The 240,348-nt window shown below is 43.1% G+C and overlaps 5 protein-coding genes, 1 long non-coding RNA gene and 1 pseudogene across 10 annotated transcripts; 4 read left to right on the forward strand and 3 right to left on the reverse strand.

Moving 5' to 3' along the window:
- Positions 1 to 29,415: 29,415 nt before the first annotated feature.
- LOC132652524 (uncharacterized) lies at positions 29,416 to 33,354 on the reverse strand. The gene is made up of 4 exons (XM_060378620.1): positions 33,248 to 33,354; positions 32,496 to 32,958; positions 31,962 to 32,034; positions 29,416 to 29,682 (listed from the first exon to the last, which is right to left on the reverse strand). Exons 1-4 carry the CDS (start codon positions 33,352 to 33,354, stop codon positions 29,606 to 29,608), a joined length of 720 nt encoding a protein of 239 aa, XP_060234603.1. The 3' UTR covers positions 29,416 to 29,605.
- An 8,821-nt stretch (positions 33,355 to 42,175) lies between these two features.
- Dram1 (DNA damage regulated autophagy modulator 1) lies at positions 42,176 to 71,769 on the reverse strand. Its single transcript, XM_021640067.2, has 7 exons — positions 71,453 to 71,769; positions 63,292 to 63,359; positions 59,379 to 59,521; positions 55,420 to 55,597; positions 48,325 to 48,383; positions 44,663 to 44,755; positions 42,176 to 44,098 (listed from the first exon to the last, which is right to left on the reverse strand). The coding sequence occupies exons 1-7, from the start codon at positions 71,581 to 71,583 to the stop codon at positions 44,054 to 44,056; spliced, it is 717 nt and encodes a 238-aa protein (XP_021495742.1). The 5' UTR covers positions 71,584 to 71,769; the 3' UTR covers positions 42,176 to 44,053.
- LOC132652421 (uncharacterized) lies at positions 70,331 to 92,588 on the forward strand. Of its 2 annotated transcripts, XR_009589976.1 has the most exons (4): positions 70,331 to 70,388; positions 70,575 to 70,699; positions 73,718 to 73,798; positions 78,848 to 79,128. It is a non-coding gene; the product is annotated as an uncharacterized LOC132652421 (long non-coding RNA). The 2 variants fall into 2 exon arrangements; XR_009589977.1 differs by lacking the exons at positions 73,718 to 73,798; positions 78,848 to 79,128 and adding an exon at positions 92,167 to 92,588.
- Positions 92,589 to 92,850: 262 nt separating this feature from the next.
- Positions 92,851 to 161,909, forward strand: Gnptab (N-acetylglucosamine-1-phosphate transferase subunits alpha and beta). 2 transcript variants are annotated; one of them, XM_021640077.2, is made up of 21 exons: positions 92,851 to 93,215; positions 114,751 to 114,836; positions 123,292 to 123,411; positions 123,912 to 123,953; positions 125,851 to 126,056; positions 131,315 to 131,379; positions 131,713 to 131,847; positions 142,222 to 142,383; positions 143,600 to 143,779; positions 143,997 to 144,167; positions 145,817 to 145,940; positions 146,827 to 147,030; positions 147,416 to 148,500; positions 150,029 to 150,228; positions 150,415 to 150,634; positions 151,646 to 151,759; positions 153,465 to 153,550; positions 153,970 to 154,068; positions 155,453 to 155,620; positions 159,650 to 159,740; positions 160,519 to 161,909. In XM_021640077.2, the coding sequence occupies exons 1-21, from the start codon at positions 93,099 to 93,101 to the stop codon at positions 160,594 to 160,596; spliced, it is 3,753 nt and encodes a 1,250-aa protein (XP_021495752.2). In that variant the 5' UTR covers positions 92,851 to 93,098; the 3' UTR covers positions 160,597 to 161,909. The 2 variants fall into 2 exon arrangements, with proteins under 2 accessions (XP_021495752.2, XP_060233856.1); XM_060377873.1 differs by lacking the exon at positions 114,751 to 114,836 and having other exon boundaries at positions 92,852 to 93,215.
- An 8,764-nt stretch (positions 161,910 to 170,673) lies between these two features.
- Positions 170,674 to 183,021, forward strand: Sycp3 (synaptonemal complex protein 3). The gene is made up of 9 exons (XM_021640084.2): positions 170,674 to 170,740; positions 173,679 to 173,821; positions 174,175 to 174,238; positions 174,787 to 174,821; positions 177,200 to 177,317; positions 178,004 to 178,103; positions 180,981 to 181,079; positions 182,739 to 182,843; positions 182,968 to 183,021. Exons 1-9 carry the CDS (start codon positions 170,691 to 170,693, stop codon positions 183,019 to 183,021), a joined length of 768 nt encoding a protein of 255 aa, XP_021495759.2. The 5' UTR covers positions 170,674 to 170,690.
- Positions 182,876 to 220,481, reverse strand: Chpt1 (choline phosphotransferase 1). Of its 3 annotated transcripts, none has more exons than XR_002476512.2 (9): positions 220,096 to 220,457; positions 205,536 to 205,683; positions 204,071 to 204,212; positions 195,641 to 195,725; positions 194,217 to 194,348; positions 189,513 to 189,671; positions 189,001 to 189,126; positions 185,694 to 185,897; positions 182,876 to 183,047 (listed from the first exon to the last, which is right to left on the reverse strand). XR_002476512.2 is itself a non-coding variant. In XM_021640082.2 (9 exons), exons 1-9 carry the CDS (start codon positions 220,366 to 220,368, stop codon positions 183,003 to 183,005), a joined length of 1,221 nt encoding a protein of 406 aa, XP_021495757.1. In that variant the 5' UTR covers positions 220,369 to 220,481; the 3' UTR covers positions 182,876 to 183,002. The 3 variants fall into 3 exon arrangements, 2 of the variants coding, with proteins under 2 accessions (XP_021495757.1, XP_021495758.1); XM_021640082.2 differs by having other exon boundaries at positions 185,787 to 185,897; positions 220,096 to 220,481; XM_021640083.2 differs by lacking the exon at positions 185,694 to 185,897.
- LOC110550297 (ubiquitin-ribosomal protein eS31 fusion protein-like) lies at positions 207,856 to 208,420 on the forward strand (annotated as a pseudogene).
- Positions 220,482 to 240,348: the final 19,867 nt, after the last annotated feature.

Raw genomic sequence — 240,348 nt, forward strand, 5'->3', positions numbered from 1 at the left:
AGTACCCTCTTAGTAGCTCAGAGTACCTCCCCAATAGTGTTTTTAACCTTTGGTGCTCTCTTACTTTCAGCCTACCCTAACACAAACCCACCCTCATCCCTCCAAATCTTGTCCTTTTGAACTCTGTAAGCTCTGGAGAGGACATCACTTCAAATCACAGCTTGTTCTTCTACACAGTTCCAGCGATGAGCAGTAGCCTTACACTGAGCTCCAGACACACCATCTCCAACTGACACAGCTGCTCATCTTTTCCCCATCACCTAATAACATGGCCCGATTCTTCTGCCTGATGTCCCAGGGCCACCCATGCTGTCACCCTAGTGTAACACCGTGATGTGATCACCTCCTACATAAACTCCAGACAAAAAGTGCTAATCAACACCCAAATATATTTCATCTACTCCAGCATCTGGTGCTTGTATCTGTAGCAATCAAATTTTTTTCTCTTAGTTCCCTAAATTCTTGCTGATTGAGATGTGACTCTGATCCTTTAAGTCCCAATTAAAACTACTATATCTTCTGTGAAGTCTTTCTACATTTTCCAGCAGAAAAGTATCTTTTGGCCCTTGAATCTACTTTATTTGTATGTCCTATAGTGACCCTTTTCGCTGTTTACATTGTGAGCTGATTGGTGTGTCTTGTGTATCATCTTTTCAATGGTGAGGCTATAAAGTCCATTCATTCAATAAACATTTACCTATGGTGTGCAATACAGGAGGGCAGATAGCATATGTGTGTTACATATCCCTCTGCCCACCAAGCATACGTGTCTTACTCTGCAAGTACTCAGTGAGTATTTGTGGAATACATGACTAAATTCCTTATTATTGAAAACTGTATACCTATCTGACTTTATTTTCAGAAAAGAACAGGAAGAAAAGTCTCAAAACAGTCTAAGAGTTCAAACACAGATGCCCTTGACTCTGACCCCACTTAGCCAGAGACCTTGGCAAGCCCTAAGATCCACAGGGCCCTTAGCTCTCGGCTTGCACACATTTCTAACAATAATAATCACAACAACAGCCACAGCGAGCTTGAACATCTCATTTCCAAACTTATTGCATCTGAGAAACAGCAAATTAGGAGCAGGGAGTAGAACTAGCTAATCATTTGCACAGACATTAATAAGAATAACATCCACAGCAAGAAAAGGGTCTAAAAAGGCTAACACACACCGATAATAAAAACAACAATCTGTGGCCATTTAGAACAGGGACAAGCAGTTCTACATCTCTCAGAAGGGCCCAAGGGCTTCCCGGGGTTATAGTGCAGTACCTACTTTTAATGACAACCCCAACTATTCTAGCTGAATTGTGTTTACAATGCATTATTTCAGAAGAACACATTGGAAATGTTTCCATCCAAGGCAATTAAAAGAAAAACTTTTGGTGTTTAAAAGAGTAAGCCCTTAGCCATCTATTAAACTCATTTATCCTGAACGGGTCTCTTCCCCCCGCCCCCCCCCACTCCCCCCTCAACACCCATAGCCTCTGGAGCTAGGATTTTATTGTACAGCCTAGTATTGCTGGAGTCATTTGCCTCAGAACATTTATTGGCTCCAAGAATTTAGCTCAATTTTCATTCAGTAAGTTTTATTCCCATGTCATTTGTAAAACACTCCAAGCGGGCCACAAGAGGACACAGAACTGGAGATCTCAGGTTTGCCCTAGAGATGTTCAAAGAAAGTCTCCTTGAGCAGGGAAAAGCTGTCTGTATCCCTGGGAGATCCTGATGGATGGGAAGCAAATAAGTAGATGGTAAGATTATTAGGAACATGTCCTGTGGGAAAGGGATCATGGGTAATTAAGAAGGGCAAGAGCACTCTGCCTCCCAACTAGAAGTGGGAGTTTTGAGGAGGTCATCCGGGGTAAAGCAAACAGCACAGGATGAGGACAAGCTAGAGGCAAGAGGAAGCAAATTTTGTTCAAGGGATGTTAAAGAGCCAGCCTGGCAGAGCCATGGGCCTTGCTTGGAAATAGTGAGAGATGACTTTCGAGCAAGTTTATAGTTTTATGCAGACCCCTGTGACTGCTGAGGTCAGGTCTCAGTCTGCTTAGGCTACCATAAGCTGGGAACACCATACACTGAGTGGCTAAAAAACAGATGTTGCTTTCTCTGCATTCGGGGGGTTGGCAAGTTCAAAGTTCAAACTGCTGAGCTATTTGCTTCTAGAAGGTTCTACCTTCTTGATTTTGGGATGGCGACTTTTCACTGTGTCCTCACGTGCAGAGAAAATAGCAAGCTAGCTGCTAGCTAACCCCATCAAGATGGCATCACTCTGAGGACCTCATCTAACTCTTACCCTCCCCCAAATCACCATACTGGTGTTAAAGCTATAACCTATAGATTTGGGAGAAAACTCCATAACATAATGTGAATGTAAATCACAACTTAAAAAAAAAATCCCAAAGTCAAGTGTCAGTTTTCTGGTTTCTGTCTTTGATCAGTTGTTTTGTGAGTTGCAAGCTGTAAGGATGAGTTGATTTGCCTTCTCTACATTTACTTTACAGACAAAATCATAGGAAATGTAAATATTTCTTTGGGTGAAGAGCTCTGGAGAACCCTACTTCTGGGAGTCACCAGTTAATGCCATAGATACACTTTGGGCAATGGCTAACGGATTCGTTGGTAATTGAGTATGAGCAAAAATACATCCTAAGGCATGTTAACTGGAAGGGTTCGGGACTTAGTGGCGTGTTAAATGAATTTCTATGAGCTGTTCTGTTACCTTTCTCACCAGAATATAAGCCTTCAGTGGGTTTTGCCCCTACTGAAAAGATGGAATTTAGCAAACAACTTTATAAACGTTTAACTACAAAATAAATTCATATTTTAATACTAGAGCAAAGGAAATTATATATTTCTTAAAGTAAACTTGTTCTCAATTGGTTGTGCTCTTTGAAACTGTTAGGTCATGCTTTTTAAAAAACAAATCCTAAGATCAGGGATTTTAAAGTCATTAGTTCATGGACACATTCACTGTAAATCCAATACACATATCCTGTTGAATTGGCTGCTTTGTGTAACTGGAAGCCAGTTTGAATGTTCACATGACAAGAAAAATTGCAAGCTTAAATTTATTAATATATTACCTTGGCAGAACACCAGACCTCTTAGTAGCAAAATATGGAGAGAAAAAATATTAGTCTCTGAAGACTTGAGTTTGATTTTGAAAATAAACTGAGGTTCTTTAAGAAAAAAAATCATTCATAAGGAGCCATAGGTGTAGAACTATAAAGTCACTTACATGAAAATTGTTCAAGGAACATAATGAAACAAAATCTTAATGTGGTGTTTATTCGGAATTCCTGTTCAATATTCAAGTGTTTCAGCGTTTATCTAAGCAGTTCAAATCCTGAAGTTGCCTGTTCACTGCCAGATAACTCTTAGGTTAACACCACAAGTAATAAATAGAGTTGTCAGCTCTCTGGGATACACGGCACAAGTTGTATCATAACTGTCAGCCAGGTGTTGAACCAAGACTATCCTTACACAACCCAGTTGGGCAGATGAACGGAAGCTTCGACACGGTTAAGGAAAACAAACTTCCCCGCAGCTATGATCCTATGACTGGCAAAGCAAGAGTTTGAACGCAAGCCCATTCTACTCTCACGCCTTTGCTTTGGTCTCTCCGTTCTTTCGCACTGTTGTTCAAAGGGTAAACCTCGGACAGGCAGTATCATCATCATCTGCATCATCATCTGGAAACTTGTTGGGAATCAAAGTCTCAAACCCTACCCAGCAGACCTGCTTAAGAATCTCTGGTTGTAGCCTTGGTGGCTCGTGCCTTTAATCTCAGGTGGATCTCTGTGAGTTCAAGGCCAGCCTGGTCTACATTAGTGAGTACCAGAACAGCCAGAGCTACATAGTGAGACCTTATCTCAAAAAAAAAAAAAAAAAATCATCACCATCACCATCATCATCTGGCAGAAATGGCTTGGCAGCTAAGAGCACTTACTGTTCTTACAGAGGTCCCTCGTTCGGTATCCTAGCACCTATGTGGGGCACCTCACAACTGTCTGTCCAGGTCCCACATATCTGCCAACCTCTGGCCAAGCAGGCAACTACACTAATGTGTGCAACCGCTCCCCTCAACACATACACATGTGTACAAATATTAAAAATAAAAATGAATCTTTGCAAAAAATGTCTGGTTATGAATTTAAGACTCTGATATTGCCAGCTTTCAAGTAGGTTCTAATGTGCAAAAAAAAAAAGTTGGGAAAATATTTGTTTCTCTCTAATTTTAGAAAATATGTATGTTTCTTATGAGTTCTCCTGTAGTCCAGAAAATTAATGTTCTGTCGATTTATTTGGACCATGTGCATAAATAATAGTCCTTGTGTCTGTGGTGACACTTTTTACATTTAGAGTATAAAGTAAGCGCCAATAGAAATGACAGCATGTTCTTATCTATCAAATATACGAACAAAGGATAAAGAGATTGGAGTACTGCCAAGACCTGACTCTGCATATTGATTTGGGATTAAAACAGTAATCACTTAGTTCATTCTAAACTTTAATAGATAAGACAGATTTTTAATATGAGCTTAGAAATAAGTACCCTGAGAGGAGGGCAAGAAAAGGCAAGGGCAACCATCCAGGACAGTTTGACAAAAGTGTAATATTATACATAAAGATGGCAATCTGAATTTATTGCTAGGCAGGGTTGTCTTGCCAAATAATAAAATGTATTGACATTAATACCGAGCTGTCATAGAGACATAGAGACTGGATTTTTCTTTCAAGCAAAGTTACTGGAAGTCATTCAAGTTATTCATGCTGTTATAACAGATCAAATAGAGATACTTTTATTCCAAACTCCTTGATGAGAAAATATTTGGAATGAAGCACAATGCATTCATATACAGACTTACATGATGAAAATTGACTTTTATTTCCCTGGGAATTCAGCAGCCTTTTTTAATAGTGGAGAGCTGGTGCACAGGGCAAGAGATTGACAATGTGAACCCAGCGATTATGCTTTCTTGATAGAACAGAAAATTCTTGCTCTGCTTTCTGTCTTAGAGACACCCAGAGCCTGGCGACACTGGAGGGGTGGCACTTCCTCTTCAAACTGTTTCTAGATTGTTGCTCAGGGTTGTTTTATTAACTCTCAAAGCTGTTTTATTTTACTAGATCTAGAAGAGGCTTATATGGAGGAAGAGAATGGAGACATTTTGACTGCTTCACTATTTTGTTCCTTTTTTTAAATAGAGAATTCACTTGAAACTGGAAATCATTATGTGTTCTGTCCTCAAGGTGTGTGTCCCTGCTTTGCAATAGGCTTGCTTAAAGAAATGGGTAAATTCAATTTCACAACTGTACAGAGTGTCTTCTTCTGAATAAGTATGTAAAAGTTTGTGTCAATTCTTGATATTTATGTACTTAAATAAAGCAACGTCATCCTTTCTAATATTTTAATCTTAAAAAAAAAAAAAACCAACAAAAAACCCTCAACACTATCGTTACGAATGCTGTGTCCGCTCTTTAATGCTCTACGTCAGTGGTTCTCAACCTGGAGGTTGAACAAACTTGGGAGTCACCTAAGATCACTGGAAAACACAGCTATTCACGTCACAATTCACAACAGTAGCAAAATTACAGTTATAAAGTAGCAATGAAAATAATTTCATGGTTGGGGGTCACCGCAACGGGAGGACCTGTACCAGAGGGTCACAACATCAGGTGAAGAACCACTGTTGGAATTCCTCTCATGCCATACTTATTGCTTCCTCTTGCGTACTCTATCTGGAGTTGCTAAGGGCCAGCATAATGCTGCGTGTGTTACCTCCAGACGGTAGTCCTCGTTTAGTGAAAAGAATGAGAACAGACTCTGTGCTGCTCGGCCATGAAGTGTTTGAAATCATGAGCACTAGTGCTGGAGAGCCCATCACTGTACAGGTCCAATCACTGTACTACTTTCTATTTATTACCTCCGTGATCTGGAAGCAATCACTTAAGTAATACTGAAAAGTATTCAAGAAAGCATGGCTACATGTTAATCCTGGATAAATCTAATTGATGGATATGAGAGCTTCCGTATGTCTGAAACTCCTACCTCTCCCACGTACTAAATGCTCATTGGTTTTACTTGCTCTTCTGTGGCCATTGGCTTCTTTTCTCCATTCTTGCTTGGATCACTCTGCTTTCAATCTTTGGCCATGGAATCTAAGCTTGAGTTCCAACCACTCCACCAGAGAGGGGACATTTCTGCTCATGCCATCCATGTAGCCAGCTGGACATTTGTTGTAGAAATAATTCATCATTTCCTGAAATACAGAAGCAGTTACCAATTTAAATTTGAAGACTGAGAGCATATAGATTTTCTTAAAATGCATAATTTCAGATTTTTCTACGCCCATTCATACAGAATTATGGGGAAGCTCTCATTCCTGCCAAACCCAAAGTTTCTGCTGGAATGTTCGCATCATCTACATGGCGGACTATGACAGCCTAGGAAGACGCCAACGCCAGGTCAAAGCAGATGATCAATTAAAAAGCCAGCACGAGTGGCTTCTCCCCTTCCCTCTTTCTTTTGCTGGAAATATATAACTATTATGTTAAATGGAGTTTTTCTTATGTAAAAAGTTGCTCAAACATTGATGGGCTTTTATGTAGGTAAAAGTTTATGTTGCTTTGGCCAATAAAGTCCTGCAGGTGCCAAAAAAAAAAAAAATCAATCAACCAACCAACCAATCAATCAATCAAAACAAAAAAAAAACAAAAGACAGAACAAAAACAACTCCTTTAAGCTTCCGTGCTTCCTTTTCTAGTAATACTGGGCAGTCGTAAGGATTAACTGACTGTGTGCTTACAACACTTTTGGCATGGGGAACATGGGCCATACATGGGAGGCATCATTATCACTCCCTGGGCTCATTTTTATTATCTGTGAAATTAATGCAATGGACAGCTTAGCTGTGAGTTCCACAGGGTGAAGAATCTGATGTTTTTAACTAATTGATTGCTAGGCCATAAATGCCTGTCAGACAGTAAATACCAATAAGATTTAAGTGGCTAGATTGATGAATTCTATGTGTAAAGCACTTAGCATAGGGTCCAGAACATAGCAAGTCTTCAAAACAAATGAAGGCTAATGTATTTTTTAGCTATTTTGTGGAATTCCCTAACAGAGTATGTGTTCAAACCTGACCCATGTCCTTAGCACTGTTTGGTTTTGAGAACTTCACACCCAGGAAGAAGGCCTTATAGAAGCCCTTTCCAGCGGCATTCTAAAATAGTAACTCCTTAGCAAGAAAAAAGAGTTAGTGGGGAAAGCAGTGATCAGAAATTCAGGAGGTCTTGATTCAATCATTCCCTTAGAAGGATGGCTTCTCAAGGCATTTCACTTAAATGAGTCTGTTACCTTCATTGCAAAACAAATAATTTGGATTGAAAGACACCCTCTAAGGAAATCCAAAGAATCATTAGGTCATACTTCAATAGCCTATATGGCATAAAATTTGAAAATCTAAATGAAATGAACAAATTTCTTGATAGATTCCACATACCAAAGCTGAATCTAGATCAGGTAAATAAATTAATAATAAGGCCTGTTAGATTTATAATTGCCTTATTACCTTGGGCTGGGCAGATCTTACTACCATTCACCCCTCAGCCCCCATCCAATGCCATCCACCTTAATCATCTTCATCTGAGCCGCCTTCCATCCATAATCCCATGGTACTTGCTTATACTCTTCATCTGGGCCATCTTCCATGCCACTATTGGAGTTCTTCCTCCAAGCCATCAGGATTTCTTCCTCACACTAATACATTACGGCATCCTCCTTCCTCCTCTCTTCCCATCTGTCTGTTCTGTGAGTCTGTCTTGAACCCAAAAGCACAGGAACCTTAGCCATGCTTATCCCATTCTGTTCTGCCCAAGTAGAGGCTGTTTAATCAACCAGTCAGATATAATGACTTAGGCAGGTTTCCACAAGGATAGCTTTACACGACAAGACAGGTTTACATGAGAAAGTGTTCTTGTGAGCAGGGACAAGTTCTTGGAGGCCAGTAACATGCATCAGACCCACCTCCACCACTCTCCTATAAGAACTAGTTCATTCCAAACTCAATGGCTTTGGAGTCATAGATCAGGATATTTACGCTTTTGAGCCAGGTGCTCTGGTAGATACAAATTTTTCTGAGCACATTACATCTCTTCATTACATGTTATCTATAACTATTTGGGGAACTACAGAGCTGAGAAGAGTCACAATGCATTCATGAGCTGCCTATAATATTTGCTTTTAAGCCCTTTAGATAAAAAAATAAGAATTAAGGGGCTGGGAGATGACTCGGGAGTAAAGCATTTATGATGCAAACATGAGAATATAAGGTCGGATCCCCAGCACCTACGTAAAGGCAGGGCGTGGCTGTGTACCTAGGAAAAGGCAGGGGAGAAGAACAGCTAGGCAGATTCTAGCCTCTCACTGGCCAGCAAGTCTAGCTGAAATGGTGAGCTCTGCTTCAGTGAGGGGCCATGTCTCAAAAACTGAGGCAGATGATTTCTTTTTGTAAATTTTATTTCTTTTTATTTTATTATTTGAGACAAGTTCTCACTCTATAGCCTTGGCTGCCCTGGAACTCACCATGAAGAATCTCGGCCTGTCTGTTCCGACCTCCTGAGTACTGGGATTAAAGTGGTCATCACCATGCCTGGCTACAGGATAATTTCTGATGTCCCCTTCTAGTCTCCACACACATGCACACACACACAAACCATGTATATGAAAGTTCAAAAAGGAAAGGAAAGAGGAAGGAAGACAAGAAGCCCTACTTAAAACCACAGTGCATGTTATTACTCATGAGTCAGCTGGGCAGCCTTTATGTTGTCACTCTTGCTTCAGTCATGATCAACTAACTGATCATCAGTGTGATGGTGTTAAGAGGTGATGGATTTAAGAGATGATAAAATTCTGAGTTACAGAGCCCTTCCACCATGGAAGAACACAGCATTCATTTCTTCTAGAGGAAGCACCATTTAAAGTATCATCTCTGAAAAAAAAAAAAAAAGAGAGGTGAGCCTCAGTCTTCCTCAGCCTCTAGGACTTTGAGGCTTAAAATTTTAATCTTTAAAAAAATGACTCAGTCCCAAGAATTTGCTATAGCAGTAGGAGTAGACTAAAATGCCCAGTGTGCCTACAGTGCTAGCACAAGTCAATAGAAAGAGGGGACATAGCGCCCCCAGGCTCTAAAGGGATTTTCTTTTGAAAAATATACTTGTCATTATGACGATGGTGGTGGTGGTGTGTGCATGTGTGTGTATGTAGGTATGCATGCCACAGCACACATGGAGGTTGGAAGATAACTTGCAAGAATTGATTCTGTCCACTGATTCCAAGGATTAATCTCATGTCTTCAGGCTTGCAGAGCAAGCGCCTTTACACAGTGTGCAATGTCATTGACTCCATTTCCATCACTTCCGGCCAAGAAGATCATAAGGCCTGCCCAGATTTAAAAGGTGGGGTACAGTTTAGCCTAAGATGAGAGTTGATATAAAGCCATATTGCAAAGAATGATGGATACAGCTAGGCATAAGAGAGGATGTCTATTTTCCCAATTAATCTGTCACATATAAGATAGAAAATATATCAGACTTGGACGTCAGAGGACCAAGGACAGATTTTTATCTGGCATCAAACTCACTGTGGGACCTTTCACTTCTGGGCCAGTCTCCTTAGGACTAAATCCTGTTTAATAAAATAAATAAATAAATAAAGCCACCCTTTATTTTTGTTTACATTCAACAAATGTTCTTTTTCTTGAAAGGCTTTTAGTTAGACTTGAAAACACTGTTTTCTAATCTGAAATGTTGGGGGCCAGCATAGCAGAAAACATCTGCTTTCAGTTCATTCCCTTGACAGGGATTCTAAATATTTGTAAGTTACATGAAAAAAAATCACAATAGTCACACTTTTTTTTATGTGTAGAGAAAAGATTTTGCAGATGAGAACAATAGAAGCCTACTTCAGAAGAAAAGAGGCTGGTGTTTTCTCTCTATGACTTAAAAAAAAAAACTACATAGTCTCCAAGTCCTTCACCATGAAGCACAGGCAAAGAGTGACAATAAGAAACGTGGGTTAACAACCCTCTACGAGTACTTTGCAAGGGTTATGAGGACTAGGCTTTCCATGTGCCTGCCAACTTCTTTCCAGATGAAGCTGGGAAGATGTGCCTGGCCCAGCCGTGAGAGATCCTCAGCAAGCATCGTCCCTCCCCAAGCCCTAAGAAGGCTCTCTGAGTATCTGTCCTCAGCAGGGCTGATGTCGGAATGAGGTCTGCACGTCAGAGGCTGCATTTGTGAAGATCTTCAGTCTTTACACTCCAGTTCTCAGTGCTGCTTTAGAATACACATCAGGACCCAATGACACCCCAGGCTTTAAATAAATTATTAATTAGCTCTCTTATTCCCAAATCGCTGCAGCCTGGTCCGTCCCTTCCTCCCACCCTCCCTCCCCAGCCATGTCTATTGCTTGTTCTTATTCCATCTTACTTTTTCCTTCTCTTATTAAAATTCTCAGATTTCAGAGCAGGATGAATTCTGTTTCTAGAAGCCACCCATGGTCAACTGCAAGTCTCTCTGACCTGTTTAATACACACAATTCACTTACTTGGCAAATGGCACATCATCATCCTGGCTGCCCTGGAACTCACTCTATAGACCAGGCTGGCCTCATATTCACAGAGATCCACCTGCCTCTGCCTCCCAAGTGCTGGAATTCAAGGTGTACTCCACCACACCTAGCTGAAATGAAGTTTCAAACCACTCTGTGGCTAGAGCTTAGGTCTGGCCTGTCATTTATTTATCCCACACTGTGAACATCATCATCGTTATTATTACTCTTAATCATGGAAGGAAATACTCTGCCACTGTTAAGCTTTTCAATAACCAGGAGAAGGTGCAGGAGAGCAGGTGTTGGAAGAGAAAAGAGAAGAGGCAGAGCACGCAGTTGTTGGACACCGACTGCATGCCAGCCCCCAGCTAGGTTTTCATATATATTATCTTACTAGGCTCTCACGGAAACCTTGTACATATATTTTAAGATTTATTTATTTTATTATGTATGAATGTTCTGTCTCCATGCGTGCCTGCACTCCAGAAGAGGGCACCAGATCTCATTATAGATGGTTGTGAACCATCATGTGGTTGCTGGGAATTGAACTCAGGACCTCTTGAAGAGCAAGCAGTGCTTTTAACCTCTGAGCCATCTCTCCAGCCCCCTCTTGTACATATTTTTAAACTGAGTTGAGATTCAGAAAGACTAACAGGTTTACCAAGGTCTTCCAGTCAGAGGCCTTGAATATAGTCTTTAAGCCTGTAAGTCTATTTAGCTGCAAGCCCCTCCCTTCCTCTTCCTTTTCCCCTTGTTCCTCCCAATTCCCAATGCCTTCTAAAGAGCTTCCTAAAATATTGCAGTATGTAATTACCACCTTTCATAGTAAATGACACAGTCAATCAGATCTGGCTCAACTCAACCAATATTCTGCCTTTTACAGGGCTGTTGAGGAAACACTAAGAATGTGTCACCCAAAGTGCTTCACTTACACAAAGAACTTTTTCAAAAGCAACGCAACGGAATAGAGATGGACCTTTCATAGAACCAGCTATTTTTACCCTGGGTCACTTCCCTTGGAAAGAATTTCCAGGCATGTGAAGCTGTATTTTCTTTAACTGCCTCTAAAATCTCGTCTTTAACTTGGACCGCCCCTCGAGCCTGAATACATATAAAAATGGAAAGTTAACTTAGCCTTTCTTAGAGAGCCAGTGTTCTGGTAAGGTCAGTATAAATCTGATAAGAAAAACCTAAATGAGGCCCCTCAACCTGGGCCTCCGAGATCCAGGCTGAAAATGCTCCACAGATCTGTGTCCAATAATAAAATCCTCCTCAAATCTGGGAGCGCTCAGCTAGTTCCTGCTGCCTCAATCTTTTAAGTGCCTCCTTCCCATGCTCTTTATTCCTTTCCCTAGTCTCTTGCAAAATCTTGTTCCAAAATGTCAGTCAACCATCAGCTAATGGGATGAGAAGTTGCCTCACAATCACAAAAATCCTGCTGGTCCTGACCCAGGGCCCCCATTTACTCTCATGTCCTGGGATGACCTTACAGCCTCCATGACATAAGGACACATCTCAGAGCAGCTTTACAAATGGACACACTCATTTGCTATTTTTTTTTTTTCAAAAGACTAAGAAACAAAAACAAGCAAGGAAATGGTTGGTGGGTCACCAGCCAGGACCCAGAAATTTGAACATTGAACAATTAATTTAAGAATACTATAAACAGATTTTATTATACATATTTTAGGAATATGATACTAATAGCCTATTATTTTTAATTTGAGAATGTTCACTCTCCTGCTACATTCTGAAGCACCCTGCACCGGCCTCTCTTACAGGAGCTGGCATCCCTACTCTTAGTCTGTCTATTCAGCTCATTTTCTCCATCCACCTTTGCTATCTGAGTACACCTGAGTCCCCTCTCTGATTGGCTTCATGTGGCTGCCTAGCCTATGTTCATTCTAGTTTCCTATTATGCTGCTGACACACGCTTTAAAGACTTCCATTATGTTAGGGTTCTTTTCCCTCTACTCTCTTATAAAACTTGACTTTTAGAAGTGAAGTCTTTTAAAATTTGTTTTGTTTATATAAGTAAAATTCTTTCTAGCTCTTTGTTCGGCTTCACAGTCACAAACGTGTAATCCATCAGGAACTTATTTATGTATGAGAGACTTTGAAGCTGCTTAGGTGGGTGTGTGGGTGTGGGTCTGTGCACATGCATACCACACAGACATACATGTACACACTACATATGCCATATACACACCACACACACACCACATACAGCATACACACACACAGACCACACAAACACTATACATATAACATGCATACACACACTACACAAACCATTCATACACACACAGAGCACACACACAAACAAACACTATACACACAACACACATACACACACTACACAAACCATGCACATACACAGACCACACACACACAAACACTATACAGACAACACACATACACACACACTACACAAACCATATACACACATAGACCACACACACAAACCATATACACATACAGACCACACACACACACAAACACTATACACCAACATACACACTACATATACCACACACAAACAGACCACACACACATTACCACACCATACACACACACCCCAAACACACACATTTATTTTCTCTTTCAGAATAATGTCACTTCCAATCACTGATTTAGGAATGTGTAAGGGCATATGCCAACTCAGTAATCAAATCATTTTGGTACGGGAAACCCAACTGGAGTCTCTGTAGAGCCGTGGAATTTATTGCTTGCTCCAGTCTGTTCAGTAAAGCACCAACGACATTTTGAATAAAGAAGGGTCTGACAAGATGCCATACGTGTCATGGTGATTCATTTTGATCATAAAACAATGCTTGCTTTGACTCTGTAGACTAAAAGCACAACCAGCCTAGTGGTCATGGTCTCCTGGTCTTGACCTGGTACGAGACTGATTCATGCTCCCTTCAGAAAAGCGACTGTTGGTCTGCTACACATACATCCCTGTCTCCATTCCACAAGCACGTAACTGGGACTCACTGAGGAGCCAACTTCTGTGCGAGGTGTTGGGGCCACAGCAGTGAAGAAGACAAACACAGTTCCTGCCACATGGCACTCGCTGAAGGAAGGTAGGTCAGCTGCATAAATTACTTCTTGTTGAGACATTTCAGGTGCACACAAACAGTGACGGTGCAGCTTTGGGACACTGCAGTCTGACTTAGCCCTGTTCTGCCCCAGGTGTAACCGCCCTAATCCACTTTACTGTGCACAATTTACACAGTCTTGCTTGACTTTGGATCCCTAAATGACTGCAGCAGATACTTCATATGATTACGAGGGAGGCTAAGTGGAAAATGAAAACCCTTGCACAGTTTTTAGCCAAGTGCTTATTAATAGCCATTAGTAGTAATACTAGCAGATGGGCCACACTGACCTTTCCTCGTCCTCCAGTTGGTGAACTCCCAGGTCCAAATATCACTAGGAGACTGCAAATTCTTCCTGCCCTAACAGCCTCTTTAGTACAAAGCGCACTTTTGCCCGGTGTTTGGAAACAATCTCTGTCTACAAAGCAGTGTTCACTAACCCTCGGAATACTATTCACTTGTTCATATCCCTATGTCAAGGATTTGTCACACTACCTAAGTCCTGAGACTCTAACCTCAGAGACAGAACTCCCTCATCACTCTGAGGCCTGTCATGAGCTACCACGTCTTCAGGAACCTGCCATCTCACCTGCTTCTGTTTGTGTGGCAGAGGGAGCTCCATTTTGCTCCATGTGGATCTCAGGAGCTTTCAGCGATGCTGGAGTCTTCAGAGTTCATGAGGAGTTAATACAGTTCATGAGTTGATACAGTCCAGGTGTCAAAACCTCTCTCCAAAGAAGCCCTGCCATTGCCGCATAGCTACCATGCCTCTGATGCTGGATCTGAGACAGCATGCCATAGCTAGCTACACCTTCCATAGATAGTTCTCAGCTTCTCCTTGGCACGTGGAGTCACTCGTGTCCAAATCACCAAATCATGATGAGGAGCAGAAAGCAATGCCAAGCAAGTTTCTTTATATCTAGGTCTCTCCAGCACTACCTATTCGGCCTCACAGGAGAATGATGTTTACTTTAAGTGTTCCAGCCTAAAGACCCCAAGTGCAGTAAGAACTCATGATATCTAATTTGTTCACTTCCTTCCATGTGAAAAGAACAGTCATAAAAAGACACTCCTTGGTCCCATCCAGACCATCTACTCGCAAGGAACTTATCTGGGTTAGTCAGGGTTCTATAGAGGAATGGAACTCATAGAATGAATATCCCTTTCATATATATATATATATATATATATATATATATATATATATATATATGTTTGTTGGAATGATTTACAGGCTGTGGTCCAGCTGAATTAACCACAGCTGCCTATAAACAGAAGGTCCAAGAATCCAGTTGTTGCTCAGTCCACAGGCTGGATGTCTCAGCTGGTCTTCAGCATATGCCAGAATCCCAAAGTGCATTCTGATGCCAGTGAAGGAAAGGACTTGCTGGGGGAGGAGGGGCAAACAGGCACAGAAAGCTCCGCCTTCTTCCATGTCCTTTGCATAGGCTTCAGCAGAAGGTGTGGTCCAGCTTAAAAGTGGCTCTTCCCACCTCAAAAGATCTGGATTAAAGGTTAACCTTCCCCCTTCAAAGATCCAGATTAGAAGTGGGTCTTTCCACTTGGAATGATTTAATTAAGGGAAGAAATCCCTCACAGGTGTACTCAGCCCTTTGGTTTAATTCCAGATGCAATTAAGTTGACAACCAAGAATAGCCATCAGATTACAGAGCCAGTTGGTGGGAAGAGAGTAAATAAAATAGACAAGAGTTTTCTCCTAGTGTTGTGGTTCAGAAAGAGCCACATGCCGACCACTTGGACACCAGACTCAGACAGATGGAAGTTTACTGAGTGCTTAACAAAGTCTGACTGATCAGGGACACAGTCCGGATTCAGAAACCAAGACTGTGATACTGAGGCATTCTCAGGGTGAGTTTTTAAAGGAAAAAGACTATAACCAAGCAGAAAGACTCAATTCTATTTCAAGTACATTGTATCTAGGTAGCTAGACAAAGCATTTCAGCTGACCTTTAAGCTGATTGGCTGGGATAGGAACTTGGGAACTTTCCAGTTCCCTACTGTTCTAGGAGAATGGAACATAGCAGGGCATTGTAGGTTTATTTAAGTAGAACATCATTAATTCAAGCAGAACATATTTATCATTTTTGCTATTATTTTATTATTATAACATAAAAGCCATTCTTATGTCAGGCAGGCAGACCCTGAGAATTTGAACCTAATTTTACCTTATGATCAAAATGGAGACTAAAGACAAAATGACTGCAGTTATACTAAAGGCTAAAGCATGTCTCAGCACTAGCAATATTGGTTTTACATATTCATCACTTCCTGAATGACTAATTTCCTATATGGTACCCAAGAAAAGTCATCGTAGCCTCTTGGTGGCTTAGACTAAATCTGGCTGAATTTGTTTGTTAGCTTGATGGAAGAACAAACTGAGCAAACGCTCACCTTTGGGGGCACCATCTTCCTCCAAGTTTCCACTAGGTGTAGCCAGCATCCTTCTTTTCTGAATATTCAGAGCAGTACAGGGCAATGCCACGGGGGCATGTCAAGGCGCACGGAGCAAGGCCGGGCTGACCAGGCACAGCCCTCTCTGTAGAATGACGGCAGCCCATTGCCACCATCCCTTCAGCTGACTGTCCACATGGAAGCTTCCCCAGAAAGCTTTACTCCAATGTCTGAAAAGTGTCACCAGTGAAAAAGTACGTCTGTTCCACTTACTGAGGAACACCAAATCCTAGAAAATTAGCTGGAGAACCAGGATTCCTACTCAACATAGAGTTCACGCTCTCATCATTTCCCTGTCTAGAAACCAAAGGCAATAACAGATGCAAGTACAGGACAGACATGGACTTTGGTGACTTTGTCAGACTGTTCTTTCACACCCAGCTCTAGCCCACAGCCGAACTCAGGCAGCAATTATACCCTTATTATACTCTAGGCAGTACCACATGTGTATATGCTGAGTATTGGGCATTTTGACCTTATTACCCTGTCTCATCCCTATCTGGTTCCCACTGAAACCTTTGTTGTCGACAAGTCCACCCCTTTCTACTTTGATGTCTGCCTGGCTTTCTTTTGACTGTTTTATTCTTTCTTCTTTTCTTTCTCTCTCTCTCTCTCTCTCTCTCTCTCTCTCTCTCTCTTTCTGACCTTTAATTATGGTTGCCTACATGAGCTGAAAGGGGAGTTATTTACTGGAACCTGGGCAATTCATCAGTGGCTACACTACTGAAGAAAATGCACCCAGTAACTGGCCAACATCCCATAGCGAGGGTGGGCTTCCATGATGAAATGGTAATGGAGCAATCCTTGTGAAGGTCTTCTGCCCGTGACCACAAATGCAGTTATTTTCATGAGTGCTGTGTCCTAAACACTGTTTTGTAAGTCTCCTTCTCAACCTCTGACTTTTACAGTCTTCTTCCTCTTTTGTAATGTTCCCTGGGCCTTGGGAGTGGAGGATTGAAGAGAGGGGTGTTGCCTTAAAGACCAAACATTTCACAGTCACTTTTATTTCCCACATTTTGGCCTCTTCAGTAGCCCCTGCCCACAGCAAAGGCTAGTTTCTTTGATAAAAATACAAGCAGCACTAATTGATAGTATAAATATAAAAATTATAAATTACATGTACTTACTGTATGTGCACACACACTTACTTGTGCCACAGTGCATGTGTGAGGGTCAGGGGACATCTTGCAGACTCTTCTTCTGCTATGTGAGTCCTGAGGGTTGAACTCAGGTCATCAAGTTTTCCAGCAAGCTTCTTTACCCACTGACACATTATCATCCCTAAATAGTATTTAGAAGGCAGCTCCACACTGCATCCATTTAGCAAAACAACAGTAGAGTGTTCTTCTTCCCCGGCCTTTGACCTCCCAGACACGGGTTCCTGAGCATGTAAAGTACCAGGCGTGAGTCTCCTCTTAGGGAGCACGCCTCAGAGCCAATCAGAAAGCCATTTGCCCTCATAACGGCTATCCCACTATTGCACCATTGAGCACATTTAGCCAGGCAGGTCATTGTTACAGCTTTTGAGGCCCACAGATGGTTAGAGACATCAACGACTTTTCTCAGTCTGCACAGTACTTTCCAGCTCTAGGACGGCTAGCCAGCAGAGAGGAGGCTTCTAGCTCAGATCCAGATGGATTTCTCAATATCCTGCACCCTAAGTGCGTGGTGTCTCCAGGAACAGGGCCTTATGACTTAGTTCTGGAGGTACTCAGGGCATTTGCAGCACCCTATAATGTTTTAGGGGCCTCTGAGGCCTCCCTAACCAACAGCTTGTAGGGACGTACCCCACAACTGGACTTGAGATTTAGTTTAACAATCTTCAGCTTCTGAAAGGAGCCTTATCCACCCAAACATGGTGTCTCCATTAGAACTTTTTAAAAATTATGGTTTTAAATAGGTTTATGAAATAATAGGTAGTAATAAGACTTGTTCAGGAGTCCTTAGTTTTGATGTGAACACATCTGGCTATAGCACGTGAGTAAAGGAGAAAAGCTGAAATGGAGGAACCATCCTTCAGTGGTTAATGCTCCTTTCAGAAGATAAGTCCCAGATCCAGTTGTGGGGTTCTCCCCACACAAGCTGTTAGACAGGGACTTCCCAGAGGCTCCTAAAACATTCCAGCATGCTGCTAATGCTCCTGCTCACCACCAGAACGAGATGCACGCACAGGCCCCTGAACCATCTGCCTGCAGAGGCACTCACATTTACCAACCAAACCAATCCCTGTGTGCTGTGTGACATTTGGGGCGGGAGCATGGTCTCATAGACTAGAGATGCTCTACAAGAGGCTGAATGTATTTCCCCATCCCTTGTCTCCACACTTGGCCAGGTATCCTACTTTGGCTAGTGGACACTGGCAATGCAGTGTAAGCGGAGGCCTAACATATGCTTTGCACAGACCCTTCTCTCTCTTGATCCTCTGTGGTAAGTCTTTGGGAGCACCTTTTGCTAAAAAAGCATCAACTTCTCTCTTGGGTCCGAAAGGTAACTACATCACAGTGAAAGCTTCAATGCCTTCACTTTGCATCTCCTTTATGCTGCCTCTGTTCAGGCATGGTGAGCACAAAGGACTGTCTGTCTGCAGGGGTGTCTGTCTTTACAGCCTCTTAGCCCTCTAATTGGCTGAGGACTCAGAGACAGCTAATTGCCTCAAACCTGCAGCCACCTTGGATTTCACAAACAGCAAGGCCTCAGAAGACACAGCACCCCAAAGGGAGAGCCAAGGCTCTGACTAGAAGCCTTCTCTCTGGAGCCCATCACCTTCTACGGGTCAAGCTGCTCTCCTTGGGTGATGGCAGTGACTGATAGGTTAATGAGCTGAGACAATGATGGGAAGGACCACACCTTGACCACCACAGTCTAATTATGCAAACTTTTTGCCCTCTCCCTTCATTCTCCCTCTGTCTAAATCCAAATAAAGGAGCAACTTAGACCCCTTATCTGTTTCTCTTCTCAGATCTTGTCTGTCTTTCACCCTTACTCATTGCTTCAATCAGCATAATAGAAGAGGGGTGAGCAGAGCTGAACCATCTACCCTAAAACTCTGGTTACTTTTAGAAGAACCCAAGACTGGCCTAGAGTTCAGCTCACTACTCTTCTTCACCTGAGCCAGCCCAGACACAACTACTACTTGTTCAATGCATACATTTTGGGACTGCATTTATTTGTTTGTTTGTTTATATTTTATGTGTATGAATATTTTGTCTGTCTGTATGTCATGAATGTATGGTGTCTAAGGAAGCTAAGAGAAGGCATCAGATTCCCTGGAACTGGAGTTACAGACGGCTGTGAGCTACCATGTGGGTGGTGGGAATTGAACCTGGTTGCATTGGAAGAGCAGCCCTTAAGTGATGAGCCATCTCTCCTGCTGTGAAGAGACACCATGACCAAGGTGACTCTTATCAAAGCAAACATTTAATGGGGGCTGGCTTACAGTTTACATCTTGAGTTTTACATTGTGATCTGAAGGAAGCAGAAAGACACTGTCACACTGAGCATGGCTTGAGCATATATAAGACCTCAAAGCCCGCCTCCATTGTGACACACTTCCTCCAACAAGGCCACACCTCCTAGTGCCACTCCTTATGGCCAAGCATTCAAACACATGAGTCTATGGGGGCCATTCATACATATTCAAACCACCACACCTGTCCTTGAGAATATTTTAAGGCACTAAATTTTGGGTTATCAAGCAGTAAGAGCTGGCTTATACACATTTTATTCTTCAGTCTGAGAAGGAGTCCTGATGTTTTGCAGAGCTCAATGTCTGCCTCAGATTTAAATGTCATGAGTGCACTGTAATTTATTAAACCATTTTCTTATTGTTAGAATCACATTGTTAGCAAATGTGTGACATCACATTTATTACAACTATAAATAACATTCCCATAAACATCTGTGTGTATATATTGCTAGCCAGGTTTCTAGTATTTCATAATAATAGAAGCTTCCACTGTTAACAGACTTGTGAAATAAGAATTGGCTAGATCAAAATGTAAGCCTTTTAATATGTGCTAAATTGTGTGCTTAAAAAGACTGTAGCAATTCACACATGCTTGTGTACATTTGGTCATGTTTCCACATGATACATTTAATGAAAAATAGGTATGTAAACCTGTAAGCATGACCATGACACTGTAACCAGCCCTTGCTAGTAACTATGGGGTACAACCCTTTACAATATCTTTGTTAATCCACTGGGATTTTTTTTTCATTAACTTTTAATTTCTTTGCAAATTGATGTTGACTTTTTCATACATTATTAAGAATAGTTATACAATAGAGTATATGTGATGATTTTTTTTATATATTAAGTTAAATCCAACTTGAGTGCCTCACGGGCCATAACTGGCAGGAAGCTCAATACTCCAATTCTAGTCCCTGCAGCTGAAGGGCAACTCTGTGGCTTGTGGGACGGTGAGAACTGGGTAGCTCGGTCCTGGTGGCTTGTCTTCCTCCATGCTGAGCCCAGAGAACCCTACCTGTTTCCCATGGCCTTGAATCACTGCTGGTTCCCACACACACACACACCTTACTGAAGACACTCTACCTTGGAGGCCTTGGACTTCATGTTCAAATCTGTAACCATCTGCTGTTTACCCAATACCACCTTCTGTAATGAGACGAGGCTCTCTTGTTCTTTGTGCTTCGCAAGGTTATAATCCGGGACATTTTAAGTGGGACACGTGAGGTCACAAGAGGAAGCAGTTTGGAGAATGAGGACAAGAACCTATGTGTGTTCAGCATGTCTTTCTCAAACGAATGAACAGCTATTTTAAAGGGTGTATGTAGCCTGGTGTGGGGGTGCATGCCTTTAGTCCCAGCACTCGAGAAGCAGAGACAGACAGATCTGGAGTTTGAGGCCAGCCTGATCTACAAAGCGAGTTCCAGGAGCCTCAGGTGACTCTGTTGATAAAACACCAGACTTTATGTCCAGAGATCCACAGATCAAAACCAAGCACAACTACTTTAAAAAAAAAAAAAAGTTCCAGAACAGCCAGGGCCCTGGGCTACACAAAGAAACCCTGTCTGGAAAAAAAAAAAAAAAAAAAGAAATAAAAACAAATGGGTGTGTGCACGCATGTGCATGTTAATGTAACATAAACTGCATATAGGGGTATATATTTGTAATCCTAGGACTCAGGAAGCTGAGGCAGGAGAATTGGCACAAATCCAAGGTTAGAATGCTGAGACTTTATCTCAAAAAGCAAAAGTAAAAACAAAAGGTAATCTGAAGGCCAAAGGTCAAAGAAATATGAACCCTAAGTATAAAGCCATGACTCTGAATATTTCTTTCATAAACAAGAAAAAAACATCAAGGCAGAGATCCAGAGCACTTGCCTGGCAGGTACATGAACGCATATCAACATCAGGAGGAAAATTACAGTCTGATTAAAGGAAAATGCAAGTTAGAGTCAAACTCTGAAGACAGCTCACGGTACATTTCATCACAGCACCCTCAGGACTTTTTCTGTAATCCCACCCCCAGGACTTTTCAGACACCTCATTTTAGAAGATGTTTTTACTTCCATCAGAGTCTAGCTTCTGCAGAGTTTAGGGGAGTGGACAGATGTCAAAACCCAGTCACAGGTGCTCGCTTCCAGGGAGAATAGTCTTGTCCTCAACTCAGGTCAGGGAGCAGAGTGAAATAGCAAAGTCATTATGAAACCCACTGACTGGCCATCTGTCGTCCCTCCCACCCTGAGTCACACGGTCAGGTGAGCAGGGGCCATGATGCCTGCATGAAAAATCAGATGAAGAACTGGTGAGAACCAGAACGAAGGCTGCTGACACCAATTTCCTGCGGGGCCCCAAGTGTCCTTGCTCTAGAGCAAGCTGACTTGTCTAAAGTTCCTCAACAGAGGAGAAAATGGAAGCTATTCCAAGCCTACCCTGCACCCAGCAGCACTGACACTGAGTTATAGATGTAAGAGTGGGCAGAGGTGGGTCGGCAAGAAAATTCCAAAGATGACGTTGCTTGCTGCCAAATCTGATTGAGTTCAATCCCTGGAACCTGCTTGGTGGAAGAAGAGAATTGACTACTGAAAGTTGTCTTCTGACACTGTGGCAATGTGCCCTTCCACCACCACCACACACACACACACACACACACACACACGCACACACACACACATCACACACACATTGGTGCTGAGAGTGCACACAGTAACAACAGGAAGGGGCTCTTGGGGAAAAAGGCCAGGTAAGGAACTTGGATTGTCAGAAGATCAGACAGGAATGCCTAGAGCTGTTTACTTCCAGGCCTCTTTATGGCTCCAACCCAGCCCTGGGGGGGGGGGGGCTTTTTAACAGAAGAGGAACAGAAGAGGCTAGAAGCCTCTGGACCCCACGAGGCAGCTTGTCAGTGCCTGGCCCAGCAAAGCCTGCGGGGTGATGAAACCTCCAAGACTGAGGAATAAGTCCATGGTCAGGAACGCCTGCTCCCGAGAGCAAACTGATCGCCCTCCTCCCCGTTAGCAAAAACAGATGTGTGCTCTCAAGAAAAGTAAACATTTGAGGTCAACATATGTTCCTCTCTGCCGATCTAGTTTGGCACCTCGGCCTAAGCCGATCGTCTCTGAAGCTGAGTGGAACTTTAACGTCAGCGTGGAGCGACAGAGTCACATCTGCAGTTTAACTGTCAGAGCAAACCTCTACACAACAGATCTTTCTCTGCTCCCTGGGAATGCTCTGAACCCTCACTCTAGTGATGTGAAATAAACGAGAGCGTGTATGATGCAAGATCCTAGGTGTGAGCCTTAGCTTTAACACTTATGTATAGCTCAGGGCAAGCCATTCAAACTTGGTGCCTACATCTGTAAAATGGAGCTTTTTGTTTTTGTTTTTAAGTTTAAGATGGAAATGTACATGAGCTTAATTTTACAACCTAGTGACAAGACGCTCAGAGAGAGTGGAGCAGCGGGGTGATTTCTCTGATGAGCTGCTGTGCCTGCACGCTCATGCCAGGGCAGCTGTCATGATACTGTGCCCTCGTCGCCACCCTTCCCATGTACTCAGGGCTTCTTTGCCCGTCATCTGTCACAGACTTACTAAGGGATCCACACCGACTTGTCAGCCGCGGTACTAAGGAGATCCCGCAGTACTGGCTTTCACCTGTGCCTAGCCTTGTCTCACGGTACTTGAGGAGGCGGGCTCAGAGGAATTTAGCTACCTTCGCTTTTCTTCATCCATTCTTCCATTAGAGTTTACTGAATACCTATGGTGTGCCATGCACAGAGCCCCAGCGGTGACAGTGGCCGCCACAGTTCAGTCATTGCGAGGTAGACAGCCTCATGATTCATCTGCAGTAGGTGAGATGAATGAGATCCATCACTCATCACCCTCACCTTGTTCCTAAAGGGTTAGTGTGTGTATGTGTGTGCACACGCACATTGCCTTTCCCCTTCTTTCAGCAAGAAAACCCTCTCGTTTTTAACCGGTCACCAGGCCATGCAGCGTAATGTCTGTATTGACCTTTGCTGCTGTGGTCAATGGGAGCAATGGGTGTCCTCAGGCTACATCTAGGAGTAGACTGAAATAACTAACCAGCATGTATCTGTCCCTTCTCCCCTGTCCCTTTGTCCTCTACTTCTTGAGCTATAAGGGTGGTGGCTGAGGCTCTAGCATCTACTTTTAATGTTGAGGGTGACTATATATTAAGAGCTTAGCACTGGGCATGGTGGCACATGCCTGTGATCTCAGCACTCTGGGAGGCAGAAGCCAGTAGATTGCTTGCTGTGAGTTCGAGGCCAGCCTGGTCTACAAAGCAAGTCCAGGACAGCCAAGGCTACAAAGAGAAATCTTGTCTCCAAAAAGTAAAAAGGAAAGGAAGGAAGGGAGGGAGGGAAGGAGGGAAGAAAGGAGGGAGGGAGGGAAGGAGGAACAGAAAAAGAAAGGTAAACCCTAGTATGCAGTGAGTACTCAATATACATGAACTATGTTTTTTTAATATTTATTTTATGTCTAAGTGCTCTATCTGCATGTTCACCTGCAGGCCAGCAGAGGGCATCAGATCACATTATAGATGTTTGTGAGCCACTGTGTGGTTGCTGAGAATTGAACTCAGGACCCCTGGGAGAGCAGTCAGTGCTCTTAACTGCTGAGCCATCTCTCCAGCCCTGTATGGACTATCTTAACAGCAACTACCTAAAATATAAATAAAGATATTCCTCAAAGGGGCAAGATGGAAGGTTAGTCTCTAACGTCTGACATAAGATTTTTTTTAAACTGCTCAAGTAGTAGCAATAGTTCTAACAGTGATACCCTTTAACAGTGACATCCTTTAACAGTGACATCCTTTAACAGCTGGGCTGGAGATACACCTTAGTGACAGTGCATGTGCTGAGCATGCACAAGGCCTGTACTGACTAGGTTGTTTGTTTTTGTTTGTTTAACACAGGCTAGAAGCATCTGGAAAGAGTTTCCCCTCAGTGGAGAAAGTTCCTCCGTCAGATTGGCCTGTAGGCCAGCCTCTGGGGCATTTTCTTGGTGGGTAACGGATGTGAGAAGGCCCACTCTGGGAGGGGCCACCGGGCAGTTCCTGGGTCATATGAGAATGCAGGCTAGATCAGGCAGTAGTGGCACAGCCTTTAAGCCCAGCACTCAGGAGGCAGAGACAGGCAGCTCTTCCTGAGATTGAGACCAGCCTGGACTGCCTAGCCAGCTGCGGGCAGCCAGGGCTGCATAGAGAAACCTTCTCCTGAAAATGCAGGCTAAGCAAACCGTAAGGACTAAGACACGGCCTCAGTTCCGGCCTCCAGGCTTCTTCCTTGAATTTCTGCACTGACTTTCCTCGCATTAGGACATATAAGGTAAAATAAGGTAATTCCTATCCAAGTTGGGTTTGGCCAGGCCTTTATCACAGCCACAGAACTAGACCATGGCCGTAGGTTCAGTCCCGTGAACCAGTAAGTAAATGGGATTTTAATGTAGCCTGGGTAATTTAACCTGATGGTTAGGTATTATTGTTGTTATTTTGAGGCAGTCCTACTCTATAGACTGGCCTGGAACGAGCTATGTAGCCTAGAACACGAGCTCATAAACCTTCGCCTCCCACCGCCCAAGCGTTAGGCTTAAAGGCACATCCCACCGTGCCCAGAATCAGGTAGTATTACTTTCATTTCACAGGGAAGAAAACGGATACTCAGAGAAGTCAGACCAAGGATTACACAGTTGCTAAGAGACAATGGTGATATTTAAACACAGATCTCTCACTTCCAAACCCCTGCATTTTGCACAGCTTTCACTTGTTCTCCAGCTCAAGCCAGTGCACCACTGTGTTCTGAGTTTCGGGTGAGCCAGCAACGTACACTCTTCCGAAGGACTAGCTTCTTCTGTGAGTAAAGAGACAGAAAATGTGCACATCTCTGTGTAAGAAACGCCGTTTTCTTGTTTCTGGCAGAGCCCTGATACAACTAGGCCCTTCACATATTTACTGAAACGTTACTCCTAGAACACGCTTTAGAAAGCAGATCCAACTGACGCTTGGCAGCAGAGTGAGCATGGGAGATGAGCCTCGCTCCATCTTGGATGGCGGTCTAACTGCGCAGGCCTGCTTCCGGAGTGACAGTCAGGCTCCTTAACTGCGCAGGCCTGCTTCCGGAGTGACAGTCAGGCTCCTTAACTGCGCAGGCCTGATTCCGGAGTGACAGTCAGGCTCCTTAACTGCGCAGGCCTGCTTCCGGAGTGACAGTCAGGCTCCTTAACTGCGCAGGCCTGATTCCGGAGTGACAGTCAGGCTCCTTAACTGCGCAGGCCTGCTTCCGGAGTGACAGTCAGGCTCCTTAACTGCGCAGGCCTGCTTCCGGAGTGACAGTCAGGCTCCTTAACTGCGCAGGCCTGATTCCGGAGTGACAGTCAGGCTCCTTAACTGCGCAGGCCTGATTCCGGAGTGACAGTCTGGCGCCTACTGAAAGGGGCTCACACAACGTTGAGCGTCAGGGGTGGGGCCCGGCTTGAAGACAGAGCATGTGTTTTGAATTGGCAATTCTTTTAACAGAAGCAGTTTGGAGCCCAGTCAGGGAAGCTGCTGTTGCTGCTGAGCCGGTTACAGCCATTTTCCGTGTCCCCCGAGGGCAGGGCCAGCAGCGCGATGCTAGGAAGAACTTTTTCACTCTGGTGCTTCTGAAAGACAAGTGGGTTTTAGAACTTTGCTATTGGTGAGGCTCTGAAGAAAGAAGGGGGTGTCGTAAGAAAGAAGGGGGTGTCATGCACAGGCAGAAGATGCACTACGTTACCCCCAGTAGGAAGTAGAAAGCAAAAAACTGTAAGTATAAAAACGGTTCCCAGCAATGACCTCTTCATTTGACAACCCTGAGTTCAAATCCTAGCTTGTTGGGTCAGTAACTTGGGCCAAGTTTCTTTACCACTCTGACTCTCAGTTTCCTCACCCCGAGCAACGGAGGTTGAAGTAAATCATGCCCAGTTTTATGGAAGGTGTTCAACAGATATTCATTTCATCCTTTTTTTTTCTTGTGAAGCTTTTCCTAGCCTGTGACTCTATGATTCAGCACTTCCTGGAATTCTAAGGCCCCAGTAACTTTCCAAGAGCGTGAACTGCCTTTTCTGTAGTCTCCAAGTCCTCCCCAGCATTACCGTGAAAGGTGAGTGGCAGCGACTGGGCAGAAATCAGCAACTCTGTGTGGGTGGACCCTCACACTGCATTTTCTCTTCTGTTCCCAACGGGACAAAGAGGAAACTGTCAAAAGCAAGCTGCTTCACAAGGTAGTAGAGTCCTGGTGGGGTAGTAGGTCCTGGCGGCTCTCACCCCTGCTGCCCGCGAACACTGTCGAGGCACTGTGAGCTGGCACACCTTTGGAAGCAGGGCAGGACCTTGAACACTTGTAGGGCTGGCACCCACCTGCTCACCTGAGGACCCTGCTCACCTCCTATATACACAAAGAAATGGTGCTTTTAGATGGAGGCCACAAGTCCTCTCCAGTCAGGCGTGAACAGCTTCTCAGCGGTGGAAACAGACCATCTCTCCTCTGTTTGTGTCTGTGGGCTCCCTCCAGTTCCTGTTTATGCTTTCTTCTGGGGAAAGGCTTTTAAAGCCTGCGTGCGGCAGTCCTCTTAAGTGGGCGCTTTATACAGAGTGTTGGTAGGAAAGACGGGACATACATGAAAAAGACCAACAACCTGCCCGAGCATTTGCGCTGGTGACATCACGTCAGAACAAGCCACCCCAGAGGGCACAGCTTACAGCTCAGGCACAGAGTGTTGGCCCGTGTGCACAGGACTCTGGGTTCAATCCCAGCACCCAGAAGGGGGAAGCCACCCTGGAAGTTAACTGTTTAAGTTGGACTGCCTTCCTTAACATGTATCACATGACAAAGATGTTAACGAGGTATGTATGCCCATTTTGTCCCCAAACCCCTATAGATCGCCACATCATTAAAAGAAGCCAAGGTATAGAACATTGGGGTCTTGTTAATTAAAACAAAACATATTCTAAAGAAATCTCTCTTCTGTATGTATATCAATATGTAGCCCAGGCTGGTCTTGAACTCCTCATTCTCCTGCCTTAGCCTCCTGACTGCCAGGTTTAGAGTCATGTATACCACACCCTGCTCCCTCTTTCTTAATTTCTAATAAAACAGTTTATCAAGAAAGGAATAAGGCCTTCCATGCTCAACTGCAGCTGGCTCAAAGTGAGCACAAACCACTGATATATGGATGAAAAGTTTTGCTTTGGGATATTTTTCCCTATCTCTGAGGATAAAGGGCAAAACATGTTTACTGGATTCTGTCCCTTTTTTTCTCCCTGTCCAGAAGAAATAGAAACTTAAAAATAATAGGAGCTGGTTCTCAGTAGCTTTCCATTCAGCTGGGAAAGGAACAGCTCAAGTCCCCCTGGCTGCCACAGTGTTTGCCCTCCCTTGCCAAGTCTGGAGTGTGGTGGCCATGATGACAGTCCACTCGCGCCCCCTAGTGTCCATTCAGAAAACTAGCCATGACCTGTAAACAGCCTAAGCTTTTAAACCTTACTAACAAATCTGACAATTTCAAAATCATAATTGCAGTTTTGATTCACTGGGAAACAACTGGAAGCCATGCCCTGCGATTGCCTCCTGGACGCACAGGATACTAGAGAGTGTCCCTCAGAAGCACTCAACCAATTAAAAAGGAAAATGTGTGGAATTAGTTATGACCATTATTCTGTACGGCAAAGGAGTTGGGAAATGCTGGGCTAAATAGAATTCCATAAACATTAGATGTGAAGCTTATTTTCTGCTGTTCCTTGGGGCATTCAACATGGAGTTTGTATCTCCCAAGGGAACATGGTATTTCCCATTGTCTGACTTCAGCTGCCAGCAGGAAGTGTCAAGAAATTATCACTCAAATTTGTAAACTGAGTTCCAGGAAAGTGACAAAGGTCCCTTAGAGGTAGGGTCTTCACTAACACACACACACACGGAGAGAGAGATGGGAGGGGACAGGTGGGGCAGGAGGAAGAGTTCAGGATTGCTGTAAAGCATGGTTACTGGCAGAACTGAAAATGGTATTACCTTCAACCAGCTGTACTGGGAAATCAAGTAGACCCCTTGCAGGTTCTGTTTGGTCCACCTCTTTAGGAAGAATTGTTTCCAGTACATTCATTCAACAAATACATATTAATCGGCTACTTACACACATACAAACCAGGGCAAAACCAAGAAGAGTGAGGATCTGGTGGCTCGGGCCCTGGGTCCACCACATGTTAGCTGTGTTTGTGGGCAAGCTGTTTATTGTCCTGAAGAGGCTGGCTGTGCATAAAATGGGGCTGATAATAGCTTCTTTGCTAGAACACGTTGAGGCTTTAATGTTCTCAACCTGTGGGTCACAACCCTTTCACAGGTGGTCACATATCAGATATCCCAGTTAATAACAGTAGCAAAATTATAGTTACAATTATAGTAGCATCAAAATAATGTTTTGGTTGGGGGGTCACCACAACATGAGTAACTTTATTAAAGGATCACAGCACTGGGAAGGCTGAGAACCACCGCTTTAATCAGATAATATCCACAAAACAGCTAGTTACAAGGCTAGCATACAGAGGAAACTCAGTGAATAGTTACCACTTCCATGACTGTTGCTGTTGAGATAATTCAGGCATGGCGACTGCCCTTAGGCCTTGCCAGTTCACCAGAGACAGGTGCTGAGGACAAATAACATGAAGGAATGGACCAGAGGAAGTAACCAAGTTTCGTGTCACTCGCCCACACCAGCTTGCTTTTAGTGACTGCTTCAAATGCCATTAAGTTTCATTCTTTTCTACATGTTTTATTAGCACATATTATAGTACATAATAAATGGTTTTATCACGGCATTTCATACAGGCACATGATGTAATTCTGCCATATTCCTCTACCACCTTTCTTCTTTCCACTGCTGCTCCCCTTGTCCTTTTCATCTTCTCGGCTTTCTTTCATCTTCTTTCTCTCTTTTCCTTCTTCGCTTCGGCACTGCCTAGTTGCATGTCAAGCCGACAGAAGCTAGAGTCACCTAAAAGGAGGGAGCCTCAACTGAAAGTCTGCCTCTATAAAATCAGACTGTAGGCCAGGCTGTCGGGCACCTTCTTGGTTAATGATTGATGGGGGAGAGTCCAGTCCACTGTGGGTGATACATCCCTGGGCTTCTGGTCCTGGGTTCTCCACAAAAGCAAGCTGAGCGAGCCATGGGGAGCAAACCAGAAAGCAGCACCCCTCCATGGTCTCTGCATTAGATCCTGCCTCCAGGTTCTTGCCCTGCTGGAGTTCCTGTCCTGACTTCGCCCAATGATGAACAATAGTGTAGAAGCTTAAGCCAAATAAACTTTTTCCTCCCCAACTTGTTTTTTTTTTTTTGTCATGGTGTTTCACTGCAGCAATAGAAACCCTAAGACTCCCCCCCCCCTTTTTTTCACAATGTCTCCTGTGTAGCCCAAGTTGACCTTAAACCCAGAACTTCCTGCCTCACCTCCCCCCAGAGTGCCTACATACCACCATGCCTAGCTTCATTCAAATTCTTATGCTAAGAGGCCTGCCAAACCAAGCATAAAGACCAGTGCCTATAATCCCAGCACCTGCAAGGCTAAAACAAAGTGGTCACCAATCCAAGGCCAGCTTAAACGGCTCATCAAGGCCTTTCTTTGAAGGCCTTACTTCAAAGAAAAAGAGAAGGAAGGAAGGAAGGAAGGAAGGAAGGAAGGAAGGAAGAAAGAAAGAAAGAGAACACACAGTGACCCATGTCTTTAATCCCTGTACTCAAGAGGCAGAGGCCAGTGGATCTCTGTGAGTTCCAGACCAGGGCTACATAGAGACACTCTGTCTCAAAAACAAAACAAATATCCCGCCCCCATGGATATAGCTCAGTGTTAAAGAATTTACCTGGAATACATAAGGCCCTAGCTTCAATCCCCAGAAGAAACAAAGAGATAGAGGGAGAACAAAGCTTTGACAGCTATGAAGAGAAAGAACAGCAAATATATAAATAAATAAATGTCAGTGACATTTGTCACAGGAGAGTGGGATAAAGCTATGTGGTTGTATGGCAGGTAGTTGCTGTTCCTAGAACAAGTGGTTAAATGATTAGATCAATAGATTCTGAAGGAGGACAAACAGGTGGTCCTGGAGGGTGAGTTGATTTGAAGTGAAATGAAAACAATAAAGTAAAATGATAAAATTTTGTGAGTAAAGGGTAAAAGCCAACAGAGCCGATATAGGGGTAGCAGATCTAGAGGAGGATTTGAGGCTAAAGGCTCTGTTTGCAGCTATGGTAGCTGAAGGTGTTGCACTGCTCACCCACCTGCCTGTGGTTCTAAGAAGCTCCCTCACACACACTGGGCCCTGAGTCCAGATATAATAATGTGGGTGCCATTCTGTCTATAAAAGCATCTTCTTGGCCATGAACCTGGGAAAGGGTTCTTTCCTACAGGTTCTTTCTTGCCCACAAAGAAAACCTCTGCGTGTTACAGGCCTATCATCCCTTATGTCCTTTGAAAAATACTTAAGAGTGTTTCCCATTATGCATTATAACTGCAGACCTCAAAGCTTTTCAATAAATGCGTATACAGGAAAAATAAGCTCATTGAAAACAACAAGCTAAAGAATCAAGCCACCAGGCACTATCGTATCCAGGCATAGAATGCTCCTCTTCTGTACCAAACACTACTAAAAAAGGTGACTTGTTAAAACCACAAATAAGCACGGGGAGTTTTGAAATTTCTCTATGGCAAAACTTTCTAACCTGGTGTAATGAGACTTCATTCATCCATTTGTTTTCATTTGCAGGCCCCACCGCCACCACGCAGCAACTGTGTCAGGATGTGGTTGCTTACAGTGACGGGGATCTAAGCCAAACCCGTCTGTGTGGAGGAGAGAGGATATTAAAATGATACTTCCTTGACCACGCAAGCGCATCCACGGACAGGAATGTGCCTGTGCCTGGGGCTTGAAATAAAAACTGTAACTGAGGGGTTTGAACACCATCAGAGTTCTCGCTTAGCTTTTTTCTTTGGCTCCCTTACTCTTTGCTCGCACTAGAGATCCGTGTTTTCCACGTGGCAAATGACATATAGGCCAACAACTCCTAAATGTACTAGTACCCTACAAAAAGACTAAACATTTTCTCTGGTGCTAAGACAAAAAAATAAATCCCAGGAAAGACCTCTTTGAAGCAGTGTGAGTCAGTCCAATCTGGAGAGTCAGGAGACAATTCAGCAGTTTATGTGGAGGACACAGAAGTGGGGGTCAGAGAAGAAAAACCTCTAAGAAAAGGGAGAATGAAATGTCTGTGTGGCTCACCTGTGAAGCTGCTTCCTGGAGTCTCTCTGGTGGCACTGCTCCAGGATGTGGTGAAGTCTCTGGGACATGGAACCTACCAGGAGAAGTGAGTTGTTGGGGTGACCTCTGAAAGTGCTATCCATGGCTGTCCCTGGCCTGAACTTTCTACTTCCGGATCCATCAATTTATCTGCAGGCAGAAGCACAGGCTCCCACCACGACAGACAGGTATCTGCTTAAGCCAGGACATAAACCAAACCCTCTCCCCAGAAATCACTTCCACTCGTTATTCCCTCCCAGTAACTGAGAAAAGTAGTTCTAACTTAGCTGTAACCAACCATTCTATTAGTTTAATAAACATCTATTCTCTGGCTCAGTGTGTGCTATAGGCCAGGATCTGCACCAGATTTTCGGAACGTATAAGAGAACTTTCCGTGCTTTTCTGTAAATAATGTTTCTCAGGGGACTAAGCATTCAGAGGTACAAAGAAATGTAAAGTAGACTTGGCTTGAGACCATTAGCAGTTCATCATATAACTGGAGAAAGAAAACTGTACCTGGAGAATAGTCATGTAGCATGTCATCCATGATGGGGCAGAAGATTCCAAGTTGGAAGGGAGGGCACTCAGGGGGAGGATCTTGCAGACATCAGTGGCTTTGGGGGCTTTAGAGGGGGAGAGAGCTTTGTTTACAAGTGCATGTGTTCGGCGACCAGGATTTTCACAGCATAGCACCATGTGAGACCATCTGCGTCTGGAGCCGTTCTGGGTCCAGCCTGCAGCCAGCAGCTTGGTCCTTGTTCGGGAGACAGGACTGCCACCCACAGCTCCTCTGATAGCCTTGTTTTCAGTTGTTATGGCCCGTTGGATCAAAGCCGCTGAGTTTGATGCAAGTTCAAAATCATTTCCTTCCCGGATTAACTCATCTTTCTGGGCTTGGGAGGCCCCACAGGCCACATCTGGTACAGCCTTCAGAGGGCTTTTCACCCGAGGAGTTTCAGATTTCAATATGTGAGCCACCCTGCTGAATAACACAGACGGGAAATAGCTCAGGGTGACTTTATCTTGTGATGAGGGCCCCAAGACCTTCCCCCCTCTACCCCCTTCTCACACACAGAGCCATGTTTTGCACAGGACGATAATAAAGGGTACAGACCGTAACAGGTTCCTTATCACCCCGTTTCTGGCCAGAGTGACTGAATTCCAGCTGTCAGGTTGAAACCTTGTGAGCTCTCTCTGGGGCGGCTGCACGGCCCATCCTAGGACTATGACTAACACCCTCCCTGTGCAGTGACCAGCCCTTGGCTCACATTTTATTGTAGCCTCGGGGGCTCTGTTGGATGGTCCCTGCCATCACATCTGCCACCTCCCTGACTGCTAACAGGACCTCAGGACCATCTCCTTGCCTTTTGGTCATCCCTGGCTAGTTTTCTCCATGCAGTGTATTTGGTGCTCCCAGCTCTTTGCTCTGACGTCATGGTCTCTAGTCCAGCCGTCCCTGGAGTTCTCCAGAGCATGATACTACATGTGCTTAAAGATGGGACTCTACACGGCTAAGAGCCAGGTATGGATCAGGAATATAAGGCCTTCCGGTGTTGTGATCCCCATCACCCAAGACTCACTAGTGGGAGGGTGCTCCCAGTGAACATAAAGATCTGAAGCCTGAGGCTGGAGAGACGGCTCAATGGTTAACAGTATGGACTGCTCTTTTGGAGGACCCAAGTTCGGTTCCCATCATCTACATCAAGCTCACAGTTATCTGCAAGCCCAGCTCCCCAGGTGCTTGATGCCTCCCAGGCACCTGCAGTCACTGTGCACACCCACACAGAGACACATACTTACGAATAAAATCAATCATTTTTTAAGTCATGCCTGGGTCTGGCTCGGTCAGTAAAGGCTGGCAACACAGCAGGAAGGTCTAAGTCACATTCCAAGTACTCACATCCAAATACTCAGTTGTGGCAGCACTGGGGAGGCAGAGGTAGGGACACCCCTGGGACCTACTGTCCAGCCCGCTCTGACCAGGCCAAGGAGCTTTATGCTCAATGAAATACCCGGTCCCAAAATAAAATAAAATAAAATAAAACAGACAGTGTAAACATCTGACCTCCTCACATGCACACATGCACATCCATGGACACATGGGCACACATGCAGACACACATGGGCACACACACACAAATGAGCACATACTCAAAATCAGGTCCTTCTCACACCTGCTCTTCTTAGATTTAGAAAGAATAAATATAAAGAGACAAGTAAATGGTCATGGAAGTCTCCGCTTCCAAATGAGGGAAAAGGGATGAGAAGGAAATAAAGCCCTGAAAAGTCGTGGCCCGAATTCAAAAGGGAGACTTGCAAGGGATGGTCAACTATGTCTAAAGCAGCGAAGCCTGAGAACACGGAAGCCATTGGTACCAAGAAAGCTGCTGGCAAATGTTTTCCAAAAGAATTTCAGGGGCAGGTCTGGAAGCAGCCGCTAGGAAGGAGGTAGGAAGTACAGACCGCAAGCAAAAGGAAAGAGCCGTTAGACGGTAGCGGTGGAAAGCAGAGAACTGTTTTTTATCTGCTCAGTTGGAGATTCTGGGCCTGGAGCCCAGGACTCATGTCCTGCTGTGCCCTCCAGGTGATGTTGGCTCACCAAACTGGAACTGTGGGGCTCTGTCTTAACGGTGCCTCCAGCCCCAGGTCCTGAAATTCCACTGTAATTGGTCTGTGTTCTGGGGTTTGTCAAAGCTCTCGTGGTGATTCTAATGTGCAGCCATGGCTGAGAACCACTGCTGTGGAGAGAGAGGAGATAGATGAGGGAGTAGAGTTAAAGAGGAGTGTAAGGGTTGATGTGTGACATAAGCTCCAACTGGGCTAGGCATGCAGCGAAGGCGTGGTTCTGCAATTGTCCGTGGTCATGAGCCACTCAACAGACTCCTCCTTGAGTTCAATGAATGACTATCTCAAAGGATTGTAAGGACAGGGCTACGGTGCAGACGCCACCATTAGGCCTTCTTGGCAGATGTGAGCACTGGGCTCCAAGAAATAAGGACTGGTTTCTGGGACATCAAGACAAGGATGTGGGTAGAGCTGGGACTTGAAAAATGAGGTCTTTTTAGACAGCAAAGTACTAGAGTTTTAAGGAAAATATAACAAAATGTAATACTCTAACCTTTCTTTTTCCACATTTTTCTTTTGAGACAGGTTCTTGTGCATCCCAGGCTGGCCTTGAACTCACTAGGCAGTGAGGATGACCTTGAGGCTCTTCTGGTCCTCCAGCCTCTGCCTTCCACGTACTGGGATTACAAGCAGGCGCCCCCATGCTCAGTCTTATAGGGTGCCTTCGATGGAAGCCTCGGCATCATGCACGCTAAGCGAGTTTCTGCTAACTAAAACAGTTATGTAACTATTTTTTTTTAATGTAAGATCCCGTAGTATTAAACACTATACAGCCATCAGCACTGTCCATTTCCAGAAAATTTTCATCATTCCAGACTCTTGTCCGTTAAATAACACTCTCCACCGCACCTTCCCCACCCCTGGTAACTTTTGCTCTGCCCTTTGTCTCCACGAATCAAATATTCTTTATCACTGTTTCTTGATGGGATCCAACAGAAGTGGAGGAACTGAATTTTACCAAGAGGTTTCCTTGAATGAATGGTGTCTCTAAGTTAGCCCTGCCTTCCATTCCCAAAGCACGGTTTTAATGCCTTTCTCACAAGCTTATTCTCTCTTGCTCCTGAGCCTCTGCACTTCTGACACCATCTAAGAATGTGACTTTCCTCCACCTAATCCTTCATTTAGCAAACTTGTAACCAATGTGTGCTCATGAACCAAGTATTTCAAAAAGAAACATTCACTGGATTTGCTTGTGAAAATGCAAGTGTTGACCCAGTGAGTTGGTTGCAGAGGCCTGAGATTTCTTTCCAGCTCTCAGATAATGAGAATGGTGATGGTGATGGTGATGGTGATGGTGATGGTGATGGTGATGGTGATGGTGATGGTGATGGTGATGGTGATGGTGATGGTGATGGTGATGGTGATGATGATGATGAAGACAATGTTGCTCAGACTGGGTGCCAGCACCCCCTCTGTGTTACTGAAGTGCTTCACTAGGATGCATTTTACTAGTGTTCACTTGGCCGCTTCCGGCTCCTCCACTGTCAACATCTTGAGGGCAGAGCCCATTTCATCATTATGTTCTTAGACTCCAGAATTGTGACTGGCTCAGAGGAACAGTCAATACATGTGGAATGGATGGACCAATGAATGAGCAGAGTGGCTGGGGGAGTAAAAAGTTATCCATACAGAAAGCTTCATAAACTATACTAAGCTATTTGAAATTCATCAACTTACAGCAGCCACTGAAGGATTTTAAGCAACCATATGAGAATATTAAACGTGTGTCTGTGTGTATGATGTATGGGATGTGCAGAAAAGGACCAAAACTGAAGGAGATGACAGCAAACTGGGATGTACATCCGATAACTAGAAAGGCATGAAGTACAGCAGTGATGATGAGGCTGAGGAGAAAACACAGGAGCTTATGGCCAGGCGTGGTGGCACACACTTGTAATCCCGGCACTTGCACAGCAGAGGCAAGAAGATTTCCAGTTGGAGGCCAGCCTAAGCTACACAGAAAGAAGTTCTCTCACAATAAAAACAAGACAGAGAGCAGATGGACAGGTAAATCCTAAGTCTCTATGGGATCCAGAGCGTTTGTTCTGAGGAATTAGTAGCATTGTCTCTTCCATTCCCCAGAGTGTCTGGTTTGGATAGTGCTTCCGTGTGCTTTCTGTCTGTGGAAGATAAAGTTAACGAACCCTGAGGACTTGGGAGCAATACTGGGGGAGGGACATGTGTGGAGAAGAGGGAGGGAGGGTGGGGTTGGGAGGAGACAAGGGAGGGAGCTGCAGTTGGGGTACAAAATGAATAAACTGTAATTCATAAAAAATAAATTAATTAAAAAAAGAAGAGTCTGGGATGATCCTCAAATTTCCACCCTAAGTTACCTGTCCTGCAGCAAAACCATTGACAAACTACCCCGTTCAGGAAATGAGGCCATAGCTTCTGTTGGAGTGTGTTTAAGTCGGAGAATTACGGCCAAGTGTTAAGTACTTTTCAGCACACGGCATGGCAAGGAATTGTGTAGGAGACGCACAAACAGTTGCTGTTCAGAACTCAGGTGGAAGGCGTTCCTGAGCAAGAAAATCTGGGAATCTTGGGTTGAATTCACCCCAGAGACTACTCCAGACTTCATCCAGAGACTACTACCTTGGTAGCTCATGAGCCTAGGTGAAGACGGGTTGTCAAAAAGACTAAACCACTCCACTGTCGGTTTTTCTTCCCTCCTTCTCCTCCCTCCAGATCACCAGCGTGACTGCTTCTGTTGATGTCCCATGACTTCTGAGTGTCTTCAAAATGAACTGGACCAGTTAACCATGGTCATTTACACAGCCAGTGTTAACTACTTACCACATTAAGGCCTGGTTATTTGGGTTGGAAGGATACGGTGCCTGGTTTGGCGGTGCCAAGCCAAAACTCAGGGACACAACAATGTCCTACCTCATTTACAAGCCTCGTGACCCAAGCTCATTACTAGTCCCTATTCGTCCTTGCCAACACATCAGTTTCCACCACTCCTGCAATGTGTCAGCAACTAGGTAATTATTTAATAACAGCGGGCGACAGGCTTGTGCTTCCTCTCTTGGCAAGTGATCAGGGATTTTCCTGGTTTCAATTTCAAGGTGGCTCTGACTTAATGGTTCTGAATGCAGGCAAACAGAGGAATAACTCCACCTGCTGCAGCTTTTGAGGGAATTTTAAAACAATACGTGCCTTTTCAATTAAGAAGAAATGAAAGACTGAGCCACGTTCGCTGGTCATCTTGATATGTGTGTTAAAGATTCTGTTAGCAGCTGTCTAAGTGTTGGCAGGTCTAAACACATCACTCTTCATCTTGAATCAAATAACTGGGGTGGTACCCGAAACTGGCTTCCCCAGGTTACCCTGATTGAAGTATTGTGGGGGGGAAAAAGGTGAAATCTGCCTTTTAGGCTTTCCCATCATCTACTATCCTGATAAATAAGGCAGAGTAAGGGAGCTGGAGCCCAGGACTCTGTGTCTGACTGCTCTCTGGGCTCAGAGAGACTATACTGTGTGCTGGAAGTAGACGCCACACCTGGAGATTCAATCAAAGTGCACACTGAATGCAACAACTCCCAGCTGCACACAGGCCTCCACCAGACTTTCCGCCAAATAATGCTCAGAAAGCCAGTAAGCTCAAGAAGAAAAATGATGCCCAGTGCCTCTGAGCACTCAGGAAATGCAAATAAAAAATAGGAGACACCATCCCGTGCCCGTTATGGTGCTACCATCAAAAACCCCAGGGAAAAAGCAAAAAGAGATAGTGAGCATGAAGAGAAATTGTCAATTTGTGTACTGCTGGTGGGAATGTAAAATGGTATAGCCATTGTGGAGAAAACTGAATGGAGGTTCCTCCAAAAGTATCACCTGGGAGTGTAGCTCAGTGGTAGGAGGGTGGGGAGAAGAGACAGACACAGGGACAGAGAGGCCAAGATGGACAGACAGACAGAGGCGGCTTGTACTTGTAACCCTCGCACTTGGGAAGCTGAAGCAGGAGGATTTCAGTGAGTTCCAGGCCAGCTTATGCTGCAAAGTGAGACCCTGTTTCAGAATGCCAAGAGGACAAAATGAAACACGAGTTGCCAGCCAATACAGCAATTTCACTTTTGAGTATATACTCAGAAGAACTGAAAGCAGGGACTCCGAAGGATATTTGTTCACCTGTGTTGACAGCAGCATTGTACATAATAGCCAAAATGTAGAAGCAACCAGTGTGCTTTGGCCAATGACTATGTGAGCCAAATGTGGAATATTGTAGAGTGAGCTATGACCTGGCCTTATTCTGTCATATTGAGGCAGAAGAACAACACGCTAAATGAAACAAGCCAGTCACAAAAAGATGAGGACAACTTGATTCCAAGTTCTAGAAAGTAAAATGGTAGTTTCCAGGGCCTAAAGAATGGAGAATTCTTGTTTAAGGGCCTCGTGTGTGTGTGTGTGTGTGTGTGTGTGTGTGTGTGTTAGCTGAACCTAGTGATATATACATATAATCCCAGCATTTAGGAAGAGGATGATCAGGAACTCAAGGCTAGCCTCAGCTAGTGAGTTTGATGCTAGCTGAGACCCCATTTGAGGGTTTCTTTGGGGTGCTGTCCTGGAAATGGAATAAATGCTCTCCCTTGGGGCCACCATGGCTTTTCCTTAGGAAGAGTATTCTAAGGCACACACTTCTTTGCAAACCCAGAGAGTTCCCAATCTTTCCTGCTGTGCCACCCTAAAGCAAAGATGCTAGAAGTGAAGAGTCCAGTGGAGCCGCTGAAGTCTGAAAGACACTGAAAGCCCCAACTCCAGGTCCAGCGAACTCCCTGATCAGCTCAGAGCAACTCCTCAAAGTCCAAGGGTGCTAGAGATCAGAAACAGACAACAGGCCTGTCATTCAAGTCATCTCTTTGTTGTTTCTCCTGAAGCCCCAGTCTTAGATACTCAGAATCCAGCCAGGAATCTACCCTATTAAAACAGCAAACAGGTGAAACATTTCACCTGTTTTCTTCAAGTTGACTCTCTCATTTCTGGAGCTGGAGCAGGGGCTCAGGGGTTAAGAGCACTGGCTGCTCTTGAAGAGGACCTGGGTTTGGTTCCCAGTACCCACATGGTGGCTCAAAACTATCTTTAATTCTAGTGACAGGGGCTCTGACACCTTCTTCTGAACTCTATGGGAAACAGGTATGCACACAGACACACACACATACATATACACACGCTTGTACTCATGCACACACATATATGCATACAAGCAGACAAAACACTCATATAAAATGGCATTGCTAATCGGAATATCTTAGAGATTTCATTACATGATCCCAGGGAAACTGGCAAATCGATTTGTGCCCACAGTCAACTTGAAGTTCCTCATTAGTAGGCTTCCCTAACTCCTTCCCCCTGGTATCTCCTGAGTTCCTCTATCCTTGGGTCATTCTGCACCAAGCCCAGGTCCAGGAGGCTCACGATGTCCTTCGACTGCCCTGGGGTGCTGTAAATCATCTGTCTAGGAGGGAGAATGGGTAGATTTTAAGTGATTGTTGGTGTCTACCAACACAGTTCTCAACAAGAGTAATAAGAGTAATGCTACGTGTCCATGATCCTAGCACTACAGGACAACAAGGCCAGCCTGGGAGATGGTGAGGCTTCATGTTCGTTGTCCGCTTGACGGATTAAGAAATACCCGGCGGTTGGGTGTGGTAGCACTAGGGAGGCAGACAGAGGCGGGTCTCTGTGAGTTCGGTCCACAAAGGGAGTCCAGGACAGTAAGAGCATACATGGGTCGATGTTATGAGGCTTATATCAGTAATATTATTCAAAATGTTTAAGAGCAAATGTTCAAAGGACTGAAGATGTATGCAACTAAATCCCACTTCACTTGGAATTATTTTCTGCCTACCCAGTGTCATTGGTAGGATCCCAGTTCAATTGTATCATTTGGGAGTCTTACAGGTTTAAATGTCAGGAACATATCTTGAGTTTAGTGGCTCATGCCTATAATCTTAGTATTTTGGAGACAGAAACAGGAGGATTGCTCCAAGTTCAAGGACTTGGCTTGAAAGTTAGGTTCAGGCCAGCCTGGGCTACAGAACTAGATCCTCTCAGTTTTTCTTACTGGATCTAAAATGTATTCGAATCAGAGAGCAATAATCCACTCCTAACTGAAAAGTACAGAGGTGGGACCAGTGTGGGGCTGGAGCAGCACATGGAAGGCTCCTGCGGGTACCCTGGCCTCAGTGTCCCAAAAGCTTTCTCCAAGCAACAACTTTGGAGGTCGCTGCCATCTCCGGAATGAGCTTGGGGTTCTGCTGCCCTTCGTTTTAGAACATGAGTCTGCTGGGGGTGACCAAGGGGAGCCAGCAGCTCCCCTCCGGGGCGTCAGTGCGGTTGTTCTCTTGTGCAACTGACACCATGCAGATGCATGGCGTTCTGGACTCGAGAATGTGGGGCATTCCGAGCCAGACCAAGAGTATGTGTGTGGGGAGACAGCTGGGCTTCCCAGCTTGCCAGAAGCAGGCAGAGGGAGAACGGGAGAGCACTTATCTCCCTCCCACTCCCCTCTCCTCATTCCAGGCCCAAACACCAGACCAGCGTGTCTCCAAGTGAACAACAGCAGCAGAAAATGCCACATGGAAGGGATGTTAGGAAACCCAAACACAGTTCAGCACTCATGTACTTAATCTGGTTTATAAAATGCAATTTGCAATTTCTGTGGAATCCTCTGTTAGTGTTAAAGGGGAAAACAAAGGGACTCAGTTGAATAGAAATCTGGAAAACAGGGTCCCGGGTAGGAGTCTGTCGCCATCAGGCTGGAAACAGCTCTGCCCAGGTCGCTGGGCCACTCTGTATTAGTCTGAAAAACGTGGTAATTGCCTATCCAACTGTATAGAGGTTGGATAGAAACATAAGAGCCTTGACTTCAATGTTTACAAAAGGCAAACATGTTACTGAAATGGCTTACACTTACCATTTTGGTGTTGCTGTTGTTCTTGTTTGTTTGTTTAACCTGCTAAAGCCTATTTCTTACAACCTTTCTTCTGAGGAGAGCTTTATCCAGCACCAAAGGAGAGGTTTTGGATGATGCAGACCCCTCTGGCTTCCTAGGCCACTTGGCATGAGCTAACCAATGAAGGAAGGGCAAGAAGTTTCAAGCCTGAGCTTTCCAGGCTCCTAAAAGGCTTTTCACTCCTCCAGAGGAAAGGCTGCCTGAAAACACTGACCAGGAAGAAAGCAGGGCAGCAGGTAGGGTCTCAATGGTACCTTTTGATCTGCAGTCCCTAACACCAGTTCAGCTCTGTGACCTGAGTCCCAACGCTCTTGTTATTAAAAAAAATAAAAAAGAAAAAATTGGTTTCTGAAGCCTGTAGCGCTGAGAGTCTGGACTGATTAAAAAAAATTCTCAGTTTGAGAATCTACAAAAATAAGCCAATCATGCTCACAGATAGCCCCTTCATGATGTAAGAAAACAGGAGGTTTAAGCCACAACTTTATGTATGTGCAGCAAGCGTCATCTCCCCAGACGAAGCCACACCCTCACAGCAAACATCCACCAGTCTGCGACCAAACCAGGTAACTATACGTCATAGTAGCCCCCCGTGACAGTTTATAATAACAAAGACAGCTACTAAAATAAAGAAATAGTTTATTTTACTTTCTCAGGTATGAAGTCCAAGGATATACACATATGTAGAAATTAAAAATAATACCAAAATGGGGGAAGCATTAGAAGCTGCATGGTATCTGCAGAACGTGACTTGGGGTAATTTGGGGCCTTCTCGGTCTGCCAAGACAGGTCTGGCCCACGTAACAATTTCTGTGGTATCTGTCCAGAAGAATCATGAAGCCCAAACAATTGAAACGTGTATACTACACAGAGCAAAATGGATAACGTTACTAGGTGATACAGAATAGCCATTGACATCAAAATAACTAGTAAATAAACCCTTTAGATAGCACCTCAAACATCCCTAGTGATTACTTGATTTGTTCATTCATTAATGTATATTCAGTGAGTATTTATTAAGCACCTATTGTGTGCTGGAAGGCACTGTGTTTAACCCTGGCAAAGGCTCTTGTGTTCTGTCCTGAAGGAGGGAGGGCCGGGTCACCAGTGGAAGGAAGAGAGCCATGTGCATTCTGGGAAGGATCAACAAGGTCCCTGCTCAAAGCAAAGAATGGCATAGCTTCAACCACAGTGCCCACAGGAAAGGTACCAGCTCCTGTTTCTCTTCAGAATGACAAGCGGTCACTGTCTCTTTGTTCCAGGATTACAGTGGGGACCCGTGGCAGCATGGAAAGTTACAGTGGACTTAGAAATGGTTGTCAGTTTCCATGGCACACGCATAGGGAGACATGGGACACCAGGGCAGAGGTGGCTGCTTGACTCAGCCGCACACAGGAGGCTGCACGGCCCTCGCTGTGCAGGTGCCCCTCACCAAGGCTGTCTGTATGGGCTGCTCTGCCCTTGCCCAGACTTAGGCATGGAACTTGAGGGTCTTCACTTCTTCCTCTACAATGGCTGGTGTTTCTTTCGCCGTTGGTGAACTGAAGAAAAGGTAGTCTCTCCAAGCCTAGCTTGGGGAAGGGCCTGACTCACCCTCCCTGTGGTGCCATAGGACAGTGGCCACAGGCACTGAAAGGAACAAATGAACAGCGCCTGCACCCACAAGTGTCTACTGGCCCTCTCCTTCTCCCTGTCTCGGATCTGTGTTCTCTTTGACTGGCTTACAGGGGAATTGGAAGTGGTTTCACTTCTGGGTCAAAGTTAAAAGGCAGTTATTTATCATTTCTAAGCTGTCCTGCTGAGCTCCTATCTGGAATTAGTTCCCTGAAAAAGCTGTAGCTCCCTAGGAGAGGAAAATTCAGCAAATGAGGAGACAAATTTCAAACCAAGGTCTTCCATATTTGCTGGTTAATGTGCATGTAAATGGTTTTGAGGCCTTAACTATAAAAGCATTTTGTTTAATGCACTAAAAATCAGAGTGCTTTAGTGTCAACTTATTAACGAAATCTATACCAATAGGTTACATAGTCACTATGAATTGAATTGTATAAGTGCTCTCTTGTGATTAAAATGTATTTTATAAAAATACGTTGTATTTTATAAGAAAAAAAAACTTATAAATTACTATCCCTGATTTGACTTCTTTAGAAAAAAGTACTAAACTTAACATTTTTTTCTTAGTGTATTTTCATAAATCATTCATACATAAAAGTCTAAAGAATCTATTCAAAAATAATCCTTCATTTTCTGTAATGCCTCATCTTGTCTGCATATGAATCTGTTCATATAGCATGCCTTAGAAAGTATAAAAACATTGCTACAGTGTCCCCAATGCTATACATTCTCTAGAAAACATACCTTTGTAAATAGAACAACTACTAGGAATTCTTAATGAAATTCAAGTCCCGGATGTGCCACAAATGTGTTCCAATCAGGTGACATCCAAGCCTGTCCATCCTCTGTGCCACTTGATATTCACTGAGACAGGATTCTCGGTCTTTCAAAGGTTATCATTGATTTCTGTGGATATCCTTAAAGTGACTCCCTGCAGAGATGGAGAGGGAACCAAAGAGTGACACAGTTCCAGAATCAACCATGATATCGTAGAAGCTTTGCCTCCCCTAAGAGGTGACCCCACTACTGTGCCATGCTTGACGTGGGTTCTAATGGATTCTCTTGGCTTTGCATATCAGTTTAGCCAATGACTCATTCATTCTAGAAGATGAGAGCCTCCATGTGGTCATATATGCTAAGGTCTTGCCTTCCCTTGGTCTGGGGAATGTTTTCCAACAATTTCTTTTACACAGTCATATTTTCTGGTTTTTGGAACTAGTGAGATTTCCCTGAACACAGCCTGGACTTTGAGCATCGAATGGCAGATAACATGAACGTTTCATTGGTTAAATGACCGGCTGGAGCTGTGTCTAACACATGTCCCCACCCTTTGGAAAGATGCTACTAATGTGTAGTTCACAAGCTCCCACCCACCTCTCCCCATCAAACACATTACAAGAGTAAAAGAAAGTTTCACAAATTGTAAGAACTTTTCTGTTTTCACTAATCCCATTCATCATAATTCATATGACATTTGAACTGATTAAATCCTTACCCGGAAATCTTGGATGAATGTTAGGAAATAGAAAATAAAACCAAAGGCCACGGTCCACTCACAGATGGCGCTCACTACGTGATACACATAATCCTAACAGTGACAATAAAGAGACAGAGTTTAGCCTAAAGGGGCTCAGGTGAAGGAAATCACCTGAAATATGAGATAATCAGACCAGAGGAAAACGCTGTCCAATAAACTGTAACTCCGAGGAAACACCAGTTTCCTCAAAGCCCAGGGCTGATGAGAATGCAAACTCACCCAATCACTTGTCTTTATATAACTTCAAAAGGTAGATTAAGAACCACAGAATGGCTGAGACCATGATGCAAATCTGGAGCCCAGTGAGAATGGGTCTGGTTTTGTTGACCTGCCCTGGGAACCCCGAAGCTGAAGGGCACACAGAAGTGTCCGGTGGGCATCCCCAGGGATCTCCCAGAATGAGTGTGTGCATGCACACAAGACCAACCCAGCACCCCAGTAGGTTTATCTCTGTTTCTGTGGGTATTAACTCCAGATTTCTGCTTCACACAATAAGGAAAATAGAGCTGCAGAGCAAATGCCCACAGCAAGACACCCATTGCGTGACTCTGTTTTGGAGAAAATCGATGTCCAGAGTCAAGACCTTGAGCTCACCTGTGTCTGGAGGTGAGAAATAGCGAAACAGGTGGTTTTGAAATAGACAAGATCAAAGCCATGTTTCATCAATTCATTCCACTTCTTTTGATTTTAATTTTAAAATCTTATTTATTTATTGTTTATTTGCTGTGTTAGGGATTTAACCAGGGCCTTGCATAAACTAGGAAACTGATCTACCACTGACTGTCAGCCCACTCCATTTTCACAAAATAGGAAAATAATGTCAGTGCTGTTTCAGAAGTAAAAAGGCTTCCACAATGCATCCATGAATATCTCTCTCTCTCTCTCTCTCTGGATCTGTGTGTATCGCCCTTCTCTCTCTCTCTCTCTCTCTCTCTCTCTCTCTGTGTGTGTGTGTGTGTGTGTTTGTGTGTGCATCTGCTTCTTTTTTAATACTGTAAATTCAGTTAAAAGCACTCTTAAACTCTAAGGATTTTTTCCCCTCATCTTCATTCTGATCAGCTCACATACCCAATCTGTAAACACTTGGTTTAAGGCCTGTGATGTCAGGAGAACAGACTGGTTTGAGGGTGACACTCTGCCTTATTTCCATCCACAAGGGCTGGGTGAGACTGCAATGGCATCTCTATAGATGCTCACACCCACCTATCGTTCTCACCCCAGGGCAAGACTGAGGAGAACCTGGTCTGTCTAATTAGGGACAGAAAACAGTGGCCACTAATTTTTGGTGCCAGTGGATCATCCTTAGACAGTGAAGATGTCTTACAACAGCAGAGGGCAAGGGGCCAGAGAGGTGGCTCAGTGGTTAAGAGCAGTGGCTGCTCTTGCAAGGATCGGGTTTGTTTCCCAGCACCCACATGGCGGCTCACAACTGTCTGGAACTCCGGTTCTAGGGAATCCTGAACCTCTTCTGCCTCCAAGCAAGATCACCAGGCATGTGCATGGTGCATATACATACATGAAGGCATAAAAATAAACATTCAGTAGAGGGCAAGGCTGGCAGATGGCACTGAGGCAAAGCTAGTGAGCTGTTACTGGAGCCCACATGCTGGAAATGGAGCGCCAATTCTGTCCTCCGATCTCTACCTATGTGCTATGGGTTGTGTGTGTGTGTGTGTGTGTGTGTGTGTGTGTGTTAAACAAAATCATTTTTTAAAAGTGGGGCAATATGATAGTGAGAGCTCAGAACCAGAGTCCCAGTTTCTCCTCTTGACATGTAAATGCAGACTTAGCTATATGAATGACAGTGAATTACAATTCTCACCACTACCACCCCTTCCCGTACGCCACACACAGTGAGCAGGGCAAGTTCTAATATATTGCATGGAAGTTCAGGGTGGTGTATAACCACTGCTGTACCCAGACAGTTTGAGGGTTTTCAGTGTAGACTTCATTCTAGAAGCAGAAGTACTACAGTAAAGAGAAAACCAGACACTAGATACGTTTGTGCTCTTTTTGTTAAGGCCAAGATCTCTGTGTAGCCTAGGCTGCTCCTCCTTCTGCCCCAGCCTTTGGAGTCCTGGGATCACAAGCATGAGCCATCCACCCTACCCGGCTCCTTTTGCTTTGTTGAGCCCAGCTGAGCCCTTGATCGCATTTTGATTTGTGGTGAAATACTGTCACCTAGTGGCTGATACTTGAAGTACCCCTGGGTTTCCTCTGCGGACTGCATCCATGTCCTTGGCTAGAGGAGAGAACACCCTTTAGTTGGGGCTACTGCCCCACTACCCAGACCTTTTGATGAGCCATTCAAAAGAAGCACTTTTTGAAATCCTAGCTGGAGCATCCTCTTCTTCAGCATTGTCCCTGTAGCTGTCTTGATGGCTTCCACTGCGTGCCAGAATTGTGCTTTTGGAAAACTTGCTCTAGCCACTCTGCACACGCCCCACCCATCACAGCAAATGCCCCCTTCCTCTCACCGCCTGCCTTCAGCTTCTAACCCACTGTTTCTACTGAAACTGGTTTTTTAAAAACATGAGAGACCTTATTGCTGCTTAAATTCAGGACCCTCACTCCCTGGACTGCTTAGCTACATCTGCCATGGTCAACTATTCCCTTTTTCAAAAATGTCCTTTTTACAGGCCTTTCCCAGCGCTCAGAGCAGACAGATCTCTGAGTTCAAGGCTAGCCTGCTCTACAGAGTGAGTCCGGGACAGCAAGGGCTACACAGAAAAATCCTGTCTGGGGAAAAACAAAAAAACCAAAAAACTAAAAATGTCCTTCTCTTGGTCTCTGGGATACCATGCCCTGGCCCATGGTGAGACTTGACTATTGCTTCTGTGGGTCCACAACATGCCGTCGGACTTCAATGCCAAGTTGTTCTTACTTTCAAAGGATTGTATTTGGCAAAAGACAGCCATTGTTTGAGCTGAACCCCAGGCTTCCCTGGGGACTCGCTTTCCCAGAGCCGTCCTGACCGTCCCCACAGGCTGCTGTCCTGAGAGCTGCCTGAGAGCCGCCCTGCGCAGCGCTGGTTCTCACATCGGCCCACACCTCTTCGGTTTGATTTTGGCCGAAGACATTCTCCTATTTGCCCCCTTGAAAAGGCCCCACCACTCTCTACCATCTATTCTGTGGCCCAAGCATCATCTAGTCAACTGAGACATACTAGGAAAAAGGTGGATCCCTAAAGTGACCAGCTTTCCCTGAAAATCAAGACATTCCAATTTACACAAGTCAGGGTAATAAGGAAGACCTTTCACTTTTAAGAAAACCCAAAACAGCAACAAATCCCACTTTCCTGCCATTACCCAACTGTGTGTGTCCACCACGGAGCTTCCTCCCTCCCAGCACAGCTCTGGAGGGCTTGTTCCAGTCTGCAGACCAGCAGCTGCCTTGGATTCATCAAGTGCAGACAATGGCCAGTTGTACCTATAACTAAGCCTGCTTCCAGGCTGCCTTTTGCAGCTAATTATCACATGCAATAGTAAGCCAATTCCATGTCACAGTGACTCCATGTTTTCCAGCCCACCTTAAGAAAAAAGTGTCCCTTCCTAGGATTCACCAGCCGCCCTGTCACAGACCTGGGATCGGCAACTACATACTGAGAGGGAAACAGTTACCTTTTCTTTTGGATTCCATTCCAGCTTCGTTATAGAAATTAGCGAAGCACAGGCAATCACTTTTAAGAGATTGTTAAGGAAGCAGAAGAAGGAAATGGGTCCTTTACTATTAAGACGACTGTTAGAGTAATCGTTACACATTCCTTAAACACAACATTTCTACAATCCAACCAGCTCTACGAACATCTTATAGTCTCAGACCTTCAATCACGATAGTAGCTAAGGTCCAGCCGGGGTGCACAATGCCTGCCTGACATGCGCAGGGCCCAGGACCACTACGCAAATACATAAATCAGTAAGATAGAGCACAGAAGTGCAGTTATTCCGTAGCAGGGCTTTTGTGGGTGCTGCAGTGGTCTGAATAAGTGGTCTGAATGTGTCCCCACAGGCGCATATAGATTTGAATGCTTGGTCACCTGGGGGTGGCCTTCTTTGATAGTATTAGAAAGAGTCGGAGATGTGGTCTTGTTAGAGGAAGCCTGGCACTCAGGGTGGGTTTTGAGGTTTCAAAAGCCCACAGGCAGCCCAGCGTTTTTCTCTTTCAGCCTATGGATCAGGACAGAGCTCTTGGTTACTTCTCCAGCACCATACCTGCCTGCTACCATGCTCCTGGTGCCGTCATAGTACGGGGCTAAGCCCCTCAAACTGTAAGCCAGACCCTAATTAAGTGCTTTTGAGAGTTGTTCCTGTCATGGTGTTTCTTCACAGCAATAAAACAGTGACTAAGACACTGGTGTATACGGTAGAATTCTAACCTGTGGCTACATTCAGTTCAACCTGACATTTCTGGGTGTTCCACCCAAGCAAGCTGCTTAAAGCTGGCCTAACTGGCTGACACGGGAATCCAAGACAGGTTTGCCATTATTGTTGTTTTGGTTTGGGGTTTTTTTGGTTTTTTGTTGTTGTTTTTCAAGACAGAGTTTCATTTCATATAAAAAAATAAGCTATCAAAGGGCTGGAAAGATGGCTCAGTAGTTAAGAGCACTGGCTGCTCTTGCAGAGGACCCACGTTCCAATTCCCAGAACACACATCTGTACATAGCTAACTGTAATTCCAGTTCCAAAGGCTCTAATACCCTCTCTGGCATCTGTGGACCCCTCAGGTACCTGCTGCTCTGACACCCATCCATGCAGGCAAAGCACCCAAACACATAACAATTATAAAGAAAAAAATAAGCTATTTTTCTAATTCAATCTATTAGCTTTTAGAAACAGACTTTTGGACAGAAGGGGAGCCTCCTTCCTCCTGACTAAGAATTACAGAGCCAAGAGGGATGCCAGCCACAGAAAGCCCTGCCTTCCCTGGGCACGACTGCCTCACACAGGCAGGGTTAAACTTAAAGGTTGGGGGAACGATGGGAAAATAGGAAGTCTGTTTTTAAAAATATGGGGACTCAGGCTAAAGTGCTGAGTCTTCTCTGCTGAAGGCAAAGGCATATCCTCCACTCCTGGCCCCTGCCTTCATATTCTGCAAAGCTTAACACGTCTTGCTCTCTCGGAATAAAAGCAGCCGCAAGCATAGACAATCCCTGGACCATCTAGTGACTGTAGCTCTGCCTCCACCCATTCCAAAGCCCATTAATTCTCACATCTATTTACTCTTCAGTCCCCTCCTCAGTGTGCCCAGCACCACACTGGCTGTGAGTACATGAGGAGATCAGCTAAACAGACTTAGTCTCAGCACCAGAACTATTAAAGTCCCGTTAGAACAGCAATGGCTCTGGTGAAAAAACAAAACATTAATTCAGTATGCCCTGGCATTGGGATGCCAGGGATTATATCACAGAGTTCAGCTTTATATGAGTTATGAAATTTGAAGACATCTCTAAAGCAGCCCCATCCCCAAAGAACTATATGTGTAAGTTTAAACTTGTTAGTAGCCATGTTTTTAAAAACTACAAACGTAGTGGCACACGCCTGTAATCCCAGCACTGGGGAGGCAGAGGCAGGCGGATCGCCATGAGTTCAAGGCCAGCCTGGTCTACAAAGTGAGTCTAGGATAGCCACAGCTATACAGAGAAACCCTGTCTTGGAAAAAAAAAGGGGGGGGGGGGTGATGGTGCACACTTTTAATCCCAAAGCTCAGGAGGTAGAGGCAGGCAGATCTCTGAGAGTTCTTGGCCACACTCGTCTACAAAGGAAGTTCAAGGACAGCCAGGGCTGCACAGAGAAACCCTGTCTCAAAAACAAACAAACAAACAAAACAAAAAAGGCCACTAAACTTGAAATAAATGAAATTAATAATAATAAATTCAAAAGCCAGGAGATGGTGGCACATACCTGTAATCCCAGCACTTGGAGAGGTAGAGGCAGACAAAAAGATCTCTGAGTTGGAGGCCAGCCTGGTCTACTGAACGAGTCCAGGATAGCCAAGGCTACACAAATGAAAAAAATCCAACACTAAAATACCACATCATTTGATGTTATCTTATATGCTGATAGGTAGCATATATCTGATTTAACCTAATCCATCAAATAATATGAATGGTGATGAAACAGAAATGTCTCATTGTAAAGAGTTTCTTCAGAGGACATGAGTTTGGTTCCTAGCAAGCACGGTGAGCAGCTAACAACTGCCTATAAGCCACAGTTCCAGGGGATGTGGTGCCTCTTCTGATCTCTGTGGGCGCCTGTACACACATACACGCACACACAGAATTTTAAAATACTAACAAAATATTGACAATATCATTTTACTGTATAATAAAATACAGAATTATTCGTGCAAGCGTAGTGTAGTCCTCACATCAGTAACCCCAGCATTTGGAGAGGAGACTTGATAACTTGAAGCTAGCCTAGACTACACAATGAGTAAGTCCCCTCTCTCCCTCCCTCCCCTCTTCCCACAACAAAAGCAAAGGAGAAGGAGAAGGAACTAATGAAGCCATTTACTCAACTACATTCCTTTTTTTCCTATCAAGTGTTCTACATTTACCGAAGACCTCAATTTGGGCTAGCCATTATTTCAAGTATGCCAAAAGTCACATAGTTACGGTGATGGACCAATAAACCCAGCTCTAAGACAGCCCCTGGGATAAGGCTAGGCAAAAGCAGAAGAAGACAGCATGCCTGAGGCAACACATGTGTCACAATGAGGCAACAGGAAGTCTCAGACCATAGGCCTCAGGAGCCCTGTTAAGGTCCTTCCTTCTCCACCCTTTCTTTCTTTTTCATTTTTGTTTATTTGCTTGTCTGTTTTTGGTAAGGGGAAGGAGTGTGAGCAGTGTCTCACTATGTAACTCTAGCTGTCCTGGAACGGTCTATGGACCAGGCTGGCCTTCAACTCAGATCCACCTGCCTCTGCCTCTCAAGTGCTGGAATTAAAGGACCACGCCACCATTTTCTCTAGCCTGTTTCGCTTTCTTTCCTCCCTTCCTCCCCTTCCTTCCTTTTTCAGTCAGGTTTGTACTACTGCCATCACGCGTTGCTTCTGTGAAGTTTTTGAAAGCTTTAGAAGTTGAGGAAAGATAGGCCAGTTAAGTGGGAGAAAATTAGAAACCTGACATGAGATGACTGGCCTTACAACCAGGCGTTGGCAGCACACAACTTAAATCCCACACTCAGGAGACAGAGGCAGATCTTTGAGACAGAGACCATCTTCACAAAGTGAGTCTAGGACAGACAAGGCTACTCAGAAAAACCCTCTGAGGAGGGAGGGAAGGAAAGAAAAAGAAAGGCAGAAGGATCGGGCCTCACTCAGTGGCTCAGTTTCTTCAGTAATCAATGAGGCTGTTTCATGTCACAGAAATATTAAGCAGAAATGGGCATTTCAAGGAGCCTTTAATGTTTTTCCAGAAAAACCACAGAAAAGCTTGAGGCAGAGACTTTTTCACGAGGCATCTTGCTGAATTGATTCAGGTTAGTTTGTTGCAGGGACAGACATACAACCTGCTTCTGTTTTGGTCTCTGACCCTTTGGCTTGGCTAAGAATATGAACCTCCTAGAAATGGAAATGCTAGGGTGGGAAACTGAGGCCAAAACGTCCCTTTGGGCTGTGACTCTCTGGTTTTGTATTGAGAGCTTAGCCTCTAGGAGCTGGAAGCAAAGAAAGATACAACTTATTTATACATCTTACAGTCAACACAAGCTAAAGAGTTAAGGAACTCTGTTTTGAGAGACAGTATGAGCATCTTTCAAACTATTAACAGGACAAAGAAATGGGGAGGGAATTGCCTTAGAACAAAGGCATGCTGTCTGTTAGTAAATTTCTCAGAGGCTTAGTTCCTCCCTGAGTGTAAATTTTATAATTAAAAATTTCCCCACGACCTGGAGGAGAAAGCCAGCTGGGTGGCACATGACTGTAATCCCAGCACTCAGGAGACTAAGGCAGAAAAGATTACCACAAGTCTGTGGCCAGCCTGAGCTACAGAGTAGAACTCTATCTCAAAATGAGAACTAAAAACAAGAGCAAAATTGCATATTTAGCCAATTTGGTATAATTTCTAGTTTAGGAGAGAAACACAGAGCTCAAGTTTAGAAGGGCATGATACATCCTGAAACTGACCACTACCTGGCCTCTATTTCTTTCTTCCTGCAATCTGACATAAGATGGAGAATTTTCCACCCTTGAAATACCATATCAGGTTATTTTCTTGTTTTAAATACTTCATTAAAGAAATAAAGTGAGCCAGGTGTGATCACACACACCTGAAATCCCAGCACTTGACAGGCTGAAACAGGTTGGATACCGGCCAGCCTATAACGAGACCCTGTTCTCAAACAGAGAGAGAGAGAGAGAGAGAGGAAGGAAAGGAGGGCTGAGGAGAGAATACTTCAATTTCTTTATTTTTAATGAAAATAGATTATTCTCTCATACAGTGCACCCCAACTACAGTTTCCCCCTCCCTCCACTCTCCTAACTCCACCTCCCCCAAATCCACTGCCCCTCTTTAGAAAGGAGCAGACCTCCAAGAGATAACAACCAAACCGGACAAAACCACATACAGTAAGACAAGGTAGATGCCCTCCTATCAAGGCTGGACAAGGCAACCCCACAGGAGGAAAAAAGGCTTTGCCTTCGTTTCATTTCAATTCATTTCGTTTGCTTGGTTTTCTGAGACAGGGTTTCATGTCTAGCTCTGGCTGTCCTGGAACTCACGATGGAGACCAGGCGGGCCTTGAACTCAGCCTGCCTCTGCCTCCTGAGTGCTGGGATTAAAGGACAGGGTATTTCTTAGGACACCAGTCCCACCAGCCCTGGCTGGTCCTCCTGCCTATGCCTCAAGTGCTAGAATTACAGGCATGTGCCACTGTGCCCCACTTTCATTCCCTTTAGATCAAAATGTATAAGCATGATTGAATGCTCATTACCTTCTTGTCTCATTGCTAAATTAGAAAAGAAGTGAATTTCATATTGAAAACAAGACAGTGACTACAAAAAGGCTAATTGTATTTTGGGTTGACGTGATCATAAGTGACAGAAGTAAAATGAAATCCTTAGTACAGGTAAGTCAAACTGCCCCGTCCCCAGAGGCATGGAGTCTGGACTCTTGGCATGCTACAAAGCTATTTCTTTAATTACAAGGCCAATATTTGATGTCTTTAACCAAGCACTACAAAAAAAATTCAATATTTGCATTTGGCTTTTGAAACTGACCCATGCGAAGGAAAGTAAACAGACTCCCTTGCTTTTTTTTCTATCCCCCTTCACTCTTTTCCCACAAAGCATGTTTGAATCTAATGCTTCCATAGTGGAGTCCACTTTTATTTGCTCTTCTGAAAAGTTTTAGACACTTGGAATGGCTTCAGGAACAAGGGTGAAGGGGGAACATCAAATTTGCTGGACCACTGTGACAAAGATCCTTTGCTCAACTATGCAGTCTGGATCCTTAACCTTCTCCTGGGCCCACTTCAATATAAAGAACAATTTAATTAGAATATAAATATAGAATATAAATATAGAATATAAAGTCAATTGAACTAGATCCTGGTTAAGGTTAATACAGTGGTTTGCGTGAGAATGGCCCCCTTCGTCTCATGTATTTGAATGTTTGGTTCTCAGTTAGTGGAACTGTTTGGGAAGGATCCGGTGACATGGTCTTGTCAGAAGTGGGGGGGGGGAGGGAGCTTTGAAGTTTCAAAAGCCTGTGCCATTCCCAGTTACCTTCCTCTGCCTCATCACTGTGGACCAAGATGCAAATGCTCAGCTACTGCTCCAGTGCCATGTGAACCTGTCTGCCTGCCTGCTGCCACAGTCCCCACCCCATGACAGTCATGGACTCTAACCCTCTGAAACTGTGAGCCCAAACAAACCCTTTCTTCTATAAATTGCCTTGATCATAGCGTCTTTTCAAAGCAACAGAAAGGTAACTAAGACAGATATAAAATATCTCCATCCCACCACCAAAGCTTCATTGTGTCTACTGGGGGCTTGGCCCCAGATGGCAACAGTACTGGGGAAGATTCTAGAAACTTTAAAAGCTGAGACCTATGGGGGGAAAAGCAGATGGGGCTGGGGGGTGGGGGTGGGGGCTAAGGGTTGGGGACTGGTGTGGGGAAACACAGGGCAGTCCTTGGGCCAGGACTGGGAGAATCAAGTCCCTGAGCCCTTCCCCCGACGCCTCTTCCTGTTTCTCTTCCTTCCCTATCTCCCTTCCTCCCCTCTATCTCTTGCCTTCTTTCCTGTTCATAATGAGGTGAAGAAATTCTGTCCCAACATGCTCTGATTGCCATCATCTTCTGCCTGAGCACACGGGCCCCAGCAACCGTGGGCTGAAGTCTCAGAAACACTGAACCAAAATAAAGCCTTCCCCTTAGGTTGTTTTGGTCAGTCATGCTGTCAACAGCGACCCCAGGTCTATTAATCAATTTCCTCATTGTTGGTATGATCTCTCTTGTTTTCTGAGTCATCCTCCTCCTTCAGCATCCCGCAGGGTGTCTCTTTTCCCTGAAATGTCCCGTGCAAGAACACCCAGTGACCCCTACTGGTTCCCTGTCTATGGACCCCCATTTACCTACACCGTACTCAGGGATCTGTCTCCCTACTGCAAGCCCCCACACTCCAGCAGCCCCTAGTCTAGCGACTGCTCCGGCCGGAAGTAGGACAATCTTCCTCCCTCCTTGCGTACGTTTACAATCCACGCATGAAAAGGATACTGGGGACCACAGCTGCGCAGGAAACCGCAGAGATGGCCATCCGGACATGGCACGTGGCCATGGTGTTCCACTGGGGACACGATTTGTAGGAGATGATGGTTTGCAGGAGTGTGTATGCCACACCGCAGACGAAAGCCAGAAGGGCGCCGCCATCATGGACGACCGGAACAGCTAATTCCTGCAGAGACCACAGGCAGGTTCTTATTCCGGGGGTGGGGATGCTAACTAACCTCCAGCACTCATTCGCTCACTCTGGGATGCGCTAAGCCAGGGGTCCTCGACCTTCCTAACGCTGCAACCCTTTAATACCATTCCTCATTGTTGTGCACCTCCCCCCACCATAAAGTTACTTTCGTTGCTACTTCATAACTGTCATTTTGCTGCTGTTATGAAGGGCGGTGTACATATCTGTGTTTTCCGATGCTTTCAGGCGACTCCCATAAAAGGGCCAGTCAACCCTGAAAGGGGCCGAGACCCCTAGGCTAAGAATTTTCACAAGCCGGTCATGCTTATGAAGATTCAAGAGAAAAGCCTCCTGTTACTGATTCAGGGCAGCCGTTGAGACTGTTCCACAGTTGCTCCAGCGCACGAGAAAAGCCTCCATCCACCCTGGAAAACAATTGTGCGGATGGGCTCTAGAGCCCGGCACTTGGAAATTAGAAGTTCTAACTCCAGCCCGGCTCAGTGGCGGTGCATGCCTGTAATCCCAGCACTCGGGAAGGCAGAGGCAGGCGGATCTCTGTGAGTAGGAGGCCAGCCTGGTCTACACAGCAAGTCCAGGAAAGTTTTAACTTCACCATGAGACTGACGTTAAGATAATTAGAGACTTCATTGCAGTGAAGACCTGCATTTATATCAGGTATCATAGCATTTCCTATAAAAACTGCATTTAGAAGCCAGGTGAGGGGCTGGAGAGATGGTTCAGAGATTAAGAGCACTGGCTGCTCTCCCAGATGTCCTAAGTTCAATTCCCAGCAACCACATGGTGGCCCACAGCCATCTATAATGCGATATGGTGCCCCCTTCTGGGATGCTAGGTGTACATGAAGGCAGAACACTATAAATAAATAAATCTTCGAAAGGAGATGAAGAAGAGGAGCAGCAGCCAGGTGAAGCAGGAGAACCACTGTGAGTACCAGGCACAATTGCATCCACATTCTGCAAGACCTCGCCAACTGCTATCTCTAACCTGAGCATATAGATACAGTTACAAAGGAAAAGTAAGGGACATGCATGTTTTAAAATGTGCGTGCCCCTTTAAGTACTTACAGACATCAGGAAAATAATCACTGAATGATATAAAGAAAAGTGTCTAAGATGAAAATTCTATATTGTGTATGTCTTAACACAATCTTAAAAATATTTTAAAAGAGCTAAGAGAAACAAATCCCTTTTGTTGCTTGGATATGAGACATATTTGGATGAAAGCAAAATAGAAACCAAAGCATGATCTGCTAATGAGTCACTTTCAGGAATAACCAGAATTCTGGGACTTTCCACTTTTCTTTTCATACTAATGGACATAAACTGAATTTGAATACTTCTCCTTCTGCTGAAAGGAAACTTCCTTCCCCTGCCCTGGCCATCCATTCTGGAGCTAAGTCTGCAGGCTTCCTGTGCTCCCTGGGAAGACTGACCCTCCAGGTCATGTGAAGAGTCCCCAGGTTCTTCAGAGCTTGCATCTCCGATGTGTCTCCTCCACAATGGCAAGCATGCTCTACCATTAAACATGTCTTGAAATCAGGTGCGATGGGACATGCCTGTTATCCCAGCACTCAGGACATGGAGGAAGAGGGATCAAGTGTTCAAGACCAGCCTGAGCTACATAGTGAGATCTTGTCTCAAAAATCGATCTGTCTCTCCAAACAGACCTTCATGTAGCCCAGGCTGGCCTCAAACTCCCTCTATAGAGACCTTGAATTTTATACCCCTGTGCCTCTACCTTCCAAATGCTATAAGCAGACTGCACAATGCCCATAATTATAGGGTATTGGGGCATTGTGCATGCCAAGCAAGCATTCTGCCAACTGAACTACATCCCCAGCCCACCTTTTAGAAGGGAAATGGTTTTAGGTCAGACATGGATTTTTGGGTGGGTGAGATGGAAACTTGGCATGTTCCTTGTTAGAAACTCTTGCAAGCTTCAAGGCAATAAGGTACAGAAAATATTAGAACCCTAAAAGGGTTAAACCTCAGAACTTTTTTTCCATAATGAACATCTCAGTTAAAAAAAAAAAGTTAGTGTCAACTTACAAATAATAATTGTATATATTCATGATATTTATGTAAGTTTTGTATACGTTCATAAGGTGGAATGATTAAGTCAAGATAATTAATTTATTCATCACTTCTGTCTATGGGGTGTAGGGATCATATGTGTGTGCTACCATGCCTGGCTTGTTTTATTTATGTATGTATTTACTTACTTTTTTAGGCAGGTTCTTGTTATGTAGCTGAGGCTGGCTTCCACCTCATAGTCCTCCTCCCTCAGCCTCCTAAGTATGCTCATAGTTCTTTTTGTAAGAGACAGACAGAGTATGTGTGTGTGTTTGTGCGTGTCTGTGCCTGTACATGGTACATAATCAGAGAACAGCTTTGGAAGTCAGTTTTATCCTTCTGTGGTGGATTTTGGGAATTGTTCATCAGACAAGGGCCTTTTCATATTTACATGCTGATAAATAATTCTTACCCCTTTTAACCTCCCCGCCCCCCTTGATGATAGAGCTATAAACCGTTTTACCATATTTCATCATCCAAGGATGGGTTCTTACAGCCCTTACCCATCCCTGGCCTGTGAGTCCCTGAATAGGCCTTAACTGCTGGCAAACAGCTCTGAGTTTCCCACGGTGCTTTATCGTCCCCCTTGATAAAGGCAGAGATGGTGAATCTGTGGGGGCTCATGAGATGCACATCAGCCTAGGTCACAATGACTACAGTCCAGTTCCAGGCTGCAGTAGACATTAGAGAATGGATGGACAGCAGCCCACTAGAGGCAAAGCCACCATCTTTGTATAAAAACCAGCATCATTCAAGAGCATTGCTAGTGGGGAGAAGGTTAAAAATATTCCCCTGGGCAATACCCAAGGCCTCCTATAATAATCCATCCTGCTCTCACATGGAGACAACAGGTAAGAAGAGTGTAGGACCATCGCAGTATATCTGACTATGACTAGACTGCAGGCTGCTGTACGCCGATTCGCTCATCCGATCCTTATTCAGTAATATGAACAAGGAGGTCAATGGATTTTTCTAAGACATTAAATAGTCTCTCCATAGACAAATCAAATGCTTTCTTGCAAAAGATGGAGGGATAAGCAGAAATCTACAAACCAGAAAAAAAGGTATGGTCACTGGAACAGGGGCCATATTTTGGCTCTTTGGTCTAATTCACTGAATAAATCTGAGCCAATGATTTCACCTCCACAAACCAAATCTTCACACGCAAAAGGGAGGAATCAGGTGCTTCTCTTTGAGTACCAGGTGGATCTTGTCCAATGGTAGAGTCGTAGGCATTCATTCTGAGGAAAACCCGTTTACAAAGCTAAAGGAATTCTTACCTCAGACTACATGAACACGAACTGCGAAGCAGCCATGGTACTTCATGCCCAAAATTCCTGCACTCAGGAGGCTGAGGCAGGAGAACTCAGCGTTAGTAGTTTTAAGGCTAAAATATATGTGTGTGTGAGTGTGTGCATGCTATTAAAATGACTGCCAAGAATTCATAGGGGGTTAAAAATCTCTTTAAAAACAAAGATGATCAAGCGGGAGCAGTGCTCAGCCTGTAGCATCGTTTGAGGTGCACACTCTCCTCTCCCACTTCCCAGGCGAGACTAACAATCATTTAAAAATCAATCCAACCTGAATCCATTGATCTCATAGCTTTCCTGGCACAAGCTGATTTCTTGCTGTTCATGCACAGACTCTTCCAACCTCAACCACCCAAAACACTCAGGCCATACCTGAAAATTAGCCACAATGCCCATTCCAATACATCCCACCAATCCGAGAACTAATGACACCAAGTTAATAATAGGAGTGCTGAAATAGTAGGTCTCATTTTGCTTCTCCACTATTTTATATCTTGTGTACATCGTAGCTGCACCTGCAAAAAAGAAGCACAGGCTAGTAAAATGTATTACTCAATTCTTTTAGAGAAAAATAAGAACACATGAGAGTTTTGTTTGTTTGTTTTCTAAAGTTCTTGATTATGGCTGAGTGTGTAACAAACATAAGGCCTTGAGTTTGCTTTCTAGCATGAGAAAAAAAAAAAGTCATGATTGCAGCACATTTTGTTTTTCCCAGTATTCTCTGCCCTATGCAATAGACAAATGCATGCACACACATGCACATACACCATATCTTGGCCTTTTTCACATATAGGCCATTTTTCACATAACTCCATGTGTTATTCAATGACTTGCTTTTCTCAACAGTGTACCATGAAGATTCTTCCAAGTCACTGCAAAATAACTCTACATTGTCATTTTTAGATTTCTATATGGTTTGTGAGATCCTGTCTTTATTTCACCCTCTTTTATAAACTGGTTTCCATTTGCTCCCTGAACTTAGATTGTAGTGGTATTGACATGTTTTGTACACCAAAATTCTATCTACTGCAAATATTACAAATTTTCTTCTGGACTGTTTTTTAAAATGTGAAAGACATTCAGCCCTCGTTGCAGTTAGGTGGAATTTATATGGCCAGACTGGGCAACTCGGAAGAGACCTTATCTCAACAATGTAAACCATAAAGACTTAAATAAATAAAAAGGATGCTATCGAGGTGTTATGGCACTTGGCTATATTCCCAGCCTTAAGAAGGCTGGGAAAAGAGAATTACAAGTTCTATGCAACGTCTGGGCTACATAACAAATGTAAATGTAAGACTTTACCTGGAAGGGGAAAAAAATTAAAAATGAATACTTATCCTAATCTTAATTTGAATATTCCATGTCATATATTTTGTCCAATGGCAAAAACCTAAACAGTTGGTATATTCCTATTCCTATGGAATGTATACGATTTACCCTTGTTCATTCAAATGCTGGTTTCTCTACCCCTCTAGCTGGTTTCAATCCAGACATTGCATTGTGATGTTAATTCTAAGCATTACCTGTCTCAAGTTTCTGTAAACATGCCACCATTTGTTCTCTGTAATTTCAATAAAACAACCAGCCAATGCTGTGCATGAAGAGAATAGGGTGGGACATGCTGGTCTGGAGGGGAGGAGAGAGAAGTGAGTGGGAGGAGTGGGAGAGATAGGTTAGCAGGAAGACTTGGAATCACGAGGAGGGATGAACCAGACCTAAGATATGACTAAAAGCAAGTACAATGTGGGAAATCTGAATGGGAGGAAAGTATGCAGGCTTGGAGGTTTAGGATGGAGTAACTGTTGCCCAGCATTGTGCTCTAGGTTAATTAAATAAATCCTAGTCTCTGTGTGGTGATTTGGGTATACAGCTGGTTTAGGAATAACCACTGTTAAACTAAAAGATAAATCAATAATAAATATTAATAACCAACAACACTAAACTTACCACTGATTGTAGTAAAACAATTACTTGCTCTTCTAAGTCTGGTTTCAAAGATTCCTATAAAGGCACTGGGACCGACTGGCCCTGTGTTTCTTCCTCCTTCCCTTTTCTAAGCCCAGGTGGAAGAGCCCACGAATGGGTGAGCAAGTCAAACTTCCTATCGAGTTGCACACACAGTATTCTAAAGCTGCTCGCTCCCTTAGTGGGGTTCCCAGAAGTTTTCCTGACCCACTCAACAGAGGGAAGTGAGTGTTGGTTACGCAATGTGGCCTGGCTGGATAAAGGAAGGGCTGAGAGCCTGGCGTCTGACACAGGAACCCTCAGATCCTCCGGCAGAAGAGAGTTTTGTATCAATAGCAAAATAACTGGAATCAGTGTCGATGACACTGGCTCATGGGGGGATTGTGTTCCATCAGTTTCTGCCATGCTTCTGAGTTCCTGGGAACAAAATCATACCCAAGACAGATACAAACTACTCTGTTTTATCATTTTCCATTTCTCCTAACAACAGGCCAGCAGCTCTCAGCCTGTTGAAAGCATCCAATTTCTTCTAAACTGTTTGGTTTTCATTTATGTCACTAAAGATCAAAGCCAGTACTGCCCACATGCCAATCAAGCATGGCTCCAAGTGCTCATTTACAACATGTGTTCCCTGAGCCTCACTAAAATTGAGTAGATCCGTAGGGGAGCTCAGGAACATGCCTCTAACCCCAGATGCCCCAGGCGAGCTGCCCTCAGGACGCATCTTACCACACAGCCTTATGCACTGGAGTACACAAGCACCGTGGCTACACATAAGGTTTTGAAAACTAAATTATACTGAAAATCCATTTCAGGGCCAGAGAGATGGCTCAGCAGTTAAGAATGCTTGTTGCAGGTCAGAGGTTCTGTGGCTGGGTTGGTGTCCCCATCCCATCACTCAAAGCCTTGCTTAGTTACAGAAGAGGGCCAGTTCAGGCTCCATAACCCCATCACTAGGAGTCCTCACTAGGGTCACCTTCATAGATTCCAAGACATTTCTACTGCACAAATCCCTGCCCCTACCACACACACTACATCGTCTCTCCCTGTACTGTCCCTCTGAACATCCCTTCTGCTCCCATCTCTACCCACCCCAGAGTCCACCTACAAAACCTATTCTATTTTCCCTTCCCTGGGGGATCCATGCATCCCCTTCCAGAGTCGGCCTTGTTTCTCGGCCTCTGGCTCTGTGGATCATAGCATGACTCTCCTTTTCTTAACAGCCTAATATCCACTTATAAGTGAGAGCATATCATGTTTGTCTTCATCTGGGCTATCTCCCTCAGGATGTTTTTTGTTTTTTGTTTGTGTTTGTGTTTTTGTTTTTCTAGTTTCATCAATTTGCCTACAAATTTCATGGTGTCATTTTTTTTAACAGCTGAATAAGAATACTCCATTGCATAAATATACTGCATTTTTTTAAATCCATTCTTCAGTTGAGGAGCATCTAGGTTGTTTCCAGTTTCTGGCTGTTATCTTGTTATGCTGTGTTTGCTTGCCATCCCTGAGGAGGCCTGCTCCTTTCTGAAGGGAAATGGAGGAGCAGTGGATCTGGGGGAGAGGGAAGGAGATGAGGGTGGGAGCAGGACAGACAGACATGGGGCTGGGAGGAGAGGAGGAAGGAGAACTGTGGTGGGGATGTACTGTATGAGAAGAATAAATAAATTTTTAAAAAATGCTATTGCTCTCTCATGATGACTGAAGTTCAGACTCCAGTGCCCACATTGTGTGACTCGAAAATGCTTGTAACTCTAAAAGATCTGAATCCCTCTTCTAGCCCCCAAGAGCTCTGACACATGCATGTTTATACATGCAAATAGTTAAAAAAAAAAAAAAACACCAATAAGTGTACGTTTGTGTGTGTGCGCACACATACACAACACTCACATAAATAATTTTTTTTTTAATTGAGACAGGATTTCTCTGTGAAACTCTGGCTGTCCTGGAACTTTCTCTGTAGACCAGGCTGGCCTCAAATTCACAGAGATCCACCTGCCTCTGCCTCCCTAGTGCTGGGATTAAAGGTATAAAAACATATATTAGATAATATAAAAAATTTAACTCCATTTCAGAAATTTGGGATTTAAAAGTACCTCTTAAAAGTCTGTCTCAGATTACCAGTTAAGTATAGTCCTATACGATGAGGCTATACATAATTGTGGATTTTTAAAAAAAAAAAAAACAGTGTAGTGTCTCAAAGTAGTGCAAAATTTTAGTAACAGAGATTGTGCTTTTTTTTTTAAGTACACAAACTACAAGTGCCATTTTATTACACTTGAGGTTGTAAGTTTCTCATTCATAATAATTATGTACTTACCAAGAAATGCAGAGAAGTTTATCATGAACCCAAAAATACCACTCTCTGGTGGCGTTGTCCCTGTGTCACTGAGAAAGAAAAGAAAACATCGGGTTATTTCAAAGGAGTCTCAGTTCCAACGCAAGGGCAGATAATTGGTCCATTTATAGTGATCTTTCTAGGTGTTCAGACACTGAGTTTCAAAAGTATGACCCAAATTCATCCTGAAGTACTTTTTGTTTGGGCTCTAAAGAAACCTAAAATTGGTTTTTATACCATAAAAGTTTACATTTAGGAATACAGAGATAGACCTGTCGGTAAAGTGCTTGTTGCACAAAGCATGAGCCCTTAAACTCAAGCCCCATCCCCCACGTGAAAACCCCAGGTGTGGAATCTCACACTTGTAATCCTAAGGAACTCACTGCCTGTTCAGCAGTGAAGAAGGTGTGACCTGAAAGAAGATGGCCCCAGGCTCGGAGAGAGTGGAGCTATTAGGAGGTGAGGCCTTGTTGAGGTGGGTGAGGCCTTGTGGTGGGTGTGGCCTTGTTGAAGGACCTGTGTCACTGGACAGGGACTTTGAGGTTTCTGAAGCCCGATGGAGGCCCAGCGGCTCACCCTTTTTTCCTGCTGTCTAAGGATCCATCCAGATGCAGATCTCTCAGTACCGTGTCTGCCTGCATGCTGTCATACTTCCCGCCGTGGTAAGAGCGGGCTAAAGCTCTGAACTGTGAGCCAGCCCCAATTAAATGTTTTCCTTTATAAGAGTTGCCCTGGTCATGGTATCTCTTCACAGCAATAAAAACCCTGACTAAGGCAAAGATCTTGTCTTGAAAGCAGAGGGAGAGCAACTGAATTTGAGAGTTTGTCCTCCAGCCTCCACAGGTTATTTGCACACACAAGCACCCACACCTGCATGTACACATGCGCTCACACATACATGAAGACACTCTAAACACCGATAAAAGCTAGACGATGTTTAAAATAAATGGCACAGCTGTTTCCCAAGCAACCCCACTCGTTAAGCTCAGTGAGTGCTGATTCTCAAAGAAGAGTTGAGCGTGACTATTTTGAAAATAGAAGTCACTGAAAAATGTGCTTGAAAATTCTATGATTGCTATAATAAATGCACATAAATGTACCACTTTGACCTTTAATGTCTGGGTTTATGCACAATACAGTAGCAAAAACTGGGCAATTTACTGATTACTACTAAGCACTTTTGAAAACCCCACTTGAAGGAAGCCTCATTCATAGCTGTCCTCAACTGCAGGCAGCTTTTAGGTCATAGGTTGAACATGAGTGCTAGTTTAATCAATTATCTTAATAAAAGGAGGTTCCTATAGAAAAAGAATTAAATGTTAGGTGCAGTCTATCAGTTACTAAGATGACTCAGAGAGCAGTGGTGAAGACCTGGGAACATGGCTTAGTATCAAAGGGCCTAGCATGCACAGGCACCCAGTCAGAGAAAGTGTTGGGCACGTTCTGTATTCTTTTCATTGGTGTCAGGTTATAAGATACAAGGCTGCCCCCAAGCTACCTTTTCAGTCTAAAATATCAGGACCAAGGTGCTCCCAACAGGAAACAACTTGCACTGATTCGGGGTGCTTGCACTTTTAAAAATAGCTCTGAAATATCTATGTTGAAAACCCATCCCATTGAAAAGCGAGTGGAAACTTCCACAAGGAGCCTGTACGTGCAGAAAGCAGGAACCTCTGAGCTTTGTCAGGATTTACCTTTGAAAAGGGGATGTGAAGAGGCTGAGTGGCTGGTAACAAGCACCTTGACTGCCTGTGTTTCCATCCTGGTGCCAGAGCCTGATAAGGAGGAAACATTCCCACTTTCCCAGCTTCCTATACTCAAGGAGGGCTGGAGAAGGCCTCCATGTGTAAGGGTAGGGCTGAGTGGCCCAGGGGAAGGAAGGGATGAAAGCCAGGAACAGAATAATGGCCGAGACAGCCTGAGCCCTAGGGCAGCACATTTGCCAGATGATTAAGTCTGATGAGAACATCAAGCCTTCCTGTCTCCACCTGAGGGTGTAAAAAAGCAACCAGCAGTGAGGCAGCTCACAGTGCTTGGCACTCATCTACCATCTTAGACAGGCACATGGTAGGGGCAGAAACTAGGGCAGATATGTACGTGTGGAAAGGGAAGGAAATGGCATAATGGGTTGATGATATTCAAGGAGGTGGTTGGGCATTTAAAACATTCTGAAAAGTCATGAGAAAACAAGTAGACTTGGGCATTCATCTATTGATGGCAAGGATATATGTCAAAAGCCTCGATGTACAGTCTACATGGCATCAAACGTGACCTGAAAGCCTGAATAGTATTTTATTCTTGTGTATCTGTTTCAAACCATATAGGCATGATGCGGTGTGTTGGTGGAGTGTGTGGCTGTTATGAGGGGAGGTCTCAGGTGAATGGAGGACAATAAATAGATGAGCAAACGAACAAACACTTTCAGGCAGGACTTTAAGCACCCTGTAAATAACATTTATTTGCTAATGTGTTTATTGAATGAATGACTCTGACCCCCACCCTCAGAAAGACTAGTCAAGACTTGGAGTGGACACACACCTGTAATCCTAGCACTTGGGAAGCTCAGGAAAACTATGAGTTCAAGGCCAGTGTGGACTAAATAACAAGCCCCTGGGGGAAAACCCTAATATATATTACTTATTGAATATTAATTATGCATGAAACAGGATTTTATATTTACCGAATTGTTCAGAAGTAATGGGTGTGGAGGGAACACTGATGTGGCAGCAAATGTTTAACAGCTCTAGAGGGTCCTTGATTTGTTAGCATTTGCCAAGTCCTTGGGGCAAATGTATCCAACATCTGACATCTGACTACCAAAATTCAACACACTGCACATGGAGTTGGAAGAACAACAACACAGATGGCGTTCAGGGGTGATGCCTGCTGGCCCCAGTGCACCATGGGAAAGTGCCACTGTGCCTCTGCTGTATACCAGGAAGAGATTAAGGAGGTGAGAACTCCAAGCTTCCCAAATAACAGAATTTAATTGTAAATTCTCTTTGACAAGCAATGTCATGCTATATCTGATTTTTTTTTTTTTTTGGTCCAGGATTCTGTATGCACAAGCCCATCAACAGTGTGCTGGCTCATGCCCAGCAGGCTCATATTCCTACCTTTTCACCACCATAAGTAGTTGTCAGCACTACAACTACTTACCACAGCTTTGCTGACTCTACAATCATCAGTTCTTCACTTATCAGAGAAACCTATTAGAAACAATTCATCAACAAAAAGTGGGTTTGGCGTGGTTGCTCACTTGGTATTCCCAGCATATGAGTGGCTGAGGTGACAGGATTGCCTCAAGTTCAAGGCCACCCTAAGCTTATGGTGTGAAACTATCTCAAAAAGTAAAAAATCAGCAAAATATTGGAGTTCAGCCATGATTTCCCAAATCTACCAGGTAGAAATTGTCAGATTTGAGGTTTCCAATAGGAAATGTACCCAGTGGATAAGGTGGCACCTAATTACATGAGACAACTTTTTTTTCTCAAGAACGTTTCATGAGGGCTGGAGAGATGGCTCAGAGGTTAGGAGCACTGACTGCTCCTCCAGAAGTCCTGAGTTCAATTCCCAGCAACTACATGGTGGCTCACAACCATCTATAATGAGATCTGGTGCCCTCTTCTGGCATGCAGGTGTACATGCAGGCAGAATATTGTGTACATAATAAATAAATAAATAATTTTTTTAAAAAAAATAATATTTCATGAAAAATTTCCAAGCAGCAAATAAAATCTGGACAAACTTTATAAACTAGTATTATTGGGAAGTGTGGGGAGAGAAGACAATAGAAGATGAGAAGATATTTGGAAGGACTATGGAACATGTAAGATGAGGACAGAAGGAATGGGGGATGCCTTGTGAGAGGGAGGAGAACAAACACAAAATAGAGTAATACATACATATGTATATAGAGATATACTCCATAACTGAACTTGTCACTTTGTATGCTAACTAAATCGATAATAATAGTCAAATAATAAGCAATAGTATTGCTTGTACAGTATCATTAGTAAAAGTGAAAGGTTCATATTATCAATGAAAATGCCTTCATGCTAAGCGTGGTGATTCATGCCTTTAATCCCAAGCACTGAGGAGGCAGAGGCAGGCGGACCTCTGTTCATCCAGGCCAGCCAGGGTTGCATAGCTATATCCTGTCTAAAAGGAAGGAGGGAGGGAGGGAGGCAGGGAGGAGGGAGGGAGGCAGGGAGGGAGGGAGGAGGGAGGGAGCTCACTCTTCATGAATCTGTCACTTCTCTTATATTACGGATTACGTGATAAGTAACTGTGGAGTAATACCTTCCACCTGCTGTGGAAATGAAATGAATGTGGTAGCAAGCGCTAGCCAAGAAAATGTATGGGTGAGCCTCTAATTTTTCATTCAAGCTCAAATGAAATGATACCGTTATACAAGGCCAAAGGTGGAGCAGCTGTCCATCCCTGTCTATATCCATATTTATTGAATCCAGGGATTCGACCAAGCAAGAAGCCAAAATACATGTTGAACTGTATGTATACTGAATTCCCTTGTCATTATCCCCTAAACAATAGTGTTCGGCCACCATTTTTGTAGTGTTTACTTTGTATCTTAAGTAATCTAGAGATGTCCTGCCCTACACAGAGGATGTGTAAGGGTTGTGTGCAGCCCTAAGCTATTTATGTAGCATTCTTGAGCAGCCGGTGACTTCAGTAGCCTCAGGTTATTTTATCCCTCAGGTGTTCTTTACAGCTCCCGAGGGATGAATTTGGTTGACATAGGTGTATGTGGGTGCCTGATTCAAGAATCTGGGGGACGTGAGAGGGCAAACCAGCACTGCTCCTGCCTCTGCCTCTTGAGTACTGAGATTAAGTACTACACTAGCACCCCCAGCTTGCTATTAATCTTGAGGCAAACAGATACAAGTGTGTATTGGTTTTCTCCTTTTTCTAACTAAAAACAGCAAGCTTGTCCTGCACCTTGCTTTTCATCAATGTAATAATGTATTCTGGAGATTTAGCTGGAGGGATACAGTGCTAAAATGAAAGCTACCACACAGCTCTTGCTTGAAGCATTGCCATTCTTTGGCTAATCTATTTATTTAGCAAGTCTGTTATGATTACTTAGATGGTTTCCAAGAGCCTGAAACCAATATGTAGCTCCATGGAAGAGGCCTTGCCCCACACGCTAAGCTTGAGTTTGCTCCCTACTACACAAATAACCAAATGAGTAACCAGAAACCGGAAGCACTGTGAGCTACTTCACAAGTAAATATTTCTTTCACATAGGCAGGCAAACCTATAAGGACACTTTAAAAAAAAATAAATTGTTTTATCACAGGGTGTGTTAATTATTTGCATAGATTTTTACTAAAGTCCCTCCATAAAACTTAAAATCAAGGGCTGGAGAGAAGGCTCAATGGTTAAGAACACTGTCAGCTCCTCCAGAGGAGCCAGGATTGCTCTCAGCATTCACATGGCTGCTGACAGCCTGTCACTCTAAGTCCCAGGGCATCTGACACTCTCCAGCCTCCTGGGGCGAGGCATGCACATGGTGAACAGACAGACATACATACAGGCAAAACACTCATTCGAGTAAAAAAGTAATACACTTTTAAATTTAAAATTTATGTTCCCAGGAGCAATGTATGAATGGGTGCCCCCAAACTGCACCAAAAGTGTTATCAATTGAAAAACACAATCAGTGAACTCCAACTGAAATGATTTCTCTAAATGAATGTGAGTATCTTCCCATGTCTCAGAACACATTAAAGAATAACAAGGCCTATTATGCAAGCACTTGAGAGGTGGGGTAAGGAAGATCAATAATTCAAGGTCATCCTTGGGTATATATCCAGTTTGAGGCCAACCTGAATTATGAACTACTTGAGACTTGATATCAAAAGACAAAACCAAAAAAAAAAAAAAAAAAACAACAGACCAACAGTGTCACAAAGAGAAGTTATCTGATAAGGAAGCTGACTTTAAGGTCACCCTGAAAAGTGGTTTCCCCTCTCATTTCATAAATGTGCTAAAAATACCAAGACCACCTCAATGGCCAGACAGTGAAGGGAAGTCATCATGAGGAACCAACCAAGCACCCACTGACTAGGATCCCAACAGAGATCCACCATGACCTGGGGTAAACAGATGGGGGAGGAGTATTTTCTATACATGTATTTGTGTGGAGCTAAGAATCAAGGGCGGGGGAGCTCCTGGAAGATGTTAGGCGACATTCATCACTGGGCTCGACCCCACCTTCAGCGTTGTCATGAATCTTATTTCTAGAAGGCAATGGGTTTCAGGGTGAGTAAAGACTGGGATGATGCCTGTGGTTGGCCTCTGACACCTTTCAAGCAGCTGAACTATAGCTGTGGTTGCCACGGAGGAGCTGAAGAAACATTTTGGAGACCTACAAGCCAGTGAACCACATGTGTGAAACGGCCATATTAAAACTGCAAACACTTAGCCTTCGTGGTGGTTCACTGAGCAAAAGCACCTGCTGCCAAGCCTGAGAACCAGAGTTTGATCCCTGGAAACCACACAGCCTAAGTGGAGAGCTGACTCCAACAAGTTGTCCTCTAGTCTCCACTTGTAGGCCATGGAACATGTGGTCACACACAGACAGGTGACAGGAACCCAGGAGTGATAGAATGCGATTTTAAATCTTAGCTGCCCTTCCAGGCAGTATTAGGACAGGCTTTGATAGGATAGCGTTGAGAGAAGGTAGAAAAGCTGGAGATGTCTAGACTGCCAGTGCCATAACTGAAGAGCACACTTGGGCAATCATATGTTTGTTTTGGCTTATAGTTCCTAGCCATTGAGGTGTTGGTCTATCCTGTGGAGTCCCATAGTTCGGCATTCCTTAAAGCCTTTCTTGTTAATTTGTAAGCCCCTTCCTTGGAGTGTCTGTGGTTTCAGTATCTCACAAGTACTCCCCTTGTTCAGCTGATTGCTCCGCTCAGGTTATCTCCTATTTGAGGTTCACTTTAGGGGAACATCAATCATAACCACACCAGACACAAAAGTTTCCAGCCTCGCTGCTAACCGCCTGGCCAACCCATAGCACATAGTAGCTGGGAATGAACCTCAGATCTAGGGTACACATAGCTATTTTCTCGGGACAGTAGGCAGGGCTAACAGCTCATATTCATACATGTCAAAGGAGTATATCTTGATTCAGAAATGAGAGAAGGGAGGCAGAGAGATGCTGGTCTCTGGGGCTGAGAGGTGTTGAGAAACCATGCCAAGGTTGTTTGTTTGTTTGTTTGTTTGCTTGTTTTCAGGGACAAGAGACCAGCTGCTAAAGTCTTCTTCAAAGGACACAACTACCCCTGTCATGAAAGGTGAAGCCGCTGTCCCTGGCATGGATAAAGTGACCCTCGGAAAAGATGGAGACTAAATAGAAAATGTAAGTAAAACAGCACAAGAAATGTAACAGATTTTGACAGCTTGAGAGTTCTCACTTTTAGAGGTACCAGGTCCAGAGGAGCCTGACACAGGTGGGCTTTGTGCTTTGTGATGCCATGGACACAGGGGGACAGGGTGTGAACTGTTTTCTGTCCTTTGGTAGCGTTCACACCAGTGTCCTACCGATGTTAGGTTAATTGGTTTAAACCTCCACTTTCTTTCATGGGAAATAAACTTAGCTGTGGAGAAGTGAGCCCCACTGTGGTGGTGCATGCCTTTAATCCCAGCACTAGTGAAGCAGAGGAAGGTGGGACTAGAGTTCAAGGCTTGCCTAAAGTTCATGCAAGAACCTTAGTGAGATCTAGTCTTAGAGAGAGGGGGGCTGGGGAGAGGGACCAGGAGCTGTTGGGAAGTGGAAGAAAAGCAGGCAAGCAGTTTGGCGCATGCCTCCATCTACTTATCAGTGGTACCCTTGTCTCCGTGTCACCAAGGAAGGCTCCTCACGCTTTTACCCCACACTCCAGGTCTAAAAGTGCCACCAGCTGTGTGGGGCCCTGGCTCCTGGTGCTTTCAGCGCACTGTTTCTCTTAAAGGCGTAACTCACACCTCTCTAAACATGCCAGGATGTCAGAGATTACCTCAAGTTGTCACACCTTGCCACAAGAAGACCCCACTTTGACTGGCCTGGACGCCTTCCCTCCCTCTTATCAGTGCTGTCCCATGGACTCCCCTGGGTCCCTGAAGCTTGACTTACCTGATGTAGGGGAGAAAGGGATTGACGTGCCCAGTGAGCACGGCGACCACATAGGAGATGATAAAGGCTGCGGATGACCATGTCACCAGTAGAAAGGGGACGAAGGACATTCCCTTGAGGAACCACGGCATGGCGGTGAGAGGGCGCTGCGCTTGTCGGGGCTGCGGAACCGACTTGCTGCAGGCTGCCTGGAGGCGGTGGCCACAACAGAGACAGCTAACGTGCGCCGGACTGTGGCTCCGGGATAGCCGGGACAGGCCCAGCGCTGGAGGGGGGGAAGCTAGCGCTCAGAAGGCAGAGGGCGGAGTGCCGGAGGGCCGACCCGCAGCCGGGTGGGTGGGGCAGGGCGGTCCCGGCTTGTTGCGAAACCAGTGAAGTCACAAAGCGGGAGCCTGGTCCTGCGGAGCCCCAGCGCGAGGCCGCCTCCCCGCCCACGCCACGCCGGACCGATCCGCTTTCTTTCGCTTTTGCTTGGGGCGGCGTCGGGTGGGTGCGCGGGAGACGCCAGACTCCAGGGGTTGGCTGGCTCCTGCGCAAGCCCCGGTGGGGTTGACTGGATTACCAGCTCCTTCCCTTGGGGTCCTCCCCACTGAGCCTCTCCCCAGCACCCACTGGGCTTCCTTCCAACGTCTGGCCACCGGGGATGCCCACCCCATCCGGTCGCCCTGTGGATGCAAGGCTTCAGTGATATTTGGGCATGAATGGAACACATGCCTAGGTGATAGATAAACACCAGGAAATCCAAATCGCACAGTAGCCAGGTCTACCAGTATACAGGTCTATCATCCCGGCTGGAGGCAGGAGGATCACAAGTTCAAAGGCTGCCTGGGCAGGTTATTGAGACTGCCCCTAACGGGCTGGGGATACAGCTTCAGCAGGAGAGCACTTGCCTAGCATGGGCGAAGCTCTGGGTTCAATCCCTAAACACGGCAAAATCGAATTCCAGCAAGTGACAGGAAGAGTTGGGTCCAGCCCTGGCTGAGCCTGGCTGCCCGGGTACTGTTCACGGCTGTTCCCACCAGAGCTGCCTGGAGTATCTCTCTCCTAGCAGTAAGACAAGATGAGTGGATCCATCTCAGATCCACCAGACGCCGCCAAAACCAAACCGATTGGTGTTCCTGGAGCACAGGCCAGCTCTGTGGAGCTGAGCTATAGTTTGGGGGTTCTGAGTCCCACTTTTGGCCATACACCAAATTCGGTTTCATCTCAGCCACATAGACGTGTCTTGAGTGCCACGCCGGGTTAGAGAATAGCCTACAGGGGTTAAACGCCACCAGCCAGAAGCTAGAACACTGGTCTACTGGCTGTCAGAACAGGATATTAAAAACGAAATAGACCAGATCAGAGCTGGGGACCCAGAACCGGGACTCAGATGAAGGACCAGAGACAATTACAGTTCTCAAGAGGAACTCTGGGATGAACATTTACCTCCTGCTAGCACCGTGCCACATCCCCAGCCCCAAAAGGAAATAATTAACCAGAAAAGAAAGAGACTGCCTCACCAGGCCAAGGAAATAGCAAAAACGCACAGACTGAAAATGCTTGCTTCTTTAAGACATTTAAATACCTGTGAGGCAATGGTGAGTTAGTGAGCAGGACAGCAAAGAGCTCAGAGCCAGCCCGGGCTGAGTTCTGGGCTACAGTGATCCTGTCTCAAATGTCACTCAACCAGGACTTCCAGGAAGCTCTCTAGACCCATATAAAGCTCTTCAGCCAGAATGGCTCCCTCCCTATGCCTGTCACTTCAAGCCTATAGAAACCTGAGCTTAGGTGGCTCAGTGGGTAAAGGCGCCTGCTTGCCAAGCCTGATGACCTCAGTTCCATTCCACGGACCCACATGGACAGAACTGAGTGGCTCAAGCTGTCTTAGATTCCACACTCGCGTGCACGCACGCGCGCGCGCGCGCGCGCACACACACACACACACACAGCAGCGTAATATTAAACATAGCAAAAGCTGCCATTCATAGTACTCACAGTACATCTTAATTGGTTTCCTGTTTTGGAAAACCACTTTCAGTCTTTTCCCTCATATCCACGTGCCCCCCACCCTATTTCTCATCTTTTAACCTTAGTAAAATTTAAATCAAAGTGAGATTTTCCCCCAGGCAGAGGACTAACCCCCCCACCCCCCGCAAGGCATGTCACTTGATCACTTCGTGTTTTTGTTGATTGTATAATTTTCTACAAACTCCAATATGACAATTACTGTTTCTGTTGCTTAGGTTTTCTTTCTTTTTTTTTCTTTTCTTGTTTTTCATTCAGGTTCTGTTTGTGTAACCCATACTAGCCTCAAACTCACTTTAAAACCCTCCAGCTTCAGTCTCATGAATGCTGAGATTACAGGTATGTACCACCACAACCAGCTTGCTCATCACTTAAAATATTGAATATAATGAGTTGCCTGACCATAGTGGCAACAATATGTTTGCTGATGCTGCTGTTAAGGAATACCGATGAAGTTTTTTTACAACGTAAAGGTGAACACTTAAAGACAAATGCAGACTACTTAAGGGTCATCCATTTTGCAGGTCATAAGGAGTACATTTACATATATGTCTATTTCTTAAATAAGATTGTTTTGAGGAAAACCAGCATAATGGTTCATTTCAATTGCCAACTTAACAGTATTAGGAAATAACTAAGCATGAATGTCACACACTGTGAATGTGTCTCTAAAGTTATTTCCAAAAAGGCTTAGCTAAGAAGGGAAAACTGACCCTAAATACAAGTGGCATCATCCCATGGTCCCAGAGTGAATTAAAAGGAAAAAGATAGCTGAACACGAACGTTCTCCCTCCCTCAGAGCTACAAATCAAGCTGGTCTGCTGCCACGACTTGTCCGCTGTGGTGGGTTGAACTCCTTCAAACTATGAACCAGAATAAACCCTTCCTTCTTTAAGCAGCTTTTTTCTTAGGTGATTAGTCACAGCAGCAAGAAAAGTAATGAATGAGAACTAGCTAGCATAGACTGCCGGTACCAGGAAATGCAGAGGCAGTTAAGTCCAAGGCAACATCAAAAGCAAAGACTTGTCAACAAAGCTTGTGTTAGGTTTCAGGAAGTTAAAAGGATTAGCCATCGCGATCAAAGAGGGGAGGACTGAGATGCTATGCTACTCAAAGACCCATAGCCAACAGCAAGGCACCTGGGCTTTCTCTTTTTCTCTTCTACTTCTCTTTACGTTTACTTATTTATATATTGTGTGTGCGCATGCATCAGAGTGTGTGCTCTGGCCATGGTGCGTGTGTGAAGGTCAGGGGGCTATTTATAAGAATTGGGTCTCTCAAGCTTAAGTCAGCAAGCTTGGCAACAAACTACTTTAGCCATGAGCTGTCTTGTGGCCCCCAACCTGGGCTTTCTCAAAATCTGTTCACATGTCAAACATTAGCTAAGAGACACAGGTTTGCCTTTATTGGCCTTTGTAAAGACTTGGTTCATCTTATAGAATTTGGAATATGCTGGTCAGTTGGGTTTTTTGTTTTGTTTTGTTTTATCATCTTGACACAAGCAAGCTAGGGTCATCTGAGCAAAGAGAACTTCCACTGAGAAAATGCCTCCTTCAGACTGGCTTGTGAGGCTAGTCTGTGGGTCATTTTCTCCGTGAATGGTTGATACAGCAGGGTCCAGCCCACAGTGGATCATCTGCTCCTGGCCAGGTGGCCCCAGGTTGTAGGAAAAGAAAACTGAGCAAACCATAAAGAGACAGCCAGTGTGCAGCATTCCTCCACAGCCTCTGCTTTGGACCCTGCCTTGAGTTCCTGTCATGACATTCCTCCATGATTAAGCCCTTTCCTCCCCAAGTTGGCTTTGGGCAGTATTTTATCACAGGACAAGAAACCAAACTAAACAGGCAAAGATAGCAGTTAAGACCCACATGACAGTAGTCATGGGAAGCTGGATCCCTACATAGATCAATAACCCTAACTAACTCCTGTGTGTGTGTGTGTGTGTGTGTGTGTGTGTGTGAACAGCATATGGTGTCAAACAGCCCTGAGAGCACACAGCTGCTTTCTCTCTCAAAGGCTTGCCAAACTACAGATCTTCCCAAGTCCTCATTTTACAGATGCGTGCCACTGCGCCCATCTCCTACTTCTGTATTTAAAATAATACACAATATTTTGACTTTGCATATTTCAGTTATTTTCCCATGAGAGATACTGCCTTGCCAAAAGAGCAAGTAAATATCTTAACCTCTCTGTAAACATCGTAACTCACTTGAGAGTATGACATTGTTTTCTTTGCCCCCATTAGCAAGGGTGTGTCAGTCAAATATCACTTCCTTTTCCATTGGCGCTACAAACTACTGACCTATACTGCCTTTTATTTAGTTGTATCAATTTACTAGTTACCCACACCAGTTTCTAATTTTCCCTTCTCACTGATGGAACCCTGATTTATTCTGCCCTCCCCCAAAGGACTACTAGATCTTATCCTCCCTTCCAGTTATGGCTGCTATTTAACTTGATTTGGGGCCATGCGTGAAATAAGTATTTCACAGTATCCATAAATATACTGTTTTGGGGATGCTGTCTTACAATACGGTGAGATGACTGGATCTCAGCAGCTGTCTTTAAAAAGAGGCTTTACTAGTGGTTGGGGTTGGGGCAGATGTTTCCAGGTTCTCCTTCTCCTTCTAAAAAACTAAAGACTCATGCAGATTTGCAAAAGAAACAAGGTAACTTTATTTGGAACTAAGCAATAGTACAAATTAAAAGGGGTTGTACTGACTGGGCACCGCCGAGAACGCCTGTAATCCCAGCCCTGGGGAGGCAGAGGCAGGCGGATCTCTGAATTTAAGGCCAGCCTGGTCTACAGAGTGAGTTCCAGAACAGCCAGGGCTATAGAGAGAAATTCTGTCTTAAAAGAAAGAAGGAAGAAAGATAAAAAGAAGAAAGAGAGAAAGAGAGAGAAAGAAAGAAAGAAAGAAAGAAAGAAAGAAAGAAAGAAAGAAAGAAAGAAAGGAAGAGAGAAAAAACAGAATCAGGAAACAGAAGCAGAAAAACAAACAAAAACCCCATGATAACAAACAAAAAAGGGATACACTGTCAGTGGGCCACATGACCAAGTGCCCATGATTGTTTGGGGTTCTTTTTATGGGGTTCAAGGAAAAGGAGAAGCTGAGTACTAGGGAGCACAGTTTTGGTGGTTCTCTATTTTGATTGTTAGGTTAGTTTACATAATTTATTTTTCTTATTATGTTCCTTTCCATCTGATTTTAATCAAATGTATTCCTAACTACGCATGGACATAAGATGTACCCAGTTCAGGCTGGTCTATTCTTCCTATCTGGACACCCTGGGAACAGGCTGAAGAGAAACGGTCTACATTGTTGCTAAGGGGTGAGGAAATTTATGCTATTTCAGGGCTGAGAGTACCAAACTGTGGCCCAATGAAGAAGGTGCAGCAGCTAGATTACAAGTGTTTTGTTACAATAAAGGGCACATAAGGCAAACCAAGTAGGGGCCCAGGCTCAACTACCTTCAATGTTTGTCTGCCTCCAAGCCATTAGCCACAGCAGAGGAGAAAATGCGTGCCCTTCTGACCTCACAATACACATTGGGCAGCCTGGATTGTCTTGTTAGAGTTCTTATATGAAAAACAAAGCAAACACAAAAATGTCTGTCTGCACAAACCACTCTTATTTGAGGAGTTTTTCCTTTCACACACAGCCTCGACCAACACTTGTCTCATCAATTTAGTTATTCCCTTTCTTGTATCAAAATCTTAATTGATTTACGAATTCTCTTTCTAATACACCAAACCCAAAGTATTTAATTCAACAGCTGACCACACTCTTAAAGAATTGAGTGTAAATTCACTTTGCTAAATATCTTTGAAATGCTATTATAGTCCACTTGTGAATTATCCCCAAATTTATTTCTTTTAAAAATCTAGATTTGCACATGCTAAAAAAATGCTTTAAATGCCTTGTGTGTTCCTTCTACTAAATCATGACATTTTTCCAAACCACAGTTCTTTTGTTCCTTCCTTACACATTGCTAACTTCAAGTGGTATACTGGGCCTGTAGGCAGCCTAGTGAGCCCAGCACTCAGGGGGCTGAGGCAGGAGGACCCATCATTCAAGACCTGCCTGAGCCATATGATGAACCCCTGTCTCAGAAAAATAATAAATAATATGTGGCAAGATCAGGAAAGCTAGCTGGGCACAGTGGCACATGCCTATAATCCCAGCACTCTGGGAGGCAGAGGCAGGAGGATCTTTGTGAGTTCAAGGCCAGCCTGGTCCACAAAGTGAGTCCAAGATAGTCAAGGCTACACAGAGAAACCTTGTCTTGAAAAACAAACAAACAAACAAAAAAATCATGAAAGCTGAGAAAAGACTCAAGAAACTGACTTAGGCTGAAGAGTTAGGTAATGAAATGTTACAGACTGGCCCATGGAACACAGATGGGACATTAGTGAATAAAGTCTGTCCTTGAGGAGTGCCAGTACACAGATGTTAATTTCTTGTTTTATGAATGTACAATGGTTATGTAAAATATCAACTTTAGGAGAAATATTGGAAAAGGGTAAGTACAACTCTCATTAACCTTCATTAAAATTAACCCTCAAGAAAATGTTTCTTCTAAAAGGAATGGCAGTAGTTTATTTGTTATGAACTCAATGTAAAGTTCTTTAAACATAACACACACACACACACACACACACTGTTGTTCTAGAGATTGAACCTAGAGCTTTGTAAATGCCAACCACATGCTCTTCCACCAAGTCGCAACCCCTGGGGTAAGTCTCTCATATTTCAAATTTCACACTTCAAGCCAGCAGTGGCGCTCCTTATAATCCTAGCACTTGGATGTGGAGGCAGAAGGATCGGAATTCTTGCCAGCCTCTGATATATAGCAGGACAGCCTGGCTGTGTAAGACCTACCTCAAAACAAACAAACAAACAAACAAACAAAACTTTCATATGTTTTTAGTGTCTTAGTTGAAATTGGGAGAGCTGTCACACATATCCAAGATCCTAGAGTATCTAGACTAGATCCTAGTAGACCTAGTATCAGCAGATCCGGTGTCTGGTGCGCACCCACAATTCCTAGTGTTCACCCTCTTGCTGTGTCTTTACCTATCAGAGAACACAGAGAGCAAGCAAGATCTTTTGGTGTTTTCTTTTAAAGAGGACATGTGATGGGTCATCTTGGTTATCAACAAAGACCTGGAATCAACTAAGAGATGAGACTCTGGGCAGGTGTGTAAAAATCCTTCTCAGAAAGGATTAAATAAGGTGGGGCTCCCTGAGAGAGCCTGCCCCTGCGGAGGGAGGCCTGTGTAGAACCAGGTCGGAGGAAGAAAGCATCTGTTTTCACGCTTGCCTTTGCTTCTCCCTGGTGACCATGCGTGCTTGGATTCCCGTGGCTCCTTCTGCAAACCATCAGCAGACGTCAGACTCCAGCTTCTTCGGCCTTCCAACAACTCAGACCAATGGCTCTCTGGCAACCTTCAAGGCCTTTCGCCCCAAATCGGGGCTGCTGAGGCATGCCCCCAGCTTCATGGATTGAGCAGCTACTGTGCTCTCCGCCTTTTCACTTGGCAAGCAGCCGTGGCTGGGCCGTTCTCTTACCCCAATCCCCTTTATAACACACATGCATTTTGTTGTTTCCGTTCCTTTGGAGAATCCTGCATAGTGCGGGGCACTAGTTCTGCCACGATGACTCCATCCCCGGGACCCAACTCTTTCCCGAAGGCTTTTCCTTCTAATACCATCCCACTGAAGGTTCAGGTTAGGGAAGACAGCACAAACATGGAGTCCATAACGGTCACTTTACGACAACCATATTACTTTTTGTAACTGAGACAGAAAACATACCGTATTAGTGAAGAAAAGTTGATTTTGGCTCAGGGTTTCAGGGAAAGGCATCGCAGCAGGGAAGGCACAGCAGGGTGGCTCTGTCAGTCCTTGGTGAGAGGACTTCAGATTGTAGCTGACCAGGAAACTGAGTAAGCATGTGAAACCATGGGCTCAAAGGCCCAGAGCCCGGAGGCAGCAAGGCCCTTCCACAGCCTTCAAAGTAGCACTGGAAGCTGGGGAATCTGTATTCAGCATGGAGGTCTTTTGTTTGTTTGTTTGTTTGTTTGTTTGTGTGGTTGGTTGGTTGGTTGGTTGGTTGGTTTGGTTTTTCCAAACAGGGTTTCTCTATGTAGCTGTCTGAGAACTCACGCTGTGGACCAGGCTGGCCTTGAACTCAGAATTCTGCCTGCCTCTGCCTCCCAAGTGCTCAGATTAAAGGTGTGCGCCACAGCACCCATCAGAATGTGTAGGGTTTTCAATCCAAACTGTAACACATATATTATGGCATAGCTGAGGAGCTATAATAATAGCTCCAATGATAATAATAATAATAATAATAATAATAATAATAACAACAACAACAATAAAATCCCACTTTACCCACAATGACTGCTTTCTGGGAAGGAGCTTCTTCAGCCAGGGCTTCATTTTCACACCCTCTGGAGATAGAGAAGATCAGAACTACTTGCTTACTACTTGCTTACTTCCAATAGAGACTGGAAGGGGTGGAAAAACTCGAATGCGCCTTCTTATCATGTCTTCCTTCATCTGCTGGCTGAATGCCCATGCCTAGGTGCCTTGGAAGTCACATGTCATTGTCCCTGAAGGACTTTGTGAGGCCAAGAACCCCACCCACAAGCCACAAACAAAAACAAAACACTCATTTGGACACACCTGACCCTCTAATTACATCTAAGGAACCTGCACAGGGTTAGCATCACATGGCCTCTAGAGATTCACAGCATCAAGTGGATGTTAACAATTACTATGAAAGAGTAGCCTGCTGCTCCTAAGTGCTGTCAGGCAGACGGGGGAGAAAGAGAAGCCGTCTGTGTGCTCTGAAGAGAGTCAGAACTGGAGATGTGACGGCAGTGAGGAACAGCCTGATGTGAGCAGCTGACACTGCCACCCAAGGCCATGGAGATGATGGGGCCCATGCTGCCACCCAGGGCCATGTCCAGGTTAGTGGCCCTCACCCAGCAGGAGTCTGTGTCGATGTCTGTGACCCATGTTACCGCCAAAGGCCCGAGGAAGTCCCTGGTCTGTGCTGCTGCCTGAGAAGCCGAGCTGATGTTCCATCCACCTGACCCCCACCTCCCAACAGGCACACACACACACACACACACACACACACACACACATACACACCATGATCTCTGAACTGCTGGAGCAGGTGAAGGGACCAGTCCTGCAGAATCTCCATGACACAGGGCAACAACAGAATATCTGGAAGGAGGGTTGTGTATTGATAGCATAGCAGAAGCCAGAGGCCTCAACCCACACCAATTATTCAGTGCAATGAACAGCAAGCTGTTTGGGCAAAGGTACTCTGTGTGATACACCATGGAACACCGAAGCTTCCACAGCAAAATGTTTTCTATTGTTTTTTATTTTCTTTTGCTGGGTACGCTAAAAGCGTGGAGGCTAGATATGGAAGGACTGGGAAATGAGTGGGATTAAGATGCGTGATGTGAGATTCACAAAGAATCAATAAAAATATATTTAAAAAACAATTACTGAGGATGCAGCTCAGTTATAAATGTCATGAGCATGTGAAAGGCCCTAGATTTGATATCTTCCACTGAAAATGAAGATTCCAATAACAAATACAGAAGAATTAAAAAAGGGAGTAAAAGAATCGTGTGATTCACTATGTTTAGGATTAAAATGGTATCATAATACAATGCTTTGTATTTTTTTTTTTTTTTGGTTTGTGACCACAGTTCCTGGCTGCAATTCCATCCCAAGTTGAGACATTGAAATTCTTATCTTTTCCATTCCAGCCTTTGGCTGACCACAAAATAATTCTCTGTCTACCTTATCTGATATTAGGTCATAAGATCCTGTCCATTGCAGAAGGCCCTTGCCCCTACCCTGGAGGGATGAATGCAGCAGAGAGACCCAGAACAGCAGGGAAATACACAGGCCTCCCCAGGTTCCCTGCTCACTCCGTCAGTAGCACAGGATCTCGCCGTCAGTCCACTCCCACTTCAGTGTGGTTGTCCACGTCAGTCACTCCTGTATATTGAATTCCCCCCAAAAAACCCCAAAGGAGACACGCGTGATACACTGTCCACACCGCCAGCACTCGGGGGGCTGAGGCAGGAAAATAGAGTTTGAAGCCAGCCTGAACTAGATTATTAGACCATGTCTCAAACGACGAGGGGAGGAGGAAGGAAGAGAGGGAGGGAGGATGGAAGAGAAATCAATCTAAGAAGGAAAGGAGGTAGGAAGAAAATATCAGTTACATATACACTTTTATATATTTAAGAAAAAAGTCAAAATTCCCTTTCTCAAGGGGTATCACTTAGTGCAGGATATCAGATCCCATTGTGAACTTCAAGATAGTGAACTGTAAAAACCTGTTTTTAGTTGTGGAGTGGTTCAGCCCTAACACATACCTTTAATCCATGAACTTTCTGTACACAAGATTAAAATAAAGTTAACCCTATGTCAAGAGTTGGAGCAAGTAACCAGCTGACAGGGATTAGCAGAAAGGAGGGCCATTGAAGGAAGGGTGTTCAAGATAACGTGAAGGAGAAGGAGCTTTTTGGCTTGGGTTTTTTTTGTTGTTGTTGTTGTTTTGTTTTGTTTTTCTGGGATAGGAAGGTCATCTGGGTACTTTCTCTGCCTCTCTGATGTAGCAGGTTTTTACCCCAGCATCTGCCTCCCGAGTCTTTATTGGTAAAATAGAACGGTGGGGTTTTGTTCATTATAACAGCAGTCTGTCTCTCTCCTTCAGAAAGCCCTTTGAGACACACGTATTTGGGTGTATGTGCACCACTGCTCTGAAGTGAATAACTTCATACGGTAGCATGCACCATATGACTCTTTTCCTGTCTCTGTGATACAATACTTGGATAAACAGCAACTTGGGGGAGTTTATTTTGGCTCACAATTTGAGGGTACAGTCCACCATGGCTGGGAAGTCATGGCCCCAGGAGCCTGAGGCAACTGACCATACTGCAATCACAAAGAGTAAAAATGCAGGGCTGGAGAGAGGTTAAGAGCACTGGCTGCTCTTCTGGAGGTCCTCAGTCCCCAGCAACCACATGGTAGCTCACAGCCATCTGTAATGAGATCGGCGCCCTCGTCAGGCATGCAGATGTACCTGCAGGGAGAATACTATATACATAATAAATAGATAAATCTTTTTAAAAAAGAAAAAAGAAACTTTAAAAAAAAGAGCAAGAAATGCTTGTGTTCAGGTAGTTTGTATCTTCTCACACAGTCCAGAACCCTGTCCCGTAGGAGGGTGCTCCCCACACTCAGAGTAGGCCCCTGACACCTCACTTAACCTGATCTAGACAATGCTTCACGGGTATGTCCAGAGACTTGACTCCCAAGTGGCTCGAGACCGTGTCAGGTCGACACCATCACCCATCGCAACCGTACGTGGTATTAACTCTAGTCTCCTTTTTGGTACGTGGTGCTGGGACTCCAACCCAGGCCCTTGTGCGTGCTTTCTTTCTGTGATCAGGATAAATGTAAAACATGCTCTTGATGGGGATTGCATTGCATCCTGTACATGTGCTGTGATTTCTGGGAATGGATCCTTTCAAAATAGGGAGTCAGGACTGGAACGGGGCAGGCCGCCAACAATTACCATGTGAGTGACTGGTGCTGTGCGCGTGCGTGCACACGCTTGCATATTCTTTCCACGGGAAGGTTCCTGAACCGTGAATGACTTCTGGGCTCTGTTCCCAGATAGGCAGGAAGTCACTCTTCAATACAGAAAGTGAGGAAATTTCAACATGTCCTCAACATGTTTTGGAGCAAGATAGAGATTACACCATGAACTTGATTTTTCTGGCATCTAAACTATCTGTACTCACTTATTTTATATAGTTAACCTCCGAAGATGTGGATTTTTAGATGTTCTTTGGCTTAACTCTGTTTTTTCTGGAGGTCCTTCTTCTACATGGAGGCTCATTCATGGCCATGTTTCCAGATGTGGATCCATGCTTGATGCAAGAGCTTCGTGACTGCTTGTTGAGCCCCCTCCCCATTCCCCAAAACAGCCTTCAGGAAATCTTCCCCACCAACCCAGATGTTTGGCCTTTGAGCTGCATCTTTGCATCCCAGGGCTATATCTATCTCATCCACGATGTTGGCATGTTACCCACTGGACTCTAAAGTCTTTGAGAGTAGAAATTGAACTTGCTAAATTTCTGTCTCCAGTGCCAATAACTGATACAGATTAATCGATTAATACACATTTATTGAAACAATGCGTGAAAGCAAAATATATGAACACTTGATACTAGCTTAATCCTATTACCCAGACAATCTGACTTTATATATTTGTACACAGCAGCTGGCTATGATTGGCTCATAAGAAGGACTGTGGTACTGAGCGCAGGGGTCAGACGGATGCCTAACAGCCGTCTGTCACTCCGGTTACAGAGGACACATCGCCCTCTTCTGGTCTCCACAGGCACTGCATGCATGTTTGCACAGCTATACATGCAAGCAAAATACCCATACACATCAAATAAATTGAAAAGAAATCCAGGGCTGGAGAGATGGCTCGGTGGTTAAGAGCACTGCATGCTCTTTCATAGGCTTTGCGTTCAATTTCCAGCATCCACACGTCAGCTTACAACTAGCTGTGACTCCAGTCCCAAGAGATCTGGTCCTTCATTCTGCCCTGCACAGACACCAGGTATGAATGTGGTACACAGACATGCCTGCAGAGAAAATACCCACACATATAAATAGAAACAAAAATAGATTAGGAGGAAACACAGAAATGTCAGAGAGAGAGAGCATCAAAGTCCTTCATGACCATTGCAATGATAAATCAGTTGTTCAAGTCATTACCATTTAAGGCACTTGCACATGCTACTTCTTCACTTTCATAATAATTTCTGGCAATTAGTTTTTATTAAAGCTAAGAAAAAGTATTTTTAAGAAATCTGGGGGTTTCCATTATGACAATGGACATGAGAATTTCTTGTAAGTTTCAGTTTTTTCCTCCTTCCTCTTATGCATAGTTTCTAAATTAAGTCACAAATCTAGGAACTCATATGATCTGAGTTTCTCAATTTGGCTAACCTCAAATCTTTACTGACATCAATAGTACTGTATAGGGCTTTTCTTTTCTCTGAAATTTATCTCCAGTTGTTATTATCTATTGAAATCCCAAGAGGTGGTGCTATCATTTCTAAAGACCGAGACGACACTGATTTATCTGCCTGTTAGCATCCCAAATGAAGTCCTACATGGTACAGACTTCACAGAGAGGAAGGAAAGAAGGACCTCCATCTCTTTTCTTGGTAGTCTACAATACTTGAAAAGAGGCCAGGGAGATGGCTCTGTGGGTAAAGGTATTCACCACCAAGCTTGAGACTCAAGTTTGTCCCCAGAGACCCACATGGAAAGTGGAGTAAACTGATGCCCACAGATTTTCCATGTGTGCTTGGGTACACAAACACACTTTTTAAAAATCTTGAAAAGTGCTGAAGAAATGACAGGAACATCAGGCCAGCAGCAACCACTTGCCCCATCTCCAAAATCTAAAGGAAGTTTGGGGTAGGCAGGGGGCTGGAGAGATGACTCAGAGGGTAAGAGCCCTTGCTGCTCCTGAAGAGGGGCAGAGTTCAGTACCCAGCACCCACATCAGGCAGCTTACAAGTGCCTATAACTCTAGTTCCAGGTGGTCCAATGCTCACCGTTTTCCGGCCTCCATAGACACCTACCTACCTACCTACACACACACACACAGAGAGAGAGAGAGAGAGAGAGAGAGAGAGAGAGAGAGAGAAAGAGAGACATGCAAAAAAGGCATACACACAAATACAAATCTAAAATGTCTAAAACAATTTTTGGAGGGAGAGATTTCTTTACTAATGTATTTAATTTTACTATACGATTAATGTTTTATTGAGTAGGCCATAACCCCGAGTTTAAGATCAGTTCATTTAAAAACACATTGATTGAGGATTTTTAATTTGCCAAACACTGTGCTTTGTGATTAAAGATATACAAAGAGAACAGCCAGTGCCTGAAAACAAGGTCATGCTGAACCTTATTTGTCTAGAAGCTAGGTGGTCCTAAGTGGCAGAAACACACAAGACTGGGAGAAGAGGCTGGGTTATTCCCTTCCTTCCTTCCTTCCTTCCTTCCTTCCTTCCTTCACTTTACATCCCAATTGTATCCCCTTTCCTCCTCTCTTCCCAGTCCCACTCTCCCTCCCTCTTCCCCATATCCTCCCTTCCCTACCCCTCAGAAAATGGGAGCCCCCACTACCAAGCCAATCCAGCACATCAAGCTGAATCAGGACTGAGTGCATCTTCTTCCCCTGTGGCTTGGTGAGGCAGCCCCACCAGGGGATAATGAACAAAAAGCAGGCCACAGAGTGCATGTCACAGACAGCTTCCACACCCCTTATTAGGGAATCCGCATGAAGACCAAGCTGCCCATCGGGGGCATCTGTGTAGGGGTCTAGGTCCGTCCATGCATGGTCTTTGGTTGGTCCTTCAGTCTCTGCAAGCTCCCCTCTCCCCCTTGGCCCAGGTTAGTTGGCTCTGCTGGTCTTCTTGTAGAGCTCCTGTCCCCTCGGGGAAAGATAGTAGAGGTTGGATTTTTACCAAGAAAAACAATAGGGAGAGTTAGGTCATAGGGTGTATTGTTGCTTGACTGGTTGATTTTGTGCTGATAACTACAACAGCTCACAGAGAACAGAGATAACACTCTTTCACTAGAGATAGTGTTGGGGTTAAAGGGGGCTACTCTTAAGAAATGTTAGCCAGATGGGGAGGATCCCAGCACTTGGAAAGCAAAGACAGGAAGAATCAGGATTCAGCACCAACTTTTGAGCTACACTGAAAGTCTGAGGCCCAGCCCAGATGATTTGAGATCCTGTTTAAACAGAAAAGAAACGACAAACATGTAAGCTAAGATACTAGCTTGTAAGTGGAGAAAAAGAATTTGGTGGCCGACTTTTGAGTGGAATAAGAAAAAGAACTAAGGAGACAGAGCTTGTCTCTTGTTGCATCAGAGGCCTGGGGATCTTAATCATTAATGGAGCCACAGATGATAAGCTTGGCGGGGTTAGGCATTTCGTTTTAGAATATATAGTCAAGTGCTAGGTGGTTGGGAATTAGAGGTGCCGTTAGAGGTAGGGGGAACCACTGTGGAGCTAACACTGTCATGAAATCCAGAGGAGGGAGATGGGGAAGGTGAGCCTGGGCAGATTAGCAGACACTGGCGGTCTTCACCCAGAATCCTAGGAGAGTAGTGAGAAGAGAAGCTGGCGGGCTGGACTAGAGAGTGAAGGTGTTAGAGCGGATAGCGCTGCAGACATAGCAGAAGGGGGGATACCCCAAAGTCATAGAAACTTTATGGCCCTTGGTTTTCTTTTAGCTGGTTAATCTGAAATGCCCTCTACTGCCCCCAACTGGTGAGTGCCTTGAATGCTGAATGCGGTGGCGTGTATAGGAATTAAGGCTTGCTTGCCTAAGTCACTAGGGGTGGGCCTTCCAAAGTTATGCACCCCCCTTCCTCCCCAGGTTCCAGCATGCTTTTCGCTTCCTGGTTGGCTGGGAAAGCTACTACTCACATTTCTGACTACGTGACAGGCTAAAATGTCTCTAAAACCCTAAGCCAAAAGAAACTTTTCCTCCTTTGAATTGTTTTTGTCAGGTATTTTGGTCAACTGATACAGCTGGCCTAAAAAATATTTTTGCTCTGAACAGGTGGTGTGTCTTATCTGTGTACTTTTGAAGTTCCAGAAGCTGAGGCAAAAAGATTATTTTAAATTCAGAGCTAGCCTGGACTACAGAGCCAGGCTGGACTAGTGTTTCCCTGCCAAAAAAAAAAAAGAAAGAAAGAAAGAGAGAGAGAGGAAAGAAAGAAAGAAAAAAGAAAGGAAGGAAGGAAGGAAGGAAGGAAAAGAAAGAAAGAAAGAAAGAAAGAAAGAAAGAAAGAAAGAAAGAAAGAAAAAGAAGTTCTCTGACCTGGCTGTCTGACACTAGATCATCCTCTCCCCACCCAGCGGGGCCCCTTGCCCATCTGGAGGAGGAGAGGCTCCTTGGAGAGAGAGAAAGGGGAATCAGAACAGACAGACCTTCCTGGGCTTCCCCTCCCCTTCTAGAAGCAATCATGTGTGATGATGTCTCTGTAAAACACAGTCTGTTTCCTAAAAGTTGATACACCTGGAGAAGGCGTGAGGCATGCAAATCCCCTTCCGTCTCTTCCTTTTTATCCTTTTCTTTTTGGTGGTGGGAATATCAAACTCAGAGCCACACATGCTTAACAAACCCTCTATTCATGGACCCTGCTGCTCTGAGGTACAGTGTCACCATCCTGCCAGGGTAGTCTCAAACTGGTGATCCTCTCTCTGCCTCCTCCTCCTGAGGGCCGAGACTATACAGGCGTGAACCACCATGCCTGGGTCCTCAGTTTGCTTCTTTGTTGCTATGATAAACACCATGATGAAAAAGCAAAGTGGGGAAAAGTGGGTTTATTCCACGTTACAAATTATGGCCAACCAGCCATGAAACGTCAGGAACTCAAGACAGGCACCTGGAACACCGCTTGGCTGGCTTGCTTTGTATGGCTTGTTCAGCATGCTTTCCTAAGCAGCATGGGGCCATCTGTTCAGGGATGACACTGCCCAGGGTTCGGAACCCTCCCACATCAATTACTAATCAAGAAAATGCCCCGCAGACACGCTCACCAGCCAATCTGATGAGGGCGTTTTCTCAACTGAGGCCCCATCCTGCCAGGTGCTAGTCTAGCAGACAAAAACTAAGAGGCATACTTGGCCGATGTGTAGCCTTTGGTTGCAAAGCTACACGCAACCATACCATCAACGCACCTGCTATAATAAAGCAGCCACGTAACTACGTTATTCTCCGTGCGCTGCTCAAGCAGATTAACGGAACCCGGGGAGACAGGGTGGCACGAACTGTGCAACTCCAGTTTGTACGCTGTCCATAAGCACTGAGAAACCTGGGGTTTTGACTGGCATCTAGAGGTCCCAGCGCTGGTCACTGAACCGCTGGGGTCTGCCTCTATGCTAGTGTCGGAGATTATCTGGAATGGAGGACATCCAGACGGTGTCTGCTGTTGCAGAGCTGATGCTTGCTATTGGGCAAAACCCCCACGTTTTGGCCTCACAAGTCGTCCGTGTCGATTACGGTGTGAGAGTAGGTGGAAAACGGGGTGTTGTTTGTTGAGACAAGTTCTGACTGTCTAGACCAGAATGGCCTTCAGGGTTGTGCCAGTAATCAGTTGGTGACTTTCTGCTTCAAATCTGCGCCTCTGAAAACCAGACTTGCGTGTTAGTGGTGATCGCTTTGCTGTGGCTGTGGTTCTAAGCTTGGCCACTAGAGGGCGATAAAGGAATGTTGCAGAAATAAAAGCTGTTGCATCCTGGCCTTTCTAGTATGCGGCTCTTTCTCCGTAGTACGGTGAGTGTGAGATCAGCAGTGGCACTCTGCCCCAGCCGTGCGTGCCCAGGAAACAGTCTCCTCACGACCTTGCCACCATGGCGTGGCTTTGCTGACTTCCCTGCCATTCTTTCCCTGATGGGTGCCCCAGGCCTGACATCTGAAGCAGCATTCTCCACCCCCCCACCAGACCCCCACCCTCACCCCGCCCCTGTCCCCGATCCATCCCAATATTGCTAGACACATACTCAGTGAGATGCAATAAAATCAGTGCTCATCGGGAAAGGTTTATAAGAAACAGTGCAGGAGGCCCAGGGTTCAGTCCACTTGACACTACAAAAGAAAAATACTGGGGAAAAAAGTAAACTAAGTTACAAGTTTGAGACACACAGCCAAGAGCATCAGAACAAACTGAGAAGAACAGAGAGCCACAAAGACAAAAAGCACAAAACATTAAAGTAGAACGCCAGAGAAAAGGGTTGGGTTGGTGCCAGGTGCCTGTAATCCCAGTTGGAAGGTAGAGATAGACAGATCAAGAGTTCAAGGCTTACCTGGCTATACTGGGAGTTAGAACCCAGTTGAGATTACTTGAGACACTGTTTAAACATCCTCATGCCCCCGCCCTCCCCATTCCCTGTCAAAAAACAAAAACAAAAAACCTGATAACTCCCAAACCAATTAACAAAACAAAACAAAAAACGGGAAATAGGATAAATTAAAGAATATGCAAAATGAAACAGAGTAGAAAACAGAGGAGTTTGTTTTAATTTTCTTTTGTTTATTGAAAGGGTACCACTATGTAGACCAGGATTGCCTTTGAACTTATAGCCTTCTGGCTTTACAGGTGTACATTATCATGTTCACTGCAGTAGAGATTTCTGAATGAGGGTAATTGCCCATACAAAAAAGATCCAGGAGCTGGGCAGGTGGCTCATGCATGTAATCCCAACATTCGGGAGGCAGAGGCAGGTGGATCTCTGTGAGTTCTAAGGCCAGCCTGGTCTACAAAGTGAGCCCAGGACAGCTGAGGCTACACAGAGAAACAAGCATACAAACAAAAAAAGAGGACGCAGGGAGGCCCATGCAAAAATCAGTTTATTCACATAAGACACATGGAGGCCTAGAGCAGGCAGTTTCTATTTATTCACATAAGACACCTGGAGGCCTAGAGCAGGAGGATTTTTGTTTTGGGTGTTGATTTTTCAGTAAGTATGAGTGAAGGAGACACTCAGAAGTGATTTTGTTTCTTTGTGGTTTTGTTTGTTTGCTTGTTTGTTTTTGAGACAGGGTGTCTCTATGTAGCCTTGGCTGTCCCAGAACTCACCTTGAAGACCAGGCTGGCCTTGAATTCAGAAATCCATCTGCTACTGCCTCCAGAATGCTGGAATCAAAGTATGTACCACCACTGCCTGGCTAAAAGTGAATTTTTTTTAAAGGCCATAATTCCTGAAGCAAATTTCCTGAATGTTGGGTGCATTGAGAAAGCTGGTGTAGAGAGAATGAATGAAGGGACACCTGTTTCAGTTCTGATACCATTAACTGGGGAATATTGTCTTCCGACTTCAGACAGGCAGGCAGCCTATTTCATCTCCAAACCAAGCAGACTTTCCAGGCACTAGCCTAGACCCATGGATATGTATTCTCATGTCCGACCAAGTGGCTTAGATATCATAGCAGATCAGAATATAGGGCATTCAGATAAATGTGAAAAAAACATTATAAATAGTGTTAAATATTTCCCCCAAATTGCATGAGACATACTTCCTGTAGACATACGAATTGATTTTCTTTCAAGATTGATTTTATTTTTATTTTACATGTGTGTGTGATTTGTCTGCATGCATGTTTGTGTACCATGTGCAAACAGTCCCCTCAGAGGCCAGAAGAGGCTGTTGGATCCCCTGAAACTGGAGTTACAGATTACTGTGGGCCACCATGTTGGTACTAGGACTCAAGCCTGGCCCTCTGAAGAGCAGCCAGTTCTCATAACTGCACAGTCATCTCTCCAGCCTTTCTCTGTTTTTCCAAAATGCAGATTTAACTTGGTATTCCGGATCTGCCAACTCCTCTGTCACTGGTCTCACTTTACTGCCTCAGAACTTCCCCAGTTTGGATTTTGCTAACATTCTTCACTGCCTTTAAGAGAAAGTTCTTTCTTTTTAGATTAATTAATTAATCTTGAAACAGGGTCTCACCATGGAGCCCTCCCTAGCTTTGAATTCGCCACGTAGATGCAGCTGGCTTTAAACTCAGAGACCTGTCTCCTTCTGCTCCCTCAGCGCTGGAATTAAAGGTGTACACCACCAACCCCAGTTAATAACCCTTTATCTCAATATGATCTTCAAGGCCCTGCCAAAGTCTCTGGCTTGCTGCACTTCTGACTGGCTTGCCTTCAAGCTTCAACATGGCCTGTCCTGCCTGGAAAGTACCTCCCTTCCCACCTTCTCCAATCCTTAAGCCTTTTCTCCCATATCCAGTGCTGGTCAGTTTTCTATTACTGTAACAAATACCAGAGGTTGTCAATTTAAAAACCACGAAGGTTTATTTCAACCCACAGTTCTGGAGCTTTCAGCCCTTCACCTATTTCCCCTTAGTTTGGGGTCTGGACACCGCCTGATGCTAACTTAAAAACAAGCCATGCCTTTGTTGATTCCCCTGCTGTATGTACCCTATTTGTATCATAACATTTATTTCATATCTAGTGGTTTCCATATTTGCCCTCCCAGGCAACAGCGCCCAACTTTAGTTGTTGTCCGTATACCTGATAGATACCTTCCACTCTGCCAGGCATCAAGCACTGTCTCTCTCTCATGTACGGAACCAATGAAGGTGAGTTTCAGAATATTAGTCCCAAAGGTCTCTCAAACAACATGACGGTGTATAAGGAGGTCAGGGCAGCGCCCGGTACAGCATCTTCTTTGACCCGTATAAATCATGGTTTCCTAGTTAAGTACAGAACAGATATTTTGTTGGTAACATTTGTTTTGTCCTTTACTTTTGGTGCGGGGGTGAGCGCGGGTCCCATATTTGGCAAACTGAGTCACATCCCCGCCTGGGTGAAGCTGGGTGTACAAAAACTGTTCACGGCATTGTAAGCGGCAGTTCCCAGGAAGAAAAGCAGCACCGTTAGAGATTCCACGAAGCCAAAGTTACCGCGCTTCCTGATTGCGGAGAGTCGGCGTTGCCCGCACACCAGAGCCAAACCATCTTGGAGTCTTTTGAGAGCCATTCACGTGTCTATGTCTGGCCTAATAACCTCGTGACGATGCACCTTTCGGTTGTATTTCAGGATGCGAGAAATGGCTCAGCAGATGAAGGTGCTTCCAAGTCTGAATACCTGGCTTGAGTTCCCTGAACCCACAGCATGGAGGGACAGAAGCGATTGGCCGTCATCCCATGCACACACAGCAGTGCCCGTGCATACACAAACATACACGCAAATAACTAAACATAGAGGGGAAAAAAGACCAATAAAGCGTGGTCTTAGCAGATCACCTACCAAAAGCTAAGGCATCAGATAATATGTAAACCCGTTGGTTTTCTCTGCTTTGCAGCAATCAGTCTCCTGTGACCTCATGAATGTATTAGGTAAATGCAGAGATTAGTGACTTTCGTTTTCTTCTTCCTAAAACTAATTAAGCCTCGTGTAAAACCGTCCAGCGTAGTTGATGACATTTCGGGCAAGCTGGATGTGTGTTCCCTAGCCACGGTCACGCCCATTTCGCTCAAGAATAAACTTGAGACAAGAGCCGTGTTTTTGACTCAGCAGCACTGCCCGTCGGGGTAGGGCAGGGGACAGCCCCGGCCGGTCACCTGTTGAGCTGGGTGGGTCCCTCGGTCGCGCGCCGGGTAGGACCCGGAGGGCAGAGCCGCGGCGCACGCGCAGAGGGGAGGCTGCGCGCCTGCTCCGGCCCCTCCGCCCTCCAGGTGGCGCTGGCGAGCCGCCGCCCCCTCTCCGCGGCCGACCGGGGCGGCGCCGGCCGCTTTGCGGGGCCTCGGGTCCGCCTCCGCCGCCGAGGGCGTGGGCTCCGGGCTCCCGGAAGCGGCGGCCGCGGCGTGGAGCCCAGCGGGCTGTCGGTCGCCGGAGCGACCATGCGCGGCGGCCGGGGGCTGTGAGCGGAGCGCGGCGGCGGCGCGGCCGGAGCCCCTGAATGGCGGCGGCTCGCTGAGGCGGTGGCGCGGCGCGGGCTCCTCCGAGCGTGGGGTGGCGGGGCCGGGGTGATGCTGCTGAAGCTCCTGCAGAGACAGACCTATACCTGCCTCTCCCACAGGTATGGGCTCTACGTCTGCTTCGTGGGCGTCGTCGTCACCATCGTCTCGGCTTTCCAGTTCGGAGAGGTGAGTAGCGGAGCCCGAGCCTCGGAGCCGCGAGCGGGGTCCTCCCCGGACCAGCCCCGCGGCACCGGCCCCTCGTCTCCCTCCCGCCTCCCCATCCTCCCTACAGCCTGGGGACCAGCCCTCGGCCCACCGGCCCCGGGCGCGGACGGCGCGCATCCTCTACCCGGCTCGGCTGCAGCAGCTGCGCGTCCCGGCCTCCCATGCTTCGGCATGCTGGTGGTCCCCTTCCTTCCCCGGACTGTCCCCGAGAGTCCTGCAGTCATTTGGCTTTTGCTCTCAGGCCTTGCGCCCGTGAAACTCCCGGCTAGGTTAGAGAGGCAGTTGGGATCTTTCTGTGGGGAGCCTTCGTTCCTTGGCCCTCCTTCAGATCCAGTCCTCCGGTGCCACCCTAGTAATCTTCCACCTTTAGCAAAACAGCTTGTCTTCCTAATCCCGTTTCTTCTGGGTCTCAGACTTTGTCTAAGAGGCACCTGGGGTTCTGCATGCGAATTTTGCGCGGTTTTGCACGTGAATTTTGCAGAGTGAAAGGGGATTTTTAAAAAACTTTTTTTTTTCCTTTTACACAATTGCTCTGTTGTTTAGTTCAGCCGTATGTCAGCGGGTGGAGGCCTTACTGCACACGCTGATGGGAAAGCACCATGTGTAGTCACCTAGTCAGGTGACTAGGACTGCCTGCCAGTCTTGGGATCTTGGACTCCTGCCCCAGACCTCTTGGGAGCCAGCATGACCCATGCGTCATGGGACATGCTAATAGTTTTTAGATCAAGTCGCTGCTCCTTGGCTTGACACCTGCGCTTAATTCATGAGCAGCAAAGCAGTTTGGTTTGCAAACTCTTCAAAGGGCACAGGCAACCGGTTTAGGGAGGCGGGAAGCACCAGGTTAAATGAATTTTGTGCTCCTTGAACGGTTTTGGACTGAACTTATTCTCTGGTTTAAATCTCACAGTTATTTCATTCTTGGTAGTGTGATACGGTGTTCTCTATGTTAAATATGCAAAGGGCTATGCGTAGGTCAGTCATGGCACATGTGTGTGTGAGTCAACAAAACACTGCTTCCGGAAACAGAAAACTTGTGCTTCCAAGGGTTGGGCATTTGTCTCCCTATTTTATTTCTTTGCTTTTGTTTTAGCAAGGGGTGTAAAGGGTTTTATGATTAACAGAATGCATTTATGAAACAGCGCAGTACAGGCCTGTGGTCTTCTGTGGAGGAGGTGCTATCTACCATTTTAAATGCCATTCCTTTAGCCCAAGCCACTGTGTGCAAATGAGTGTTTGTTTAGTGACTGGCTGATATGATATGTTTCTAAGTGTGTTTTTTGTGATTCTAGGAACTAGGGGAAAAAATACTCTCATAGGAGAGAATGAGAACATCACAGACTTTTAAGTGTGGAATATTTTCTTAATATTACACTGTCTCCTAGTCTCTCTTTGTTTCGTGTATTGTGACTTGATGTGTTAATGCATAGTTAGTGTCATACTGCTTTTGGATGACTTCTCTTTAAAGATAGAATCTCACAAAATTGCCAGGCTAGGCTAAGGCTCAAAGTCCCCTTGTCTCAGCCCTTCCCAGTGCTAGGGCTTCTGGGTTATGTTTTTAACCTGGTTCATTTTAAGTGAGCTTTTTTTTTAACCATACTGTAAAATACATTTGTTATGGCCTTGAACGTCCCACACATTTTTATTTTATTTTATTTTGAGATGGGGGGGTCCTCACCATGTAGTCCAGGCTGGCCCGGAACTCCCTCTGTAGATCAGATTGGCCTTGCACCTGCCTCTGCCTCCAGAATGCTGGGATTCAAGGTGTTTGCCACAGTACCTGGCTTGTGAGCACAGATCTTAAAGTTTAGATCAAATAAGAGAAATGGAGAGTAAAAAAAAATGTCACAAGGTAGCTGGCCTGTGTTGGGCTGGAGGGCTGGGTAGACCCACGTTGGGTTTGACCAGTGGTCCCAGTTAATACTAACCACGGTAATAACAAACATAGTCCTTAGTAGCCCTTCTCTTAATTGCCCTACATGCTTTTATTCTTCACAGTATCATGTGATATGACGCTCCTGTTTCACCCACCACACAGGTTATGCAACTGAGGAGTGTGCATAAGTTAACACAGCTAATTCATGGCAGACATGTACTTCAAACTTAGACAACTGGATTTGATGCCAACATCAAAGTAACACATTTTTTTTGAAGGTCTTCATTATGTTGTGTGCATGCACGTGGGTACACGTGGGAAACACTGTGCATGTGTTCTCTCTCTCCACCTTGTGGTTCCCGGGGAACAAACTCAGGCGCTGGGGTGTTGCAGCAGCCCAACCAGGAAGCCATCTCATTACCACCACGCTTCCGTCCACTGCTGGGAACGGAACCTGTGACCTGGTGTCCTGGGCAAGAGCTTTCCCATCGCGCCTCACCTCACCTCAGCTCTTGATGTTTCGCATGCAGCCCGGGCAAAAATATCTTCTTACCAGGGTTGCTGGGTTGCTGGTGGAAGCTAAGTATGTAAAGTGCTTCATCTGAGCCATTGTTAAGCCACAATAGTAAGTGCTCTAGTGTAATCAACACCAATTGTTTTGTCTCAGTCTTCCCTGGATGACGTAAGAAGCAGCAACTTGTTAACTAGCTGTAGTGCAGTTAACAGTGATGAACAGAGACACTGAAACATCACTATTGGTGTGAATTCATTATTTCTCCCTCTTAGTGTAAGAGGGAAAGGGGGTATTTTTTTCAAAGATTTTGTGTGTGTGTGTGTGTATCTGAAGATATCTTGGAGCTGGAGTTACGGAGCTGGATCATGAGCAGCTCAGTACGGGTGCTGGAATCTAAAGTCCAGTCTACTGGAAAAGTAATAAACTATCTCTCCAACCTCTGCCCTCTCTAACTCTCCCTTCCCGCCATCACTCTGTGTGTGTGTGTGTGTGTGTGTGAGAGAGAGAGAGAGAGAGAGAGAGAGAGAGAGAGAGAGAGACAAGATCACATGTACCCCAGGCTAGCCTCCAACACTGTTTGTACTTGAGGATGACCTTGAACTTCTTTCTGATCCTCCTGCTTCAACCTCCCTCGTGATTTTAATTGAGCTACGCCACGCCCAGGACTGGGGATCTAACCCAGGGTTTTAGGCACATCAGGTGATCAAGGTACAAATTAAGCTACCTCCCCAGCCGTAGGGCATTGCTTTTTAACTTGAACACTTGTAGGGGAAAGCAAATTATTTAGTAGGTCCCTCCCTTGATTACATTTGTCCTCAAAATTTGGACAGGTCAAGCCAGATGTTTTCTGGGGGAAAAAAAAAAAAACCCTTGGAGATTCTGATAAAATAGAAATACAGCTTAATCCAAAGGTGACAGTCTAGAGGGTGAGCCCTGCAAGCCGAAATATTGGTCTTCCTGAAGGACAAGACAGCTCTGAGGTATTGTTGAAGAGAGGTTTTTATTGTAGGTATGAGGGAGAACACAGCCAGAGAAAGAAAGGAGCAGAGGAATGAGGAGAGGAGAGGGGAAGACAGAAAGGGAGGGGAGGGAAAAATCAAGAGAGAGAGAGCCCGTGGCTGCAATGGCAAGGTTATATAGGATGAGAAGCTGGGGGAGGGAAGCCCAGGAGCTGAAGTTAGGGTAAAAGCAGGATGAGAAGAGCTGAAGAGGTGGCAGTGGCCATGCCTGTAATCCCAGCATCAGGGAGGCAGGGGCAGGCAGATTTCTGTGAATTTGAGGCCAGCCTGGTCTACAAAGCAAGTTCTAGGACAGCCAAGGTTACACAGAGGAACCATGTCTGCAAAAACAAAAGCAGGGAGACTGAAGGAAGCCATGGTCTCCGGGTACTTGTGCTGCTGAGAGAGACTGGAGGCCAGCATGCTTTTTCGTATGCTAATAAGCACAATGGTTTGGAAAGGGCTACTTGTTTGATTTAAGTCCTCTGGGACTGAGTGCCTGGGCTTCTTCTAAATCAGGCACTAGACAGTGTCCCTAAGAATCCTTTAAGAGCTCCAGATCAACTGTGCTCTTAATTCAGAAAAGTTTGATTCTGCATTGTGTGGTATAGCATCACTGTAACATAAACACTCTGGAGACAGGCAGGAAGGCTAAAGGGTAGAGTTTAGCCTGGGCTACACAGTGAGACATTGACTCAAGGGAAAAAGAAAACAATGTCAGGCTTTAACATCAGTATTCCTTCTGTCTTATTATTATAGCAACTATTCTGTAGTAGAGTTGCTACTGTGTGTCTTAAGACATGCTTTTGAGGAGAAAATGTTTTTCTTCTCATTTATATACACGTCTACACAGCCTTTTCTGAAACTTGTACAACTCCTACATTATCTTGTCATGGAAAACGTGGGCTCTCTGTAGTGAACGGGAGGAAAATACTGACTCTAAATGCTCTCATGTCAGTTAGGTCAGCTTTTACCACCAAGTAAGTTCAAGGCAGGTCAAGTGCGCTGTCAAATGAGGAACAAAAAACGAGTGTTAGGAGGTTACTGGTACATGAGTATTTGTGGATGTATGCCTTCCCTTACATCAAATATTTCACTTATATAAACTACGTGTGGAAACAAAATTAACTCACATAAGACAGGCAGTAGCCTTGGCTAGAGGCAGCTACTGCCTGAGAATTTGCCCTTCACCTTCCCATCCCTTTTGCTTGCCTGTTTATTATCATAATTTTGGATTGATCCTATATGTAGGGTTTATGTCACAGATTTATGGTTTACTTTTGGCAGCAGAAGTTTTATTAAAAAGTAAATGTTTTGCTAGGCATGGTGGTGTACACCTTTAATGCCAGCACATGGGAGACAGAGGCAGGCGGATCTTTTGAGTTTGAGGCCAGCCTGATATATTTACAACCTGAGATATAATTTACAGTTAATTGCTAGCTAGCCAGGGCTGGTGTAGTAAGAACATGGCTAGCAAAACAAAAGCAATGAAAACAAAAACAACAAAATGGTTTCAAAACCACTGGCCAGCATATATCCCAAGGTCTCTCATTTTAATGTTCAAGAATGTCATTATTGGACACTTCACATAAGAAACCTGAACTGCTGTTGGCAGTTGGAATCATGGAAAGGCTGAAGGAGGTCCTCTCTCTCACACACACACACACACACACACACACACACATGCACGCACGCATGCACATACCACCACAACCACAAAAACAAAATTAAAAAGAAATGTGAGGTATAATATTAATGGAATTTTTGCTATGAGAAAATGCTAGGAATCTCATAGAGTTTTTCTTTAAAATAAGTCTTTGGGGAGAGTACTGTCAGAGCCTAGTTAACCAACAAAGCAAAGGCTTTGTCTCAGTCACTGCTCACTGGTAAATGAAAACCACGTATTAACCAAAAGGTGCCAAAGTAATTTTTGGAGCACAGTGGGTGGAGGAATGAATTATGGGTGATTTCTAGCCTAGTATCTTTTAAACAGTTTCAGCGAAGGTAAGTTTTCTGCTCTGATATACTGTGTGGTTATTTTGTATTTTTCAAACATGGTTAATGTGACTTGTCCATTTTCACTTTCAGAAATTCATTTCTGTTCTAGGAAGATTTTGCTAGAAACCGGAGGCCCACTGTTAGGATGTGCGCAGTGTGGCTGAAGGCTAGGGAAGTGAGGCACTGCATATGTAAGAATTGCATGTAGCTGGGGGCGGTGGCCCATGCCTGTAATCTGCACTCTGGGAGGCAGAGGGAGGCGGATCTCTGTGAGTTCAAGGTCAGCCTGTTCTACAAACAGTCCAGGACAGCTAAGGCTACACAGAGAAACCTGTCTCGAAAACAAAAACAAACAAATAAACAACAACAAAAAGTATAAATCTTTTTAAGGAAAAAGAGTTCCTTATGTGGATAGGTAAACGATAGTGGCTTATCTTAAGGGAAGAGAATCACTGGTGGAAACATTTCAGAGGAACATTAGAGACCTTTACAGGAGGCACCTGCTGTAAGGTGGCTTCATAAAGGAGAACAGACCGCATGTGGACAGACGGAAGGAAAGACTACTTTGGGCAGTGAGACAGTTTGGAGTAGCTTGGTAATGTAGAAAAGTGTGCTCCCTTTTCCATTTTGAGTCACTAGTCACTGGCAATAGCTGCTGGTTTTCAAAGATAGCACTGGGTTGCAAGTGACAGATCCCAACTCAGACCTGGCTTAAGAAAAAAGGGGGCTTATTAGCTGGTACAAACCAGACAGGGTAAAGCTCTGGCAGGGTTGGATTAAGGTGCTCCAATGGTGTCAGAAATCCTTCCTTGTCCAGTTCCTCAGGGTAGCCTACCCCAAGTGGTGTGGTGTCCAGTTTCTCTTCTCCTGGCTAGTGACTGCAGAGACTTCCTCCGGAGGGCCGGCCACACTCAGAGCTGCCTGCCTTGTCCTGGGAGTAAGTGCCCTTGACATACCTATGTCACCCACCTGACATATCTTCAGAGCTTTGGGGCTGGACAGGCCTGGTAGTCACTGCTGAACCTCCCGATCTCAGAAAGCTGCCTGGGAGAATAGTTACCAGACTGTTATCAAAGACTAGCCAGAGCAACAGATGTCCAAGATAAGACATCTTCAGTTCAAACCCGTTTCCTTTCCTTGGGCTTTACATTGAGCCTATGATAACTGTTTGCCCTTTATCTCATAGATGAAATCATCCATGGCTGTTTCCATGGAAAATAGCTGTGAAATTTGTATTCTTGCATGGGCATATTATCTCAGGACTTTGCTAAATATAGCTTAAAGGTACCTCATAAATCTTCCAGCAGTGATTCAATGTATAACATATGTAGCAACTTTATAGTTGCATTTGGTCAAATTTTTTGAGGCCTATTCTTCTTATGAATGAATTTTAGTGTGGTGTGAAAACAAAACTTAACCTGACTCCCTCTCTGACCTCTGGCAGATAATACTTGCTTAGTGTAGAAGGAATCTCTTGTGTATTGTATGGATGCAGTACCTGTCAGTTAAAAAAACCTATAGCCTATTGATGAGGCGGAAATAGGTGAGACAACCGGCAGGCGGAAGGGATGCTGAGATAGAACCAGGCCTGTGAGATTTCAGCCAGCAAGATGTGAGGAAGAAAGGATGTATGGTGCCTGAGCTCAGGTAACCAGCATGTGGCAAAATGTAAATTAGTTAAGTGGGTTATTAAGTTATGAGCTAGTCACAGAAGAGCCTAGCTCATGGGTTAGGTATTTGTAAGTCATATTTTGAGTTTCATGAGACATATTGCAGGATCTTCGGGCTAGAGGAAAAACCCTGCCCACTACAGTCTAGAAGTTCTCGTTTCCTGCAGCAGGCCTACCTCCCCTCCCCTCTCACTGCTCCTTAGTCTGAAATGCTGGGATTGACAAGATTACCTACTTCCATACGTCCCATTCCCCTCCTGTGGCAGATGTACATGTTTGTGGTGATGGTGTTCTAGTGTCAGAATAAAGAATGCAGCAGTTTGGGGTTCCATCACTGCCCAAGAGCTCTCCCAGAAATGGAGGAAGAACTTGTCTGAGATCTAAGCAATTCTTTCCTGGTACCATCACCAGTTACGCCACAGAGCCATTCCTGAAAGAACACCCAGACGTTTGTACAGGGGTGAAGTTCCTTTATGAAATAATAGGAGACAAAGGACAGGCCATCAACTGTGCTTGTCCCTGTGAATAGTAAGCTGTCAGTTGGGCCCAAGACATGTATTCATTGGCAACAAAAACTTCTCTGTTCTTGGTCATGGTGCTGTATACCTTTAATTCCAGCAATGCAGAGCTGAAATAGGCAGATTTTGTGAGTTTGAGACCAGCCTGATTACACAGTCACTTCTGCAGTCACTTCAGATTACAAACTATAATATTATGTCAGCATTAGAATGGCCAATCTCAGGAAGTAACAGAATCCAGAGACTACGCTAACCCTTTGTGCTTCCCCTGGCTGGGCAACAGACAGCAAACCCAAAATTAAGGAGAGGAGATGGGTTTGTGGGCCTCTCCCTTTCCTAACCCGGTATGCCTCTTTTCCACTGTGAGCATGCAGAAGGCAGCAAGAAATGAGGGCAGGAAGTCCTTCCTTTGTACGTGTGAAGACCTCAGGCTCGGCAAGTGTCAAAAGTTTGTTCTCTATTGAATAATTCCAAAGGGCACCTTCTAAGACCGCTCTTACCACCATGCTTGGGGCTGTCGCTTGGTCATCCCCCGTGAGACTAAATGTCACTTTGCTTTAGATGGGCTGCTTACTCCTTCCACAGCCACAGGAGCTTTTTATCTTAGCTTCTGCCTCTCGGGCTGAAGGTTGGGGCAGGTCCTGGGCCTAGTCTCAGGTGACACTGGTTCTGTCTTGTGTGTGACCCACTTTTGGTATATGATATAGCTATCTTTGGCTCCAGCTAGGGGGGATGAGCTAATTCCAGGCTATCAACTACCTTCGCCTCCTCCTGAGGACAGTTAGCGACAGCCCTTTAGAGTTCTCAGGTGTGAGGCAGAGGTTCCGTTTACCAGTCAGGAACTCTATTGAGCTGCGCTGGTGATCCTGTTGACTCTTCCCTGGGCTTGGGGAGATGGGAACAATTTCATCCTAGTCCCTGGATGAGGTGGAACAGCAGTTACGGGATGTCAGCTCCTTCTGCAAAGCTTCCTAGCCTCTGGACCTTCACGCCATGAAGGGGATGAATTTCCCTCCACTCTGTAGGGAACCCTGTTTTGGTCCTATACTTGGTTGGCTCTGGAATGTGGTTTCTTGTATTTGGTGCTTCAGAAGAAATGCTTATTTTTATGTGCACGGTGGCTCCTCCATGCAGCTACCAGTTAACCTAGCTTGCTCAGAAGCTAAAAACTCAGCTTCACACTCTGAACTCAGTGATCTGGGCTTCTCTCTAACCTTAAAATTCCGCTGTCCCCACAGAATGCCAGGCTCACTCATTCAGTTAGGAAATACTTTACCAGGCGCCTGCGGGGCACAGCAGTCAAGAAGACATGGCTCCTGCTGACAAGGAGCTTGTGCAGTGAGGCATTGAATGCTCCTTCATCACAGTTGTGAGCAGCGCTCCAAAGATGAGAGGTTGTGTTTGGAGAGACCAGCAGTGAGAACAGACTTGTCCTATCAAGATGGCATTCCTGATGCTGTATAAGCTCAACAGGCAAGCCAGAAGTACTCAGGCAGAGGACACAGGAGGGCAGGGCTGTTTCAGGCGATATTTCCCCCAGGGAATGTTTCACAAGATCTGGAGATGTTTTAGAATGTCCTAGCTGGCCATGGAATGAAATAGCACTCCTGGCTTTAATGTCCTGTTAGTATACAGGACAATCCCCACAAAGCAAAGAATTATCCAGGCCCAATGGCAGTGGTGCTGATGTTGAGAAACTACCAGTTCTCAATCAAAGGAACAGAGTAAAGGGCTGGACACTGGGAGAACAGTGAAGGGACCAGTGAGGTGAGTCAGTGAGGAAAGGTGCCTGTCACCAAGTCTGGTGACCTGAGGGTAAGTCCCAGGCCCCTGTGGTGGAAGAACAGAGCCTACATTGCCACAAGTTGTTCTCTGACCCCTCCATACGTGCTGGAGAACTCAGTGTCCCTGCCACACACACAGTAAACAAGCGGAAGGATAAATAGGGAGAGGGGTGTGTGTGTGTGTGTCAACGAAGGCCCTTGTGGCCAGAGACAGAAAGGAAGACAAAGCTGATATAAGGGCAATCTGTTGTTGGAGCTACTCTGCCAAGAGATCACATCCAAAGACCTTCTAGGTCTGTGTGATCATGCTGGAATACAAACATGCCTTAATCCAGGAGACAGAGGCAAGCAGATCTGAGTTCAAAGCCAGCCTGGTATACAGCAAATTTTAGGTAAAGAAAAGCTTAGGTTGAGGTGTGGTGGTTCATGCCTTTAATCCCAAACAATGAAGGTAAGTTTGTAGAAGGAGGCACCCGTGTTTGAAAATGATGTCTAATTGAGTGGCAGAAAAGATGACAGAATCAGAGAAAGATTTGACAGAATAGGATACGCCCAACTCTTACAAGAAGAGAGGGGAAAGGGAAACTACTTAATGGGCAATGCAGAGAGAGAAGAGACAGTTTTACCAGGACAGTAATAGACAGGTTGCAGAGAGAGAGAGAGAACACAAGTACAGACAGAATGAGCCAGTGAATGAAAAGGAGGCAGGAGATAAGAGCAGATTCCTTGAGTTAGTTGGAAGCCAAACAGAGCAATTCAAGGGCTGCAAGAAAAGCCAGATTGAGTAAGTCAGCTGGAAGAGGAGTTTGAGCCAGAACAACTGAGTTGAACCAGCAAACCCAGAGCTCAGAAAGAACAAGAAAGGGTGAGCTTATTAAGCAGTAAGTCTCAGAGGCTGAAAGCATTCTATACCGAGGTTAGATTGTATGGAGGCTAGAAGCTAATTTAGCTAGGCCTAAATTAGCACATGGAGGCAGTAAGCCTCAGAGACAATAGTTGAATCGGGTGAATAAAAGCTCCTTTTACAGACCCCTTACCAGTGGTATAAGATTTGAGAAATCCTGAGTAAGAGACTGAGAATGGCTGTGGGTGATCTGCAGGAGTCTTGGACTAGACTGGAAGAAGGACAAAGAGAAGCCAATAGCATGGGCGTGCTTAGGAGGCCCAGTCATGTGTGTTTGCCAGCCACTCCATTAACATCTCAGTCAACAAAAGCAAGCAAAACAGTGAGTTGGCCCTCCCAGTTCCTCATGGTATGTGTTCTGTGAGCATCTGTTGAAGAAATACTATGAGCATCAAAACCTATTTTCGTTCACAAAGTGTGCTAACTAGTTTTTTGTCAACTTGACATAAGCTAGAGTCATCAGAGAGGAGCCTCAGTTGAGAAAATGCCTCCACAAAAATCTGGCTGTACACAAGCTCGTAGGCCATTTTCTTAATTTAGTGATCAGTGTAGGAGGGCCCAGCCCATTGTGGGTGGTACCATCCCTGGTTCTATAAGAAAGCAGGCTGAACAAACCATGAGGAGCAAGCCAGTAAGCAGCACCCCTCCATGGCCTCTGTATCAGCTCCTACCTCCAGGAACCTGCCCTGTTGAGTCGTTGTCCTGACCTCCTCTGACGATGAATAGAGATACGGGAGTGTAAGCCTTTCTTCCCCAGGTCTCTCTTGATCATGGTGTTTTTTGGCAGCAATAGAAACCCTAATTAAGATGTTGATTGTGACTCAGCCTAATGAGGACAGGTGGGATGAATGAGGTGTCTGCAACGCACCTTGCAAAGTGCTTCGTGCAAAGGGGACAATAAATACTAATTAAGTGCCATATGTCCCCTCTGGGAGCTCTTCTAGCTGTGATGCTCATGCAGGCTGAGGTGGGAGACCCACTCTCTCAGTGGATGCCTGTCAACTGTTCCTGAGAGACGGCAGAAATGCTCACAAGGATTGCCTGGGTGTGCTGTATTATGTTAATGGATAGCAGAGGGGCAAGTACTTTAGTAATGTGGCTTGCACTTTTATAATCACTATGTGGATGTTCCTTTTCTAGTTCCTCCTAGAGTGTAACAAACCAGTATTCATAGTAGCTGATGTATGTTCATAGTATGCCATTTTAAATTTCTGCAGTCTTGGGACAGTTTGTTCTGTTTTTAGATTTATTTATTATATATGCAGTATTCCTGCATGTAGGCCTGCAGGCCGGAAGAGGGCACCAGATTTCATTATAGATGGTTGTGAGCCACCATGTGGTTGCTGGAAATTGAACTCAAGACCTTTGGAAGAAGAGCCAGTGCTCTTAGCTTCTGAGCCATCTCTCCAGCCAGGGACAGTTTGTTCTAATCTTGTGATGCAGATGGCAATATCTTTAGTGGGTGATTAGTCAGCCTGTGGGTGATTCATACACACAGCACATTAAGCAGGAAGAAAGGATCTCAGAGACATCCTACAGACTAAGTCTCATTCAAACAGAGGAAGCAACATCCTGAGATAAGACGGAAAGCCATATGGCCCACTTTTAAATTGATATCTAAGTGTGTTTCTTCTTTTAGGATTCTGTTTAATTCTTTCTCCTTGATATGCCTGTTTTCTCTTTTCTCTTTATTGATAGTTTTACCTATTTTTTTGTGTATGTACTTATGCCACCATGTGTGTGTTGGTGCCCTTAGAGGTCAGAAGAGGACTTCAGATTCTCTGGGACTGGAGTTACAGATGGTTGTGAGCCCACATTGTTGGGAATTGAACCCAGGTCCACCAGCAACACCGCCAGTACTCTTGACCATGGATCCCTCTCTTCTGCCCCTTAGATGGCCATGTTTCTTTCCTTTATGTTACCTCATTCCTTTAACTTTATTTCTGTTTCTCACTTATTCCTGTTTGATAAAGATTCTTCATCAATATTTCAGAAGTTGTCCACACGACAGATTAGGTGTTTGCTCTGGTCAGGTTCTCGGTGGGTAGGTCTCCTTCTGAATTGGAAAAAGTCACAGTTCAATGGATAGATGGCCAAAAGAATGGACTCAAAATCTTGCAAGGCAGCAGTGGTAAAGAAAGGGCAGATAAGTTTCTAAAGATGTTGACAGAGGGGCCCACAGTTGGAATGGAGAAAGCAGGCCATGGAGGGAGGTGACAATAAAGACTGAAATGACATGAGTCAGACAAGCAGTGGGAGGAGGGCTGCTGACAGCTACATTTTCTGGATGTCCAGGAGGACCGCAGGCCGCCCCACTAGCTCAAAGTATGGGCAGAATACTAAATAAGATGGCACCTTTGTCTGTATGGAGCAGTTTGGGAGGTTTGATGGCCACACCGTACAAGCCAGGCAGAGGGACTTTCATCTCCTCAAACACTGAGTTAGACACAGTTGAGAGGATGTTGCAAACAGAAACAGTGGCAAGGGATTATCTGTATGAAGCGGTTGGCCTCTAAGCACGGGCGAAATCTCCCTTGGCCATGTTAGGGGAATAAGTTTAGTAGGGAGGAGGTCAGTGTAGCCATCGTCTTCTGGGTTGGCATTATTTCAGTGAGGAGTAACCCTGCCATTGACCAGCCAGCCATAGTCTGGATCTGGAGTGCACTTGTTGCATCCTTCATTTACGTTTTCACAACATCACGGAATACAGAGCACCAAAGTGCCAGGGACACTGCGACCCTGGCAGCTGCCTTTTCACAAGCTTTAGAAACTACAGTTGAAGGTGATGCAACATTCTCTATCTAGATGATACTTCTGAGTACACTGTCCTTGCAGTCTCTTGATATGCTACTGGGAAAGGTTTTAGTGTTTTAAGAATCTTTGATACAACCATCAACTAAAACATCAACCAAGATCACTTGATACCAATTTTAAAAAAATGTATTGTGGTAAATGAAATTGGAAAGTACTGAGAGTGTGCACACACACAAAATAAGTAAACAAATATACAGAAAAACTTCTTTAGAGAGTGCTAAAATTTCCAGATATGGTACTACACACCTTTAATCCCAGCACTTGAGAGGCAGAGGCAGGTGGGTCTTTGTGAGTTCAAGGCCAGCACTGTCTTAGGAAAAAAAAAAAGTGCTAAAATCAAACCTGTGCCTGAACAGTTGCTGTAGAAGTAATGTGAAAAAATGCATTATGGAATGAAGAAACTTAGCAAAGTAATGGATTATAGCAGGAATCAGGTGACAGTATCTAAATGACTGTAGTGACTCAGAATCAGTAAGCTTCTCTTGCTTCTTCTATTTCTCTGTCTTCTATTTGCTCTTCCTCTCAATCCTCCTCATCCTTCACCCCTCACTCTCTCCTTCAGAGTCCAACACCCTTTCATGTTTAAACTCTTGGAGAGATCAGGGATACAAGACACATACCTAAACATAGTAAAGGCAATATACGGCAAGCTTATAGCCAGCATCAAACTAAACCGAGAGAAACTTAAATCAGTTCTACCAAAATCAGGGACAAGGCAAGGCTGCCCACTCTTTCCTTATCTCTTCAACATAGTACTTGAAGTTCTAGCTAGAACAGTAAGAAAACTAAAAGGACATCAAGGGGATACCAATCAGAACGGAAGAAGTCAAAGTATCACAAAATATCATTTGCAGATGATATGATAGTATACATGAGTGACCCCAAAAATTCTACCAGGAAGCTCCTGCAGTTGATAAACACCTTCAGCAAAGTGGTTGGATACAGAATTAACTAAAAAAAAAAAAAAAAAATCAATAGCCCTCCTGTATGCAAAAGACAGACGACTGAGAAAGAAATCAGGGAAACAACGCCCTTTACAGCAGCTACAAAAAACATAAAGTATCTTGGTGTAACTCTAGCCAATCAAGTGAAAGACTTGTATGAAAAAAAGACCTTAAAGTCTCTTTTTTTTTCTGGCAGTGACATCTTATGTAGCCAGGGTTGGCTCCAACTTCCTGTGATGAGTTAGAACTTTTAACCCTCTAGTGTCCGCCTCCGCCGCCTTGGTTTCACATCCAAGGAAAGGCTGCCATAGATTAGGTTGGGCCTTTTCCTCGCTGTGTTCAATGCTCTTCAGCTGACACTCATTTAAAACCATCTCATGTGAGCATGACTGGCTCCTAAGCCCCACCCCCAACCCCCTACTTGCAGGCAGAGTGTAGATTTCCATTTGTGCTTCTTAAAAATTTTGTTTAACAAACATGCTGCATGTCTGTGGCAAAAAAGATTCAGAGAAGGTGGACAAGTCCTGGAAAGTTTGTGTTTTATTAGTGCTACAGCAAGAAGTGGCCATTTATTTTGGATTGGAATCATGGTTTGTTTTAATTTGTATGAAGGAGGGAAATCACCCCAGTTTTAATGATTTACGTTTTTCTTTTTTCTTTTAAGTTGTATTTTTTCCTTTTATTGAAAATAGATTCTTTTCTCATACAATATATTCTGATTACAGTTTCCCTTTCCTCTTCCCAGTTCCCCTTCCCCTCCCCTCCCCTCCCCTACTGGTCTACTCCCTTTCTGTTTCCCATTAGAAAAGAACAGACTTCTAAGAGATAAAATACAACAAAATAAAATATAACAAAGACAAAACAACTATCAAAGTTGGACAAGACAAATCAATAGGAGGGGGGAAAAACAAGTGTAGGCACATGAATCAGAGACCTTCTTGTTTGCACACTCAGAAATCTGTAAAAACACTAAACTAGAAGCCGTAATGTACAAGCCCTGTGCATGCTGTTTCAGACTCTGAATTCATATGAGCTTTGCTCACATTGATTTAGAGGGCTTTGTTTTCTTGGTGTACTCCAGGGTTCCCTGAGCTCTGAAGGGAGGGATTTGATGAAGACATCCCATTTAGGGCCGAGGGTTCCAAGGTGTCTCAGTCTCTGAGGAAAGTCTAGTGTGGGTCTCTGTATTTGTTCCCGTCTGCTGCAAGAGGAACCTCCCCTGATAATGGCTGGACAAGGCCCTGTTTTGGTTCTGGTTTACCTTAGGTCCCTGGGCTATCTGGTTTCTGCTTCTTGCTCATCCAAGCAGTGTTGGGTTGGGTTCCATCTCATGGAGTAGGGTTCAGTCAAATCAGTTATTGGTCGGTTACTCTCAAAGCTTTCTGCCACCATTGCCTTAGCATGTCTTGCAGGCAGGACACCATTGTAGATCAAAGGATTGTGGCCTGCTTTAGTGTTTTAGTAGCATGCAGAGTACCCTCCTGTACCAAAGACACCAGAGCAGTGTTCTCAATCTTCTGAACACTGCAACCCTTTAATACAGTTCCATGTGTTGTGGTGACCCCAACCATAAAATTATTTCATAACTCCATGTTTTTGCTACTGTTGTGAACTGTAATATAAATACCTGATATGCAGGATATCTGATATGTGACCCCCAAAGGGGTTGTGACCCACAGGTTTCAAACTATTGCCTTAGGATGTAGGGTTAAAGATCTATATAGGCATCAGCAAGATCTATATAGGCATCAGCTCGGTCTCTCTGTGTTCATTGAGCCGTCAGTTTGTGAAGAGCAATCTATTGTCCTAACAGCATGGTTGTTTAAGGATTCCCAGGGGACCCCTTTGGCTAACAACTCAATTAGATGTAACCCAATCCTGGTCTTGAAAGTTATATTTGGTGACAAGAGATGGTCAGTTGGGGCTCTGTCTCCCTCGTTATTTGGCTATTTTATTTAGATTGCTTTCATATATATATATATATATATATATATATATATATATATATATTTTTTTTTTTTTTAAGGAAGCTTCTACTGTGTTAGGTTTTCATACTATACCTCAAATGGCCTCTAATTTTAGCTGTCTCTCTTCCTGCTCTCCACTTGATCCTCCCATTCCAACCCCCACATCCACCTATAATCATCTATTCTACTTCCCTTTCTTAATGGGATCTATCTGTCTCTCCTAGTCCCTTACTCTGTTCCTACCCTCTGTGGTTCTGTGGATTATAGGCTTGGCTATCACCGACTTAACTGCTAACATCCACATATAAAGGAATACATACCATAGTTATCTTCTGGGTCTGGTTAACCTCACTCAGTGATTTTTTTTCTTCCAGTTCCATCCATTTGCTTGTAAATTTCATGATGTCATTAATGAGTAATACTCATTAATGTAATGAGTATTACATTAATGTAATGTATTAATGTAAGTCTGAGTAATACTCCATTGTGTAAATGTACTGCGTTTTCTTTATTCATCCTTCTGTTGAGGGACATGTAGGTTGTTTCCAGTTTCTGGCTGGAATAGAGAAGCAATGAACATAGGTGAGCAGATGTCTCTGTGGTAGGATGAAGCACCCTTGGGTTGCATGCCTGAGAGGGATAGAGCTGGATCTTGAGGTAGATCTGTTCCCATCTTCCCGAGGAGCCGCCACACTGATTTCCATACTGGCTGTACAAGGTTGCCCTCCCACCAGCAATGGAGGAGTATTCGTTACCTTACTCTGCTCCTCGCCAACATAAGCTGTCTCTTTTTTTCTTGCTCTTGGCCATTCTGATGGGTGTAAGATGTGCAAGGTGAAACCTCAAAGTAGTTTTGATTTGCATCTCCCTCATGGCTAAGGGTGCTGACCATTTCTTTAAGCGTTTCTCAGCTGTTTGAGTTTCCTCTTTTGAGACTTCTCTGTTTAGATCTGTACCCCATTTTACATTGCGTTATTTGTTTTCTTCATGTCTTGCTTCTTGAGTTCTTTATGTATTTTGGGTTACCCCTCTGTTGGATGTGTAGTTGGTTTATTCTGTAGGCTGCTGCTTTGTCCAAGTAATGGAATTTTTGCTATGCAGAAATTAATAATCAGTTAATAAACGATCTTAGTGTACCTTAGCGCCCATGCTAATGGTGTTCTGCTCAGAAAGTTGTCTCCTGTGCCAGTGTGTTCAGGGCTGTTCCCCACTTTTCTTGTATCGGGTTTAGTGTAGCTGGTTTTATGTGAATGTCTTTGGTCCATATGGAGTTGAGTTTTATGCAGGGTGATAGATGAATCTGTTTGGATTCAGATATCCACTCTGTGATGCAGACATCTACTTTGATCAGCACCATTTGTGAAAGGTGCTGGCTTTTATCCAGTGTGTATACTTGGCTTTTTTTTTTTTTTTTTTTAGCAGAAATCAGATATTCATAGATGAGTCAATTTATTTCTGGGTCTTCAATTTAATTCCATTGATCCCTGTGTCTGTTTTTGTGTTAATGCCATATTGGGTTAATTATAACGCTGTAGCACAGCACTCTCTAAAGGTCTGGGGACAACCAGTGTCTTCAAATCCAAGATTACCCACCTGAGCAGAGCTCTGGCTCACCAGGTGCCATACATGTAGACCAAAGGTTGTCTTAAGAGCCACTTGTTGTCTTTACCTCCTCAATGCAAAGCTAAATTTTGTCATGGAACTCACAACTGTCCTGTAATGACAGTGTGCTGGGTTTCCGGCTGTTCCCCCAGGAAAACCCTTAGCTGTGTCATTACGTAGCTCATGTGCTTGTTGTGTGGAGGCCAGGCTCCTCCAGTTTCATAGGCCAGTTTGCCATGTCTCTTCCACACTAAAAAAGAAAAAAAAAAATGCAGCCACTCTTTTGCACTATATGCCATGTGTTCAAGCCTGCTCTTCCCTCTGTAACTTGTAGCCCTTAGCTTCACCATAACCCCTTGGAAGTGGCTTCTAAGTAGAAAGTTCTGAAAAGAAACTTGGGAGTGGTGAGCAGTACCAAGATTCCACCCTTCCGTCCATCAGCCTTGTTTGATAGTGTTTGTTGACGTGTGTGTCAGGCATTGGTCAAGATTCTGGAAATAAAACTGTCAGATCAAGGCCCTGTCTCATAGGCATGGAGACAGTTATTCCGTCCTTGAGTTGATGCATAGAAATTATACACAAATCTGTGTGGTACTGTGGGATATTTTGATAAATGCATACATTGTAGAAAAGCTTTAGCAAATATTTTAACAGTTCAATTGTAGTGTTATAAGTGTCATTTTAAGAGTCCTGTGAATAGTTTGCCTATGAATATTGTTGTACAGTCTTGTAAAGCAGGTGGCATTAATATTGTCATTACGCAGAGGGAGAACTTGAAACTAGGGAGTCTCCTAGGTTTATACAGCTGGTAAGTATCAGGTTAAATGCGATTCTCTGACTATAAACCTTCTGATCTCTGTAGTGAGAGGGAAGAAATGCAGGTCTCTACTGTGCACATACTCTACTCCTGAGCTACACCCTTAGTCCTAACTCTCTTCTTTCTTTTTCCATTTAAAAAGCGCTTATTATTTGTACTTTCTGTCCACTCAAAACACTCTTCCATATAAACACTCTTCCAAGATTGTTTTACCTGCATGTGTGTATATGTATCGTGTATGTATCATGTGATGCCAAGGAAACCAGAAGACTTGAATTGAATTCCTTGAAACCAGAGTCACAGATAGTTTGAGTTGATGGAGCTGAACCCAGGTCCCTCGCAGGAATGGCTCTTAACCACTGTACCATCTTTCTAGACCCTCCTCCTCCTCTATATTTATTTTCAGTTATGTGTGTTTGTATATATGTGTCTAGGTGTGTGCATTATAGCGAGTGTCATTGCTGGCTGAACTGGAGCTACACAAAAGGATGTCACCCGGCCAGTGACGTGGGTGCTAGGAACCAAAATCCCTTAGCTGCTGAACCGTCCCTTCAGCCCACCCAGCTGCCCTTCTAACAGTGCCCTCCTCTGACACAGAGGACCATGAGCTTGCCTGTCATTTACCATTAATTCTATTCTGTCATGTATTTGATCTCTTTAAAAAATTCAATAAAACTGTACTCTCATTTTCCATTAAATTTTAAATTGCGTTTTAATTAGTTAATTTACTTTTGTGTGTGTGTGCACATATGCGCATGTGTGTGTGCATGTGTGTGTTTGTGTTGTGTAAACGTGCAAATGTGTCATGGCATGCATGTGGGGATTGGAGGACAGCTCATAGGAGCAGTTCTCTACTTCATCTGAGAATTGTAGCAACCATAAGAACAAATACAAAATACATTTTTTTATGTGCTCGTGGTCATTTGTAGCCATCTCAGGGAAATAGTTCTGGGTCACGGGATGTCTGGTGTGTTAGGTAAACATCAGCTTTAGAACTGATGAATGGCTGCATTCTTGGGCCAGCAGCCTGGGCAAAGGTGGTCCGGTAACATAAGCTCCACCCTGTGGCTGAGGAGGGAGGGAGCGCCTGCAGAGGACCTACAAAGGAGGGAACAGGAGTTCTTGTCAGCAGTGCCCATGTTAAAAATGAGTGCAGAAGCGTAGTTCTTCAGTCTCTGTCCCAGAGAAAAAGGTAGAGACAGGTGGAGCCTGGAGCTCAGTGGCCATCCGGTGTAGCAGAATCCGTGAGCTCCAGGCTCAAGGAGAGACTCTGCCTCAGAAAACCAGACATCGAGCAGCTGAGGAAGACAGCCTGTGCTGATCCTCGACAGCCATAGGCACTCATGCAGATGTGCACACCGCACCAAATACACACACTCACATACAAACATTTTTACCTGATGTAACAAGCTTCCTTCTAATTGTATTTATACTTTTTAAAACTAATACCATTGTGTGGTATTTCAGAGATCATTTTCATAAATAGTATCATAGTTCATCTAGTCTCAGATTTTACCAACAGACCACTCTGATAGGTAGAGTTTGTTTACCAATAAACCATATTATGAGGAAAATGGTTTAGAGCAGTGGTTCTCAACCTTCCTTATTCTGTGACCCTTTAATACAGTTCATGTTCTGACCTCTGACCATAAAATTACTTCATTGCTACTTTATAAGTGTAGTTTTACTGTTGTTAAGAATCATAATGTAAATATTATATACAGAAAATTTAATATGTAATGGAGTCTTGACCCACAGGTTGAGAAACGTTGGTTTAGAGGGTGCTGTCCAGAGGAAAAGCTTCAGATGACAAATTTTATGTGTAAAAAAGTGACATTAATTTCCATGTAATTATTTATTTATTTATGGTTTTTCAAGGCAGAGTTTCTCTGTATGACCTTGGCTGTCATGGACTCTCTTTATTGACCAGGCTGACCTCAGAGAGATCTGCTTGCCTCTGCCTCCCCAGTGCTGGGATTAAAGGTGTGTACCACCACGCTCTGCTGCATCTTCTGGACAACCCGCTAGCCAAGAACAATTTTCTTAGCTTAATTTTTTGGAGTTTGTCCCATGGCAGACTATACAGAGGTGCTGATGGAGAATTGTTGTTTGTACTCAATAAATTGATATTCATGCAGTTTATACTACTGAAAATTGGCACATGAGAATTGATGAGACCTAGAACAAATAAATACCAAGTGGGGTGTTTGCAAGGAGGAACACTTCCTCAGTGCTCAGGAAATGGAGGGAGAAAACAAGATCTGTGTGTGGGTGTGTTTGCGGAGCATCCATCAGAAGCTCCTGCCGCACAGCCATCAGTGGAAGCCTCGAGTAGCGAGGACATCATCCTCCAGCTCAGGCTGGCCTTGCTGTTGATGTTCTGGGCTTTGAGAAGAACCCTTCTCAGGCTTTAAGAGGGTGTAAGCTGCCCTCCAGTCCTGCAGAACTTCTGCTAACCCATGCAAGGCAGGCTGGTTGTAGTCAGGTCCAGCTTCCTGTCCTAGCTTCATTCTTTGCTGGAGTTTACCTATTCTCTGCCTGAAAAAGCCAACTTCATGGAGCTGGAGATATAGCTCCGCGATTAAGAGCACTGGCTGCTCCTCCAGAGGACCAGAGGTTCAATTCCCAGCACCCACTTGGCAGCTCACACCTGCCTGTCACTCCAGTTCCACTCTCACACAGACATACCTGCCGGCAAAACACCAATGCACATAAAAAAAAAGTAACCGTTGAAAAATATAGCCCCACAGTTGCCCTCAAGCAACCTGCCCCAAACACTCTTGGCAGGAGCTAGCATTGTCCCTTTCTCATCCTCCTAGACCCCATTCAAACATAACTTCCTTGTAAACATTTTGTATTCCCAGACCCCATCCCAAGGCCAATGAGATCCTAAGTCTTCTCAGATGTCTAAGCTGAACAGTTGCAGCTTCTTTCCTGGCCCGCACGGGTTTCTGCAGGGCATGCATGGAGTGGGTGGACACTGGACTGCTCAATCTGCTCCCTCACAGCTGTGTATGAAGTGAAGTGGACTTTTTTATTCAACTGTTTGTTTTTGATGCACAAAAAGTATTGGTATTTTTCTTTTTATTCTAGGTGGTTCTGGAATGGAGCCGTGACCAATACCATGTTTTGTTTGATTCCTACAGAGACAATATTGCTGGGAAATCCTTTCAGAATCGGTAAGAATCTGCAGCATTCCAACTCTGCACTCGGATGGTGCTAAGCATTAATTTATCCATGTAGACTTTTCAGTAGAGGTGTGCCTTTGTTCTGAGAACTTCAGTTCATATATTTCAGAATATATACAGCCGCCTTAAGAAACCTTCCAGTTCATTCTGTTTTGTAGGTAAAAAATCTTGATGTCCACGAAATAATCTTGCCTTGCAGCGTTGAGTAGATTAGTTTGCAAGGACTCACTTTGTGTCTCCAGTTCTGGAGGTACAGGATATGGAAGCTAGGTAGCCACCACACAGCCAGGTGGGAGCATTGGCCAGCTTAACACGACCCTGTCAGCCAAGGCATGCCCATAGTAACTGCCAGGCTGGACCTTGCGCTTTCACCATCACAACTTGCTGCCTTTGTGAGGTACCAGTCACGTCAATGTCTGGGTCTTTCTCTGTTTAGGCCAAGCTTACTGGTGGAATGCTTATTCTTACGCTGGGAGATTTTATCACCTTGTAAGCCAGGTGTCAGAAGCAATTTTTACCCCATTTCTCCAGTACCCTACTTCCCTCCCTATGGACAAAATGAATCACGTAGGTTGTGTGTGTGTGTGTTTGGTCTAGAAAACTATTACTTATTTTAAATATTTATATTTTTTAATTGTGTGTTTGTATGTGGCTATGTGCAATTTCATGTAGGTACCCATAGAAACTGGAAGAGGGCATCAGATTCTCCCAGACTGGAGTTTCAGGCGGTTGTGAGCTGCCTGATGTAGGTGCTGGGAAGTGAACCCAGGTCTTCTACAAGAGCAGTAAGTGCTCTTAATCTCTGAGCCAATGCTCCAGCCCAAGCATTCACTTCTTGCTTTGTCTTTAGCATGCACTAAGTATGAGTGACATCCCTTCCTCAAAGACAAACTCCTTCATCTTTACCTTCTAGACACGGAGATGTATGTGTCTACTGTAACTGCGGTAAGGGAGAGAGCATGTAATCAAAATAAGGAAAAGACACCCATTCCTTAGGCTCTTTAAAGGAGCAGTTTTCAAAGACACCCAGGCTTCCAAAGACCTTCAGGGGCTCAGTGAAATAGAAGATTTCCTGTAACAAATGCTTGTGTGTTACTTTCTTTTTAAAAACAATATGCAGTAGTGTGTAAAATTGTTCACACTCTAATATTTTACCACTGCATTGTTTAAAGGGAACAAGCTAGCTGTATTTATAAATGCTCATGATGAAGCAGAACCATTGTTAGCTTGATTATATGCTGACCCGTGAGTATCTTTTTAATATCCTAGATCAGCTGTTCTCAACCTGGGACTCGAAGACCCCTTTGCGGGTTGAATATCAGATATCCTGCATATCAGATATTTATAATATTATTCATAACAGTAGAAAATTACAGTTATGACATAGCAATGAAAATAATTTTATGGTTGGGTCACCACCACAGGGGACAGAACTAAAGGGTCTTGGCATTAGGAAGGTTGAGAACCACTGCTCTAGGTGATGTTCACATTATCTGCACGTTGATTGCTTAAGTAAAAGCAATTGAGTCACAAGACTATCTTTTTCATGGTAAGTCATGTACTTTGTAGAGAAAACAGTGTGATTGATTATTCAGACTATATTATTTTTTTTGTCAATGAACAAGGCGATCTTGTCATTTTAGTGAAAGCAAATAATAGTATTTGTTAGTACTGATAACATTTGTGTTTTAAGGTTTATAGAATTCGCTTCCAATATGAAGACATTAACAGCTTTATAATGTTTTTGTGATTAGGTTCAGTCTCATCTCCAAAATCACACTTGTTAATATTATGTAAGATTAATAAAATGTATCACCATTTGGCAGATCTGTATGACTCGTTAAAGCTGTTGGTTCCCAGTGTGTGATGTTACAGAACCTTGCATTCAGGATTCAGGAGGTGTTCAAAGAACAGGAAAGGGCAGTGTGTTTCAGTGTGTGTTCAGATTCTACACTATGGCTGATTTTGATTTTAGTGTCAGAGAAGAATATAAACTATTGTCTGAAAAAGCTATTAAAAGATGCCCCTCCCATATCTGTGTGCTCGGGAGTTTTCTCCAAAAACCTTTCTTTTTGATTGGATAACCAGAGCGTCATATGTAGACAGATTGAAACCAGAAGTTATAAGATGCTAGCCAGCTTGCTTCTGTTATGCCAAACAGAAATTTTCAGAAATCATAGTGACGCCTCTTTCTAGATTTAGGGGTTGTTGCCTAGAAAATACAGCTTCTGGGTTTCAGAGATAGAGCTGTTGGTAAAGCACTTGCACATAAGCTCAAGAACCCAAAAGTGACCCTAGAACCCAGGCCAGTATAGTCAGGAGTCTTGTAATCCCTGTGCTGGGGAGGAGACAGGGAGCTTGCTGAGAAGCTCTAGGCCAGTGAGACACCTGACCCTGGCTGTCTTCTGGCCTGTGTGCACGCTCCCCTCCACACATTCACAAGAAGATAATAGCTGCATTGTTTGGTCCTGGGGCTTAAGCCCTTGTGCTGGCAGAGCAGTGATTTTATCCCTTGGCCCAAGAAACTTGTGGTTTTCATGACCAAAGCTAGCGACATTAACGTGTGAGGAAGCCCATTGCTTTAAGATGTCTTATTCTTTTGCAAACGTGGAAAGCACGAATAAGCATAACCTACGAGCCCAAGCCAGTGGACCCATGTAAAGCTGAGAAACATTGCCTAGCTGCAGTGCTTCTAAACTTTGTGTGCAGTGAAGGGTGTGAGCAAAGAGTCGTTCCTTCCCACCGCAGAGTTTCTGAGTCTGCAGGTGTTAGAGTGTCTCTGAGAACCGAGCTTCCAACCAGTTTCCTGAGGCTGCATGTTGGGTGACCACCACCTCATGAAAGGATTCATCTGAAAGCGTGACTTTCAAGCTTCCCTAACTTGCCCTTCAACAACAGTAGATCCCTTCCCCCCTCCCCAAAAAAGCTCAAAATTGTTTCTCCCCAACTGAAACATTTCTGGAACACCTACTGTATACTACAGTGATGCACAGATCATTAAGTCTCTGCTCTGAAGAAATGCCAGACTTTTAAAAAAGCTAACTTTTTAGAGAATATGGATATTTGAATTCAGTAAATTAAAAAAAATAATTATTTGTCCTTATTTTTAATTATGTGTGTATGTGGTGGGGGTGTATGTATGTGAATACAGTGCCTGCAGAGGCCAAAAGAGGGCATCTATTCCCTGGAGCTGGAATTACAGGCAGGTCTGAGGCATCCAATGTGGGTGCTGGGTGTCAAACCCAGATCCTCCATGAGAGCAGTGCATGCACTAGGCTTCTGAGCCCAAGCGGTTTTCACCAAACACTCTTGTGTCCTTTCTAAAGAATTCTTTGTTTTGTATCAAACAGTCTCTCATTACATAGCCCTGCCTGGCCTGGAACTTGCTGTGTAGACCAAGCTAGCCCCAAAACTCGCAGAGAGTTGCCTGTCTTATCTCCTGAGTGCAGGGATTGAAGACAGTGCACCACCAAACCCAGCTCTCTAAAGAATTTTTTTATCTTGGTTATTTATTTGTTATCTATCTCTGTTTACCTACCTTTGAAACAGGTCTCAATATGTAACCCAGTCTGGCTTCACCTTCAGGATCCCGCCTCAGCCTCTCAGTGCTGGGATTGCAGGCTAAAATCTGTGTGAATAATGTTTCTGCGATTGTGCAGGTAGCACTGAGTACTGTAATGTTTACTGAAAACCTCCATTGTTTTGCTAGTTTTTGAACTTTGTTTTTGTTGTTTTGCTTTTTCAAGACAAAGACAGGGTTTCTCTGAAACTTGCTGTGTAGACCAAATTGGCCCAGAACTCAGAGATCTGCCTGCCTCTGCCTCCCAAGTTCTGGGATTAAATGCAGGCGCCACCAGTGCCTTACTGTGGTACAATTTTTATTCATACTGTTTGCTCTGAATGAAAAGGAAATCCCAGTCTGTATGTTAGCAGCCAGCAAATATGTAAATCATCCACTGTGACTGATTTCAAGGCAGCCATTCCTTCTAGGCCTCTATTTCATCATGTGTAAAACACGAGTATTAAGTTGGGTGTCAATCCCAACTATTTAAGTTTGCTGTTTTTTTTCTTTTTTCTGCTGTAGAACTGAAGGTCTCCCAGGTGACTTTAGGAGTTACGTTTAAATAGTGATTTGAGTATAAGTGGTATCACACACATATTTGTCACCATCTCTTCTATTCTGAGTCAGGTTTCCTTCTCATGTGGAAACCAAGGTTACGATCTGGTGGTTATAGCTAAAGGCTCAGACTCATCTCTGCCATGCCTGATAGAGAAACAGCCAACTCATGGCCATGAGCTGATCATCTGATCTCTTTCAGGGTTTCAGTTTAACCCATGAGTTAAACTGGGCATGCGATAGCAGGCTCATTTGAGGAGCCAGTGTATAAATGACTCACAAACTTGAGTTGTTTTTTTTTCCAGCTGATTTAATAGAATCTCTTGATTCTATTAAAAACCATTAAGAATGGCTTTGCCAGGAAAACTTCAGAATATGCATATTTTTTTCACCCTTTCCACCTTTCCATTGAAAAGTGTATTGACTCAAGCAGGGTTTTTTTCTCTTTCTTTTCTTCTTCTCCTTCTTCTTCCTCCCTCTCTCTTTCTCACACCACACATACAACTTTAGGGTATAAAGACTTGACACGCAAACCTAACGACTTGTGTGAAAGCCAGCACCTCAGGGTTGCTCTGTGCCCTGCCACAAAGCAACAAGCACCCCAGACAAACACAAGACACCCACCACACACATCACAGTAAAGACCCATTTAGGAGGTTGGGAGTTGGAGTGACCTTGAATAAGTTGTATGTGGCTATGCCGCGTGAGATGATATTCATCAGAAACACACATACATGCCAAAGAAATTATAGTTCCTGGGGCTAAAGAGATAGCTCAGTGGTTAAGAAGACCACTAATGGTTCTTCCAGAAGTGTGGGATTTGACTTCTACCACCCAAGTGGCAACACACAATTGTCTGTAACTTTGGTTCCAGGGACTCCAACACACTTTTCTGGCTTATGCAGGGACCAGGGCACAGAGAGGGTACACAGACATACATGCAGGCAAAACACCCGTATACTAATAATAATAATTACTGTTATTTTAGTGAAATTACAGTTATCTAACTAATAGTACGAGGGACTATTCTAGACTCTAGGAGAATAGTGATGAACAAGAAGAGCTCATTAATCTTACCTATCTGACTGGCTGTGTAGTAGGGGAAGATGAAGTTCATAGAACTCAGCTGACCGCAGCTGACCTCAGAGCACAGCCCCCAGATCAGTGGCGGCAGCAGCATTAGCTGAGGTCTTAGAAGAGTGTGTGGAGGCCCCACCTGAGACCAGTGCAGTTAGAACCTGAAGGACAGAGAGCAGCAGCCTGCTTGTAAGGCCTCCATGCAACTGCCAGTTGCTGTGTGATACCCCAGACGCACATGCCTAAGTAAAAAGTAGCAAGAATCCCTTCAAGTATAAAGTGCCGAGGAAGGTGCCTGTTGTGAGTAAATTCTCTTCCAAGAGAATGGGGCTGAAGAGGGAGCGTGGACAGAGGAAGGAAGATGTGGCTACAGGTGGCATGAAAGAAGGACTGCAAAGCAGCCTGGGAGTTCTTAGGTGTACAGGGTGGGTGAGGGCAGGCAGCCGTCATGTCCCGGTAGTGATTGTGAGGCCTCGCCTGTGCTGGGGCCCATGATGATTGCTCACCACTGGGGGATCCCATGTATGCATCCTCGGTTTCCTGGGACTCCTGTTATCTCTCTGATCTCTGTTTCTAGGTACATTCTTCCATTTGCTTGGTCTTCCCTAGTTTCTTGGAAAAGCCAGATATGTGTGTGTCTCAGGGAACATGAAGATACCTTTTCCTGGCATATTTCTTCCTCCAGCTTCCAAACTGGCTCATTTCTTCACTTTAGGCTTTTTTCTACAGTGCCATATTCTTGCACTTTATCCCAGTGCTGAGGTTGGAGCCATAGGCCTCATGCATACTGAGAAAACACTACCACTGGGCTACATTCCCGGTAAGGCCATCCCTGACACCCCTATCTAAAAACGGTCCTTACATAGATAGGTTTTCTAAATGTTCTCATTTTCTCTGTGACTTTTAACATCTCTGGCTTCATATCTATTTAGTTTATCTCCTGTTTTCACTTGTCTAGAATATGAGCATCACATGGTTTGGGGTTGGGGGGAGCAGCGTCTTGGTGTAACCTAGGCTGATGCAAGATCATCCTTTCTTGAGCCTCTTAAGAGTTTTGGAATTACAGGTATGTGCCACGTAAGCAAAAGGTGCTTAAATTGTCACTTTGACTAATTTATTTTCCCACGAAGTAATTAATCCTTGATGAAAAAAAAAAATGTAGTTGCAGCCAGAAGCCTAATCCTGTGCCCAGGTGCAAGAAGGACAAAAGGACTGTGTATTTCCTTGTAGCTGTGACCCACACACCTTACAAAGAGGAGCTTAAGGAAGAAAAGATTGATTTATTTATTTTGGCTGTTGCTTCATAGCAGGGAAGGCTGGGTGGTGTGAGTGGCTTTGCAGGTGGGGCAGCTGTGCAACAGATAGGTGGATGAGGAAGCAGTGGCAGGAAAGCCAGCACTCAGCTAGTTGTCTCCTTTCCTGAATTTTTATTCAGCCTGGTACCCAAGCCAATGGGGGTAGCCTCTGAATCTAATCAAGTTGATAATCAGGTTTAACTGTCACAAAGGGTAAGCTTTGGAAGTTGGCCCTAAAACAAAGAAAAACTGTCTGTTTATTTGGAAAAGGGAAAGAACCATCTAAAATGTCAACACCCAAATAGACATGAAGTCTGTGTCATAGGTCGGAGTGGTGGTGGGGTTTGGTTTGGTTTGGTTTGGTTTGGTAAGTGGATGAGCCAAAGGAGAAACATCATTTTGGTGGGAAGAAACTTGAACAGAAACACTAAGGCAAGGCTGGGCCTCCTTTCTTATTTTGTGGATGGTTTAAGAGCAGGAGCAGGGCGGGGGAAGTGCCATGCTGGTGCCTCAGCTGGTAGCTTTCGAGCAGATGCTGACCACCTCCACGCCGGGTGCTGTGCTGCCTAGCCACTTTGGGAAGCAAAGCAAGAAGGCCTCCTGCCTTCTTGGACACATGTAACTAATAGTCACTTAACATATGAGAAAGATGTCAAGGGTTCTGGAGCAAAGAAAAAGAGAAGGGCTGGACTTGGAACATCCATCTGGGCACAGAAGGCCATGGCATTACTTAGGCTAAGACTTCCTCCTGGACCGTTAGGTAACTTCACTGTGTCTTACTCCTTAAGCTTCTGATGACCTTCCTATATTTGGCCACATTTGATCCTGCTGATCCTGCATTTGCAGAATATATGAGTGATTGTTTACCTAATCTCAGCTGAATTCTAAGACTACAGCGCCTACTTCTAGAAACTCTGTTCTCAGTTTTCTTGAAGCAAACCCACCAGGACGCGAGCATTAGCAGTTTAACCATCTGTAAAGTGCATGCGGGAGAGCAGCACACGTGCACTCTCAGTGTTGAATGGCTCTCACACCGACTTGTTCCAGACTTCCATCACCTCAGACAAAACCCCGCCCGAAGATCTCCGTTTGTGCTCCAAGGACCTACTTGTGTCTCGTAGAGTCTCCTCGCTGATCTTTTACTTGTTACTGCTATCGTCGTCAGCACTGTGTGTGTGCAGGATGGTGGCGGTGTCATGCCATGGTGCACGTGTGGAGGTCGGAGGAGAACACGCAGGAGTTCAGTTCTAGTTACCCTTCCAGGGATCAAACGCAGGTCTGAGGTTTGTGTGGCAAGCACTTTGAGTTCACCAAGCCATCTGGATAGCCCCTCATGTAACCTTTACAAAGGAGAGATACCAACCTCTTTACAGGGTGGTTGTGCGATCAAATGAAACAAATTCCATCAAGTTTCTAACATAATGCAGCTCACAGAGATGGTATTTGGCAGACACCACTCTTCACCAGGGGCTCCAGGACAGCACACAGCTGTGTCACACGTGCATGCTGTAGTCCTGTGGCCTTTTCATTGATAATGTCTAAATTGAAGCTCTTTTTGTTGTTGTTGTTGTTTGGTTGGTGGTTGTTTTGTGTTTGAGACAGGTTCTCTGTGTGTAGCCTTGGCTGTCCTGTAGACATGTCCATGTAGACATGGCTGGCCTCAAACTCACAGAGATCTATCTGCCTCTGCCTCCAACAGTGCTGGTATTCAGGTGTGCATCACCGCGCTTGGCTCTGATTATGGTTTTTTTAGACAGGATTTCTGTGTCGCCCTAGCTGTCCTAGAACTTACTCTGTAGACAGGCTGGCCTCGAACTCAGAGATCCACCTGCCTCTGCCTCCCAGGTTCTGGGATTAAGAGTGTACTCCACTCTTAAATGTAAGTTCTGCTAAAAGCTTTCCCCCAAATGTTCTGAAAACCTACAATTAAGCCAGAGGACTTGTTGGTTTGCCCTAGGCTCTGTCTGCCCATGCCAATCGATGTGGTTTACACCTGGGTGAATGGCACAGACCTTGAACTGCTGAAGGAACTACAGCAGGTCCGGGAGCAAATGGAGGAAGAGCAGAAAGCTATGAGGTAAATAAAAAGAAATCCGTGTACAGTGGGCACACGTAGGTGTACATCAGAGATGGGCGAAGTGATCACTCAGAGCTGGCTGGCCGTTCCCTCTCTCGCCTGGAAGATTTGCTCAGCGCCTCCCCTACCTATTTCTTTATAACCACCACCAGTGCAGGCCTGCTGCACCTATACTTCAAGATTTCCTGGTCAAGGTATAAGACTATCCACCACATAAAATGACTGCTGGCCTCATTCCATGCTGCAGAAGTAAACTATCAAGAAAGCATTTTAAGTGAACTTTATTGATTGCAGTTGGAGGCTCAGGGTTATTGATAGTATTTCACTGGAACATAGGACGTGTTTACATTTTCAGTGCCTTAAGCACTGTGACACATCCCACAGCCATATCAGATCTAGTGAAGGCACCAAGAAAGTCAGCATTGTAAAACTCCCTTGTTCACACTTGGGGCTCACACTAGCTGAGGCCTGAGTAACAAGTTGTATTTGCTCTTTATTAGGGAAATCCTTGGGAAGAACACAACGGAACCAACAAAGAAGAGGTAAGCATTTTGGTTTCTTCTCAGAGATAAAGCTTATGGATGTGAAGGGTCAAGATCATCACTTGTGGTCACACAGTGTCTTGTTTTGTCTTCAAGCTACTGCTCATATGCAGCCTCTCCCCTGCTGCCTTTGACACCGCAGTTAAGTGCGTGCATCAGAGAATGTGCAGTGCTCAACAGTGTCCTGCCCAGAAACAGAAACACTCTACTGTTTCTGTTCTAGCCAGCCCACCCCTGCTTGTTTTTGGCAAGGCTTGCACTGTCATTTATCTGTCCTGATACATTGTTCTCTTGGCCTCTTAAACTAATTATACCCTGCGTTTTGACTATATAATTCTGCCCATCATTAATTTGTATATCGGTCATCTCCCCTTATATTTGGAAGCTGTCAGGTTGTGTACATTTGAGGACCTGGATGGGGATTCAGCCCAGTGACGAACCAGATGTGCCTTTCTTGATTTCAATCATGCTTGGCTCTGATGATCCTTAAAATGGCTCTTGCTGACAAGCAGAAGCCTGTAACTGCTTCTTTCCTACTTAGGCTTTGAAAGAGGTTGTTTGTAGAGATGATCATGACTCATTCCTCAGCAGTCTTTTGACTTGTTTGTTTTTATTTTTTAAAACAGGGCCTTGTACAGCCCAGGCTGGCCTTCACACTCACTCTGTGATTGAGAAGAGCCTTAAACTCCTGCTCCTCCTGCCTCCTCCTCATGTGCTCAGATTGCAGGAGTGTGCAGATATACTCAGCTCACAACTGTCAGTCATAGTTCATGGCCTAATGTCTCCAGCCTTTTAATTCCTGTGTTGCTGCATTATTTTCATGCTTCGTACCCCTCAATATATTGGACAGGCATGTTGTAACTATACGTGTGTGTGTTGTAGGGATATATGTGTCCCTAAAGAGCTCTGAAGCCAGACTTGTTTGAGAGTGACAGATTTATGGTGCTTGAATTAACCCTGAGTCATCATTTTTGAGGGGCACTGATTGAGCCAATGGGACGGAATGACAGTTGCTTTCTTTTGCACTTCTGTTATGAGCTAAGAAGGTCGAACAGTTGGGTATATCATTGTACTAGCTGTGGTTCCCACCCATGAACTCTCTAGCCATGCTATGTGTGCATTGCCTTACTCAAGTAGAAAGATCTCCTAGTGCTCAGGGTAGACCTGTGTTACACTTACTGTTATTTGTATCATTGTAATGTCCTATAGCTCATGTTGTTCTCATTGGAGTGGGTAAGTTGTATTTAGTAACATGACATTATTAGCCAGAATTCCCTTTCTAATATGCTAAGAAGGGGCTTCAGTGGAATTTAAAGTATTAAAGTGCTTAATTTCCTTGTTTTATTTATTTTTATTTTTTGAGACAGGGTTTCTCTGTGGAGCCTTGGCTGTCCTGGACTAATTTTGTAGACCAGGCTGGCCTTAAACTCATAGAGATCCACCTGCCTCTGCTCCCTGAGTGCTGGGATTACAGGCGGGCACCACTACACCTGGCTGTTCTTAATTGCTTATGAATTTTTGAGTTAGTAAATTTTGGTGACAAACTTATTTTGTCTTCTTTTCTTTTTCTTTTTTTTTTTTTTTTTAGACATGATTTTACTATGTATTCCAAAGGGGCCTAGAATTTATGATTGATCCTCTTGCCTCATCCTTCAAGTAGGGGACATCGCACTTCATTGGTACTCTTGTGATTAATTTCAGAAGTTTGAAAACTATCTTTAAAGTGTGTCTTGTTATTTTCATTACATACTTATTAACAAAAAAAATTTATATTCTTAAGATTAACTGATTTAGTAAGGTATGATAACTTTATATAGGCCATGGGCTTTTAAAAGCCCTCCTCATTTAATCGTGGCCACAAGCTTTCCTGTGTTTGAGGTGTTGTCTGTCTCTGCAGTGAGAAGCAGCTGGAGTGTCTGCTGACGCACTGCGTTAAGGTGCCCATGCTTGTCCTGGACCCACCCCTGCCAGCCAACAGTTCCCTGAAGGACCTGCCATCTCTTTATCCATCTTTTCACGCTGCCAGTGACATGTTCAATGTTGCAAAACCAAAAAATCCTTCTACTAATGTGTCAGTTGTTGTTTTTGACACTACTAAGGATGGTAAGATTTTTTTCCTGTCTTTTTAAAAATTTACTTATTATTTTGTATATATGAGTGTTTTGTCTGTGTGTATGTCTGTATATTTCATACCTGAAGGGCAGACAAGGGTATTAGATCCCCTGGAACTGGAGCTGTAGAGAACTGTGAGTTGCCATATTGGTTCTAGGAGTTGAACCCAGGTCCTCTGGAAGAACAACCAGTAAGTGTCTTGTCTACTGAGTCATCTCTCTAGCCCCTGTGTATATTTTATTTTCATTATTATTTTTGGAGGTTTCGTTGTTGGGGGCTTAGTCTCTCTATTATGTAGCCCTGGCCATCCTGGAACTCACTATATAAGCCAGACTGGCCTCGCCTAATTCTCAGATTCCCTAATTCAGTGATCTACCTGCCTCTGCCTCGTGAGTGCTGATACTAAAAGTGTGAGCCACCATGCCCAGCTTCCTGAGTATTATTTTTAAACCATGTTGTCACTGATACTCAGAATAACAAAATTCTGAATGAAACAAATGTTCCCGTTTTTTAAGAACTGTCTGATAAACTAAAAATGTCCAGAGAAAAGCCAAAGAACCATTATTTTATTGTGCTATAGCAGTCTGTCATCTCAGAAAAGGACTGCACAGCATTTCCTCCATCTCCAAGCAGACACATCATACTGTGTTCTTATTCTATGAGGACCTTTGATCTGGTGCTCAAATAGTACCTTCTCCTGGCTCAAAGTCGTTCTGCAGGCTGGTTTTTCTTAACCGTGGAACATACCAGAGCATCCGTACTCTCTTTTCCTTCTGCTTCACACAGTGAAATCCAAACTTCTAAAGGGATAGCCCAGGAGGTGGGGACCTTTGGGAGATGACCAGGGCATGAAGGCTGAGTCTTTGTGAGTAGAATTAGCACCCTTTTACAATACAGACCCCAGACCCTAGCCCTTCCCCATGGGAAGTTAACAAGATGATACCTAACTGTAGTTGGGAAGAGGGTCCTCCCTAGAGCCCAGTTCAACTGTGCTGGACCCTGTTCTTGGCCTTCCTGCCTCCAGAACTGTAAGGCGTTCTGGCTGTTAAGCAGCTGCTGGAATTAGTTCCTGGCGTGAAGCTGCTGGTATCTGTAGTATATTTTCAATTGCATAGGAATTTATGGCATCCTGTGCAATTTATTGATTGAGACAAAACTTTGCCACATACCAGTTTATATCATGAAGAATGCCATGATGCTATTCCTAGTCCTGACATTATTTTTAGGTGGAAGGAAATTATGACCTTTCTGAATTCAAGCTTCTCCCCTTTCAAATGAGAGGTGTGGTTAGCACTCACCTAGCCCAACCCCACAGCCTGCTCCCAGGAGTCCAAAGCAAAATGGCTTTTTCAGTTACACTCACATCCTTGAGTTACAAAAAACGATGCCTTCTTGTGGCAGCTCATTTGCCTCTGGGATAAACTGGCTTTTAGAAAAAACTAAAAATGTTTTCCTCATTTTTTTTATACACAGATGAAATGTGTTTCTAGTGGGCATAGAGCAGGGATGTAATTCCTTCACCATGGGGTGTTCCTTTCGTTTTTGATCTCTTAGTTCTTGGTTGTTCTCAGGATACATGTATAGTATGTTCACTATGGAAATAGCTTGGGGTGGAGTCCTTGCCTAGCATGGACCTTGTGTTTGGTCCTTACATTAAAATGTGTCAGCTGGACATGACCTTTGTATTTCTCGTGTCTCACTCTTCAGGGAAAGCAGACCTATTCACTTAACAGTGTTTTATTAAAGCAGATGAACAGATGGCTGCATTCTCTCCTGAGTTGTCAAATAATTAACGCATAAGTAAATTATATATTTTGTAGAAAATAATGCTACAAAGAATAACTGAACGGGGCCGGGTGGGGAAGGAGAAGGCAGTCAGGGAAGGGGGTGAATGTAGATGGAGTGGTAGGGACAGGCTTTGTGAAGAAGATGACTTTAATGAGACATGAAGGTGGGGATGCCAGCAACAGGAGTGACTAACGAATTATCAGGGAGTTGAACAGCCATTGCCAAGGCTGTTCCTACAGCAGGAACGCAGCTACTGTGTCTGCGGAGCAGGAGGCCAGTGTGGGCAAAAGAAGGTGAGCAAGAGAAAGCAGGCCAAAGATGAGCATGGAGAATTGGGGTGGGGCGGTAGCCACATTGAACCCAGAGTTTTTTACCCATAGTTCAATGGGTGACCACCACAGCAACAGTCTAATTCATGTTCCATAAAACTAGGTTTGCTGTGTGTAGAGAGAATAAACTGAGAAGGGACAGTGGTCATAATCCAGGCAGGAACGAGTGTTCCTGAGAGCGGAGGAGTGAGGAGTATTTGGAGTCTGCCCATTTTGAAGGCCAGCCCACCTAGGTTTCTTGGCAAATATCTCTTGTGATGGTTGTTTATGGAACTGGTTTGTGGCTCCCACTTACAGATTGAACCTTTGTAGGAGACTGTATATTGCTAGATCTGATGAGTCGAAGACAGAAGCCACAAATTCAGAGAGTTGTTAGTCTGTTATCTAGGATAAGAAATCCCACTGGGCTGTGGTAGCACAACACCTTTAATCTGAGCACTTGGGAGGCAGTGACAGGCAGATCTCTGTAAGTTCCGAGGCCAGCCTGGTCTACAGAATGATTTCCAGGACAGCCAGGGCTACACAGAGAAACCCTGTCTCAAAAGAAAAAGAAAAATATTCCTGTCAGCATTTCACAAACACACTTCCCATTTCTTTCAAAACTTTGGTGTGGGGTTAATGGAGACAAGAACCGTGGCAAACCACTGAAACATTTTTGCAGGTTAGCTATGGCTGCGTGGTACACATCCTTCCGTCAGAATGGTCAGTCACAAGCTCCCCTGCTGAGTTTTCAGCCTGTATGTCTCTTATAAACATAAAGGTGGTGTGAGAAAGTTGTAAAGACTTTGCTGAGATTGTACATGCATGCATGTATTACCCAGAGGAATCTTGAATGGCCAAGAAGCACCTAAAGAAATGCTCAATGTCCTTAGTCATCAGGGAGATGCAAATCAAAATGACCCCGAGATTTCACCTTTCACCCATCAGAATGGCTGAGATCAAAAGCTAAGATCAAGTGACAACACATGCTGGAGAGGATGTGGAGAAAGGGGAACCCTACTTCATTGCTGGTGGGAGTGCAAACTTGTACAACTACTTTGGAAATCAATTTGGTGCTTTCTCAGAAAATTAGGAATAGTGTTACCTCAAGATCCAACCATACCACTCCTGGGTATATATCCGAAAGATGTGCCACCCTTCAACAAAGACATTTTCTCAACTGTGTTCATAGCAGCTTTATTTATAATAGCCAGAATCTGGAAACAACGTAGATGTCCCTCATCCGAAGAATGGATATGGAAATTGTGGTACGTTTGCACAGTGGAATACTACTCAGTCATTAAAAACAAGGGTATCATGAAATTTGTAGGCAAATGGATGGAACTAGAAAAGATCATCCTGAGTGAGGTAACCCAGAAACAGAAAGACACGTATGATATATACTCACTTACAAGCAGGTATTAGCCATATAACACAGGATAAACATGCCAAAATCTATAGTTCTAAAGAAGCTAAACAACAAGAAGGTCCGTAGGGAGGATGCTTAAATCTCACTTTGAAGGGCAAACAGAATAGACACCAGAAGCAGTGGAAGAGAGGAACCAGGATGGGAGCCTACCATAGATGTCCTCTGAAAGGCTCCACCCAACGGGATCAAAGCAGGTGCTGAGGCTCACAGCCAAACTTTGGGCAGAGAACAGGGAATCTTATGAAAGAAGCAGGGGGTAGAAGAACCCAAAGGGAACAGGGGCTCCACAAGGATACCAACAAAGCCAAACTATCTGGGTCCAGGGAATCCTGCAGAGACAGATGCACCAACCAAGTGCTCAGATATAGCCCATAGGCAGCTCAGTCTCCATGTGCGGTTCTGAGCAAGGGGAGTAGGAGTCTGACAGAAACTCAGTTGCTGCTCTTTGATCACTTCCCCTTGCTGATCCGGCCTTCCCAGGCCACAGAGGAAGAGGACCCAGACAGTCCTGAAGAGACTAGATAGGCTAGGGTCAGATGGTAGTGGGGAGGGCAACCCCTTTCAGTGGACTAGAAGAGGGGGATAAAGGAGAAGAGGGAGGGTGGGATGGGGAAGAGATGAGGGATATAAAGCGCATAAATTGTAAAAGAAGAAAAAAAGTTGGGGTCACTCCTGCTGTCCGGCATCGCTGCTTTTAGGGGCATGGCTGTCAGTGGTGATGACGGTGGTCTTGTGAGATCGGATACTGCTGAATGGCCCCAGCTGGTCTAGTATCCATGGTGTACAAGCTGGTATTGAGCCTGTGACAGTCGTCTGCATTAGCTCCCCGAGCGCTGAGCTTGCAAGAGTGAACTACCACTCCTGGCCCAGTCCTTGTGGACAGTTTCAACACTTCCTTCACTGCAGCCTACCCAGGGCCTTGTGCATGCTCAGCTGGTACTGTCCCCCTTAGCTACAGCCCCCTCCCCCACTGTTCTTATGGTGTGCTTGAGACTCTTGTTCATGGTTGCTGTCCGTCTTCCAGACTGTAACTCCGAGGACCTGCCTCATCTGTCCCTCTAGAAGATCCGAGTCAGAGCCCCCACCCTGAGATTTCCCGTTTTTATCCATACTGGATGTCAGCAGCACCTTCGCAGGGTCACCTGTGCCCTTTCCTTCATAGCCCTCTTGCAGCTGAGTGCCCACCAGCCCCAACCCTGTTCCACATCACCCGATGAAGCTAAGCCTTCCAGTGTGGGAAAGCTGCTGCTTAAGGGGCTGTGGCTGTCAGGCAGCTGCTCGCTTCTGTAAAAATCCCACTGCCTGTTGTTCAAGCTCCCTTCCCCAGTCTGGCTGCTGTTATTTGCTAGTTATGGTGTTCCTAGAGGATTGAGTCAAGTGATGCTTTTCTTTTTCTCATCCAGCTTTCTCTTATCTCTGGGATTTTTCTGTCATCCCATCATGTCTTCCTTGCAGTCTGGCTTGCCTTCATTTATTCCCACAGAGCACAGGCTGTGCCTGTACAGCCTGCATAAGTCTCTGCAATGCAGAATTCAGTGTTTATTCATACGCTGCTTCCCATTGTGCCTTCTTTGGTGAATGTGATAATTTTACCTTCTCTAATCACTTTTTTGAAAGCATGTATTATGCTACTTTAATAGCTCCCCAAATGCTCTGTACAGTGTTGTGCCGGAGAGTAAAGATAAGTATTTGTTAATCATGTGCTTGCCTCTTGTGTGTTGCAGTGGAAGATGCCCATGCCGGACTGTCTAAGGGCAGCAGCAAGCAGACAGTTTGGAGAGCGTATCTGGTATGTCACTTGAAGACTGATTGTACTTCTGCACTGGACCCAAATAAAAGTATGAGTAATAGCACTGTTTACCTTAGCTGTTGCAATGGAGTCCCAGCTGGCCTTGAACTTGCTATCTTCCTGCCTCCCTGTTGGCATTGCAGTCCTGTGCCACCATGTTTTGCTCCTTAAGAACCTTTTCTCTGAGGCATTGGTGCTAGTGAGTGTGCAGCTCTGGGGATATTCCTAATTTGATGCTCTGAGAGCACAGTAGAAGCACAGCAACTTCTGCTCTAAGTCTTCATCTGTGTCTTGATACGGGGAGGTAAGCTGAGTCTTTTCCCTTTCTTTTAGACAACAGACAAAGAAGTCCCAGGCTTGGTGCTGATGCGAGACTTGGCATTCCTTAGCGGGTTCCCGCCGACATTCAAGGAGACAAGTCAGCTGAAGACAAAGCTGCCAGAAACTCTGTCTTCTAAGATAAAACTGGTAAGAACAGAAAAAGAGCCACCGGAACGGCACACAGGCATCTCATTCCACGTGTGACCCTTCTGTTGTGACCCACTGCGCACTTTTTTCAAAGTTTAACCGACAGTTATAAAAGGCAAAGATGTACTCTGTCCTGTCACAGTACACTGTCAGAAAGGTAAATGTGTGCAGAAGGTCCTCATTGCTTACTCTGTTTTCCTTGACACTAGGTCTTATCCTACAGCCAGGTTGGTGTTGAGCTCGCAGCAATCCTCCTGTCTCATCCTCTCAAGTTCTAGTATTACAGATTTGTGCCTTCAAACCCAACTCTGAAATTGCTTTTTAAAAATAATTTGCTTATTCTTACAGTGTACATGTCTGTGTGTGTATGTGTGTGTTTGTGCTTGTGTTAGAGAAAGTCATAAAAGTAGTAAGAGCTCTAACCTGCCTATTTGTGAAAGCTTTCATTCAGAAAGGGGCTATACTTCTGATATCTACAGTGTTTGATAATATGAAATGCTGATTCAGGCGTTGGTGTGTATGTCTTACCCTTCAGCTTGGACCCTTTTTTTTCTGAGGACTGGCTTTGACTGGCTGGTGACTAGCCTTTTCTGAATCATTTGCCTGGTAGACTGTGGACACAGCCATGGGAGTGTATTTTCTGTTTCTGGTTGACCTTATGTCATGCTATCATAACATTTCACGGAGTAAGCATCTTTCTCTTAGAGGAGAGGGCGTGGAGTCCTTACCTCTGGAGTTGTTGGCATCTGGCTCTTGAAACTCTGCCACTAGGTTTAGCTTGCTTGATTCCCACTTCCCCTATTTTTGCCATTTAACGGTTTGGGAGGGGACGGAGAAGGTGGGGGTAATGGAAAGGGAGTAAGGGGGTTCTTACTCAGTACTTGCATTAGTCACTCCATCCCAAAGTTCCCTTTAACTCACTTCTTTCTCTTCTTTCACTGGGTTTTACAGGCTAAGATGCTTTGTATCATGTTTGTAAGAAAATGATGGTGTGAATGACGTCTAGTTTTTCTGTTTCATGTCTTGCCATAGCTAGCTTGCTTTCTGCATGTTTTTCTTCTTCCTTCCGCCTCCTTCTCTTCTTCATTTTTGTTTGGGCTAGGGCTTGCTATATAATCTGGCTGGCCTGCTATGTAGACGAGGCTGTGTTCAGACTTGAAGCTTCCCGTCTCTACTTCCCGAGTATTGGGATTACAGGAGTGCACCGCTGGGCCCAGCTGTCCCCCGTAGTCTTCTTCACTGCGCTTTGAGCTATGGTAGGCGTTCCAGAAGTGCATTCAGTTGCTATGCAGTACTTGTATGGAACGGCACAGTACTCAGCTATATTTGGGTTGAACTGTGGTTAATCTGCAGTTGCTCTAAAATAGTCAGAACATCTCCTTCTTCCCCTAAGGTGCTTTCAATACTGATTTGAACAGTTAAAGCCATAGATCAGCTTTTGCTTCTTGCCTTTTTAGTTGCTAGTCTCAGACCTACAGACACATGTACATCTGTCCTTTTCACTGACATCTCCTTTATATGAGAAGAATGACTTCCTTCATTCTGTTTCTGTAAATCCACATTAGTTAAAAAAAAAAAAAATTTTTTTTTTGAGGATGAAAGGTTTATTTTTATCCTACAGCTTATAATCCATCATGCATGGAAGTCAGGCCAAAAACACAAGGTATAAAGCCTGAGTCAGGAACAGAAGCAAAGGTAATAGAGGAATTGTGCTTGCTGGTCTCCATGACTTGTTCATCCTACTTTCTTTTTTTTTCCTCTTGATCTTTTTTTATTTTTTAATTTATTTTTTTGTTTATTACAATTTATTCACTTTGTATCATGAAATTTGTAGGCAAATAGTGGGAACTAGAAAAGATCGTCCAGAATGAGGTATCCCAGAAGCAGAAAGACACATATTATATACTCACTTATAAGTGGATACTAGACCTATAATATAGGATAAACATACTAAAATCTGTATACCTAAGGAAGCTAAGCAATAAGGAGCATCCTGATAAGATACTCAATTCTCATTCAAAGACAAACAGGATAGACATAGGAAGAGGGAGAAAATAGGAAATGGGACAGGAGCCTACCACAGAGGGCCTCTGAAGGACTCTACCCAGCTGAGTATCAAAGCAGATGCTGAGACTCATAGCCAAACTTTAGGCAGAGTGCAGGGAATCATATGAAAGAAGGGGGAGATAAAGGGACAGGAGCTCCACAAGGAGAGCAACAGAACAAAAAAAAATCTGGACCCAGGGGTCTTTTCTGAGACTGATACTCCAACCAAGGACCATTCATAGAGATAACCTAGAACCCCTGCACAGGTGTAGCCTATGGCAGCTCAGTATCCAAGTGGGTTCCATAGTAAGGAGAACAGGGACTGTCTCTGACATGAACTCAGTGGCGGGCTCTTTGATCACCTCCTCCTGTGTGTGTGTGGGGGGGCAGCCTTACCAGGCCACAGAGGAAGACAGTGTAGCCAGTTCTGATGAGACCTGATAGGCTAGGATCAGATGGAAGGGGAGGAGGACCTCCCTTATAGGTGGACTTGGAGAGGGGCATGGGAAAGAGTGGAGGGAGGACGGGATTGAGAGGGGATGAGGGAAGGGGCTATAGCTGGGATACAAAGTGAATAAATTAGTCAAAATTTTAAATGAAATTAGGAATTCATTCTGCTTCTCCATGTTACATTCAAGTGTGAATATTTCATATGCTGCTGCTCTTCCTGCTCCTCCGTGCTTATAGCATTAGATGTGCCCATGTGTGAGCAGGGTGTGCTGACAAAGATGACAGCTCCAAGTAGAGGCGGGCGTCTGCAGCTGTTCTTGGGTGGCCTGCGACGTGGTGTGTGCAGGCGGAGGTAAGGTGTGGTGGTGACGTGAGGTGGCAGCAGTTGAGTCTCCTTCTTCAGAACTGAGGTCCTCGGACCTTTCATGGAGCCATTCCCAGCCCCCAATTCTTCTGCTCTTCCCTGAGGCTCTGCTTTCTGGTTTCATTATGGTCTTCTGAGAATGGGGTTTCCTTTCATAGGTTCCCAGGCCATCTAGATGATTTTTATCAGATAGCTCCTACATGCCAGGGACTATGTGAGGGAGAACCGAGGGTCTTAGCATTTACTTGGGACATGAACATTTGCAGGTAGCAGTATAAAGTGCCCAAGGACGCCTGGGCTTTCGGCGCATTAGGAGTTAGATGGGCTTTGCAGCTTAGCTGGGCCCTAAACAGAGCCACTGTTCTTAGGTTGGGAAGAGAACAGCCTGAACAAGGGCTGCGCCCTTGGAAGTGGATAGTGCATCTGAGGAGTTTCTAGAATCTGGTTGCCACAGGGTTCCTGCGGGGTGGGCCTGGTGAGATAGGTAAGGCAAGATTGCTGGACCTTATCCTGGAGGCAGGGAGGGCTGTGACTGGAAGACGACAATCTAGCAGTCTTTCTAAGTAGGGGCAGGCGTAGATGTTAGACAGGAAGAAGCTGGAGGCAAGAAAACTAGTTCAGTCCTGCAAAGATATTCCTGTCCAAGGATTTCTGGCCATGGATGCCAGTGATGGGAGTAGTTCCTGAAAGATCTGAAAAATACCCAAAAGCAAATGTCAACAAGCTGTTGGGGAGAAGGAAGATGGGAAGGGGAGGTGGGTGTGCACAGTGAAGGTTGAATTGATGACATAGCCACACTGAACTGCAGTGGGAGGAGCTAGTTCAGTGTGGAGTTTTGCAGAACAGGCACATGCAGCGTGTAAGTGGGACGGCCGTAAGACACTGGACCTCAGGACCTCGGCAGCTCCCTCACGTCCTGCTCCTGAGCTCACTTGGAGGCTTTTGCTGAGGATTGTGGTCCAGGAGTCAGCCGGGGAGGCCCCAGCTGTATCCAGCAGACATCACAGGCTGCATTTTAGGACATCGTCCTGTCTTAGAATGTCCTGTCTTAGAACATCGTCTCTGTACCTCCACACAAGGGCTGTGCGCCACACTTGCTCACAGTATGCAGAGTCAGACCATGAGGGAAAGTTTGTGGGTACCATCATGATGCGCTCGTAATGATGGGCACTGAAAGAAGGGGGAGATGTTTATGTCGCCATTAAACATCTCTAATCTGAAAATCCAGAGTCTAAGATGTTCCTGAAATCCAGAACTTTCTGAGCACCAACACAAGTGTAAAACTAGGAATATATCCTCATACGAAATTGTTTTGTGTACAGAATTATTTAAAATGTGTTAAATTGCCTTTTGGCTATGTGTATAAGATGTGTATGAAACATGAATTTTATGCTTAGGCTTGAGTTTCATCCCCCAAACAGTTCATCACATGTATATGTAAGTATTTGGACTTTTCTTTTTGTGAGACAGGGCCTCACTCTGTAGCTGTAGCTAGCCTAGAGCTCGCTGTGTAGACCATAGTAAGCCTCAAATTCAAGATCCTCCTCCCTCCTGGGTGCTGGGATTGGAAGTGTATGCTATCATGCTGGTCTGGAAACAAAATAGGCACAGTGGCATGGTCGAGCATGCCTTTAACCCCAGCACCCAGGAAGCAGGGGCAGATGGAGCTTGAGTTCAAGGTTAGGCAAGTTCCAGGCCAACCAAAGACCCTGTCTAAAAAAAAAAAAAAAAAAAAAAAAAAAAAAAAGAAAGAAAGAAAAGAAAAGAAAACAAACAAACAAACAAACAAAAAAAACCAAAAACCAAAAACCTCTTAACACTAAAACTCTTCTGGTCCCAAGCATTTTGGAAAAAGGATAGTCAGCCATGTAATATTATTGCCAGCACACCTTCAGTGAAAATCTCTTACTTGGCTTTTAATGCATAGCCTTCCTTTTTGTAGATGAATCCACAATATGGAACTAACATTGGCTTTGGGACAACCATCAAGACATTTTAAAACCTGGCAACCTTGACTTATCAAATCACCTAAAAGCTTCTAGCTTCTTTTTAGGTTAGCAGGAGCAGAAGTGCTTTTATCCTAAAGACTTCTTTTTGTTTCTTGTAACATAATATTTTATTGATTATTTGGGAATTTCACATAATGCACCCCAAGGGCACAGTCCTCCCAGTCACAAGGATGTCCCCTCCCATCCTTGTGACTTCTTCCACCCCAGAAGAGAAAAAAAAAACAAACAAAAAACAAGTCCAATTTGTGTTGCCCATGTGCTCACTGGAGCATGGTCACGCTCCCAGTGGCCAGCCCCTTAGAGAAAGCTGAGTCCTTCCCCGCCTGCACCCCCACCAGAAGCCCTCAGCTGTGGAGAGCTACACTTTAGCCTCCTTATCACAGTTTTTAAGCGTTCTCTTCAATGGCTTCCCATGCAGGCTGTTACTTGGAGGTGGGCTTTTTTTTTGGGGGGGGGGAGTTGTCACTGAAGCCTTCCATGTCCCTCCTTCTCAACAGTGAGCTCTTAGAGTTGTCACTGAAGCCTTCCGTGTCCCTCCTTCTCAACAGTGAGCTCCTAGTTGTCACTGAAGCCTTCCGTGTCCCTCCTTCTCAACAGTGAGCTCCTAGTTGTCACTGAAGCCTTCCATGTCCCTCCTTCTCAACAGTGAGTTCTTAGTTGTCACTGCCATGACAAAAGTAGCTTCCTGTAGGCTTCTTAATAATGTAAACAATCAAATCTACCCAAATGTAAAGCCAGGTTATACCTTGTGAGTGTCTGAGCCCTTTAAAACGCTGCTGGGCAGGTACAAATGTACAGGTCTTACAGGAAAGCTCTGCCTTCCTTTGGGATGTGCCGTCCCCCTAGAATGGCTTGCTTGCCTCTGACTGACAGGCTTACCCCAGTGGGAGGTACCATCCTGTCCTGTGCTCACGGGGTGTTTAGCAGTACCGGGGCCTCTGTTCTCTGGATCAGAGCCTCTTCAGCTTTCCCATTCACAACCCCTTTGGCTTGAGATATTTTTACATACCTAGATATATCAGTATAGAAAATAGCTATATGTTAACTGATAATAAATTATAAGCAAATTTTTTGTCATTACATTTATATTGTGCATTTGTGGACAACTTTCAGGAAGCAGTTCTGTCCGTTGTGTGGGTCCTGGGAATCAAACTTGGGATGCCATGCATGCTTGGTGGCAGGTGCCCAGGAAATTCATTTTTAAATAATTCTTTGATATACATGTAATAAAACCTTTTCATCAAAGATGTAAACAAATTTTATACTTTTGAGATGGTCATAAATAGTCCTGGCCGTAATTGGTACTGCAGAGCCATCACCTTCAGTGTTTTTCTTTTTCTTTTGTTTTGTTTTTTGAGGCAGGGTTTATCTGTGTAGCTGTGACTGTCCTGGAACTCACTCTATAGATCTCAAGCTCACAGAGGTCTACCTGCCTCTGCTGAGTGCTGGGATTAAAGGTGTGCACAGCCTTTGCTCTTAATATTTTCATTGTCTTCTGTGTTTTTCAGGTTTTTTTCCATAAGTGCTAAGAATTCTATTTTCTAAATTGTGCAAAGGGTAGAAACATGTCTAGGGGTATTTCAGAAAATGTTTGAAAGCTGAGGATGCAGCTCAGTAGGTTGAATACCAGCATAGCGCACCAGAGGCCCGGGTTGGCTCCCTAGCACTACCCAAACCAGATGGTGACACACACAGAGGCCCGCAGTCCCCCCACTCTGCAGAGCTAGTGGCAGAATCATCAGGAGTTCCGCCTAAGAACTCTGTCCTTTATCAGAAACCACAGCTCCTCAACCCTGACTGGAAATCAACAAGACATATGCTACAAAAAATTAACCCAGCATCAAGATACATCACAGATCCTTTCCCAGCAAAAGAAGCTACAAGTAATAGAAGAGTTGCAGGGTTGGGTTGCCACCTAGTGGACGGCAGAGGATATTGCATGCTCATTACCCCTGCTCCTTAATACAGGTGGAAAATCTCATGCTTTTGAAATGTTCTTCTAAAGTTCCTTACTTTTTATCTCTCTTTCAGCTATTGTGTGGTTACAGCGAGACAACCTTCTTATTTTTGATCAGTTAGAAGCCAGTCCTATGTTAGTATGGGCTGGCAAGATGGCTTAGTGGGTAAAGGTGCTTGCTGCCAGACCTTAAGACTGAATTCAGTCCTAGCAACCAACCCCTGCAGCTGTCCCCTGACTCCCACACCTGCAGTGTGGCACACACGCTCCTCCCACAAAATGCAGAAATAAAATCAAGTCTTTAGAATTATTTTGAAGTGTATTTTTTAAGGCTGCTACTTAAGAATAATTTTCTGCTGGGAGCAGTGGCACCTGCCTGTAATGCCAGAACTCAGGGAGGCAGGTGGATCTCTGTAAGTTCGAGGCCAGCCTGGTCTACAAATCCAGTACAGGACAGACAGGGCTATACAGAGAAACTGTGTCTTGGAAAAAAGAAGAGGGGGGAGGAGGAAGAGGAGGAGAATTATTTTCTTGTTACAGTTCTTAATGCAAATTATGAAATAAAATTGGATGTCATTTTAAAATAATGCTGCGAATCTTTGGATCTTTTATTAAAATTCTCAAGTTGTCTTAATAATCTCTGAAGCATTTTTTTCTTTTTAAATTGATGGTGCTGGATTGGAAGCCAGAGCTAGAGGCTCATACATGAGGCTCTTTACTTTGAACTACATCCTAGGCCCAGTTTGCTTCTTTTATCAGTAATGCAGCAGCAGCAGCAGCAGCAGCAACAACAAACCTTTCTATTTACTGGTTAACAGTTCTTTTAAAAAGGTGTTTTGTTTTGTTTTTGGCAGTTCTGCACTTTCATGAGGCATCCAGTAGGTTAGTTCTGATCCACATTGACCTCTGTAAATTTTTGAATTGGAAACAGGCATGTAAGTTACCAATGTGCAGAGCTTGCATTTTGTTGTTTGTCTAAGATGGAAATTTCTAGGCTCTCAGGGATAGTTAGCTGTGCTTCTCTGTGGTAGCTTGGGCTCTGTAGGAGCTGTACAGCGAAATTTCACACAGGGCCTGGAGAAAGCCTGGCTCTGCTTTACTCTCAGCCACACTAGATGATTTTCTTACTCCAGCTCTGGCTGGTGATCTCTGAACTGCTTCTTGCAGTGAACAGAGCTGAGAAAAGAATGCCACTTCATTTGGATTCAGAAAGGCCAGGTTCTAACTTACAGTGCTCCACTCAGCAGGCAACGGGGAAGACCCCAGGCAGCCTGCCAGCCACCTGCCTCTGTCGTTCGCATCTCTAGTCCAGCCTTCCACTTGTAGTACAGGCACCTGCCTAGGCATCACCTGTCCCTGCCTCCCACAGGCCAGCTGGGCCACGCAGCACAAGACTGCATGGATGACAAAATCAGGCTCAGAGCAGTGGAGATAGGAATTTACACTTTAACCTTGGTACAGTAGTCGCCCAAGGCAGTGCCTGGTCCCCATTATGTGCTCAGTCAGTGGGAGAAATTATAGGGAAAATGCTATAATTACCAAGTTAAAGTGCAGCACAGACTTGTAATCTGCTTCAGAAGGCTGGGCTAGGAGGATTGCAAATTCAAGGGCCTATCCAGGCACCTCAGTAAGATCCTGTCTTAAAATACAACATAAGGGGGATAGGGGCCTGGAGGTCTAGCTTATGGCATTTCTGTGAGGCTTCAGGATAATTCCAATCACTCTCCCCTGGGGGGTTGCTTTGCCAGGCCACTGAGGTAGAGGCTGTGCTCAGTCCTGACATACAGCTTGATGTGCGGGGATGGGGGAGGAGCACTCCCCTTTTCTGAAGAGGAGCAGAGGGAGTTCAGGGAATGAGGGAAGGAGGGTACTACAGTTGGGATATAATGTGAGTGAGTGAGTGAATGAATGAGAACAAATAAAAAGGTAACTTCCAAGGTAAAAACAATTTTTATATATTGAGTTTAAAATTAAATTATAATATTAGTTTACTTATTCCAGAATAACAGTTTTTCTCAGGCTAGGGGACCTATAGAGGTATTGTGGGAACCAGCGAATGGGAAGAAAGGGGCACAGAGTCTTGCCGGGAGAGGTGGGAAGTCACCTAGACAGACTGCTCCCCAACACACAGAAGGAGAGCTGATGCTTGAGTTCGTGATGTGTGCCAGGACGGTCAAGGTAAAGGAACACAGTGAGAAGACAGTCTGCACACTGTTGGCGGTTAAGAGTGGATGGCCTAGGTGATGGTGGCGCACATTTTTAATCCCAGCATTCGGGAGGCAGAGGCAGGTGGATCTCTGTGAGTTCGAGAGTTCAAGACCAGCTTGGGCTATAGAGCAAGTTCCTGGACAGCCAGGGCTGAACAAAGAAGCCCTGTCTAAAACAAAACAAAAGAAAAACAAAACAAAAAAAGAGTTGATGATGAAAAGGGGGAAAGACAGACATGAATTTCTACCACTCTTCTGGCTTGGGGCCACTAGAAACTCAGGGAACTGCTTAGCAAATGAGTTAGGACAGTCCAATAGAAAACAGAGCCCAGCACCCCTCTGATCATCTGGGTTTGTTTCTCTCTTCTAGATTAAGAAAACAGCAGCTTTGCTGGAAGAGCCAGTGTGGCAGGAGAATTTTCTGTCTCCAATGGGATAGTTTCCTAGCTTCTGGTTGAAAAACCTCTTGCTGGGAAATCTTGATTCAGAGTCTAAATCTAATACAGATGAAGGTGGTGTGGAGGCTGGAAAGGCGGAGAAGCCGAGTGTGAAGCTCGCTGCCATTCACAGTTTCCTCTTAGAGTTAGGATTGCTCCAAGGCTTTGCCCAGAAAGGTATTCTCCTGGGAGCATTACAGCCAGCCAGGCCAAAGGTGCCGCAGGGATGAGGCCGGAAGCTGCTGAGACACCCATTTACAGCATAGAGTCACCCTATCCAGCAGGCTACACTGCCGGTTTCCCTGTGTGAGCGGTCATGTTGGTAATATTCTAGAACAAAGCCAGAAACTGTTGACCCTCAGGTCTCGCCACATAGCCGTGGCTGTCATGGAACTCGCTATGTAGAGCAAGCTGGCTTCAAACTCAAAGCTCTGCCTCTCTTTGCCTCTGGGATTAAAGGCATGCACCACTACACCCAGCACAATTTTTTTTTTTTTTTTTTTTTTTAATGAAGAGCAATAGTAAACATTTAAGCTAGCTCTGAAGAGTCAGGGGGATTTCATAAGAGTCCGACCTCTCAGGAAGGAGCTCTAGAGTCTCTTGTGGGCATTGAGGAGTGGCTAAGCTGTCAAATGATGCCACAGGTACCTTCCTCACAGTGTTCCTGCACTTTTGGTCACCTGGATAGTATTCTGGACCTGTGATACTGTCTACATTTTGAGATTAAAAAGTTGGACATGATGACTCACACCTGTAATCTCAACACTTGGAAAGGATGAGACAGGAGGATTGCCATTAGTCAAAGGTCAGCCTAGACCTTGAAATTGTCTCAAAAAGAGTTCCAGGTAAATGTGTTTATCTCTTGAGGTCTGTGTGCCCATGTGTGTCTCCTGTTGCCTGTCAGCTGCAGTTGTATTCGGAGGCCAGTGTCGCTCTTCTGAAACTGAATAACCCCCAGAGTTTCCAAGAGCTGAACAAGCAAACCAAGAAGAACATGACCATCAATGGGAAGGAACTGACCATCAGCCTTGCCTACCTGCTGTGGGACCTGAGCGCCATCAGCCAGGTAAGCAGTGCAGACTTCTGCCGCTCAGGTCAGGAATTCAGAGTGCTTGCCTTTGCCAGAATAGCTGGGAGCAATAGGTTGAAGAATTTGAATGTCTGATACTTACTGAAAAGAACAAGGCTAGAGAGAGATGGCTCAGCTGTTAAGAGCACTTGCCGCTCTCTTCCAGAAGACCCAAGTTTGGCCCCAGTGCCCACACTGGATGGCTTATAACCTCCTATGATGCCACCTTCAAGGAATCTCACCTTCTCTGGCCTCCAAGGGCATCCACATAAGAATACACTCACGTATAGATGTAAATAAAAATAAAATAAAACTTTGGCCAGGCTAGATGGCATCTGCCTTTAGTCCTAGCACTTCAGAGGCAGAAACAGACACATTTTTGTGTGTGTGTGAGGCCAGCCTGGTCCACATATTAAGTTCTAGGCCAGCAAGACCAATTGGATCTAAGACCCTTCATGTAAAGTATATTAAAGAGATGGTAATACAAAGCATGTGTATGCCTCTTGCATTTTAAAGGTCAACCAGAATCCCTGTCCTAGTTAGGTTTTCTTCTGCTGTGATGAAACACCATGACCAAAGCAACTTAGGAAAGAAAGGGTTTGTTTGGCTTACTCTTCCATGTCTCTGTTCATCATCAAAATAAGTCAGGACAGGGACTCAAATAGGGCATGTACCTGGATGCAGGAGCTGATGCAGAGGCCATGGAGGGGTGCTGCTTACTGGCTTGCTCAGCTTGCTTGCTTATCACCCAGGACCACCAGCCCAGGATGGAGCTACCCACAATGGGCTGGGTCTTCCCCAATGATTCACTAATTATGAAAATTCTCATAGATAGTAGTGGCGAAGTGGAGGCCTTAATCCCAGCACTTAAGAGGCAGAGGCAGAGGCAGGCAGACCTCTTCTCTGAATTAGAGGTCAGCCTGGTCTGCAATTTGAGTTCCAGGATAGCCAGGGCTACACAGACAAACCCTGACTCACAATAAATGAACAAACAAGAAAAAATTAAGAAAGAAAAGAAGACAATTACCAACAACATCACTAGCAGCCTGATCTCACGGAGACATTTTCTCAGCTGACGTTCCCTCAGCTTTTGTGAAGTTGACATAAAACTTACTCCCCTTAGAGCAGAGCAGGTAGAGAGTCGCCACAGAGCTGCAGATCTAGGGTAGATGCCTTATAACTTTGTGTGTCAAGTGTGTCTCCCATCTCCCAGTCCAAGCAGGATGAAGATGTGTCTGCCAGCCGTTTTGAAGATAACGAAGAGCTGAGGTATTCATTGCGATCTATCGAAAGGCATGCACCGTGGGTGCGGAATATTTTCATTGTCACCAACGGGCAGATTCCGTCCTGGCTGAACCTTGACAACCCTCGAGTGACAATAGTGACCCACCAGGTGCGTGACTCCGAGAATACCACAAAGCTGTGCTTTCTGGTGTGCGCTTTCAGTGTGGTACAGTGAGTGATCTCGTAACTTCATGGCCCTCCCCTTCCCCACTCCACACCTGCCTTTTTTCAGTTTTCACAGTCTCTTCATCCCTTCCCTCTTTCTAAATGCCCAACCAAATCAAAACAGCTGACACGTCCCCTCCGCCTGTGTTTTCTGTTGGAAGGACGTTTTCCGGAACGTGAGCCACCTGCCGACCTTCAGCTCACCCGCCATTGAAAGCCACCTCCACCGCATCGAAGGGCTGTCACAGAAGTTCATCTACCTAAATGATGATGTCATGTTCGGTAAGGACGTTTGGCCAGATGATTTTTACAGTCACTCCAAAGGCCAAAAGGTAAGTGCTAAGATGGTTGGGTACCTAGCTAGGAAATCCCTACAGATGAGGAAATCTGTGTGTCCATTTCTGTATTCAAGCGTTAATAAATATACATTTATGACTTCCAAGTCAGCAGTTAGGCAGTAAGAAAACTACAGTGGGAAACTGCTTTGCTGCAGTCTCAGATAAACAGAATTCCTCCCCGCCCCCGCACCCCCCCTCCACCCTGTGGCCCTTTATATTTTCTAGTATAGTAAAACCACTTTGCAGCAAAAATGCAACTAGAAAATTAGCTTGACTTAGTGCTTAAGTGGGGAGTGGGTGAAGTTTCACATGAGGTAGCCTGCGCAGCTCTGGCAGTGTTGAGTTTTAGGAGTGGGCCACTGCAGGCATAAATCACGTGGGATAGGGAGACCTCCTGTCGGAAGTGAGCTGGCTTCGTTTTCTGTGCCAGGGATCAGCCCCAGGAACTGTACCCACTAGGACAATACTCTACCACAGAGCCAGACTCTAGCCATTGGCAAGCTCTAGTGTCAGTTTAGATTAAAAATATAAATTCTGAGTATGTCATGTGCAAAAGAAGGGTGAGTTTACAAAAAGGAGAGGGTATGTTTATCTTCAGTGGATTTAATTTATAAAGCAGCCATGTACCACATAAGTCATTTCTGGAACTTGGGACGTTGTGCTAATTAATGTGCCTAAACACGGCTTTAGCATGGAGATAATGGCTCCTAGCATGGTGTTCCTTCCCTCAGCCTTGAGGCGATTATGCATAAATGCACTCAGGGGCAACCAGCAAGTGTCACGGCTAAAGAGTGGCTGTGACAGACTTCCTTCCTATTTTGGCATGTTCTTACACTCACATGTAAGTCTGGCACAATCTTACTTTATTCTGAAGGAGATTATTGAAGTAGACCCCTGCACATCGGGGGTTCGCTTTTGGATGATGCACAAACCACACCCAAACACCAGTTTTTACGGAGAGATCCTTTATTAAAACAGGGACAAAAAGGTAGAGTGGCTGCTTTCTGACTCAGGCAGAAAAAAACAGCAGAGAAAAAGGGGGAGGTCTGTGTTAGAATGGGCTAAGATGCAAGATGCAGATGGTATATTGTGATTGGGCATGTTGATTAGGTGAACCAGAGGGGGCTTTTGATTGCTAGACCTTGGGGGTTAGCTCTAGGAATAACCTAACAGCTTTTAGCAGAGGGAATGGGGAGAAGAGCAGGGCCTACCAGAGCCGTGCTTGCCAGGCCCAGGCTACCTAGAGTACCGTCAATTATAAGGGCCTGTTGTTGAGACTAATCCACAAGCTGAGTCCTTGTCTTGAAGCAACTGGGAAAGGATAACCATGCACAGCAGTTGGCCTGGCAGGCTTAACTCTACAGCAGGCATGGGCCAAACCACAGCAGTGCCAAGTGTCAGCAGCCAGTCTTGGGGAACTTTGGAAGTTAAATTTGTTTGTTTGTTTTGTTGTTATTTTACGAGACAAGGTTTTTCTGTGTAGCCTTGGCTGTCCTGGAACTGCCCTGCCTCCCTGAGCTCTGGGATTACAGGCGTGCATCACCGTGCCCATCCTGAAAGCTTTTTTTTTTTCCCCTAAAGAAATTTTAATTCAAGAGTAAAAAGGGTCAGAAATTATGTTTTTCTCTTTGACTTTATCACAGGTTTATTTGACATGGCCTGTGCCGAATTGTGCAGAAGGCTGTCCTGGCTCCTGGATTAAAGATGGCTATTGTGACAAGGCCTGTAATAATTCAGCCTGTGACTGGGATGGTGGTGATTGCTCTGGTGAGGACAAGCTAAATTTGACTTGTTCATTTTCCCAGAGATTCCTGGTTGGTGTGGCCACGTGGCGAAGATGATTCATGCACTCTTGACTGCATTTCTCTAGTATAGGCTCTGCATGTGGGAGTATCTTTCATTATTACTTAAAGCACCTACGTTACTCTCAATTTTGGCAACCCAAGTATCATTCTCACCAGTTCTACTGGAGCCCATTGAGCTGCAGAATAAACAACTCTTATCTACTCAACAGTCCCCTCTGCCCTCCCCTCTGCCCCACCCCCACATCCCACTCCACCCCGACACACCACCATTCACCTTTGGACTTGATGTTGGCACTTTTTAAAATATGTTTATGCATCACCTTTCAGTTTGTAAAGCACTAAATTCTAGAGCATTATTTAATACCCACTTAAGGTTTTTGGGCTCTAAGAAATAGAGTGCTGACAGATAATATCATCCTGGTGTTCCAGATGAAGAAATGGGCTTGTTAGTATGTTGAATATTGAGGAGGTAAAAGCTGTGCCTCAGTCTTCTCTGTCAGGTGCTCTTTTGTAAAATATAAGCAGCTGCAAGGAGAGAACACAGATGTGAGCAGTAGACCTAGTAAAGGTTAATGCTTGATGGAGGGAACGTGTTGGGACATGGTTTTGACTTCTGACAGCCATGGTCCCTAGAATAATACCTTCCCCCTCTGCACTTTGCTCTTAGTCACACTGTACTCTACCAGCTGATACTCCCTTCGGGGGTTTTCCTCAAGACTCAGAGAGTCCTCTGTCAGTGAGCCTTTGTGGCTGCAGTTCATGGATCAGGCTTGTAAACGTAATGATGAGCTGTCATCATTCACAGTGGTAAGCCCAGCAAAGACTCCTCCTTCCTCCTCTCTCTACAGGTAACAGTGGCGGCAGTCGCTACGCTGCGGGAGGTGGGGGTACCGGGAATATCGGAGTCGGACAGCCCTGGCAGTTTGGTGGAGGAATAAACAGTGTCTCTTACTGTAACCAAGGATGTGCAAATTCCTGGCTTGCTGATAAGTTCTGTGACCAAGCCTGCAACGTCTTGTCCTGTGGGTTTGATGCTGGTGACTGTGGACAAGGTATGTTGATTGCAATGAAAGCATTAGAAACAAAGGGCTAAACCCACAAATAGGGGAGCACTGGGCCGTTGTCATTATTTAGAGTAGTTCTTCTCAGACGGGCAGAAAAGTTGAAAATTAGTCATTGAAATCTATTGACAAAAATCATGCCATATCTCTACAGTGAGTCAGGGTTATTAACGTTCCATGAAGATTACTGTGGTCACCTCAAATGAGCATACAATCATGTGTATATATCTCCAAAGGGATTATTAAAATTTGTGAGTGCTTTAAAATAAATTTAAAGTCACCCTTAGAAAATAAGAACTTGAACCCAGAGAATTAAGGAATGGGAGTAAAAATGCCTAATTAAAAAGAAACCATGTTTGTGTTTTTTTTCCTCTAGATCATTTTCATGAATTGTATAAAGTAACTCTTCTCCCAAACCAGACCCACTATGTTATCCCCAAAGGTGAATACCTGTCTTATTTCAGCTTTGCAAAAATAGCACGAAGAGGAATTGAAGGCACCTACAGTGACAATCCAATAATCCGGCACGCATCCATTGCGAACAAGTGGAAAACCATACACCTCATTATGCACAGTGGCATGAATGCAACCACCATACATTTTAACCTCACCCTGCAAAACTCAAATGACGAAGAGTTCAAAATCCAGATAACCGTAGAGGTGGACACAAGGGAGGTACCGAAACTGAATTCTACAACCCAGAAGGCCTATGAAAATTTGGTTAGCCCTGTGACACCTCTTCCTCAGGCTGAAATCCCTTTTGAAGATGTTCCCAAAGGGAAACGCTTCCCCAAGGTCAGGAGACATGATGTAAATGCAACAGGTAGATTCCAAGAGGAGGTGGAAATCCCCTTGGTAAATATTTCACTCCTTCCAAGAGAGGCCCAGGTGAGGCTGAGGGGCTTGGATTTGCAGCTGCAGCAAGGAGACATCACTCTGAAAGGATACAACATATCCAAGGTGGCCCTGCTGAGGTCTTCCCTGGGGACCTCACTAGATGCTAAAGTAAACCCCCAAGCTGGAAGGACCGATGAAACAAAGGATAACTTGGAAAAGCCCTCTCAGGAAAGCCCACGTGGTTTTGTTGCTGGACACAGATCAGAGACACGGAAGTCCCCAGTGGGTACAGTGAAGGTGAATGACCGTGACCATAATGTGAATCCAACCCCGGTCTCGGAGACAGATGCACGGTTTAAGTTGGAATCTCAGGCCCATGGTGCACCAGGCCTGGGTGTATCCAAAGAAAACCTCTCGCTGCTGATTATTCCCCCGGAAAGCCACAGGGCGAAAGAAGAGCTCCCAGGGAAAGAAGAGGAAAGAGACAGAGCCGAGGGCAATGCGGACAGCCCGGTAGCTGTGAATGAAATTGTGCCTGGAAGACGGTTGCAGCAGCACGCTGTGCACAGTTACCCAGGCTTTCTGCCTTGGGAGAAGAAAAAGTATTTCCAAGACCTTCTTGATGTAAGTTAGAGCCAGCCTTATGCTTTGTCATGCCCAGGAACATAAGTAACCTTATAAGCGGTAATATAATCTAGCATTTTCCTGTGACCACAACTGAACTAAGTGCCTTTCCTGAGTGATTTCATTTCATTTTTCCCATAAAAATGCCACATAAAACGTGAATAAGAATTTTAGCTAGGGATGGGGGCTGGACAAGTGGGAGAACAGGTTCAGCATCCCACCTCTCCTCAGCCTGTAGCTCTGGTACTGTTCCAGTGTTACTAGTGAGAAAAGCTGAGGTTTAGATAAGCTCGCTAGCATTTCCAGCATCAACGCAGGCAGCGGTGTAAGCCAAACCTCACAGCCGGGCCTCTTGTCCCCCGTGTCATGCGTGGCATTCACTGTGCCGAGGTGCCATTTTTCCTCCGGGTGCCCAAGGCATTAGGGCAGGCTTCCAGGGACCAATCCCTACGAGCCAACCCTAGATGGGGCAGAGCTGATGGACAAAGAGAAGCTGTGCGGTCAAGGCTGGACGGTGGAGAAGCAGCAGCTGAAGTGGGGCCCTATGCTTTGTCCTCAGCACTTTTGGGAGGCATCATCTTGCCTTGCACCCTGGGCATGTACTAATCCCAGGGAAGGTGGCAGCTTCTTGCCTGTGCTTCTTTTTACACTTTCCTAAAAGTATAGAAATATGATTGACTGTAGACTAGTGAAATTTTCAAGCAGTACAGAATCTGCTGTGAAAAGGGAAGGTCTTGAATCTGTGTCCTTGAGGTCGATGAACGGCAGCCCGCCCAGGTTTTTCTCTGGGTGTATTAAGCGTGCCGCCTGCTTGGTTTCTGCCCTTCAGTGGCTATTCTGTGCCATCCACATGTGCCCTCGCTGCCTCAGGGTCAGTACCTGTGAGGACTGGTTCCTGGCAGCACCTTTGTTCTTTCAAACAGCTGGACATCTGCAGTATTTTACAACTATAGGCTCTCAGTGTGTTTTTCCGTACCTTATGCTTAAGCTTTTAATTCCACTGGGAGAAGTGGAAGGTTTCGTCCTTGAAAACATGGTGTCCTAAAACATGGCACCACTTGGCACTCCCACCATGACCAGGAACGCTGGCCATTCATATACTAACCAGCACTAGTCACCATCATGTCTTCACAGTTCCTTCTATTAAAGTACTTCAACTTCTTTGCCAGTTTTCTTTGCTCCTTTAGTTCTGCCCAACTGATATTGTCTCTTTCATACAGTGAGCTCAAAAATTCAGATACATGCTCCTTCGTAGCTTGACATTTAAGGCACTATAACATTTGTATGTAAATAATTTGTCTAAGTGTTGCGCAGAATTTGCTTTGAAGTCACGTTTTCTGCAACTAGGTTTTGATGCACACCTGGCCTGTGACGTCACTGTTACTCTCAAGCCAGTGCTGACCTGACAGCACAGACTTCACTCACCTTCTGTTAGTGAGCAGTGTTACCACTTTCTAAAACAGTGCATGGTGGCGCCTTTATCTCTGGACTAAACACAATACTGAGTTACACGGAATTCTCCTTTCAGGAGGAAGAGTCACTGAAGACACAATTGGCATACTTCACTGATAGCAAACATACAGGGAGGCAGCTAAAAGACACGTTTGCGGACTCCCTCCGCTACGTCAATAAAATCCTGAATAGCAAGTTTGGATTCACATCCAGGAAAGTCCCTGCACACATGCCACACATGATTGACAGAATCGTCATGCAAGAACTGCAGGATATGTAAGTCTCAGCTGTGCCCCTGTTGCCTGCCCATGTACCTGACGTTTGCCTATGAGCTTATGGCCTCCATATTTGATGTGTCAAAGATGCCATGTAAATAGGACGTGAAGCCAGACTTGTTTTCGTGAACGCCCGGCACTGCATGTGCCTGGGCTGTCCAGAGCTCTCTGTGTTATCTTTGGGCAGGTTCCCTGAAGAATTTGACAAGACGTCACTTCACAAGGTGCGGCACTCCGAGGACATGCAGTTTGCCTTCTCGTATTTTTATTACCTCATGAGTGCAGTCCAGCCCCTGAATGTTTCTCAAGTCTTTGATGAAGTAGATACGGATCAATCGGGTGTCTTGTCTGACAGAGAAATCCGGACATTGGCTACCAGAGTTCACGACCTGCCCTTAAGCTTGCAGGTAATATCCTCTCTTAGCCTGAGAAAAAATATAATTCTCACATTACCTCTTTGTCTACTACATTTCAAGTAAAGATAAGTCTGAATGCTTCATGTGTTGGCTAGTAAAACTTATCCATTTACTAGTGCCAAAATTAAATAATGTTTCAAATTTGTGTTTTATGGATTGTTTGTGTGTGTGTGTGTGGCCTTGCATTGGGGTTTTTTGTTATCTGAGGGAATACTCAGGTGGTAGATGCCACCATGTGATCCTTGTGGCAAGTTCATTCAGGGCCTGGAGGTACGACTGACTAGGGAGCTCAGCTGAGTCCCTCCATGCCCCTTTGGAATGCAGATCTCATGCATGGGAATGTGAAAATGAATCAAGTTGCACAGAGTTCTTTCTTGTGACCCTGGACCACCCTGTAGAGATAGGTGTCTCATGGCCCTCATGTTCTGTTTCAGATGAGGATGAAATATTTGTTGTATTGTCTTATTTTACTCTTTTAAAATGTTTCTGTTTTATACTTAGAAATCTATTGCTATTTAAGCCTTTAAAATAGCCATTTTTAGATTTTCACATACTTATAATAAAAAAGTATGTGAATCATAATAAAAGATTTTTCCCTTTATTGTTTGAGATTATAACATATTATATCATCACCCCTTCCCTTTTCACCCTTCACATCCTCTCGTGCACCTCCCTCCATGCTCTTTTCCAAATATATGGCCTTCCATCTCCATTAATTGTTAGAGACATGTATGTATATGTATAGACATATATAAATACATAAGTCTGTATGTTACTTGTATGCACATACTTTTTATTTTTAAACCACTTTTATCTATGCTATGTATAACAATTTTTATAGTTTATGCTGTATATATAACATTCATATTTTATCTATGTTGTATATAAAAGATATATTTTATCTATGCTATATTTAACAGATTATATTTTATCTGTACTGTATATAACAGATTTATATATTATCTATGCTGTATATAACAGATTTCCATTTTTCTTTGTTAGGACCTAACAGGTTTGGAACACATGTTAATAAATTGCTCAAAAATGCTCCCTGCTAATATCACTCAACTAAATAATATTCCACCAACTCAGGAAGCGTACTATGATCCCAATCTGGTAAGTGTCTTGTTAATGCCAGTGAGGCTATCTTCAGCCTCTCTGGGGAGCACATTGAAGCTAGAGGCAAGGCAGCAGCACAGAGAACGTAGTTACTTGCAGCTTGTCTTAGAATGCCTCCGCACTCTGTGATCATACAAGCTGGTATTCAGATTGCTCACTTAGATTCCATAGACAGGCATCCTAGTGACCAAGGGTGATAACAAGGAACCCCAGAACTGTCTTTTAGAAAGAGAACACTCCAAAGAAATAAGTCAAATGGGTGCTGCCAGCCCTTCCTGGGTTTTATGGGGGACGGCAATAGTTCCACACACAGTTTGCAATATCACTTGTCCAAAGTGAGCAGAAGATTTTTAACTGTATGAGATGTACCCATTTCAGAGTTGTGAAAACGTGCACCTCAGAATTGGTGAAAGGGCAACATAGTACAGTATTTAACATGGTTTTTTAAATAGTACATATGATATATGGGAAATCTTAGAAAAGCAATTGAATGAGGAAGGAAATGGGAAGTATACAATGTGAGTTGAATTATCAAAAATCCCAAAATACAATCTACCCCCTACCTGAGTACACAGAACACACATACCTCAAAACATATATTGAATCATAGTCTTTAGTACTGTGTCTTACTTATATCTCTATATTTTGTACAGCTTTTTGTTGTATTGAATAACTTTTGCTTTCATAAATCAGAATTAAGATCCTTTTTTATTTTTTATTTTGGGTTTTGTTGTTTTGAGACAGGGTTTCTCTGTGTAACCCTGGCTGTCCTGGAACTCACTCTGTAGACCAGGCTGGCTCCAACTCGGAGACCTACCTGCCTCTGCCTCCTGTGTGCTGGGATTAAAGGCATGCACCACTACCGCCTGGAAAAGTTATATTTTAAAAAAAATTACTAGGGTTAAGAGGTTAAAAGCACCTTCTGGGTCAGTTCTTAGTGCCTACATGGTGGTTACAGCCATCTGTAACTCCACTTCTGAGAGACACACAGCTGTTTCACAGGATGATCCTAATCAGTGAACAGTGTGTGTGTGTGTGTGTGTGTGTGTGTGTGTGTGTGTGTTTGTGTGTAATCACAGGCATTTTCTGCCTTTTGCGGGAATAAAGTCATTTTTAAAACATTGGAGTTAAATTATAACAGGGTAAAGAACATTCTCAGAAGAGTTTTAAACAATAACATCTTTTAAGTATCTCCCCAGATTTAATTCCAACAATTCTCTCAAAGCTAATATAGTCCAGGCCAATGACCTGCTGCTTGTGTTTGTTGTGATCCGTCTTAAGTCACGCCTGGCGGTATGTGGTCTGTAGCCTGTAATTCACGTGAGAGGCAGAAGCAGGAGAATCACAGGTCTCAACCAGGAACTCATCGGGAGATGTCCAAGAGGACAAAAGAATAATTAGTTAATTAGGCCAAAGGTGGATAAATAAGCTCTCGCTCATGTGTCTGTCCACACTCCCTCGCTCCTCAGGATGGAGAGAGTGCACCCTGGATTGCCAGCCTCATCACTTGTCTCTTCACAAATCTTTACGTGTACCACGAGAGTGTGGCTAAGATGGAAGCTAAGAGGGAAGGGTTCTGGGCTCCCCAGCCGGTTCCCCTTCAATATGTCCTTAGTCCAGTGAACTCTTGCCGCCCCCTTAACCTCACTTGCTCCTTGTTCGCCCTTGATGGACTGTCTGACCCACTTGTGTTTTCTCACAGCCACCAGTCACTAAAAGTCTCGTTACCAACTGTAAACCAGTAACTGACAAAATCCACAAAGCATATAAAGACAAGAACAGATACAGGTGAGCAGATGATGCATCTTTGTTCCACCTAAGGGGAGTTGTACAGGTCCAGTATTGACGCCCTGCAGCAGCCCTGTAACGGTTGCGTGAGAGCCCCGTAATCTTGGAAGACACGTTCATTCTGCTCATGTTGAGTCCACTGAAGTTTTCAAGAATGCCTTTTCCATTGGGAAAAATTAAGATGTATTTATTATGTGCAATTGTTCTGCCTGCATGTACACCTGCTCTCCAGAAGGGGGCACCAGATCTCACTAGAGATAGTTGTGAGCCACCATGTGGTTGCTGGGTATTGAACTCAGGACTTCTGGAAGAGCAGCCAGTGCTCTTAACCTCCGAGCCATCTCTCTAGCCCTTCTATTGAAATTTTGCTTTTCATTTTCATTTATTTATTAAACTCTTTAACAATGTTCGACAATTAGGTTTGAAATCATGGGAGAAGAAGAAATCGCTTTCAAAATGATTCGTACCAACGTTTCTCATGTGGTTGGCCAGCTGGATGACATAAGAAAAAACCCCAGGTACTAATTTTTTAATTTTTTTTCTGATTGATTATAATTTTTTTTCTAAATTCTGAAAATAAATATGAGTTAGAAGGTAACAAGCAGGACTAGAGAGAAGGGAGGAGTAGATGGAGACGCTCCATGGTAAAAGGAATTTCGGCTGGGTTTGAACGAAGTGGCAGGGGTTATGAGTTAAGCTGTATGCTCCCTACAGAGGGCCTCGCCCAGACTGCTAAGTGTTGGCACCAGCTGTTCAGTGAGGCCCAGGGGATACTGGGTAGAGGGGGTGGGGCGGTCACTTGTATATAGCTGCCAGTAGGTATTCCTAAAAAACTTCCTCCTGAGCAGTTGCCTTGGCTAGATTGAGTCCCTGATGCCCTCCTGGCACACAGAAAGGGTCACTAACTGCTGGGGCAGCTCCTTGATGGGATAGCATGGGGCTGCTTAGCTTTTTTCATTTGGGACAGGTTCTCCCTAGCCCAGGCTGGTCTAGAGCTGACACCTGCCTCAGCCTCTTGAGTCCTGAGATGTAGGCACCAGCCACCATGCTCAGCTCTTTTCCTCCTCTCTTGGTCTTTCTGTAAGGTGTTTTTGGGGGGGAGGGTTGAGACAGGGTTCTTTATGTAGCTATCCCTGGCTGTCCTAGAACTCGGTCTGTAGACCAGGCTGGCCTTGAACTCAAATGATCTGCCTGACTCTGCCTCCCCAGTACTAGGATTAAAGGCGTATGCTACCATGGCCCTTTCTGTAAGTTCTTAAATTCTTACTACATCCTCTCTTTTTTTTCCAAAAATTGGTAGTCAGATCTGAAAGCTTTGTTAAACTTGTTTGATTTTTTAAAATTGTTTTCAAAAGTATTGTCATAACTTATCTTAATGGGACCATGGTTTAGTGACTTTTGCCTGAAAGAAAACTTGAAACAAGGAAGGAGGCCTCGTCCTAACCTGCGTTGCTGAACTCAAGCCTCTCACAGCTTTGTTGGAAACACGTTAATTCAGAACTCCAAGAGGCTACACTGTAGGCCAGGATCTGCATGTCAGTCACCCAGGAGCGTGTCCATCTGCTCAAAGGCCTTGGCTTAGGTGCTTACTCATTTTCCTACCTGTGCAGCCAGGCAAATACATGTACTGAACACACACGTCCGGCTGCACTAAACGGAAGTCATCTATTCATTCCCACAGTTACATGGATCTTTCAGAATTACCTGCCCCAGTCCTCTTGTTTTATAGGCAAGGAATTTGCAAGGAAGTTGTGCAAACAGCCCTCCTCCAGGGAACGGTATCAGTGAGTGTAGCAAGTTGGGGAGCTGGTGCACTGAACTATTTTTTTGGAATCAAGATTTCTTATTTTCTTAGCTCAGACCCATGCATGTGATATGAGCAGTGACTCTCTGTTGTTTCAGGAAGTTTGTTTGTCTGAACGACAACATTGACCACAATCATAAAGACGCCCAGACAGTGAAGGCTGTTCTCAGGGACTTCTACGAATCCATGTTTCCCATACCTTCCCAGTTTGAGCTGCCAAGAGAGTATCGGAACCGTTTTCTTCACATGCATGAGCTTCAGGAATGGTAAATTCTTGTTTTGTACATATGTGCATGCATGTGTGTGTGTGTCTACATATACATTTGTATCTGGATTTTAGATTGCTGACAGTTCTTTAATGTGTTATCTGCTGTGTAATTTACTTGGGAAAATATAATTAACAATTTTTGTTTTATTAAGCATTTAAAAGATGTTTACTGGCATTTCAAGAGATTTGATTAAAACAAACCACATAGCTGTGTTTTTTCAGCCTTACTCATTTATTCTGTGGTTTGTTGATTGGTATCTGAGTAAACAGCAGCCCTGACATGGAAGATGTTGTTGTGTAGTGCAAAAAGATAGGACATGAAATCAGCATGGGCCGACCAGGCGTCAGCAAGCTCTCAGAACCAGTAACACTTTATAGACATTGTCTGAAAGATTGACACTTGTAAGCGTTGTGTAGAAATTGTGTGCTGTAGTTGGGAAGGATAAAGACAAGTAAAAACTGAATACACCTCCCCATTTCCACACACACAGTCGAGAGGTAGTCACACCTCCGTGGCGCGGTGTGTGCAGCCTTGCTCTCCTGTGAAGACCCTCCTGTCACTCCAGAAGTTTCCCAGCAGCCTTTGAGCAGCCGTTTTCCCATCACCTCACCCTCAGCCCTGGTGACCACTTATTTGCTTTCTTACAATAAATTTGCCTGTTCTGGATATCGCTCATGTGAGGGCTTGTGCCATGTGACCTTGTGTGTCTAACTCACATTAGGGGAGTTGTTTTCAGTGACAGGATCAAACCCAGGGCCAGGCAAGTGCTTTACGACCAAGACACACTGCGAGAGCCCTTGATTGTCTAAGACAGGCTTTCGTTGTGCTGCTCACGCTAGGCTAGAATTCCCTCTGCAGCTCAGGCTGGTCTTCAGCTTGTGACCCTTGCCTCAGCCTCGTGAGTGGGAATAATTGGCTTACACTAAAGCAGCTGGCAAGTGGTTGCCTGACTCCTGTGTACACGCTCTGCTATAGTCCACAGCTGCTTTTTGTGCTTTCTCCATTGTCTTACTCCCTGCCAGGTGCTCAGGCAACCTCATTGACTTTATGAAGACGTTTAAAGCTCCCTAGGTCAGGGGCTGGGATCCAGCCTTCAGGTGCCCTCATTCCACCCAGGGTGACGGGCACCAAATTGAGTTGTTTAGGTATTGCAGTAAGGTTTGTGATGATACTTCTGTGTATTTGGGATGGGACCACTGATTCTTTGGGGGGAAAGTGACATTTGGACTTGATTTTGTCCTTATACAACCTAGCTCACTCTCACCTCCCCCAAAGGGAATAAAAGTTTACTCTTGAGCCAAATGTGAGTGGCTATGGCCCAGGAAGTGAATTCAGGTTTCCCAAATGATACACCCCTATGTGGAAAATCTCATGAAGCTCCTGTAGTTATAAAACAATAGACAGTCATAAATAAAGGTACCTTAAAAATAAATTGGTAGAAACAATCAGCTTAACGGCTGTCTGCAAAAATACAACTTTCTGTGTCAAAGTAGATACATTTATTTTGGAGCCAAGTAAGAGTGACCATGCCCCAGGAACATAGATTTAACTTACCACCAAATTCCATATTCCAATGTGGTAATAGTTACATGAAGTTTTTTTTTTTATAATAACAACAAAGAAAGTCATATATTAAGGCACTTTTAGAATAGATTGGTGGAAGCATTAAGTTGGTGGGTTAAAGCCAGGCTGAGAAATATCTGCTCCAGGCTTTGTGCTGTCTGTTGACCTTCAAGAGAGTGAAGAAAACAGGAGACAGGTGGAAGAGCAGTGAAGAGAGAACAGGAAGAGAGACAGGTGGGGCAGTCTTAGCAGGTCTAGACAACTTGATAGAACTTGGTGGGTGCACTTGGATAAAAGAAACAGTGTGCCTGCTGCTCCTACCTGTTCATTTTCATTTTTGTGAGGAGAGGCTCTGTGAGTGAGAATGCATTCATGGCACATATGCGGCTTTTTGCCGTGTTCAGTTCCCCGGAGCTGTGAAGGCAGAGTTCTTTGCATGCTTCCAAGTGTTAATTGGCCGGGTCCGGTTTCTGACTTCAGGGACATAGTTCTGACTTCAGGGACATAGTTGAAGAAGTGGTGGGCTTGAAGGTGGTTTGAGAACCATTTCTGTGGCCCCTCCTAGGCAGTTGGCCGTGTCAGAATGAAGCTGAGTATGTCCTCCCCACCTGCCGTCAGAAACTCACTGAAGTACATGATGAACACAAACCTTCTACTTTCTCTGAGAAGTAGCTGGTGGTGCTCTGGAGAGGGGAGGAGCTGTGTGGTTCACATCAGTGGTAGGAATGACAAACATGGCGTTCCCATAGAGTAAGGTGTCCTGAGTCATGGCAGAGGGTGCCTGCTGTTACAAACCAAGGAGAACTGGAGAGAGGAAGTGCCGGTCTGTTAGGGATACATTGTGGATGTCAGTTGGGGTGTTTTCAACTTGGCTATTGAAAAGGAACTGTGCCTCAGAGGCTGGCCTAAAAGCCAGCAAGATCCAACAGCTTCTCAGTCTCTGAAGAAGATGATGCCCACCAGTATGTTGACAGAAAGCCTGTAAACACAGAAGCTAAGAAGCTGGGGACCAAAGTTAGGCTGTGAGTCTCAGCATCTGCTTAGATCCCCTGTTGGGTGGAGCCTTTCAGAGGACCTCTAGAGTAGGCTCCCATCCTGTTCCCTCTCTTTGACCACTTCTGTTGTCTACCCTGTTTGCCATTCTAAGTGAGATTTAAGCATCTTCCCTAGAGTCCTCCTTGTTGATTAGCTTCTTTAGTTCTGTACATGGCTGTCCTATGTTATATGTCTAATATCTGTTTATTAGTGAGTATATATAGCATGTGTGTCTTTCTCCTTCTGGGTTACCTCATTCAGGATGATTTTTTTTCTAGTTCCATTCATTTGCCTGCAATTTTCATGATTTCCTTGTTTTTTATTGCTGAGTAATACTCCATTGTATAAATGTGCCACAAGTTCTGTATCCATTCCTCAGTTGAGGGACATCTAGGTTGTTTCCATATTCTGGCTATTACAAATAAAGCTGCTGTGAACATAGTTGATTAAATGAACTTGTTGAATGGTGGAGCATCTTTTGGGTATATGCCCAGGAGTGGTATAGCTGGATCTTGAGGTAGCACTATTCCCAATTTTCTGAGAAAGCACCAGGTTGATTTCCAAAGTGGTTGCAGGGGGTCATGTGGAAGAAGGGGGGAGGGGCACAGAGGGGACAGGAGCTCCACAAGGAGACCAACAAAGCCAAAAAATCCTGAGCCCAGGGGTCCCTACCACAGAACATCACTTTCACTTTATTTCTTTTCCTTCTTATTGCCCTAAAACAGCCCCTTACTCTCTGCCATGCCTCAGCTAAAACCAGACTGTGTGCCTTACTTGTCCATCTGTCCATCCTTCACACAGCCTAAATTTGTACTTTGCTTGTGTGACACACCAGTACCCCCACATTTCATCCACTTTCCTGTTAGAGTTCCACAGGCAAACCTCATTTCCAGAGTAGCCCTGGGTCCTGCCAGCTGCCTTCCTGTGGCTCTGCCTTCCCCGGGCCTCGCCAGCTCTTCTGACACCTCTGCAGGGCTCTGGGCCACTGTGCCCCTCTGCCACTGTTACTTCTCCCTTTTTAGCCAGACATGTTGCCTCTCACTCAAGGCTCAGGAAAAACCCTATTGGTGCAGCTGTCCCGTTTCTACAGAACTTTAATTTTGATAACACATGTTTCTAGCTACCTTATTGATGACACTTTCTAAACACTTTCAAGCAGAAACTTTATCTTGCTCGTTCCTCTGTATCTACAGGAATTATTCTGGAGTAAATGAATGTGGATAAATGAATAAAGATAAATGATGTTTAAGGTCTATAAGCACTTTTCTTTTGAAGTGAGGGAACTTTTACTCCCTGCACAGTACTATATTTATTATGAAGTAACAGATCTGAACGTGTGTTAGAGGTGTATATCTTATCAATATTTTAGCGTTGATTGGATAGTATGTTCTTATAAAAACTCAGTGAATAACTTTTGTTTCTGAACAGGAGGGCATATCGAGACAAGTTGAAGTTTTGGACCCATTGCGTACTAGCGACACTGATTATATTTACTATATTCTCGTTTTTTGCTGAACAGGTAAGTTTCCCATGTTTCTCATGGCCTTTTAGAAAATGACACAAACTCAAACCCACTGTCGGGTATAGAACCCCAGTACTTAGGAGGTCGAATCACAAGTTTAAGGATAGCCTAGGCTACTTAGAAGTCGGGTTGAAAATCTACACCAGCAGCGCGCGCGCGCACACACACACACACACACACACACACACACACACACACACACACAGAGAGATAAAAAAGAAGTAAAGGGAAGGCAAAGCAGTGCAAACAGAACATTTAAGCTTTTTCCTATTAGCTTACAGCCTTGTCAGTGTGTCCAGCATGTAAAGTCATGCAGTGCTCAGCCAACCTGGCGACGTTTTATTCTTTTGTCTTGTCTTCCTTTTTACTCAGAAACTCAGAATTAGTTTCTAATGATTAAACAGAGGCCGTTCCTTTCAATTAAAAACAGAAAGAAAACTGGACAAAGATCATAAAAATAAATGGCCTTAGCAATAGCTGTATAGAATCTGTTGTTACAGATCCTCGAAAAATGAACCATGGGCCAACATAATTTTATTCTGGCGTCTCTGGGTACATGTGTAAGTGTACTGTGTACAAGACTAAGCAAGACTAGTGACTGCTTTTGTTTTGGGGGAAAGTGTGAAGGAAACTTGATTTTTGTTGTTGTTATTGTATCAGACTATGGCAATGATCAAGAGTGTGTGGTCGCACAAGGAAAGCTGGCTTCACTAACAGTCTTTCATCAATATGGGGAAAAAAAAATATTACTTAGTTTCTGTCTTCCATCACGTAGATAATTGCTCTGAAGCGGAAGATATTTCCCAGGAGAAGGATCCACAAAGAAGCTAGTCCCGACCGAATCAAGGTGTAGAAGCTCTTCATTTGAAAGTCACCTACCTCAGCGTCTTCTGAGCATCTCCCACCTCGCCATCACAGGGCGTCTCTATGATATGGCACACAGACCTCAACATCACAGGGTGTACCTAAGACGTGACACGTAGACAGCCTGGTAGGGGAAGGCATGGCATGCAGTCTGTGTTCTGCAGCGTGACTAGAGCCCACTGCCCTGGAATTCATCAGTCAGCACACGGAGAACTTGTGTTGATGGCTTGTTCGGCCTGTACTATTAAAGGCTTTGCTGAAGGACCTGTCAGCTTGTTGAAAAACCCTCACTGACAAGCCGCTGGTTTCCTCCCACAATCATTGCAGACTAAGAAGCCAGGCCAATTGGAATCAAGTGCTGCGGGACCCCAGTCTTTGCATTCCAAAGCCTTTTGGCATAATTTTTCACTTTCTACTCCTTTTATTCATTTCCCATTTTTAAAAAGCTACTAAGTTAGTTATTCTTGCTTCTGAAAATAATGAATCAGGATGTCAAACCATATTTGTATAGATCTTATTTAAATAATGTAGAAATATCTCTCCCTTCTAGCATATCTAAATTATTGATTTTTATTAACATTCAAGTGGTCTTGAATAACAACTACTGAAGAGCTTGGGGATTGATGTTGAAAGTGCTTTGAGCTTGTTCAACTCAGTCCCCAGAATACTGTGATGATGTGTGCAGGCCTAATTGCGAAGGGCTAATGTCAAGTAGCAGTGCTACTCACCGGATGTAATTATGTCTCGGAAATGTACATATGCAAACAAAGTGCCTCCTTGAGAAATGAATAGTGCTGACAGTCCCAGCACATGGCTGTGGCGTCCAGCTGAAAGGCCACCATATCTCCCAGCAGCTCACTCTCAGCAAAAGGACAGAGAGTAAATCACTCAAGACATGGTCATCTTTGTCAGTCTTCTTTGCTTAAACGTTTTGTTGTTGTTTTGGGTTTTTTTTTTTTAATTTTTTTTTTTTTTTTATGCAACCCAATAAAAAGATGAAAACCTCCTTTAGTTTGAAGCTACGCAAAAGCCCCAGACAGACTTGACCCACAGGCCATTGTTGGCAGACCAGAAAATGAGCCTCATTTTTATGGGTAAGCAAACCCGGACACTAGTCATGCTCCGTTATGTCATTATACCGGGGTTGTGTGGAAACCGGATGCCGTGAATATCTTCGATCATGATCTCAGTAGTATTCCTCCAAAATGGCACACATTTTTGTAAAGAGAACTTGAAGTGTAAATACTGTGTTTGTGCTGTAAATTTTGTGTATTTCAAAAAATGAAGTCTCATAAAAAATCAGATTTATTGATGTTTTGATTTTTTTATTATTATTATTACTGCTATATTGTGTGTAAGTGTTTGGGCTGTATGCATTACACATGTGCCTGTATTATTGGAAACCAAAAGAGGGTTTCAGATCCCATGGAATTGAAATATGGGTGCTGGGGGTTGAACTTGGTCCTCTGGAGGAGCAGCCACTGCTCTTAACCACTGTGCTATCTCTCCAGCCCTATGCTTTGAGCTTTAAGTCTCTGAAGATTGGCATTACTGTCCAGACTCAACAGTCATTTGAATGGTTGTCTGTGTGATGCATTTGGCTGTCGGGCTCTGCAGTGAACACTAATAAGTGTGAAGTAATGTAAGGAAAGGTTAGTACTAAGACATACTGGAGAATACTGCTGTATGGGAGGAGGGTATAGATTCTAAATGAAACTTGTTAAAAAGTTAATCATTTATATCATAATTCAGCAGGTCATTAGAGCAGAATTTGATGAGCAGTCAGTGGCCGGGAATTTCAAAATCTTAAAACCATTTAAGTGAAATTCTATAAAAGGCTAGAATGTATCTTAAGTTCATTTGTGATACTAAAATAAAATGCAGCATGCTTGGAGCTGGAGAGATGGCTGAGTGGTTAAGGGCACATACTGTTCCTTCTGAGGACCTGAGTTCAATTCCCAACATCCACATCAGGCGGCTCCAGAGAGATCTGACACCTCTGACTGATGTGTGCTCTTACAATCATGTGCTCCACCTCCCCACACCTACACATACCTAATTAAAATAATAAAAATAAATTCAAACAAAAATGTTTATAATCCCTGCATTCAGGAGGCTGAGATAGGAGATTTGCCATGAGTTCAAGGCCAGCCCAAGCTACATAGTGAGTTCCAGATAGTCTGTGCAACAAAGAGACCTTATCACAAAACCACCACCACTGTAAGGAATAATATCCAAGTATGAGTAATTTAGGAAGAACAGAAATGCATTACCTAATAGTTCTAGGGGAAACGTCCAAGGTCAAGATGCCTGCAGGTTCACTTGTCTGATGAGGACTGCTCTGCCCTTGTGACTTAAATCGCTCCCTCTTAGCAACATTACATGGGTGATTAAATGTCACAGAAACCAACCTGCCTCCAGAGTGCTGAGATGAAAGGTGTGTGTCACCGTGACCATCTTACATTTTTATTTTGTGTGCCTCAGGGAAAGGCGTATACGTGCCACGGCATACCTTCAGAGGTCAGAGGACAACTTGTAGGAGTCAGGTGTCTCCTGAGACATGGTCATTAGGCTTGGCAGCATGTGCCTTTACCTTTAGGGCAACCTCATCAGCCTGTTTTTTTTCCAGACTGGTATGGTGGCATACATCTGTCATCCCAGAAGGATGATTCTGAAGGATACAGCTGGAAGATAGTAAGTTCAAGGTCTACCCAAGCTACCTGGCCAGGAGAGAAGAATATGAAAGAATGAATATCCCAGATCTAGTGATGAAGGAGGCTTCTTTTTAGTCAAACTGCTCTTCCATCCCATTTAGTCTAATTCCAGCCCTAACTTAAAATCTGCACCATTAAATGACATTTTTCTACTCAAAAGTCTCCATGAAATTAATTCTTTGGCACTGAAATATGCTTGGACTGTAAGGGACAGATGTACCTTAAAGTTCTTTAAAAAGAGGAAATTCAGAGATGTATTCTGGATGTATATTATGGTTAATAATGTCCATTTGATAAGGTGTAGAATCAAGAGACAAGCCTCTGGGCACAGCTGTAAGGTGTCATCTCTGTTAGGCAAACTAGTGGGAAAGCGCATCCTACAGTGCGTGGGCAGGGCCTGTGTGGCAGCCCAGATAGAAGGAAGTCTTAGGGCGAAGCTTCTTCCTTTGTGAGCTGGCAGTCGACCCTGCTGGTGAGTGCCCACCATGCTGACAGCCTCCTTATCCCGTGGCTGCCACTGCCATCCATTGCTGGCACCTGACCCAACTCTTCAACCTTCAGACATAGATTAAAATCATTGGCCCTCCAGGAATGCCCCCAGGCCTTCATTGCCACCCTGGAACTGCAGAAGCACCCAGGCTCATGGACTGAGCAGCTTCTAGATGGCCGATGTGCAGACAGCCATTGTCGGGCTGCCTAGAGCAGATGGTATAGGCCAATCTAACCAATCCCCTTCAAGATGTGTTCATTCCATCAGTGATCTTTCTTTAGAGACCCCTGATAGGGTTGTTGCTCAGCTATGTCCATCCGTGCCTTGCCATGACAATTCTATGCCTAGAATGAAGGCATGGCTCTTAATCCCTTAAAGTCCAGAAACCCCATCTCTGGTTTCATACAGAAAATCCTGATTGGGAATGAATACAGTGATTAGCTTACTCTTGGCTCTGTCTACTTTGGCCTGAGAAATGGACCCTTTAACTCAAAGGAAGCTTTAAAGTTGAAAAGAGCACCGCCCTCCTGTGAAGCTAGGTGTATATGGAAGACTGAGTTCCTAGACTGCCCAAGTTGAAGGCAATACTCAAAAAGCATTGCAAAATTCAAATCTATTGATTAAATGCAACAAACCTTAATGTGTTGTTATGAGAGGGTAAATATTAACTAGCGAAGTAAAGACTGTAAGTGTGGCTAATATGTCACTGGGTGCTAGAGTATCTGCCTCTCATGTACAAGGCCTTGGCTTATATCTCCAGCACAGAAAAAAAAAACTTATATTTTAAATTTGGCTTTATAATTCTAATTGGTTCTTCTGCTTTCCCTCACCTACGAACTTTGTATCTTACACTGTGCCAGCAACATTGTATTTTCACAAATGAGCTGTGCATTTCTAGATTGGCCTGTGCCTGTTGTTTGTGCTTCACCTGCCTTTTCCTTCTTTCCATTAGTCTCCCATTCATACCTCTTCACCTGTCACTAGTCTTCGTTAGGGCTTCGATGGCTGTGATGAAACACCATAACCAAAGGCAAGTTGGGGGGAAAGGGTTTTATTTCATCTAACATTTTCATATCAGCCATTCCTCAAGGAAGTCAGGAATTCAAGGCAGGGTCCTGGAAAGCCATGGAATGCTGCTTGCTGGTTTGCTCCCCATGGCATGCTCAGACTGTCTTCTTAGACGATGCAGGACCAGCTTGCCCAGGAGGTTGTCACTGCCCACCCTGGGCAGAGCACATCCACCTCAATCAAAATTCAAAAACTGCCACCACAGGGTTGCCTGCAGGCTAATGTGTGGAGGCATTTCCTCAATTGTGGTTCTTGCCTCGCAGATGATCCTCTAGCTTCTGACACATTGACAAAAAAAGTCATCACATTCTAAGACATTTTTCAATCTTTCTTTTTATTTTATCCATTATTATTGTAGAGAAGAGGGTACTGTGCCATAATGAGTATGTGGAGGCCAGAAAAACATTCTTCCCGGCCAATGCACCAAATGTCATTGGGCCCACTAGGCCAATGCAGATGACAAAAAATTTTTGTAATCAAGTCACTACTGATCCATCTGGGCTATACAATGGACTCAGGAGCTGACCTATGGCCACCACCACTCCCTCACACCAGAATGTTACAAAGCTTTTAAGCTTGAAAACCATAAACATCTATGCCAAGTTACACTTACATTTTGTGGAGTCAATTCTCTTTTTTCTTTTTCTTTTTTTCTTTTTGTTGCAGGTTCCATTGATGGAATTCAAGTCACCATGGTTCTTCAGCAAGCATCCACGTACTGAGCCACCTCACTGAACTTACTAAGACATTTTCTAAGACACTGCTATGTCACATGAGTTCTCTTTAGATTGATGTGCAGTGCCAAGGTCCAGCCCCAGGTGAGGTCAGGGCCTGAAAAAGGGTGGATGTAAGAGCGGCAAGAGAGGAATGAGTCAGGCACGGGGATTAGGAAGAGTTTAATGTCCAGACTTACAATCCAGGTGCTTCTTTAGTTATACAGACTTTAGTAGGCAGGAATAGATGCATATTGTTCCAAAACATAGATCATATCATTTTTGTCCCCAGCACATGTTTTAACTTCTACTTGGTCATAAGTTTAGTCATCATTGATAAACCAAGACAAAACAGAACTATCTTTTATAATCAGTTTCCATCATCAATCCAACAATCCAACTTTTAACAATATTGCAGTTCAATATTGCGGGGTATATTTTGCCAAAGCATGACAGCCTGTTCTCATGCTGGTAGCTCTTGTGGTTTCAAGGGCACTAGACAAAAAGAAAATCTCCAAACCAGCAAGGGCAGATTGTCATGTCCCAAACAGTGTATTATCAACTCTTAATAGCCAGAGTACTAATTGTCATTAGGCCTAAGAAAAGTCTTCAGGCCAAAGCTGCTGCAGTTATTATTTAATTTCTGCCGTAATAGAGTGTTTATATTTTATATACTTGTAGAATTTATTTATGTCTAATCTTGGTATTTTTTGTTCCATGGTCATACGACACTCCAGTGATCCTGTATGAGTTTACTTTTCTAAGAAAGGGAGGTCTTAATATTTTATGCTTTTATCATTTATCCACACCATTCTTTGTCCATCTGTAGTAGGAAAAGACTTTTAATTTGATCTGCTGCCAACTTCTCTAGCCTACCAAATGTTTACTAAAGTTTACTCTGTTCTGCCTGTTTTGATTCTGAGGAAGCGCAGGGCAGATGTGCCCAGAGTACCTTTGAGTCAGAGCCTCAGAAGGAGGTCTCTGGCCTAATTATTTGAGTCACAACCTCCAGGGCATAAAGAAGAGCTTCAAGTAGGTCCAGATAAGGATATCTTCCTAAAAGTGGGAGGGGTGGCATTTTCTTCATGGTACTAAGTTTTAAAGTGGTCTGTTACATAGCAAGAGGTAATTTGTAGCAGCTGAGATACTGGGAAGAATGTTCACAATTTAATTGCAATCCTAAATGAAATTTGTTTCTATGTGAACTGGTCTAGATGCTCATTAGCAGATGAGCGAATAAAGAAAATTTGGTCCATATAGCATGATGGGATTTTATTCAGCTATGGTGGAGAATGAGGTTATGGTATTTGCAATAAAGTGGAAGGAAGTGGGGGTCTTGTTAAGTAAAATATGCCTCATAAAGATAGTACTTTTTTTTCTCCTCATACACCAAATCTAGATTTTAAGTGGGCCTGGAGGGCTAGCGAGATGATTCAGTAGTTAAGAAGGTGAACTGTTTTTACAGAGGAACATCTCCCGGGAAGTTCCCAGTGTGCTCGCAGAGTGGCTGACATCTTTAGGTGCTGTTAGTTTTATAGAAGCCAGGTGTGGTAGCACATGCCTCTACAGCCAGTGTTTTCTGGCTGAAGCAGGAGTACTGCTGCACATTAGTGAGTTTCAGGTAAGCCAGACTGCAAAGAAATGTGAACTCAAAAAAAAAAAAAAAAAAAAAAAAAACCCATTCCCTCCACTTCCATTTAACATTGTGCTGAATGACTAAACCAATGAGATTTAGCAGGGAAAAGAGGCATGAGAATTAGAAAAATAAAATTGTCTTTATTTATAGTAACATCAGAATGCACCTGAAGGACAGGAAAGATGTGCTGCCATGTCAGAAAGCCTGATTTGATACCAGGAACCTACATGGTAAAATGAGAGAGCCAGCTCCTGCAAGTAGTCCTCTGACCTTCATAGTAGTGACACACACACACTCACACTCACACAGGCACAAAGTACATAAGACTAGCATAACTCAATTTTAATTTGGTCTATTTATTAATGACACCCCTTCCACATAAAAGAAGACAGCAAGCTTGCTTTTGTTTGGTTTTAATGGATCTGGGAAAATCTGTCTGAAATCATGTAGGAATGAAAGGCCAGGGACCCACAGGTATTATTTATTAGGGAGAAACCAGCTGTGAGACTTGCTCTACCTTGTCCTGAAAGTTCACTAAGGTTGGAGTGATGGAAATTGTGGTTTGGAAGCAGGATCTAGGAAAGTTGCCAGTTGAACAAGCAGGAAGAGTAAACGGAAGATTTTTGGATTAATAGATGGTGTGCAGAGTGATCAGTGTTTACTCCACTACAAATTTTATAACTAAAGAAAAAAATTAGGAATAGTGCTACCTCAAGATCCAGCTATACCACTCCTAGGCATATACCCAAAAGATGCCCTACCATTCAATAAGAATATTTTCTTAACTATGTTCATAGCAGCTTTATTTGTTAATAGCCAGAATCTGGAAACAACCTAGATGTCGCTCAATGGAGGAATGGATACAGAAAGTGTGGTACATTTACACAATGGAATGTTACTCAGCAATTAAAAATAAGGAAATCATGAAATCTGCAGGCAAATGGTGGTAATTAGAAAAGATTATCTTGAGTGAGGTAACCCAGAAGCAGAAAGACACACATGGTATATACTCACTTATAAGTGGATATTAGCCATATGATATAGGATAAACATACTAAAATCTGTAGTTCTAAATTAGCTAAATAACGAGGACCCTAGGGAAAATGGTTAATCCTCATTCAGAAAGGCAAACAGGATAGATATCAGAAGTAGAAGGAACAGGAGAGGAGCTTCCAGATAGGACCTCTGAAAGATTCTACTCCAGGGTATTGAAGCAGATGCTGAGACTCACAGATAAACTTTGGGCAGCGTGCTGGAAACCTTATGGAAGAAGATGGAGATGGAAAGACCTGGAGGGAACTCCACAAGGAGAACAACATAGCAAAAACCCTGGGCCCAGGGGGTCCTGCAGAGGTGATACTCCAACTGAAGACCATGCATGGAGAGGAACTAGACCTCCTGTTCAGAGGAAGCCCATTGGCTGCTCAGTTTCCAAGTGGGTACCCTAGTAAGGGGATCAGGGACTGTCTCTGACATGAACTCAGTGGTGGGCTCTTTGATCATCTCCCCCTGGGAGGTGTAGCTATGCCAGGCCACAGAGGAAGATGATGCAGTCAGCCTTGATGAGACCTGATAGGCTAGGATCAGGTGGAAGGGAAGGAGGACCTCCCCTATCAGGAGACTAGGGCAAGGGCATAGGGGGACAAGAGGAAGAGTGGGTGGAACTGGGAGGAGACGAGGGAGGAGGTTGCAGGGGGGATACAAAGCAAATAAATTGTAATAAATAAATTTTTACAAAGCTAAATGAAAAAAATTTTAAATAATAAAACAAAAATTCATACTGCATACATGTGTCAGATTATCATAGTACACCCCATAAATGTAGGGTAAAAGGGCCAAGAAAAACACTCTGACCTTGATTTGACCCTGAGACCAGGGCAAAGAACACACTGACCCTCACATGACCCCAAGACCAGGGTCAAAGGAAAGAACACCCTGACCCTGACTTGACCCAGAGACCCAGTGCCAAGAAACCACCATCGCCACCACCACCAATCCCTGAGCCTCAAGATCAGGCCACATGATCCTCGAATCCATGGAAAGCTCTGTTCCCCTTCCCCCCAGGAAACTATATAAATCCTGTCTTTTGCTCAGTTCTCTGTAGCTTCTCACATGAGCAGAGGCAGCCACCCTCCTGGATTTTTTTCCTCCCAATAAACCTTTTGTGTGAGGTTTGTTGTGTGGTGCACTGGGGAAAGCTTCTTGCGCCAGAGAAGGGCTGTTACACCTTTGTTGGGAGTGCCTTTTCCCTTAGAGATATAACACAATAGACACATACAGTTACTCTAGCAAATATTTTCTTGACGTAAAGCTAGCAAGGTGATGGTATATGACACAGCTATTCCAGGGAAAGCACACACGTCTTTTTTCTTAATTTTATTTATTCTTCTCTCACATATATCCCAAAGGCAGTTTCTCCTCCCTCCCTCCTTCCTTCCTAGCCCCCGCATCTATCCCTAGAAACTACATTTCTGTGGACACACTTCTTAATAAATTATGAGACATCAGTTTCCATAGAAAGGAAAAGTAATGAGACATTTGTTTGACATGAGATTCAAAAATTCCAGATAAAAACAAAATTTAAAATAAAAACAAAAAAACCTCCCAAAACTTAAAATTTCATGTAACTTGTAATGATTTTCAGTATTCAAAGTAATGATAATTTTTACATGAAAATGAGCCCAGAGAAAGTCATAAAGCTGAAAAGCTAGTATAAAAGTCCTTATAAACTCAGTCCTTTGCGTAAATCCTGAGTTTGCACGATAGTCCTGGCTACCTATAATAATAGTGGTTCTTACAGCATTAATGAGTAAACAGTGAGTTGCCGAATAATATATAAAATGTACTTTTGCTATTGCAATGCTCAAACACAAGAAAACTATGTGTTGGTATATTAAAGACATGTCTCTCTATGTCATTAAAACTTAAAAAATGTAAATCGGTTTTTGGTTTACTCCTATACCCCAAGCACTTAGGAAGCTAAGGTAGGGTGATTACCGTGCGTTTGAAACCAGCCTGGGTTAGGGAGAGACCTCGGCTCAGAAAACAACTAAGAATCAAGCAGAAACATCAGAAAATGGGAGATGGGTAGGGTACATAAATTTGGAAGTTTCCATCTCCGCCTGCAAGGAGGAGCGCAGACAAAGCTGGCCAGGTCAGGTGGGATGACAAAGGCAGGCATGGTTTGGGCGACTTCCTACGGCAGTTCAGTGAAGGAGCTGTGGGACAGGGTGGCTTCTCAGGGGCAGGCGCGGGGCCGGTCATTGAAGCGGCCCGTCCACGCGCCCTAGCGGCTGCTCCGTGCGCCCGCGACGCTCTGGGCGGGAGCTCTGGGCGCGAGCTCGTCCCCCTGCGGGGCGGGGCCTGCGTCAGCGTGCGTGCCCCTGGGGTTTCGGCCAATCAGCGGAGAGCTAGGTCCGGCCACGCTGACTTTTCTCCCGCCCGAAGGCGCGCTCTCCTCAAATGCTTCGAGGCCACGGAGATGCGGGCTCCTCGCTGGAGGAGCAGCTGAAGTAAGGCGTGGTGCCGTGAGGGCCGGGCTCGGCGGCTCGGCCTCCACGCTCCTCCACGGCGCAGGCGGGCCACAGCCGCCTCGGCCAGACGGAGAGGGCAAGAGGAGGGCAGCTCGCTGCCGGGGCTGCTGGGGCTGGGCAGGGCCCGAGGCCTGACAGCTCCGGAACGGCGGGGTGGGGCCGAGGGGGCGGGTCAGGCCGAAGGGGCGGGTCAGGCCGAGGGGGTCGGGGTTCTGGGCTGAGGGAGTCGGGGTCAGGCCGAGGGGGTCGGGGTTCCGGACTGAGGGAGTCGGGGTTCCGGACTGAGGGAGTCGGGGTTCCTGAGGGAGTCGGGGTCAGGCTGAGGGAGTCGGGGTTGGACCGAGGGAGTCGGGGTTCCGGGCTGAGGGAGTCGGGGTCAGGCCGAGGGAGTCGGGGTCGGACTGAGGGAGTCGGGGTTCCGGACTGAGGGAGTCGGGGTCGGACTGAGGGAGTCGGGGTTCCGGACTGAGGGAGTCGGGGTTCCGGGCTGAGGGAGTCGGAGTCAGGCCGAGGGAGTCGGGGTCGGACTGAGGGAGTCGGGGTCGGACTGAGGGAGTCGGGGTCAGGCTGAGGGAGTCGGGGTCGGACTGAGGGAGTCGGGGTCAGGCTGAGGGAGTCGGGGTCGGACTGAGGGAGTCGGGGTCAGACTGAGGGAGTCGGGGTCAGGCTGAGGGAGTCGGGGTTCCGGGCTGAGGGAGTCGGGGTCGGACCGAGGGAGTCGGGGTCAGGCCGAGGGAGTCGGGGTTCCGGGCTGCGGGAGTCGGGGTCGGGCTGAGGGAGTCGGGGTTCCGGGCTGAGGGAGTCGGGGTTCCGGACTGAGGGAGTCGGGGTTCCGGGCTGAGGGAGTCGGGGTCAGGCTGAGGGAGTCGGGGTCGGACTGAGGGAGTCGGGGTTCCGGGCTGAGGGAGTCGGGGTTCCGGGCTGCGGGAGTCGGGGTCGGGCTGAGGGAGTCGGGGTTCCGGGCCAAGGGAGTCGGGGTCTGGCTGAAGGTCGGGTCGGGCTGAGGGATTTGGGCTCCGGGCTGAGGGAGTCCGGGTTCCAGGTTAAGGGATTTGGGGCCTAGGGAGTTAGTAGTCAAGGGCTAAGGAAATGAGGGGACAGGGATGGGAGGGTGTGGTCCTGGCTGAGGGACTTGGTGGTGAGGGACTTAGGAAATTAGGAAGCTGGGCCTAGAAAGTTAGGGTCGGGGCTGAAGGAGGTAGGGAAGTAGAGGTCCGGACCTAGGGAATTAGGGTCAGGCTGAGGGAATTAGAGGGCAGGACCCTAGGAGGTAGGGGTCAAGGGTTAAGGGAATCTGGAAGTGGAACTTTGGGAATTGGAATCACCAGAAAGGATTAGGGATTGGAGCCTAGGGGGACTAGAGGGCGGGGCCTAGGAAATAAGGATTCGGTTGCTGACGGAATTAAGGGCTCTGGCTAGGGAATTAGGAGTCAAGGGCTAAGGATAACAGGAAGAGGGGTCTGGGGAGTTAGGGATCATGGCCAAGAACTTTGGGGTCAGAGCCAAGGGAAATAGGGGTTGGGGCCTGAGGGAATTAAGGGCCTGCCCCTAGGTTATTAGGGTTGTGGTCTAAATGAATAAGGGGCGGAGTCTTGGAAAGTGGGGTAGGGTCGACGAGAATTGAGGATCTGGGGCTTAGGGAATTTGTGCCTGAGCCCTAGGGGTTGAGGAGGAGGGCCTAGGGATTGAGGGGTAATGAGATAAGTAAACCAGGCAGGACAATAGGGAATTTGGGATTTGGATGTAGAAGTTTAAGGATTTAGAGGTCAGACACTGAGAAAATTAAGGGTTTGGATATGACATTCTGGGTTAGGATCTAGGGAGCAGGTAGGGGTTGGGCACTGAAGAAATTAGAGATCTGGGCTGAGGGCCTAGAAAATTAATGGCTGGGCACTAAGGAAATCATGAGTTGCTGCTGAGGCAATTTGTAGTTGAGGTGAGGGAAATGGGACTAAGGGAATGAAGGATGATGGGTTAGGTATGCTGGGGCTGAAGGTATTTAGGGTGAGGAAATAGGGGTTTTGTTAGAGAGTTTGGGAGCTAAGAGAAATAGTTGTGGGAATCAGTAAGTGAGAAAGTGAGAGAAATTGGGGTGAGGGGATGAGGAAATGAAGGGTCTTAAAGGGTGAGAGGTTGGGGCCTAGAGGATGTAGAGGTAAAGGAATAGGGGCCTGGAGCCTGGGGGAATAAGGAGTGCAGAGGAGGGTTGTTGGAATTGAGGGAACTAGTAGTTGGGTCAGAGAATTAATGATTGGCCCTGAGGGAATTGGGGGTAGGAGCCAGATTAATTAAGGATTGTGAGTGAGGTGATTAAGGATTGGGTTTGAGAGAATTAAAATTGAACTTCGAATGACAGAATTAGCGGAAGTGGGTGAGGGAATTAGAGTTTAGGGCCAAGAGAAGTAGCGTTTGGGGACTGAGGGACTTAGGGGTTGGGGTGGAATTTGGGAGTTCTATATGAGAGAATTAGGGTTTGGGATGAGGGAATTAGGGCATGTGGGTGAGTCCAATTAGGGAGTTGGAACTGAGAAAAATAGGTGTTGTGTGGGATGAGGGAATGAGGAGTTAAAGATTGAGAGAATGTGTCTTTCTGGGAACTAGGGATTGAATCTGAGGGAATGAATGGGGATTAAAGGCACTAAAGAGTTTAGGGATTAGGGGCTTTTAGGTGAATTTAAGGCTTGGGGGAATGTAGGGTGAGAGAAGGAGGGACTTGGAACCAAGATAATGAGGGCTGAATGGTTGGCGGACCGGGGCGTGGGTATGTGTGGAATTGAGAATAGAGGGCTGAGGGGCCTAGTGAGTAAAGGTGCTTATTCTCAAACCTGAGCAGAATTAATATATATATATATATATTCCTTGAATTCAAACAGAGAAATTTGGGGGCTTTGCTGAGTTTTGTTTACTTTTAAACAAGGAAACATCTAAAGATGGTGCCTCGTGGAAGAAAGCATTCTGGGAAACCTGGGAAGCCACCATCAGTGGATCAGCCTAAAAAAGCCTTTGACTTTGAGAAAGAAGATAAAGATCTATCTGGTTCAGAGGAGGATGTTGCTGATGGTAAATATATGTAGTGTTGGGTATTAACAATGCCTTATAGTTCATTTATTTTGAACCCACTATACTTAAAACAGAATTAGGCATTTTCACATACTTTGTATCTCATCAGATCTTGAAAGAGTATTCCTTACCTTTGCATTCCCAATTACTTGGTAAACAGTACATGACCAGATTTTTAAAATTTGCTTTTATAAAATGGCTCATGAATTGTGATATATTTTTAATTTTTCAGAGAAAATATTACATTTGTTTATCTGCTTTTAAAATTTGTTACAAAATTCTGAAGAACTGAAAATAGATTTCTTTAAAATTTACCAAAATAGCATACTTAATTTCAAATTTTATCAATACAGAAAAGACTCCAGTAATTGATAAACATGGAAAGAAAAGACCTGCAGGAATAATTGAAGATGTGGGGTAAAATGTTTAAAAAATACTTAAGGGTGGTACACATGTGTGTGAGGGGGGTTGTAAGGGTATGTGTGCATGGGTTCTGAGCACTTTATCTGGGTATTAAGGTTGAATATCAGGTATTTATGCTTGCAAAGCATTTAACTAACTGAGCTATTTCCCAAGTCCCAAAAATGTTTTTCTTCAATAAAGTTAAGAAAAATTTACTTTAGTTTATCTAGCAAGTAGGGATATAAAATACTTGGTATGTGGTATTCCAAAACAAGTATATTGTGAATCTCTAATTAAAAGATTTTTATTTATTTTTGTTAACTTGGGAGGCAGAGGAAGGTGGATCTCTGTAAGTTCAAGGCCAGCCTGGTTTACAGAGTGAGTCCAGGAGAGTCAAGGCTACAAAGAGAAACCTTGTCTCAAAAAATGGGAATTCTTTTGTTCATTTTATTTTTGATGGTGCTAGGGATCAAAACCTAGAGCCTTGAGCATATTTGATAAATGTTCTACCACTGAATTAAACTCCTGGTCTGAATTTTTTTTTTTTTTTTTTTTTTTTACAGAGGTGAAGTTCAGAATATGCTGGAGAAATTTGGAGGTATGTTTTTGGGAGATATATTTAAAGAAAATTGTTTAAAACTGTACAGTAATTATATAATAGGAAATTAGTTTACTATGTGAATATTGTTTAGTGCCTTGTTTTCGTTTATGGAGTTTTGCATAAATATTCATGATTTAGTATCATAAATTTTCTTAACCTTGTTCATGATATGAAAAATAAACATGGTATGTTAATAAGTTTAGAAAACTAGAGGGAAAGCTTTTTTCTACTTTATGTTCACAGAATAAGTGATATCTAATTTATTTTCTAAGGTTCTTCTTGCACTCTTTCCTTTATGGAGGAGGATATAAATTAAAGTGTCAGAAGAGAACTATTGTTGCCAGGTAGTGGTGGTGGTGCACGCCTTTAATCCCAGCACTGGGGAGGCAGAAGTAGGCAGATCTCTTTTGAGTTTGAGGCCAGCCTGGTATACAGAGTGAGTCCAGCACAGCTAAGCTACGTGGAAAATCCCTGTTTTAAAAAGCAAAAAAAAAAAAAAAAAGAGAGAGAACTATTATTTTTTTATAGTAATACATGATACAACTAAAAGTAAAAGACAGCTTCTTTAGCCAGTAAGATTTTTAATCAGAGCCAAAGACCTTAGGTTTTAAATACTACTTTTATAAGAGTTTAATTAAGAGATAGCACTTTATTTGCTTCTTTCTGAGGCAGGGTCAGACTAACCTTAAACTGGGTATTTCTTTAAACTTGTGGGTGCTATGGACACAGGCATCAGTTATCTTGCCCAGTTTAACAGAACACAATTTTTTTTTTCCTTTTTACATTTCAGGGAGGGAGGTGGGCAGCATGTCATGGTGCATGTGTGAAGGGCAGACAACAACTTCCTGGTGTCTGTCAGTTATCTCCCTTCCAGATGGATGGATCCTGGGGATCATACTCAAATTGTCTGGCTTTGCTTCAAGTGCCTTTATTTGTTCAGCCATCTTCACCAGCCCAAAATTACTCTTTGGAAAAAAGAATAATGGTTTTCTATAAGGATTACTCATACCATTAAGTCTTATATTTAAGAATTGCTCTTTTAGGTAGTAACAAAATGCTTCTTTTATAAACTTATAAATGCTGAAAATTCAGAATATGTATTATAGTTACATCATAGTTATCAAAATGTAACTTTTATGGTTTAAAAAAATACATGCATAGCAAGCATTATTTGAAATACTGTTTTTTTTAATAAATTGCCATACTTACTAGTCATAAAAATGTCCTATAAAAACCACTGTGAACTGGGCTTGGTGGTGCACACTCAGATATTGGAAAACAGAGGCAGGTGGATCTCTGAATTCAATGCCAGCCTGGTCTACATGAAACTTCAACAAAACAAAACAAAAATAAAATAATACAAACCAACTCAAAGTTCCTCTAAAGTATAATAAAGTATTCCTAGATGCATTATTTAGGTATTTCACCCAGCTTTCCTTTATAAAAAAATGTTTAATAGTATTGACTTGCTTTATAAATTTTTATTAATACTTTTTGATTATTTTTAAAAATACAGTTAATGATGAGTTCTAATAAATGCACCAAGTATGGCCTATCAAATGGGGGATGTATAGTATTTTGACATATTTAGCTTTTATTAGTGTTTGTTCATTAAGTAAAGTCTGGCCTTCATCTTTGTTTTATCAGCTTTAAATTTTAACTCGGTTATAAAAATCAAATTTGAGATTAAGGTTGGGTATTTTGTAAATTATTACAAAATATTTGAGACCAAAATGTTTCAGAATTCAGCCATTTTTGGATTTAATAATATTTGCAAAGACTTTACTGGCTGAGCTTCCCTAGTCTGGAAATTCAAAATTCTATGTGTTCTAAAATACAAAGCATTTTCAAAGCACATGTTGGTGCTATTTTTAAATTAAAATGTTTTAACTTAAATTTTATTTTATGATTATATGTATGATGTGTATGTGTGAGTGTGATGTAAATGTGCAATGGTACTTCTATGTAGGTCACAGTTTTTGGGAGGGAGTTTTGTCTTCCACTGGGGAGACATCTTTCAGAGCTTGTTTTGCCCCTTATGCCATAGATTCTCAGGATCAAACTTAGGTTCTCAGGCTTATGGCAAATAGCTTTTTTTTTTTTTCCTTTGTTTGAGGCAGGGGTCCTCTATGTTTCCTGGCTGGCTTGGAACTCACAGTTATCCACTTGCAAAGCTCTGCCCAAGTGCTGGGATTAAATGCATGCACTACCAGCCCAGTGCAAACATTTGTTTCCCTGTTAAACCACCTTCTCCCTGGTCCCTACATTTAATTTTAAATGTCCTTGATATTGCTGAATGAACCATACTTAACTTGATTATGTGGAACAAAATCATTTTCTTCAACATTAAATTTTGATGTTTATTTTGAATATAGCTGACATCAATAAAGCTCTTCTTGCCAAGAGAAAAAGAATAGAAATGTATACCAAAGCTTCCTTCAAAGCCAGTAACCAGAAAATTGAGCAAATTTGGAAAACACAACAAGAGGAAATGTAAGAGTTTAAGAACTACATCTTTGTCATTTCTTAGTATGTCCTGGTACAAATTACCTATGGAAAATAGCATCATCATCTGCTTATTAGTCTCTAGTGAAAATGCTTGGTTCTTATTTTCTAATCAAGTAGTCCTATAACTTCATGTCTTTTTAGAATTGAGATGTTTCTTAGAAGTCAGTGGAGATTACTTTTCCTTTTCCTTTTAAATAACTGGGAGGTTATTGATGTGGAAATATATTACTTGAGTAAAAGATGTACATGTCATAGAAACTATTGTTCGATAACTGTATAAAGATGTAGAAAAGTCAGTTTTATATTGTAAATAATTTATATATTTTAACTTGACTATTCCTTTGTACTAAGTCTTTGACATGCCAAAATGAGGGAGGAGCAACCTAAGTGAAATATTTTAATCTATTTATCAGAACTGCATTCAGTAGGAAAAATGAAAAGTTCCTTGGAAATTAAAATTAAGTTTTTCTGGAAAATATAAAATAAAACTTCCTTAGTTTTCAAGAGCTAAAGTATGAAAAAATGTTAGGAAAAAAGTACTGAAATCAACATAAATGTTTTAATTTTCCTAACTATTGTTTCCTTTTTCTAGCATATGATATGTGAATTTGTTTTGAATGTTTGTTTCACAGTGGTATGAAATTTGATAGGATTCATTGTTTTTTTCACAGACAGAAGCTTAACAATGATTATTCTCAGCAATTTGTGAGTTTGTTGCAGCAGTGGGAACTGGATATGCAGAAATTTGAGGAACAAGGAGAAAAACTAACTGTTAGTATCACAATTGACTTTATAATTAATCTATTATAACTAAGCCTCAAGTAGAAAAAAGAGCTTATCATATAGTATGTCCATAGAACTAAGACAAGTTTTTAAAACATTTTTTATTATTTATTACAATTTACTCACTTTGTATCCCGGCTGTGGCCCCCTCCCTCTTCCCAATCCTACCCTCCATCTCCCTTTTCCCCCTATGCCCCTCCTCTAGTCCATTGATATTGGAGGTCCTCCTCCCTTTCTATCTGACCCTAGCCTATCAGGTCTCATCAGGACTGGTCTCATCATTGTCTTCCTCTGTGGCCTAGCAAGGCTGTACCCACTAAGGGGGAGGTGATTAGAGAGCCAGCTATTGAGTTCATGTCAGAGACAGCCCCTGCTCCCCTTACTAGGGGCCCACTTGGAGACTGAGTCTATCTGAGCAGGGGTTTTAGGTCCTCTCCATGCATGGTCCTTAGTTGGGCTATCAGTCTCTGCAGGGCTCCCAGGGCCCAGTTTTTTGGGGGTCTGTTGGTCTCCTTTTGGAGTTCCTGTCCCCTCCAGGTCTTTCTATCTCCCCTTCTTTCATAATATTCCATGCAGTCTGCCCAAAGTTTGACTATAAGTCTCAGCCTCTGCATCAATACCTCCATCAGTAGAGTCTTTCACAGGTCATCTGTGGTAGGCTGCTTCCTGTTCCCTGTCTTCTACTTCTATTGTCTATTGCATTTGCCCTTCTGAATGAGGATTGAGCATCTTCCCTAGGGTCTTCCTTGTTTAGCTTCTTTAGGGCTATAGATTTTAGTATGTTTATCTGATATTATATGCTAAGACACGTTTTTATTATCCATTGTTCGTTACATGTTTTAATATTGCCAAATCATAATCCACAGAAGTATAGGTACATACAGTATTCCTAAAACCATTGGTCTTCTTAATAGTTGAGATCCTTGCAATTTTAAGTAATAGAAACTTGTCAATATATAAAAGGCTTACTGGTTTATATAAAAGAATTTGGGGATAAGTTAACTTTAAACAACACAGTTGAATAGGAGTAGGGGAGGGTTGCCCATTGTAGTGTCATTTGGGCTCTGCTGCTAGGTCCCCATGTGCTGACAGGAATCTAGAGAAACAAATTCATTGATGGTATTGCAGATTGAACCTAGGCCCTCAAAACTGTTCTACCACTAAACTCTTTTTTTACCTTTCATTTTGAAACAAGAGCTCATCAAGACACCCAGACTACTCTTGTACTCTGTAGCCTAGGTAGGACTTCAACATGTGACTGCCTGTCTCTGCCTTGAAAAAAGCTAGGGTTATAGGCCTGCACCAGGTCTGGCTACAGAGAGAAATTTAATAGTAACAGAAGGGGGAAAAATTGTTAAATTCTTGAGAATGAAAAAGACATTAAGTTGGACTGAGTATAGTCATCCTTAGAAACAAGAGAAAAGAGCATCTGAGTATGAATACAAATAAATGTAGATAAGTGATAGATACACATGGCGATGAAAAACTATTCTCTTTGGGTTCTGTTTTATGTAGTAGGGTCATCAGACAGCAAAATGTAATGCCACCATGTAAGGGTAACTAGAGTTGAATTTTACAAGATAGGTATTTAGCCAAGTAAATGTGACAGTATCAGAAGGCAACAAAATGTATGTGCAAAGGAGTATTATGCAACTTAATCTGGAAATTACAGTAAAAGGAAGAATGTAGTTTTTAGTCTTGAACTAATAAAATTGAGCTATAATCTACAGTACTAAAGAGTTAACCAGAGTGCTAGTGGTTGAATATACAATATACTAGAGAAACCACATATACCTGGTGCCATGGATTACAGAAACCTATTTGGAACCAAATTCTTTTTGAACAACAGTTATGAAACAATAGGTAATTTACTTTCATGTTTGAGTTTCCTCATCTTTGGAGGAACTGATGAATATCTATGCCAAATAGTTGCAGAGGACTGAGTATATATGTTATATATATATATATATACACACACACACATACACATACACACACGTACTTAAGGCCCTCAAAATAGTTAACATATTAATACAGTTAAATATATTTTAAATAGATTTAAATAATAAATATATTATTACAATACTATACAAAGGTTATCCCATTAATAGTGCCAAAATCTAAAATATAAGGATGTAAGTCCACTATCTGATGACCTTACTAAATAAAACAAAACATACCTATATTCCCAGCATTTGAGAGATAGAGACAGAGGGACCCAGCAAATTAAGGCCATTTTTGACTACATAGTAAATCTGAGGCCAGCTTGGACCCTGTCTCAAAACCTTGAAGACTAAGATTTCCTATTCAATCTTTTATGGTAGTATATGCTTGTAATCCCAGCTACTTAGGAGGCTAAGATAGAGTCATAAGTTCCAAGTCAGGTTGTACAACACAGTGAAACCTAGTCTCAAATATTTGGGGCTGAGCAATGGTTCAGAGGTGAAAAGTTCTTATTCCTCTTGCAGATGATCCAGGTTTGGTTCTCTGTATTCAAATGGCAGTTCATAATTGCCATTCAAGTAGTTTCAGTTTCTTCAGTTTCAGGAGATCCAACACCCTTATACTCAGGCACACAAATATGTTTTTTAAAAACTTATACTCATTGAATAATAGGGTTATTCTATGACAGGATATTATAGTTAGTGGTAAAAAGTATTTAAACTTAATCATAAGAGTTGTTAAAATACTAAAGTTATTAACCTTAAGTTATATACCTTTAAGTTTAACATGGAATTATTTTTGGCTAAATTTAAAAAGGACTGGGATAGAGCTCAGAGCTAAGTGTCTGCCTAGCATGTATGAAGCTCACAATAACAAAAACACTTTTACCAAATTATTATTACATTTTTTTTTTGTTTATAGAATCTTTTTCGACAACAACAGAAGATTTTTCAGCAGTCTAGAATTGTTCAGAGCCAGAGACTGAAAGCAATCAAACAGCTACATGAGCAGTTCATGAAGGTGAGTTATACATGGTAATATGTTTTTGTTTTGTTGTGTGTCTCTTTTTGTTTTTGTTTGAGTCAGGGCTCACTATATAGCCTTGCTGGTCCAGAACTTACTATGTAGACTAGGCTGGCTTCAGACTCACAGAGATTTTTTTATTGCCTCTTCTTCCCAAGTGCTGGTATTAAAGGTGTGTGTCATCATACCCAGCTAACTTATGTTCTTCTTTAATATTGTATATGAGTGTTTTTATATGTATGTGTGTACCCCATGTATATGCCTGGTACCCACTGAGGTCAGAAGAGGGTAGTGGATCCTTTGGAACTCAAGTTTATAGATGGTTATGATCTGCCATATGGGGACTAGGAAGCAAACCCCAAGTCCTCTGTGGAATAAGTGTTCTTAACCACTGAGCCAGCTCATGCCCTGTTCTTTGAGTCTGCCCCATTATCTTTCTAAAACATCCCCATGCAGAAAATGTGCCTATAGTCTCCCCTTCTAAATTTTTAGGTGTTTAGGATTTCCCTTCACATGATTCTTTTTAAGCTTCACAAACTATAAATGTCCATTAATCCAAACTCTATATAATTGCTTTTTGTGAATCCACAGACTTATGTATTTCTATGCTTTGGTTACACTATTCCTCTAGAATATTTTAAGTTCCCTTTTAATTAATGAAGTAATGTACTTTTTGTCAACTAAGGAGGAATCATAAATATGTTCCACTCTGTAGCTACAGGAGTTGAATTTCCATTCTTGTTATAAAGTTATGTTATTCTTATTTACATAATTTTTCTAATTGGAAAAAAGAAAACAATCATGTATTACTATTTTTTTTAGTTTCTCCATAGAATATAGTACCTTTTACATAATAGGCAATAGGAGAACTATTTGTTGAATTAAATAATTTTAAAAAACTTTTTAATTAGGTATTATGGCACATTCCTCTAATTGTAGTAGAGGGAGCCTGAGTCAGGATTAGCAAATTTGAGGTGAGCCTTGCCTATATTGTGAGATCCTGTTTTGAAAAACATACTAGGGCAGAGTTCAATCTATGGGACCCATATGGCAGGAGAGAATATAATGGCTCATGTATGTGTGACACACACACACACACACACACACACTCTAAATGAATGAAAATGTAATAAAAAATTGAAAAAATATAAGCCTACAAATTCTTTATTACTTAAGAAATGACTTCATACTACAGGTATTTTATTCCATTTTGTGAATTCAAGTCACACTGACTCTTAAGTAGATTATGCCCGGATGGTTTAAGAAACTTATCAGAAATCTTCAAAATTGTATTTACTGAAAGACCTCCTACTGTTTCATTTATAGATTTTGTTTTCTTCTTTTGAAACAGGGTCCTATGTTGCCCAGGCTAGCCTTAAATTCTCAATTCTTTATTTAGCGCTCTTCCCTATTCTTTTTTTTTATCATCTTGATCTTAATAATTCTTTAAACTGTTGTGCTTGGCAAAGATGCTACTGTCGTACTTTAAATAATTGCATTTGATTAATGTGTGATACCAAATTTGGTCTGTATAAGTTACTTAGAATGTTGGGATAAATAATAAGCATTATTTGAGTAATTAAAAGAGTTTTACAGTTTAGAACCTATGATTAAAAGTTACAGTTTATAACTAAAATGGCCTTTTTGTGTTTTTAGAGTTTGGAGGATGTGGAGAAGAATAATGATAATCTATTTACTGGAACACAAAGTGAACTTAAAAAAGAAATGGCTATGTTGCAAAAAAAAGTTATGATGGAAACTGTAAGTTCTACTTTAAATTGCAAAGATATGGATTAATGGAGGCACTGAAATGTTTTATTTGCTGAAATTTATATAACATTTAACTAAAAATTAAACATGTTTCATATCTCCTTTCATGAAACAGCAGCAGCAAGAGATGGCAAATGTTCGAAAGTCTCTTCAATCCATGTTATTCTGATGAGTCTTTGAAGAAAGAACTTGAACCTATGTAATATGATACAATTAAAATATTAGCTAAGAGGCATGACTTTAGAAATTATAGTTTAAACTATAATAATTAGCTTGTTTAAGTGGAAGATTTCTGTTCCTGTTAACTTCTAAATAAATCTAAACAGCTGTATAACTAAGCAGCTATTCTAATATGTCAAGCTTTCAGTTCTTTTGGTGTTAATAAAGATGATTTAAATTTATTTCAGTGTATCTCTTAAAAGTCTCAAGGTACAAAGTTCCAAGTATAGATGGTTCTGTTATTCTTTTCTAAGATAGCGTCTAACCTTCTTGCCCAGATTAGTTTCACATTCTTATGAGGAACTGATCCTTATACCTCAGCCTCCCACATGGCAGGAACAAGTACATACCATCACTCCTGGCTTACACTGTTCTCCTTTAAAGGAAAAAAAAAAACAAAACCCACAGAATCTTTTTATGTATACATCGTTATATGTTTACTAAAATAATAGATCGCCAATTCTACAAAAAGAATCTGCTATACAGTTTTAGTGTCTTGGAATAAATTATGAATGCTTAAATCATTAAAAAGATTGCTAAATATTAGTTCAATACATAATTTTATGAATGTTTTATTCAAGGTCATAAAGATAACCATTTAATTGGGCTGGTCTGTTTAATTGACACATGCCCCTAGTAGTGATTAAGAACATTATCCCAAACACAGCTAAAGTATTTATGATTTAAGTGCTTCACATCTGTGTTCAAATACAAATTACCTAGGTGTCTTTTCCATTGCAACATTAGTAAATATACTGAAGCTTGATTTCACATTCATTTCTAAACTTAAACTTTTTTTAATTTTTAAAATAGGCATTTACACAGAGAAACTTATGAAACACTCAATTCCATACATGTTGAATTGTTTCAGCATTTCTTTGAAGTCTAGTTTTGCTGAAACTGCATTCAGAACAACAAAACAGGTCCATTAGAAGGAAAGCAACAATTTTAAATTTTGTTCTAGAACCCACCTTTTAAAAAAAAAAAAACTTTAATTACACTTTATTCACTTTGTATCCCCCCATAAATCCCTAATTCCACCTTCCTTCCCCCTTTTTCACACATGCCCCTCCTCAAGTCCACTGATAGGGAAGGTCCCCCTCTCCTTCCTTCTTATCCTAGTCTATCAGATCTCATCAGGAGTGGCTGCATTGTGATCTTCTCTGGCCTGGTAAGGCTGCTCCCCCATCAGGGGGAGGTGATCAAAGAGCAGGCCAATCAGATTATGTCAGAGGCAGTCCCTGTTCCCATTACTATGGAACCCACTTGGACACTAAACTGCCATGGGCTACATCTGTGCAGGGGTTCTAGGTTATTTCCATACATGGTACTTGGTTGGAGTATGAGTCTTTGGAAAAACCCACCTTTTTAAGAGTTTAAACAAGTCTATATAATACTATCTTTTTATCATCTAGGAAGATAGTACCCTTCTACCATTAGCTTTGACATTAAAAGGACAGTTCAAATCTTTTAATTCCTTTTTTTGGGGGGTGAAGGGTTGCCTGGTAGATCAAGCCAGGGCCTCAACCATTCTAAGTATTCACTCTTTCAGCTATGTCTGCAACATGGAATATAAACCTTAAGTATCACTCAAACTTTAAGATCTTTGAGATGCTTACCAGGGGTTAGAGAGGCAAAGTAGATACTTCAGAGTGTTTTCTCTGTATTCACATATTTTTACCTTTGAGAAACTTTTTTTTTAAATCCCCCCCCCCCTTTTTTTGGCTTGGAATACTTAAAGTACATATTTCTCTGATTATTTCATTATATGGCATGTAGCCTATGGAACTTTTGTATGAAATTAGAAATAAGGTCATATGGTCTAAAGCATGTTAAGATAATTCTAGTATTTATAAACAGAATCTTTTTCAACTGAGAATAGAAAAGATAATCAGTACTTAATGTACTTAGTGTTATATAACTGACACTGTTTTTTTCCCCTTTGCCATTTTTCTAAGTTACTAATGTCCTTTCCTAACAGTTATTTTAGTTTCTTTCTTCCTTTGGGGACTTACAGTTCATTTTTTTTTTCATAGAAGTAAATTTTTTACTTCGACTTTTAAGGCACAAGTTACCCTCAAAGATTTATATTATGCTGAATTGGTACAACATATTCTTTTTTACTATATACAAATTACAACAAATTCCCATAACCATTGCTTTAAATTCTAGGTCGTATCCTAAACTGTCTTTCTATAATTAGCATACCTCTTTTGAACAATGGTTAGTATATAAAAATCTTAGTATAGCCCTTGACTCAATTATAGTATTATTAAATACTGAGTATTATGAGTTCACTTATCAAGTTCTTTCAATCAAATGTCACTGCCAAGGTTGCTAGAAGTTCTTTTTAAGTTCTAAATATTTACATAATCCTTTGGCAATCAAAACCCCACATCTGATAGGTTTTTTTTTTGTAGACACAGTGCTATTTAGAATTATTGGGGTCCAATTTCTTACTGTCCTTAGTAATTTCTCTTTTGTTCTTGTTTCTAATTTGATACATGATATTACACTGATAAAATATGTTAATAACAAGAGGGATTCATTACTTACGTAGACATGGAAGCTACCAGACTTATGTTTTACATTTAAACATAACCTTATAGATAGTATACTAGCCTCCTGCATAGAGGGATTTCCTTCACACATAGGTTCCCCTAACTGCTTCTCCTCTTTTCCTTGGGCTACTAGTCAGTCAATATGCTTGTGAACCTGTTCAGGTGCTTGTTGACATGAAGTCTTGAAGATATTTAGATGAAGGTGTCTTGAAATTTGCAGGCATAAAGAACTAAAGTATATCATCATATCAAATGAGGAAATGACCTTTGGAAGCAAAAAAGAAAAAATAAAATGGGTTATGGTTCATCTTTTCTAAAAATATAATTTTCAAATGTCCTTAAAATTCCTAACTGAAAATACTATATTTTAGAGTACTTTTTATACTTTTCATATTTATACTTTATTATACCCTTGCTGTTGATTTTTGTTCTGTTTTGATTTTTTTAAACAGCCTAGCTAAGCAGTTCTGGTTGGCCTTTTGACTATGTAGCCCAGGCTGGCCTTTAACTCATGTCACTCTTCTTGCCTCAGCTTCCAAAGAAGTGCTAGGATGACAAACCACAATGTCCAGATATTCTGGATATTAATAGAAATTGAAGCACAGAGGTAGTACAAATGCTCAAAAGTGAAAGGACCCAAGTCTTTTGACTCTACTTTCCAGCTTTCTGATCAAATGCAGCCACATATTTCCTATTAGAAGGGTCTGTTCACATATTTGTATTCCTTTGACATTTAAGAACTTAAAAGGCCTTAAAGAGACCATAGTTTACAGAAGCATACATAAAATTCTGTTGTATTCAAAAATTAAAGGGAAAGGTCTTTAGACACTGCCTAGAGATTAGAGCTGAATACTTTTCTTAAGAAAATAAAACCCAGAAAAAATTTTTTTTGGAATGAAATTCTTACCCGCAGGAAAAGTTCCCCGCTTTTTTTTTTTTTTTTTTTTAATTCTATCAAGCTCTTCATATCTTGGCAAGCTTACTTCTTCTAGAGATACCATGGACCACAGATGTTCTGTTTGACCCATGTTTTATGTGTCTAAATTGTATTTGACATAGTGTTTTAAAGAAAAAACCTTGACACTCTTAGTTTACCAGACTGCTCTATCATTGGTGTAAATATATGTTTTAGCTTGCTGGTGGTAGGGCTGTGGTTTTGAGGCCAGCATTCAGAAGGCAGAGGCAGGCTTTACAGAGTGAGTTCCAGGACAGGTAGAGCTACACAGAGAAACCTTATCTTGAAAAACAAAACGAGGGAGGTACAGGGGGGATACAAAGTGAATAAACTGTAATTAATAAAAATAATTTAAAAAATATAAGAATGAAAAAAAAACAGAACAAAAAATAGGTACTCCATTCCTTACCCCAACACACACATTTTTGGGGGAGGTCCCAGGATTGTACGTAGCAGTGATCACAAGTTCACACACACATGTACACAAAGCTTACATTACCTGAGCCGATGTCCCTATGTCTTTCCTCTGAGAATTTCAGAATTCCAAAATCTAACATTGGGGGGTGCTCAGCCACAAATGGGACATCTATACTATAACACTTCTCCTGAGGGCTCAGGGAACATTAGGTAAGAGGGGGCAGAGGCTGGGGAAGACTGGAGCAAAACAGTGTCTTTTGGACATGACAGGCTCATGAACTCACAGCAGCTCTGTGACTGTCTATATAAGATGAAGCCAGTCAACCATTCCAGCATAAAGAGGAGAGGCCCCCGCCTGTAAGGAGCTATTGGCAGCTGAAGGTTGGTAGGGGAGGGAAAGCCCCTTTTATTTAAGAGGTTAGTGTCCATAGCCAAGAGTATATGATCAGTACAAATTGGATTCATTGGATTATATTTTTAAGGACATGAAGTTAGGAGAGGTGTTATATGGGTGAAGATGAGCCTGGCAGCAGTTAGGGGAAGAAGTATTGATGAATATAATTAAAAAGTATCATATGCATGTCTGAAATTATAAAAACATATTTTTTTAAATCTTTGCATCAAGTTTTCAAGATATCTTAAAAATTTCCCATTTGGATTGTTTTACAACCACAAAGTTGATGTTTCTTAATTTAAGTTGTTTTGGAGCCGTAAAAATAGAGATAGCAAATTAAATAGTGCTAAAAACATTCACTAGTCACCAGAAAGTATTAAGAAATGAGTATCACTACTGAGAATAATAGAAGACTAAATGGAATATCAATTAATAGTAGGCTATTGAAATTTAATGGGTCATTAAGAGTATCCCAATGCTATGCACAGAACAGATAACAGATTTAAAAAATACTCAAGTCTAGCAACTGGATGGTTGTATAAATTAGCAAAAGATTTGCTGCAGACTCTTAAGTATTCATATGTCTACATATATTACTAGCAGTTTGATGAGTGCCAGTGAGGAAAATGTATGAGCTATAGATGGGGAAAATATAATAAAATTATCTTAACCTCCATAAAACACAATACCAAGCATAAAAACAGACATCAATACTATAAAAATTTTATTCAATTGTTAAGACTGAAGTGTTACTAGTAATGAATTTTCCTCAGAAATCTGGTATCTCTTTTTATAATATATGTTATATATATATTTAATATATATTCCTTTTAAACAAAAATTTCATTATTTTGTATGTATGGATGTTTTGTCTGCATGTACACCACATGGGTGCAATGCCATGAATGGAGGCCAAAACAGGACTGGATTCACATTTGGTTTTAGTCCACCATGTGGGTGCTAGGGATCGAACTCAAGTCCTCTGGAAGAGTAGTCAGTGCTCTTAACTGCTAAGCCATTGCTCCAGTCCTGTACATTCCTTTCTTAATCAGGGTATAATCAATGAGAATTTAACCTTTGCTTGATGGCCAAGTCATTAATAAAACATATTGTCACCAGGGCCAAATATTCAAGATTTCTTACCTGGAACATAAGCTAGTCTTTGAATCTCATCCTGAGACAAGTAGTACTAGCTGCTCTGTTTTTCCAACAGTTAGTGGCAGTTTGGAGTGCAGTAAGTGCTAATACCAACCCCATCCAATTTGCTTGTTACCTGATACAAGCTGGGAATAATTTTAAAAAGCTTGTAAAGTTGGAAAGTCGTGGGTTAAGTGGAATGTTTTAACATATCTGTTCTGATGTGGGGGAGAGAAGAGTTATTTTTAGGTATATATTTGTATTTCCATGATCTAGGTTGTTGGAAGCCTGACCTCTCAAGTATGACAGTCACTTCTACACATAATATAAAATATTTCATGAGTTAAAACTAAATTTAAATACGTAGAAACATCCACTCTGCAGACTACACTATTATGATCCCACTGAAATGGTTCTTAAATTGTGAGCTGACATGTTAAAAAATAAAAGCTGAAAAACACTTACCATTGCTATCCACAGAACAACATATTCATCTATAAAATTATTAAAGTATTGGTCTAAAAACAAAAGACCTGGCCCAACAAATACAGTGTCTTGAAGATATAGTTCACTTTTCGTCATGTGAGCTATCTATAAAAAAGCAAATAAAATAATTTCACTATAAAGTTTTTAATGTTTTTGTTCTAATTTTGAGAACACATTTACAACATTAATTCACTATTAATATAAGTCCATTTCATATTTGATACAGGAATACTTAATGTATGTCTCAAGTTCATGAGGAGATAGCTTATTAAAAGTCCTAATATTTAAGCTCCCTGATATCAGAAAGTTATAACTATTAATAAGAAACAAAGGAATTGAATATACTGTTAACTCACAGTTTTACCTACAGTACAAACAGCTATTTGTTATGCTACTGACACTATAAAGGAAAACCAATAATAAGGATGTTTATAGTTTTCTGGTTGAAGACTATAATATTCATAAATCATGAATCACAAAGAATTTCTTACCACCAGTTTTTGTGCAACTTTAGCAAAGACACATCCGAACATTAAGGTATAAAGGCAAGGGTGTTTTTCAAACACATTTGTTGCAGACTTTTTATAGATCATTATTGCCAATATAACAATTAATCCTATGTGGAGTCCAGGCGACAAGACACTGGTGCCCTAAGAGATAAAAGGAAAATAGTTAATCACCACATTTTAACACTGTATATATTAGAAGGCAAACATTCTCCATTTTTCTTTTATTATAAGGATTCTAAATTAATTATTTTTTTGAAACTTTTTTTGAAAGCAGAGAAAGCAGTGAGCCCTAGGGACAAGCCACAATCCCACAAGGCCATGCTCATGAGGGAAGGAGCTTAGAAGAGGATTGGGATAGCTACAGACCAGACCCAAGGGTCTAACAACTAAAGACACCTGTCAAATTAGAGGATTCTTTCTAGCAAGGTGTAAATGAAACATGAAATCTGGAAAGGGTAAGAATTCTTAAATTGTTTCAAGACTTAGCAGCTGGAACTAGCTCCAGGGTGTATATGCCCTCTTGTGGTACAGTCAAACCCAATCTTGGATACAAGGGCTGCCACTGCTGTAGGCCAAACAGCTTCTTGAAAGTTGCTGTAATAAGTCAGGTGCAGTGGCACATGCCTGTAAACCCAGCACTTGGAAAGGCAGATGCAGGCAGATTTCTGTTGAGTTTGAGGCCAGCCTGGTCTACAAAGTGAGTCCAAGACAGCCAAGGCTACAAAGAGAAACCTGTCTCAAAAAAAAAAAAAAAAAAAAAAAAAGTTGCTGTAATACAGTATCAAATATCCATAAAGCTCTTTAAGACAATTTGGGTATTTTATACTCTCTTAACTGCCATTTTTACACAAACCTACTGATGCACAGAATGTTAACCCCCCCATATAAAATAAATACATTTTTCTCAAGTATTCTTTGGGTAATAGTAGCTTCTGGTCTAGTGAGTTATTATAGGGGCTGTGCATCTGTGACTATTTCTAGGTAGTCACAGATGCTGCAGTAAGCCTAGCAATGAGACACTGGCTGCAGGAAGCGTGCCCATCAACCAACAAGATACTCCTGTGGAGGAGAGGGAGAGGGCTTCAATCAAAAGAGACCATTTTTGCAGAATTATCCACTGACCAGTGACCCTTTGCTTTCTATGTCCTGGGGCAAAAGAGGCTATCCTCAGGCTACAGATAGCAAGATTTATAGACAGTCCTAGAAAGCTTAACAATATCCTGCTCTCTAGAAGAGTAGACAGGAGAAAGAATAGTGCAAACAATTTTATTTTATTTTATTTTATTTTGAGACAAGATCTCCTGTAGCACAGAATGGCCTCAATTCATTATGTCATGGAGTATGATCTCGACGCTCCTGCTGCCACCTCTTAAGCGCTGGTATTATAAGCATCTGCCACCAGGCCTGGCTTTGGACATCTATTTCATGCAAAGAACTAGAGAACTAAAAGAGTGAATATACTCAGTATATGGCTACATTCAAACGTTCTCACAACCCTTTGGTTATACAGATAATAATATGGTACAACAGATACTGATTCAAATCATATATATGTATTTATATATACACACATACATGCTTTAAATTAACAACAAACAAGATTGACAATCATTTTCTATCTCAACTTTTACTAAGTCAAAGGTACTTAAGATTGTCAATGAATTTTTGTAAAAGTTGTGGAGAAAGGGGAACCCTTCTCCACTGCTGGTGGGAATGTAAACTTGTACAACCACTCTGGAAATCAATCTGGCGCTTTCTCAGACAACTAGGAATAGTGCTTCCCCAAGATCCAGCCATACCACTCCTGGGCATATATCTAAAAGAGGCTCAAGTACACAAAAAGGACATTTGCTCAACCATGTTTGTAGCAGCTTTATTTGTAATAGCCAGAAGCTGGAAACAACCCAGATACCCCTCAACTGAAGAATGGATGCAGAAATTGTGGTACATCTACACAATGGAATATTACTCAGCAATGAAAAATAAGGAAATCATGAAATTTGCAGGTAAATGGTGGGATCTGGAAAGGATCATCCTGAGTGAGTTGTCCCAGAAGCAAAAAGACACACATGGTATATACTCACTCATATAGACATACAACATAGGACAAACCCACTAAAACCTGTGCATCTAAAGAAACTAAGCAAGAGAGAGGACCCTAACTAAAATGTCCAATCCCCATCCGGAAAGGCAAAGAGGATGGACATCAGAAGAAGAAAACAGGAAACGACCTAGGAACCTACCACAGAGGGCCTCTGAAAGCCTCTGCCCTACAGACTATCAAAGCAGATGCTGAGCCTGATGGGCAACTGTTGGGCAGAATGAATGGAATTTTAGGTAAGAACTGGGAAATAGTAAGAGCTGGAGAGGACAGGGTCTCCACAAGGAGAGCAACAGAACAAGAAAATTTGAACACAGGGAACTTCCCAGAGACTGATACTCCAACCAAGGACTATTCATAGAGATAACCCAGAACCCCTGCACAGGGCAGTTCAGAGTCCAATTTGGTTACATAGTAATGTGAAGAGGGACTGCCTCTGACATAATCTGATTGGCCTGCTCTTTGATCACCTCCCCCTGGGGGGGGAGCATCCTTACCAGGCCATAGCAGAGGACAATGCAGCCACTTTTGATGTGAACTGATGGACTAAGATCAGAAAGGAGAGGAGAACCTCCCCTATCAGTGGACTTGGGGAGTGGCATGCATGCAGAGGGAGGAGGGAGGGTGGGGTTAGGAGGGGAGGAGGGAGGGGCTTATGGGGGGATGCTGGATGAATAAAGTGTAATTGATGAAAAATTAAAAAAATAAAAATAAAGTGTTAAAACTTATCCTGTTAACTACAAAATAGAGAATCACTGATTAGGAAGGGCTCAATTTAACGGTGGCTTCTTTCTACATATAACATTATATAGTCTAGCTCATTAAATTTTCTTCAGTGTGAATCAACTTATCCAACAAAATGTTGAAATCCCCTTAGCTTTGATGCTTACCAAATCTATAACCACCAATGTGTTATAACCACCTAATTCTTTTAAGTTTACATGTTTTAATCTAGAATTGACTACAAATTATAGCCAGGACTACACAGAGAGACCCTGCCTCAAAAAACAACAACAACAAAAACTAAATCTTGTTCTGAATAATAATATTAGGTAACAGTACTTTATATATTTTATATATTATGCTCTCATATTCAATTCAGTTTAAAAAATCTGCATCAATCCCAATGCTTGGGAGGGTCAGGCAAGAGAGTGTGAGGGCAGCTTGAGCTATATAATGAAATCCTAGTTTGTTTTCTAGTTAAAAACCCACCTTCTTCAGTTAGAAATTACTTGCTAGCTTTAGTCTCACTTAATTCACCCTCCAAATATTTATTATTTCTTGGTAAACTATTCTCTGTGTGGATATTGAATGTTACTAAATCTACTTTTCTTTATTGGAATATATTATGCTCCCCTTATTGCTCTATTTTATTACCCATGGTCAAGCCATACTTATTTCCAGGTTCCTAAAGCACAGTATTACACTAAGGTCAGTAGAAAAGACAACTCAAAAACTAAACAAAACAAAAAACAAACAAACAAAAAACAACAAACAGATCAGAACCTGCATATCTAAATGAATTTATAATTTGCTTTTGAATTATAAATGATACATTAAAATTTTGAGAATTTCTTAATTATGGGAGACTTTTGAAACTGTTTTGAGAGTCAATTTACAAGTGATTTGGGAAGATGAGAGTTCTTGTAACTAAAAGTACTGTATCTCTTGCTTATTGCTCTTGGTAATTAAATCTTGTTCTAGCTAGGTGTAGTGAATTTCAGGCTGGTCTGGTCTACACAGCAAATTTCCAGGCTTCCAGGGCTACATAGAGAGAGCCTGTCTCCCCAAAACAAACAAACAAACAAACACAAAATAAAATTAAATGTTATTTTAAAACAATACACCCTTAAATGACAGAAATGTTGAGTCATAGATCCAAAGAAATTGAAAGTGCTATAGTTTAAAGTAATTCTTAAAAGCCATTCTAACAGTTTTGCAGAAACTGGCATCATTTGATTAAGTACTACCTACTTATGTTCAACCATCTTGAAGATAAAAGAATTTTTAAAATGTGGAGACATATTTATTTGCAAGTGTTGAAAATTCTATCTTTATCTAAAAGTACTGACTTTTAAAAACAAATATTAATAAATCTACAAATTATGATAGCATATGCAAAGCATAAAAAATACACAGAGAGGCATATGTTCTCAAGAAATGAGGTTAAAATTTTAATTCTAAATCATCAGAGTAGTTCCTTTAAATATATTTCAGTAAAATTTCAATGAAAATTTATAAGTAAAAAATTGTCCCATCTATGAAACCTGTAACTTTGGAATCTTTCCTGTCAATTCAGTCAAAAACTAATGCTCCATTCTCCTTGCAGCTGGTTTGACCCAGGCACAAAATGAAAGCAAACAAATGGCACCAATGATGCTTACGGTTATTATGTACATTAATAAAAGACTAGGAGAATACCTTAAACTGTTTTTAAAATGTTTTTGTGTTATGTGTCTAAAACAAATTCTTCAAGATAATTGATTTCTTTTTCCATTCTTGAGTTTTGGAGTATTTGACTATCTTCTTACAGTGAAAAACTTATTACATATTACTACTGAAAGATGATGAAAGTAATCTCTTACTGCAATAGTAGATCCATTCTTGCCAACACCTCCATGAAGGATCACATGGAAATAATTTGAACAGGAGAATATTACTCCACCTATTAATCCAAGGAGCGGAAAGGTCTTCAGTTTTATTTCTAAAATAGGTATCTTTAGGGGTAGAGAAGACAAACAAACCATTAATAGAACAGAATTTCCTTCTCTATTAAACAGAAATAAACATGACATGATCATGTACAACAGGCTCTCCTTTTTCACAAAACCAAACCTCAGCTTCTGAAAGATGAACAGGAACTTTTCTGAGACTGCTTTACTAACTGAAAAATGAATCCAACAAATCAGTTCAGTTCGTTTATAAGATTATAATTAAATAGTTAATTTCACAAGCCTTTATCTGACTTAAACATGAACAAAGACAGTTCACTGGAATTCAGCAGCATCACAGGAAAAACATACACTGATCTGTACTATACATGTGATGACTACCACACGTGTGTGCATGCAAAAAACTGTGTAGATAATATACAGGATTAACCCTCTAGCAAGATATTTACCTGTTGGTCAACTGCTGTTTAAGACAACTTCCAAAGGCAGCAAAGGATTTAAAAACAGTAATAATGAATTGCTAGATGCTGTAGGCTATTATACTTTGAAAACAGATTTTGAGAGATGTACCCACATTTACAGAAACTATAGGCTAACAACTAAGTGCAGAAAACCTTTAAGTATCATAGTGTGAGAGTAAGATGTGTTTTCTTCATATGTTATTGCCAAAAACCCTAAACAAAACAGGCTTAAGATTTCAATTGCAAACTGAAGACAATCACTTAATGACTAGAACTATTCAACAGCTTCTTGGTCCACATTCAGCATCCAGTTGACTCAGGTCAGTGGTAGAACATCCTTGATTCTATTGTTCATATGGGAAAGAGTGGGAATGTCTTGAGGAAAGTATGAGAGTGTGCTGAAAGCCCATTTCTGAGCTTGTAGTACAAATAGTAACCGAGAATCTGAAATATTTAAGTGTCACAGGAAAACTTCTCATTGTTTTTAAGAAAGATTTAAAAAAAATGTATATGTGTTTTATGTGTATGCTTGGAGGCAGAGAATATTTAGGGACAAATTTCAAATATATTTTAATAATTCTATTAAAAATATTTGTTTTCTGTGGTAAATTTTGCCCTGAAAAAGGTAATTTCAGTGGATTTTTTTCTCTTTTGTATTAGAAAAATAGGGACATCTTCTATGCAATAAAACTCAATACAGAAGCAAATGTCATAGAAATTTAGCATATAGGATATTAATATTAAATGAAAGAAAAAGCTTATGAGAGAATGAATGTTAAATATAACTAAAAGGATTTCTAAAGACAGGCAACAATCTAATATCTTCCTATGTACATTAAAAAGCACTTAAATGTAAATTTAAATATTTATATTTACCGTATAGTCCCACATTGTTGCTCCTCCAAATGTAGACAATATAAAGATGATCACTAAAGCTACCTGAATCTCAGTTACATCCACTCTAAAAGGAAGAACAAAGAGCAGGTGAATAAAGCTGCTGTTTGTAAATAAAGCTCTTGAACACGAAGGTGAGTTATCACATGCTCTATGACACAGATGCAAATAAATCACAGACCTGGTTGGCTTTCAATCTTTATGAACTCTGTATCAGCTTAATAGGTAGAAAAGGGACAACATTTGTTCTCAGACAGGTAAATATCAGTATAGGAAGACAAAAATTACTGTATAATATGTATCATATTACAAGTTAACAAAACAAGATATTTATTTTCTACTGGATGTATTTGTATGGTTTAAATTTTTCAAAGGAATCATGTGTTATTCTTCAAAAATATCAAAAACACTCCTGAGTATGTATTATTATACTTAAGGAAATTATTATTATTATTATTATATATTGGTATGTATGATATGTGAGTGCAGGAACATGTGGAGGTCACAGGGCAACCTAAGGTGTTCAGCCTCAACTTGTATCTTATTTGAAGCCAGTCTCTCTGTTGTTTGCTGCTGCAAGTGCTAGGCTAGCTAGCCTGCAAACTGCTGGGGATTCTCCTGTCTTCACCTCTCCTCTTGCCACTGAAGCACTGTGAGTACAGACATCTGCTGCTGGGCTGCTTTATGTGGGGCCTGAGGATTTGTACTCAGGCCCTCATGCTTGTACAACAAGCACTTTACTCACTGAGCCACTCCCTCAGCCCTAATAATTATTTGTCTTTTTTCTTCTTTTCTTCTTCCTCCTCCTCCTCCTCTTCTTGTGCTTGTGTATGTGTGTGTGTGCGCGCACACCATGGAGATCAAAAAAATAACATGAGAAAGCTGGTTTTGTCTACCACGTATGTTCTAGGAATCAAACCCAGCTCATCAGGTTTGGCAGCAAGCACCTTTACCCACTGAGCCATCTTGTCTGTCCTATTTTTATTTATTTTATTTTACCTTGTTTTACTTTATTTGTATGGGTGTTTTGCCTTCATGTATGTAAATATGCACCATATATTTGCCTGGTGCCTAAAAAAGCCAGAAGAGGGTATCAGATCCCTTGGAACTAGAGTCACAAATGTGAACTGCCAAGTGGGTGCTAGAAACCAAACCTGAGTCCTCTGGAAGAGCAGCCAGTGCTCTTAAATGCTGAGCCATCTCTCCAGCCTCACCTAAGGCTAGTTCTTACGGATTTACGTTAACTTCACCTGTGAAGTAGAGCCAATTCTAACAGCTTTCCTTACTAAGTTATCAATGTCATAACTTTTTGGTTTCTACCAACATTGTTTTGCCTCAGATGTAGACATGTTTAAATTTATCTCAAACAAAGGTACTAAAATCAAGCAATGTGAGTCCCTCTATTGTATACTACTCAACAACTGTAAAGACCTTCTGTTCTGATCTAGAAGCTGGCAGACTAAAAAGTCGGGCTACAACAGTCTTTTCCTCTTTTCATATGTGCCATTTAGTTTCCTATAGCCTAGCCTTTGGCCCCATTATTCTACTGAAACTGTTTAAACAAATGTTTTTTTTGTTTTTGTTTTTGTTTTTTTCTCCCAGTGCTAAGGAATGAATCAAGGTCCTTACACATGCTGGGCAAGTGTTCTACCACTGAGCTACATCCCCAAGTGACTTTCAATTATTTACTCAATGATTGATTTCAGTGATTAGCTTGTACAACTTGCTTATGACTTTTAAGATGAAAACTAATCTCTCCTTTACAAACTACTTTAATGAATTATGATTTCATGTTCTACTGTGACATTTTTATCTTGCTGTGTCTCTTCCCAGGCTCACTTCTAGCACTTGGCTTCTCAACTCTGGGTTGCAACCCACAGAACTGAATATGGGGGCTGCTTAGAGAAGCAGCAACAGTATAAGGTTTCTGAACGCACTGCAGTGAAGAACTCACAGTCAACTTGTGAGGACTCTGCAGTATCTGCTGTGCTCACCCAGGCTTCCTCACATGACTTCACTAAGCCTTCATTCTAAACACGCAGCATGCATACATGGCACTGTACATAGCACATGGTGCTAACAGAAACTGCCCGAAATGCCTTGGCTCAGATTCAAGACTGCTGTACATTATAAATTATAGTACTTTTATTGCACATACATAGTTTTCTGCTTTTATAGAAACACAGTAGTTTATTAAAAACAGACAATAGTTTTCTCTAATAATTCCTCAGCATGTAATTATCAAATCAAACTTTTATTTTCGAGTGTGGTTGCTGTCTTGAGTTTCTTAAAAGAGTTTCTTAGATGAAGAGTGGCTTAGGATTATGAAAGAATTTTCAGTTGTCTTAGTCAATGTTCTTTTTCGTGAAGAAACACCATGCCAATGTAACTCTCATAAAAGAAAATATTTCCTTGGAGCTGGTTTAAAGTTCAGAGGTTTAGTCAATTATCATCATAGCAGTAAGCATGGAGGTATGCAGGCAGACATGGAACTAGAGAGGTAGTTGAGAGTTCTACATCTGGATTGGCAGGCAGTAGCAAGAAACTCGAAAGCCAACCACCATAACACATTTCCTGCAAAAAGGCCACATCTTCTCCAACAAGGCCATCTCTCCCAATCCATTCAAACAGTGCCATTTCCTGGTGAGCAAACATTAAAGTTTATAAGCCATGGGGGATATTTTTATTCAAACCACCACAATCTACTCTCTGACCCCCATCAAAATGCAAAAATGCATTCAGTCCAACTTCAAAAGTTCCCATAGTCTATCTATCACAGTCTCAACACTGTTCAAAGTGTCATCAGAAATTCATGGCAATCTCTTAACTGTAATCCTCTGTAAAGCCAAAATAAAAAAGCAGATCACATTCTTCCAACATACAATGGCACAGAATATACATTACCATTCCACAAAGGAGGAAAGGGAGCATAGTGAGGAAACACTAGACCAAAGCAAACCTAAAACCAGCGGGGAAAACTCTAAACTCTGCATCTCCATGTCTCATGTCAAAGCACTCTTCAGATCTCCAATTCCTTTCAGCTTTGTTTACTGAAACTTTTCTGGTTTGGGTGGTTCCACTCCCTGCTAGCAGCTCTCTTTGGCAGGTATCCCACAACTCCCATCTTCAACATCTTGGGATCTCCAACATAATCCAGGCTTCACCTTCGCAGCTTCAAACAATGGTCTTTCTGAGCTTCCATGCAGGGGCACCCTTGACACACGCCTAGCTTCAGCAGCTTTCCTTAGTGATGGAAGGAGATTCTACTACCCCTTTCTTAGATCCTTGACTCTAAAGCCAGAACCACATGGCTGAAGCTGCCAAGTTCTGCTGCTTGCTAGGGCTGGAACATGGGCCCCTTTTTCAAATACAGTTTTGCTAACTTTCTGCTTCCAATGGCTTCCTTCACTGCCTAAACTTGTCTGTCCTGGAACTCTATCAGTAGAACAGGCTGGCCTTGAACTCAGTGATCCACCTGCCTCTGCCTCCCCAGTGCTGGGATTAAAGGCTTAGGACACCATGCCTAGCCCTAAGCTTCTTTCTCACGTGTTGAAAACTTAGTTGGGTAGGGTCTTGCTCTAAGGTCACCAGTCCCTTTATTCAATTTAGCATCAGGATTTTCTTCAAACTTTGTATCTCCTTGAACACTAGACTTTGCTCCATTATATTTTTTGGTGTACTTTTTCTCCCCAGACTGTATATTTTATATTTTTTCTTGCTCAGCTTGTTCCTTTTCATTATAAATCTGCATTAGACTGGCCATTAACCAAGCAACTCAGTCAATACTTGGGCTATTTTGAAATCTCCTCTGCCAATGTCATTAATCCAAAACTCTTCAATTTAGCATCAGGTAAATTTTTCAGACAAGGAGGGGAAAAAGCAGCTACATTCTTTGACAAAAATGTCATAAGGATATAGGCCACTAATATTCTTTGAAACCTCATGAGCTGGGCCATTATAATCTACATTGCTCTCAACGCCACAATCTTCCCTGATCCCACTAGTATGGGCCATTAAGCTCCACTTAACTGCTTTCCTAATCCAAAGTCCACATTCCACCAACAAGCAGCATATGCAGGTCTATCACAGCAATACCCTACTCCTGGTAACAACTTCTATATTGATCAATGTTCTATTGCTATAAAGAGATACCATGAATATAGCAACTCTTATAAAGAAAAACACTTAATTGGGACTGGCTTACAATTTCAGAGGTTTAGTCCATTAATAATGCAGACATGGTGCTGGAGAGGTAGCAGAGAGTTTTACATCTGGATCAGCAGGCAGCAGCAGGAGAGAAAAACACTGGGTCTGGCTTGAGCATTTAGAACCCCAAAGCCCACCCCCAGTGACACACTTCTTGCAAAAAGGCAACACCTATTCCAACAAGGCCATACCTCTTAATCCCATCAAACAGTGCCACTTCCTAATGACCAAGCACTCCAATCTATGAGCCTATAGGATCTATTTTTAACCAAATCACCACACCACATTGTATAATGGCCCTTAACTTACTTCTGACATTTTGTATTATATATTTATGTGAAATGGCATGCAGCATTGATAATTATAAAACCAAACAAATGGCTGGCTCTGAAAATGTTGAAGATGCTGTATGTCCTGCAATATCAAATAGCCATTCAAGATTTATTCTTTAGGTAAAAATAAATAAGCACATTAACTCATTAGAATGCAAATTTACTTTGTCTTTATTGTTTTACTTTATGTATGTGTGTCTTGCCTACATGTATGCCCATACACCACGTGCAGGTCTGGTACCCATGGAGGGGGAAAAGGTGTTAGATTCCCTAAAACTGGAATTCCAGGTAGCTATGAGGTTCCATGTGGGAATCAACCCCAGGTCAGAGCCATCTCTCCAATCCCATTGCTTTTGTCTTTAATAAATCATAAATTGTTATGTATTTCTTTTAAAATAAAATTCCTTATAATTTCTTTTTCTTTTTTGTTTTCAATACAAGGTTTCTCTGTAGCCTTGGCTATCCTGGACTCACTCTGTAGACCAGGCTCTCCTTGATCCACCTGCCTCTGCTTCTCTGAGGGATAGGATTACAGGCATGTGCCACTGTACCCAACTCCTTATGGTTTCTTATCAGTACATGTTTTATAATCTATTTTGTAAGCCTACATAACCATATTACATTATCAGTAAATCTTTTATAATCCATTTTATAAGTTCATATACCCATATTACATATGGTCATTTCTCAGGAATAAAAGAAAGGGTCATGAGCAGAAATAGCTTAAGCAGTCCTGTACTACAGCATGTCCTCATTCATCTCTTAAAATACTGGTTCCAGAATTTCGTTTGCAATTTTACATCCTCTGAACATTTTTATCTCTACTTAAGATTGTCACCTTACATACTAAATCCATATCTCCAATCTACATCTTTTCCCCTAAATTCCCATCTCTGCTTAAATACCTGTCTTTTATATGAGAGGAATAATAACTTCTTAACAAATATAGTAAATGTTGGGATCAGGTTTAAAAGAAGACATGTAAGAAAACTTCTCAAGTGTGGTTTTTGGGGCACAGTTAAAAGAATAAAGTGTACTTATTCTTAACCCACAAGTAAAAATGTGAATAATGACGAGTATTTGCAACATTAATGGCAAGCCAACCCAAATTTCCAGGCTAGCTGAGAAATGTTTGCAAACGTAAACACACTAGTGTTATGTGTGGTACTTTTACAGAGGAGAAGGAGGAAAGTATTAACATTCGCTAAAAACCTATTATGTGTTATACGAGCTATAAATTATTTGGTGTGCCACACCCACTCCAGCGTCTGGTGTACCATGTCAATAGATAGCGCTACTCAGACTAAGAGATATGTGTCCTTCGGGATTATGCTCTCTGGAGGTCCCTGGCAGACCACACCCCCCCCCCCCCCCCCGGTCTGGCAAAGACGCGTTCTGAGATTTCTACACTTTTTCAGTTGCAGTTCTGGGGCTGGATTAATGAGTTTTTTGATCTTTCTCTGTGACTCCTGAAACAGCACAACTAATTTTATAAAGAAATTTATTATTAGTAGATTATTAAAGGCTTTAATAAAAATAAAATGTTAAAGAAATAAGTTTAAGAAAAGTAATGAATTAGATTTAGTATTATAGGCATTATAAGAATAGTGAAAAAATAATAGGCTCCTTCTTAAGAAAAAATAGCATGAGAGGTGCAGCTGGCAGGAGTTTCCCCTCCCTTCAGTGCCTTGTTCCTAGGGAAGATCATAAATCTTAAGCAGGACATGTGGGAGGATGGTTAACAAAGGTGTAGTTAGATTTTGATACAGAGAAAGATTTTGGCAGGCATCTGACTTAGCTCCTGACTTTCCTCTTCACTGGTTAGCAATAATGAAACTGCATTTGAGGTTTCTTTTCTTTGTTTGCTCTGATCAAAAAGTTTTTAGGCCAAGATTTCTTGTGGGCACTGCTTTATGTTTGACTACATTTTGAGTTAAAATGTAAACTTTGTATTCTTGGTAAAAGTCTAAATGTTCTGGGAAGTATGCCAACTTTAAGGTGCCTTTTGTTAAAATAATTATAAAAATACTAGCTTGATTTCAGTAAAGTGCAGCAGAGCCAAAACCATCAAGGTGTGTCTGTCTGTCAATTCATCGCTGAAACCGTGTCTTCCTGTCCAAAGCCTTGTTCTCCCGCGGACGGTGGGAGCCCGACTGGGCCGGTCCGTGGCATTGGTGATGTGTTTTGTTCTGGTTTTTTTTTTCTTCTGGGTGCAGGGAGAAGAAAAATTAAAATGATATCTCAATGCCTGTATTGGAACAGCTAAATATACTAGAAAAAGAACCTCAGAGTCGATACTCTTACCTACAATACTTAGGACTATCAGTGGTACAGCATTTTCAGTAACAGTGTTAGAATTACATGTGACCAATCCATCCATAATTGTCTAGTCAACTTGTGACTAGAAGCAGCTAGAAAAGTGGGTAGGTAACAACAGATGAACTTTCTTTATATCAAAGTAAAGAACATACACGAGAACTGTACTTTGCAACAGGCTAAACTTCATCCTGTGTTCGTGTCATTAAGGACACACCAAGTAAAGCTGTGTGCATGTATAAAAATGTGAGCATATTCAAGATCCAGCTACTTTGATTTTGGGGAGTGCGTATCCACTTTTCTGGAACTCACTGGATGGACATGGTAAGCCCAGGGTTCCTTTCACATCACTGCCCCCAGCCTTGAGAACTCAAGCCTGGCTACCATGCCCAGCTTTGTGCTAAGTGGTTCTGGAAGACGAACTCAGCTCTTTATGTCTTCATGGCAAGCATGGCATATCTCCAATCCCATTATAATTCTTTTGTTTGTTTGTTTGTCTATTATAATTCTTGAGGTCAGGAAAAAGGATTATTAAAATAGATGACATTATGAAGTTTATGGGAAGGGTACGAGTGTAATAACCAAACCCTCAGTAGACAGAGCGGCGTCTGTTTGTGCACCTTCCCTGGTGTCTAAAGAGGAGGCACCTAAGGCACGTGTAGCAAGCAGTGTGCAGTTCTAGCATCTATAGGGTGTTCTCATATTAGCTCACCTGTGTCCAGAGCTGGGCCTGTGGATGGCGACTACTGTCAAGGGAGTCCCTCTTTCAGGGTACATGATAATTTCTCTCTCTCTCTCACACACACACACACACACACACACACAAAATCATCTTTAGCTGGGCCTGGTGGCACATGCCTTTAATTCCAGCACATAGCAACTGGATCTCTGTGAGTAAGGCCAGCCTTATCTACATTGTGAATTCAGGTCAGTCAGGATGTCAGGGTTACATATATAACCCTATCCAGGATTGTTGCTTTGTTTTGCTTAAAATCTGTTTATTTGTTTTTGTTTTTTCAAGACAATTACTCTGTGTAGCCTTGGCTGTCCTGGAACTTACTTTGCAGACCAGGCTGGCCTAAACTCACAGAGATCTGCCTGCCTCTGCCTCCTGAGTTCTGGGATTAAAAGAATATGCCACCACTGCCCAGCTAAAATTCTTTAAATTCAACCAAAAAAAAAAAAAAAAACCTTAGATTCAATATCACATTATTTTATGAACCAAATAGTGTTTAGGAACTATTTATCTTTTTTCTTTATTGTTTGGGTACTTGCTTTATTCTATCCCGACTATCCTTACTTGAACTAGTAAGTTTGAGCAGGTTAGAAGAAAAAATTACTATCAAATAATATAACTATAGTGGTTAGAAGAAAAAAAATAATAACATAACTGTAACATGCAGGATACCAGAACAGCTCTAGGTGTAGCACTGATGGTTATTCTGATAAATTAGAAGAATTTTAATTACTGGACAGAGCTTTTTCTTCCTTAATAAGAGCAGAAGCCATATTAGAATATAAAAATGAATTTGGTTAAGAACTTAATAAACATGCTTACCTTCCAAATCGCAACACTCCTGAGACATAAGTCTGCCAATGAGCACAATAAAACAAGAACATCCCAATAAAAGAGCAGAAAAACAACCAGTCAGGATTCGTTCCTAGGCGAACAGCAATTGACGCTCCAATAGCCATAAATACTGAAAAGCCAAGATTAAGAACAGTTAAGAGGACCTGGAGAAATGGCACAATGGTTAAGAGCACCGATTACTCTTCCAGAGGACCCAGTTTCAATTCCCAACACCCACATGGTGGCTCACAACTATCTGTAACTCCAGTACCAGGAGAGCCAACATACATGTAGGTAAAGCACAATGTATATTAAATAAAAGTAAATTTTTAAAAAGATTAAGAAATAAGACCAAGTTTTGAGTCAACCTGTTTAAAAAAAATATAGTTTTAAGGGACACAATACTTCCATTAAAATACAATACACTTAAAAAAAAACAGTGAAGTCTTCTTATGAAGACAAGTTGAGTTTTTGTTTGTTTGTTTTATAGATTTACATATTGGAGACAGAGAAGTACTTAAGAAAAAAGATAGTAGTTCAAAACTAATATGGACAATTTAGTGAAACCTGGGGTCAAAACAAAAAATTAAAAAGTGACCTGGGAAAAAAGCTCAGTGGTAGACCAGTTGCCTGGCAGGCAGGCAGGCCCCAGTTTCAACTCCAGGTCTCAAAACAAACAACAGTAAAATGCACTCAGCAATAGGGTGGGTACAGGTTACTTATGTGAAGAAGCTGCATTTCTAGGATCTTGAATAAGGTCAATTTTATGGGCATACTTTCATGGAGGGGAGAATTATTCCTGAGTTAAGTAAATCAGAAAGCAGAGAAATCCAGGAATGGACTGTGATTCTTAAAGGTCAGGGTTTCTTATCTCTCTTGCCTTTATATGTAATTTTCAGGATGTGGCATGGCATCAGATGCAAGATAGAAATAGACAGTTTTGCAAGACTACTGATATGAAGACAGGATTACACTGAAGCAAAGGGCAGTGAAGGGTCATCTTGGTCCTAGCCGGTTTGGGGCTAGGAGTTGTACCAGAGCACCAGCCACTGTGAGGGTACCATGCAATTGCCTTTCTATGCTTTGCCTAGACAGCCCACCTCATTGCCCATCAAGAAAGCTTATCTTTTTAACCTTAAGAGGTTGAAGAGGGACAAAGAGCTGTTCTCCAAAACCCTTTCCATCTGACATTGAGCTGTCCACCATGCATACTAAGAGAAAGGAGGATTTCTGCCATCCGACTCAAGAGGAATTAGAGGCACTGCACGCAGGAGTGAGCTGGGAACCTCACAAGATCATTTTAGCACAAAAGGAATTTTTGAACATACTTTTAGAACACACTGGGGAAAAAACTGTTCCCAACTGACAACTCAAAAAGCTCAGCTCACTGGGGTTTTTATGCTGTCACTGAAAAGCAATGACAGAGAGAAAAAGCAAAAGTCCATGAATTTACCTGTGGAAAGAGAGTCACAGCCATGATCAAACAGCTCCCCCAGAGGAGAGCAGGAGTTCGTCCTTCTGGCTTGTTTCCCATCAATGGCATCCAGTGACTGGTAGAGAAAGAGTCCCAGGGCACATAAAAGGTATGTCCAATAAGGTGCCTACAAGGAAATACAAATGACAAGAATAAGTGACAGGCTAGTTTCTGTATGAAGACATAACATTAAATGCCCAGCAGCTTCAGACTCTGATCTACAAAAGTCCATGGCTTTTCTAATATTCCCAGACTCATAAACGGTACTTGTATGACCTTTTTCACAAGGTCCTTGCTGTAAGTAAGCCCTTCAGGGCAAACTGCAGAACTGTCTGTGTTCACTCATGACTGCGATCTGAGACTGGATTTACTCTCCCACTGATGGCAAGCAACCTGAGGTCTGACAGAAGGAAGCAGAGATTGCTCCAGCTGACTGCCTGAATGGAGCCCAGCAATCTGTGTTGAGAAGGCAGGGTTGAGAAAAGTCAAGAAAGCGATTATTTGAACAGCAAAGGAGTGGTAGAGGCAGCTGTGCTGAGGAGAGCAGGTTGTGAAAGGCTACCTTCTAGTCTTTGGCTAAGAAATGACCTGTGCCTGAATAAGGCAAGATTATTAACCAAGGCCAGAAAAAGAAGTCCCAGGAAATGAAAGTCAAACAATTCTTGGATCTCATACACTGCTGGGAAGAAGGCTCTTTCCATCAGACACTGAAGAAAGACCTTGTGTTATGTGGGACACTGAGTAGTTCTTCAAAGTGAACTGCCCTAGAGCCATTAAAATTACCCCTGGAGCAGGGACTTTCCAGACATCTTTAACAAAACCTAAAAGTCAGACTTTAAAGCACTGGTTCTGGATCTGTGTGTCACGACCCCCTTAAGAGTTGTACAACAGAGGTCATGCCTAGGTCTATCAGGAAACACAGATTCATTATGATTCATAGCAGTAGCAAAATTTACATCTATGAAGTAGCAATGAAAACAACTTTATGACATAAGAATTGTGTTAATGGATAGCAGCATTAGGAAGGTTGAGAACTTTTAGAGGTTCCAATTAATTTTCTGCAGGTTAACTGCTACTAACTTAGAGTACATCTTAGGGGGAAAAAATCTCACACTCCAAATATAGACCTTCAATGTTTGACACACAATCAACAATAACCAGTCATACAAAGAAGCAGCAGAATCAGACGAAGAGGAGTAAAATTAATTAGTACAATGATATTCAAGAATATAATAGAGACAGCAGACCATAAAATTAAGATAGTTATTGAAAATATGGTTCATGTTTTTAAGAAGGTAGGAAAAATTACAAATAAAAATGGAAGAAAAGACTCAAAGAGAAACTTCTAGAAGTGAAAAGTGTAGTATCTGTAAAACACTGAGTGTGATTATTTTATGCTATGCAAGGAAAGCTCAGTGAACTGGCAGAGAGACTAGATGAAAACTATCCAAAATGGTACACAAGAAAAGCACCTGAACTTAGGCACAGAATTGCCTCTGGAGTAACAGGACAGCACATGTGTGTTTCAGAATATAGACAGGTGGGTCATAAAAATGACAGGAAACAATGACTGAAACATTTCCATAATTTATGAAACTTATAAACCTATATACATGAGAAAGCCAACAAAGCCCAAGCAGAATATACTTTTAAAATCAACCAAGGTGTCAGGCTGGGGTTGTATGTGTGTAATCATAGCTAAGACAGGTGGGTCATGAGTTCAAGGTTCACAGCAAGCTCTAGGCTAGCCTAGGCTATATAGCAAAATTCTATTTTTACACATACATACATGCATGCACCCCACAAAGACAAATAATCATAATAAAAATATTGCGACAAAATCATTTTAAAAGACAAAAAAAAAAAAAGACACAATAGTTAAGTACAGCGGCACATCGCACATGACAGAGGTAAGGGTTGCATTTGAAGCTAGAGCAAAAGAGAATACCCAGTTCAAAGGCTGGACAAGAGACTTCTTAACAACCTCTCCTCAGACCTGTGATTCTGCTGTGCTCATCATTTTTTATCCAGAAGGAGGAGCATTAGGGAGCAGGAAGTAACCTTCATACCCACTGGCCTCCTCCTTCCAACTAGGCTCACTTTGCAATTGTCTACTCAGGCACGAGTGACCGATGGATGAATGCACTGGGAAAGGGGCCCTCAAGAGCAAATCACTTCTCAAAGGCTCACCAGCTGGCAACCAAGCCTTCCTGAGTCTTTGGGGAAAATTTTTAAATTCAAGACATATGTAGCCAGCCTAGAGCTGTCTACAAAAGCAAGCAAAGAAAGCAAGCAAAACTGTTAACGAACTGGGGTCTTGGAGTGTGTGCTCTGTGGCCCAGCTCTGGCTGGTGGCGTTACAGGTTGCCCTCACGGCTGTCAGCGGGTCTAATCTATCTCTTTGAGAATGCAGGTGGAACCTCCGCCAAGATGCAGATTTTTGTGAAGACCCTTACTGGGAACACCATCACGCTCGAGGTTGAACACTCGGACACTACAGAAAATGTAAAGGCCAAGATCCAAAGAGACTGATCTCTGCTGGAAAGCAGCTGGAAGATGGCCGTACTTTGTCTGACTACAACATTCAAAAGGAGTCCACCCTTCATCTTGTGTTGGAGACTCTGTGGTGGTGCTAAGAAAAGGAAGAAGAAGTCTTACACCACTCCCAAGAAGAATAAGCATAAGAGGAAGAAGATTAAGTTGGCTGTTCTGAAATACTATAAAGTGGATGAAAATGGCAAAATCAGTCGGCTTTGTCCTTCGGATGAATGTGCTGCTGGAGTTTTCAAGGCTTGCCATTTTACAGACATTACTGTGGCAAGTGTTGTCTGATTTCCTGCTTCAACAAATCAGAAGACAAGTAGTTCTGTATGAGTTAATAAAAAGAAGGAACTGAAAAAAAAAAAAAGATCTGGGGTCTTAGATGTGAGTTTGATTTTTGGCTCTGCCATGTAATAACTATTTGACCTTGGGCAAATCATTTAACATCTGATTTTTCCGTTTGTTTTTTGAGACAAGGTTTCATTGTGTATCCCTGCTAAGAAAAGGAAGAAGTCTTACGCCACTCCAAAAATAAGCATAAGAGGAAGAAGGTTACGTTGGCTGTTCTGAAATACCATAAGGTAGATGAAAATGGCAAAATCAGTCAGCTTTGTCCTTGAACTCACTAGTGAGCATTTTGCCTCTGCCTCTCAAGAGCTAGACTGAGGGCATGTACTCCTAAGATAAACTTGTTTTACCACTTGAAGCCTGGATCACCTCACCTGTAACAGGAGTTTTATCTGATGAAAAAACTGTTACATCACTCTTTATAATAGCCTGGTACATAGTAAGAGACTAAAAAAACTTAGCTAGTATCATTATGTGCCTCTTTTTGTAGTGAATATACATTTTAAATACCAACCTTCTCATGGTTTATAGTGATCCCACATATATCTGTCAACCCAAAAAACTTATTCCTCAAAAAAAAAAGTACCATAAAAAAAATTAAAAAAAAAACAAAACAAAACAAAAAACCTATTCCTCAACCTTTCTGAGTAAATAGAACTTTGCTTTGGATAAACTTTATAAAAAATTCACACTTTCTTACTATGAGATGGCCAACACTAATGTTCACACTGCTGATTGTTTTGTTTTTACATTTTTAGGAATTGTGTTCAGGATTGGGTCGCTCTACATCCCTGATTGGCCTGGGCACTCACAAGCTGACCTTGAAAGGATTCTAAGTCTAAAAACAACGACAACAAAATGGCAGTGGAAGTCAGGAGTGTTCTTAGAGGAGCAGCAAGTGATAAAAGCGACCCTGAGTTGTCATGCATAGTTCTGATTGTCGCTCCACTGTGCTGCCCAGCCATGAGGCAGTTAAGAGGGGGAGAAAAACAACTGAGAAATCATCCCAAATGCATCAAAATGAGAAGCAAAAACCCTCCTGGAATTTAAAAAGATCTTGGGAGGTTTTACAAAGAACAATTCTGTCGATCAGTAACTTTTCACCATGTTCTCCACTAAAAAGAAAAATAGCCACCTTCTTCAAGTCATGCTTCAAGTAAAATTGGAAGTTGGGATTAAAGCTTCAGATAGAATCTATTGTCAGAAGCCTGTCCTTTGGGGGAAGAGTAAATATTTAGAGAAAATAGAGAGCAACAAGAAAAATGACATTGCATGACATTTTAAAGCTTTAACCCCAACTTCCAATTTTACTGAAGAAACTAAAAGTGGTGAAATTCCCAAAATGTCTGCTTTTATACACGGCCTGTTCAGTGTTTAGTCACTAGATTATGATTTTAAAACTTCCTCAGTGCTCTCTCAACTTACACAGAAAGAAGACACTAGTGATTTTATGGACACACAAACGAATGAAAGCCACTGCCCCAGCTGGGAAGACACTTAAAAGGACTTAAAAAAGCTTCAATGGGGAATGTCTAGTAGTCTTTAATTATCACCCATGATTTGTTTCTTCAGAAAACATCTTGGGTGACAGGCTCCCACCCCCACGAAAACCATAAAGCCTTTACCCCCAAGTTAGAGGAAAGGGGAGTTGGGGGAGGGGGTAGCTCCCTGGCACTCCCTGCTTCCACTAGCTCCTTGGGGTTTTCCTCTCTAATCAAAGCTCTCCAGACCAGAACTCCAAATGTCTCTCCACTTCTTTCTGTCCGTGTCTCTCTCTCTCTCTCTCTCTCTCTCTCTCTCTCTCTCTCTCTCTCACACACACACACACACACACACACACACACACAAAATCTCATTTTCTGGTCTGAACTAATGAGAGTAACTAAGCTGAGTGACGGCAGGGCCTATCTTCCAGGTACAAGAGTACATTCCCGACCGCCACCCAGTACACATTCAATCAACACACATTGCCAAATTAACAGAAAAATGTGGAAGTAAAGGTCTCTAAGTCCAACCGGAGGACTTTGGGCAAGTCCTTCCTCCCCTCAAGCCTCCTCTGACCACTCCTCCCAACTCAATCTTAGACAAAATAGAATGACCAGGGCCCTACCCAAAGTTTCAGCACAGCCCTATCTCAATTACCCAGCTGCATTTTCCAGCTCCATCCCACCCGCAAGAGTCCTGTGTCTGGGTTGGTTATTTACAGCTTGATGGCTGTTCCCTTCCTAAGCGTTCTCCCCACATCTAGCAAAGCCCTCATGTGCCCCCTTCCTTCAAGAGTACACCTTGTTTTCCATCTATACTTTACCTGGGAAGGAAGCAAAGGACACCTCCCATAGGACATGGTCTTAGGACTGTTGACATTTCAAACACAAACATTTAAGAAACTACATAATGAGGTATCTGTGACGTTGTACTATCTTTGGGGGACAGTTTCCTTAGTGTTAAATGACTTTACAGTTGGCAGCAGTTAGTTAAAACAGCACAGCTCCAGAATCATATAGTTAAAGCAGACTGAATTTAATCAAGGGAAGGACTGTATAAGTCATTCAGCTTATTATTTCTTCAGATAAAAGAGTCAACTGACACCTTAATTCTTCTTATGTTTAGTCATGTATCTGTGCCCCTGTCTGAGTGTATGCCACACAGGTCTGGATGTCTGTGAATGCCAGAGGTATCCAATCCCCTGGAGCTGGAGTTACTGCTGTTTGTGAGCTACCTGCCGTGGGTGCTGGGAATCAAATTTAAATCCTCTGGAAGTGAAATACATGCTGAGCCACCACTCCAGTCTGTCAACTGACATTTTTAAATCTGTAGTTAAAATGAATGGAAACAAATGGAGAAAGGCTTCCCACCTGAAACCTTTCTTTAACTCCTTATAATCACGTATAAGATGTCCTCAATGATTATGTGAAAGGCAAACCTGCATTACTGTAATGGCTTATGAAGAAATGGAAATTGAATTATGACAATACTTTTTTATTTCTTTTAAATGATAATTTTTCTTTTGCCTATAAGCAATGATTATAATTATTATTTATCTTACATTCATAAGATAAATGATAATCTAGGAAAGACGTGTGGTTTTAACATAAGAATTTGAGATGTCTAACTGTTACTCTTCTCGTTTGTAATATTTTTTTAATTTGGAGAAAATTGGACTATTTTATTTTCAGTTTATTCTATTTATAGGAAGGACCTCATGAAGAAAGATGACAGACATAATTAGCTAATGTAAACCAAAAGATAGGTTAATAGTCAATGTACCTAGGTGAAAACTAGACAAAGAAAACTTTTCCTTACAGAGAAAGCAAGAGAGTAGGTAGTAAATTAGCTGTTTGTTATCAGGATTTCATGGAGAAAGAAACCTCACAAATACCCAGAACACAGGACTCAATCTGCTTGATTAGAAAACAAACCAACAAAACCTTAAATGAGACCTTTCTTGGTCACAAGCTGACTTAGCCATGGGTACTGCCTAGTAGCTTCCTGTGCTACTTAGGTTCTGGAAAAGCATCAGAAAGAAGAACAGACTGTTGAACTATAAGCTAGTGGACCCCTTCAGTGCCTGCCTCAAACACAGGAGAGTGCTTATAGTTCAACAACCTGGTGTGAGGCACTTTAAATTCTGTTCCTGGTAGGGCCAGAGAAACCCAGTAAAGTGAGAAAAAGCAAGGGTGTCATCACACATCAGCTTGCTTTCACTTCCTGAAGAAGTGGATTCCTCAGTGGAACTTCAGCCAGGAGGAAAATTAACTTCTAACTGTTCAGATGATTTTGACTTAATAAGGGCAACCACCTCTCAACAATTGATAGTGAAGGTTAGAAAGAAGGGGTGGGGAGGGTGGGAGAGAGGAGGGAAGGAAGGAAGGAAGAGAAAGGAAGAGGGAGAGGGGGAAGAAAGGAAAGGGAAGGGAGAGGGAGAGAGGTGATCAGCTGGCTGATGAGCCCTCCGGGTGGGTCATGTTGGTGGTCTGCAAGGCCTTCCACAACAGATGATAGAGAGCCTCCCCCTGGGGTGAGGCTTGACTTGCTCTTCAAAAGCCTACCTCTGGAGAAACAAGAAGACAAAACAAGGAACTGGGGTAAACATGGGATTTCCTAAGAATGAGGGCCCTTGGTTATAGAGTATCAGCATGGCTGCTGTCACGGGTTGTGCATGGGACCAACCAGGTTGAGAGTAAAGCAGTGGATCCTCAAACAGGAGGCCGCAGAAGCTGCCACACTGTCTCTAAGATAAGTCACAGGCTAAAGTACAGAGGAAAAAACTCCAGGAACCCAAAAAGGCAGCTTCTTTCCTAAACAAACACCTTTTTCATAAACCTAAATCTATATTACAAAGCATACCACTTATCTTAATCCAAGTCATGTGGAGGGAAGTTAAGCAACCAGAGATAGGAGGGACAGTGGGTGCCAATTGCCTTTGTTAAAATTAACTCTGAACAGAGAGCAGACTTGGACACGGATCAGTTACTAGTCCTGTAAGGAACAGGAAGGAGACTGGACTTAGACACTGAGCAACACACATAACTGCTTATTGGACAAACTCTACCTCTGATTCAGACTTGCAAACACTGGGCTTTCTGAACAACAGTTTTGCCATCCTCTAAAGAAGATTGATTCCAAGACACATTGCCACTCTATATTTATGCAACATGATTTTCATGCACTGGGTTTGAGAAATCTGCTATACATGACACAGGAGGTAAATACCTAGATAGTGAAACCCGCACTAACTAATCCCACCCAGGAAGAGTCTTCAGTGATTGGTGGTCATTTCCAAGGAGAGACTCCATCCCCACGCTTTCTTCCGGATTCTATCTGGACCCACATCCTTGCTATGCAAAAGTTAGGAAAAATTGCTTCTTGGAGATTCAGTCTCCAAACACGAAAGAAAGCGAATGAAAGAAAGAAAAAGAGAAAGAAAGAAAGAAAGAGAGAGAGAGAGAGAGAGAGAGAAAGAAAGAAAGAAAGAAAGAATTAAATTCTCATGAGAATTAAATGAATTATGTGAAGTGCTCACAAAAGTACATCGAATAGGAAAGGAGTTCAGTTGGTGTTAATTATTGCTATTCTATTACTGACTCTTCCAGATAACGTTTGGTGATGTTTTTATCTGAAGAGTTAGGAACTTATTTCACGCATTCTGAAAAAAAAATAATACAGCACATCTAAGATTTTATATATAAAAGGCTTGGAATGAGTCTTCGGACGGTTAGAGCTGACGTAGTGAAAAACAGTGACACTCTAATTCAGTATCTCCTTTTCAAACACGTGTATTTTCACAAGTTGGAGACTTTATGGATAAGCTTTGCCCTAGGGGAAACCTATGTTCCATCTGAGGGAAGGGTGTCAAGTTTCTCTTTATTGGCAGAAGCCTCTGGAACAATTGCAGTGGCTCTCTGCACCCATCCTGTCTGACTGTAAACGCCAACTCCTTTCACAGCCAAGCCACACATTTTCTAGTGTCTTTCTGCTCTTGCTCCAGTGCTACCAGCAGGTCACAGTAACCATGTCACAGCCTGGATGTCATGTTGCCTGGAAATTTGCTACACCAAAAAACTCAGTCTACTACTTTTCAATCTAGCTTCACTTAGTTTTAGGTTATTGGTAGAACGCAGTCAGATGGTTTGCCAGAGAGTGACTTATTGGTCCTAACAGAATCTGTTTCCCTCTGAAACCTCAGGAAGCAAGCCTATGCTGTTTCACTTGGTCTTACAATCCCTGCCAGAATGGCCCTTTACACTGCTCACATCATTCTGGGCTTCTCTGGACCACAACTCTATATTCTTCCTCATTCCTTCCATAAAGCAGTTCCAAAAGCCTGTGGACCACATGGTCAAGTTCATCACAGAAACGGCCCCAGCCCTCGGTACTGATTTCCCATAGTTGGTAATTTCCTCATTACAACAGAATGTTTCACAAAGACAGGTCTGGGGATGAAGGAGTAATTTGGCTCGTGGCCTAGGCACGGCAGTGGGGGTGAAAACAGCAGACACATGTATGTTGGTGTTGCATTTGCTTTCTCCTCTTCCCTTTTCCATGCAGTCACCCCTGAAACAGCGCTGCCCACATTCAAGAAGAGTCTCCACTCTTCATTTGACCCTCTGGAAACACTCTCTGACACACTCTGGTGTATTTCCAAAGACGATCCCAAATACCATTGACAAGTTAGACTAACCATTACTCTGGTACAGGCAATTCCTCAAGCATCTTCTGAAATGGATATTAAATAGAGAACTATACGTGCTCTATTTTCTGGATTTTTATACTTGAAAAATATCTCTTTGCTTTAAACAGCCATGAGTGGATTGACACAAACGCAAAGGGGATTCACAAAGCCCTGTTATATCAGATTTTAATAGTATTGATACCTCAGTTGACTTTTGCATGAAAATGGAAACTGCATTTGTAAACATTAAGAAGAAAGAAAACCTAGAGAGACAGTGACGTATGTGACAAACAGAACAGAACGCTGGTGTGCTACTCAACGTGGCTTTACACCCTGTTGGGTGATGTTAGGATTTTTAAGAGAACCTGTAGCATCTCCAATAGTCTATTTACCTGGCTCAGTAAAAAGAGCAATTAGAAATAAGTAAATGCCCCATTCTTGTAACTTCTCTAACTTATACTATGTGCCTGTGGTATGTTAAGACAGTTTACTGTGGGCTGGGGAGACAGCTTAGTGAGTAAAGTGATTGGTGAGTATCATGAGGTTCAATCCTATGTACCCACAAAAAACAAAAACAAAAACCAGCCAGGTGTGGTAGCACATGTGTATAATCCCAGTACTGGAGAGGCACGGAAAACCCCTGGAGCTTGCTGGCCAGCCAGCTTAGGCTAACTGATGAACCCCAAGACCTAGTGAGAGACCAAGTCTCAAAAAACAAGATGGGAAGGGCTCCTGAGGAATAACACTGGTCTCCAGACACACATGCACACACATACACTCACACACACAGATACACACAAACACACACACACATACACTCTCACACAGATACACAGACATACACACAAACACACACACACACACACACACTCTCACACAGATACATAGACATACACACAAACAGACACACACAGTTTACTGGAAACTATGACAAGCAGGGCACTTCCTTGCTCTCAGGTTTCCTCCACCCTTGGGGGAGCCAAACAGGATGGCCCTAGGGGCACACTGGTTTCATCCTGAACTTCTGGCTCAGCTTAGTTTTTGCACTAGCACTGAGGAGGAAGAGCACACGATTTCTATGAAATGTGGCACCTATGAGCAGGGACTCACACATCAGTCCTGAATGCACTCAGCCAGGCACTCTAGAGCCAAAGGGTTTTCTCATGATCTGAGAAGTCCTATGAAAAGTGGCCTTTCTTTTTCTGTGTTTCAAACAGTACTGAATTACCTCCCCCCCCCCTCCCATTAGGTATTTACTGAGTTCTTACTGAAACACTAAGGGGAAGAGAAGAGACTAAAAAGGCAACTCCCATCCCAAATCCATTATTAGTATATCAAATGTATCAGACGCCCCAATCAGTGTTCTGTTCTCTAACTTTTATTTAAACGAAAGGGGTTGGAGCCTATGCCCCAGTCTACTGAAAGGAACTCAGGATTCCCAGTTCTTCCACTATATCACAATGTCATGTTTTGTCAGGACCCCACGCAGACTTCCACAGGAGAAGCTGCGTATTCCTTAGGGAGTAACTAGAGCGCAGTCACTGAGCCACGGGCACAAATCAGAGGGAAGCTGTCTCCTGAAAACGCCTCTTCTAGACACATTTAGAAGACGGAGGAGGCCCCTCAGCTGCAGAATGTAGGACAACATCTGCCCCCAGGTGCCAGAAAGCGCCTCCTAAACACGGAGGCCACAGTTGGCCCCCCCTTCACTGCATCTCGAACTTTCTTCTTCCAGCTGCAGGAAGTTGACATTTCCTTTTAATAAGAGAGGTCACTCCATTATAAGACTCCCACCTTGACAAGCGGAGCTTGGCAAAGTATTGCACTGGTTTTAAAAAAGAGGTGAATAAAAGAAAATGAGGATCTCAAAAAATGAAGCCTACTTTAAAACAGAAATCTGAGTGGGAATATGTAGTGCCTTTGAAAGGGACACTAACACCAATGTAAATGCCCAGATTAAGAAGGCAGGGAAGTAAAAGAGAATTGTGCCACAATTTTTATTAGGAAAAAAAAAAGCAAGGAAGTGTTTCGCAGCAGAGAATGCTCCTGTGGCTGGGGCTCCCCAACCTCTTACCCTTCTGCTCCTCGGTAAACCTCGGGATAAAGCCCAGCCTCACTGCCTCCTTCTCTCCCATAGCGATCCCCAAGCAGGGAAAACAGAGCTTCCAGGCACCAGCTCTTCCAGCACCCCACCTTTAGGGCTGGCTTTGCAGGAATCTGATTCCTTCCTACCAATGCTTACTCTCCTCAGTACTGGTACCTCAGTGGCCAGAAGCAAGAATATTTGATTCTAGTAACTCTGGAAGGCTATAAAGCTAGAACTAACTTTGAATCACTAAGTTATCAGACAGTTAGGAGCATTAAATGGACTCTCCGCCCTTTCTATGCTCAAAGAATCTATGAGTCTAGAGAAAGCCAAGGACTAGAGCCCAAGGACCATCATACTCAAGAGTGGTAAATGCTTTGTCGAGGTGTGGGGAGGGGGTCTACCCATTTCCCCCTAACATTTGCTTACTGTCAGACCAAACAGTTAAGTGTTTAATCCAAGAACAGCCAAAACAGAGTGAGAGCTGAAGAACAGCATCTCTCAAAATTTCACAGTGCTGCTTCAATTAGCAAATACAAGACCCTGTGTTATGAACTGAGATCTGGTAGAGTCCTGCTCAATAAGATACATATAGCAACAAGAAAGGGGAAAAAAAAAAAAAAGGAGACTTTCTGCTGGTTTGGAATCCTAGTCCCCACTTAAAGGTACATAATCCTAGAAGACAATAATTTCTCCTCACGCTCTGAGTCTATGAAATGGGATATTAACTGTCTTCTTCACAAGACAATGCTGAGAGGAATTGATGAGCTAACAGAGCAAAAGCAGCTCAGAATAGTGCCTGGTACACAGCTGTGCCTGGCGGTTACCACCCCTCTTATTGTGAGGTTTGGATGATTAGCTGGTTGGTTTGAGTAGAAGAAAAAGTACATGGGGTCGTAGTGAAGAAGGCTGGAACTGGGCATTGAAAGGCAGCTGGATAAATGAAGAAGGATGAGAGGAAAGGTCCCTGCTGAGGCAGGTTGTTCAACCTGAGCACAGGAAAGATCCCTGAGCAGAAAGGTGGTCTCTAAAGTAGTTAGGAACACTCTCCTAGAAACAGCATAAACCACAGTCCCTCTAGTCATTTCCCTCCCTCCCAACCACATTCTAGACGTAAGTGCACAGCCACTGGGCTCCAGGTCAGCCTGGTAACTAAATGAGCCTACCTCAAAATTAAAAATAAAATAACCCTGGGGCTAATCTAAGCAGAAATCTCTCGGCTCTCATGTTCGAGGCCCGGTTCAGTCTCTGGTATGGCATGTATACACTGTGTGAAAAAAGTACCATGAATCCTTAAGTATGAGAATCAAAAATTTGCAAGCTAGAAGAGAGGCCCCTAACTAGCTCTATGGACTTCAGGTTGGCAAAAAGGAATTCCAAGACAGCAGGAAGGCCATCCTAAGAAGGGAAGACTTACTAGCTTCTTTAGGTTGAAAAAGGTAAAAACCACAACAAATGTGACAGTCCCTCACACACTTACTTGCATCATATAAAATGACAGTGTGATTTTGTACATGCCACGCAAGCAACAAAAAGAATGTACACTTCGCAGCTGGATCAACTTGGATCTGAATTGTACGAGCCATGCCATTTATTAAGGCAGAGTAAGCCAGAAACTGTTGTTAAACCTTATTGTTATTTGCATCTTACTAAAAAACAATGTGGATCCTACAATGCTGTTTCTCCTCCTGCTTCGGGCACTTAAAGGCAAATGCAGGGTCTATTGGCACTTTGCAAACTCTCATAGTTTAACATTTACCCCTTAGCCCTCTTACCTGGGCCATTCTAGTTTTTCACATTTTTAAGTGCCTCAGACCCCATCATGGCCACCTTTTAAAAATGAGTCTAAGCCTATAGATTAATCACAAATTATCTCATCCACAGGCCCCCTTCCAGCCTACCTAGAAGCCCTGGGACTTGTTTGTCCATTTAAGTGCTTTGGCAAATGGATGGTAAGTAGCATCAAAGTTCACAGCTCAAATGGAGGATACCAGGGACATCCAAAGATTGTTAGCCAAATCTAGGACCAATCCGAAGCTAAATTTTCCTATGCGTGCTTCAGGACACTGTTATCAACAGTGTGTTTTTAACGAATTGAGAGTTTTCATTTGCTGAGTAAAATGCAGTGTCCCACATTTATTTGCATGTATCATTTGGTCCTCACTACCACCTTGTAAAATTGGTCTGGCCGGCATTATTTCTATTTTCAACATGGGAAAGCAGATCTGGTAATTCCGCAGCGGTGGGGGCTGATGAGGAGCCAAGTCCTTCACTTGCAGGCCTGCCCTCCCTTTCACCCTGATACAGTGAGCTTCTGGGGGTTCCGGAAACAGCAAAATCCCAAACCCCAAACAGCTTAGTGTTTTCAAATTACATGAAAACAAGTAACAGTAGACTGCCTGCTAAAGAATATGTGATGAACAGTTAGCAGCAGGCATGCTTTAAACTGCAAGATTCCACTATGGCCTATTTTTTTTAAGTGTTTACACCGATGCAGAGCATGAGCTATTTCCATTGTAGTCCTGTTATCTAACCCTCTCTCATGTTTGTGCACCGTCTATATTTACATGTAATTATGGAGGGAGCCTAAAGAAAGCCACGGAAACTGCAGAGCTAGTGTATCAAGGCATCGCACCCTGCTCTCATGTCCTCTGTGCCCTGCCCAAGGAGCCACTCTGACCAGCACTGTCCAAAAGCCCACGCTACTTGTCTTACTTTAGTCATGGTTAGATTACAACTAATAAAATTATTATTATTATTAGGTTACAACTAATAAAATGTGTTGGCTTTAATAATCTCTAAGTGTGGATAACTATAAGGACCGTCGTATATATCCTGTTTGTTTTTCATGAAAAAGTCAATGAAGCAAAGAGGAAGTTCCCATCCAGAAATAACTTATCTTTGATCAGTGCTGCCAGTAATTTCAGGATCACTAGACACCACCTTTGAGAAACAGACGATCATAAAGTACCAAAGGGCAGCTTGGGCTTACCCAACCCAACGACAAGTCCTGCGACGGCGGAGATGTGGCTATTAATCCCCAGTGTACAAAGTACAGACTGGTGGTCCCTACAGGAATCGGCTCATGGCTCCAGGGATGAAGTGGGCAGACAGAGGGCCAAGGCAGTGACCTTGACAGCCCCCTCCGTCAGGCCAGCTCAGAATGGTCACAGGATTGGGGTAATGGCGTGACAGTCTCTAGGAGCCCCCGGGAAGGCTAAAAATGAATACTGCCACGGGGCAGCGGTCTGGTCACGTCCGCACCTCCCCTTCCAGACGCGGGGGGATGCTCGCCACACAACGTCTCCCCGCTCCCTACGCCTGCAGTGGAGCCGGCTCGGAAGGAGGCCACGAGCTCCGGGAGAACAGCGCCGGAGGGCGGCGCGTCCTACCTCCTCCGTGACCGTGGGGCAGTAGAAGATGAGCACTAGTGTGGTGACCAGGTTGATGACGAGGCCGATGAGGGTGATGGTGTTGGGGGCCATCCAGAGCGGGATCCATTGGAGCAGCCAGGTCCAGTAAAGCTGCAGCGGCGGCTCGAAGAGCGACTCTCCCACCGAGCAGTACCGGTGTTCCTCCAGCCGCCGCAGCTGCGCGGCGCTGAGCGGCTCACCGAGCGCCTTCACCCAGCGCGGCGCCGGCCTGGCCCCGGCGCCCGCCGCCATGGCCGCCTGCCGGGCCCGCCGCGACCCAGCGCAGCCCGCGGCCCGCGCGGGGGGCGGAGACAGCAGAGCGAGGGCACCGCGGCCCGGCCAGCCCCGCCGGTGGCACTCACGTAGCGGCGGGCCGTGGGGGCGGGACGGGGCGGGGCCTCAGAGAGCTCGCGGGCGGGGCGGGGGCGGGGCCGGGGCGGGGCCTCAGTGAGCCTGGCTCCAGACACTCTCCGGCACCCGTGGCCTTTGGCTCTGTCGCTGTGGCTTGCTTTTGTGGGTTCTAGGATTGCCTTCCTCTCCAGCTTCTGCTCACGTTTCCCTGACGATGACCTCTCGCCAGCCTAGATCCTGGCTGAGCCGCGCTGTCTACTGAGTAGTAGGTACAAGACTAGTGTGCCTACGCTCCGCCTTTTATTAATCAAGAAGATGCTACCTACTGACGCTGAGACGCTGGAGCGGTCACCGGTGTATGAGTGGATCAGAAAACGCTCAAGCGCCACGGAGGGGTGTGCGAAGAGCCCTCGAGTATTAACTTAGTTAACCCTCACTGCAGGATCAGTGAGGTTTTGAAACAAACAAACAAAAAATCCAGATCTTAGAAATATTGTCTTTAAAGGGGAACTGAATGTTTGAAACCCAAATGCCTGTTTTTTCAGACCACTTGACACTCATCGCAGTGGCTAATTTAGACACGCCCTTCCTTGAAATAGAGAAAAGTCTAAGCCAGTTTGACTGAACCGTGGAGAAGGCTGATTGCCACATAATCGAGGTTCACCAGCTCCTTACCTCACAATGCACCCATTTGGACTGGGGACATCCTGTTCTGTTGCCTAACCAGTGTCTACAGTTTGCTGTGTACACTTCCTGGTGTTGTATATTGCAAGTAATATTTACTATTGATATATCTTCTGGTAAAGCTGCTGTTAATCCTCAACAGCTGTATACCCAAATCACCACACAGACACTGGAATTTATTTAATTAACCTAGAACACAATGCTGGGCAATAGTTGTTCCAACCTAAACCTCCAAGCCCTCATAGTTTCCTAACATTTAGATTTTCCACATTATACTTGCTTTTAGTAATATATTAGGTCCAGTCCATCTCTCCATGTCATTCCAAGATCTCTGTATCTCAGTTCTCTCCTGCCCTTCCCTTCTCCCCCTCTGCCTCCCACCTTCCTTTCCTCTGGCTCCTTCCTCTTTTCCTGCTTCCTTCCTCTCTATTGCTTAACATTGTGACTGGTTGTTTTATTTTGTCATGTTTACACAAAGTTGATACAGGTGATGCTTAGAAAAAGTATCACAATGCAATGTCCAGACTGAAACCAGAGAGTAGGGGAGAGAAATCAGCATTTGAATGAACAAGGGTAAAGTGTATACATTCCAAAAGAACGTTATACCAACATTTCCCCCTTTAAGTCCAATAAAAGGCTCCTTTTCTTTCAATACAATAATAATTATTAAATTATGAAACCTGTCAGGTAAAATCTACATGTGCAATGTCCAGTCCATGTGTATTTAGCAACTTAGGAGAAAGTATCTGATTATCCTAGCTATCTTGCCAAGTTTAAAGTTCTATACCTAAATTAACTTTCGTCCTTATTGGTATTACTTATATGAAAGGATTTCTTAACTTCTAAACAACTTAAGCTTAATTGTGGCACTATAACTATTTGGTTGTCAACCCCATCAGAGACTTGAGAAGGAATAAAATTAGTTATTAGAGTAAATAGGAAGTTCATGTTAGCAGCTTCCAAAACATAAAAAAATTGACAGAGACAGTTTGGTGAACAGTTATGGTGAACAGTCACCCATAGCTCTCTAATGTTGGAGCATCATCTTCAGCCTTCTGGCTCAGAATATTTGACAGACATCTATGTGAAGCAGGAACTATTTAGGACTTGCTTACCTTGTTTTGGCAGAGTTCAGCAGTCAACTTGTCTTGCAGTTAAGTTTGCCCAACTTTGGCGGAATTTGTCTGTCATGAAGCAAGGGTATTTTCTTTATCCAAGTGGCTTGTTTGCCACATTTGAAGCCATCTCCATATAGAGGTTCTTCGATGCTCATTATCTTCTTTCAGGTAGGCGGGGTGCTGCCAGGAGATGACCTGTCTCATTGTCAAAGAATCTTTAAAATAATAAAGTCATTTTAAAATGCCTATTCTGTAGGTCTCCGAAGTTTTTGAAGACTACCTATTTTATATAATCAATCTGTCTACAAAATCATACCTATCCATTAAACTAGGATGTATATTCCTGTGATAAATTAGACTAGTGTCTGGCATAACTATGAATTAAATAACTAGCAATTAACTTGCATTACTTAATATCCTAACCAGTTTTTGAGAGCAGTTTAAAAGTATTGAAAGTAGCCTTGAAATTGTATCAATGTACTACAGCTTATACCAATGTATCAAAAATACTTATTTTTGCATCAATATGCAAAATCCTAACCCTCAGTTGAGTAGATTCAATAATCTACCTTTTGTCTTATTCCTATAAGATATCCCTGTATACTCCTTTCTTTTTAACCCTTTTCTCCTTATCTAAGAAAGAAAGATAGAAAAAGGAAAAGAGAGAAATCCGAGTCTAACCTTGTTTCACTCTGAATAGGACCATTAATAATTTATAAACATCTCCCAATGACAAAGAACATTTGTAGCCATAGAAAACAACCAAAAACCTACCCAACCCCCTTTAAGGAAAATTGGACCTCAATCTCATGAATTTCTTCTAGCTGATATTTTGGACACACAGAAATCCTGTTAGGGGGCCCAAAGAAAATTGGGAAAATTGGTTAATTAAGCAAGCAATAACATTTGTGGTCCTGTCTTTGAATGCTGAGACATTTCAGGCTTAAAAAAAAAAAGTCCTCTTTGGAACAATCTGAAATGCTGGACCAATTAAGAATAGTAGCTTTCTTCAAAGTTCTTTTGGGAGCAGGCTTTGATGAGAAACAGCAAATGAAGCAGTTGAGGCAGGAACAAGCAGAATGCTGGAACATGCAAGATGCTGGAACAGATGTGTCAATTTCTCAGCATGCTGAAGAATGATTGTTAGGTTTGATCCAGCATCTCTGGTGTCCAGTTCTTTTTTTTTCTGCAAGCATATAATTTCTCACAAGCATTATAGAGTTCTAAAATTATAAATATATGAGATGTTCAGGATAAAACTAAACTGTAAACCAATTTTATCTATGCAATTAAAAGATTAGCATAATATATTGAGGATATTATAGCCAAGGATTTATTGGCCAAGTATTGTTGGAGTTCTGGAGATATATTTTATGTCTCAGTCAGTTTTAGAGTTGTTCCCATGTAAAGGGATCAGCAATATAAGTTATTGAACATACAATTATTATTGAACATACAGTCATTATCATGTTGAAATCAAAACAAGGTTGGATAGATCAAAATGTCTTTTTGGGCTCTTGTGTGCCTGTTGTATTAGGCCAAGCTGTTACTTATTTCCCTAGATAAGCCTCCCATTAGAGAGACAAGCTGGTTGCCTTGAGCAATAGAAAAACATATCTTTTAAGTAAACTTTATATAAACTCCTTTTTAATTTAGAATATAAGCATACTGTAAGTATCTTGTACATGTTTTGAGGTTTAGCCCTAGATTTTTATATATGTTGTAGCTATTTGTCCTATCTCCTTTTTAAATATAGAATAGGCAGTTATTTATAGCCTATTCTATATAGCCAAACTTTATATAAACTCCCTCTTACCTTTAGCATTTAAGCATATCCTAAGCATCTTGTACCTGGGCTTTACATTGATAGTGGCTATTTTTTGTCTTGCCCCTTTTTTTATACAGGATGGGCAGTTATGCCTTTATAGCCAAACTTTACATAAACTCTCTTAGCATTAGCATATAAACTCTCTTACACTTAGCGTTTAAGTATATCCTTAGGCATCTTGTACCTGGGTTTTTACATTGGTTTTGGCTATCTTTGGCTTGCCCCCTTTTTGATATGGGATGGACAGTTTTGTTTTTTAAACATATGAATATAATTTTTGAGTTTTTAGGACTAAACTAGGTTAACATGTACTTAGCCATCTTTAAGCCTCTTGTGTCTTTTTTACATAGGCATGACCAACATTTTCCCCCATGAAAATGTCACACGTTTAAAAGGATAAGGCAGTTTTCAGAGCAGTGTGACATTATCTCTCTTTACATAAACTTAAAATATATGTGAATCCAACCTTTGGAGCATTAAGGACATAACATCTATTATTTAAAAAAAAAGAATTTACATGGTAACTTTAAGGAAAATTTGTCATTTTTGAATCTTAGAGGAGCTTTGCAAATGGCTAAATAGCAGGAGTTGACATCCTGGCTTTTATTATGTAAATTAGCTTGATCAGGAACTCAGAGATCTGCCTGTTTCTTTTACTTTGTGTTGGGAAGAAAGGCATGTGCCTTCACCAACTTGTTCAAATTATATATATATATATATACACACACACACATATATATGTATATATATATATATATCAGTATCATTGTAACCCAAAGCCTTTAAATGAAAATCAAACAAAGAGACAAGAAAATTTTAAGTTTGGGGTCAGTTGTGCTAATTTACGCTGTAACAAATAAAGCCCAGTTGGTTATTTTAGTTGATGTTTCAGTGAATTGGCAGACCCACACCAGAAAGAACTGACAAGTATCTTGCAGTCAGAGAGCTTTGGATTTTAGCCGTTATTAATGTAACTATTAGGAAGCATGCCCTTTTTCTTGTCTGTAACTTAGAACCCTAATCCTTGGCTTTTCCCCCATTTTCTCCTGGAACTTTCTTGGAGAAGGCATGGAGAAGAACCAACACCATTAAACATATTGCAGACATATCCATGACTATGACAGCCAGAACGAAGCCAATAGGGATTAAAACACCCTTTGCAATGGCAATTTTTTAATTTTAGTTGCAGTGTAGGCCAAACTCTGTCTAGAGGTTTGTCTGCCTCCAGTTCCTTTCTTTCCTGCCATGGTTGTGGAGCTGAGCCAGTTGAGCCAGCCACAGTATAAAGGAGCCATCCTGGGTCTGATCTTTATGCTTAAGGCTGGAAACTACATTCCAGAGTCTTGGATTGTGCAACATGGATCAGTAGATACATTCTACATCACAGTATTTTTTAAGACAATTCAATTTTTTTAATAATTTATTTTTAATATATGTTCACCTGTGTCCTGCCTGCATGAATGTGAGGGTGTCAGATCCCCTGGAGTTGGAATTACAGACAGTTATGAGCTACCATGTGGGTGCTGGAAATTGAACCCAGGTCCTTTGGAAGACTAGCTAGTGCTCTTAACCACTGAGTCTTCTCTCCAGACCACACCTCACTGTATTTTGAGGAAGGGTCAGCAAACTTCGGCTTAAAGGCCAACCCCACCATCTCATTTCCCACAGCCTACTACAGATGTATGTGTTTTACACTTTTAAGTTATTGGAAAAATAAAAAAAAAGAACCATGTTTATGATGTTAGAATTTATGAAAGCTAAATTTCAGTTCTGTGGATATAGCCATGTTTATTCCAACAGAGGTGAGGAGTTATAACACAGGATGGCTTGCAAAGTTTTGGATATTTACTACCTGGCCTTAAAAAAAATGGCAGCTGGGTTGTAGTGGCCCACACCTTTGATCCCAGCACTAGGGAGGCAGAAGCAAGTGGGGGAAAATGCAACACTTGCATTATATATTCCTTGAATTTGTGCTCCTCCTGCCTCAGCCTCCTGAGTAGCTGGGAGTACAGCCAGTGTCATTACGCCTGGTCTCTTCTAATGTGGTAAAGGGGCACACGTCATGCTCAGAAGGTACTGACAACTGCTTTAGGCTGCATCTAGGGAAACTGCAATGGCCTGAATGAGGGAGAAGTTCATTTTGCCCAAATGTAACATCTGGGGAGGTAACCGAGGGCTACTGCAAAAGCTCACTGTGTGAGAGACGCTGATTTCTTTCATTTCATTGTCTGCTGCCTTTAGGATGTTGACTTTGTCCTGGTCAAAAACAGGTGATCACAGTTCCCAACCAATTGGACGGAGGGAAAGAGAAGGGGGGCTGAACTCCCTCCCTAGTTTTGAAGGTTATTATCCAAAGTTTCATTCCTCATTTCTGACAGAACCCTGTCAGGTGAGTCCTTATCTGGCCAACAATTTGTCTAATTTCTACTACTGTATGGGCCATCTGCCCTCTTCAACCACAGGCTTGTGTCCTGATTTTTTAATACAGTATTAAAAAGGATAAAGTTTATTAATTCTTTGAAGATTTCATCCAATATATTTTGTCATACTAACCCCTTATTCCTTTCCTAATTCCTCCCAAGCCCACCCCTATCTCCTGACCTCCCCAATTTCATGTCCTCTATCGTATTAGTATTTTTTGTAACCCACCCAGTCCAGATTGTGCTGTAGACTCCTGTGTGTGAAGTGAAGCATGGTGAATACTCTGCCCGGTGAGGCCCGGTCAACCTGCTAGAGGCCACATCCTTAAGGAAAGCTGGTTCTCCCCCTCCTAGCAGCCTTCACCTGTCAATAGCTCCTCAGGGATGGGGCGTGGAGGAACACCCTCTTCCTTTATTCTAGAATGTTGACTGCCTGAATTTTACGCAGGTTTTGTGGAGGCAACAACAGCTACTGTGAGTTCATGAGTTACAGTGGTCCTGTCCTGCCCAGAAGACAATGCTTCAATCCAGTCCTCCCTGACCTCTGCCTCTTACACTCTTTCTGCCCTCTTCTTGCATAACCCATGAGCCTTGGGGGAAGTGGATGATACAGATGTCTTATTTATGGTTGAGCACTTCTCTGGCACTTATTTTCTGCACATTGACCAGTTCTGAGTTTGTGTTAACTACCATCCACTACACAAAGAAATGTCTCTGGAGATCCTAGAGGTATACTAATCTAGGGGTATAAAGAATTTAGATGCATTTAGGGGCTGGAGACATGGCTCAGCAGTTAAGAGCACTGGCTGCACTTCCAAAGGACCCAGGTTCAATTCCCAGCAACCACATGGCAGCTCACAATTATCTATAATTCCAGTTTCAGGGCACCTGACACCCTCACACAGACATACATGGAGATAGAACACCAATGAATATAAAAATATTTTTTAAAAAAGATATGAATTTAGAGGGCTGTGACCCTTTAGCAGAATAATAGTAAGTAGGTTTACTCAAGGGACTTGTAAGCTTCCCAACTATGGGTTCTTATTGAGATTTATAGTGCCATTCATGGGTTCCTCCTGTGGAGTGGGCCGTAAATTCAGCCAGGATGTGATGGGTTTCCTCCACAACATCTGTGCCATTATGGGACCAGTGGGTGTATCTTACAGCGTTGCTCACGACTGGAGCGAACGACTGGATAAGACTGCTGATGACTCCCTCCACCCTGTTTTACAGATGAGCACAATGAGGTCTAAGCTCTTGTCTCCAGTTACACATATAGCTATACGGTGTTGAGTTAGGATTCGAACTCTACAATCTTGTTCCAGAGTCTTTAATCCCAATCACTGCAAAATGCAACCTAATGTGTGATGTGATTAAATACAAATTAAGCCATTTAGACATTTAGAAATCTGAAATGCTCCAACACTGAAAAGTTTTGGCACAGTGGCCTGATGCTGCACGTGGGATACTCCACAGCTGATGTAAGACATGTCAGTCAAAAAGAGAAAAGGTGTGTGAGCACACCTTCATACCGTTATAAGGCAATATGTAAAACATTAATGAATTTTGTGTTGAGGCATGGCTCCTAGACCAAGATTTATTATTTTATACATATACACATAATCTGAAATATGGAAAGTATCAAAACTCAAAATATTCCTTGTCCCAAGCATTTGCGGTAAGGGATACTCAATATCTAAAAGCCTTAGATGAGGTTTTATTTTTGCCAGTATTGAACAGTGCAGATTCTATGTATCATGTAGATTTGTGCCATTATAATGAATTTTAAAATTACATGAAGAATTATTTTCCTGGCTAGGAAGCACTAAAATACACTGAAGAAGAATGAGTTCTCAGGGCCAGAGCTTCTTTTCTCAAAGGAAAGTGAGTCTTGAACTTGGTTCTTATGTATAACTTGTACTCACATTTCAATTTTTCTTTAATATCTGTCATGTTTAAGCCAAATTAAAAAAAAAAGTTACATAGTTTCATGCTGTTTGTGGCTATTGTGAAGGATGTTGTCATGGTAGGTACAATTGTACCTGAAATAACTACTTCAAAACCCAGATTTCACTGGTTTGGGGGAGGGAGAGCATGGTTTCAGTCAGCACATCACCTGGAGCTCAATTCGATCATGGTACATTGCTTACATGTATTAAAATTCCACATCAGATCCAGCAAAAAGGGATCAATTTGCTAGACTTTCAAAATATATATGTTCACAATTCTGACTGGATTATTTATAATTACAGGCTCCTGTTGTGTAAGCACTTGTTTCTCTAATATTTTCTTTTTCCCTTATGCATTGGAGTGCTTGGCTCCCTATTGGTGTGAGTGCCATGCACATGCCTGATTCCCCAGGAGGCCAGAAGATGGTGTTGGAGCTCTGGTACTGGAGTTACAGAAAGCCACAAGTGGCCATGTGAGTGTTGGGAACTGAACCCAGATCTTCTACAAGAACAGCAAGCACTCTTAACCACTGAGCCCTCTCCGGCTCTGTAAACACTTGCGTTTATCCCGTTTACTTTGATCTGACCTGAGAGTTCTGTACTTTGAGATCCTAAAGTAGGTAGGCAGATATGCAGTATTCAATAATAAATCAACCAAAACCTTTGCCCTACTCTCCAGAAATGCTAGTGTCCTTTTCAAGATCAGAAAAAAGCAGATTTCACAACAAAATCACTGAAATGTGGTAACTGATTTTTATCTGAAATTGCAAAAGTTTAAAGGTTAAAGAAACTGATCTCCCCTGAAAATACCCTTTAATCATTTTTTTAAATTTATGACCCTTTTCTGAGTACACATTGTGCTATGTTAGGATATTTTCCATAGTATGATCCAAGGAACCCTAAAGGGAAGGCCCTTCCTTAAACATTTCTTTTTTCAGCAATTTGGATTGCCTGAAGGTGTGCCTGTAACTTTGAGTTTTGGAAAAGGTTGGTTAAGCCATATTTGGATGTATAGCTGGTCATTATCCGGGCTCTCTGACAGAGGTGTTATGGTGTGAATTTTCCCAAAGGCTTAGTTTGGGGCAATTGGTCCCAAACTGATGGCACTGTTCCGGGGAGACTGATCTTTGGGCAGTGTGGCATACCTAACAGGAGTGGGTCCCTTGAGGTAGGCTTTGAAAGCTATATATGTTCTTCCTTTTCCAGCAAGAACACTTGTTTGACTGTCTCTGACATGAACTCAATGGCTGGCTCTTTGACCCCCCCCCCCCACCCTCCGAGGGAGGAGCAGCCTAGCTAGGCCACAAGGGAGGATATTGCAGCCAGTCCTGCAGAGACCTCATAAGCTAGGCTCAGATGGAAGGGGAGGAGGACCTCTCCTATCAGTGGACTAGGGAAGGGGCATGGGAGGAGGGTGAGGGAGGGAGGATGAGATTGGGAGGGGAGAAGGGAGGGGGGCTATAGCTCGGATACAAAGTAAATAAACTGTAACTAATATAAAAAATAAAAATTTAATTAAAAAAAATCTAAATTAACATGAACCAAATTATAATTATATCTGAATACACAAATAAATTATTTTGAAAGATTAAAAAAAAGAACACTTGTTTGCTGATCTGCCAAGATCTAAGGAGCATCTATAAAAATGCTTCCACCACCATGAAGAGGCCAAGTCTTTCACTCCATGAAACCACAAGCCCAAACAGTCCCCCAACATACACAGACTCCTTAAATTGCTTCTGTCATCAGATATTTTGTCACAGTCATATGAAAAGTAACCAAGATAAGGAGATAACGTTTATAAGAATCTTTCCTTTAAGAAGGGAACTGGGTGCTGGATAGATGCATCAGTAGTTAAGAGCCCTTGCTACTCTTCCAGAGACCCAGAATTTTGTTCCCAGCACCCACATTGGTTAGCTCATAACTACTTGTAATTCCAGCCAGGGCATCTGAGACACTCTTCTGGCCTCAGTGGACACCTGCACATACGTGGCACACACACACATATGGAGAGAGAGTGAGCAGAGGGGAGGGGAGAAAAGGGGAAGGGAGGAAAGAGGAGAAGAGAGGGAGAGGAGAGGAGAGAAGAGGAGAAGAGAGGAAGAGAAGAGAAGAGAAGAGAAGAGAAGAGAAGAGAAGAGAAGAAATGAGAAGAGATGAGAAGAGAAGAAGAGAAGAACACATTCACATGAATATCCATACAAGGAATTAGACAAAGGGCTGGAGCCTGACTTTCCCACATGAGTGAGCACAGAGGTCACTGGGGAATATCACTGAAATTCTGATTTGTAAATTTGTAAGTCTGGAAAGAAGCTGAGAATGTTCATTTCTAAGAAGCTCCCAGGTGGCAAGGTGGGGTCATCAAATCATCCTTTGTAATAAAGGGTCTAAGCATGTATGTAGCCTTAGAAGGCTAGAGTGGAAGCACCACTCTGAGCAAATGACCCCAACTGGAAGTGGATAAAGAGAGAGAGAGAGAGAGAGAGAGGACTCCTAGAGTAATTCAAAGATAAAGAGAACAACTAGACTCTGTTTGTCTCAATGTCAATGCTTTTTGGTGTTTTTGTTGTTTTGTTTTGATTTTGGTTTTGTTTGTTTGTTTGTTTGTTTGTTTCAAGACAGGGTTTCTCTGTGTAGCCCTGGCTGTCCTGTAACTCACTATGTAGAGGTCTGCCTCCCTAGTGCAGGGAACAAAGGGTTGTGCCACCACCACCCAGCAACCAATGCCAAAGTATTTAGGACACTGAAAGTCTAGATAGAAGACAGATGAGTATTTAAAATTTTGTATTCTATTCTATTGTTTTTATTTTACATATATTAAAATATATTTTGTACTATTTATGTAATCTACTTGCAGAACAATGGCTGTCTACTTCTGAGACCTGGGTTTCGGTGTTGAAACTTACCTGTGCTGCTCATGCTGGGAAAGCTTCAGCACCCTGACAAGATGTCTCAAGAAACCAATGTCTGTTTGAATACTGGTGAAAAGAAATGTCTTAATATTAAAAGGAGCGCACATGTTATTGGTAATTTGTCCTAAATCAGAGGGGGTGAGGACTGCTTGAGGTTTCATATCCCTCAGCTTTCTCCCATGGAAAGCCCTGGCAGCAGGGATTAAGAATCCATAGCTGGGTTAATTGGCTTGTAAGGCAGGTAAACAAGAGCCCTTTCTTTTCTGTCCTTGCTTCCTCCTTTAGTTCCTTGCCTGCTAGCCTTATTTTGGCTTCATTTCTCAGGTGGCTCTTGACTGCCCTTCCTTCTGTACAAATAACAGCATGTTAATCTGTCCTTCCCTCCCTTCCTGGTTCTTGGCTGGCATGTCAAGTCCAGCTGACATGGCAAGTCCAGCATGTCACATGCTCCTCTCGGTCTACCTCTTTGTGTTTAACTCCTTAAAGGAGTAATCATTAAGGGCTGAATCTGGCCGTAGTCTGTGTTTGTCACTAGGATGGCTTGAAAGAATGAAATGACTCAGGAAAGCTCATCTCACCCATGGACCGCTTCTGCTGTGGGAATGTCTGTGCCACTCTGGATATGAACTGCTAGGAGAATAAGAATAGGGTTCTCCTAAACGGTTCTCCTCACACTAACCCCCACTGTCCCCCCAACCTTCTCTCTCAATGACAGCTTCCAGTGCAAGGATAGGAACTGATTTCATCGTGGCCCCAGTGGGGCCAGTGGGCTGGAAAGAGGCACGCCTTCCCGTACTCTGCAGGGGACATTTCCTTGGCTCCTTCATCTGTGGAATCTCCCACGAGGCCACATGTGGTTTATTTTGAAACCTGGCTCCCTTCCGATGACCCTTTGTCATATTTCTCCAAGAAGGTTGCTTTACTGCCACAGGGCTGTGGATGAACTTCGCTTACTTTTTTTTAATTAAATTTAAATTTTTAAGCCAGCAAGTATAATTTAGTTTTTAATCTCCTTTAAGATGTTTTCCTAGGCGCCAAGGTTGCAATGAAGGTAAAGGAGAGAAAAACAGGAGCTAACACAATACCTATCAGAAGACGGAGGTCATGTGAATATTGCTTAGGAGAAAAAGTAGATATGTTGCATAAGCCATGTGAGTGGGCCACTGTTTGAGCCACCCAGTGCTGAAAGTGCCTTTGAGTCCTCATTCCACATGTGCCCTGGTATTTTGCGCCTTGTAGCCTCCTTCAGACATTGCTCAGGCCAGTGCATCTGGGCAAAGACAACCCTTAGAATCCTGATAACAGGTTGTCTCACGAATGGATCTGTTTCTCTAGTCTAATCTTTTATTGACATTTAGTTATGAAGGATTTCACAAATTCATGTAGCAGCAACCCAAATCCTTGGTGTAAGAATCATTAGTAATTAACTGAATCCACAAAAATAAGGGACTACAACAGGTGTAGTTTATTTAAGACAAGTGTTATAGATTACACTCTGAGAGGTCCTAGGTGCTCTAGTCTCATGACCAAATTTTAGTCACATCTCTCTCCCCAGCTTCCTGGCACGCAGGTGATTGTAGGTCAGGCTTTTGGCCTTGGAGTGAGTAGACTGGCTATCAGGTGCTTCAGTGGGAATTTGGCTCCAGAGGGAGGTTAAATAAAAGGCCTCAGTAGGAGAGGATGCTTCTAGTTCTACAGTGACTTAATGTGGCAGGATGGGTTAGTACCCATGGGGCAGGCACTTCCCCCTTTTCTGAGGAGAAGGGAGAGGGAAGGATGGGGGAGGGGTGTAGAAGGAGGGGCTGGGAGGAGAGGATTTGGGGGCTGTAATCAGGATGTAAAGTAAATAATTAATTAACGAAAAAAGAAAAATGAGAAATTTTCTGAGCAGGAATGTCTGCATGGATTTCTTGACTTGTGGAGGAAGCTACGACTTGAGAATCCTAGAGTGAAACTCTAAACATTGCTGCGGTCCTTTCTTCACAGTTCTACTGAGCGGCAGAACTCTTTAGATCTTTCACAAAGAGTACACACAAAATTAGCACGTGAAATGCTACGGCAGCTAGTTTTATGTGGCAATGGGACTGGGCATCAGAATGCCATGTATACCCTTAGACAACACTTCTGGTGCTTTTAGCAGATCTTAGTATTTGAATGGATGGGCTGAGTGAAGCAGATGGCCTTCTCTAGGCAGTTAAACATTATCCAGAAAAGGGAGAGCTCTAGGACCTGCTGACCCCAAGCTTTCCAATCCAGGATGCAACTTATACCACCAGCTTTCTGATCAACTGTACTATCAACACTCCCAGGCTTTCCCCTGGGAAAACCATGGGTAGCCAGTCTCCTTAATTAATAACCAATACTGTTACACTCAATCACTCCAGTTCCTCACTTTTTGTTGTTGTTTTGTTTTTTGAAGACAGGGTTTCTCTGTGTAGCCTTGGCTATCCTGGACTCACTTTGTAGACCAGGCTGGCCTCGAACTCACAGAGATCCACCTGCCTCTGCCTCCCTGTGTGTGGGATCACAGGCATCACCATACCTGGCTTCCTCACTTCTGACAATCACCTGCTTCTGAATGAGCCATGCAATCACCAGTGCAGATTGAAGACCAGGTCCTTTCCTTCATTCTTTTTCCTAAGCACCAGAAAAGATCACAGTTGACCAGAGAGCCTGTGACTTTATCTCTGTACAGGACAGAGGATTTTTCAATTTTCCTAGTTGCTAGGAAACTCAGGGTCACATTTGATATAGAAAATAAAGAAATATCTCCTGTCCTGTACATTAATTCTAACATATATAAATTCCATTATCCAACCTTGAATCATATATGCAATCTATATGCTCCCTGTATGTAAACATACGTCCCGAGCCGACTTTATCACAGCACAAAGCAGGCACTCAATAACTCATTCTTTGAACTGAGTATTGTTTCCAAATTCAGCTTGAAAGTGAATAGTTAAGAACATATTAGCTCATTTCAGCATTATTTGACAAAGACCAGATGGACAAAGACCATAAGGGACAAAGATGTGAGTTAGAGGACAAGGGAGAAAAGGGAGGAAACAAGGAGGGGGGGGTCATTTGTCCAAGACAATAAAGTTCTACCTCTGCTTAGAAAGGAGACAGAGGTGGCCTATAGGAAGATAGTTAATAAAGGAAAACTGGGAAACCCTGTATTAGGATGAGGTGTTTAATTTTGATTGGCCACGTTCATTGGGTGAGCCAGTGTGGGCTTCTGATGGCTGGACTTCAATTCTATGATAGCTGGACCTTGATAGTCGGCCTCGAGAGGAGGAAGTGACCAAATAAGGGAATGGATTTTGGGGGCAGAGGGACCGGGGAGAAGGGCAAGACCTGCTAGAGCCACGTTTGCGGTGCTCCCTTCAGGTGTAATTAAGGAGGTCACGAGTGGGAAAGAAATGCTGGAAGAAGGCTTTGCAATCACTTCTAGACTGTGTGCAGAGATGACCTAACAGACTTGGCCATGACTCAGCAAAATTGGTCAGCCAGTGTTAGCATTTGGCTGCCAGCTCATCTGGCTTTGCTATTTTGCCATTTATTTAGTGCGTACAAGGAGGATTAGTCCTCATGTGCTTAGAAAGGAGCCAGACTTCCTTTGTGCAAAATGTCTTAGTCACTAATGTTCAGATTGCTTTCCTAATGGGACGGCTAATGTTACGTTTATGGCTAACTTTATGTTTAAAGGTTTAAATTTTCTGTGCTTGAAGAGGACAATAAGCAAAACCAGACTTCCAAATGCTAAGGGTCGCTGAGTTAATTTTTTTTAAATTGCCTGCTTTGTACAACTTTAACAACCCGCTGTTTCTGCTCACGTAAACAAAAGCTTGCTTTACAAAGATGACCTCCTGCTTGTACTGAGACAGAATGTAACTTTGTGTCCTTTGCCTTTAAAAGCCCTGAACTGAGGGGGCTGGGCCTGCCCCCAGTATACGAATAAAAGCCCCATCTTTGTTGAATGTATTCTTGTTTACATGTGGTGGTTGTGTTGGACCCAGTTTGGGACCCAATTACTGGGGAGATGTAAGAAGGAGGCTCAGAGGCCAGATCAATCGATGCAAACAGCAAGAGGTTTATTCAAACCAACGTCTGTGGGCCTGACCCGCATACAAGCAGAGGTCAGCCCTGAGGAACAAAAGCCTTGGATTTTTATAGGGAGAAACTGTAGGCAGGGAGTTCCATGCCTTGGTGTTACAGGATTGGGTAAGAGGATCTATAGGGAGGTTGATTTTTAAAATGATTGGTATATTTTAGGCGTCAAGACTGGTCAGTCCTGGCCCGGCTATCTGGAGGATATCTGATCCTGAGCAATACTTGGAATGTCCTGCTACTGCAGATTTTGGCTGCTGATGGGGGGTGGGGGGTGGGGAGCAATTAGCACATCTTGTGGTGTTTCTGAGGAGGGGGCTACATGACTCTGGTCACAAACCAGGGGCTATCTGGGTGGGGAACTGAGACCATCTGGGTCAGTTGCTAGGTAACTGATATCTCGAAATTGCAGGCCTGGTTACCCTTTTCCAAGAGGGTGGGTCTGAGGGTCTGCTCAATCTGCCCGATTCCTCATCTCTGCCCATGTTCTGCTTTCTGGAAAAGTACTGAGAGAACTTAGTTTAACATGGGGCCTAAAATTCAAAATGGAATTCTTACAGTTAGCTTGACCCTGTCATTGGGTGTGTGAATGAAGGCAGCCACCAAATGTTTGCTTTTGAATGGTGCCCCTGACTGTGTGAACATTCTTTTTAGGTTACTATTTGATGGACCTGTGTTGTCTGGTGTGTCCGTAAGTTTGCTGCAAATGTGGGAGCCGGGAGCCAGACTGAGCAGGTGAGGAGAAAGAACACAGGGGCAGCACAGCTGTGGCATTCTCGAACTCTCAGCTCCCTCCTGCAGCGTCCCTGTCTACACTCAGGGCTCAAGAATTTATCTCTAAACCATCTTCGTTCTCCATATACCCTGGCTCCTCCCTCCCTCCCTGGATTTAGTTTTACAGGGTGTCTTTGAGATATGGGTAATATCAAATTGTTTTGTGCTGTCCTACTTCAATGAAAAGCTAGCTCTGGAGTTGGGGTGTGACTCCCCTCCTTAGACCCAAGCATGCTTGTTTAAAAGTTTCCTTCAAAACCTCTGTCTTGTGGGTCACCTGACTAGATGACAAAGAAAGGAGAGCAAAAACAAAAGAACAGACTATTCCCAATGGGAATATTCCCACTCATCTCCTGCTCTGTTTTGGTTTCATTTAATGCTATAAATCTTATCTCAAAATTTGTAAGACTATGATGTAAACTTTCTGCAACTACCTCAAGATTTGTAAGTTTATTGGGTATGGTTAAAGATTTGTAAGCTCTATAACAAAGTTAAAGCTTACAGCAAGAGGGTTGATGGCTGAAAATCTATACTCAGGTGATCTTAACTTACTAATGCTGAATGTGTAACTTGGAATCAACTGCTGTTTAAAAGAAGTCAATGTTTTTAAATAACAGTGGGTCTTCAAGATATTTTGGACTAGGATGGATTTCTGTGTGATGATTCTTATCCTGAGAATAAGAATAACAGATGAGGACAAAAATTATAAAAACAAGATTTATAAAAAAAAATAGGATTTTAAAGCAACATGTGTTTGATAACTAAGATATTAAGTCTGTACTTACATTCATTTATATACAAGAAAGAAACACAAATAAAAACTTTGAAGATGGGAAATGTAGAAAATTCTCCACAAATTTACCTTTGTAAAATTCTTTGATAAAACACCTGAACAACCAAAAAATTTGGGGGTGGGGAAACAACACTGAAAAGGCAATGATGATTTAAAATGTAAAATTTTTATTCCTCAATCAAGGTAACATAAGTGAGGTTTTATTCCCTGTGTTCAGTAACTTTCTGCTCTTTACAAAGATGGCTAAATAACAGATCTTCTACAGGTCACCTTTATCTCAAATAATGTCATGGGTTAAGCCAAAATGTTAATCCTAATCCTTGAATGGTCTCTAACAGGTACTTCTTGTCATGTTAGAAACATCCTTGCCCAACCTATCTGTCTGTCTGTCTATGTGTCTGTCTATCTATCATCCATCCATCCCTCTGGACAGAAGAAAGTGGGTTGTTTTAAACTGAAAATAATTTTCTGTGTTTCAAAGTTTTGACTGTGATTCAAAGGCATGTGTTTACTGCTTTTTTTGACAATGTGGAATTTTTTTGTACAGATTACAGTGACAATGCTAATCTGTCTAAAACTTTTATCTCTTTTTTGTAAACTATAAATTCATGTAAGTTTCAGGGAATCATAACCTAGATCCATCTGTCACAGGTCAAATGGACCCTAGATAAGAACTCCTGTCAACCCAAGCTTCCCCCACAGCTACTTATTCCTGAGGCGGGAGTTCTAACTGTAGAGTTTCCCCTTAGGGTCCTAAATTTTAACTTCTGCTCCTGATCTACATCTGTCCCAGCGGATTCCACCCAGCTGACAGACACCACCCGGGAATCAGCTGTGGACTACAAGCTCTTCCAAATAGTTGCTAGTCTTCGACTTCACTGAAAGCTGATGGGAACGCGTCTAGCCAGTGCGATTGCTCCCAAGTCTCCTCAGCTGGGTCAGCAAACCAGGTGCTTCCGATGAATGCCCCCCACTGTGTACCCCCCCCAGCACTCGGCCTTTGACTAGCATTTCTGTTGTCATGGCCAGTCACAGAAGAGTACATCGCCCCTTTTCCTCAACAAATGCTGCAATGTTAGGCTAAAAGAACTGGACCGCACTGGGAGAGATCACACCTTGCCATCCTGACCACCCCCACTGCTGTCAAGGTAGAGCACATCCTCACCAGGACACATCACTCCCAGGTCAAGCTCATCACGGGGGACAACAACCCAGCTGTAGAAAACTGGACTGTCAGCAAGGCCTGTGAAGATCCACTAAAGACTGGCACGAGTTGTAGGCTAATAACGCTGTTTTGTCTGAATACTAAAGTTTTGTAGACTAATAAAGTTGTTTGGTCTATGTTCCCTTCCGCTCTTTCATGCGATATATAACTAGATCCTCCCAAGAACAAACACAAAATTGCCATAAATGTTTCTTAGCTCCCATCCTCCACTTCCTCCAGTGGTCATTCCTTCCTTTACGTCTTGGTTGAAACTCTTTGGTTTGCATGTGATGATGATTTGCACCCTTGCTTGACTATTTGAAGTTGTATCAATCCCCGAATTCTGTATCTTGGTATCCCTGTTTCCATGGATGTACATTTATGATTCTCCAGTGTGGAGAAAACACATGTATGAATGAACACAGACTCTTCCAGCCTCCATCTTCAGAGAAAGTCATGCACCCCCCCCCCATAATCCTCATAACACACTTAGGATTAGGAACAGTGGGGGCCACTCTAGGCACCGCTGGTAAAGTAATGGCTGATATTAACATCAAAAACCTAAGATACCAAATAACCCAAGGTCTGTCTACATTAGGGGGGGGAATCTATTGTTATGGTAGAAGAACATGTACCCATCACAGAGTCAAAGATTTGACTCAGGGTATATAACTCAAGTGGAGGATGTCATGGACAACATTATGTTGGTGGCTTTCTACTTAAAAGTTTAGAATTTCTGTGCAAAACCAGACTTTCAAATGTTAAGGGCCACTAAGGGTTAAATTTTTGCACTGGCCTGGTCTTGTACAACTTTATGTGTCTGTAAACAAAAGTTTGCTTTGCACACATGACCTCCTGTTTGATCATAGACATTGTAACTTTGTGTTCTTTGCCTTTAAAAGCCGCTGACTGAGGAGAGGCTGGGTGGTGCATCCAGGAGTCTAGACCTGGCACCGGTGTACGAATAAAAGCCTTCTCCATCTGACTGGTGAATCTCTGAGCAACCCCGGATCTGTAGCTCTAATTAACACAGATGTTGGTACAACGTTCTTGTGGAATGTATACAATTTACCCTTGTTCATTCAAATGTTGATTTCTCTCCCCACTATCTGGTTTCAATCCTGACATTGCATTGTGATGTTTATTCTAAGCATCCTGTCTCAAGTTTGTGTAAACATGCCACCATTTGTTCTCTAATTTCAATAAAACAACCAGCCAGTGCTGTGCATGAAGAGAATAAGGTGGGACATCCTGGTCTGGAGGGGAGGAGAAAGCAAGTAGGAGTAGGAGAGAGGGATCCTGAGGACCGGACTTGGAACCATGAGGAGAAATGAATTGGACCCAAGATGTGACTAAAAACAAGTATAATGGGTGAACTCTGAATGGAAGGAAACTGCAGGCTTGGAGGTTTAGGATGGAGTAACTATTGCCCAGCATTGTGCTCTAGGTTAATTAAATAAATCTTAGTCTCTGTGTGGTGATTTGGGTATACAGCTGGTTTAGGAATAACCACTGTTTAAGTAAAAGATAAATCAATGATAAATATTAATAACCCCCAACACACGGATGTTTGCATAAGGATTGTGCGTTGTGACAGTCAGCTCTTCATATCCCTGATTCAACTGGTAGGATGGTGAAAATTGTTAAAAGGAAATTGTGTTTGTGCTGAACACTGTGGGGAGAGATTTTTCCCCTCGTCATCACTCCCTGAATAATAGTGTAACAGCTGTTTACTTAGCATTTGCATACTATTTTTTGCTTATTCCGCATTGTAGTAATCTAGAGGTGATTTGAAGCATACAAGAAGAAGCATGTGGATTTATGTGAATAGTATGACATTTTGAACATAGAAAAGTTGAGCATCTGAAATTTTTGGTACCCACAAAGTGGGATTCCAGAACCACCCTATGGAGCCTTGGGGGCTGAGAGACAACTATTATTTTGGAGTGATTGGGAGTATAAGAGCAAGGCTAGTAACAAATATTAACACCCCAGAAAGCAAGATCACCAAGCAGTTGGTACAGACAGAGGCAACCGTCATAGTTTGACCATAAGATAGTTTTCTCTTGAAATTCCCTTGGTGAGC

This window comes from Meriones unguiculatus, chromosome 2 (assembly GCF_030254825.1).
Source record: "Meriones unguiculatus strain TT.TT164.6M chromosome 2, Bangor_MerUng_6.1, whole genome shotgun sequence".
NCBI lineage: Eukaryota > Metazoa > Chordata > Mammalia > Rodentia > Muridae > Meriones > Meriones unguiculatus.

Excerpts from the sequence above, each read along its gene's own strand:
- Chpt1 (XM_021640082.2), bottom strand. The coding sequence starts at position 220,368 with ATGGCGGCGGGCGCCGGGGCCAGGCCGGCGCCGCGCTGGGTGAAGGCG. Across the intron at positions 195,726-204,070 it reads GGAGTGTTGCGATTTGGAAG|AGTGGATGTAACTGAGATTC; the intron begins GTAAGCATGTTT and ends TCTTCCTTTTAG. Across the intron at positions 194,349-195,640 it reads CAACAATGTGGGACTATACG|ATACCTATTTTAGAAATAAA; the intron begins GTAAATATAAAT and ends CTACCCCTAAAG.
- Sycp3 (XM_021640084.2), top strand. The coding sequence starts at position 170,691 with ATGCTTCGAGGCCACGGAGATGCGGGCTCCTCGCTGGAGGAGCAGCTG. Across the intron at positions 173,822-174,174 it reads AGAGGAGGATGTTGCTGATG|AAAAGACTCCAGTAATTGAT; the intron begins GTAAATATATGT and ends TTATCAATACAG. Across the intron at positions 174,822-177,199 it reads TATGCTGGAGAAATTTGGAG|CTGACATCAATAAAGCTCTT; the intron begins GTATGTTTTTGG and ends TTTTGAATATAG.
- Dram1 (XM_021640067.2), bottom strand. The coding sequence starts at position 71,583 with ATGCCGTGGTTCCTCAAGGGAATGTCCTTCGTCCCCTTTCTACTGGTG. Across the intron at positions 59,522-63,291 it reads AAACTTCTCTGCATTTCTTG|GTGCAGCTACGATGTACACA; the intron begins GTAAGTACATAA and ends TCTTTTTTGCAG. Across the intron at positions 44,756-48,324 it reads AATGGAATCCAAAAGAAAAG|GATTATGTGTATCACGTAGT; the intron begins GTAACTGTTTCC and ends TGTCACTGTTAG.
- LOC132652524 (XM_060378620.1), bottom strand. The coding sequence starts at position 33,354 with ATGACCAAAAGGCAAGGAGATGGTCCTGAGGTCCTGTTAGCAGTCAGG. Across the intron at positions 32,959-33,247 it reads CCCCGAGGCTACAATAAAAT|GGTGGCTCACATATTGAAAT; the intron begins GTGAGCCAAGGG and ends GTTATTCAGCAG. Across the intron at positions 29,683-31,961 it reads TCCAGGAAGCAGCTTCACAG|GTGACTCTAGCTTCTGTCGG; the intron begins GTGAGCCACACA and ends CCCTCCTTTTAG.
- Gnptab (XM_021640077.2), top strand. The coding sequence starts at position 93,099 with ATGCTGCTGAAGCTCCTGCAGAGACAGACCTATACCTGCCTCTCCCAC. Across the intron at positions 150,229-150,414 it reads ATGCAAGAACTGCAGGATAT|GTTCCCTGAAGAATTTGACA; the intron begins GTAAGTCTCAGC and ends ATCTTTGGGCAG. Across the intron at positions 153,551-153,969 it reads AAAGACAAGAACAGATACAG|GTTTGAAATCATGGGAGAAG; the intron begins GTGAGCAGATGA and ends TTCGACAATTAG.